The sequence below is a fragment of the Schistosoma haematobium genome, chromosome 2 (assembly GCF_000699445.3).
Source record: "Schistosoma haematobium chromosome 2, whole genome shotgun sequence".
NCBI lineage: Eukaryota > Metazoa > Platyhelminthes > Trematoda > Strigeidida > Schistosomatidae > Schistosoma > Schistosoma haematobium.
The window spans coordinates 18,548,466-18,836,823 of NC_067197.1; the positions used below are offsets into that span (position 1 = coordinate 18,548,466).

At 37.0% G+C, this 288,358-nt stretch overlaps 7 protein-coding genes across 9 annotated transcripts in view; 4 read left to right on the top strand and 3 right to left on the bottom strand.

Annotated features, from left to right (window-relative positions):
* Positions 1-1,431: 1,431 nt before the first annotated feature.
* MS3_00000263 (uncharacterized protein) lies at positions 1,432-48,415 on the top strand. The gene is made up of 5 exons (XM_051208100.1): positions 1,432-2,741; positions 8,969-9,546; positions 9,582-9,856; positions 47,652-48,053; positions 48,156-48,415. The coding sequence occupies exons 1-2, from the start codon at positions 2,285-2,287 to the stop codon at positions 9,205-9,207; spliced, it is 696 nt and encodes a 231-aa protein (XP_051067706.1). The 5' UTR covers positions 1,432-2,284; the 3' UTR covers positions 9,208-9,546; positions 9,582-9,856; positions 47,652-48,053; positions 48,156-48,415.
* Positions 48,416-71,913: 23,498 nt separating this feature from the next.
* MS3_00000262 (uncharacterized protein) lies at positions 71,914-73,721 on the bottom strand. Its single transcript, XM_051208099.1, has 3 exons — positions 73,372-73,721; positions 73,111-73,307; positions 71,914-72,196 (listed from the first exon to the last, which is right to left on the bottom strand). The coding sequence occupies exons 1-3, from the start codon at positions 73,395-73,397 to the stop codon at positions 72,099-72,101; spliced, it is 321 nt and encodes a 106-aa protein (XP_051067707.1). The 5' UTR covers positions 73,398-73,721; the 3' UTR covers positions 71,914-72,098.
* A 16,867-nt stretch (positions 73,722-90,588) lies between these two features.
* Positions 90,589-138,775, top strand: TTC18 (Cilia- and flagella-associated protein 70; the record flags this gene model as incomplete). Its single annotated transcript, XM_035732281.2, has 27 exons — positions 90,589-90,696; positions 91,733-92,077; positions 93,105-93,225; positions 94,774-94,846; positions 97,741-97,850; positions 103,511-103,635; positions 109,178-109,351; positions 109,386-109,516; positions 109,556-109,711; positions 109,754-109,838; positions 109,885-109,954; positions 111,129-111,190; positions 114,402-114,542; positions 117,310-117,597; positions 119,798-119,859; positions 121,778-121,843; positions 121,901-122,039; positions 123,705-123,890; positions 124,162-124,298; positions 125,278-125,393; positions 126,836-127,018; positions 128,659-128,847; positions 129,684-129,823; positions 130,772-131,290; positions 134,450-134,539; positions 135,553-135,702; positions 138,671-138,775. 27 exons carry the CDS (start codon positions 90,589-90,591, stop codon positions 138,773-138,775), a joined length of 4,071 nt encoding a protein of 1,356 aa, XP_035588200.2.
* A 1,319-nt stretch (positions 138,776-140,094) lies between these two features.
* On the bottom strand, positions 140,095-211,120 carry MS3_00006384 (uncharacterized protein). 2 transcript variants are annotated; one of them, XM_051214521.1, is made up of 29 exons: positions 210,892-211,120; positions 196,393-196,641; positions 186,214-187,142; positions 185,087-185,201; positions 182,867-183,113; positions 178,736-178,928; positions 174,411-174,717; positions 173,110-173,289; positions 172,232-172,372; positions 169,013-169,235; positions 166,980-167,368; positions 165,645-165,875; positions 164,181-164,705; positions 162,491-162,672; positions 160,946-161,467; positions 158,795-159,097; positions 157,885-157,993; positions 156,447-156,852; positions 155,837-155,918; positions 154,070-154,725; positions 152,635-153,049; positions 151,613-151,714; positions 150,457-150,608; positions 149,661-149,822; positions 146,376-146,472; positions 144,930-145,009; positions 144,297-144,400; positions 142,479-142,919; positions 140,095-140,741 (listed from the first exon to the last, which is right to left on the bottom strand). In XM_051214521.1, exons 10-29 carry the CDS (start codon positions 169,152-169,154, stop codon positions 140,373-140,375), a joined length of 5,469 nt encoding a protein of 1,822 aa, XP_051067709.1. In that variant the 5' UTR covers positions 169,155-169,235; positions 172,232-172,372; positions 173,110-173,289; positions 174,411-174,717; positions 178,736-178,928; positions 182,867-183,113; positions 185,087-185,201; positions 186,214-187,142; positions 196,393-196,641; positions 210,892-211,120; the 3' UTR covers positions 140,095-140,372. The 2 variants fall into 2 exon arrangements, with proteins under 2 accessions (XP_051067709.1, XP_051067708.1); XM_051214520.1 differs by lacking the exon at positions 210,892-211,120 and having other exon boundaries at positions 144,930-149,819; positions 152,635-154,725; positions 169,013-172,372; positions 185,087-187,142; positions 196,393-197,217.
* A 17,777-nt stretch (positions 211,121-228,897) lies between these two features.
* On the top strand, positions 228,898-236,924 carry MS3_00006385 (uncharacterized protein). The gene is made up of 3 exons (XM_051214522.1): positions 228,898-230,029; positions 233,609-233,779; positions 235,646-236,924. The coding sequence occupies exons 1-2, from the start codon at positions 229,196-229,198 to the stop codon at positions 233,738-233,740; spliced, it is 966 nt and encodes a 321-aa protein (XP_051067710.1). The 5' UTR covers positions 228,898-229,195; the 3' UTR covers positions 233,741-233,779; positions 235,646-236,924.
* A 21,803-nt stretch (positions 236,925-258,727) lies between these two features.
* On the bottom strand, positions 258,728-266,755 carry MS3_00000264 (uncharacterized protein). The gene is made up of 3 exons (XM_051208101.1): positions 265,624-266,755; positions 261,873-262,043; positions 258,728-260,006 (listed from the first exon to the last, which is right to left on the bottom strand). The coding sequence occupies exons 1-2, from the start codon at positions 266,455-266,457 to the stop codon at positions 261,912-261,914; spliced, it is 966 nt and encodes a 321-aa protein (XP_051067711.1). The 5' UTR covers positions 266,458-266,755; the 3' UTR covers positions 258,728-260,006; positions 261,873-261,911.
* A 17,225-nt stretch (positions 266,756-283,980) lies between these two features.
* Positions 283,981-288,358, top strand: part of MS3_00006386 (uncharacterized protein) — an 8,892-nt gene continuing 4,514 nt past the window's right edge. Inside the window, exons 1-2 of one of the 2 annotated variants that reach the window (XM_051214523.1) lie at positions 283,981-284,205; positions 284,249-288,358. The exon at positions 284,249-288,358 is cut by the window's right edge and continues 4,514 nt beyond it. In XM_051214523.1, coding sequence (XP_051067712.1) covers positions 287,275-288,288 — 1,014 coding nt within the window. In that variant the 5' untranslated portion in view covers positions 283,981-284,205; positions 284,249-287,274 and the 3' untranslated portion in view covers positions 288,289-288,358. The remainder of the gene's footprint in view (positions 284,206-284,248) is intronic. The other variant, XM_051214524.1, reaches the window with a different exon arrangement.

Below are 288,358 nucleotides of genomic sequence, written 5' to 3' on the forward strand. Positions count from 1 at the left end.
GAAGAGGAACTGCAGATGCTGGAGACAGGTTTGCAACGGAAAGAAACCATGGACCGATTTGTAAGTCATAAAAATTAACATAATAATTCGACACGATTACAGATGTCAATGGTTACCAAGCTATCGGGTGACGATCCGAAAACGTCGATGCGGTATGTTCTGTCATACCTCTTGACACCTGAGCTCGCCAGTAACTTCACGTTACTTGGAATATCTTCGAAACGACGACTTCAAAAATGCCGGTTTCACGCCTGCATAAAAAGTAACCAATATTTAGTATTTAAACATCAGGTGCGTTAACAAATCGCTTTATGTCTTCCTCTGTCAACAAAAAAGACCTTGCGAAGCTATACGACATAGCCACACAAGGTTATTTTCACGATGTCAGAGACAAAGCGAAAAAGCGTAAAAGAAGGAAAGAAGGGCAGGTACGCATTATTTATAAGTAATAACTTTCTTTAAGGCTGTATACCCAAGTTGCCAGTTCTGAGGAAATTTTGAGGAATATTGGGGAAGTACAAAAAGTGAAAAAGCCTTCCCCAATGTTTGTGGAAATTTTGTGGAAACCTTCAAAGTGAGACAGTTTTCACCAAAGTTTGGGGAAATCCCCAAAATGTTCGTAGCACATTTTTGCACACTAACATTTCATCAACATAATATAAATAACCCTCAAAGTAGTAAATTTGAATAAATAAATTTACATTTTGATGCATTACAGGCTTTTGGTGAGGGATAGTCTATCGAATTTCAGGTCTTGTTTTAATACATCAACAAACAGACACGAGACAAAGAGTTGTCGGTTTTAAACCACTTTCTCAAATTCGAACGCTATGCAGGTGAGTTATTAGCAGCGCAGGTCGGAAACTTTGGGTGTTGTCTGTGTTTAGTCTTACTTAAGTCAATTATTTCTTTCAGAATAATAATAGACCGGTAGATAAGATTACAAAAAGGCGGGCTGAAGCTGCAAAATACATGAGGTTGTTCGGTTGTTCCCGAGCAACGTATTACAGAAGGTTGAGGAAATTAAAAGCACAGTTTATAAAGAAGTGTCAGTTACCGAGCTGTGACGAAGAGACAGACAATCCAGTTGTCGTCACAGAATCGCGTATAACCGTAGCTACAGAGCAGTGGGCTAATATTATCACAGATACAGCTACTGCTTCATGTAGTTACGTCCTGTGTCCAGACAACACAATCAGTGGTAGTATCTGTTTAATTATTAAAAATTTATAGGTTGTGTGATGTTATGAATGTCTCCAGCCATTCATCTTTCAAACAAAGAACAGTCAGACGGAATAGTCATTGAAATGATGAAAGGTGGTTACATAAGCATGAAGAAGGCTGATCAAATATTGGACCTTTTTCGTGCGAGATATCCAGAACTCCCAACGTCCGTCCGTAGTGTTCTACGTCGATGCAACGACATGGAGTCTAAAACCCTGGAATCGGGAACTTACTACCATTTAGGATTGAAATCGACTTTACTGAGGACTTCAGAAAATTGGCTACGTAAAATACATTTCACAGAATTGAAGCTGCAGTTAAACAATGATGGTCTAAATTTGTTCAAAAGCTCTAACCAACAGCTGTGGCCGATCCTAGGTCGCATAATAAGTCCATTAGTTAGTAATGTATTCATAGTTGGGATCTACGTTGGTGAAGTAAAACCATCTGATTTCAACATGTCGGCAGCACTTATAACTGAGTTACAAGAGTTGCTGACGGTAGGTAATAATGTTGACAAGTTTCACGTACATTTAACAGTTAAATTAGTTGCTGTTATTTGTGACGCTCCAGCTCTCAGTAACGTCAGATATGTTGTTGGACATAACGCTACCGCTGGCTGTGACAAATGTCAGGTTTTAGGGACGCGAATGGGTGGTCGAATGACTTTCCCCAATGGTGAACACGACTTAAGAAATGATGTCACTTTTCGTAGTAGGTCCCAATCTATCCATCATCGTGGTAGAAGTTCATTTGAAAATCTGCCAGTGGATATGATTAAATGTTTCCCCTGTGAACCTGTGCATATGATATACTTAGATGTTACTAAAAACTTATTTCATTATGGAAGGAGCTAGCTACTAAGCGACTTAATAGGATGGATCAATCTATTATCGCATCAATAAATGATGCACTAGATTAATGTAGACAGCACACTACATGCGACTTTCAACGGAAATGTCGTTCACTTTATGAAGTTTCTGTATGGAAAGCCACTGAATGTCAGTTGTTCTTATTATACTTAGGACCTGTAGTTCTTCATAATAGGTTACCACTATCAATGTACAGAAACTTCCGGACACTGTCGTTGTCAATATATTTATTATCGCACCCTAAGTTGCACACCACATTAGCAAACAGTGTTCGGGTATATATTAACAACTTCTTATTAGGTTACGAAAAGTGTTACGGTAGCGAGCAATTAATCTACAATGTTCATAGTTTAAAGCACATTGTAAAGGACGTTATAGAGCATGGAAGTTTAGAGTCGTTCTCTGCCTTTCCTTTTGAATCATACATGAGGAAAATTAGGCGTTCAGTACACTGCGGATTTGCTGCGGCTAAACAAGCCGCACAGCGATATGCCGAAGAAGTTTACTTTCAAAGTATACTGAATCAGGATATGGCTGACAATGTCACTGAGCCTGAGGTAACTGATGATTCTTCCGAGCAAATCGTCAGTTACAGGAACTCAAAGCTATCTACTACAAGGCCGGACAATGTAGTTATTGCAAAAGGTAGACCAGGGTTCGTAACAGAAATAGGTGATGGAGGCCTTATTAGGTTCCAGCCATTCCATAATCCTTCCGATTTATATACCGACCCTTTTCCCTCCAGTAATATTGGTATCTTTAAGTGTTCTACCTTAAGCCACGAGTGCACGTGGATAACACTGACAGACATACTTTGTAAGTGCATGTGTATGCGCACACAACACTATGAGGTCATTATCCCTCTTTTGCATACATTCGAGTAGCAGATGTGACATCACTTCTCAAGGATTGTTGCAAATATAGTACTACATGCAGCTAGTGTCTGTTGGTTAGTGCTTTTGCGTAGTTCAACATGAAGTGTTCAAGAATGTAATCAATTTTCAATTTCTCACGCCTTGGCATTCATTTATAGCATCAAAGTAGGAAGTACATTTTAGTGGACGACAAGGAGAAGATGCAAGTAGTATGCATCCCAAGCAAATGGCTGGTGAACAAGGATCATTATGCTTATCACGATAATGTTATTGAGCATGATATTGTTCAGGTTGTTGATTTGGACAGTCGATTCACGCTGCGAAAATGCACCGTTATGCATAGTTGTGGTAAGTTGTAATCAATTAACATTTATTGTTTTCAGACGACTACAATGCAGCCCAGGAATTAAAAGCGTGTTTAACAACAGTACTGGGCTACAATACTAACATCACGACTAACGATGAAACGCAGTCTTGTCACGCAGACAAGCCGAAAAGGTAAATTGTTCAATTTATTATATCACTTGTGTTAGGACTGTCAAACGAAAAATACTGATTATTTATGCACCTCAGAAGAACTAGAGGTTGAGGCTGGATTTGCCCCGGTGGAATTTCCAGTTTTCAACATTTTGACAGGAAACTTTTCTCCCATTGCGAGGTTTGTACCTACTTATCAATTCTCATATAGTAGTTCATCAAAAGCTGACGTTTCATCACCACCAATTCCACGTACGTCGACGGAAGGTGATAAACGTAAGTTGCATTTACTGTATTCCTGATAACAAAAGTTTGAGCGATGATACAAATCACATGTTCAGAATTATCCTGAAAGCGGTCACTGAACTGGCAAACACATACACCTTGCACAGAACCAGAAGTAAATTTGGTATTAGTAAGTACAAATTTTACTTGACGGTTCAAAGTAAGTCCACTTTACTGTATTAACATATTTGTAGGTGCTTTGAGTTCACGTTTCAGAAGTGCAAGCTGCCAGGAAAAGGATATAATACACGCCATGGCTACAGCAAGCCAGGCCTTCTTGCATGACGCAAGAGATAAAGTACATAAACGTGGATGGGGATCCAAAGAAAGGGTGAGCTAAAACCCTTTAAAATGTTTGTTATAATACATATGTTAAGTTTTTCCTACATTGTTCCTACTCCTTCCCTTTCTACTCTTTCCTGTATTGTTTTAGACTATTTATTAAAATTCAGTAATCAGTTGTATTCGCAATAACTGAAGTTCACTTTCGGGATTTCCACAAACTTCGCACGATGATAAGTATTGGCAAAAAAATGTCGATTTCTTTCGAACAGTTGCGGTTAATATTACAGCACCAGCAGAAGATGTTGGCCTTGCAACAACAGCTATTTGTAACAGTTTTGGGCAGACCCAACATTATTTCGAGGAGGAGGAGAATGTTGAGGAATTTAAAGTCACACATAATTCTTTTTTAAATCAGAATCTAAAGTTGGAATTTTCAAAAAAAAGGGTGGAGGTGTTATATCCGAGTGGAGATTAAATTACAGGTAACTCCCGAGGACTATTAATGGACTAATATTCTATAAATATTCTTATTGTATAATTATTCAACAATTACATTGCGTATATTTATATTCCTCTTATTATAAGCTTTATTTTGACCTATAATTTATTATTATACGATTTACGGTTCTTAATCTATGCTCAGTCTATTATTCACTGTCCCCCTCGTTCACAGCCACTTTTTGGCTTATTTGTGTACACATGTTATTTTCTAATTTATGGTGCGTTGTGTTCATAGTTGGGATCTACGTTGGTGAAGTAAAACCATCTGATTTCAACATGTCGGCAGCACTTATAACTGAGTTACAAGAGTTGCTGACGGTAGGTAATAATGTTGACAAGTTTCACGTACATTTAACAGTTAAATTAGTTGCTGTTATTTGTGACGCTCCAGCTCTCAGTAACGTCAGATATGTTGTTGGACATAACGCTACCGCTGGCTGTGACAAATGTCAGGTTTTAGGGACGCGAATGGGTGGTCGAATGACTTTCCCCAATGGTGAACACGACTTAAGAAATGATGTCACTTTTCGTAGTAGGTCCCAATCTATCCATCATCGTGGTAGAAGTTCATTTGAAAATCTGCCAGTGGATATGATTAAATGTTTCCCCTGTGAACCTGTGCATATGATATACTTAGATGTTACTAAAAAACTTATTTCATTATGGAAGGAGCTAGCTACTAAGCGACTTAATAGGATGGATCAATCTATTATCGCATCAATAAATGATGCACTAGATTAATGTAGACAGCACACTACATGCGACTTTCAACGGAAATGTCGTTCACTTTATGAAGTTTCTGTATGGAAAGCCACTGAATGTCAGTTGTTCTTATTATACTTAGGACCTGTAGTTCTTCATAATAGGTTACCACTATCAATGTACAGAAACTTCCGGACACTGTCGTTGTCAATATATTTATTATCGCACCCTAAGTTGCACACCACATTAGCAAACAGTGTTCGGGTATATATTAACAACTTCTTATTAGGTTACGAAAAGTGTTACGGTAGCGAGCAATTAATCTACAATGTTCATAGTTTAAAGCACATTGTAAAGGACGTTATAGAGCATGGAAGTTTAGAGTCGTTCTCTGCCTTTCCTTTTGAATCATACATGAGGAAAATTAGGCGTTCAGTACACTGCGGATTTGCTGCGGCTAAACAAGCCGCACAGCGATATGCCGAAGAAGTTTACTTTCAAAGTATACTGAATCAGGATATGGCTGACAATGTCACTGAGCCTGAGGTAACTGATGATTCTTCCGAGCAAATCGTCAGTTACAGGAACTCAAAGCTATCTACTACAAGGCCGGACAATGTAGTTATTGCAAAAGGTAGACCAGGGTTCGTAACAGAAATAGGTGATGGAGGCCTTATTAGGTTCCAGCCATTCCATAATCCTTCCGATTTATATACCGACCCTTTTCCCTCCAGTAATATTGGTATCTTTAAGTGTTCTACCTTAAGCCACGAGTGCACGTGGATAACACTGACAGACATACTTTGTAAGTGCATGTGTATGCGCACACAACACTATGAGGTCATTATCCCTCTTTTGCATACATTCGAGTAGCAGATGTGACATCACTTCTCAAGGATTGTTGCAAATATAGTACTACATGCAGCTAGTGTCTGTTGGTTAGTGCTTTTGCGTAGTTCAACATGAAGTGTTCAAGAATGTAATCAATTTTCAATTTCTCACGCCTTGGCATTCATTTATAGCATCAAAGTAGGAAGTACATTTTAGTGGACGACAAGGAGAAGATGCAAGTAGTATGCATCCCAAGCAAATGGCTGGTGAACAAGGATCATTATGCTTATCACGATAATGTTATTGAGCATGATATTGTTCAGGTTGTTGATTTGGACAGTCGATTCACGCTGCGAAAATGCACCGTTATGCATAGTTGTGGTAAGTTGTAATCAATTAACATTTATTGTTTTCAGACGACTACAATGCAGCCCAGGAATTAAAAGCGTGTTTAACAACAGTACTGGGCTACAATACTAACATCACGACTAACGATGAAACGCAGTCTTGTCACGCAGACAAGCCGAAAAGGTAAATTGTTCAATTTATTATATCACTTGTGTTAGGACTGTCAAACGAAAAATACTGATTATTTATGCACCTCAGAAGAACTAGAGGTTGAGGCTGGATTTGCCCCGGTGGAATTTCCAGTTTTCAACATTTTGACAGGAAACTTTTCTCCCATTGCGAGGTTTGTACCTACTTATCAATTCTCATATAGTAGTTCATCAAAAGCTGACGTTTCATCACCACCAATTCCACGTACGTCGACGGAAGGTGATAAACGTAAGTTGCATTTACTGTATTCCTGATAACAAAAGTTTGAGCGATGATACAAATCACATGTTCAGAATTATCCTGAAAGCGGTCACTGAACTGGCAAACACATACACCTTGCACAGAACCAGAAGTAAATTTGGTATTAGTAAGTACAAATTTTACTTGACGGTTCAAAGTAAGTCCACTTTACTGTATTAACATATTTGTAGGTGCTTTGAGTTCACGTTTCAGAAGTGCAAGCTGCCAGGAAAAGGATATAATACACGCCATGGCTACAGCAAGCCAGGCCTTCTTGCATGACGCAAGAGATAAAGTACATAAACGTGGATGGGGATCCAAAGAAAGGGTGAGCTAAAACCCTTTAAAATGTTTGTTATAATACATATGTTAAGTTTTTCCTACATTGTTCCTACTCCTTCCCTTTCTACTCTTTCCTGTATTGTTTTAGACTATTTATTAAAATTCAGTAATCAGTTGTATTCGCAATAACTGAAGTTCACTTTCGGGATTTCCACAAACTTCGCACGATGATAAGTATTGGCAAAAAATGTCGATTTCTTTCGAACAGTTGCGGTTAATATTACAGCACCAGCAGAAGATGTTGGCCTTGCAACAACAGCTATTTGTAACAGTTTTGGGCAGACCCAACATTATTTCGAGGAGGAGGAGAATGTTGAGGAATTTAAAGTCACACATAATTCTTTTTTAAATCAGAATCTAAAGTTGGAATTTTCAAAAAAAAGGGTGGAGGTGTTATATCCGAGTGGAGATTAAATTACAGGTAACTCCCGAGGACTATTAATGGACTAATATTCTATAAATATTCTTATTGTATAATTATTCAACAATTACATTGCGTATATTTATATTCCTCTTATTATAAGCTTTATTTTGACCTATAATTTATTATTATACGATTTACGGTTCTTAATCTATGCTCAGTCTATTATTCACTGTCCCCCTCGTTCACAGCCACTTTTTGGCTTATTTGTGTACACATGTTATTTTCTAATTTATGGTGCGTTGTGTTCATAGTTGGGATCTACGTTGGTGAAGTAAAACCATCTGATTTCAACATGTCGGCAGCACTTATAACTGAGTTACAAGAGTTGCTGACGGTAGGTAATAATGTTGACAAGTTTCACGTACATTTAACAGTTAAATTAGTTGCTGTTATTTGTGACGCTCCAGCTCTCAGTAACGTCAGATATGTTGTTGGACATAACGCTACCGCTGGCTGTGACAAATGTCAGGTTTTAGGGACGCGAATGGGTGGTCGAATGACTTTCCCCAATGGTGAACACGACTTAAGAAATGATGTCACTTTTCGTAGTAGGTCCCAATCTATCCATCATCGTGGTAGAAGTTCATTTGAAAATCTGCCAGTGGATATGATTAAATGTTTCCCCTGTGAACCTGTGCATATGATATACTTAGATGTTACTAAAAAACTTATTTCATTATGGAAGGAGCTAGCTACTAAGCGACTTAATAGGATGGATCAATCTATTATCGCATCAATAAATGATGCACTAGATTAATGTAGACAGCACACTACATGCGACTTTCAACGGAAATGTCGTTCACTTTATGAAGTTTCTGTATGGAAAGCCACTGAATGTCAGTTGTTCTTATTATACTTAGGACCTGTAGTTCTTCATAATAGGTTACCACTATCAATGTACAGAAACTTCCGGACACTGTCGTTGTCAATATATTTATTATCGCACCCTAAGTTGCACACCACATTAGCAAACAGTGTTCGGGTATATATTAACAACTTCTTATTAGGTTACGAAAAGTGTTACGGTAGCGAGCAATTAATCTACAATGTTCATAGTTTAAAGCACATTGTAAAGGACGTTATAGAGCATGGAAGTTTAGAGTCGTTCTCTGCCTTTCCTTTTGAATCATACATGAGGAAAATTAGGCGTTCAGTACACTGCGGATTTGCTGCGGCTAAACAAGCCGCACAGCGATATGCCGAAGAAGTTTACTTTCAAAGTATACTGAATCAGGATATGGCTGACAATGTCACTGAGCCTGAGGTAACTGATGATTCTTCCGAGCAAATCGTCAGTTACAGGAACTCAAAGCTATCTACTACAAGGCCGGACAATGTAGTTATTGCAAAAGGTAGACCAGGGTTCGTAACAGAAATAGGTGATGGAGGCCTTATTAGGTTCCAGCCATTCCATAATCCTTCCGATTTATATACCGACCCTTTTCCCTCCAGTAATATTGGTATCTTTAAGTGTTCTACCTTAAGCCACGAGTGCACGTGGATAACACTGACAGACATACTTTGTAAGTGCATGTGTATGCGCACACAACACTATGAGGTCATTATCCCTCTTTTGCATACATTCGAGTAGCAGATGTGACATCACTTCTCAAGGATTGTTGCAAATATAGTACTACATGCAGCTAGTGTCTGTTGGTTAGTGCTTTTGCGTAGTTCAACATGAAGTGTTCAAGAATGTAATCAATTTTCAATTTCTCACGCCTTGGCATTCATTTATAGCATCAAAGTAGGAAGTACATTTTAGTGGACGACAAGGAGAAGATGCAAGTAGTATGCATCCCAAGCAAATGGCTGGTGAACAAGGATCATTATGCTTATCACGATAATGTTATTGAGCATGATATTGTTCAGGTTGTTGATTTGGACAGTCGATTCACGCTGCGAAAATGCACCGTTATGCATAGTTGTGGTAAGTTGTAATCAATTAACATTTATTGTTTTCAGACGACTACAATGCAGCCCAGGAATTAAAAGCGTGTTTAACAACAGTACTGGGCTACAATACTAACATCACGACTAACGATGAAACGCAGTCTTGTCACGCAGACAAGCCGAAAAGGTAAATTGTTCAATTTATTATATCACTTGTGTTAGGACTGTCAAACGAAAAATACTGATTATTTATGCACCTCAGAAGAACTAGAGGTTGAGGCTGGATTTGCCCCGGTGGAATTTCCAGTTTTCAACATTTTGACAGGAAACTTTTCTCCCATTGCGAGGTTTGTACCTACTTATCAATTCTCATATAGTAGTTCATCAAAAGCTGACGTTTCATCACCACCAATTCCACGTACGTCGACGGAAGGTGATAAACGTAAGTTGCATTTACTGTATTCCTGATAACAAAAGTTTGAGCGATGATACAAATCACATGTTCAGAATTATCCTGAAAGCGGTCACTGAACTGGCAAACACATACACCTTGCACAGAACCAGAAGTAAATTTGGTATTAGTAAGTACAAATTTTACTTGACGGTTCAAAGTAAGTCCACTTTACTGTATTAACATATTTGTAGGTGCTTTGAGTTCACGTTTCAGAAGTGCAAGCTGCCAGGAAAAGGATATAATACACGCCATGGCTACAGCAAGCCAGGCCTTCTTGCATGACGCAAGAGATAAAGTACATAAACGTGGATGGGGATCCAAAGAAAGGGTGAGCTAAAACCCTTTAAAATGTTTGTTATAATACATATGTTAAGTTTTTCCTACATTGTTCCTACTCCTTCCCTTTCTACTCTTTCCTGTATTGTTTTAGACTATTTATTAAAATTCAGTAATCAGTTGTATTCGCAATAACTGAAGTTCACTTTCGGGATTTCCACAAACTTCGCACGATGATAAGTATTGGCAAAAAATGTCGATTTCTTTCGAACAGTTGCGGTTAATATTACAGCACCAGCAGAAGATGTTGGCCTTGCAACAACAGCTATTTGTAACAGTTTTGGGCAGACCCAACATTATTTCGAGGAGGAGGAGAATGTTGAGGAATTTAAAGTCACACATAATTCTTTTTAAATCAGAATCTAAAGTTGGAATTTTCAAAAAAAAAGGGTGGAGGTGTTATATCCGAGTGGAGATTAAATTACAGGTAACTCCCGAGGACTATTAATGGACTAATATTCTATAAATATTCTTATTGTATAATTATTCAACAATTACATTGCGTATATTTATATTCCTCTTATTATAAGCTTTATTTTGACCTATAATTTATTATTATACGATTTACGGTTCTTAATCTATGCTCAGTCTATTATTCACTGTCCCCCTCGTTCACAGCCACTTTTTGGCTTATTTGTGTACACATGTTATTTTCTAATTTATGGTGCGTTGTGTTCATAGTTGGGATCTACGTTGGTGAAGTAAAACCATCTGATTTCAACATGTCGGCAGCACTTATAACTGAGTTACAAGAGTTGCTGACGGTAGGTAATAATGTTGACAAGTTTCACGTACATTTAACAGTTAAATTAGTTGCTGTTATTTGTGACGCTCCAGCTCTCAGTAACGTCAGATATGTTGTTGGACATAACGCTACCGCTGGCTGTGACAAATGTCAGGTTTTAGGGACGCGAATGGGTGGTCGAATGACTTTCCCCAATGGTGAACACGACTTAAGAAATGATGTCACTTTTCGTAGTAGGTCCCAATCTATCCATCATCGTGGTAGAAGTTCATTTGAAAATCTGCCAGTGGATATGATTAAATGTTTCCCCTGTGAACCTGTGCATATGATATACTTAGATGTTACTAAAAAACTTATTTCATTATGGAAGGAGCTAGCTACTAAGCGACTTAATAGGATGGATCAATCTATTATCGCATCAATAAATGATGCACTAGATTAATGTAGACAGCACACTACATGCGACTTTCAACGGAAATGTCGTTCACTTTATGAAGTTTCTGTATGGAAAGCCACTGAATGTCAGTTGTTCTTATTATACTTAGGACCTGTAGTTCTTCATAATAGGTTACCACTATCAATGTACAGAAACTTCCGGACACTGTCGTTGTCAATATATTTATTATCGCACCCTAAGTTGCACACCACATTAGCAAACAGTGTTCGGGTATATATTAACAACTTCTTATTAGGTTACGAAAAGTGTTACGGTAGCGAGCAATTAATCTACAATGTTCATAGTTTAAAGCACATTGTAAAGGACGTTATAGAGCATGGAAGTTTAGAGTCGTTCTCTGCCTTTCCTTTTGAATCATACATGAGGAAAATTAGGCGTTCAGTACACTGCGGATTTGCTGCGGCTAAACAAGCCGCACAGCGATATGCCGAAGAAGTTTACTTTCAAAGTATACTGAATCAGGATATGGCTGACAATGTCACTGAGCCTGAGGTAACTGATGATTCTTCCGAGCAAATCGTCAGTTACAGGAACTCAAAGCTATCTACTACAAGGCCGGACAATGTAGTTATTGCAAAAGGTAGACCAGGGTTCGTAACAGAAATAGGTGATGGAGGCCTTATTAGGTTCCAGCCATTCCATAATCCTTCCGATTTATATACCGACCCTTTTCCCTCCAGTAATATTGGTATCTTTAAGTGTTCTACCTTAAGCCACGAGTGCACGTGGATAACACTGACAGACATACTTTGTAAGTGCATGTGTATGCGCACACAACACTATGAGGTCATTATCCCTCTTTTGCATACATTCGAGTAGCAGATGTGACATCACTTCTCAAGGATTGTTGCAAATATAGTACTACATGCAGCTAGTGTCTGTTGGTTAGTGCTTTTGCGTAGTTCAACATGAAGTGTTCAAGAATGTAATCAATTTTCAATTTCTCACGCCTTGGCATTCATTTATAGCATCAAAGTAGGAAGTACATTTTAGTGGACGACAAGGAGAAGATGCAAGTAGTATGCATCCCAAGCAAATGGCTGGTGAACAAGGATCATTATGCTTATCACGATAATGTTATTGAGCATGATATTGTTCAGGTTGTTGATTTGGACAGTCGATTCACGCTGCGAAAATGCACCGTTATGCATAGTTGTGGTAAGTTGTAATCAATTAACATTTATTGTTTTCAGACGACTACAATGCAGCCCAGGAATTAAAAGCGTGTTTAACAACAGTACTGGGCTACAATACTAACATCACGACTAACGATGAAACGCAGTCTTGTCACGCAGACAAGCCGAAAAGGTAAATTGTTCAATTTATTATATCACTTGTGTTAGGACTGTCAAACGAAAAATACTGATTATTTATGCACCTCAGAAGAACTAGAGGTTGCTGAGGTTGAGGCTGGATTTGCCCCGGTGGAATTTCCAGTTTTCAACATTTTGACAGGAAACTTTTCTCCCATTGCGAGGTTTGTACCTACTTATCAATTCTCATATAGTAGTTCACCAAAAGCTGACGTTTCATGTTATGACCTTGGATGTCTTGTTTTGCTACCACGCGACTTATCAACCAATCCGGATACGACTTATACGGATCTTTACACTAGGCCAACCAATGACGTTCAACCGGTGCGGGCAGTCTAGCGTCCTGATTGGTCCTATGTCCTCCGAGCCCTTCCACTTGAGTCCAGAACACAATACCAGCTTCGAATCAGAGCAGATCGTTTATTTCAAACATACTCGGTTTATATATCAGCCAGACAGAACACAACGCACCATAAATTAGAAAATAACATGTGTACACAAATAAGCCAAAAAGTGGCTGTGAACGAGGGGGACAGTGAATAATAGACTGAGCATAGATTAAGAACCGTAAATCGTATAATAATAAATTATAGGTCAAAATAGAGCTTATAATAAGAGGAATATAAATATACGCAATGTAATTGTTGAATAATTATACAATAAGAATATTTATAGAATATTAGTCCATTAATAGTCCTCGGGAGTTACCTGTAATTTAATCTCCACTCGGATATAACACCTCCACCCTTTTTTTGAAAATTCCAACTTTAGATTCTGATTTAAAAAAGAATTATGTGTGACTTTAAATTCCTCAACATTCTCCTCCTCCTCGAAATAATGTTGGGTCTGCCCAAAACTGTTACAAATAGCTGTTGTTGCAAGGCCAACATCTTCTGCTGGTGCTGTAATATTAACCGCAACTGTTCGAAAGAAATCGACATTTTTTGCCAATACTTATCATCGTGCGAAGTTTGTGGAAATCCCGAAAGTGAACTTCAGTTATTGCGAATACAACTGATTACTGAATTTTAATAAATAGTCTAAAACAATACAGGAAAGAGTAGAAAGGGAAGGAGTAGGAACAATGTAGGAAAAACTTAACATATGTATTATAACAAACATTTTAAAGGGTTTTAGCTCACCCTTTCTTTGGATCCCCATCCACGTTTATGTACTTTATCTCTTGCGTCATGCAAGAAGGCCTGGCTTGCTGTAGCCATGGCGTGTATTATATCCTTTTCCTGGCAGCTTGCACTTCTGAAACGTGAACTCAAAGCACCTACAAATATGTTAATACAGTAAAGTGGACTTACTTTGAACCGTCAAGTAAAATTTGTACTTACTAATACCAAATTTACTTCTGGTTCTGTGCAAGGTGTATGTGTTTGCCAGTTCAGTGACCGCTTTCAGGATAATTCTGAACATGTGATTTGTATCATCGCTCAAACTTTTGTTATCAGGAATACAGTAAATGCAACTTACGTTTATCACCTTCCGTCGACGTACGTGGAATTGGTGGTGATGAAACGTCAGCTTTTGATGAACTACTATATGAGAATTGATAAGTAGGTACAAACCTCGCAATGGGAGAAAAGTTTCCTGTCAAAATGTTGAAAACTGGAAATTCCACCGGGGCAAATCCAGCCTCAACCTCTAGTTCTTCCGAGGTGCATAAATAATCAGTATTTTTTCGTTTGACAGTCCTAACACAAGTGATATAATAAATTGAACAATTTACCTTTTCGGCTTGTCTGCGTGACAAGACTGCGTTTCATCGTTAGTCGTGATGTTAGTATTGTAGCCCAGTACTGTTGTTAAACACGCTTTTAATTCCTGGGCTGCATTGTAGTCGTCTGAAAACAATAAATGTTAATTGATTACAACTTACCACAACTATGCATAACGGTGCATTTTCGCAGCGTGAATCGACTGTCCAAATCAACAACCTGAACAATATCATGCTCAATAACATTATCGTGATAAGCATAATGATCCTTGTTCACCAGCCATTTGCTTGGGATGCATACTACTTGCATCTTCTCCTTGTCGTCCACTAAAATGTACTTCCTACTTTGATGCTATAAATGAATGCCAAGGCGTGAGAAATTGAAAATTGATTACATTCTTGAACACTTCATGTTGAACTACGCAAAAGCACTAACCAACAGACACTAGCTGCATGTAGTACTATATTTGCAACAATCCTTGAGAAGTGATGTCACATCTGCTACTCGAATGTATGCAAAAGAGGGATAATGACCTCATAGTGTTGTGTGCGCATACACATGCACTTACAAAGTATGTCTGTCAGTGTTATCCACGTGCACTCGTGGCTTAAGGTAGAACACTTAAAGATACCAATATTACTGGAGGGAAAAGGGTCGGTATATAAATCGGAAGGATTATGGAATGGCTGGAACCTAATAAGGCCTCCATCACCTATTTCTGTTACGAACCCTGGTCTACCTTTTGCAATAACTACATTGTCCGGCCTTGTAGTAGATAGCTTTGAGTTCCTGTAACTGACGATTTGCTCGGAAGAATCATCAGTTACCTCAGGCTCAGTGACATTGTCAGCCATATCCTGATTCAGTATACTTTGAAAGTAAACTTCTTCGGCATATCGCTGTGCGGCTTGTTTAGCCGCAGCAAATCCGCAGTGTACTGAACGCCTAATTTTCCTCATGTATGATTCAAAAGGAAAGGCAGAGAACGACTCTAAACTTCCATGCTCTATAACGTCCTTTACAATGTGCTTTAAACTATGAACATTGTAGATTAATTGCTCGCTACCGTAACACTTTTCGTAACCTAATAAGAAGTTGTTAATATATACCCGAACACTGTTTGCTAATGTGGTGTGCAACTTAGGGTGCGATAATAAATATATTGACAACGACAGTGTCCGGAAGTTTCTGTACATTGATAGTGGTAACCTATTATGAAGAACTACAGGTCCTAAGTATAATAAGAACAACTGACATTCAGTGGCTTTCCATACAGAAACTTCATAAAGTGAACGACATTTCCGTTGAAAGTCGCATGTAGTGTGCTGTCTACATTAATCTAGTGCATCATTTATTGATGCGATAATAGATTGATCCATCCTATTAAGTCGCTTAGTAGCTAGCTCCTTCCATAATGAAATAAGTTTTTAGTAACATCTAAGTATATCATATGCACAGGTTCACAGGGGAAACATTTAATCATATCCACTGGCAGATTTTCAAATGAACTTCTACCACGATGATGGATAGATTGGGACCTACTACGAAAAGTGACATCATTTCTTAAGTCGTGTTCACCATTGGGGAAAGTCATTCGACCACCCATTCGCGTCCCTAAAACCTGACATTTGTCACAGCCAGCGGTAGCGTTATGTCCAACAACATATCTGACGTTACTGAGAGCTGGAGCGTCACAAATAACAGCAACTAATTTAACTGTTAAATGTACGTGAAACTTGTCAACATTATTACCTACCGTCAGCAACTCTTGTAACTCAGTTATAAGTGCTGCCGACATGTTGAAATCAGATGGTTTTACTTCACCAACGTAGATCCCAACTATGAATACATTACTAACTAATGGACTTATTATGCGACCTAGGATCGGCCACAGCTGTTGGTTAGAGCTTTTGAACAAATTTAGACCATCATTGTTTAACTGCAGCTTCAATTCTGTGAAATGTATTTTACGTAGCCAATTTTCTGAAGTCCTCAGTAAAGTCGATTTCAATCCTAAATGGTAGTAAGTTCCCGATTCCAGGGTTTTAGACTCCATGTCGTTGCATCGACGTAGAACACTACGGACGGACGTTGGGAGTTCTGGATATCTCGCACGAAAAAGGTCCAATATTTGATCAGCCTTCTTCATGCTTATGTAACCACCTTTCATCATTTCAATGACTATTCCGTCTGACTGTTCTTTGTTTGAAAGATGAATGGCTGGAGACATTCATAACATCACACAACCTATAAATTTTTAATAATTAAACAGATACTACCACTGATTGTGTTGTCTGGACACAGGACGTAACTACATGAAGCAGTAGCTGTATCTGTGATAATATTAGCCCACTGCTCTGTAGCTACGGTTATACGCGATTCTGTGACGACAACTGGATTGTCTGTCTCTTCGTCACAGCTCGGTAACTGACACTTCTTTATAAACTGTGCTTTTAATTTCCTCAACCTTCTGTAATACGTTGCTCGGGAACAACCGAACAACCTCATGTATTTTGCAGCTTCAGCCCGCCTTTTGTAATCTTATCTACCGGTCTATTATTATTCTGAAAGAAATAATTGACTTAAGTAAGACTAAACACAGACAACACCCAAAGTTTCCGACCTGCGCTGCTAATAACTCACCTGCATAGCGTTCGAATTTGAGAAAGTGGTTTAAAACCGACAACTCTTTGTCTCGTGTCTGTTTGTTGATGTATTAAAACAAGACCTGAAATTCGATAGACTATCCCTCACCAAAAGCCTGTAATGCATCAAAATGTAAATTTATTTATTCAAATTTACTACTTTGAGGGTTATTTATATTATGTTGATGAAATGTTAGTGTGCAAAAATGTGCTACGAACATTTTGGGGATTTCCCATAATATCCCTAAACATTGCGGAATGTTTTTCACTTTGGGGATTTCCCCAAACCTGGCAGCTCAATGTATTTGGCTGTAACAAGACATGTCATTCATAGACTGTTGTGACTTTTTCTGTTTTTAAACTTTTATAATTCACAGGACAGCAACTTCAATTCTCAATTGGCGAACCAACGTTGCTGAAGTGAATAATCCATGTAATTTTTTATGTTCTACCTACATTTTAATAAACATTATTTTCTCAAAGAGCTTACTTTATTACTTACTTGGGAAACCATAGAAGTTTTGAGAATGTGTGTTTGTGTCAGTTAACTTTAGATTAGATGCAAATGCCTTATGAATAATACATCACCTGTTTCATCTTTTGTAGATCTTTTCAAATAACAATGATTTGGCAATTACAATGGATATACAAAACGGTTGATGCTCAAGCTTCTGCTCTAATGTTGTACAATAATACGATTTTCCTCTTAAATAACATGTTTTTAAAATACACCGGTTTTCCAGTGCATTGCAGTTTTATTTCGGTATGTTGTTGAAAATAAAGGCGAACATAGGAAACCTTTGGGTTATGTCAATGAATCGAAAATAGGTAGTTCTGTGTGTATTTAGGCGAAAAGTAGACAATTCAGTGGAAATTTAGGCGAAAAGTCGGTAATTTATCGACAAAACGGCGAAAAAGGGGAAATCCGCATTATTTCCCCGGACAGGCGACATTCTGATGCGTTTTCCCCTTTCGCTACCAAAGCATTTTCCCCTTTTTGTGTTGCTTGGGTGGTCAGTCAGTGATAATTCTTTACTTCGATTTTAGTAAGGCTTTCGACAGTGTCTCACACAAAGTTCTTCTTTTAAAACTCTCTTCATTTGGCATACAGAATCCCCTTTTATCTTGGCTCAAATCTTTTTTAGAAGAACGTAGCCAAATCGTCTGCTTTGGATCTTGCTACTCTAAACCTGTGAATGCAACCAGTGGGGTTATACAAGGAAGTGTGGTTGGTCCATTACTCTTTCTCCTTTTTATCAATGACGTGTGTTCCCTCTTTCAGTACGGTAAGCCTTTCCTTTTTGCCGACGACCTAAAAGAGGTTTGTTCATTCTCTTCTTCCACCAAAGAAAGCTATATTTCAGCGATAATCCAAGAAGAAATAAACAAGTTATACGAATGGACTGTTTCGTGGAATTTGCCACTTAATGTTGACAAAAGTGGATTCATTCACATTGACAGCTGCTTTGGCCTATACACAAACATACACAGAAACCTCTCAACACTGTTCGTGACTGGGGTTTAAGATAAAGCAACAGTTCGAATTCTTCCGAGCAAATTGCATCTCAAGTATCCAAAGCTAGAAAGCTCATTGGATTCATAATGATAAACTTCAATAATATCGAATCGAGATTATTATTATGCAGAAAACGTATCTTACCCATTCTTGAATATAGTATTTTAGTTTACAGTAATTGCAGACATAATGACCTGATTAAAATTGAAGGTGTTCAAAGAAAGTTCACCAAAGCTGTTCTGGGGTATTCTGATAACAAAGACTATCACCAAAGATGTCAACAACTCAACTTAGAACCTCTTTGGATCAGACGTATCAAATTAAATCTTGTCTTTATCTACTGGCTTATTAACGGTATTTCCTACTCTTCGGTATCCACCCCTTCATACCTTATGATATCCCACAATCTATGCAATAAGGAGAATATTCTAGCGATTCCAAGAGCCCACCCAAACTTACGTCAGAATTTTTCCTTATTCGCTACTCAACGATGTGGAACAGACTGCCAGTGAACCTCCGTTGCAGTGAAACTACAACCCGGTTCAGAAGTCTGCTTGAAGATTTTCTTTCCGAAAGTGGATTATGTCACCTATTGAATATCAATGTATTCAAAAATGATTTATACAAACAAGGTCCGTCATTCATTTAATTGCCTGAAAAGCAAAATAAAACCTTTAAATCTTTTACGTCTGTATACCATTACAGAAATCTAAATGTATTCATCCCAGTGCATTAAAGGATTTTTATTTTATTTTTCTAAATCGTTGTTTTCCTTCTGAGGTTGATATTCATTACGCAATTATTATTCTTATCATGGATGAAACTTTTCACTAGGTGTTCACTTCTTTTCTTTCTTCTTTCCCTCTAAATAAATATTCTTAAGATAACGAAGTTTGTAATTAAGACAATAACATGTGTTACACTTAAATTAACTTCTCAGACCCGTTTTATCTTCACTATGCATATATGTCTCATAAATATTGATATTTCATTATCCTTTCCACTCAGTTGAGACTTTCATCGCATCACTCCAAATTATGACTGCACAAACATTTATTCTAGAGTCATATCTTACCACAGTAGTAAGTTGTTTTTTCTTAATTATTTTTTATTACTAATTTGACGATATATACACAGTCGTTTGTTCTTGTTTTATGTTCATAAACACGCCAATTAAACTGTTTGCGTAGTTCACGTCTCCTTTATTTCTATTCCCTTATATAGTAGTTCATCAAAAGCTGACGTTTCATCACCACCAATTCCACGTACGTCGACGGAAGGTGATAAACGTAAGTTGCATTTACTGTATTCCTGATAACAAAAGTTTGAGCGATGATACAAATCACATGTTCAGAATTATCCTGAAAGCGGTCACTGAACTGGCAAACACATACACCTTGCACAGAACCAGAAGTAAATTTGGTATTAGTAAGTACAAATTTTACTTGACGGTTCAAAGTAAGTCCACTTTACTGTATTAACATATTTGTAGGTGCTTTGAGTTCACGTTTCAGAAGTGCAAGCTGCCAGGAAAAGGATATAATACACGCCATGGCTACAGCAAGCCAGGCCTTCTTGCATGACGCAAGAGATAAAGTACATAAACGTGGATGGGGATCCAAAGAAAGGGTGAGCTAAAACCCTTTAAAATGTTTGTTATAATACATATGTTAAGTTTTTCCTACATTGTTCCTACTCCTTCCCTTTCTACTCTTTCCTGTATTGTTTTAGACTATTTATTAAAATTCAGTAATCAGTTGTATTCGCAATAACTGAAGTTCACTTTCGGGATTTCCACAAACTTCGCACGATGATAAGTATTGGCAAAAAAATGTCGATTTCTTTCGAACAGTTGCGGTTAATATTACAGCACCAGCAGAAGATGTTGGCCTTGCAACAACAGCTATTTGTAACAGTTTTGGGCAGACCCAACATTATTTCGAGGAGGAGGAGAATGTTGAGGAATTTAAAGTCACACATAATTCTTTTTTAAATCAGAATCTAAAGTTGGAATTTTCAAAAAAAAGGGTGGAGGTGTTATATCCGAGTGGAGATTAAATTACAGGTAACTCCCGAGGACTATTAATGGACTAATATTCTATAAATATTCTTATTGTATAATTATTCAACAATTACATTGCGTATATTTATATTCCTCTTATTATAAGCTTTATTTTGACCTATAATTTATTATTATACGATTTACGGTTCTTAATCTATGCTCAGTCTATTATTCACTGTCCCCCTCGTGCACAGCCACTTTTTGGCTTATTTGTGTACACATGTTATTTTCTAATTTATGGTGCGTTGTGGTCTGTCTGGTTTATATATAAACCGAGTATGTTTGAAATAAACGATCTGCTCTGATTCGAAGCTGGTATTGTGTTCTGGACTCAAGTGGAAGGGCTCGGAGGACATAGGACCAATCAGGACGCTAGACTGCCCGCACCGGTTGAACGTCATTGGTTGGCCTAGTGTAAAGATCCGTATAAGTCGTATCCGGATTGGTTGATAAGTCGCGTGGTAGCAAAACAAGACATCCAAGGTCATAACATGAAACGTCAGCTTTTGGTGAACTACTATATGAGAATTGATAAGTAGGTACAAACCTCGCAATGGGAGAAAAGTTTCCTGTCAAAATGTTGAAAACTGGAAATTCCACCGGGGCAAATCCAGCCTCAACCTCAGCAACCTCTAGTTCTTCTGAGGTGCATAAATAATCAGTATTTTTCGTTTGACAGTCCTAACACAAGTGATATAATAAATTGAACAATTTACCTTTTCGGCTTGTCTGCGTGACAAGACTGCGTTTCATCGTTAGTCGTGATGTTAGTATTGTAGCCCAGTACTGTTGTTAAACACGCTTTTAATTCCTGGGCTGCATTGTAGTCGTCTGAAAACAATAAATGTTAATTGATTACAACTTACCACAACTATGCATAACGGTGCATTTTCGCAGCGTGAATCGACTGTCCAAATCAACAACCTGAACAATATCATGCTCAATAACATTATCGTGATAAGCATAATGATCCTTGTTCACCAGCCATTTGCTTGGGATGCATACTACTTGCATCTTCTCCTTGTCGTCCACTAAAATGTACTTCCTACTTTGATGCTATAAATGAATGCCAAGGCGTGAGAAATTGAAAATTGATTACATTCTTGAACACTTCATGTTGAACTACGCAAAAGCACTAACCAACAGACACTAGCTGCATGTAGTACTATATTTGCAACAATCCTTGAGAAGTGATGTCACATCTGCTACTCGAATGTATGCAAAAGAGGGATAATGACCTCATAGTGTTGTGTGCGCATACACATGCACTTACAAAGTATGTCTGTCAGTGTTATCCACGTGCACTCGTGGCTTAAGGTAGAACACTTAAAGATACCAATATTACTGGAGGGAAAAGGGTCGGTATATAAATCGGAAGGATTATGGAATGGCTGGAACCTAATAAGGCCTCCATCACCTATTTCTGTTACGAACCCTGGTCTACCTTTTGCAATAACTACATTGTCCGGCCTTGTAGTAGATAGCTTTGAGTTCCTGTAACTGACGATTTGCTCGGAAGAATCATCAGTTACCTCAGGCTCAGTGACATTGTCAGCCATATCCTGATTCAGTATACTTTGAAAGTAAACTTCTTCGGCATATCGCTGTGCGGCTTGTTTAGCCGCAGCAAATCCGCAGTGTACTGAACGCCTAATTTTCCTCATGTATGATTCAAAAGGAAAGGCAGAGAACGACTCTAAACTTCCATGCTCTATAACGTCCTTTACAATGTGCTTTAAACTATGAACATTGTAGATTAATTGCTCGCTACCGTAACACTTTTCGTAACCTAATAAGAAGTTGTTAATATATACCCGAACACTGTTTGCTAATGTGGTGTGCAACTTAGGGTGCGATAATAAATATATTGACAACGACAGTGTCCGGAAGTTTCTGTACATTGATAGTGGTAACCTATTATGAAGAACTACAGGTCCTAAGTATAATAAGAACAACTGACATTCAGTGGCTTTCCATACAGAAACTTCATAAAGTGAACGACATTTCCGTTGAAAGTCGCATGTAGTGTGCTGTCTACATTAATCTAGTGCATCATTTATTGATGCGATAATAGATTGATCCATCCTATTAAGTCGCTTAGTAGCTAGCTCCTTCCATAATGAAATAAGTTTTTAGTAACATCTAAGTATATCATATGCACAGGTTCACAGGGGAAACATTTAATCATATCCACTGGCAGATTTTCAAATGAACTTCTACCACGATGATGGATAGATTGGGACCTACTACGAAAAGTGACATCATTTCTTAAGTCGTGTTCACCATTGGGGAAAGTCATTCGACCACCCATTCGCGTCCCTAAAACCTGACATTTGTCACAGCCAGCGGTAGCGTTATGTCCAACAACATATCTGACGTTACTGAGAGCTGGAGCGTCACAAATAACAGCAACTAATTTAACTGTTAAATGTACGTGAAACTTGTCAACATTATTACCTACCGTCAGCAACTCTTGTAACTCAGTTATAAGTGCTGCCGACATGTTGAAATCAGATGGTTTTACTTCACCAACGTAGATCCCAACTATGAATACATTACTAACTAATGGACTTATTATGCGACCTAGGATCGGTCACAGCTGTTGGTTAGAGCTTTTGAACAAATTTAGACCATCATTGTTTAACTGCAGCTTCAATTCTGTGAAATGTATTTTACGTAGCCAATTTTCTGAAGTCCTCAGTAAAGTCGATTTCAATCCTAAATGGTAGTAAGTTCCCGATTCCAGGGTTTTAGACTCCATGTCGTTGCATCGACGTAGAACACTACGGACGGACGTTGGGAGTTCTGGATATCTCGCACGAAAAAGGTCCAATATTTGATCAGCCTTCTTCATGCTTATGTAACCACCTTTCATCATTTCAATGACTATTCCGTCTGACTGTTCTTTGTTTGAAAGATGAATGGCTGGAGACATTCATAACATCACACAACCTATAAATTTTTAATAATTAAACAGATACTACCACTGATTGTGTTGTCTGGACACAGGACGTAACTACATGAAGCAGTAGCTGTATCTGTGATAATATTAGCCCACTGCTCTGTAGCTACGGTTATACGCGATTCTGTGACAACTGGATTGTCTGTCTCTTCGTCACAGCTCGGTAACTGACACTTCTTTATAAACTGTGCTTTTAATTTCCTCAACCTTCTGTAATACGTTGCTCGGGAACAACCGAACAACCTCATGTATTTTGCAGCTTCAGCCCGCCTTTTTGTAATCTTATCTACCGGTCTATTATTATTCTGAAAGAAATAATTGACTTAAGTAAGACTAAACACAGACAACACCCAAAGTTTCCGACCTGCGCTGCTAATAACTCACCTGCATAGCGTTCGAATTTGAGAAAGTGGTTTAAAACCGACAACTCTTTGTCTCGTGTCTGTTTGTTGATGTATTAAAACAAGACCTGAAATTCGATAGACTATCCCTCACCAAAAGCCTGTAATGCATCAAAATGTAAATTTATTTATTCAAATTTACTACTTTGAGGGTTATTTATATTATGTTGATGAAATGTTAGTGTGCAAAAATGTGCTACGAACATTTTGGGGATTTCCCCATAATATCCCTAAACATTGCGGAATGTTTTTCACTTTGGGGATTTCCCAAACCTGGCAGCTCAATGTATTTGGCTGTAACAAGACATGTCATTCATAGACTGTTGTGACTTTTTCTGTTTTTTAAACTTTTATAATTCACAGGACAGCAACTTCAATTCTCAATTGGCGAACCAACGTTGCTGAAGTGAATAATCCATGTAATTTTTTATGTTCTACCTACATTTTAATAAACATTATTTTCTCAAAGAGCTTACTTTATTACTTACTTGGGAAACCATAGAAGTTTTGAGAATGTGTGTTTGTGTCAGTTAACTTTAGATTAGATGCAAATGCCTTATGAATAATACATCACCTGTTTCATCTTTTGTAGATCTTTTCAAATAACAATGATTTGGCAATTACAATGGATATACAAAACGGTTGATGCTCAAGCTTCTGCTCTAATGTTGTACAATAATACGATTTTCCTCTTAAATAACATGTTTTTAAAATACACCGGTTTTCCAGTGCATTGCAGTTTTATTTCGGTATGTTGTTGAAAATAAAGGCGAACATAGGAAACCTTTGGGTTATGTCAATGAATCGAAAATAGGTAGTTCTGTGTGTATTTAGGCGAAAAGTAGACAATTCAGTGGAAATTTAGGCGAAAAGTCGGTAATTTATCGACAAAACGGCGAAAAGGGGAAATCCGCATTATTTCCCCGGACAGGCGACATTCTGATGCGTTTTCCCCTTTCGCTACCAAAGCATTTTCCCCTTTTTGTGTTGCTTGGGTGGTCAGTCAGTGATAATTCTTTACTTCGATTTTAGTAAGGCTTTCGACAGTGTCTCACACAAAGTTCTTCTTTTAAAACTCTCTTCATTTGGCATACAGAATCCCCTTTTATCTTGGCTCAAATCTTTTAGAAGAACGTAGCCAAATCGTCTGCTTTGGATCTTGCTACTCTAAACCTGTGAATGCAACCAGTGGGGTTATACAAGGAAGTGTGGTTGGTCCATTACTCTTTCTCCTTTTTATCAATGACGTGTGTTCCCTCTTTCAGTACGGTAAGCCTTTCCTTTTTGCCGACGACCTAAAAGAGGTTTGTTCATTCTCTTCTTCCACCAAAGAAAGCTATATTTCAGCGATAATCCAAGAAGAAATAAACAAGTTATACGAATGGACTGTTTCGTGGAATTTGCCACTTAATGTTGACAAAAGTGGATTCATTCACATTGACAGCTGCTTTGGCCTATACACAAACATACACAGAAACCTCTCAACACTGTTCGTGACTGGGGTTTAAGATAAAGCAACAGTTCGAATTCTTCCGAGCAAATTGCATCTCAAGTATCCAAAGCTAGAAAGCTCATTGGATTCATAATGATAAACTTCAATAATATCGAATCGAGATTATTATTATTATGCAGAAAACGTATCTTACCCATTCTTGAATATAGTATTTTAGTTTACAGTAATTGCAGACATAATGACCTGATTAAAATTGAAGGTGTTCAAAGAAAGTTCACCAAAGCTGTTCTGGGGTATTCTGATAACAAAGACTATCACCAAAGATGTCAACAACTCAACTTAGAACCTCTTTGGATCAGACGTATCAAATTAAATCTTGTCTTTATCTACTGGCTTATTAACGGTATTTCCTACTCTTCGGTATCCACCCCTTCATACCTTATGATATCCCACAATCTATGCAATAAGGAGAATATTCTAGCGATTCCAAGAGCCCACCCAAACTTACGTCAGAATTTTTCCTTATTCGCTACTCAACGATGTGGAACAGACTGCCAGTGAACCTCCGTTGCAGTGAAACTACAACCCGGTTCAGAAGTCTGCTTGAAGATTTTCTTTCCGAAAGTGGATTATGTCACCTATTGAATATCAATGTATTCAAAAATGATTTATACAAACAAGGTCCGTCATTCATTTAATTGCCTGAAAAGCAAAATAAAACCTTTAAATCTTTTTACGTCTGTATACCATTACAGAAATCTAAATGTATTCATCCCAGTGCATTAAAGGATTTTTATTTTATTTTTCTAAATCGTTGTTTTCCTTCTGAGGTTGATATTCATTACGCAATTATTATTCTTATCATGGATGAAACTTTTCACTAGGTGTTCACTTCTTTTCTTTCTTCTTTCCCTCTAAATAAATATTCTTAAGATAACGAAGTTTGTAATTAAGACAATAACATGTGTTACACTTAAATTAACTTCTCAGACCCGTTTTATCTTCACTATGCATATATGTCTCATAAATATTGATATTTCATTATCCTTTTCACTCAGTTGAGACTTTCATCGCATCACTCCAAATTATGACTGCACAAACATTTATTCTAGAGTCATATCTTACCACAGTAGTAAGTTGTTTTTCTTAATTATTTTTTATTACTAATTTGACGATATATACACAGTCGTTTGTTCTTGTTTTATGTTCATAAACACGCCAATTAAACTGTTTGCGTAGTTCACGTCTCCTTTATTTCTATTCCCTTATATAGTAGTTCATCAAAAGCTGACGTTTCATCACCACCAATTCCACGTACGTCGACGGAAGGTGATAAACGTAAGTTGCATTTACTGTATTCCTGATAACAAAAGTTTGAGCGATGATACAAATCACATGTTCAGAATTATCCTGAAAGCGGTCACTGAACTGGCAAACACATACACCTTGCACAGAACCAGAAGTAAATTTGGTATTAGTAAGTACAAATTTTACTTGACGGTTCAAAGTAAGTCCACTTTACTGTATTAACATATTTGTAGGTGCTTTGAGTTCACGTTTCAGAAGTGCAAGCTGCCAGGAAAAGGATATAATACACGCCATGGCTACAGCAAGCCAGGCCTTCTTGCATGACGCAAGAGATAAAGTACATAAACGTGGATGGGGATCCAAAGAAAGGGTGAGCTAAAACCCTTTAAAATGTTTGTTATAATACATATGTTAAGTTTTTCCTACATTGTTCCTACTCCTTCCCTTTCTACTCTTTCCTGTATTGTTTTAGACTATTTATTAAAATTCAGTAATCAGTTGTATTCGCAATAACTGAAGTTCACTTTCGGGATTTCCACAAACTTCGCACGATGATAAGTATTGGCAAAAAATGTCGATTTCTTTCGAACAGTTGCGGTTAATATTACAGCACCAGCAGAAGATGTTGGCCTTGCAACAACAGCTATTTGTAACAGTTTTGGGCAGACCCAACATTATTTCGAGGAGGAGGAGAATGTTGAGGAATTTAAAGTCACACATAATTCTTTTTTAAATCAGAATCTAAAGTTGGAATTTTCAAAAAAAGGGTGGAGGTGTTATATCCGAGTGGAGATTAAATTACAGGTAACTCCCGAGGACTATTAATGGACTAATATTCTATAAATATTCTTATTGTATAATTATTCAACAATTACATTGCGTATATTTATATTCCTCTTATTATAAGCTTTATTTTGACCTATAATTTATTATTATACGATTTACGGTTCTTAATCTATGCTCAGTCTATTATTCACTGTCCCCCTCGTTCACAGCCACTTTTTGGCTTATTTGTGTACACATGTTATTTTCTAATTTATGGTGCGTTGTGTTCTGTCTGGCTGATATATAAACCGAGTATGTTTGAAATAAACGATCTGCTCTGATTCGAAGCTGGTATTGTGTTCTGGACTCAAGTGGAAGGGCTCGGAGGACATAGGACCAATCAGGACGCTAGACTGCCCGCACCGGTTGAACGTCATTGGTTGGCCTAGTGTAAAGATCCGTATAAGTCGTATCCGGATTGGTTGATAAGTCGCGTGGTAGCAAAACAAGACATCCAAGGTCATAACATGAAACGTCAGCTTTTGGTGAACTACTATATGAGAATTGATAAGTAGGTACAAACCTCGCAATGGGAGAAAAGTTTCCTGTCAAAATGTTGAAAACTGGAAATTCCACCGGGGCAAATCCAGCCTCAACCTCAGCAACCTCTAGTTCTTCTGAGGTGCATAAATAATCAGTATTTTTTCGTTTGACAGTCCTAACACAAGTGATATAATAAATTGAACAATTTACCTTTTCGGCTTGTCTGCGTGACAAGACTGCGTTTCATCGTTAGTCGTGATGTTAGTATTGTAGCCCAGTACTGTTGTTAAACACGCTTTTAATTCCTGGGCTGCATTGTAGTCGTCTGAAAACAATAAATGTTAATTGATTACAACTTACCACAACTATGCATAACGGTGCATTTTCGCAGCGTGAATCGACTGTCCAAATCAACAACCTGAACAATATCATGCTCAATAACATTATCGTGATAAGCATAATGATCCTTGTTCACCAGCCATTTGCTTGGGATGCATACTACTTGCATCTTCTCCTTGTCGTCCACTAAAATGTACTTCCTACTTTGATGCTATAAATGAATGCCAAGGCGTGAGAAATTGAAAATTGATTACATTCTTGAACACTTCATGTTGAACTACGCAAAAGCACTAACCAACAGACACTAGCTGCATGTAGTACTATATTTGCAACAATCCTTGAGAAGTGATGTCACATCTGCTACTCGAATGTATGCAAAAGAGGGATAATGACCTCATAGTGTTGTGTGCGCATACACATGCACTTACAAAGTATGTCTGTCAGTGTTATCCACGTGCACTCGTGGCTTAAGGTAGAACACTTAAAGATACCAATATTACTGGAGGGAAAAGGGTCGGTATATAAATCGGAAGGATTATGGAATGGCTGGAACCTAATAAGGCCTCCATCACCTATTTCTGTTACGAACCCTGGTCTACCTTTTGCAATAACTACATTGTCCGGCCTTGTAGTAGATAGCTTTGAGTTCCTGTAACTGACGATTTGCTCGGAAGAATCATCAGTTACCTCAGGCTCAGTGACATTGTCAGCCATATCCTGATTCAGTATACTTTGAAAGTAAACTTCTTCGGCATATCGCTGTGCGGCTTGTTTAGCCGCAGCAAATCCGCAGTGTACTGAACGCCTAATTTTCCTCATGTATGATTCAAAAGGAAAGGCAGAGAACGACTCTAAACTTCCATGCTCTATAACGTCCTTTACAATGTGCTTTAAACTATGAACATTGTAGATTAATTGCTCGCTACCGTAACACTTTTCGTAACCTAATAAGAAGTTGTTAATATATACCCGAACACTGTTTGCTAATGTGGTGTGCAACTTAGGGTGCGATAATAAATATATTGACAACGACAGTGTCCGGAAGTTTCTGTACATTGATAGTGGTAACCTATTATGAAGAACTACAGGTCCTAAGTATAATAAGAACAACTGACATTCAGTGGCTTTCCATACAGAAACTTCATAAAGTGAACGACATTTCCGTTGAAAGTCGCATGTAGTGTGCTGTCTACATTAATCTAGTGCATCATTTATTGATGCGATAATAGATTGATCCATCCTATTAAGTCGCTTAGTAGCTAGCTCCTTCCATAATGAAATAAGTTTTTAGTAACATCTAAGTATATCATATGCACAGGTTCACAGGGGAAACATTTAATCATATCCACTGGCAGATTTTCAAATGAACTTCTACCACGATGATGGATAGATTGGGACCTACTACGAAAAGTGACATCATTTCTTAAGTCGTGTTCACCATTGGGGAAAGTCATTCGACCACCCATTCGCGTCCCTAAAACCTGACATTTGTCACAGCCAGCGGTAGCGTTATGTCCAACAACATATCTGACGTTACTGAGAGCTGGAGCGTCACAAATAACAGCAACTAATTTAACTGTTAAATGTACGTGAAACTTGTCAACATTATTACCTACCGTCAGCAACTCTTGTAACTCAGTTATAAGTGCTGCCGACATGTTGAAATCAGATGGTTTTACTTCACCAACGTAGATCCCAACTATGAATACATTACTAACTAATGGACTTATTATGCGACCTAGGATCGGCCACAGCTGTTGGTTAGAGCTTTTGAACAAATTTAGACCATCATTGTTTAACTGCAGCTTCAATTCTGTGAAATGTATTTTACGTAGCCAATTTTCTGAAGTCCTCAGTAAAGTCGATTTCAATCCTAAATGGTAGTAAGTTCCCGATTCCAGGGTTTTAGACTCCATGTCGTTGCATCGACGTAGAACACTACGGACGGACGTTGGGAGTTCTGGATATCTCGCACGAAAAAGGTCCAATATTTGATCAGCCTTCTTCATGCTTATGTAACCACCTTTCATCATTTCAATGACTATTCCGTCTGACTGTTCTTTGTTTGAAAGATGAATGGCTGGAGACATTCATAACATCACACAACCTATAAATTTTTAATAATTAAACAGATACTACCACTGATTGTGTTGTCTGGACACAGGACGTAACTACATGAAGCAGTAGCTGTATCTGTGATAATATTAGCCCACTGCTCTGTAGCTACGGTTATACGCGATTCTGTGACGACAACTGGATTGTCTGTCTCTTCGTCACAGCTCGGTAACTGACACTTCTTTATAAACTGTGCTTTTAATTTCCTCAACCTTCTGTAATACGTTGCTCGGGAACAACCGAACAACCTCATGTATTTTGCAGCTTCAGCCCGCCTTTTGTAATCTTATCTACCGGTCTATTATTATTCTGAAAGAAATAATTGACTTAAGTAAGACTAAACACAGACAACACCCAAAGTTTCCGACCTGCGCTGCTAATAACTCACCTGCATAGCGTTCGAATTTGAGAAAGTGGTTTAAAACCGACAACTCTTTGTCTCGTGTCTGTTTGTTGATGTATTAAAACAAGACCTGAAATTCGATAGACTATCCCTCACCAAAAGCCTGTAATGCATCAAAATGTAAATTTATTTATTCAAATTTACTACTTTGAGGGTTATTTATATTATGTTGATGAAATGTTAGTGTGCAAAAATGTGCTACGAACATTTTGGGGATTTCCCATAATATCCCTAAACATTGCGGAATGTTTTTCACTTTGGGGATTTCCCCAAACCTGGCAGCTCAATGTATTTGGCTGTAACAAGACATGTCATTCATAGACTGTTGTGACTTTTTCTGTTTTTTAAACTTTTATAATTCACAGGACAGCAACTTCAATTCTCAATTGGCGAACCAACGTTGCTGAAGTGAATAATCCATGTAATTTTTTTATGTTCTACCTACATTTTAATAAACATTATTTTCTCAAAGAGCTTACTTTATTACTTACTTGGGAAACCATAGAAGTTTTGAGAATGTGTGTTTGTGTCAGTTAACTTTAGATTAGATGCAAATGCCTTATGAATAATACATCACCTGTTTCATCTTTTGTAGATCTTTTCAAATAACAATGATTTGGCAATTACAATGGATATACAAAACGGTTGATGCTCAAGCTTCTGCTCTAATGTTGTACAATAATACGATTTTCCTCTTAAATAACATGTTTTTAAAATACACCGGTTTTCCAGTGCATTGCAGTTTTATTTCGGTATGTTGTTGAAAATAAAGGCGAACATAGGAAACCTTTGGGTTATGTCAATGAATCGAAAATAGGTAGTTCTGTGTGTATTTAGGCGAAAAGTAGACAATTCAGTGGAAATTTAGGCGAAAAGTCGGTAATTTATCGACAAAACGGCGAAAAAGGGGAAATCCGCATTATTTCCCCGGACAGGCGACATTCTGATGCGTTTTCCCCTTTCGCTACCAAAGCATTTTCCCCTTTTTGTGTTGCTTGGGTGGTCAGTCAGTGATAATTCTTTACTTCGATTTTAGTAAGGCTTTCGACAGTGTCTCACACAAAGTTCTTCTTTTAAAACTCTCTTCATTTGGCATACAGAATCCCCTTTTATCTTGGCTCAAATCTTTTTAGAAGAACGTAGCCAAATCGTCTGCTTTGGATCTTGCTACTCTAAACCTGTGAATGCAACCAGTGGGGTTATACAAGGAAGTGTGGTTGGTCCATTACTCTTTCTCCTTTTTATCAATGACGTGTGTTCCCTCTTTCAGTACGGTAAGCCTTTCCTTTTTGCCGACGACCTAAAAGAGGTTTGTTCATTCTCTTCTTCCACCAAAGAAAGCTATATTTCAGCGATAATCCAAGAAGAAATAAACAAGTTATACGAATGGACTGTTTCGTGGAATTTGCCACTTAATGTTGACAAAAGTGGATTCATTCACATTGACAGCTGCTTTGGCCTATACACAAACATACACAGAAACCTCTCAACACTGTTCGTGACTGGGGTTTAAGATAAAGCAACAGTTCGAATTCTTCCGAGCAAATTGCATCTCAAGTATCCAAAGCTAGAAAGCTCATTGGATTCATAATGATAAACTTCAATAATATCGAATCGAGATTATTATTATTATGCAGAAAACGTATCTTACCCATTCTTGAATATAGTATTTTAGTTTACAGTAATTGCAGACATAATGACCTGATTAAAATTGAAGGTGTTCAAAGAAAGTTCACCAAAGCTGTTCTGGGGTATTCTGATAACAAAGACTATCACCAAAGATGTCAACAACTCAACTTAGAACCTCTTTGGATCAGACGTATCAAATTAAATCTTGTCTTTATCTACTGGCTTATTAACGGTATTTCCTACTCTTCGGTATCCACCCCTTCATACCTTATGATATCCCACAATCTATGCAATAAGGAGAATATTCTAGCGATTCCAAGAGCCCACCCAAACTTACGTCAGAATTTTTCCTTATTCGCTACTCAACGATGTGGAACAGACTGCCAGTGAACCTCCGTTGCAGTGAAACTACAACCCGGTTCAGAAGTCTGCTTGAAGATTTTCTTTCCGAAAGTGGATTATGTCACCTATTGAATATCAATGTATTCAAAAAATGATTTATACAAACAAGGTCCGTCATTCATTTAATTGCCTGAAAAGCAAAATAAAACCTTTAAATCTTTTTACGTCTGTATACCATTACAGAAATCTAAATGTATTCATCCCAGTGCATTAAAGGATTTTTATTTTATTTTTCTAAATCGTTGTTTTCCTTCTGAGGTTGATATTCATTACGCAATTATTATTCTTATCATGGATGAAACTTTTCACTAGGTGTTCACTTCTTTTCTTTCTTCTTTCCCTCTAAATAAATATTCTTAAGATAACGAAGTTTGTAATTAAGACAATAACATGTGTTACACTTAAATTAACTTCTCAGACCCGTTTTATCTTCACTATGCATATATGTCTCATAAATATTGATATTTCATTATCCTTTTCACTCAGTTGAGACTTTCATCGCATCACTCCAAATTATGACTGCACAAACATTTATTCTAGAGTCATATCTTACCACAGTAGTAAGTTGTTTTTTCTTAATTATTTTTTATTACTAATTTGACGATATATACACAGTCGTTTGTTCTTGTTTTATGTTCATAAACACGCCAATTAAACTGTTTGCGTAGTTCACGTCTCCTTTATTTCTATTCCCTTATATAGTAGTTCATCAAAAGCTGACGTTTCATCACCACCAATTCCACGTACGTCGACGGAAGGTGATAAACGTAAGTTGCATTTACTGTATTCCTGATAACAAAAGTTTGAGCGATGATACAAATCACATGTTCAGAATTATCCTGAAAGCGGTCACTGAACTGGCAAACACATACACCTTGCACAGAACCAGAAGTAAATTTGGTATTAGTAAGTACAAATTTTACTTGACGGTTCAAAGTAAGTCCACTTTACTGTATTAACATATTTGTAGGTGCTTTGAGTTCACGTTTCAGAAGTGCAAGCTGCCAGGAAAAGGATATAATACACGCCATGGCTACAGCAAGCCAGGCCTTCTTGCATGACGCAAGAGATAAAGTACATAAACGTGGATGGGGATCCAAAGAAAGGGTGAGCTAAAACCCTTTAAAATGTTTGTTATAATACATATGTTAAGTTTTTCCTACATTGTTCCTACTCCTTCCCTTTCTACTCTTTCCTGTATTGTTTTAGACTATTTATTAAAATTCAGTAATCAGTTGTATTCGCAATAACTGAAGTTCACTTTCGGGATTTCCACAAACTTCGCACGATGATAAGTATTGGCAAAAATGTCGATTTCTTTCGAACAGTTGCGGTTAATATTACAGCACCAGCAGAAGATGTTGGCCTTGCAACAACAGCTATTTGTAACAGTTTTGGGCAGACCCAACATTATTTCGAGGAGGAGGAGAATGTTGAGGAATTTAAAGTCACACATAATTCTTTTTTAAATCAGAATCTAAAGTTGGAATTTTCAAAAAAAAGGGTGGAGGTGTTATATCCGAGTGGAGATTAAATTACAGGTAACTCCCGAGGACTATTAATGGACTAATATTCTATAAATATTCTTATTGTATAATTATTCAACAATTACATTGCGTATATTTATATTCCTCTTATTATAAGCTTTATTTTGACCTATAATTTATTATTATACGATTTACGGTTCTTAATCTATGCTCAGTCTATTATTCACTGTCCCCCTCGTTCACAGCCACTTTTTGGCTTATTTGTGTACACATGTTATTTTCTAATTTATGGTGCGTTGTGTTCTGTCTGGCTGATATATAAACCGAGTATGTTTGAAATAAACGATCTGCTCTGATTCGAAGCTGGTATTGTGTTCTGGACTCAAGTGGAAGGGCTCGGAGGACATATAGGACCAGTAAGTACGCTAGACTGCCCGCACCGGTTGAACGTCATTGGTTGGCCTAGTGTAAAGATCCGTATAAGTCGTATCCGGATTGGTTGATAAGTCGCGTGGTAGCAAAACAAGACATCCAAGGTCATAACATGAAACGTCAGCTTTTGGTGAACTACTATATGAGAATTGATAAGTAGGTACAAACCTCGCAATGGGAGAAAAGTTTCCTGTCAAAATGTTGAAAACTGGAAATTCCACCGGGGCAAATCCAGCCTCAACCTCAGCAACCTCTAGTTCTTCTGAGGTGCATAAATAATCAGTATTTTTCGTTTGACAGTCCTAACACAAGTGATATAATAAATTGAACAATTTACCTTTTCGGCTTGTCTGCGTGACAAGACTGCGTTTCATCGTTAGTCGTGATGTTAGTATTGTAGCCCAGTACTGTTGTTAAACACGCTTTTAATTCCTGGGCTGCATTGTAGTCGTCTGAAAACAATAAATGTTAATTGATTACAACTTACCACAACTATGCATAACGGTGCATTTTCGCAGCGTGAATCGACTGTCCAAATCAACAACCTGAACAATATCATGCTCAATAACATTATCGTGATAAGCATAATGATCCTTGTTCACCAGCCATTTGCTTGGGATGCATACTACTTGCATCTTCTCCTTGTCGTCCACTAAAATGTACTTCCTACTTTGATGCTATAAATGAATGCCAAGGCGTGAGAAATTGAAAATTGATTACATTCTTGAACACTTCATGTTGAACTACGCAAAAGCACTAACCAACAGACACTAGCTGCATGTAGTACTATATTTGCAACAATCCTTGAGAAGTGATGTCACATCTGCTACTCGAATGTATGCAAAAGAGGGATAATGACCTCATAGTGTTGTGTGCGCATACACATGCACTTACAAAGTATGTCTGTCAGTGTTATCCACGTGCACTCGTGGCTTAAGGTAGAACACTTAAAGATACCAATATTACTGGAGGGAAAAGGGTCGGTATATAAATCGGAAGGATTATGGAATGGCTGGAACCTAATAAGGCCTCCATCACCTATTTCTGTTACGAACCCTGGTCTACCTTTTGCAATAACTACATTGTCCGGCCTTGTAGTAGATAGCTTTGAGTTCCTGTAACTGACGATTTGCTCGGAAGAATCATCAGTTACCTCAGGCTCAGTGACATTGTCAGCCATATCCTGATTCAGTATACTTTGAAAGTAAACTTCTTCGGCATATCGCTGTGCGGCTTGTTTAGCCGCAGCAAATCCGCAGTGTACTGAACGCCTAATTTTCCTCATGTATGATTCAAAAGGAAAGGCAGAGAACGACTCTAAACTTCCATGCTCTATAACGTCCTTTACAATGTGCTTTAAACTATGAACATTGTAGATTAATTGCTCGCTACCGTAACACTTTTCGTAACCTAATAAGAAGTTGTTAATATATACCCGAACACTGTTTGCTAATGTGGTGTGCAACTTAGGGTGCGATAATAAATATATTGACAACGACAGTGTCCGGAAGTTTCTGTACATTGATAGTGGTAACCTATTATGAAGAACTACAGGTCCTAAGTATAATAAGAACAACTGACATTCAGTGGCTTTCCATACAGAAACTTCATAAAGTGAACGACATTTCCGTTGAAAGTCGCATGTAGTGTGCTGTCTACATTAATCTAGTGCATCATTTATTGATGCGATAATAGATTGATCCATCCTATTAAGTCGCTTAGTAGCTAGCTCCTTCCATAATGAAATAAGTTTTTAGTAACATCTAAGTATATCATATGCACAGGTTCACAGGGGAAACATTTAATCATATCCACTGGCAGATTTTCAAATGAACTTCTACCACGATGATGGATAGATTGGGACCTACTACGAAAAGTGACATCATTTCTTAAGTCGTGTTCACCATTGGGGAAAGTCATTCGACCACCCATTCGCGTCCCTAAAACCTGACATTTGTCACAGCCAGCGGTAGCGTTATGTCCAACAACATATCTGACGTTACTGAGAGCTGGAGCGTCACAAATAACAGCAACTAATTTAACTGTTAAATGTACGTGAAACTTGTCAACATTATTACCTACCGTCAGCAACTCTTGTAACTCAGTTATAAGTGCTGCCGACATGTTGAAATCAGATGGTTTTACTTCACCAACGTAGATCCCAACTATGAATACATTACTAACTAATGGACTTATTATGCGACCTAGGATCGGCCACAGCTGTTGGTTAGAGCTTTTGAACAAATTTAGACCATCATTGTTTAACTGCAGCTTCAATTCTGTGAAATGTATTTTACGTAGCCAATTTTCTGAAGTCCTCAGTAAAGTCGATTTCAATCCTAAATGGTAGTAAGTTCCCGATTCCAGGGTTTTAGACTCCATGTCGTTGCATCGACGTAGAACACTACGGACGGACGTTGGGAGTTCTGGATATCTCGCACGAAAAAGGTCCAATATTTGATCAGCCTTCTTCATGCTTATGTAACCACCTTTCATCATTTCAATGACTATTCCGTCTGACTGTTCTTTGTTTGAAAGATGAATGGCTGGAGACATTCATAACATCACACAACCTATAAATTTTTAATAATTAAACAGATACTACCACTGATTGTGTTGTCTGGACACAGGACGTAACTACATGAAGCAGTAGCTGTATCTGTGATAATATTAGCCCACTGCTCTGTAGCTACGGTTATACGCGATTCTGTGACGACAACTGGATTGTCTGTCTCTTCGTCACAGCTCGGTAACTGACACTTCTTTATAAACTGTGCTTTTAATTTCCTCAACCTTCTGTAATACGTTGCTCGGGAACAACCGAACAACCTCATGTATTTTGCAGCTTCAGCCCGCCTTTTTGTAATCTTATCTACCGGTCTATTATTATTCTGAAAGAAATAATTGACTTAAGTAAGACTAAACACAGACAACACCCAAAGTTTCCGACCTGCGCTGCTAATAACTCACCTGCATAGCGTTCGAATTTGAGAAAGTGGTTTAAAACCGACAACTCTTTGTCTCGTGTCTGTTTGTTGATGTATTAAAACAAGACCTGAAATTCGATAGACTATCCCTCACCAAAAGCCTGTAATGCATCAAAATGTAAATTTATTTATTCAAATTTACTACTTTGAGGGTTATTTATATTATGTTGATGAAATGTTAGTGTGCAAAAATGTGCTACGAACATTTTGGGGATTTCCCCATAATATCCCTAAACATTGCGGAATGTTTTTCACTTTGGGGATTTCCCCAAACCTGGCAGCTCAATGTATTTGGCTGTAACAAGACATGTCATTCATAGACTGTTGTGACTTTTTCTGTTTTTTAAACTTTTATAATTCACAGGACAGCAACTTCAATTCTCAATTGGCGAACCAACGTTGCTGAAGTGAATAATCCATGTAATTTTTTTATGTTCTACCTACATTTTAATAAACATTATTTTCTCAAAGAGCTTACTTTATTACTTACTTGGGAAACCATAGAAGTTTTGAGAATGTGTGTTTGTGTCAGTTAACTTTAGATTAGATGCAAATGCCTTATGAATAATACATCACCTGTTTCATCTTTTGTAGATCTTTTCAAATAACAATGATTTGGCAATTACAATGGATATACAAAACGGTTGATGCTCAAGCTTCTGCTCTAATGTTGTACAATAATACGATTTTCCTCTTAAATAACATGTTTTTAAAATACACCGGTTTTCCAGTGCATTGCAGTTTTATTTCGGTATGTTGTTGAAAATAAAGGCGAACATAGGAAACCTTTGGGTTATGTCAATGAATCGAAAATAGGTAGTTCTGTGTGTATTTAGGCGAAAAGTAGACAATTCAGTGGAAATTTAGGCGAAAAGTCGGTAATTTATCGACAAAACGGCGAAAAAGGGAAATCCGCATTATTTCCCCGGACAGGCGACATTCTGATGCGTTTTCCCCTTTCGCTACCAAAGCATTTTCCCTTTTTGTGTTGCTTGGGTGGTCAGTCAGTGATAATTCTTTACTTCGATTTTAGTAAGGCTTTCGACAGTGTCTCACACAAAGTTCTTCTTTTAAAACTCTCTTCATTTGGCATACAGAATCCCCTTTTATCTTGGCTCAAATCTTTTTAGAAGAACGTAGCCAAATCGTCTGCTTTGGATCTTGCTACTCTAAACCTGTGAATGCAACCAGTGGGGTTATACAAGGAAGTGTGGTTGGTCCATTACTCTTTCTCCTTTTTATCAATGACGTGTGTTCCCTCTTTCAGTACGGTAAGCCTTTCCTTTTTGCCGACGACCTAAAAGAGGTTTGTTCATTCTCTTCTTCCACCAAAGAAAGCTATATTTCAGCGATAATCCAAGAAGAAATAAACAAGTTATACGAATGGACTGTTTCGTGGAATTTGCCACTTAATGTTGACAAAAGTGGATTCATTCACATTGACAGCTGCTTTGGCCTATACACAAACATACACAGAAACCTCTCAACACTGTTCGTGACTGGGGTTTAAGATAAAGCAACAGTTCGAATTCTTCCGAGCAAATTGCATCTCAAGTATCCAAAGCTAGAAAGCTCATTGGATTCATAATGATAAACTTCAATAATATCGAATCGAGATTATTATTATGCAGAAAACGTATCTTACCCATTCTTGAATATAGTATTTTAGTTTACAGTAATTGCAGACATAATGACCTGATTAAAATTGAAGGTGTTCAAAGAAAGTTCACCAAAGCTGTTCTGGGGTATTCTGATAACAAAGACTATCACCAAAGATGTCAACAACTCAACTTAGAACCTCTTTGGATCAGACGTATCAAATTAAATCTTGTCTTTATCTACTGGCTTATTAACGGTATTTCCTACTCTTCGGTATCCACCCCTTCATACCTTATGATATCCCACAATCTATGCAATAAGGAGAATATTCTAGCGATTCCAAGAGCCCACCCAAACTTACGTCAGAATTTTTCCTTATTCGCTACTCAACGATGTGGAACAGACTGCCAGTGAACCTCCGTTGCAGTGAAACTACAACCCGGTTCAGAAGTCTGCTTGAAGATTTTCTTTCCGAAAGTGGATTATGTCACCTATTGAATATCAATGTATTCAAAAATGATTTATACAAACAAGGTCCGTCATTCATTTAATTGCCTGAAAAGCAAAATAAAACCTTTAAATCTTTTTACGTCTGTATACCATTACAGAAATCTAAATGTATTCATCCCAGTGCATTAAAGGATTTTTATTTTATTTTTCTAAATCGTTGTTTTCCTTCTGAGGTTGATATTCATTACGCAATTATTATTCTTATCATGGATGAAACTTTTCACTAGGTGTTCACTTCTTTTCTTTCTTCTTTCCCTCTAAATAAATATTCTTAAGATAACGAAGTTTGTAATTAAGACAATAACATGTGTTACACTTAAATTAACTTCTCAGACCCGTTTTATCTTCACTATGCATATATGTCTCATAAATATTGATATTTCATTATCCTTTTCACTCAGTTGAGACTTTCATCGCATCACTCCAAATTATGACTGCACAAACATTTATTCTAGAGTCATATCTTACCACAGTAGTAAGTTGTTTTTTCTTAATTATTTTTTATTACTAATTTGACGATATATACACAGTCGTTTGTTCTTGTTTTATGTTCATAAACACGCCAATTAAACTGTTTGCGTAGTTCACGTCTCCTTTATTTCTATTCCCTTATATAGTAGTTCATCAAAAGCTGACGTTTCATCACCACCAATTCCACGTACGTCGACGGAAGGTGATAAACGTAAGTTGCATTTACTGTATTCCTGATAACAAAAGTTTGAGCGATGATACAAATCACATGTTCAGAATTATCCTGAAAGCGGTCACTGAACTGGCAAACACATACACCTTGCACAGAACCAGAAGTAAATTTGGTATTAGTAAGTACAAATTTTACTTGACGGTTCAAAGTAAGTCCACTTTACTGTATTAACATATTTGTAGGTGCTTTGAGTTCACGTTTCAGAAGTGCAAGCTGCCAGGAAAAGGATATAATACACGCCATGGCTACAGCAAGCCAGGCCTTCTTGCATGACGCAAGAGATAAAGTACATAAACGTGGATGGGGATCCAAAGAAAGGGTGAGCTAAAACCCTTTAAAATGTTTGTTATAATACATATGTTAAGTTTTTCCTACATTGTTCCTACTCCTTCCCTTTCTACTCTTTCCTGTATTGTTTTAGACTATTTATTAAAATTCAGTAATCAGTTGTATTCGCAATAACTGAAGTTCACTTTCGGGATTTCCACAAACTTCGCACGATGATAAGTATTGGCAAAAATGTCGATTTCTTTCGAACAGTTGCGGTTAATATTACAGCACCAGCAGAAGATGTTGGCCTTGCAACAACAGCTATTTGTAACAGTTTTGGGCAGACCCAACATTATTTCGAGGAGGAGGAGAATGTTGAGGAATTTAAAGTCACACATAATTCTTTTTTAAATCAGAATCTAAAGTTGGAATTTTCAAAAAAAAGGGTGGAGGTGTTATATCCGAGTGGAGATTAAATTACAGGTAACTCCCGAGGACTATTAATGGACTAATATTCTATAAATATTCTTATTGTATAATTATTCAACAATTACATTGCGTATATTTATATTCCTCTTATTATAAGCTTTATTTTGACCTATAATTTATTATTATACGATTTACGGTTCTTAATCTATGCTCAGTCTATTATTCACTGTCCCCCTCGTTCACAGCCACTTTTTGGCTTATTTGTGTACACATGTTATTTTCTAATTTATGGTGCGTTGTGGTCTGTCTGGTTTATATATAAACCGAGTATGTTTGAAATAAACGATCTGCTCTGATTCGAAGCTGGTATTGTGTTCTGGACTCAAGTGGAAGGGCTCGGAGGACATAGGACCAATCAGGACGCTAGACTGCCCGCACCGGTTGAACGTCATTGGTTGGCCTAGTGTAAAGATCCGTATAAGTCGTATCCGGATTGGTTGATAAGTCGCGTGGTAGCAAAACAAGACATCCAAGGTCATAACATGAAACGTCAGCTTTTGGTGAACTACTATATGAGAATTGATAAGTAGGTACAAACCTCGCAATGGGAGAAAAGTTTCCTGTCAAAATGTTGAAAACTGGAAATTCCACCGGGGCAAATCCAGCCTCAACCTCAGCAACCTCTAGTTCTTCTGAGGTGCATAAATAATCAGTATTTTTCGTTTGACAGTCCTAACACAAGTGATATAATAAATTGAACAATTTACCTTTTCGGCTTGTCTGCGTGACAAGACTGCGTTTCATCGTTAGTCGTGATGTTAGTATTGTAGCCCAGTACTGTTGTTAAACACGCTTTTAATTCCTGGGCTGCATTGTAGTCGTCTGAAAACAATAAATGTTAATTGATTACAACTTACCACAACTATGCATAACGGTGCATTTTCGCAGCGTGAATCGACTGTCCAAATCAACAACCTGAACAATATCATGCTCAATAACATTATCGTGATAAGCATAATGATCCTTGTTCACCAGCCATTTGCTTGGGATGCATACTACTTGCATCTTCTCCTTGTCGTCCACTAAAATGTACTTCCTACTTTGATGCTATAAATGAATGCCAAGGCGTGAGAAATTGAAAATTGATTACATTCTTGAACACTTCATGTTGAACTACGCAAAAGCACTAACCAACAGACACTAGCTGCATGTAGTACTATATTTGCAACAATCCTTGAGAAGTGATGTCACATCTGCTACTCGAATGTATGCAAAAGAGGGATAATGACCTCATAGTGTTGTGTGCGCATACACATGCACTTACAAAGTATGTCTGTCAGTGTTATCCACGTGCACTCGTGGCTTAAGGTAGAACACTTAAAGATACCAATATTACTGGAGGGAAAAGGGTCGGTATATAAATCGGAAGGATTATGGAATGGCTGGAACCTAATAAGGCCTCCATCACCTATTTCTGTTACGAACCCTGGTCTACCTTTTGCAATAACTACATTGTCCGGCCTTGTAGTAGATAGCTTTGAGTTCCTGTAACTGACGATTTGCTCGGAAGAATCATCAGTTACCTCAGGCTCAGTGACATTGTCAGCCATATCCTGATTCAGTATACTTTGAAAGTAAACTTCTTCGGCATATCGCTGTGCGGCTTGTTTAGCCGCAGCAAATCCGCAGTGTACTGAACGCCTAATTTTCCTCATGTATGATTCAAAAGGAAAGGCAGAGAACGACTCTAAACTTCCATGCTCTATAACGTCCTTTACAATGTGCTTTAAACTATGAACATTGTAGATTAATTGCTCGCTACCGTAACACTTTTCGTAACCTAATAAGAAGTTGTTAATATATACCCGAACACTGTTTGCTAATGTGGTGTGCAACTTAGGGTGCGATAATAAATATATTGACAACGACAGTGTCCGGAAGTTTCTGTACATTGATAGTGGTAACCTATTATGAAGAACTACAGGTCCTAAGTATAATAAGAACAACTGACATTCAGTGGCTTTCCATACAGAAACTTCATAAAGTGAACGACATTTCCGTTGAAAGTCGCATGTAGTGTGCTGTCTACATTAATCTAGTGCATCATTTATTGATGCGATAATAGATTGATCCATCCTATTAAGTCGCTTAGTAGCTAGCTCCTTCCATAATGAAATAAGTTTTTAGTAACATCTAAGTATATCATATGCACAGGTTCACAGGGGAAACATTTAATCATATCCACTGGCAGATTTTCAAATGAACTTCTACCACGATGATGGATAGATTGGGACCTACTACGAAAAGTGACATCATTTCTTAAGTCGTGTTCACCATTGGGGAAAGTCATTCGACCACCCATTCGCGTCCCTAAAACCTGACATTTGTCACAGCCAGCGGTAGCGTTATGTCCAACAACATATCTGACGTTACTGAGAGCTGGAGCGTCACAAATAACAGCAACTAATTTAACTGTTAAATGTACGTGAAACTTGTCAACATTATTACCTACCGTCAGCAACTCTTGTAACTCAGTTATAAGTGCTGCCGACATGTTGAAATCAGATGGTTTTACTTCACCAACGTAGATCCCAACTATGAATACATTACTAACTAATGGACTTATTATGCGACCTAGGATCGGCCACAGCTGTTGGTTAGAGCTTTTGAACAAATTTAGACCATCATTGTTTAACTGCAGCTTCAATTCTGTGAAATGTATTTTACGTAGCCAATTTTCTGAAGTCCTCAGTAAAGTCGATTTCAATCCTAAATGGTAGTAAGTTCCCGATTCCAGGGTTTTAGACTCCATGTCGTTGCATCGACGTAGAACACTACGGACGGACGTTGGGAGTTCTGGATATCTCGCACGAAAAAGGTCCAATATTTGATCAGCCTTCTTCATGCTTATGTAACCACCTTTCATCATTTCAATGACTATTCCGTCTGACTGTTCTTTGTTTGAAAGATGAATGGCTGGAGACATTCATAACATCACACAACCTATAAATTTTTAATAATTAAACAGATACTACCACTGATTGTGTTGTCTGGACACAGGACGTAACTACATGAAGCAGTAGCTGTATCTGTGATAATATTAGCCCACTGCTCTGTAGCTACGGTTATACGCGATTCTGTGACGACAACTGGATTGTCTGTCTCTTCGTCACAGCTCGGTAACTGACACTTCTTTATAAACTGTGCTTTTAATTTCCTCAACCTTCTGTAATACGTTGCTCGGGAACAACCGAACAACCTCATGTATTTTGCAGCTTCAGCCCGCCTTTTTGTAATCTTATCTACCGGTCTATTATTATTCTGAAAGAAATAATTGACTTAAGTAAGACTAAACACAGACAACACCCAAAGTTTCCGACCTGCGCTGCTAATAACTCACCTGCATAGCGTTCGAATTTGAGAAAGTGGTTTAAAACCGACAACTCTTTGTCTCGTGTCTGTTTGTTGATGTATTAAAACAAGACCTGAAATTCGATAGACTATCCCTCACCAAAAGCCTGTAATGCATCAAAATGTAAATTTATTTATTCAAATTTACTACTTTGAGGGTTATTTATATTATGTTGATGAAATGTTAGTGTGCAAAAATGTGCTACGAACATTTTGGGGATTTCCCATAATATCCCTAAACATTGCGGAATGTTTTTCACTTTGGGGATTTCCCCAAACCTGGCAGCTCAATGTATTTGGCTGTAACAAGACATGTCATTCATAGACTGTTGTGACTTTTTCTGTTTTTTAAACTTTTATAATTCACAGGACAGCAACTTCAATTCTCAATTGGCGAACCAACGTTGCTGAAGTGAATAATCCATGTAATTTTTTATGTTCTACCTACATTTTAATAAACATTATTTTCTCAAAGAGCTTACTTTATTACTTACTTGGGAAACCATAGAAGTTTTGAGAATGTGTGTTTGTGTCAGTTAACTTTAGATTAGATGCAAATGCCTTATGAATAATACATCACCTGTTTCATCTTTTGTAGATCTTTTCAAATAACAATGATTTGGCAATTACAATGGATATACAAAACGGTTGATGCTCAAGCTTCTGCTCTAATGTTGTACAATAATACGATTTTCCTCTTAAATAACATGTTTTTAAAATACACCGGTTTTCCAGTGCATTGCAGTTTTATTTCGGTATGTTGTTGAAAATAAAGGCGAACATAGGAAACCTTTGGGTTATGTCAATGAATCGAAAATAGGTAGTTCTGTGTGTATTTAGGCGAAAAGTAGACAATTCAGTGGAAATTTAGGCGAAAAGTCGGTAATTTATCGACAAAACGGCGAAAAAGGGGGAAATCCGCATTATTTCCCCGGACAGGCGACATTCTGATGCGTTTTCCCCTTTCGCTACCAAAGCATTTTCCCCTTTTGTGTTGCTTGGGTGGTCAGTCAGTGATAATTCTTTACTTCGATTTTAGTAAGGCTTTCGACAGTGTCTCACACAAAGTTCTTCTTTTAAAACTCTCTTCATTTGGCATACAGAATCCCCTTTTATCTTGGCTCAAATCTTTTTTAGAAGAACGTAGCCAAATCGTCTGCTTTGGATCTTGCTACTCTAAACCTGTGAATGCAACCAGTGGGGTTATACAAGGAAGTGTGGTTGGTCCATTACTCTTTCTCCTTTTTATCAATGACGTGTGTTCCCTCTTTCAGTACGGTAAGCCTTTCCTTTTTGCCGACGACCTAAAAGAGGTTTGTTCATTCTCTTCTTCCACCAAAGAAAGCTATATTTCAGCGATAATCCAAGAAGAAATAAACAAGTTATACGAATGGACTGTTTCGTGGAATTTGCCACTTAATGTTGACAAAAGTGGATTCATTCACATTGACAGCTGCTTTGGCCTATACACAAACATACACAGAAACCTCTCAACACTGTTCGTGACTGGGGTTTAAGATAAAGCAACAGTTCGAATTCTTCCGAGCAAATTGCATCTCAAGTATCCAAAGCTAGAAAGCTCATTGGATTCATAATGATAAACTTCAATAATATCGAATCGAGATTATTATTATTATGCAGAAAACGTATCTTACCCATTCTTGAATATAGTATTTTAGTTTACAGTAATTGCAGACATAATGACCTGATTAAAATTGAAGGTGTTCAAAGAAAGTTCACCAAAGCTGTTCTGGGGTATTCTGATAACAAAGACTATCACCAAAGATGTCAACAACTCAACTTAGAACCTCTTTGGATCAGACGTATCAAATTAAATCTTGTCTTTATCTACTGGCTTATTAACGGTATTTCCTACTCTTCGGTATCCACCCCTTCATACCTTATGATATCCCACAATCTATGCAATAAGGAGAATATTCTAGCGATTCCAAGAGCCCACCCAAACTTACGTCAGAATTTTTCCTTATTCGCTACTCAACGATGTGGAACAGACTGCCAGTGAACCTCCGTTGCAGTGAAACTACAACCCGGTTCAGAAGTCTGCTTGAAGATTTTCTTTCCGAAAGTGGATTATGTCACCTATTGAATATCAATGTATTCAAAAATGATTTATACAAACAAGGTCCGTCATTCATTTAATTGCCTGAAAAGCAAAATAAAACCTTTAAATCTTTTTACGTCTGTATACCATTACAGAAATCTAAATGTATTCATCCCAGTGCATTAAAGGATTTTTATTTTATTTTTCTAAATCGTTGTTTTCCTTCTGAGGTTGATATTCATTACGCAATTATTATTCTTATCATGGATGAAACTTTTCACTAGGTGTTCACTTCTTTTCTTTCTTCTTTCCCTCTAAATAAATATTCTTAAGATAACGAAGTTTGTAATTAAGACAATAACATGTGTTACACTTAAATTAACTTCTCAGACCCGTTTTATCTTCACTATGCATATATGTCTCATAAATATTGATATTTCATTATCCTTTTCACTCAGTTGAGACTTTCATCGCATCACTCCAAATTATGACTGCACAAACATTTATTCTAGAGTCATATCTTACCACAGTAGTAAGTTGTTTTTTCTTAATTATTTTTTATTACTAATTTGACGATATATACACAGTCGTTTGTTCTTGTTTTATGTTCATAAACACGCCAATTAAACTGTTTGCGTAGTTCACGTCTCCTTTATTTCTATTCCCTTATATAGTAGTTCATCAAAAGCTGACGTTTCATCACCACCAATTCCACGTACGTCGACGGAAGGTGATAAACGTAAGTTGCATTTACTGTATTCCTGATAACAAAAGTTTGAGCGATGATACAAATCACATGTTCAGAATTATCCTGAAAGCGGTCACTGAACTGGCAAACACATACACCTTGCACAGAACCAGAAGTAAATTTGGTATTAGTAAGTACAAATTTTACTTGACGGTTCAAAGTAAGTCCACTTTACTGTATTAACATATTTGTAGGTGCTTTGAGTTCACGTTTCAGAAGTGCAAGCTGCCAGGAAAAGGATATAATACACGCCATGGCTACAGCAAGCCAGGCCTTCTTGCATGACGCAAGAGATAAAGTACATAAACGTGGATGGGGATCCAAAGAAAGGGTGAGCTAAAACCCTTTAAAATGTTTGTTATAATACATATGTTAAGTTTTTCCTACATTGTTCCTACTCCTTCCCTTTCTACTCTTTCCTGTATTGTTTTAGACTATTTATTAAAATTCAGTAATCAGTTGTATTCGCAATAACTGAAGTTCACTTTCGGGATTTCCACAAACTTCGCACGATGATAAGTATTGGCAAAAAAATGTCGATTTCTTTCGAACAGTTGCGGTTAATATTACAGCACCAGCAGAAGATGTTGGCCTTGCAACAACAGCTATTTGTAACAGTTTTGGGCAGACCCAACATTATTTCGAGGAGGAGGAGAATGTTGAGGAATTTAAAGTCACACATAATTCTTTTTTAAATCAGAATCTAAAGTTGGAATTTTCAAAAAAAAGGGTGGAGGTGTTATATCCGAGTGGAGATTAAATTACAGGTAACTCCCGAGGACTATTAATGGACTAATATTCTATAAATATTCTTATTGTATAATTATTCAACAATTACATTGCGTATATTTATATTCCTCTCATTATAAGCTTTATTTTGACCTATAATTTATTATTATACGATTTACGGTTCTTAATCTATGCTCAGTCTATTATTCACTGTCCCCCTCGTTCACAGCCACTTTTTGGCTTATTTGTGTACACATGTTATTTTCTAATTTATGGTGCGTTGTGTTCTGTCTGGCTGATATATAAACCGAGTATGTTTGAAATAAACGATCTGCTCTGATTCGAAGCTGGTATTGTGTTCTGGACTCAAGTGGAAGGGCTCGGAGGACATAGAACCAATCAGGACGCTAGACTGCCCGCACCGGTTGAACGTCATTGGTTGGCCTAGTGTAAAGATCCGTATAAGTCGTATCCGGATTGGTTGATAAGTCGCGTGGTAGCAAAACAAGACATCCAAGGTCATAACATGAAACGTCAGCTTTTGGTGAACTACTATATGAGAATTGATAAGTAGGTACAAACCTCGCAATGGGAGAAAAGTTTCCTGTCAAAATGTTGAAAACTGGAAATTCCACCGGGGCAAATCCAGCCTCAACCTCAGCAACCTCTAGTTCTTCTGAGGTGCATAAATAATCAGTATTTTTCGTTTGACAGTCCTAACACAAGTGATATAATAAATTGAACAATTTACCTTTTCGGCTTGTCTGCGTGACAAGACTGCGTTTCATCGTTAGTCGTGATGTTAGTATTGTAGCCCAGTACTGTTGTTAAACACGCTTTTAATTCCTGGGCTGCATTGTAGTCGTCTGAAAACAATAAATGTTAATTGATTACAACTTACCACAACTATGCATAACGGTGCATTTTCGCAGCGTGAATCGACTGTCCAAATCAACAACCTGAACAATATCATGCTCAATAACATTATCGTGATAAGCATAATGATCCTTGTTCACCAGCCATTTGCTTGGGATGCATACTACTTGCATCTTCTCCTTGTCGTCCACTAAAATGTACTTCCTACTTTGATGCTATAAATGAATGCCAAGGCGTGAGAAATTGAAAATTGATTACATTCTTGAACACTTCATGTTGAACTACGCAAAAGCACTAACCAACAGACACTAGCTGCATGTAGTACTATATTTGCAACAATCCTTGAGAAGTGATGTCACATCTGCTACTCGAATGTATGCAAAAGAGGGATAATGACCTCATAGTGTTGTGTGCGCATACACATGCACTTACAAAGTATGTCTGTCAGTGTTATCCACGTGCACTCGTGGCTTAAGGTAGAACACTTAAAGATACCAATATTACTGGAGGGAAAAGGGTCGGTATATAAATCGGAAGGATTATGGAATGGCTGGAACCTAATAAGGCCTCCATCACCTATTTCTGTTACGAACCCTGGTCTACCTTTTGCAATAACTACATTGTCCGGCCTTGTAGTAGATAGCTTTGAGTTCCTGTAACTGACGATTTGCTCGGAAGAATCATCAGTTACCTCAGGCTCAGTGACATTGTCAGCCATATCCTGATTCAGTATACTTTGAAAGTAAACTTCTTCGGCATATCGCTGTGCGGCTTGTTTAGCCGCAGCAAATCCGCAGTGTACTGAACGCCTAATTTTCCTCATGTATGATTCAAAAGGAAAGGCAGAGAACGACTCTAAACTTCCATGCTCTATAACGTCCTTTACAATGTGCTTTAAACTATGAACATTGTAGATTAATTGCTCGCTACCGTAACACTTTTCGTAACCTAATAAGAAGTTGTTAATATATACCCGAACACTGTTTGCTAATGTGGTGTGCAACTTAGGGTGCGATAATAAATATATTGACAACGACAGTGTCCGGAAGTTTCTGTACATTGATAGTGGTAACCTATTATGAAGAACTACAGGTCCTAAGTATAATAAGAACAACTGACATTCAGTGGCTTTCCATACAGAAACTTCATAAAGTGAACGACATTTCCGTTGAAAGTCGCATGTAGTGTGCTGTCTACATTAATCTAGTGCATCATTTATTGATGCGATAATAGATTGATCCATCCTATTAAGTCGCTTAGTAGCTAGCTCCTTCCATAATGAAATAAGTTTTTAGTAACATCTAAGTATATCATATGCACAGGTTCACAGGGGAAACATTTAATCATATCCACTGGCAGATTTTCAAATGAACTTCTACCACGATGATGGATAGATTGGGACCTACTACGAAAAGTGACATCATTTCTTAAGTCGTGTTCACCATTGGGGAAAGTCATTCGACCACCCATTCGCGTCCCTAAAACCTGACATTTGTCACAGCCAGCGGTAGCGTTATGTCCAACAACATATCTGACGTTACTGAGAGCTGGAGCGTCACAAATAACAGCAACTAATTTAACTGTTAAATGTACGTGAAACTTGTCAACATTATTACCTACCGTCAGCAACTCTTGTAACTCAGTTATAAGTGCTGCCGACATGTTGAAATCAGATGGTTTTACTTCACCAACGTAGATCCCAACTATGAATACATTACTAACTAATGGACTTATTATGCGACCTAGGATCGGCCACAGCTGTTGGTTAGAGCTTTTGAACAAATTTAGACCATCATTGTTTAACTGCAGCTTCAATTCTGTGAAATGTATTTTACGTAGCCAATTTTCTGAAGTCCTCAGTAAAGTCGATTTCAATCCTAAATGGTAGTAAGTTCCCGATTCCAGGGTTTTAGACTCCATGTCGTTGCATCGACGTAGAACACTACGGACGGACGTTGGGAGTTCTGGATATCTCGCACGAAAAAGGTCCAATATTTGATCAGCCTTCTTCATGCTTATGTAACCACCTTTCATCATTTCAATGACTATTCCGTCTGACTGTTCTTTGTTTGAAAGATGAATGGCTGGAGACATTCATAACATCACACAACCTATAAATTTTTAATAATTAAACAGATACTACCACTGATTGTGTTGTCTGGACACAGGACGTAACTACATGAAGCAGTAGCTGTATCTGTGATAATATTAGCCCACTGCTCTGTAGCTACGGTTATACGCGATTCTGTGACGACAACTGGATTGTCTGTCTCTTCGTCACAGCTCGGTAACTGACACTTCTTTATAAACTGTGCTTTTAATTTCCTCAACCTTCTGTAATACGTTGCTCGGGAACAACCGAACAACCTCATGTATTTTGCAGCTTCAGCCCGCCTTTTTGTAATCTTATCTACCGGTCTATTATTATTCTGAAAGAAATAATTGACTTAAGTAAGACTAAACACAGACAACACCCAAAGTTTCCGACCTGCGCTGCTAATAACTCACCTGCATAGCGTTCGAATTTGAGAAAGTGGTTTAAAACCGACAACTCTTTGTCTCGTGTCTGTTTGTTGATGTATTAAAACAAGACCTGAAATTCGATAGACTATCCCTCACCAAAAGCCTGTAATGCATCAAAATGTAAATTTATTTATTCAAATTTACTACTTTGAGGGTTATTTATATTATGTTGATGAAATGTTAGTGTGCAAAAATGTGCTACGAACATTTTGGGGATTTCCCATAATATCCCTAAACATTGCGGAATGTTTTTCACTTTGGGGATTTCCCCAAACCTGGCAGCTCAATGTATTTGGCTGTAACAAGACATGTCATTCATAGACTGTTGTGACTTTTTCTGTTTTTTAAACTTTTATAATTCACAGGACAGCAACTTCAATTCTCAATTGGCGAACCAACGTTGCTGAAGTGAATAATCCATGTAATTTTTTTATGTTCTACCTACATTTTAATAAACATTATTTTCTCAAAGAGCTTACTTTATTACTTACTTGGGAAACCATAGAAGTTTTGAGAATGTGTGTTTGTGTCAGTTAACTTTAGATTAGATGCAAATGCCTTATGAATAATACATCACCTGTTTCATCTTTTGTAGATCTTTTCAAATAACAATGATTTGGCAATTACAATGGATATACAAAACGGTTGATGCTCAAGCTTCTGCTCTAATGTTGTACAATAATACGATTTTCCTCTTAAATAACATGTTTTTAAAATACACCGGTTTTCCAGTGCATTGCAGTTTTATTTCGGTATGTTGTTGAAAATAAAGGCGAACATAGGAAACCTTTGGGTTATGTCAATGAATCGAAAATAGGTAGTTCTGTGTGTATTTAGGCGAAAAGTAGACAATTCAGTGGAAATTTAGGCGAAAAGTCGGTAATTTATCGACAAAACGGCGAAAAAGGGGAAATCCGCATTATTTCCCCGGACAGGCGACATTCTGATGCGTTTTCCCCTTTCGCTACCAAAGCATTTTCCCCTTTTGTGTTGCTTGGGTGGTCAGTCAGTGATAATTCTTTACTTCGATTTTAGTAAGGCTTTCGACAGTGTCTCACACAAAGTTCTTCTTTTAAAACTCTCTTCATTTGGCATACAGAATCCCCTTTTATCTTGGCTCAAATCTTTTTTAGAAGAACGTAGCCAAATCGTCTGCTTTGGATCTTGCTACTCTAAACCTGTGAATGCAACCAGTGGGGTTATACAAGGAAGTGTGGTTGGTCCATTACTCTTTCTCCTTTTTATCAATGACGTGTGTTCCCTCTTTCAGTACGGTAAGCCTTTCCTTTTGCCGACGACCTAAAAGAGGTTTGTTCATTCTCTTCTTCCACCAAAGAAAGCTATATTTCAGCGATAATCCAAGAAGAAATAAACAAGTTATACGAATGGACTGTTTCGTGGAATTTGCCACTTAATGTTGACAAAAGTGGATTCATTCACATTGACAGCTGCTTTGGCCTATACACAAACATACACAGAAACCTCTCAACACTGTTCGTGACTGGGGTTTAAGATAAAGCAACAGTTCGAATTCTTCCGAGCAAATTGCATCTCAAGTATCCAAAGCTAGAAAGCTCATTGGATTCATAATGATAAACTTCAATAATATCGAATCGAGATTATTATTATTATGCAGAAAACGTATCTTACCCATTCTTGAATATAGTATTTTAGTTTACAGTAATTGCAGACATAATGACCTGATTAAAATTGAAGGTGTTCAAAGAAAGTTCACCAAAGCTGTTCTGGGGTATTCTGATAACAAAGACTATCACCAAAGATGTCAACAACTCAACTTAGAACCTCTTTGGATCAGACGTATCAAATTAAATCTTGTCTTTATCTACTGGCTTATTAACGGTATTTCCTACTCTTCGGTATCCACCCCTTCATACCTTATGATATCCCACAATCTATGCAATAAGGAGAATATTCTAGCGATTCCAAGAGCCCACCCAAACTTACGTCAGAATTTTTCCTTATTCGCTACTCAACGATGTGGAACAGACTGCCAGTGAACCTCCGTTGCAGTGAAACTACAACCCGGTTCAGAAGTCTGCTTGAAGATTTTCTTTCCGAAAGTGGATTATGTCACCTATTGAATATCAATGTATTCAAAAATGATTTATACAAACAAGGTCCGTCATTCATTTAATTGCCTGAAAAGCAAAATAAAACCTTTAAATCTTTTTACGTCTGTATACCATTACAGAAATCTAAATGTATTCATCCCAGTGCATTAAAGGATTTTTATTTTATTTTTCTAAATCGTTGTTTTCCTTCTGAGGTTGATATTCATTACGCAATTATTATTCTTATCATGGATGAAACTTTTCACTAGGTGTTCACTTCTTTTCTTTCTTCTTTCCCTCTAAATAAATATTCTTAAGATAACGAAGTTTGTAATTAAGACAATAACATGTGTTACACTTAAATTAACTTCTCAGACCCGTTTTATCTTCACTATGCATATATGTCTCATAAATATTGATATTTCATTATCCTTTTCACTCAGTTGAGACTTTCATCGCATCACTCCAAATTATGACTGCACAAACATTTATTCTAGAGTCATATCTTACCACAGTAGTAAGTTGTTTTTTCTTAATTATTTTTTATTACTAATTTGACGATATATACACAGTCGTTTGTTCTTGTTTTATGTTCATAAACACGCCAATTAAACTGTTTGCGTAGTTCACGTCTCCTTTATTTCTATTCCCTTATATAGTAGTTCATCAAAAGCTGACGTTTCATCACCACCAATTCCACGTACGTCGACGGAAGGTGATAAACGTAAGTTGCATTTACTGTATTCCTGATAACAAAAGTTTGAGCGATGATACAAATCACATGTTCAGAATTATCCTGAAAGCGGTCACTGAACTGGCAAACACATACACCTTGCACAGAACCAGAAGTAAATTTGGTATTAGTAAGTACAAATTTTACTTGACGGTTCAAAGTAAGTCCACTTTACTGTATTAACATATTTGTAGGTGCTTTGAGTTCACGTTTCAGAAGTGCAAGCTGCCAGGAAAAGGATATAATACACGCCATGGCTACAGCAAGCCAGGCCTTCTTGCATGACGCAAGAGATAAAGTACATAAACGTGGATGGGGATCCAAAGAAAGGGTGAGCTAAAACCCTTTAAAATGTTTGTTATAATACATATGTTAAGTTTTTCCTACATTGTTCCTACTCCTTCCCTTTCTACTCTTTCCTGTATTGTTTTAGACTATTTATTAAAATTCAGTAATCAGTTGTATTCGCAATAACTGAAGTTCACTTTCGGGATTTCCACAAACTTCGCACGATGATAAGTATTGGCAAAAATGTCGATTTCTTTCGAACAGTTGCGGTTAATATTACAGCACCAGCAGAAGATGTTGGCCTTGCAACAACAGCTATTTGTAACAGTTTTGGGCAGACCCAACATTATTTCGAGGAGGAGGAGAATGTTGAGGAATTTAAAGTCACACATAATTCTTTTTTAAATCAGAATCTAAAGTTGGAATTTTCAAAAAAAGGGTGGAGGTGTTATATCCGAGTGGAGATTAAATTACAGGTAACTCCCGAGGACTATTAATGGACTAATATTCTATAAATATTCTTATTGTATAATTATTCAACAATTACATTGCGTATATTTATATTCCTCTTATTATAAGCTTTATTTTGACCTATAATTTATTATTATACGATTTACGGTTCTTAATCTATGCTCAGTCTATTATTCACTGTCCCCCTCGTGCACAGCCACTTTTTGGCTTATTTGTGTACACATGTTATTTTCTAATTTATGGTGCGTTGTGTTCTGTCTGGCTGATATATAAACCGAGTATGTTTGAAATAAACGATCTGCTCTGATTCGAAGCTGGTATTGTGTTCTGGACTCAAGTGGAAGGGCTCGGAGGACATAGGACCAATCAGGACGCTAGACTGCCCGCACCGGTTGAACGTCATTGGTTGGCCTAGTGTAAAGATCCGTATAAGTCGTATCCGGATTGGTTGATAAGTCGCGTGGTAGCAAAACAAGACATCCAAGGTCATAACATGAAACGTCAGCTTTTGGTGAACTACTATATGAGAATTGATAAGTAGGTACAAACCTCGCAATGGGAGAAAAGTTTCCTGTCAAAATGTTGAAAACTGGAAATTCCACCGGGGCAAATCCAGCCTCAACCTCAGCAACCTCTAGTTCTTCTGAGGTGCATAAATAATCAGTATTTTTCGTTTGACAGTCCTAACACAAGTGATATAATAAATTGAACAATTTACCTTTTCGGCTTGTCTGCGTGACAAGACTGCGTTTCATCGTTAGTCGTGATGTTAGTATTGTAGCCCAGTACTGTTGTTAAACACGCTTTTAATTCCTGGGCTGCATTGTAGTCGTCTGAAAACAATAAATGTTAATTGATTACAACTTACCACAACTATGCATAACGGTGCATTTTCGCAGCGTGAATCGACTGTCCAAATCAACAACCTGAACAATATCATGCTCAATAACATTATCGTGATAAGCATAATGATCCTTGTTCACCAGCCATTTGCTTGGGATGCATACTACTTGCATCTTCTCCTTGTCGTCCACTAAAATGTACTTCCTACTTTGATGCTATAAATGAATGCCAAGGCGTGAGAAATTGAAAATTGATTACATTCTTGAACACTTCATGTTGAACTACGCAAAAGCACTAACCAACAGACACTAGCTGCATGTAGTACTATATTTGCAACAATCCTTGAGAAGTGATGTCACATCTGCTACTCGAATGTATGCAAAAGAGGGATAATGACCTCATAGTGTTGTGTGCGCATACACATGCACTTACAAAGTATGTCTGTCAGTGTTATCCACGTGCACTCGTGGCTTAAGGTAGAACACTTAAAGATACCAATATTACTGGAGGGAAAAGGGTCGGTATATAAATCGGAAGGATTATGGAATGGCTGGAACCTAATAAGGCCTCCATCACCTATTTCTGTTACGAACCCTGGTCTACCTTTTGCAATAACTACATTGTCCGGCCTTGTAGTAGATAGCTTTGAGTTCCTGTAACTGACGATTTGCTCGGAAGAATCATCAGTTACCTCAGGCTCAGTGACATTGTCAGCCATATCCTGATTCAGTATACTTTGAAAGTAAACTTCTTCGGCATATCGCTGTGCGGCTTGTTTAGCCGCAGCAAATCCGCAGTGTACTGAACGCCTAATTTTCCTCATGTATGATTCAAAAGGAAAGGCAGAGAACGACTCTAAACTTCCATGCTCTATAACGTCCTTTACAATGTGCTTTAAACTATGAACATTGTAGATTAATTGCTCGCTACCGTAACACTTTTCGTAACCTAATAAGAAGTTGTTAATATATACCCGAACACTGTTTGCTAATGTGGTGTGCAACTTAGGGTGCGATAATAAATATATTGACAACGACAGTGTCCGGAAGTTTCTGTACATTGATAGTGGTAACCTATTATGAAGAACTACAGGTCCTAAGTATAATAAGAACAACTGACATTCAGTGGCTTTCCATACAGAAACTTCATAAAGTGAACGACATTTCCGTTGAAAGTCGCATGTAGTGTGCTGTCTACATTAATCTAGTGCATCATTTATTGATGCGATAATAGATTGATCCATCCTATTAAGTCGCTTAGTAGCTAGCTCCTTCCATAATGAAATAAGTTTTTTAGTAACATCTAAGTATATCATATGCACAGGTTCACAGGGGAAACATTTAATCATATCCACTGGCAGATTTTCAAATGAACTTCTACCACGATGATGGATAGATTGGGACCTACTACGAAAAGTGACATCATTTCTTAAGTCGTGTTCACCATTGGGGAAAGTCATTCGACCACCCATTCGCGTCCCTAAAACCTGACATTTGTCACAGCCAGCGGTAGCGTTATGTCCAACAACATATCTGACGTTACTGAGAGCTGGAGCGTCACAAATAACAGCAACTAATTTAACTGTTAAATGTACGTGAAACTTGTCAACATTATTACCTACCGTCAGCAACTCTTGTAACTCAGTTATAAGTGCTGCCGACATGTTGAAATCAGATGGTTTTACTTCACCAACGTAGATCCCAACTATGAATACATTACTAACTAATGGACTTATTATGCGACCTAGGATCGGCCACAGCTGTTGGTTAGAGCTTTTGAACAAATTTAGACCATCATTGTTTAACTGCAGCTTCAATTCTGTGAAATGTATTTTACGTAGCCAATTTTCTGAAGTCCTCAGTAAAGTCGATTTCAATCCTAAATGGTAGTAAGTTCCCGATTCCAGGGTTTTAGACTCCATGTCGTTGCATCGACGTAGAACACTACGGACGGACGTTGGGAGTTCTGGATATCTCGCACGAAAAAGGTCCAATATTTGATCAGCCTTCTTCATGCTTATGTAACCACCTTTCATCATTTCAATGACTATTCCGTCTGACTGTTCTTTGTTTGAAAGATGAATGGCTGGAGACATTCATAACATCACACAACCTATAAATTTTTAATAATTAAACAGATACTACCACTGATTGTGTTGTCTGAACACAGGACGTAACTACATGAAGCAGTAGCTGTATCTGTGATAATATTAGCCCACTGCTCTGTAGCTACGGTTATACGCGATTCTGTGACGACAACTGGATTGTCTGTCTCTTCGTCACAGCTCGGTAACTGACACTTCTTTATAAACTGTGCTTTTAATTTCCTCAACCTTCTGTAATACGTTGCTCGGGAACAACCGAACAACCTCATGTATTTTGCAGCTTCAGCCCGCCTTTTGTAATCTTATCTACCGGTCTATTATTATTCTGAAAGAAATAATTGACTTAAGTAAGACTAAACACAGACAACACCCAAAGTTTCCGACCTGCGCTGCTAATAACTCACCTGCATAGCGTTCGAATTTGAGAAAGTGGTTTAAAACCGACAACTCTTTGTCTCGTGTCTGTTTGTTGATGTATTAAAACAAGACCTGAAATTCGATAGACTATCCCTCACCAAAAGCCTGTAATGCATCAAAATGTAAATTTATTTATTCAAATTTACTACTTTGAGGGTTATTTATATTATGTTGATGAAATGTTAGTGTGCAAAAATGTGCTACGAACATTTTGGGGATTTCCCCATAATATCCCTAAACATTGCGGAATGTTTTTCACTTTGGGGATTTCCCCAAACCTGGCAGCTCAATGTATTTGGCTGTAACAAGACATGTCATTCATAGACTGTTGTGACTTTTTCTGTTTTTTAAACTTTTATAATTCACAGGACAGCAACTTCAATTCTCAATTGGCGAACCAACGTTGCTGAAGTGAATAATCCATGTAATTTTTTTATGTTCTACCTACATTTTAATAAACATTATTTTCTCAAAGAGCTTACTTTATTACTTACTTGGGAAACCATAGAAGTTTTGAGAATGTGTGTTTGTGTCAGTTAACTTTAGATTAGATGCAAATGCCTTATGAATAATACATCACCTGTTTCATCTTTTGTAGATCTTTTCAAATAACAATGATTTGGCAATTACAATGGATATACAAAACGGTTGATGCTCAAGCTTCTGCTCTAATGTTGTACAATAATACGATTTTCCTCTTAAATAACATGTTTTTAAAATACACCGGTTTTCCAGTGCATTGCAGTTTTATTTCGGTATGTTGTTGAAAATAAAGGCGAACATAGGAAACCTTTGGGTTATGTCAATGAATCGAAAATAGGTAGTTCTGTGTGTATTTAGGCGAAAAGTAGACAATTCAGTGGAAATTTAGGCGAAAAGTCGGTAATTTATCGACAAAACGGCGAAAAGGGGGAAATCCGCATTATTTCCCCGGACAGGCGACATTCTGATGCGTTTTCCCTTTCGCTACCAAAGCATTTTCCCTTTTGTGTTGCTTGGGTGGTCAGTCAGTGATAATTCTTTACTTCGATTTTAGTAAGGCTTTCGACAGTGTCTCACACAAAGTTCTTCTTTTAAAACTCTCTTCATTTGGCATACAGAATCCCCTTTTATCTTGGCTCAAATCTTTTTAGAAGAACGTAGCCAAATCGTCTGCTTTGGATCTTGCTACTCTAAACCTGTGAATGCAACCAGTGGGGTTATACAAGGAAGTGTGGTTGGTCCATTACTCTTTCTCCTTTTTATCAATGACGTGTGTTCCCTCTTTCAGTACGGTAAGCCTTTCCTTTTTGCCGACGACCTAAAAGAGGTTTGTTCATTCTCTTCTTCCACCAAAGAAAGCTATATTTCAGCGATAATCCAAGAAGAAATAAACAAGTTATACGAATGGACTGTTTCGTGGAATTTGCCACTTAATGTTGACAAAAGTGGATTCATTCACATTGACAGCTGCTTTGGCCTATACACAAACATACACAGAAACCTCTCAACACTGTTCGTGACTGGGGTTTAAGATAAAGCAACAGTTCGAATTCTTCCGAGCAAATTGCATCTCAAGTATCCAAAGCTAGAAAGCTCATTGGATTCATAATGATAAACTTCAATAATATCGAATCGAGATTATTATTATTATGCAGAAAACGTATCTTACCCATTCTTGAATATAGTATTTTAGTTTACAGTAATTGCAGACATAATGACCTGATTAAAATTGAAGGTGTTCAAAGAAAGTTCACCAAAGCTGTTCTGGGGTATTCTGATAACAAAGACTATCACCAAAGATGTCAACAACTCAACTTAGAACCTCTTTGGATCAGACGTATCAAATTAAATCTTGTCTTTATCTACTGGCTTATTAACGGTATTTCCTACTCTTCGGTATCCACCCCTTCATACCTTATGATATCCCACAATCTATGCAATAAGGAGAATATTCTAGCGATTCCAAGAGCCCACCCAAACTTACGTCAGAATTTTTCCTTATTCGCTACTCAACGATGTGGAACAGACTGCCAGTGAACCTCCGTTGCAGTGAAACTACAACCCGGTTCAGAAGTCTGCTTGAAGATTTTCTTTCCGAAAGTGGATTATGTCACCTATTGAATATCAATGTATTCAAAAAATGATTTATACAAACAAGGTCCGTCATTCATTTAATTGCCTGAAAAGCAAAATAAAACCTTTAAATCTTTTTACGTCTGTATACCATTACAGAAATCTAAATGTATTCATCCCAGTGCATTAAAGGATTTTTATTTTATTTTTCTAAATCGTTGTTTTCCTTCTGAGGTTGATATTCATTACGCAATTATTATTCTTATCATGGATGAAACTTTTCACTAGGTGTTCACTTCTTTTCTTTCTTCTTTCCCTCTAAATAAATATTCTTAAGATAACGAAGTTTGTAATTAAGACAATAACATGTGTTACACTTAAATTAACTTCTCAGACCCGTTTTATCTTCACTATGCATATATGTCTCATAAATATTGATATTTCATTATCCTTTTCACTCAGTTGAGACTTTCATCGCATCACTCCAAATTATGACTGCACAAACATTTATTCTAGAGTCATATCTTACCACAGTAGTAAGTTGTTTTTTCTTAATTATTTTTTATTACTAATTTGACGATATATACACAGTCGTTTGTTCTTGTTTTATGTTCATAAACACGCCAATTAAACTGTTTGCGTAGTTCACGTCTCCTTTATTTCTATTCCCTTACTTTCTCCATTTCCTTCTTTAAACTCAATTCAATATTCTTCTCAATTACACAGACCCGATTTATTATTATTAATATTCTACTATTATTACCCTAAATTTTTTTTAACTATGGCAAGTATAATGCTAACATTATTGAAAATTGTGTATTATTGAATATTTTGAAGAAACCCGAAATGGTTTCTTCACAACACTTATGTACCCATAAGATGTTTGTGAATAATAATGATAATAAGTTAAGGTACAATCAGCTCCAAGAATGCGAAGTGTAAATCGTCTCTGTACTGATTCCAGCCTTAATTGATCCTGTATGCGCGCACTGCTAAGAATAAACGTGCAGTATTCTAGGAGAGGTCGAGCACAAACTTTGTACATCAGAATACGTAACTCATTGTTGTGAAGGTTTCGAGTTATGTAACCTATTGGACGTTGAGACTTAGAGGTCTGTCTTAATATCTTTTCTGTAAACGACAAGTCTTGGGAGTATCTAAGTCCTAAGTCTACTACTGGATGTAACCTAGATAACACTTCTCCATTTATGGTAATGTCTAGGTTGAGTGGTGTATCGCCGAAGCATATCTGTCCACATTTAGCCATATTAAGCACCACTGTGCTACTTTGTTAAGCTCCATGCTGATGCAATTTTGCATATTTTAAAGCTCATGTGGAGAAAATGAATAGACTACTTTAAGATCATCTGCATATAGAAGGGGCTTACCGACACAAAAACTTTCACAAATATAATTGATAAACACTAAAAAAAACAAAGGACCTAAGACGCTACCTTGTATTACACCACTTCTAACAGGGACAGCGTTAGACAATGAAGAGTTAATTTTAACTATTTGACATCGATTGCTGAGAAAGGAATCAAACCAAGCAAGCAAAGGATTTTGACCCCCATAAGATGCGAGCTTACCTATAAGAAGTTGGTGGCTAACCATGTCAAAGGCTTTAGAAATGTCCAGTTATAGCACTAAGACTAGATATCCTTGGCTACGTAGAGAACAGACTAAATTAAAGAAGTCAAAATGACATGTCATGCAAGAAAGACTTTTAAGAAATCCATGTTGAGTATCATTGATAAATTTTCCAGCGAGTAAATAGTTGGAAAGTTCATCACTTATAATTTTTTCCATAATCCTAGAAATAACTGGAGTAATATTCATCGGCCGGTAATTGTTCATGTCAGTCTTAGCTCCAGATTTGTAACGTGGTATGATGTACGCGGTTTTCCAACAGTAAGGCTAAGAACCAGTTTTTATAGAGAGAGTAAACAGCTTGAGAAGAAGTGGAATATCTCGACCACTATATTTGTAGATAAAGGATGAAATCCCATCTACTCCACGACCTCTCGAAAGCCTCAATAATTTTCCTGCATGTGAAGGAGATAGATTTTATTGAGTTGCCATTCATGCATGCAACTCTTGAAGCAGAATCACTTATGATTTCTACACCATTCGCAAAAATACCACTGAAAAGGTCTTTTATGGTTTTAGAGTCGTATATACAAGTGCTATTATGCTGGATGCACGGTATATCAACATTTTGAGTTGCTTTAGCGCGTTTATTGAAAAGGAGAGTTAAGTTTTGTACTTTCGAGTTAGTATTAAGTGCTAACAGCTCCTTATTAATGGCTTTTAACCTATGTTTTTCTTTAATTTGATTAAAAATTATTGTTATTTGTGCAACTGCTGTGAAGTCGTTTGACTTAAAATATCGATGCTGTAGGCGTTTTAGTTTATTACGATATTTAGCTGGTATATATAATTCGTAAGGTTTACTAAACCTGTACGTTTTAAGAGGTACACAGGAATCTAAACAAGAGTTAACGATCAGATAGAATTCGTCGATAGCATCTATGAGACTATTACATGAAAAAAAGTTATCTCAGTCTGAAAGTTTAATCAGTGAATGCAGGAGGTCCCAGTCAACATGCTTATAGTCACTATATTGACAGGTGTTTTAAATGGGTCAGTTATAAGAGGGATAGATAAGGAGAGCGCAAAGTACTATCTTATGGTCACTGCTTTCAAATTCATCATATACTTTTACAGATGGTGGGATAACATCTCTACTAAATATTAGATCGAGTATAATACCGCCTCTAGTTGAGGTGCGAACCCACTGTGACCAGCAGTGCATGTTAATGGTTGCCGAGAACTCATCATTACGTGACTGACAAATATCGGTACTCTAGTTAATCTCAGGATAATTGAAATCCCTAGTGATAACCTTAGCATTAAAGTTTAGAGAAGATGCATGTATGAATGCATTGATAATAAGATCATTCCCATTATTCGAACTATCAGGAGCTCTGTATATACATCCAAGGAGTAGACTATGATTCAGGGTGTTGACTGATATCCAGACTGATTCTGGTAAACTATTCAGGACACTATCTTCAACCTTATTAGTTGTTAAGGTATCCAAAGCATATATGATACAACCACCTCATCTCTTAGTTTCTCTGTCACAGCGATAGAATCGATAGTTCTGGATATTTAATTCTGAATCAGATACTGCTTGAGAGCAGCATGTTTCAATGATAAGTATGAAAGAAGGCTTGGCTAGAAAAGCTAATGTTCTCAAGGCTGAAATTTTGTTCAGAAGTGAACGTGCATTGATAAGTAATAAGTTTAACAAGGGAGTATGGAGTGTAAAAAAACCGAGAGCTTCCCTATTGATGTTATGTATTTTGGATTTGCATAGACTGTGGTTTATTATGTTTGACTGATCGTATGGGCTATCGCTTGAACAAACTGTATTGCTAGTGGGACCAGGGATTTCTGGAGGCCAAAAAAATCACTATTTTGATAAAGTGGATTAATTTGTTGAACTTGACTAGGCGAGCAGTTAAGACAAGCACCTGCCAGTTGGGGTTGGGTTGATGGTGAGTAACCTAGTAATCCATCTTGCCCAATGGGAAAGTGTTGAGAATAGTTACGTCTTAATTGCTTGACGGTGGTCGGTTCTGCGTAATCCAGAATGGCCGCCACTTTGGTTCTGAGAGGTCGAATACCGTGCGCATCTATAGTGCGTCCTAGGAAATTTGATGAGTCAGTTCCGATTCGGCATTTCTGAATGTTTATAGTAATGCCATGTTTTTGCAGTCGATCGAAAACAAGATCCAGATGCTTGAGATGTGATTCTCTGTCCGTACTTGCTATTAGACAGTCGGAAACATACACATGTACGAAGTTGAGACCTCGAAAAACGTCATCTATAAACCTCTGGAAGGTTTGCACAGCGTTTCTTAGACCGAAGGGCATTCGCAGAAATTCGTAAAGTCCAAAGGGAGTTATGACAGCTGTTTTTGGAATGTCAACAGTGGCCATGGTAATTTGGTTGTAAGCTTTAACCAATTCGATTTTCGAAAAGACAGTTGTACCTTTCAAGGTAGCTGTCAATTCGTGAATATGAGGCGACGGGTAACGATCGGGAATGGTGTTCGCATACAATTTCCGACAGTCACCAGTTGGACGCCAACCGTTGCTGTCCTTTTTAGGGACCATGTGCAACGGAGATGCCCATGGGCTATTTGACGGTCTTATGATACCTTAGTCTATCATGTGGTCGAAATCGTTTTTCGCCAACCTTAGCTTTTCGGGGGCTAGCCGGCGTGCTTTAGATAATACAGGTGGTCCTGTAGTCATGATGTGATGTGTAACGTTTCTGGTTACTCTTGGAGTATTCAGGAAAATATCCCAAAGATTATTCTGTTAAGCCTAATGCTATCCTTCGACATGAGATGGTATCATCCCATTGGTCAATATTCATTCAACGTGTCATTTTCCTGTTGGCCAATATTGTACAACGTTATTTCTATTTTATGGTACGATGTGGTTTGTTTGTTTGGTATATAAACAGAGCATGTTTGAAATATAACGACTCATATATCCGAGGCTGAGATTTGCGTTCTGGACTCAACTGGCTGGGCTAGACGGGAAAGCAGGACCAATCAGAAACCTAGGTCGTTCTTACGTGTTTGCGCGTCTTTGGTCCGATCGATAATTCGCTATCCTCTAATCTGCCGTCACACAGTTATGGCAGTTACACACGGTAATTTCGGTTGCGGTTGGTGTATCCCAGGATAAATTAGTTTCCGTCTACTAGCCTCCGTTTATGCGTATCGATTATTAGATTATGGTGTTGTAGAAGGTCCATACCAATGATTGACATAGAAACATCTGCAACAACGAAGATCCAGTGAATGGGTTTGCGTAAACCCACGTTAAGGTAAACGTACCTTTTGCCATACGTAGCGATCGGTTTTCCGTTTGCCGCCTGTAAGTTTAGAGCCTATTCGTGAAGCCGGTCGTTGGAATTCGCTTGAAGAACGACAAATTCTGCGCCAATGTCGACGAGGTAGCAAACTATTGTTGTCACATCTGTGACGTATAACAGACGGCTATGTTCGCCGGCTACGGTTGCCGTTAACGAGTGCCGGCTCGGAAGTTTCCCGAGTTGTTTTTCGAGTCGATCGGTTTTGAGTTGGGAAAATTGCAGGGTTTTCTGCAATTTCTGGAAGACTTTCCATACCGGTTATGATGCCAGCACCAGTCAGGATTATCCGTCTCTCGTGGTCTAGAGGCAGATCGCTTACGTGAAGTAATTCTACGTGGTGTGTGTGATCGCTTACGGTCGTTACGAAAATTAAGATAACGCGTAAGTGTATGACATAACTCGGTTATGTCATTCTGAGTCGTTTGAGGCTTTTCTTTGACTGAAAAAACCTCGGTAGTAGAAGATTTCGTAATTTCTAAAATGCGGTCGGCAGATGCAGCCAACTCGTCTGAGGCGTTGTTCTGAAGCGAGGCCAGAACACTTGCACCTGTTGGGGAAGTTGGGACAAGAAAAGTTGTTTGAATAGGCCGTCGTCAAAAGTTCTTAGGCCTATAACCTCTCTCATCCTTTGCAACATGTCCGTCGCAGAACCGTGTTTCAGGTCTATGTTATTAAGTAGTTGGTCTAACCATTGTCGACCGGTTAGGTCTCCTCCTTTAAGGATAGAACGCTTCAAGGTTTCGTACGATTCAGAAACATCACTAGTAAACATACAAGGTGTTACGTACCTGTCGAATTCACGTGGTAGTGCCTTGACTACTGCGAGGAATTGTGCACGCGTGTCGGTCACGCCGTGCTCGTGGAAGTCGGCTTCTACGTAGCAGAACCAGGCTTCGATACTGTCTGGCCAGAAAGGCATGAGTTGGAACGAGGGTGGGGACAAAGTCTTGATCTTAAAGACCTTGGGGGTCTGTTCAGTCATAAGGGAAAATGAAGTACGAGAATACACGAGTGAAAAATATAGAGATATCCAAAAGCGCGGGAAAAATATCACAATGTATAAAAATTAAGGCAATGATATATAGAATCCCAAAGAGGAACAGACTCACAGTTTACGATTTGGTATGCCAGATTACGTCGGGCTCACCAATGAAGATGCCACAAGTATTCAGTGTTTGACAACGCTTTAACCGGTAACACCTAATATAACTCGTACTCACCAAGAGAAATCAAAAGACAGAACCGAGGAGACTGGAAGATATATTTGGTGACTATCAATATATCGAGAATCGTGTGATCTAATCTGGCTAGCGATTGCAGTAGATGTTGAGCACGGCGTTCCCACAGGCGATCTGGTACGGATGCATGACCGAGCGCCTTTAGCTAGGTGATTCCATTAAGATATGTGGTTAGCGTCCAATGTCGAAAACTTACAGAGCTATTTATTTTGGAGATTTATTTACCGCTACAGTACCATGACTTGTTATACGGAGAGCTTAACAAATTGTTCGGACAGATCTAGGTTTTAAAAAATAAGCTAGTCGAGTTGGTCTTCTGTCTCGGAATGATTGAAATCATGCATTAACCACGTCTAGAATGAATGTGCCCTAATTTGGAAAACGTGCAGTGATATTTTGCAAAATCACAGATCCACTTAGTTTTCTTCAGTAAATCTTCATGTACAAAATGAAAGTGAATATGGCTTTCTTGATATCATGATGACAATATTTACTGGAGGCAGGGTAACGCTGCAAGTCTGACCGATGTCCAGTTAGTACATTCATTCTAACAAACTTTATGGTTTTTTCAGTCCGTCGGTCAGTCACAAAGTGAAACCAGTAACGTATGTGAAACGGTTCAATTGTCATAGACCATTAGCACAGAGAGATCAAAATGTCCGGCTAAATCTTGAAATTGTGGAGGTATTAATAGCACTAGTTCTGACATGAAATATTACACGTCTAAGTTACAATTCGAGAAAGTACAAATTAGTGAGATAATATTGCAAGAAATTTAGAATCTCAGAATATGGGGTAAACACAGAGGCGCCTGTGTCATTGCAAGTGATTTTGAGCCGTATCATTTAAGTCTCTAATAATTGATTACGATGATCACACGGACTCCAGTCAGACGGTCTGTACCTGGTAACATGGCTCAGTTCAATCGTCATTTGCTTCACGGACTGATGCCTTGTCTTGGTTTGGCCTCTTCTAGCTTTTCACTAGCCTACTCCTACACCAGACAACATCGACCGTCGAGGTAGGTGGTGACTGGGCATGCATAAGAAATGTCTAAACCACCTAAGTTGTTGAAGCTTTACCAGCTCCTCAATCGATTTGCTGTCCTTAACTAGTATCCTGTTTCTTCCTGTCCCGTTCTCCATTGGCCCTGATGTCTGACTCACCTAACGAGGCAGGAGTCTGCGAGAAACTTCAATTACTACAGACTCGCGAATTGCCAGGCCCCGATGACTTATCTTCCTCCGTTTTCAAAGGCAGTGGTGAAGTTCTGGTTAAAGAAATGGCCTAGTTGTTTTCATACTTCTAGCAGTTAGATAGTGCTTTAACATCATGGAATCGGCCGATAGTTGTCCTTATTCTTAAAAAAGGTTCATGTTACCTATACAATAACTATTGGGGAATAACTCTGTTTTTGGTTGCATCCAAATTATTATCTCCAGTCACGCTTTGCAGATTGTCTAAGACCTGGGAAAAATCGACTCACGAGGAGGAAGCTGGTTTACTTTCTTGCTTACTCTGTGGTCCCAAAATACACGAGCAATTTTTCGTAGACGTTTATGACCGAATAGTGGTAACTTACGAATATCCACTATTTCTAATGGCCATGTTTCACATCCAGAAGGTGAAACGAAGCGAATCGTTGATTATAAAACTCATCCTTTGGTTGGAAGATGGATATCTCACCTGCACCACAAGTGAAGCAAGCTCGTAAAAACTAATCGAGTTTTGCTGCTCTCCATAGCTTTAGATTAATTATAACCTTTTCGACTTCACTAAGAATTGGATGTAGGCTAATGGAAATGTGGTCGGCCCAGGTCCATCGTTGAGTCATTTTGGGTGCTCGCCACGTCAAGCGACGTTTTTCCTTTTGTTTAAGGTCTGCATTTGGTAGAACTAAGCTAACATCTAGGCGTAATTTCAACAAAAGATGACCATTATTTATTCGCGTAGCCACGACACTGAAAGATTCGCCTAAGTGAATTTCGGTTTTCCTAAGTTTACTTGGGCATAAAAATCAACCACCATCACGTCCAAGTGCGTCGATGGCGTGACGTCCTGGAGCTCTTGCCAACAATGCCTGTTTTTCCATCCGGCACAAGGTTTGAACAAATATAGCTCAAACATGTCTGTAAAAGTGGCGTGTATCTGTCCTGGTGATACGTATTATTATTACGTTATTCAGAGCGTGGTTTCAATAGATGAGGAAAAACATTTCGGGGTGCAGTGATAAAGATATACGAGGACTATTTGTTGGAATGGGAGAATTATTGAGGGTTTGGGAAAGGATTTGAACATCAACGCAATACTCTGTTCAATCTTTATGTAACCCAGCTTATCAGTTTTCTAATTCCAGGAATCTTATGTAAAATCTTCATTACCTCTAAGATTATCATACAATTCACCTTATTTGTCTCTAAACCTCAGTTAAATATTGCATCACACTCTGCATATATGTTTTTGGATTCCAACACCAAATGACCTCCGGCCAGTTCCTTTCAATACATAGGTGGTTGTAAGCAGCTTATGAGACACCATGGAATTTAATGGATCCATATTATTCTGCATCCATCTTTCTTCCAGATTTATTCAAATTTATCAAAAGAATCAATTACATCAAATTTTAAGGGTTGATATTTTCTAACGCTCTTGTTTTATAACGAGAAATCAACTCCACTACTAAATGCCGGTTTTCCGAGGCAAACACCTTAATACTCTCATACCTCTTGACATTCAGCAGTAAAATGTCTCTCATGAACCTCGAATTGCTCCTTTAAGTTTTTTCGTCCTACATCCGACCTGCCTGGCATGATAGGACACGAAGGAACACGTATTTCAGTCAATATAGCTCAAACGAGTCATCACGAAAGATAAACTCTACCACCACATCAAGATAGTAGTTATGATTTTGTGAACCCTTGACATATACGTACGTATATGATCTGTATGTGATGTTGAAGTCCGCAAAAATTAATGGTGATTGTGTTTAATAGGCATTGGAAAGTTTGAACAGTTAGCCGATACATGTGGCCAGCTTGAACTTAGAAGATGGATGGTCAGACAAGAATACAAGCGCCTTAATACTTTCGTTTCGCTCAAAGTTAAGAGCAATTGTGAGCTCTGAAATAGCTAAGGAGTTCTATTTTCAGTCAAGATCAAAATTTCAGCACTAGCGTGAAAGTATAGATTGGTCATTTCAGGGTCGACGTTAGACTTAATAATCGACTACCTAAACGTATTTTTCAGTTTGTAAGACCAGAAAAACCAACAATATCACAAAGGTCGAAAGTTTATTTCAGGTAATCGTAACGGGTAACTGTTTTTTAAATCATATATATCATTATTATAAATCGACCATATCACTACTTAAAAGCATAGTGTACGACCCAGCAAACTAGGTAAACAATTCGGTTTCGCTACGAACGATCAGAAGTTAAAGATTTCAACATTCCAGGTTCATCATTTAAATTAATATGGTTTCAACGGATTTTTAAATTTTATGAGTTACTCTCACCATTTCTAGTAATTTTCGTTGCTGCCATCAATGTTATTTCATGACGATTGTTCGACACATTTCGTGCTAAGTTTTGCACAGTTTCGTCCAAAATAATTGTTTGTTGTAAGATTTTATATACCTGACTATGTTATACAACTAAGCCAATCACATAAAAACTTTTAAACCGATGTCGAATATCGTTTCACTAATGGTAGCTTTGTGGAGGTCAATGATATCTGGGGCTGAAATTTCTTAAGATTGCTAGGAAATTTTAACTATGCCATTGTATTATAAAACTGGCATTATGTGTTCATCTTATTACGCTAAATATCAACTCTATTCAATAAATAGTTTATGTGCAACAGAGTTTTACAGAGGTTTGTTCTCTTCTGGCGTCTTTTGAAGAAAAAAGAATAGAATCATATTTCACCCGAGACAGTGAATAACAAACACCACCATTTCACCGATATGCTCACTGTTTTACATCTAAAAAACTTGAAGTAAGCCTATACTACTCCCTTTTGTTTAGCTAAAATATCGTTTATCCACAGAAGCAAAGTGACTCTGATTCTGAAATCTCTTAACACTGGTGATAATTTGATGTGTGAGACTTCCTTAATAGCCTTACCAATGTCAATAAAGTTCACAAACACGGTTAACTTTTCATCTTTCGGAACACAACGACGTCCTAGTACTGTTAATGGATTTGTGAGATACAAGTACTTCACATGAGTAACTCAAGAATAAAACTGTAGTTCTCTTAGTAAAGTACCCCTCCTTTAAATTTTACTGACTACTTTATTTCAAGGAATGAGTGCTTTGTTGTATATTTTAATCAGTAGTAATAAAACATAACAATCCTATTTTGCCTTGTTCAATTTATAGTTCATATTCAATACCTCGTAAAGTGTAGTTGAAATCGAATTACTATTTCAAAACTTTACTTTTGTTTCAGAGGCGCCTCTTTATTCAGAGTTTGCCTTCTAAACTTTGACGCTTCAGATTTGACAGTCAAGTTTACACTTTTTTGAAACGGTCGGGATTTGATTTGTGTGCCAACAAAACAAGTGTCATGACAGACTTTTTGGGTGTATAGATTAAGAATGTACGTTCGAGCCATGTGTATAATCTATAAAGCTTATGATTACACATTGTTTGTGTTTAAGCAATTTGTCTACAGTGCATACGTGTTACGACGTAATAATGCTACTGCACGAACATAGGGAAATTAAAGAATATCGGTTTGCAAATTAGCAGATATTTATACAAAGCAGAAAACAACTCAATGATAGTTCAGTGATAAAAAAATAAGCACAAACTATTTGAGAAACAGTACTCTTTTTGACATGTTAACCGAACTTATTTCAGTTAAAGTAAGAACAGTAGTCTAGGAAATTAAAGAACTATCAGAACTAAAAGGTTTACTCAAAGAGGAATAAACTGATTTACTTTTCAGCAGATAAGTCATAGTTAAAGAACTGAATGTACTATTTATTCTATGGATCTATAGATTTGTTAGATAGAACTAAGTATCTGGTAGGGATGCATTGTCAATAATATAAGCTAAGGATTCTTCATTGAAATGGCTTGACTTTCAAACAGTTTTTAAAAAAGTTACAGGAAGCCATTTTATCTTCATTTGTATTTTCTGACTTCAAGAAGTAGTAAAGTTCTACAAAGGAAAAGAGTCACTGAATAAAATAGGGTTTTGTGTCGACTTTTCAGTTTGAAGTTAGTTTGAGATCACTGAAGTATAACTGTAAACAAAGAGACTCATGGAAACTGTCTTATCCTGGTTTCGATTCCCCAACTTATGTAAAGAGAAACGACTTGTAGCGCTGCTGAACGTAGGAAGCCATCAGAAGAGTGCTTACAGACGGCATGCTGGTTAAGAATAAAATTCTGGCTATGCTACGTATCCGTTGTAACAACTAGTCAGCTTACGTCGATATATCGAATAAATTTCAAAAATATCATCGGACTACTTCACTCCTGACTTCTGGTTTGATTGGGTTTAGCATCTTTCAGTTATAAAGGCGTTACGAACAAAATCGTTGTCAAACTCTGAATATCCGTGACATCATCAGACCTATGGTGTTTGTATTTGTCGGTATTGAAGTATGTACCTCTGTTATTATTCAATAACAGATTATATTACGAACTATATAAAGTCGAAATAGTGACATATGAGATCCAACCTTCGCAGTCTAGAGTATCACACTCATTCCAAGTCCCAAATGTCCTGGATTTGATCCGTAGGTACAAACTTCTAAATAGCTTGAAAGTAGAACGAATCAGTTATCAAATCCCTATTGATTTTCATTTGCTACCTAGATCATGGTGGTAAAGCGTGATGTGGAAAATCTTTAAAATGTTGTTTGAACATTATTATATTAACTTTAACATTGGTTCTGAACACAAGTTGATATTGATTGTATTCTTATGCAACTTTACCTGGTTTTGAACTATTTTACTCATCCTTAAACTCTTGGTTATGGGATAACAACGTTAGTTCATGCAACTCTGCATAAACATTATAAATACCAAATTACTTATGTTAAAACTTCTACATCAACTTGTGTTTACCTGCTACAGTGACAATTGTCCCAGCCATAATAGCAACCGAACTAACAAAAACGAACCAAATAAACGCCGAAATGATGTTAATTTTTTCTTTTGGCTTGTTTCTGTACAATATTCCTTCGTAAATTCCACCTCTTCCATATGGATGTACATCAATATCTTCTTGTTCTATTAGCATTTCTATTGCAAGCAAAGATAGTCTAAATTACAGATGGAAAATTATAGATAAATGTTAAAGTAACCATTTTAAATAATCACAGTTACCTATTTTGATGTTGCAAATCCATCATAACACATTGTTTTGGTAAATTTGGATCTAATCCCAAGGCTTGCCTTAAGGTCGTTTTTAGTTTCTCTAGGTTTTCACTATCTGAATGAGAATGATGGCAACCACCAACATGATATATATTGTCGATGCTAAGCTTTTCGTGCCCATTCTGCTGATTAAGATCTGATTCTTTTACAATACCCTAAAAAAGAAAAATTACCATACGGTGGAATGGCGCAAACCACATTGACCACAGTAAACTATTAGACCGAAATACAAAAAATGTCCTTATACAAACCCTTACATTTTAATGATGTAATAATTATACAAACAGAACAACAGTAACTGTTGAATAACGGACCAAAATAAAGACAAAATAGTAAAAATTCATATAAGTATTACGAATAAATAGTGGTTGATGCAAAAAACAGTTTGAAACAGAAATAAAGTAGACAATAAAAGTAATCATATTTGTTCAGTAAACAGTTTTCTCTGGAATAAAAGATACACTGAAAATTTATTAATCCCTTGAAAACGGCATGGAACTGAACGTGGTAATTCTAAACCTAAGATAATTAATAAAACTCCCATACCTACCAAATGGTTTATACTCACCACCAAAATAATTGATAACATAAAGTTTAAATTTAAACATATTAAGAAGACTTATTCACTAAGAAAAAGTGGAAAATCTACGGGATAACATTTGTTCCTAAATACATCACCGTAGACTATTTACCGCCTTTTTAACCTATCATTTGCTTCTTTTATTTATTGTCCATAAAATTACTATTTATTATGTACATTAGAAAACCATTTAATTAGGTCAAATATTTGATATGAAAATGAATATTACTTTCATACTAGAAGATTGATAAGAAAATATCATAATAAATTCACATAGTATTGTTTACTTGAATCTTCCTTTTAATGTTTAAGACTGCAATTTATCAGTCTCATGTTGGCATATGTGCATTCTGTGCGGATTATTTCGATATTGCCTTAAGTCACAAACACTATAAGCAAAGATCGATAGTGGCTAGCAGTGGAATACAGGACACGTGTTTCGTCCTATTTAGGATTCGTCAGCTGGATTTATCTGCATCGCAGTGTTGATGTTCACTCTGGGACTAGAACCCAGTATCGTTCACTTCAAACACCATCGCGTTATCCACCTAGTTACTGAATCCTGATAGCCACTTGCTTGTTCAATGGGATGATGTCTAAATTCACTTGGTATTGCTTTGCTTGTATCTTCCCACTGATGTTTAGGACTGCAAGTGATCAGTCACTTATTGGCATATTTGCGGTACTGGATTCGAGTCTCATAGTGAACGTCAACTCTGAGATACAGGTACACCAAGCTGACGACTCCCAGGTGGGGTGAAACATGCGTCCTGGATTCCACTGCTAGCCACTAATCATCTTTGCTTATAAATATCATAATAGTTTGAATACTTAGGAGGTTGTTATATCCGAGTGGAGATTAAATTACAGGTAACTTCCGAGGACTATTCATGGACTAATATTCTTATTGTATAACTACTCAACAATTACACTATGTATATTTATATCCCTCTTATGACAAGCTTTATTTTGGCCTATAATTTATTATTGTACGATTTACGGTTCTTAAGTTATGTTCAGTTTATTAACTACTGCCTCCCACATTCACAGCCACATTTTGGGCTTATTTGTGTACAAATATTATTTCCTATTTTATGGTACGTTGCGGTCTGTGTGATTGATATATAAACTAAGTATGCTTGAAATAAACGATCTGCTCTGATTCTGGTCTGATCTGCTCTGATTCGGAAGCTGGTATCTTGTTCTGGACTCAAGTGGAAGGGCTCGTAGGACATAGGACCAATAAGGACACTAAACTGCCCACACCGGTTGAACGTCATTGGTTGGCCTAGTGCGAAGATTCGTATAAGTCGTATTCGGATTGGTAGATAAGTCGTGTGATCGAAAAGTCAGACATCCAAGGTCATAACAATTGGCGACAGGGATTTTGGCAAAAACAAAATAATTGGGAGACGCAAGGTCATAACAATTGGCGACGGGGATTTTGGCAACAAAGAAATAATAATAATACAAGTGGTGACTCAGATTTTGGAAATAAATTAGCTGTATAATTGCCGGTGATTTTTGGAGCTAATATTATTGGCAAAAAAAAAAAATGTCGATTTCTTTCGAACAGTTGCGGTTAATATTACAGCACCAGCAGAAGATGTTTGCCTTGCAACAAGAGCTATTTATAACAGTTTTGGGCAGACTTTGCATTCAAGCAGAAAATAAGAAATCTATATATCATGCAGATAATGGTGCAGTAATGGACATTTCAGAAGCATATCCTGTGCAGGATTCAAATCCCTCTATACCAGAAGGGAAACGTAATATTGGTAACGTGTCCAGCTCAGAGCAAGAAAATATTGTGTTAAATGCACATGAAGTTGTGACAATACCAGATGATCAGAAGCCAGATCCTGTAGATGATGCCCAGAGTCCAGAATCAAATGAAACACTACTGGTACTGTCTAGCTGCGAAAATAAACGTCAGCTCGAACAAAATTGTGGTCCACGTGCTATTAGTCGAGAAAGCTATGGTGACTCGTATTCAGAAAATAACTGGAGCAACACGATGAACCAAATTGTACCAGATGTTACTCAAAATCATCGGAAGACAGAATTTTATATTGAGTCAACTTATCCCATTTCTAATGACAGTGTGCCAGATATTGATTCTCAGAATAATGCATATGATTTTGATGAAACTTCTTATAACAATGAGGGAAATATGTCAGCTGAGTCGAATGATGGCCAAAAATCTAATTTAATTCTGTTAGACGTTGACTTTCTTAATGACTCGTTATCTGCTAACGAGATTCATAATGAATTTGAAAATAATGAACTCAGATCAAAGGCCGTTCATCATCATCTAGTCATTTTTAGTGGCTTCTCCAGTCAATACGAGAAACATGGTTTAAATAAAGTCCTACTAGTTGTATTTTGGAGCCATAAGGACCCAACATTATTTCGAGGAGGAGGAGAATGTTGAGGAATTTAAAGTCACATATAATTCTTTTTTTTTTAATCAGAATCTAAAGTTGGAATTTTCAAAAAAAAAAAAGGGAGGTGTTATATCCGAGTGGAGATTAAATTACAGGTAACTTCCGAGGACTATTCATGGACTAATATTCTTATTGTATAACTACTCAACAATTACACTATGTATATTTATATCCCTCTTATGACAAGCTTTATTTTGGCCTATAATTTATTATTGTACGATTTACGGTTCTTAAGTTATGTTCAGTTTATTAACTACTGCCTCCCACATTCACAGCCACATTTTGGGCTTATTTGTGTACAAATATTATTTCCTATTTTATGGTACGTTGCGGTCTGTGTGATTGATATATAAACTAAGTATGCTTGAAATGAACGATCTGCTCTGATTCTGGTCTGATCTGCTCTGATTCGGAAGCTGGTATCTTGTTCTGGACTCAAGTGGAAGGGCTCGTAGGACATAGGACCAATAAGGACACTAAACTGCCCACACCGGTTGAACGTCATTGGTTGGCCTAGTGCGAAGATTCGTATAAGTCGTATTCGGATTGGTAGATAAGTCGTGTGATCGAAAAGTCAGACATCCAAGGTCATAACAATTGGCGACAGGGATTTTGGCAAAAACAAAATAATTGGGAGACGCAAGGTCATAACAGAGGTGCGAAGCGTTGACAATTCTGTATTTATGTGAACATCTAATAATAATTGATCACGGTTTCTTATGTCTATTTTGGCAAATTAGCTTGGATAACATACTCTGAATTTATTACTTTCACAATAAACAAATTAGTAAACCTCAGCGATTGCTTATCTCTCTTTCTCAGTAATAATTGGAATCTGTTACTCAAAAAATCCACTTAATCATTTAGTCTAATTGACTGTACTGTACTACATTCAGTATGATTTAGTTTCATCATCCAAATTCGAAGTTTTTTTGCTCCTTCCAAAACGAAAGAGAAGTTTAGATTGTTCAGATTTTGATCTTTTTAGCTTATTCTAATAAATTTGAGAGTACTTGTCTTCCAATTGATATTTATAAAAACATCCGTGAAACTGTAAAAACATTTGAATAATTAAGTTGTGGGTTATGAAGCACAGAAAATAAACCTTTATGTAATATGATCATTTTTTTCTAAACTTTAGTTATTTTATTAGGTGAAACTAATAGGTGTAAGCAAAATTATCATCAGATATATCAAGTTTCAATAAATTGTCGGTTTAAAATCGTTTGAAATACAAGAATAGAGAATTTATTGTATATTTTTACTCCATGTTAAGGATGAGGATTATCTTATTGTTGAAACCTTTATTTAATTCAATAATATTTATTGAAACAAGCCTTTCTGAAAGATAAATTTAATGAAAGAAATAAAAATAAACCATTGCATACTTTATATATGAATCATGATAATGTTCTAAATCTGAGACTGATCACTTGCAGTCCTAAACATCAGTGGGAAGATACAAGCAAAGCAATACCAAGTGAATTTAGACATCATCCCATTGAACAAGCAAGTGGCTATCAGGATTCAGTAACTAGGTGGATAACGCGATGGTGTTTGAAGTGAACGATACTGGGTTCTAGTCCCAGAGTGAACATCAACACTGCGATGCAGATAAATCCAGCTGACGAATCCTAAATAGGACGAAACACGTGTCCTGTATTCCACTGCTAGCCACTATCGATCTTTGCTTATAGTGTTTGTGACTTAAGGCAATATCGAAATAATCCGCACAGAATGCACATATGCCAACATGAGACTGATAAATTGCAGTCTTAAACATTAAAAGGAAGATTCAAGTAAAACAACACTAAGTGAATGTTCTAAATCTGTTTAAATAAATGGGTAGATCAAAAGTTCATATAAATATCCAAATGATACGACTAGGAATTACACTTTAAATCATTAGATAACGAAGAAACAAAACTTCTACTACTACTAGAATAGTTTAATCTATCTTGATAGCATTTTATAGTCAACGAAATAGAAAAGAATGAAAATTTCACCTTACAAAGCCATTTGAATTGTAGTGTTTAACTTTAAATTTCACTGCAAATCTGTAATTTTATCCATTGATTGTTCAGTCCCGATAGTCTAGGTAGCCTTGATTGATAATTTAATCATTTACTGTATAGATAATTGAAAATCACTTTCACATTATGTTTATTTTCGACTAGTATATATTACCTATAGTAGTGTTACAATCTATGGATTAAACAGTCCATTTGTTAAACTTTCAACGTCATATGAAATGAGATCATCAGAAAGAATCTCTAAAATTTGATACTGCTTGTAAATGAACTACAATAGTTTTATGATTCACAGTTGTTATTTAGTGGGGATTTGATAATATTATCTATTATCAAAAGGGGTTTGTGGAGATTTTAGAAATCTCACTGATCGTGGATGCGCACTGCTGAGGAGTCCCATACTAGGACGAAACGGCCGTCCAGTGCCTCCAGGTTTTCCATGGTGGTCTAGCTTTAGTTGACTCATAATTTCAACCTGTGAAATGATTAAAGGTTGTTGCAAACACCATAAATGTCGCTAAATGAATTTTTAATATCAATAAAAATTATTTTCTATATTGTTTGGATAAAAATATATTAATTTTGTGATAAATTGGGTTTATTGCAGTATAAGATGCTTCAAACAGCATAGAATTTATGTTTTATTCATCACATCAAGCGATAATTCATAAATTAATTTGATTAGAGTAAGAATATACAGTAAACGTTCTAGAAGACATCACTGATAAGTGTAAGTTTCGACCAAGACCTATAAGACCTACGTTAATTGTATTTACTTACACTAAATCCTATACAGGATGTCATATCGATATTGTATTAATTTATCAAACTGAATGTAAGAATCTGAAGATCTCGATGAGAACTGAAGGTTCTTCACTGACTAATAAACATATTCACAGAAATCAAAGATGTTAGTATAAATCTTTATTTACACATTTTATTACAGTGACATGTAAAATTTAAAAAAAAAACGGTTGATTAATTTCAAGTTGAAACATTCAAATTCATTGTTAAGCATAAATAAACAACTTCACATACAATTTGTATAAATACACATTACTTACTGTTTTCAGATTTTCATCCATTAAGAAAACAAACAACCGAAATTCACTATACTAGGACAGTTTTAGTGATGAGTTATTTTATCATACCTTAATATATTTATATACGTTTAACAAATGAATTATAGGTATTTATCCAAAGTAGCTAAGTCCATATTTATATAGTCTAATATTACAAATGGGAGGAGTTTGAAATTTAATCTGTAAATAGAAGGAAATAGGAGTCTATTTTGTTTACATCAGTATAAATTATTATTATTGAATTTTAATGAACATATTTTATGTTGATTATAAGTAGAATAAAAAAATAACTACTGAAATAAACATAACATTTACTACTTAAACTTCTATGGATTTCAGTAAACTAAAGTAATGATGAAAATTTCAATGATTTTTCTAAATAATTCTTGATAATAAGCAGAATTAAAAGTATTGAGTGTAATATAAAAGCCGGACACCATTAGCAACAACCTACTGTGGGAGAGAACAAACCAGATCCCAGCAGAGGAAGAAATCAGGAAGAAGAGCCGGAAGTGGATAGGACACACATTGAGGAAAGCACACAGCTGCGTCACAAGACAAGCCCTCACTTGGGATCCTCAAGGCCAAAGGAAAGGAAGAAGACCAAAGAACACATTACACCGGGAAATGGAGATAGACATAAGAAAAACGAACAAGAATTGGATGGAACTAGAAAAGAAGGCCCAGGACAGAGTGGGTTGGAGAATGCTGATCGGTGGCCTATGCTCCATTAGGAGTAACAGGAGTAAGTAAGTAAGCAAGTACGAACCAGTAATCCATAGATCTTAACGGTACGTACACTAGAAGTCACTAATGGACTAGAACTTAAGTTAGAAATAAGACAGTATATGTATTATAATGTGACAGCAATTAAGCGCTGAACGAATTGCAAACTATTCGTTTTTGATTGAAATTATGAATGGATTGATGTTAGACCACCATTGAAAGCCTAGAAGCACTGGACGGCCGTTTCGTCCTATTGTGGGACTCCTCAGCAGTGCGCATTCACGATCCCTCAAGCAGGATTAGAACCCGGGGCCTTCAGTCCCGCGCGCGAACGCTTAACCTACTGGACCGCTGAGCCGGCATCCAATGGTGTCAATGTCTAACCCCAATCAATCCACGAAGTTGCGCGACCATCTTCCATTGTACTGAGGTAGACACATATTTCTTCCCGATGCGGATTAGCTCAATGGCGGTCTAGCATCAATCGGTTCATGATCTCAAACAAAAACTTAACAATTTCCACAACCCCTAAACTGATGAAAACTAATCGTTGTTAGAAGCAAATATCAAATTTCAGATGATCTTTTGATGATACTGTTGTGGAGATAGGACGAATAAACCTATTTTGCAAATAGTTTTTGATAGCTTTTGCATATATTTTGTTTATTTCCACAATCTGTACATTTATCACCAAACGATTTTACTTGTTGTTTGAATATGTGACCTTGACAACGAACTTCCTTCCGTTTTGAATTACACATAGCACGGCACTGTTAACTGTTCATTAATAAATACACTCTTATACACACATGCCTCGTTCTATCATCCCTGTGGATATAATAACTAAACTACTGATTAACTATCAACTATATTTATAGACTGTTTATAAGGTTTTGAATTATTTGAATTATAGCACGAACTAAGAGTCCCAGAAATAACGCAATTGAATTAAGAAGTGAGACACAAGCACAAACGAATGTATTGTATTTGGAATTCGAAATCGAGCATTCAACAAGTACAAATATATCATTAGTCCATTCAAACGCCACATCCGCCACAGCTTAAATAGGAGTAAAAGTGTTTGTAATCGGTTTTACGTCTTCTTCTTAAGTTCAATCTGAGTCTGTCCGGCATTGTATTGGACAGAAACTTTGTAGTATCTAGAATGCGCTCATTAGTATTGGAATTAACAAACGAAATCGGAACAGACTCACCTGGAATAGTATACAATCAGCATGTCGGTTTTGTAGTGAAATCATTAATATCTAGAATTTGAACACTATCCTCCCCCACGAAATAATGTTGGTTCTTTATATCTCCAAGTCATGAATAATGTGGCTTCGTTTAAAACATATTTCTCACATTGATTGGAGTATACATTGGAAGTGAATTTGTGATAAGGATTAACAGCAATTGATGTGAAATAATCTGAATTGTAATCAGAATGGAGCTTATTTAATACTCGTGCTTCGCATTGAACAAGCTTTCCACAAGAAGCAAATGAATTGTGGGGACAAATAATATTTGGTATGACATCAAGACTTGACTCTTCTGGAATAGTTTCCTCGAATTCATTAAGAATGTCATTGCAGATTAAAGGATCGTTAGAAAAATCAGCATCTATCAAAACTATATCAGGTTTTCTATCATAATTATGTTCACTCAACGTATTTTCTTCAGATTTGTAAGAAATTTCATCAGAAATATATGAATCATTAGGAAAAGCCATATTTGGTACGATAACATGAGAAATCTGATAAATCGATTGGTTAGAAACTGTTGTCTCACAAGAATTCTGAATTTCATTTAACTCTGAACTACTTTGTGACTCTACATCGTCTATTGCAATCGTTGATAAAGATAAATCATCATTATAAATACTCGACTCAGTAGAATCAGAATTACAAGTCTTAATATTAGTTGCAATAAGATGAACATCAGTATTACAGACTGAATGAATATGTCTAATGTCACCACATTTAAAGCACTTAGAATTACGAAATTTACATGGATTAAACGAGTGGAACTTGCCACAGGACAAACACTGACTAAACTTGTGCCCATCTTCGTGAAATGCATTGCAACTCCTCAATGAATTGTCTGCATAATCTTGAGTATGAACTGGGTTGGGATGACGTAACGTTGTGGAAATTTTTATATCCTCATGAATCATTTTACGAAATCTTCCTCCTTTACGACATTCGAAATTTGTATACTGAACATAGTCTAGCAGCAGTTCCTTGAGTGTTGTATAAGGAAGCGAGATAGGCTTTTCTGCATAGCCAGAGTTCTTAATAAGCTGTATGCTTCTTTTCCAATGAATGTGAGGAAGTGTGTCACAATATTAACATCCTGATCATCTTCCTTGGTCATAGCCCAGATTTCGAACCTTTCAAAGTAATCTTCAAAAGCTTCCGAAGTTGAATGAATATCTAACTTTTCCATAGCAGGCTCCATCGCGACGCCAGTATAATGTTTTGAATTATTTGAATTATAGCACGAACTAAGAGTCCCAGAAATAGCGCAATTGAATTAAGAAGTGAGACACAAGCACAAACGAATGTATTGTATTTGGAATTCGAAATCGAGCATTCAACAAGTACAAATGTATAATTAGTCCATTCAAACGCCACACTGTTGTGACATTCTTATTGCATTCTACGTCGAGAAAACTAGCTGGAGCCATCTTTACCTTATTGAAATTATTAATTGTATATAATTGGTACTAAGCACAACGGAACAGGCAACAGCCAGGTGATTTAAGTAACGTCCCTGAACTTTTGTTTTGCGTTATTAATTTATAAGTTGTTTATTGTGATATTAAATTTTGGACGTAATAACTTTACTGCTATTCCTTTTTGGTTAATATACTGTTTGGTCCACCACATTGTTTGTTTGTTTTTTTCAAATACAAAAGCTGTGTGTTTTTATGGTTTTTTATTGTGTATTTAGGTGTTTAGTTTTTAATGAAAGAGGAAGAAAGTATTTGTAAAATCTCAGCGAATGAATTTGAAGTAAATTCAACGTTTCGCCTGGCGATCTGGTTCAAGCTTTTTCAAGGAAATATAATCGAACATGAAAATTATTGAATATAAATAGGTATATGGTTCTCTGGTTTGCTGTATACTGAATAAGTCATCCAATCAACGTGAACAATGTTTAAAGTAGGTATTTACATTAGTGTGTAAGAGACATGTTGTGTGAAACGAAAAGTGGCAAGATAACAGACTGTGTGTATACGTAAATGAGAAGAAGATATTTCATTCACTATATATTGTCTTCGGTCGGTGAATATTAAGAAAACATATCATTTTATATATGATATGAATCAAAAATGTCACAGCATGCATAAAATGAAAATAAATAAAGATAAAAGAATTAATTCAATGAGGAAAAATGTATATGTAATTGAAAGTTTGTGTTATTTTAATGTTCCAGTCAGTTGTTTAACATATTCAGATAAGATAACTGATTTGAACCGTTGAATGTAATATCTGTTAATTAGTTAATACGATATAGATATAGTGGAATAAGGAATTCAGGTTTAATTATTAATTATTAGTCGCCTATCATTATTTTGGTACTGATATATTTCGTCCGCCACAGATACGTATTCAGGTTCGTGCACGTTTGATTGCTGACGTTAACAATGAAGAACTCAAGCAAAAGTTAACTTTGATGTAAATAGCCACAGACTTTCTCATCAATTAAATGACGTTTGGTGGAAAGCACAACTGGATATACTGGCTTTTAAACTACATTACTGTCATCATTGTTTAAGGGAGCCATAGAAAATTATGTTTCAGCTGTTCCGACTTAAGGCGCACAAAATTATTTTTCAGCTGGGGATTGGTTCAGTACTGAATCGTGTTATGCTAACTATGATATACATCCCAAAAACTGTTGCAGAGTTTGTAACGACAATTTACACAACCACGTTATAGTTGGATATATACTTGTGCAACATAATTATAACGATTATTCAGACAGACACCATGTGTTTTAGTTGTCCTGGTTTGCAGTAGAAGCAATATTTATGTATATGTAGTGGGATTGGGCCCTAACCACACAATCATCAAAGCTGAACACGAAACGCTTGGGAAAACAGATGTTCACTATTTAACGCGGAGAAAAACCCAACGATGGAGAAGGCGGGAAGAATGAATTGAGTGAACTCGAGTTGATCGGATGGCATGGCTTGGCCTCGCAGTCGTGGTCCTTGTCGAATGTTACCTTATATCTTATACTCATATTGTTCTATCTCCTGTCTGAATGTGTTCTCCATCATATCTTGGTAATTGTTACCATACGATGAGTCAGCAATGATCGATAAATTCTCACTGATGATCGATTATGTACTGTCAGACAAGAAACTTCCATCTAAATTTTAAGAAACGGGTGTGAGAAACGATGTCTGTTCGTTATCTCTGCCTACACTTCAACAGATTGTAGAACAAATGCAACGAAGGATGAGTTTTGCCACCAGTTAAATGGTTTTCTAAAGAAAATGTATTCCAGATATATTGTAGTACTAGCCGGAGACTTTATCGTGCAGGTCAGGAGTCTGAGCACAAAACAGAGTTGTTCCGATGGGGTATGGTTGGTCTTGTTGATCGCAGGTCAGGCCGTCTAATGCAACTTTGCACAGACTTAAACCTGTTTCTGGCTGGCACTTACTACTGGCATCTGACGTCCTCCTTTTGCATCCCTAAACTGGATCAAAATTGTTCACATCACGATCAGCTACAGCTGGCGTGGATATATACGAGACTGCCGCTCCTTTTGGAGTACTTACCAGGACTCTGATCATGGCCTTGTTTGCGCGAATCTTATCTTACTTTTTAGTGGCCAACGAGCTCACCGTCATAAACGAGTTGATGTAAACTAATCGGTTTCGGCTTTTGTTGCAACTGAATACCAAAGCAAACTAGGTACAAGGCTAGCTACCATCCCACCGAAAATTACATATGAGCATTGCCTGCAGTTGCGTGACGCCTTAAAAATGGAGAGTAAAGTCGAATGTGGCTTGGCGAAATGTCTTGCTTGTAAATACTGGGTTTCTGCAGGCACTAACAGTGTGGGAAGCTCTTCCAACTGGCAGCAAGGAGTGTGGTGTGAGTGAAATAGTATTTCAAGCTGAAGCACCACAAAGCACTAAGCCTGGAGGGCTCACCTCCAACTATTTTAAAGACGGTAATGACCTTCTGATTAGGAAAATGGCTTAGTTATTTGCAGAGGTCTGGTAGTCAGGTAGTGTCATAACATCGTGGAATGAGCCGATAGTTGTCTTTATTCTTAGAAAAGGTTCATGTTACTTACGCAATAACCATCTAGGAACAACCCTGTTTTTGGTTGCGTCCAAATTGTTTTCTTCAGTCTTGTTTCGCAGATTGTCAAAGTTTCATGAGGAGGAGGCTGGTTTACTTTTTGGTCGAGGATGTGTTGATCATATCTTCACTCTCTGCTGAATGTTGCGACACTTACAGACTTATCACAGACCGACATTCGCAGTGTTTCTTGACATTTGGGGCGCCTTCGACTCGTTAGACATGACTGTTCTCTGGGATCGTCAACTGAAGGATGGTTGCCTGAGAACCTTATTAACATCTTGAGAGCCCAGTATAAGAGCACCTCAGGTAGAGTGAGGGCGTACAACCGTTACTCTTCATTGTTTCATTCAAAAAGTAGGGTTAATCTGGGTCGCCTATTTCCACCATTGCTCTTGTACTCTGCCATCAGTGACGTGCTGGAAATAGCTCTGATGGATGTAGGTAATAGTGGTGTAGATCTTTTGCCTGGAGAAAGACTTTTGGTATTGTTTTGCTGTGTGATGATACACAAGATATGCGACCTGCACTTATCCAGTTGGCAATCAGTGTCCGAAGGTTTGGCATATGCTTTATACCATTCAAGTGCAAAAAACTTTTACAAAACTGACGGAACCCTGAACTTGAACTCTTGAAAGTGAGCAAATGAAAATAGCTGTATAAGTGCTGGTGGTTGTGTAAGCAATGGGATCAATTCACACATAGTGAAAGCCAGAGCGGTTTACGCCAATCTTCGCCATCTTTCGCGCCTTCGTGGTGTTACTCTGGCTGTAAAAGGTTGGATCTGCAACATATAGGTGAGGGCAGTTTCGCTCTGTGCCTGTGAATCCTGGCCTCACCGAGTAGAGGATGTTAAACAACTCTCCATGTTCGATCATTGTTGTCTCCGAAGGTTTACTGACATCCGGTGGCAACACCATGTTAGTAATGTAGAGGTTCCGTATCGTCTGTTCGGGAGCAGTGACGATAATTTAATCCGCGTCAATATCTTGAAACGCCGAGTTCGATGGCATGGACATGTCTTTGAGGCTGCACTTCGCCAATCAATCACCTTGATAATCGTTATTATATAAACTGCAACGGTGTTTGATATCAGAAGGCGATAAGAAGCAGCAACCACAGTTTGTTAACAGATAGCACAGATAACAAAGTTAGAATTTTATCGAGCGAATTGGGGCAAAGAGGCGAATTGGTGTATGCCAGCAAATACAGATGCAAATTTGTAGTCGAATTGGATAAGTTACAGCTAGGTAAGGCAAAGGCAATTCTAACAACTAGGTAGTGTTAAAATAATGAGTTATCTAAAATATGTTGCTTGAAAACAACACATATAGTAGAATATTGTCCCATGAAGCTATTAAAAGTCGCTGATAAGCTTCTGGGATCAACGATTGTATTGTAAAATATAAAACTGGTTAAGCTGAGATAATTGTTGAGTGTTAAGAAGTACCATAGAGACGTTTGGTGTATATGATTAATTCGTAGGTCGATATTAGTGTACTTATCACGTTGTGTTCCTTTAGTCGTGTTCACCAATGTAAGATTGAGATCCAAGTGAATGTTAGTGGAATGACAATCCTCACTTAAAATCTTGGACAAGAGATGATGCCATGATTCAATCTACCAGAGTTTATGTGGAAATCACATCTATATTATCAGTATTATTATTTACAAACAGCTTTTCGGTACTCAAGTGAAGTGAACAAACAATTTGTGTTTCTTCAGAAATTCAGTTATACACAAGTTCATGCCGACTCGTCCTATCGTGACAGTCAGAGTCCGTAGCTATTGAATTCGGAGAACACATTTTTGAAACGGACAGAGTGAGATATTCAAAGTCACACATGAAGCTAAATAGCATGGCCACACCTGCATAATTGAACCATGCCGTTCAGTTTCCATCCTTTCGAATTCACTACATTTGCCTTTCTTCTTATCCTCAGTGTTTAATGTAGGTCTTCCCAGTTATGGTAATTTCGGATCCAAAGATCGTGTGATTAAGAACCAATACCATTGTTCTAATCTCCCACTAAAATTAGCGTGACGTTAGCTTGATACGGAACCAAATATGATTATAACGCACCAGGGGTTACCAGCTGAATAATAAGAATCTTTCAGGTATTGACAAGGTGTATGACAGATTAACATCACGGAAAGTGTTTTGTTTTATTCCCAGTAGTTGCAAAGTGAAAATATACGCAGGAAATATTCAAGAATTGTACAAATCGGAACGGCGATAATGTAGAATTTTTCACTGGTAAGATACTCTAACAAATTACATCAAAATGTATAACAGTAACCGGTGGTCAAGTGCTCAACATAGGAACAGTGTAAGTATTTGGTGCTAAGATCATTACTAATCAAGTGAAAAAATCAACAAGGTAAAAAACTTTAATAGCACTATCTTTAATTTAAAGTTGATAGTCAGTTGGTGTTCATCCTGGCATACTGTCTGTATGTGTTGATTTCCAATTACGTCTGTATTAGTAGACTAACTAAGAAAATAGAATTGTGATCGTGAAGAGAAAGAGATCCCAACTGGCGTTCCAGTTAATTTTTTAGCTTCATTATAGTTCATCTGTTTTCGGAGAGATTTTCTCGTCTTTGTTATTGCTTAACCGTGATAAGTTTCAACTCCACTGCTGTCGTCAGAAATTCTTTCAATGTGTGACAGTAATCAAAGTTATGATTAGTTGAGTACATCTGCGAAGGATGTGTTCAAGACGTAAAGTTCCGATGTGGAATAAACCAATTATTCACGATTTTACCTGCAGATTGGTAAGGTATACTTGACAGCTGCAAGTGTCAAGTCCTGTATAAGATGGGAGTCAACTTATTTTAGCTTGAGTGACTATGAGTTGTTGAAATCGGTAGTTCTTATGAGTTAGACTTATAGGTGTCATGGTACTGAACTATATTTTCAGCCGAATAATATTTTAAAGGACATTATACAGCGAGTGCTGTTTGTGTGATTATGAGGGAGAGCATAAGCTGTAATCAAGGCAAGTATAGCTTCCAGCTCCTGTTTACGATAATAGCATGGACATTTTTCAGTGTTAAGATAAATCCAATGGCAGCGTTTTCAGTTTCTAGGAGACTTGGTCGACCGTTTACACTGATGATTTTCACGAGCGAGTGTGTCGCTAGACCTCTATTTAGACTGACAAGTTCCCAGGATGTTTATTAGATGAGCAACCGATAGAAAAACATACAGAAATCGTCTGTTAGATAACGATAACCACCAGAAAACAGTATTTTTCATTGAAAATTGTCATACAACTTATCGACTGTGCTAGCATTATTCATTTCATCAAATTTTTCACTCATATAACATAATTGTTATGTCTTGACATTGTTCTATGACGATATCCACAAACCATTATTTTATAACTAGTTATGGTATTGAAAGGGTATTAGCTAGTGCAAGAAAGATGTCGTTTAAGATGCTAATACTTTATACATGTCAAAATAAGTCAAATTTTAAGTGCTCAGAAGTGTTAGACGTTTAAAGTGGTTTGTGCAACATTAAGAAATGTGTATTGTCAGGTTACGGTACAAACCATGACGTAGAACTATTCTTTAACTCCTTACCAGCCGTACATGTGGACTCCAGAGTTTCTATTTTGAGTACTTGTATAACAGACAAATATACTACAGTTAAGTTATTACATTATAACATATAATATGTAGTAATATATTTCCACCAGTGCAGTACGATATATTAATGCGATGACTTTGTTTTCGCCCATGGTTTTAACTATGCGAAACGTCTTGCTAGATTAATAATGTCACGGACGAGCTGGAACGTGAATACATAGCGAGACAAAGACCTCGCGGGTCTAGTGGAAAACGTTAGGGGCGGTTAAAATTATAGTCGAATTCGAGGGATATTAAGATATTATGATATAACGCGTACGTAATCTATGTTAACGTGTAAGTTATAATAGGATACGATAATTGAAAAAGACTGGAAACAAAATAAAAAATTCGAGGCACGAGTTGGGGAACCGTAGTCAGGAACATGACGAGGATAATATGGAACTTCGAAAAAGGTTGCTGTTGATTTACTACAAATAGAGTCCGGAAAAGTACGTGGAAATCAGGAAGACACTGATCGAACAACGATCTCAAGGGATGGTTCATGGTTTAAAACAAAATAAAATAATCAGTGAAGGAACAAGGTGAATGATTAGATCTGGATAACTATTTAGTGCTTGTTTACGTTGACTGCCAGCCTCTGTGTGTTTACGTTGAGTAAGCGACGTATTTACTAGTGGTTGGTGTTTGAACAAACCCGTTCCACTGAAGCATGTAAATGTCACTAAAAGTACTTAATGAACCATAATACTTATTCATGACTATAGTTGACCAGCTATTAGTATCGATCGGACTAGTAAACCGACTATTCAAACAATAAAATAATACTCGTGAGCATCAATGCACAGACCAGTAGAATAAAAAAGTTGAAAATCAATCGATGAAGTTTTGAGTGGATAAGGGGGCTGGTAAAGGGTCAGATTTATTTGGTCGATCTCACCAACGCATGATTAGGGTCTTGATATGTATTAGTACACTTGTCAGCCTTCAAAGCTTAGGCAAAGTAAGGTAACTGCATTTAATGTTTTCAGTGATCGCCAAACTTCTGGAGGTATTTTTAAGAGGCGTCGAATTATTCATCAGTGTTAGTTTTACTATTTTCATTTTCAAGTATACCGTCTAAGAGTCTGACACACTTGCTGATCTTTAAAATGGAATCTGAAAAGCAATAATACTCAATAGCTATTTCATAGGTAAAACTAACTTAGTATGCAGAACATTAACACTGCATATCTGCTTTCGATCTCGGAACGAAAATTACTTTTATCATACCTGTTAGACAAATATTGAGGATTGCACCTTTTGTTTGATTCGCCCAAATACAGCATACTTGACCTTAGACATGAGGTCTGAATTCCAGTCTACTCACGTTAATTGATGTCTGAATCTAGAGTTCAGGTTATTAGCCCCGTTAAAAGCTTTTTAGCTGGTGGGTTCGGTGGAGCATGTTGCATTGCAATTGGTCACCCTTTCGACACAATAAAGGTTTGCTTTACTGATTGTAATTGAGAGTCTGTCTTCTCCATAGTTCTAATTTGATATACACATTAATTTTGCTGTCCCCATGTCAGCTAAAATTATTACAGATATAGCATTTCTATCTTTCTAAAAACAGATGTATGGCTCGTAGTACATTTGTATCAGTCCTATTATTCTTTATTTAGTAGTCAGATATAGGTATTATTTGAAAAGTATATCTAATACTCAGATTACTAAATATTTATTTCCACCTCACTCCTGCAAACGCATTTTTTTCACAGCTTGTGATTGTCGTGGTTTCATTTCTATACCTGTTTTACCTACCATAGTTCTTGTTAATCATATATCTTATCACTTCTCAGTACTCAGGTAACCATTACTTTCGCGTTCGATGGTCTGTGGTATATTTTTATGTGAAGCATTCCTAGGTAGTGCTCATTGATTTCAACTTTCCTAAATCATAATGATACCACAGTAGTTGTTTGATTCATTTACACTATCGCTTTACAGTCTATTAAATTTACTCGTCGCAGCGTAAAAATTCGTATTTTTAGAATACCAGTATATTTGTTAAAGATATCGTACATACAAGAGGAATTCTTATGCTTAGTATAGTTCTAAAAAGATGCTTACAATATGAATAGATTTTTAGTCGTTCCAGTTGCGTTCTTTATAAGATTGTCCTATGAAATCTAGATTATAAGCTCTGAGGTGATTCGTTATTTCAGAGGCTTTGACATCAAGCCTAGACCGTTCAAAAGTCTTCTCTTAAACGTATAAACCTTTTTACGTTAAAATATCCAAATTACTGACAATTAACCGGGTCGCGTAACCTGAGTATTCTGTCTAGCTGATGGTGTTCTGTTATTTGATTTCATATTGTTTCCTATATTTCGCTAACTTTCCACCACCTGTTTTCCGGCGGTTTTTTAATTCTGGCGAGCAAACCTATTTAAAATATGGTTTTTTGCATAGGAATTCATGATTAGTAGAAATCTTATAGATGCTATTCTGCCTGTAAGTTATCAAGTTGTTTTCTTAGGTTCGACTTCAAACAATGCCTCACGTAACATCAGGAACAGCGCCTATGTATTATGGGACTTTTGACTGTGTCAAGAAAACTGTAGCGGCTGATGGTATCTTTGGACTTTATAAGGGGATGGGGGCACCCATAGCCGGAGTGGCTCCTGTATTCGCCATTTGCTTTTTTGGGTACAATTTAGGTAAGCAGCTTTTTGCCAAGGATCCAATGGATTTAAGGTACATACGATTTTTCACGTTATTACATTATTGTAGGAAACATGAAATTTTGTTTGCGGGAATGTTCTCTGGCATTTTTTCAACTGCAATCTTGGCTCCAGGAGAGCGTATAAAATGCCTATTGCAAGTAAGACTTTGGTATAACTGTGTTATCCCAGCTATTTGTGTTTATTTAAGACTTCACAGCATCCTGTGCACGTAGTCACGTATACTAAATATAATTTCACACAAACGATAAAGCCGGATTTCTGTTACTGTTTATTTTTTCACCCTCAAAAGTGGTTGAATAAATTACCGTATGAAATAGGGCTCTGGTTGACTATCATGTTCAAATAGTTTTTGGGCGACACATTTTAGATGCTACGTAAAATGTGTTAGGGGAGCTCGTTCTATTTTCGAAAAACTCCTTGCATACAGAACTATGTAGTCTGAGTTGCTTCCTCATTTCCTGGTAGAGCTCCACATTCCTAGTTGCATCTTTCAATTTTGAAAAGGATGGTTTGTAAAATGTTAAGTTAAAATTTAACTACACAGCCTTTTGTTAACCATCAGTTAGGGTTTGTAAAAATGGATGAAAGTTAAAAAAAATATTCTAGTTCTGGGGCTATGAAATACGCATTACAATGCGTATCACCTAGCTCTACACTGATAATAGCCCATAAATCAGAAATCCCTTTGTCAGTTTATACCTTTGTGTTTCTCATCTATTCCTAAAGATTGCCTGTTTAGTGGTCTAAATGCACGACCAAAATAAGTTTGGACTACCAAAATCAAAAAGTACTCAAAAATAGTTTGGTTAACAACAATTTTCAGTGTTTTGGTTGCCTTTGAATATGCTATTTACTTGGGTACATATTCTTACATTTGAGTATCTTCTGGCCAATAAAACCCTAACTCGGTAAGGCGAAGAAATTACATAGGTCCGTAATGTCATTAGTTGCTCGTCTGCTAAGTATGAGATCTTTTTTTGCCAATGTAACCCCTTTTTTCTGTTCCGAGGTAGTTAGTTATTCAAATACTTAAAATCTGTAGCTGTGTATTTACTAGTTCTCCTGATGATTACTTTATCTCAGTAGATTTTAAATTACGGTATCTTTTTAGACTCGAAAAGTTACTCTGGGGAGTTATTTCATATTATTTTGAATAATTTCTAGGTTCAGTCGAATGCAATTGGACCTTTGAAGTATAGTGGACCGGTTGATGTTCTTCGTCAGTTGTATCGCGAAGGTGGGATTCGAAGCATTTTCAAGGGAACAGCTGCAACACTTCTGCGAGGTATGGTCACTTAACTGTATATTCCTATGGTCCCCCAATAAAATCAGAGTTAAAATTTCCCTAGAATATAGAAAGCAAGCTGTCATAAGTTATGTCCCGTGACCGTAAATATTACATATATATCGGCAGTGGCCAGTCTTGATAACCATAACTCATTTTTGGTTTTAATATTTTAATCGTTTAAAGATCCCCGTCATATTAAAAGACTAGTATTTGAACGAAGAATATTCTTTTCGATGAATTCTCTTCAGGTTCTACAATTAATATTTTCCACATTAGGTAAAGTGTATTTTAAAATATTGAAAATAACAAGTTTTGCACCCTTCTATTGTGCACTAAACCTCTGGTTCAGTCAGTCAGCTACAACATAGGACCAGGCACATATATGCATCGGTCCAAGTTGCCATACCTCGTTAACACAACAAGATGGACACCGGATTCATAAAAGTAGTTAATTCAGAGGTGGTAATATATAAAAGAAAGATTGCAGTAAAGATGTAGTACAGGAAGAAAGAATTAGTTCGTAGAAAGAAAGATATGAAGCGATTTTAATCTCTTAGTTTAAGGGAAGACAGAGAGTGTATGCACCTACGCCACTGTGATCAATTCTGAGCCATGTCACCCAGAGTCTCCAACCATTGGTTACGATAGTCACGCGGACCCCAACCAAGTAGTTTGCACCTACCAACCTCTGGTTAATTAATAAGATTTAATGAATTTACAAAACCTTACAACTCTATATTGAAATCACTTGGTCTTCGATCAGTCTTTATGTTTCGGTTATTTTCATTATTTAGAGCACTTCTATTTGTTACTTTATTTTTCGAAGTTATCTTCGTTATTATCTATGTGGTTTGTAATTCCATCTATGATAAAGCACATTGCAACCTGTTCATTAATAGTTATTCATCATTGATGACTTAGATGAATATTGACATAAGTCACTTATCAGTAACCGATCATTGTTTAAATTTCTTATATTTGACAAAAAACGGATAATAAATTTTTCATTGGTATCCTTGTAATAATTAATTTACTGTAAAAGTTTACAAGTTCGTCTACCTTTGCGTAAATTATTTAGTCAACAAAATCAAAAACTTTGTTTATATTTATACAAGTTTTTATGAAATGAAGTCAACTTTTTAAATTAGTTTAGACATACTGTGCCATTTTTTCGATTAACGTACATTAAATTTTTTTAAAAAAAAATAAAAAAATCAATTTATTACAAATATATGTAAAAAATCAGGGGCTGGCACTTATAAATAGGTAATACGCTATTCATTTGTACTCTCATGAATGTTACATTAATGTATTTTGGATATCAGTAACGAATCGAATGTGATATTTTTTACATTAATCTTTCTGATGTTTGCTTTCTCAGTCGAGTTGATATTTGGTTAAAAATAAATATATCAGATTAAAATCATAGTCAGTTACTTCCCATATAACCGTACAAGACATTTCTACGGGTTGCTTGATCATATTTACTTTAATTATCATGCTGACTAATTAAAATAACTATTATTCATTTTACACTTTTGTTAGATGTCCCTGCATCTGGAGTGTATTTTCTGAGTTATGAATTAATGAAAGATGCATTAAGGAATCCACACTCAAAGTGAGTGCTTTTGATGTAGATTAGAATTTTTAAAATTTGTAAGTTCATATCGGATGTGATTTTTGGTGTAAAAATATGTCCTTAAAATGTTCATCTTAGTATTTGTGTGTTCATTCGATTATATGTTACTAACTAACTTTTTACTGAACTTTAACTTAGTTCATGAAGTAAATTTCTAATTACTGTGTTACAACTTAGTGTTACGTAAGTTTTATTTCACTCTTATGTATAACAAAAAATTCTCATCATGATGAGTCAAAAAGGGTGGCACAAAAAATCATCCTATCAAAACCAGAATCAAGATAATGGAGTATATCCAAGTAAAAACACTTAAAATATATATCATTCTTCCCAAAAGTAAATACAGTGTGGTCTAATGGCTTCTTGGATTTTGACGTACCAAGCTGTTGATTTTGCACTATTTTTATAAATACCTCAGTCAGGATAGTATTCCAGCTCTCACACAAATCGAATGATTTGTGTGGTGCATATGTATTTGGTGCCTCCTTGTGCCAATATTTATGTGTATAAATAAATATGACTAACTAATAAGTCATCATGTGTTAAATAGAATCCAACGAAAATATGCGTTGTATTGTGTCACAAATTAACTGCTCAAGATTTTCTAGGCTACTTAAACAGACTCCTTATCCGTCCACTGGATTTAAGCTGGAGGTTCATTTCCACTGTCACTTTCTTGAAAATGCTGTCATTTTCTGGGGAAGACTATGAATTCACAGGTTTATGAGAGCATTTCGTGTAAGATTGGACTTTCTCTGCTTTCCGTCGTAGATGTTTTGGGGATTACATATCCACTTTGATATCATTTTCGAAAAAGACAAATTAGTTTTTCATTATATTCTACCTGTAACTTTGTCAAACAATTCTGTAAGTTCAGTAGGTTGGGTTACTGATAAGGAGGCTGATTTTAGGTGCATTGTAATGGACTTTGTTAAAATAAATACAAAAAATACCGGTCGATAAACGATGTGCAATTATACAAGACACAAATGAATTGATATCAAAGGTCAGTTCAACTAGGTAGTGAAGTAGGTCTTTCTTCTAGTAAAGTGACTTGGACTTCACCTGCGATCGAGTGATTATTCACTATGCGGGATAGTGTGTCTGCATAATCAAACTTTTCAGTAATCAGTACTATTTATTAAAAATACCCATAAAATTATTACTCAGAACTGCAGTCGATTTTCAAAGTATGGAGATTTTATTGATTTAAAACCAAAAGCGGCTAACAAGGTTTTATAACCGTTTAATAAACTCTGCCATATTTCATACTGTGACGACTTTTGCTCGCTCGTTTCGCGATCTCCCCACAGCGTTTCTCCGCAGGAGTCAGTGTTCTGGAAGTATGTGTTAACTTTTTTGGTCCTCTGAAATTTTGTGCAAGATACTGTATTGGGAGAGGTTCAAATTCATAGAGCGTCTTTAAATTTTCAATTACTGTTTTGATACTATCTTAACCAGTTCCTCTGATTATTCCTTCTCGAGAAGATAGGTAAGTAGCATTGTGTAGATGCATCAGAAACACCGAGTATTAAATATTAAAATATAGGGTGGAAAAGGTTAACAACATGTGGTGCAGGTATTTGCTGGATGTTCCCGTGGTTAGGGGGCATTCAGAGCTGTCAATTTAAATCTGATATTTAATGGGTCACTAACAGAATTGATACCTCGGATTGTAAGGGGAGGTCCATGTCCTCAAATTAGTTGCAATCCAAACATAGGGACAGACCCCAAAACCCGAGTATTTTAACGTCATTTTCTCTGTTCCTGGGTAGCTTCTATAGTCTTCATAAAGATGTATAACAGCAAGCTCTGGATTAATGCAGATTTCTCTACTGGATTAAATATGATACTGGAACTGAACCACCACTAGTTATCGATAAGCTGTTCACCATTTTTAACGGCGAAATCTACTTTCCTAAACTAGATCTAAATGATTTATCTACTAATCCGAGTTTATTCATTATATGAAGGGTTGTTAATGGTGAACCCACATCGCGATTGTTCCTGTTTGATAAACTGCTGCTATGAAGACATCCTTGATAACCTAATGACAACTACTAAATACACCTTTACTCAGTATCACAAGAGTGGCAGTCTATTTTAATCATATAATTATAGTTATACTATCATCAGGAAGATTATACAACCCCAATTTCGGCTTGTGATTCAAGATATCTCTATCTTTTGTTTGAGTATTTGTCACATGCTATAATCTGTAATTGTTTGATGAATACCTCAGTTATTCATGTTCTGTGGATGCGGACATCAATGGTTTGCTAAAGCTTGTTTTTTGGTAAAACTAACACATACAAAATGTTTGATGCAATAGTGAATATGTTATGTAGCAAATGATCTATTGAAAGAAATGATTTGTAAGTTTAATCACTCCGTAATGAAATTAATACTTGGTTATCAGGATTGAATGTTACTTGTCATATCAGTGAGATATGTCCTTCTGGGTACATTTATCTTAACAATCCTATATAGTGTTCATCCTACAAATTGCTTCGTCATCTGATAACAACTGGTGTTTACCGCAGATACCCACTGTCCACAGTATTGATGAAGTCTTGTTTGAGTTTCTCCAATTTAGGCTACTCATAATCTGTGAGATATATGGTTGCTCATTAGAAGATCAGTGTTGTCCCCAGCAGTTCATAAAATGATTCTTTATTTGAGTCGGTCTGAGATAAGTGTTTGTTTTTTGAATAAGGTCTTGTGGGTAAAAAAGTAAGGGGTTAAAGGCGAAAAGTACGTTCAAAGTGAGTCTCAATGGAGCAGATGCAAGTTTTTTTTCTGCAAATCATCTCGATTATTCCTATTTCGTCTCAATCGAAAGTTAGTTTCCTTTTCTATTTATCGTTTACCAGGAATAATGAATTGAGTGTTGGTAAAACTCTCTTTGCCGGTGGTATGGCAGGTATCTTCAACTGGCTAGTAGCTATTCCTCCCGATGTTTTAAAATCTCGTCTACAGAGTGGTACGTTTTATTTTGAGATTTACAGATTCAGATTATTTTGCAAGATTACAGTAGGTGATTTCTTAATTAGTAAATTTTGTTCGGTTTTCTATACCTGTAAACATGATTTTTATCATAATCTAATGATCACCTTATTTATATTTCACATGATCTTAGCTGTTAATCTGTTTGTAGTCTTTGTTCTCCTATGACCAACACTGAAATATCTAATACATTCCTCGTAGTTAAATAATATTATTGTTATTTATATAATATTTATTGGATCTGATTTTTTTCAAATATCGATAAGAGTTCTGACCATGAACATGTGTATATGATGCAGGCGTATGTTGTTTAGATCCTTATGTTTATAGGTTTTCATTTCAATTGTATACGCTAATCTCAATTGATTCTTGATGTTTAAATGTGTTCTTAACAATTTTAGTTGTAAGGATAATGTGAACCGAATTATTTTTAAATAAACAAACGTGGATTTATAATTCTTTAAGGATATAACGGGTTGTTAACAATTAGGTAATTTTTGAGGACGTGTTTACTTTGAAGAAGTTAGTCAGAATTATCATGAAGCTGTTTTACTGAACATCTATTGTGTGTACTTTACTAGTTCTACCATAATTTGACACGTCCTTGATTTGTTTTTAATGTTCTAACTAGATTCTTTATAATTTTTCGTCTACATTGAAATAAGTTCTGAAATTTGACGCAATAAAGTTACTTCATTCACTAGGTATTTGGTGAGGTACTTTTTTTTACTTTTTTTACTTACACCTGTTACTCCTCGTGACTTTTATTTAATATTACATCAAACAACTAGTTGATATACTTTTGTTTGCTTGTCAGAATTTGTAAAATGATGACAGGATTACTTTTTACTATCATAGAATACAATCGATAACATTATATTCATCATATGGTCAATTCATCCTGAACAAATTGCATAAAACATGCAAACTAACCCTTTTATTAAATAATGGCCCTAAATACTTAATTCTTAACACATAATCTTAAATCTGTAGTCGTAACAATGTGTGAGGTACACTAAGTGTGAAACCTAATGATTCTACTTAGTTAATTACCCAAGCTGAAGTAGGGTTTGAACGTGAGACTTAGTAGCCGAAAGTCGAACGTCTTGACCACTAAGCCATCGCTCCGTATCTAAATAAGTTAGAATAAAAGCTGATTACAATCGTGATCGTATCACATGACAATATAACATTAAATGTAGGCGACCGAAAAGTGGAAATGGCAATGATTATCAGTTTTATATATGTATAATTAGTTTTTTTATCTACTCCATTTGTTTTGTGATAGTTTTTAATAAACAACCTGGCCGATGTGGATAAATTTATCTACTTCATCTCTAGCACAACCACTAATAGCTCCTCATGTGACTGAATTACTGATACAAGCTCTAAATAAATTGTTATCTTAAAAAGTATCTTAAGTTTCCAGGAAGTCATCATTTGTAATAAAACGAAATGTTAACGCGAAATAAACATGATTAAATGACATTTAGCGGATAACAGGATAGGTCACTGACATGTAAGTGATATTAATAGTTAATTTATTAGACATAATTCTTATTCGTATCAGAAAGAATCAGTCAGTCAGTCAGCTACAACGTAGGACCAGGCACATATGTGCATCGGTCCAGGTTGCCATACCGCATCAGCACAACAAGATGAACACCGGATTCATAGCAGTGGTTAGGTCAAAGGTAGTAATATATAAGAGAAAGATTGCATATAGAGATATAGTACAAGAAGAAAGAATTGGTTCGTAGAAAGAAAGATATGAAGCGATTTTAATCTCTTAGTTTAAGGGAAGACAGGGAGTGTATACACTGACGCCATTGTGATCGATTCTGAGCCATGTCACCAAGAATCTCCAACCATTGGTTACGAAGGTCACGCGGACCCCAACCAAGTAGTCTGCATCTACCAACATGGCTCAGACTAGAAGTTAGTGACTTCAAGCACTGATGCCACGTTTTGGTTTGGCCGCCCCTAACTTTCTTCCAACCATTTCCAATACCGTATAGCATTGCACGTCGTGGTAATCGGTGTTCAGGCATACGTAACACGTGGCCCAACCATCTCAGTCGATGAAGATTCATAACCTCATCAATTGATTTACCATCATTCCCTAATACCCTGAGTCTAACCTCACTATTACTTACCCGGTGATCCCAGCAGACGCCAGCAATATTTCTAAGGCATCTGTGGTCAAATACTAATAGCTTACGAGTGTCTTCTACTCTTAATGGCCATGTTTCGCTGCCGTAAATTAAAACAGAACGGACTGCCGCGCAGTATACTCGTCCTTTTATTGATAGACGGATATCTCGCCTTCGCCATAGGTGACGAAAGTTGGCAAAAGCCAATCGAGCTTTTCGAATCCGTGCTGAGATTTCGTCCGATACCAACCCATTAGGGCTGATCAGACTTCCAAGATAAGTGAAGTTGTCAACGCGTTCGACTACTTCACTCCCTATCCTTAGTTCAGGTGTTAACGCAGACCAGTCCTGAAGCAACAACTTGCATTTAGAGGGAGAGAAGCGCATTCCAAACATCCTGGTATTGTTGCTCAGTGCTACCAGAAGACTGCATTTTGTCAGCGTCTTCACCAGACAGGACTATGTCATCTGCGTATTCTAAGTCGATAAGTGGACCTCCTGGTAGGAGATCAATACCCGAGAACTCAGTCGACGAGAAAGTTATTTCCATCAGTAGATCTATGATGAAGTTAAACAAAAATGGGGAAAGTGGACAACCTTGACGGACACCACTTGAGGTTGCAAAAGTAGATGACAGTTCGCCATAAGCTCTGACTCGACTAGTAGTGTTCGAATAAAGAGCCTTTACAAGGTTTATGTACTTCTGAGGTACGCCTTTCAATGACAGACACTGCCACAGAATCTCGCGGTCTACCGAGTCAAATGCTGCTTTTAAGTCGAGAAAGACCACCATTGTCGGACGCCGATAAGTATGCCAATGTTCTAGAATCTGACGAATGGTGAATATGTGGTCGATACAGCCACGACCAGGTCTGAAGCCAGCTTGGTTCTCTCGTGTTTGCAGTTCACGAGTCTTAGGCGTCCGATAATTATCGAGGCTAGTATTTTAGATATTATATTAGTTAAACTAATCCCTCTGTGGTTGTCACAGGATGATTTTGACCCTTTCTTATATATTGGGACGATAAGTGATTGTGACCAGTTAGATGGAATAACGTCTAACTCCCAGATTTTAGCTAAAATATTAGTCAACCTAATCGCTAAAATTGGACCACCATCCTTAAAGACCTCTGGAGCCAATCCATCTGGACCAGCTGCCCTTCCTCGTTTCAGATTAACTATAGCCTTTTGAACTTCAGCGAGAGTTGGGGGACCTACTTCAATGTTCCATTCACGCTGTCTGGGAATGGAGGGTAGTTGTAGAGTAGCTGAAGGCCAGCTGAACTGTTCTCTGAAATGTTCCGCCCATCGTTCTAAACGCCTGGACTGGGAGCAGATGAGTGTATCGTCTTTTTCCGATATAATCTCACTTACACTTGACTTATTAATTCCAGTTTCTTTTATTAGTCTGTAAAGCTGTCTTGTGTTCCCTATAGTCGCCGCCTTTTCCATCTCTTTTGCTTTCGTTGCCCACCACTGTTCACGGTCGTTCCTTAGACTTTTGCCTAACCTAGATCTGATTTGTTTTCTCTCTTCATCATGTTGAGAGCCTGATGGTATGATTTTGCGAGAATCCATCAGTGTGATAGACCTTGAAGAAATCCATTGGTTCTTTGTAACCCTGTGGTTTAGATCACTGATAGATGTCACTGTTGTTTTCACAGCTGTTTGTATATCTTTCCAAGCAACATCTGGGTCAGCCTCGTCTTCAGAACTACCTAATCGTGACCTCAGTTGTTCCTGGAACCTACTTTTGGTTTCCTCGCTACTCAGTTCGGTTCTAATGGGTCTTTTTACTGTGGCTTTTTTGCGTCCAGTGAGGCGCAAGCAGATGCGTGCCCGTATTAGGGCGTGGTCGGAGTCCAAGCAGGTACTCCAGAATGAGCGACAATCTTGTACCGACCCTCTCCAACGATGACTGATGGCAATATGGTCTATTTGAGTCCATCGTTGGTTTGGTGCAGGCGGTCGCCACGTTAGACGATGTCTCTCCTTATGCTTAAAATTTGTGTTTGCTAAAAATAAGCGATTGTCTGAGCACAGTTGCAGCAGACGATCACCATTATCTGTTCGCTGTGCCGGAATGCTAAAATATCCACCTAAATGCCTTTCTGTTTGGTTTAAGCTACCTATCTGAGCATTAAAGTCACCCCCTACGAGTACTATGTCTGAGCGTTTAGCTTTCTGTAAAATTCATCTTTCACATCATCTGAGCTGCAGTCAGTGGGAGCGTAGGCAGAAACGACGAAAAGGCAACGACGTGTGTCCCTATCCTTCCGAGTTCTTACGGAGCCGTTTAGCCGAACAGCACATAGACGACTGTTGACGGGGATCCACTCTAGCAGTGCTTGACCACACTGGAATCCTGTATGCGTGTTTCGGAGACACAGCATACATCAATGGAAAGAGACTCTAGGGTTTTAGCCAAGGAAGACTGCTGACCGATTTGACATAAAATGCGTACGTTGAAAGCTCCAATGTGTAGTTTGGAGCGAGGTTTCAGTAGACCTGGGACAGAGTTTTGAGCACTAGAATCGTTGGCTATGGTGACACTTGAGGAGGAAGCCGAAGGAGGAAGTTTAGGGTTGAAAGTCGATGTAGGAGGAATAATAGGAATTGAAGAGGAAGGTTGATTATGAATACAGTGGTCTTGGGTGCTGTTAGAGGTATGAGGGCGGTTATCACTTCCCGGTTGCCCACACCGTGGAAGGGTTCTTCTGGAGGTACCTGAAAAGGAAATTGGATTAGAGGCGGTCTCAGTGACCTGAGAGCGTGACCGCAGTGCCCAAGGGACAACTGCTTGAGGCCGGTCGCGCACGGCCTTTTCGTGGGAGGTTTTTGACGTGTTAGCTCCGTTCTTCAAAGGGCCTTACCGCCGGAGACGGAAATCCGTGAGGTAAGGTGAGGTGCGCATTTTTAGGGTCGACCTTTTCTAACCCCACCCCTCCTTGTGGGAAGGCAGCATTGCAGTCATGCTGGTTGTCTGAAGGAAACACCTTACTGCTGTCACACCTCTGTACAGTCAGCAGTACGACTTCGCCTTCGGACCTTGGGTTTGTTGCTTTTAGTCTTACTGCTCTTCAACCGACCTGTCTGACACGGTAGGACCTTGAGGAACGGTTGTTCCAGCCAGTATAGCTCGGTTGTTTCATCACGATAGGCAAGCCCGACCACCACGTCAAGGTAGCAACAACGGTCGGGCAGAATGTTCAGTGTTGTTTTAAATTACCTCACAGTCTACAAAATCCATCCACAAGATAAACTCTCAGTACTTATAGGTTTTGGATGGTAATATATTCTTGCCTATATTAGACAAAAAATGTTCGCTTTTGATATCTCCAATATTTCATAAAAAGTACCACACTTTGATGGTTTTAACTATCAAAGCTTAGATGGCGTAATGATTTCTTTTAGTTAAAGCTCTAGTGGAATAATCCCATAATGGAGTTTTCTGAATTTAAATTTTCTTAAATCTTAAATGTAGCTTCTGAGGGTGTTTATCCCAATGGAATTCGGTCGGTATTCTCTGAACTTATTGCAAAAGAAGGCTTTTTGGGATTGTATCGAGGTATGACTCCGGTGATGCTTCGAGCATTTCCTGCAAATGCTGTAAGCTTTAATTGTATTATCAACTGAAACGTAATATCTTGTTTTTATAAGTGGTTTATATTTTATCTTTAAAATTAATAATTATTTGGTGTCGTTTGGATTCTCATATATCATCTCTTCTACTACTAAGATGTAAACAGACAAGTTTTCTGGAACTCGAACTGTACTCGCTGTGACCTGTTAAAAAAGTATAAACTGGAACTTCCTTTAATAGTTGTTTATCACTAGTTGATGATCGCTTCTATAAATGGCGAAATCCAGGAAAGAATTTACATCATTTACTTCCCAACGATCATCAGTTATATCCATATCTGGAAAGTGCATTGATTTCGTTCTATTTACGCTACTTTCATCAAAAGACTAAGATAAAATAAGTTTCCAAGTGTACAAATGGAAAATATTGTCGCTCTTGACTAGTCACTTTTTTGTATCTCGGGATATTTTCTCATTGCTAGTCAAAATAATGTTCATGCTGACACATCGGTTGTTCATAGCTCTAACACCGATCAGTTGTGTCATTTTGCATAAGCACAACAATAGTCTAGTTGATGGGGAAACTCTGAACAACAAATATCATGTGTAAGTCCATTTTAGAAGTATGTAAATGCCTCATGTATTTCCGAACAGTTCATCCCAATGCATTTTGTTTATTATATTTTCATAATATAACATCCAGCTGACTAGTACCGAATAGAACAAAATACGCGTCCTAGACTCAACTACTAGCCCCAATCCTTCTATTTAAAAGAAGTGTGCTTAGATTGGTATGATTTGCACATTCAGTCAACACTACTAAAAATGAGATTATTGAAAAATTCAGTTTATAACTACAAACAGTTGTAATTGTGATATTTTGTTTTACTTATTCTGTTCTATGGGCTCTAAGTTATTATATCTCAATTTGTCGCGATTTCTACCTTTTCAGGCATGCTTTCTCGGTTACGAAGTTGCATTGAAGTTTTTGGATTATGCATTCCCTGGTCTGTGATAATGTTTCGGTGTGATCATCTCAATACATTTGTCAATTGATTTTGAAATCGGGTTACTTTGATTTCTATTTACAGAGTGGATTACTATCTTCAGTTCATGTACATTTTTGCTTAAAAATTTATCAAGATCAGTATTATCATTGAGAAGCATTGCCATTCTGTAAATTGCGATTTCGAAATTTTATTTTACTAGCTACTGTGAAATATTTTTCAATTAATTGATCTATGATAACTTATCTAATGCCATTATTCTTCGTCGATTCAATTCCCAAGCGTTCTTTAACGCTTTTTTTACTCCCCAGTATATAAGTAACTTCTGATTCATCTTTTAGGGGTTGTTTATATTCAGAACAATTGATGTTTAGAATCGCTATGCAGCCTCAGCGATGGATCATTTCCATGATCCACTCCCGCCTGGTCGGTGGTGTGTTCAATTAGTAATAATCCGGTCGGTGTCCAATAATTCAGACGAAGATTTAGGTCTTTAGTGTTATGCCATGTTTAAGTCACAGGCTAAGTAGACTTATATTCGTCTGTTTTCGTACCTGGACAAATGTATTATTTTATTTTGGCTAGTATAGTCAATCTGTCTGGGGTCTGTTGTGTACGTATGAACCATACAGGATGAGAGTACAGTGGAGCAGATCGTTTTACTCTGTTTTGTGCGCGTGAGGCTTAGCCATTTGGAATAGGCGACATTCCGGTTTCTGGGGTTGGGTTATATGTTTTGAAGTAGGGTATTGAGTAAAAACGTGAGGCTGGTCGGCGAGGTAATAGGTCTTCATTATGTGAGGTTACCGGACGTGGGAGTAAATCAAAAGACAACTGGCTTCCCTAGTTGCCTGTCAGTGAGCGGTGTGGGGACTTCTTGGTTCGGTCCACTGCGACTGCGATATTTTATGGCGTAACCCAAAATCGGCAATAGCGTTGCAGATGTACTTATTCTTCATTTCCATTTGTTTCCGAAAACTTCCAGCAGGTAATTCTGTGGTAAATTCAGACAATGATCAAATATTAACCTCTGCTTACGTATGGCTGATAGTGGTTGAAGTTGCTTCGAAATGATGTTCACAAACTGGAAGTTGACTTATACCTGTAAAAAGAGACAAATTGATAGCGATTCGTAAATTAAAAATATGTAGATATAAGTAGTTACGAATTTCGGAGACGGGGCTTGTGATATATAACTGAAAAGTAAGTAAATCAAAGAGGTACTAATTCAAGGTTGTGTAGAAAGTTGCAGTAGTCATATCATATTTCACAAAGATGTTCGTAGCCAAAAACTCCGAGAGAAGACAAGACTTATTCCAACAATGTGAAATATTCGTGGTTTTCAAAGTTACGATAATGTATCATCAGAATTCATATCAAACTTGGTTGTCGATGCAGTGTGGGTCCGTTTTTTTAAATACTAGTGTTGACTCAAGATAAAAGCACGTCATTGTGAAGCATATATCATTTTTCTGAACAGGTTTCTGAGATATCTTTATACTGGTTAGTAACCGTTGATTTTTGGGTCGCACCATAACCACCATGTTGCACATAAATGGTCTAGAGATAATGGAAAGAATTCGTTCAAATTTATGAGTAGTACGTGATCTGTTATGAACGGATAAAATATATAGGGCAGATTTCTGAATTATCATTTGTGAAACCTTTGAAGCATATATTCTTGCGGTCTGAAAATCAAATATATGAGACTATCAGGCATCGAAAGAGTGACCTAATTAGAAAAGACATCCTTAGAGTACTCTACAATTGATGATGAATACCTTGAGAGAAAGACCATCTCGGTAAGAAATGTATATTTATTTACCAGGTGCTAATTCATGCTTCCTCAGAGCAACGTCAGTTTTGTTTACAGATGGAGTCTGAATGGAAGAAGGAAATCAATAGTCAAGATTATTTTTATGCGTAAGTGAACTCGTGACAAAGCGACACAATATATCACTTTTTTGTCGAGATCTATAATTACCTCAGATCAAACCGGTCTATTAATGAAACTCTGTCATTTATCAGTGAAGAGTACCATGATATAGGCCAAGTTTTTTACTGATGGTTTAGACAAAAGTTATTGTCCATACAACCGGCATTATTCGCGAGTTTATACAAGTAATGCTATCAATCTCTATTCTGATGATTTTTTTGTACAGAAGTTGCATTTGGGATGACCGTTTGTGCCTTGACATTCGGACTACTTCATAAATGAGGTGTGAATAAAGTGGCATGGCTGACCGATATTATAGAGAGTGACTAAAATATGTCCTATGAGTGCTTGTATTATATCCAGTTCATTGGAAGGAAAATAGTTGAAGGGGTTCTGAAAATAACGGGATCAGATACAACTAGTGACCAACCATCTTCTATTAGTATGCACTCAAGTTATTTCATGAAAACGTCGAGGGTGAATAAGAATTGAATGTGGGGGTACATGAAGTATAAGTTCAAAGCTGACCAGTTGTGATTGATGGGAAGTTGAAATAAGTGGGAGCTCCAGATCAAGTGCCTTTATTTAGCAGAGTGTTCGATAAAACTCATATTATCAGAGTAATCGTTAAATTCTCACACCACTACTGATTTTTAGAGATCGTCAACCACTAAACAGTTATCCCAGTATATGGTCATAAACATTTTGAGAGTGACATTGTTAGTAAATAGCTAAAAGCTTCCATGTTCTCCAGTAGCCATGAACTTTCCCGTGGGTTTAAAGAAAGTTTTTCACATTGATACTGACTCCATTAGTTCTACTGAGCAATTTATAATTGAGGGCGCTCTGTCATGCATTCTCACCAAATCATCACAGATTCATTTCTAGGGGACGAAAAACAACTTGTGAATAAACACGTTATTTATTTAAAACACTGGCAAAGACTAATCGATAATATAATGTTGTCACTTCACTGACAGCATAAAACTATTATCTACAGACCTAGTTATTTCAAATTGGATTATGTATTGTGGTCGGACAAGCAATACACAGTTTTTTCCTAACCAAAGTCGAATTATGACCAACAAACGATGGCATTACAACACGACAAAACAACAGTAAATGGTATCAAAACATCAGCTTTTGAAACGTTATCTGATATGGATCAAATGTGGTAATGATGGCACTCAGTGGCGTATGTGTGTAAAATCGGTGTTTGTGAATGCATACAGCCTCCTAGAAACCCTCTCTTAAGATAAAGAACTTTGGATGCATATTTTCTATGATGATGAGTGCCCAGTGTTGTGAGAAGCAAGCCCGACAACTTGACTCAGATATTTTAGACTGAATGCTTGTGGTTGTCATGCATGATAATGCTTGGTCGTTTTATGTGACATTAAGTTTAAAAATGAACTTGTTATTGCTAAGCTTTAGATTAAATATTTTTGTACTGTGAAGTTTTTGAGTCTCGGCCGCATGACGTTCGATTCATATGATGATTCTCTTGGTTCTGACTTTTTAGAATGCTTGTATGATCGGATAGGCAAATTTGGGTCGAAAGATATTTCCTGGTTTTAGCAAAGAAATTCGGTAAACTACTTTTGGCCTCAAATGACCTTCGTAAATTTCCGGGGTTCTGTTCTGTCACCTTGATGTAACTCTACCAACTCAAAGAATCTTATATATTCAGTCACCGATATATTTTCTACGAAGCATCCACACTGCCCTTCGAAAGAATTGTTTTTTAAAACCAAATGTTTGCGTACACCATAGCTTTTTATATTCGCGTGAACTACTGCTTACCAATATAAATTTTAGCTACAAATTCGTGATTCCAAGCTGCTATAAAAACTCTCGAAATAAACTCATGTTATAAGATCCTAACGAAAACTCAATATAGCTTACATCAAGTAAAACTTAACATTTTAACGTTTATTTACAGCACATCAAAAGCCATCAAAGTATTATTTCAATATCACGAGTCAGTAATGTTCAAAGTACACTCATTATGGGTTCTGTGTTTGTATAAACTGAAATGATAACTTCAACAAATTGTGTAGTTACGAAAACGTGTAGCGTTTTTAAACAAGACTGGAAATGACGAAAGATTTAGGCCTGATAAATTTGCGAACTATTCAAATACATTTGCAACGAATCCATAAATTCGTAGTTTGATTTTACAGATATTATTGTTTTTAGGTCAAGTTGGGTGATGGAAGCAAGTATTCAGTCAAGCTTGAGCATGGAGATTTCTCCTGTGGTGAATCTCAAAGATGTGATCTAAATAGTGATAATCAGTTAATAATCGACCACATTTTTAAATATGAGTTGTCCACCATAGATGTTGCGTCTTTAGATTCGTTGTGCTCTCAGCCCTTTGTGTGTAAGTTACATAAATTTAAACAAGTGATAGGCCAGTGACTGTTTACGAACACAAAATAAAAGACAAGAAACAAAAGGAAGCCAAAACTGAGTTGTGCGGTCAGACGACTTTTGATGGCTTACCACTAGTAAAAAATTCGACTAAATATGAGTTGAACTTGAAATTATTCAGCCAGTTTTCTACAACATCTTTTGACGATCTTGTACGACATAATTATTTTTCGAATTTCGTTTCTTATCTCAGCCAACTGTTGATATTTTAGTTTCAGTTGATCAACCACTTTTAAATGATGAAGTTTATGAACAACTGAATATCATTTATGTCAATATTGAGTCAATTCAAAATGTCCCCGAAACGTTCCACACAAAAGATCACTATAATTTTGTTGCTGCACTACCATTTATAACCTCGAGTGAAGTCTGTTCTGAAATTTTTACTTTAATGACAGTAGAACATAGAAAACGCAATCATTTCGAACAAGGGGTATTTGAAATCGCCATCCGATGCAGAATACATCAGCACTTCATTTAGATGGCCTGCCCCTGGAAGTGCACGGAGTTTTGCAGATATTATGCAAACCAGGTACAGTTAATCGTTTCTAAATGACCAAATGGCTTCAAGTTTTCCGAAGATTACTCTAGCATTGAATAAAAAAGAAGATGGTGACTTTCCAATGGGACAATATTCGACTCTTAGAAATTCAGCTAATTCTGTAAAAAATAAAGTTGTTTGGAATCAGCAACACAGGCGCTTGCTGAACACGCCATCACAGTTGAAGCAAGTTTTGATATGTAACTGAATGAACTCATGAACTTTTAGACTGAAAGAAAGAATTTCAGCTTATAAATTTTTACCAGTGGAGGTGTTTTGCATGCAGGGCAGCTCATCTGGAAGAAAGAAAAAGGTTTCTTATTTTTTTTCATATATTACGACTTTATTTAAATATATAGGACGATGAACCCACCTATACTCATCATGGTGTAGCTTATGTTAATTTAACTCCGCTTCTCTACCCAGGTGGTAAGATATGAATATATATTTTCACAAAGTACAACTAATTTACTTCCATTTGTGTTATTAATTCGGAGTTCTACTATTCTGTAACCTGATAATATACTGTCAATCTGTCTTTGCCAAGTAACGTTTAAGAGAAAAGTACATCAAGTTGTTTGAAAAGATGTCATCTAAATATGATAGCCAGAAATAGTAAAATCCAGTATAATAAAAAGTGATTTCCAGAACTATCCAACTCATACTCTAACAGTTACGTGTAGAGGAGATCAACGTGGGCACAGTCGGACGTATTTTGTTCAAAATTCAACTCAGGCTCAGAATAATGTACAAAGAAATAGTCAATTAACACAAATTCCATACTTAACCCTAGTATTATAAATGGTTCAGTATATGTGAAAATTATGTTTGAAATAATCTCAGTGATTGAAATTTAAATATTCTCAAAGTTTCGTCCGGTAAGCTTTTCTGGACTTCTTTAGGGTAATAATCGCTGAGATCATTTCAAATATAATTTTCTCATATTTTGAATTATCTATAGTCGGTGCCCAATTTTTGTCAAATTAAAAATGATAAATTGTGTCTCAAAAAGTACTACGGTTTGTATTTTATTCACTAGACTAAACCTTCATCAGTCTGTAATACAGACTGCCATGTGAAGATTTTAATCGTGATCGCACAGTAAATATCGTAGTGCATCAGTTGAATACATCACAATGCCGCCAATGAAAGTATTCATTTATTACCAAGCTTTATATCAGTGACGTTATTATTCCATGGATGATCGTATCCTGAATTAATTAATTGTTGTATGTGTAAATTTAGAATGTGAGTCTTTATCTCCGCGCACCTTTTTAGAACATGTGCACTCAGTGTCTGAAATAAATGATAGGGTCTAAATATTCTGGTTATGTGGTGTCAAAAGTTGAATTGTGACAGTTCAATTATGTTTAGCTTGCCAGAAAAACCAATTGTAAATAGGGAGATCTGAATAAATAAGACTTGCATGGTTTCATGATAGTGGATGTAATCACATATAATATGATTATGCCCAATGATTGAAGTTGACTTATTGGATTTTCAATGTTTTCCAATTACGAGTTTCATAATATAAAACATAGAATCCATTGGAGATATTATTAATTGTTCAGTCGAAATAATTTTAAAACGTTTCGCTTTTCAGTGGATTACGTTCGTGGGGCATACAAAATATATCCTTTTAATCAGAAAGAATATGAAGAAAAGGTGAGCACACACATATTATTTTGGAAAATTTAGTTTGTTATCAAGTTCCTATTCAATAAATGTCTTCGAATATTTTGACATTAGAAGCTTTTGTGAATGAACTGAAGTCCATAGAAAGTGTATTGTTTGTTTAATTTCGACACGCGAATCGGTCAGTCGCAATTGTATTTTCCTTTATCATTACATGGTAATCGATAAATTAAGTATTGATTAGGTGGCTAGAATTTTAATTGTCCTTTGTGCTACAATCAGACAATAGGTATTTTGGTGCATGTATCTATAAAATTTATCGCAGACAATAGACGTTTAAGGAACTATAATTGTCAAATTATTTACGATTTGTTTTGTGTTTTTTACAGACCAGGTAAGTAGTAATACAGCTATATATTGAATCGAAGCCTTAGACGTAAGGTGATCTGGTCGAAAAAACAAAAGGTTTAGTAGATGCTCGTGCTGTGATAAATCATGATACTTCAAGCACTATGAAAAGTGAAATATGTATAGATTGTTTGATATGACGTCTGATGCTAAATACTTATTTCAAGATAAAAAGTCTGGACAATAATATATTGGAATAGGAGTATGGTAAATATTTTTGTGCTTTTTGCAGAATGCCATGCCAGTCAAGGTGTATGTACTGGACAACACTCCATACATTTTGAAAAAGTTAGAATCAGTCAGAATGACTCTCGACTGGTTAGGTGATGAGCTGCATTGAACATAAGTGGTTTAATTACATTTTACAATCCACCCCATTTCAGATGCTACTTACAAGTATCTTCTACTGTCAATTTCTACGTTTTGCAGCTGTGAAGTAGAACAGAGCGAACTGCTGTACAGTATACTCGTCCCTTGATTGATAGACGGATATCTCGCCTTTGCCGTAAGTGAAGTAAGTTGGCAAAAATTAAACGAGCTCTCTGAACCCGTGTAGAGGTTTCGTCAGACGCCAACCCATTAGGGCTGATCAGACTTCTAAGATAAGTGAAGTTGTCGATGCATTCGACTACTTCACTCCTTATCCTTAGTTCAGGTGTTGACACAGGCCAGTCCTGAGGCGACCATATGCATTTAGAGAGGAGAAACGCGTCCTAAACATCCTAGCATTGTTGCTCAGTGTTATCGAGAGACTCTGAATTTCACCAACGTCTTCACCAAACAGGACTGCCATCTGCGTATTCTAAGTTGACAAGTGTACCTTCTGGTAGGAGATTGGATCTTAAAAATTCAGTGGATGAGAACGTTATTTCCAGCAGTAGGTCTATTATGAAATTAAACAGAAGTGGAGATAATGGACAGCCTTGTCGGACACCACTTGAGGTTTCAAAATCAGGTGAAAGTTCGCCATAAGCTCTGACTCGGCTAGTGGTGTTCGAATAAAGAGCCTTCACAAGGTTTGTGAAGCTTCACATATGTCGAATTACTGCGTATATACAGGCTACATAATGTGAAAATAGACAAAATCAAAACCTTATTTCAGGAAAGATAAATTAAAGACAAGTGTGGATTTATAGGAAATTGTCTCAAGATTACACTTACAAATAATTCTAGTTGATATCCAACAAACTGGGATAGGTTTAAACAAGTTCAATAGAAATTAGCAATCTAGTTTATCCAACTGATTAGTACCGGGAACAAGAACTCATTTTAATTGGCTGTAATAAAATAATTGAAAAAATGAGTGTAAAGTAATAAAATGCGCTTATTAATTAAGCAAACAAAGTGAAATTGTATGCATTAGGAGAAACGAATCTTTACTTGAGTGACTTGCTGGAAATTGTAGTCTAAAAATTAGTGGTAAATTACATTATTTTATTGAGTCAGCTGATATTTTATCACCGTTTACTCTGGTTTGATTAACAATTGTCTTTTTCCTAAGTCAGACAAAATTAGAAGAAAGCATGATCAATTATTTCTCTTTTTTCTTGCTTACTTAATCCTTCAATATAAAAATATTTAAAATATCACTTGTGAACTTCATCGGTCAAGTTTATTTATTCGATTAAGCAAAGTTGTATGAGGTGACAAATCGGTAAACTGACTGTATTACTTCTTCATAAAGCTCGATAGCAGAAAGAATTATGATCAATCGTAAAATGTAATCTGATAGATTATTTTAGAATACGAAGTCAAAATATAATTGCATTAATGATCGGGTATTGTTATGTAAATAACCAATAAAACTGATGTTGAAATAAAAGTACAACTCATAATATATCTTCCTAAATACACAGTGGTTTCAAAATGATATTCACGAAAGCTTCTACTGATCAAAATAAAACATGGCCTGACATTAATAAGCATTTTCATTAAATTTTGAAGTGTCAGAAAGCTTTCTTCGTATATTTTGAATAGTTTTATTAATGCATTCTGTTGATAATGAAATTTTAGAAGCATCTAACACTGGAAATCACCAAACTTAGCTACTATCGTCATGACAGGCTTCTACATTATTTAGAGTTTTCGAAAAATGTTAGTAGGTCTATGTTAACATTCTTCTAGTCAACCCATTCAGTGTAAACAACTTAACTTCAAAAACGAATCTTTATCGGCCGAAGACGTTGAGATGTGTATTACGTATGCCCATCCACCGACAACCTCAAGACGCGATGATAACTGGTTTGGGTATAGACTGGAAGGAAGCTCAGGGCTACCAATCCCAAACATGGCGCCAGTCTACGAAGACACTGACTACTGAACTGACCTATGTAGGCAGTCGCAGACTACCTGGTTAGGGTTCCCCTTACTATCGTAACCAAAGGCTATAGACTTTGAGTGGTATGACCTAGAATCAGTCCCAATGATGCAGGTGCGTTCACATTTTGTCTTCCCTAAAATCTTAAGCTTCTAAATTACCTTGCAAATCTTTTACATTACCAATCCGAATTTTCTCCTCGAATTAAATCTTCTAAGTCTAATCGTTTACATTATCATTCATACTGTTATTAGCCTTCTCACTCTGGGATTTTCCCTGACATCTTCATTTTGCTGCGCTCACGGGGTGTGGCAACGTCAACCGTTGTTCACATGAGTCAGGATCTATGTTGCATATGACTGGCTAGACAGTTTGTAATAAAATAACTTCTCATGTGTCTGAACTTGATTCATTTACTAAACAAAACATTCTTGGACTTATATTTCATATTCCTAAAAAATAGACTGGATATCGAGGTGCTACAATCTATCATTAATTTTTAATACTTATTTTCAGACAAAACGTCAAAATAGCTTACTTCGAGATGTTTTAAATAAAGTATCAGTTCAAAGTACCCCAAACGTACAGACAGATAAAAAGAAAACACAGCTTAATGTTCCAAAACATGAAAGGAAAACAAGCGTCACAGGTGCTAAGGTAAGATTTTACAAATAAATTTTTGAACCCATAATGAAGTTGGGTTCAGTCGGACCCAACTTTAAAAATCCATATTTTGACCATTCCATGTTGGCTTTCTATATACCAACCTTTGTAGAGAACCATCAGGTTTCCTTTTCACAAAAACATTCAGAATTCCACTTCTTAGATGTTTTGATAAAGAGGAGATCTGACAGATCCATGCAAAGCCAACATGGGGTGGTCAAAACATGAATTTTCAAAGTCCCACTGAACCAAAAGCGAAACTTGATTCATTCTCTCTGTACAAGAGCTAGACGAATCCGTATTGAAGATGAATTTCAACGGATACTGATCAACAATGTTTATTTACTTAGATTCATCAAGCAAAACCTAAAACCAAAACAACAGTGTGAAAGAGTTTTCATAGCACGAAAGAAGACTCTATTTATGAATATTCAGGTTGAAGAAAACGCCACAGCACAAATTCTGAAAAAAACAGGCTTTCGAAATCTCTTAGAAAAACATTCTATTTGACTGAGCTTCGTATTATCTTTTCTAGTCGTGTGAAGAATAAGCTCCCACTTTGGTCCAAATCAATGTACTTCTGTTGGTTTACTAGCTCATGTTGAGCAGATCATATTGGCAGCACAAAGCGAGCTCTTTTGAAACGCATCTCCTAACATTACCCTGCCTGGCTTTCCAAAGGATTACAGAAGTTAGTTAGAAGCTAAATCTTGAAGCATCATGTCAATTCTGGTCAACCTACTTCACCATAAGTCAGCCTCCTTCAAAATCATTCCTGCAGTCGGAATTTAGATAAAAAACTTATGTACAGCAGAGTTTATTGTTATACATCAGTTCAAGCCTAACTTTTGCGTACAAAACCAGTACGTTCAGTCCCTCATTCTTACATGGTTTTAACCTCCTTTGTTGTCATCCCTAACCTCTCTTTGAAAAAAAATATTATTTCTACTCCTTTCCAATTATTTTCATAATTATTACTTAACAATTATTACAACACAGCTTTGCTCTACTATAGACCATTGTTTTAGAAAATAAAATCAATCATTAATACGATTGTACAGCTTAAGTAAATGAAATCATCGGAAAAAAAATTTTCCTCGTTGATTTGCCTTCTTTAACAAAATTATGAAGTAAAATGTAGTCTACTCCGTTTCAATTTCACCCAGACAAACGTTTATATTCTACTAATCCAATTTTAAGGAAAACATGATATGCAATACAATTTAACTCCGTAAGAAGTGTGGTTTTATGTTCTGTTATATAAACTGTAAAAATGATATTTGTAATACGGTTCATTTTATGTAGCAGACGATTTTGATTTATCTGTAAATTTGTCCAATATAGCCAAAAAAGTCAATAAATTACATGGTAAAATGCGCTTCCTAAACAGATTATTGAGTTTAAGATTTATAATTCCTCATAAATACAGCATAACTGTAACTTTCTTTAAGTCACTTCAATTTTCCTACATAACTCACATTATAAAAGGCAGGGAAACTAGATTAATTAGCATCTACCAAAATATTTGCTAACAAATACAGGGTGCTAGAAATAAGTAATCTTGTTTGAAGTTTTCTAGTACTTATGACTTTAATAAAAACCAATTTCGGCTAACAACTAATTAGCTACTGGTATTTTTTTGAGTGTTACAGTTATTAGATCAGTGAATAAAGTAAAAAAAACTATCAAAATGAGCTTGGGTGCATAATAACATCACCAGTATTAAAACTACAAGTTAAACTACAGTACTGAGGCTGGATTTGGAGATTTATTCAAGTTTACGACATTTTGTTATCTCAACTATCATCAGCTAGTAAACCAAACAAAGCAGCAAAAGATTGAGCATTTGAATGATCTTAGTTAAGGTCTTCTAGCGAACGGCATTACGTAGCATAAATTTTCTTCAAATAAACTAACTTTTGTGAACCGGTTGATGCATTGAAGAAAGATTGTTAGCTAGCTACGTGCCTCATTTATGAAAGGTATCAATCAATTTGTTCATTTACGGAATTTTCTTATTTAACTAAGGCTTGAATAACACATTGTTTTAGTGTATACGTTATGATAAGAAAGTCGAATTAATTACGGTGGTACAACGTAGTACGTAGTTCATCTCATTTATCATATCTGAAATAAGTTTTAAAAAAATGTAGATGAGATCGTACGTCTTTATGAGTGAATTTTTGGCATTTAAATAGATGTAGCTAAAACAAAATAACCATCAGTTAATTATCCTATTCACCATTCTGAATAAATAAATTTAATTAAATCTAGTGTTAGAAATTTACAAACAAACAAAAAGAAGCTATTTATGCATGTATTACGTTCATGTTAACAGTTAAGAGAAAATGAGTTTAGAAATTTAATGTAACTTACACTTTAGGCCACATTCAGACCTATATAATTAAGTTGTCTAGACAAAGACATTACCATGTAGCTATCTAAGTAGAACTATACTCGGTATAGTTATTTATTTTATTCCATAATATTATGAATTAGGGTGCATTGTACCTATTAAGCTAAACAAGTGATATCTACTGGAAGAACTTACCATTCGTATTTGATAATCTATTTCAATGACTCGTTGTTGTATAGTTGAGAAATAGTTCAACATCAGATGTAATGGATCAAATCTATCTGTATAAGATAAATCCACATTGCTCACGATGTTCGTGACAATGAAAAATGTTTTCTAAACAAATTTTTCTGTCTTTTAATGATCACTGATTATTTTCTAATAATTAAAAATACTTGTTTACAGACCACAGGCAGAAGTGCTAGTGCACTTGAGGCGGAAACTGGAGAACGTAGTGAAATCGAAAGACAAAAATCCAATTTAACACTAAACACCATAAACGAGCAACCTACTGATCAAGTACAAAATACTGAAGCTCAACAATATTTAGATGCACAATCATTTATAATGCTAGAATTTCGTTTAGAAAAACCATTGGTTAAAAAACGAACTTTAGAAGAAATTGACCAAAACGTTTCTACTTATATAACTGAAAAACAACCAGTTGTCAAACGTCACACCACAGCTGAAAAAGTAGCTTGTTTTTAGCTGATATAATTCATGTTTCTAATTTATTCCTTAAATACTATTGAGTTTAATAATATTACACAAATAATTCATTTTAGAGTTTGGAGTTGGACAGATATTGTGTACTGGCTTGTGTTTTTACTTTTCTCCGAGTCATAGAAAAAGGAAGTCAACTGAGATAATGTAATCGATAGATTATAAATATATACATCACGCACATAGTTCAATAGTGATATGGAGAGCCAACCAGAAGTAGTAAAAGTCAATCGATGGTAATTGGAGGTAACGTAAAGGATAAGTGCATTTCATTGGGGGAAATGGGTTGATTTCCTAAAGATAGAGTGGTATATATATATATATATATATATAAGTATTTGTGCATTTCATTCGGTAGTCCAATATGCTTTTTCGCTCAAATAGTCAGTTAGGGAGGGGTTAGCGCCTATCACGCAAAGCATCAGTATCAGATTTCGGACACTGTCGGTTACAAACAATAGCTTTGATTCAAATAACACTTAGTTATTTGCAACAGTAATAGTGAATGATTAATCGCCTTTCATATTATAATACATATTTTATTCAACAGTCAACCGGTTTACGTATATAGTGATCTAATCATGGTAAGCCTATTTAGTAGCTTATTTTGAAATACTGATAGAAATAGATTTATTTTATTGAAACATTCTGTTCAGTGAGTGCAGTTACAAAAGCTTAAAAATACAGAGGTTAAAACAAAACCGATAAATAAATGATAGTAAACAAATGATACCAATCAATGAAATATACTAATGATTGAATCAAATCACATCTAAATAGTCCGAAAACATCAATCAAAAAGATTATTCTATTTAAGTCTCCGAATGATTCAAGCTAAAAAAAATAAACAAAGTATTCAACACTAACCTTGTGTAGCGGTTTAAGTTTTCAATAGACACATTAATTTTATTGAATTGTCATATAATTTGACGGTTACTTTGAAATCATCTTAAAATTAGTGATCTAATAATGACCAGACAAATTTTAGTTTATTGTTTGATATATATACATTTATAGTAGTGCTTAGAACTCTTAAAATCAGTCAAAGTATCTTTTTAATCATGACAGTATGAGAATAACATAAAGGGTAAGCGAAGTCATTGTAACTACTTATGTACTTCTTTTGTAAGTTGAATACAACATGTAAATTAATGACTTTGTCCCTTTGTTTAAATTAAACTTTAAACAATTTACTGAATGATCTAGTTTCATTGGTGTACAAAAGTCATAATTGGTCACAATTAATAACTACAAGTTGTTTATTACTTTATTTGATCGATTTTCCAGGTAGATTATTGTTAAAGACAGTGAAGTGAATAAGTAATTGTCGATAAAGCTACTATTGCGCAACATGTTTTAAATGAGTATTTGTTTTACTGGAATATCACTAATATGGAGACGGCTAGACGGATAATATGCATTGGGAAAGTATATAATTTGAAAAACCTCAATCATCAATTAAGATTTATAACTTTACTAGTGAAGTATTTTTGTTTTATTCAAGTTGTCGGTTCACTAGCTAAAATGTGACTTGAAAACCTCAAGTTTAGTTTTAGCATCACTTATGGTTAGCAGTATAGTTTGACTTCACTGATCGAAATGAATGGTGTAAATAGAAATTGGTTGTTCACTTGGCTGGATGAACTACAAACGAAATATTGTTCACTTCTCATAGCTTTGAAAGAGTATTCTATGTATGAAAATTACGATAGTAATTGCTAGAAACACGAAGACAGTTTACACTCTTGATTGAGCTTATTTATCTTGAACCTAATATTCATAATAAATAAGCCTTATTTCAATAAAGTGTGGTTTTCCTGTTCATTTCATTCTGATTTGGCTGAAAAGTAAGTAATCACGAACTAATTGTTAACACTAAAAATAGAATTTACAAATTCAACAGTTTTCAATTTACATAACCATTTCATTAAGAAATACTTATTTAATAAGTTACTGAAATAGCCATGCCGAACTGATGATTTATTGTCAGTCTGAATACCTTGATAAGAAATCCGAAATATTGTGTAAACTGTTGGGTTCTCTTAGAAGGAGGATTTCGCTTGTTAAGAATTGTAAATTATCTATAATGTTAATTATGTTGTGCATAATAATTTGTTGACCTGTTGAATTTAATAAACATAATTATACCCTAATTTGTTCATTATTATAGGCGGTTAAGGAATATCACAAGCAAATAGCAGAAGTTGCTAATTATTTGTTAATGGAGTTCAAGTAAAAGAATACATATTCATTTTTATTGTATTATTTCATTAATCACTTATACGAACTCATTTACATGTTTGTCAACGTGAAGATAATCAACCTAACATGTAATTTAAAAGCCACTGTTGAGGGAAATGTTATAAATAGAAATTCTTTTGGGTTATATAAATAATTGATACATACACCTTATCATCATGAAACTGGAAACTTTTATTGAAATCATGAACTTATCTAAGTTCGACAATCACTGAGAATCTGGAAGCACTGGATGGCCATTTGATTATAGTATGGGACTCCGTAGCGGTGCGTAGTACTCGAACACATGACCTTCAGTGTCACATAACTTCTAAACCCTTGATTGAGCGAAACAAAGATATTTTGGTCTGTTAGTTGGATTTCAGCAGAAACTATTTCTAAGGAATAATTAATGAAGTATTGTAGATAAATCTTACTTTATTGATTATCATTTCCCATTTTATGACAATTAATATAGATAACTTGGAGTTAATGTATAGCATTTATACTAATTCATTTGATGTCGATTCGATTGAATTTTACCAGAGAACTTGATAATTAAATGTCATACTTCAGTTTGACTAGAATAGAAATAAGTAAACCTAGAAACTGTAGCTGAAATTTTTTTGGAACAGGAATGACTGCTCATAAATTGTATCCAACAAAGCCTAATATCTGATAAATTACAGAAAATGTTGTTCGTGTGAAATTATACATCGTTGATAATGCATAGTAACATTTAATAGATTATTCAAGCAAGTTTCACAGTAAAATTGACCATGTGTAGTTTTTATCAAGTTTGATTATTATTAACTCAGTCTAATTATAAGTATGTCTAGTAATTAACAGATTTTCTATTACAGATGTTGTGTTAGTATATTCATCACTCGGTATTAAATTTCATTTTATGCTGAGAATCAAGTATTCTGTAAATAAATATAGAATTCAATCCAGCTTATAAATATGATCAGGCTTATACAAACTGACATGTAATAATGATGAATTATGTGTGCTTTTTCAAAAAGACATAAGATTTTATTTATTTTAAATCAAGCGTTTAGAACGAAGCTACTGATCATGTATATTATAAATTGCAAACAGGATACGTAAACACTTATAAAGCTGATAATGAATTATAGCAGAATTTAAATCATTTACTTGGTAGATTTATATTAATTAAAATATTTTCTAATTCTTAATATAGAACCCGTTTCTTAAAACTTTACGAGACTAAATGCAACAAACCCAAGGTCCGAAGGCGAAGTCGTACTGCTGACTGTACAGAGGTGTGACAGCAGTAAGGTGTTTCCTTCAGACAACCAGCATGACTGCAATGCTGCCTTCCCACAAGGAGGGGTGGGGTTAGAAAAGGTCGACCCTAAAAATGCACACCTCGCCTTATCCCAGGGATATCCGTCTCCGGCGGTAAGGTCTCAACAAGTACGGAGCTAACATAAAAATTTCCCATAAAAAGGTCGTGTGTGACCGACCTCAAGCAGTTGTCCCTTGGGCACTGCGGTCACGCTCCCAGGTCACTAAGACCACTTCTAATCCGATTTCCTTTTCAGGTACCTCCAGAAGAACCCTTCCACGGTGTGGGCAACCGGGAAGTGATAGCCGCCCTCATACCTCTAACAGCACTCAAGACTGACTGACGAGAGATAACAATAATAAGTAATGCAATCTATTTTTGTTTGTTTACGTTTCATGCATTTATTGTATAGGCAATTGATACTACTAGGTTGCTTACAGCGAAATAGATAGAACAAGGTTTCCATTTGAAGTTAAATACAACAACAATTATGGTCTTATTGAATTATAAATTTCTAATAGGTATCATTCATTATCTCTGACACACTTATCTTTATAATATAAATTCATTGTTCAATATTTTTTCTTCTTCATTTTGTAGAGTTATGTTTTCTAATCTTATACAAACAGATCAATTACCAGTAGATCATGAATGCGCTGAACAAATGTAAGATTTAATTAATTCATTCATTTAAACAACAACAAACAAAATTTTTTAATTCAGGAAACATGAACTATATTATTCACTGAATACATCTGGGAAATATTTCGCATTTAAAGAACGTTTAAAATTTGCTGTAATTAAAATAGTTAGAGAAAAATTCTTTCGTACTAAACCATTTACTGATCAAGAACAATTACAGGTGAGTAGTTAGTTTAATTATTCAATTATGTTTATATTAGTATTAGAAAGGGTTTTATGGAGATTGTAGTAATCTCACCAGTTAAGATGATGAGTCAATTAAAGCTAGACCACCATGGAAAACATGGGAGCACTGGACGGCCGTTTCGTCCCGCGAGGTGGGGTCGTGGATGCGCACTGCTGAGGAGTCCCACAATAGAACGAAACGGCTGTCCAGTGCTTCCAGGTTTTCCATGGTGGTCTAGCTTCAATTGACTCATCATCTTAACTATGTTTATATAGTTGTTTAATTTAAAAGCGAATTATTTATCATAAGATGATTAACTCATAGGTAATAAAATTGAAAGTAATTTTTCTAAAAGCGATGTTATTAATCTGTTTCATAAGTATTAATATAATGATTGGATAGTTTGATCATTCCGTTATTTAGATTTTTTTATATTAATTTGTGAAATTGATCTGTGAACTTGTGATTATTCGATGTTGGTATCGTTCTTTAGTATTTTAATTCTATGTCGATACTCTTGATAACTGTAAACAAGTCCTGGTGTTTGAGTTTCGAAAATGTCAGTATCAAGATCTTTTCACATTTTCTTATCTGAATTGGATTTTTTTAAAAATTGATTAGATAAATTTATATAGATGAAGATACATATCGTATTGTGAATAAAGAGAGTACTTTTAATTCAGTTGAATATTCCACAATTATCCATTATTTTTTGTAATAATATGAAAGAAGGGAATATGGTGTAACTCTGATACACTCGTACAAAATAATCCGACTATTCAATAGAGAATCAGATGTAAACCGAAACAAAAGTTTATTGATGCAAAAGTACAAGGGCAGAAGTAGGTAATATGGGAATATAAGTAATTACTCATGTGTGATATATCAGATATATCTGTCTGTACTTCTTAATCAAACACAGATAATTTTGTCTGGACATATCATTATCTCTTCCTATAATCATGATTGTTGATTCCAGGTTCTTTTACTTTTATAGCCATGCACTTGGAATTACTTTTACTTTCTTTCTGGATTGGTTGAATAAAATAACACACTAATTGATGTAGATGTATATAATCGAGATTTCTTTAATAATTTACAAATACTGATAACCCTAAACTTCATTGAAAGGAAAATGATAGTATTCTGTATTTACTTGTACTAAATCAAAAATAAAATAATTATTTATCATATTAAACAGGTTATATAGAGTTCCATGATCATCTGACTAACCAAACTTATATTTTAATTATCCAGAATAATAATGCAGACAGTATAGCTATACGGAACAAATATTGGGCGTTGGAGTCGTCGACAACTTTCATTGTTCAGCTACGATTGATCTAAGTATAATAACCATGATAATTAGAAAAAAAGTTTCATAGTTGGGTACGCATGTTCTGAAGGTAACGTAAGCAAAATGTTTTCTACTCCCTGCATTTATCGTTACTAATGGTAACTTGTTCTGAAGCTAATTATCTATATTTTTCAGTACAATCGATTGGATGGTTTATTCATATCATCACATTGACTCCATCTTTTAGTTATACCGTCTGAATTTTTGGAAGGGATTAACGGTTTTGAGGAAAAAAATAATACTTTTAATCTACAGTCTAATTACCAATGCTTACGGCTTTTCACTCCCTTTTATAATTTAAGCTTTTTCTGAGAGATCTCTTTGTCTATCTTGTGGACGAAATGCACATTGGTTTAAAGAAAGTATTTTGTACAAGAGATTTTACGAAGATTCCAGAACTGAATTTCTTTGATCCAGAAACTTTATTACGCTATGCTCGTGAGGCTGAACAAAATCAGATGTATGACTGGGCAGTTAAATATTATCGAGTAAGTTGGTAAATTACGTTGGCACAATTATTCGTATTACTGATTTAGCCTTTTTGTCTCTGACATTTTCAAATAAGTTTATTTATACTTTTTAGAAGTCTTTGCGTGATACTGATGATGACAAAGCATATAGACTTTACTAATTCATAAGTAAGATTAACAAATGGTTACTTGTACTAACCACTTTTACACAGAAATCTTTTGTCGACTTATGGGGTACTCTTGTCCGTTAAATAGATATCCCCTAATATAATTATTTTACTTCGTTTAGGAAAGAATTGCAAGAAATCCTAGTTCATCAGCCTATTGGCTCGACTTCGGTGTTTATTATTTGGGACGAAATGACTTAGAACAAGCTGCAACATGTTTCCACCGTTCTTTAATCATAGATCCTAAACAAAGCACTGGGCAAGTTAATTTAAGCCATTTTTACTTATTTTACTGAATCATAAAATTTCATTATTCTCCATTTATATAAATTACTTAAGGATGATATGTCTCCGTAGGCTATTTAAAAGTGTTCTAACATTTGCCCTTCTCTATTGTGCAATGTTCTATTAAGTTTTATAAAACAGGTTAGGCTATTCATAGAGAAGTTTCCTCAATTTTCATATATTTTATTACTGACTGAACGACATTCAGGAGTAGTATAATTAGTTTGGTTAAGTAAATATAAAACTATGAACAGATGTAAAACGGTCAGTTTATTTTAACTTTTCTGAAGTGATCTGTGATGAATACATTAGGTTCAAATTTAATAGTCAAAGGGAAAGACTATTACGCTTATAATATCAGAGTGTTCACTTGTACTACAAATGTTGTTGTCATCAAATTATATCTTATCCTAAGGTCTAAAAACACGTGTTTACTTAGTGAATAAACACAGATAGTAAGTGAGAATAGAATGAATTTATGTTGTTGCTTTCTGTTTATATCAGCTCCTTACAACCTTAAAAATTTAAAAACCATGACTACAAAGTGGGTTCAAATCGCTTACTTAAAAAGTTTTGTTGGAAGTTACTATGATCATAAGTCTCATTTCCAAATAATTTATGTACTGCAACACAGATGGATATCATACATTCGGTTGTTTTGAATATAAGTAATGTGCTTTATTCTAATCTCCATTTCAGCATTTCTAAACACTTTTAAATAGAAATGGACCTCACTTATAGTTATATTTCACCATAGTTCATTTCTACACCTTTGATAACATTAAGTTATTCAACATGCATAACTTTCAATGTATAAATTTCATTTTAATAAGATGTACTCTTAAATGAAGGATGAAATATCGAGTTTTGTTTAGAATACAATTATTCATAAACAAATAATGATCTTGAACTAAAAGCAACTCCATTTAATCTATTTTACTTCACCTTAACAGATTAGTTTTATTTGGTCTTGTATCCGCCATGCAAAATTTTAATGAAGAAGCTACTGACTTTTTAGAAGCTGCAGTGTCTCACGATCCTAAAAATCCTGTTCTATGGATCATACTTGGTAAGCCTATAAGAGTAAATGTATATCGATTCTGTGCATAATTAGTCAATAGTTCGTTAATACATACATAGTTTAGACAGTGACGTTTGTATTTCTTTCTTAGTTAATTATAGATAGACTGTGGATCGGACTTTAGTCTGCCTATTATGCTTCATATTCAGAAAAATAGTCCTAAAGATTGTAACACATTTCATAAATACAACCTTGGTTGATCTCTTTACTTAAAGATTCAAATTCTGTTAGTCAAAATATCATCTTTTAATTATTCAGGTAAAGTTCAAGCATGAAACAGTCAAGGCTAGGTGAATTTTTAAAATGAGAATAGAAGACATGCAAAATATGTTACTAAATTGTTTTGAAGTAATTTTGCTTTATATTTTAGATAATAATGTTAATTATTCAAATGTTTATCAGTTGAATCTATTTCGCATTCACAATGATGTTATGGATTGCTAACTCCCGAATATCAATGTTTTTCATCTGTTTATTATGAACAATACTTTAATGATTGTGTCATATTCTATTTACTTGTTAATATGATCGAGAAAACAGGACCATTCTACATTCAAAGCGAATCCAATTTTTTTCAGGAACCTAATATGATTAAGCTTGCTAATTTATTTAACAAATTAATAGCAGAAATAATGAGCTGGTCATAACTAAGTTGATACAAAAACGTGACATAAAGTTATCAGCTTGTTGATGATTTTGAGAAACTTTCAGAGATTAAAAAGGATTCTTGAGGAGCTAATTAAATAATGTACAACGAAATCTGAAGTATTTATTGTTTTAATCATCCACATCAGGACAGTTGATTTTATAGTTGAATTCATGAGTCAATTAAAGCTAGACCACCATGGAAAAACTAGAAGCACTGGACGGCCGTTTCGTCCTAGTATAGGACTCCACAACAGTGCTCATCCACGATCCCGCTCACGGAATTCGCACCTAGGATCTATCGGTCTCGCAGGAGAACACTTGATCTCTAAACCACTGAGCTGGCTTCCAACGGTGTTGATGTCTAACTTCAACCAATCCGTGATAGTGCACCGCCGTCCACCATTGCCTTCAGTGAGCTACCATCTCACAACAGGCCTTGTTGAACTACACAAAACGCACACTGACAATTGATTTAATAAAAATGTTTCTATTACTAGAATTATCTTCAGCATTATCCAAAAGTTTTTTCCTATAAAACGGAATATTAGGATTACTTAAAGATGGAGGGATTTTATATATATAACTAAAGCCTCAGTGAAAAGTTGCTTCCCAACATTTTTTTCACATTATTGCAGCAATTGACTGCAATAATTTTCAAAAAACCCTTCTCACATCAATGTTTTAGGTACTAAGTGCATTTTTTTATTAACCAGAATAAACAATGAATTTCAACAACTAATAAGCGTAACAAAATAAAATAGAGTTTTTCATTTACTAATTAGGTTTATTTTATGAAACGATATCCAACGATATTGGTGTAGATATGGCTTTAAACGAAGCAAGAAGATTAGATGAAGGTGATGAACAAGAAATTGTTAGCTCGCCAAAAAGTGAATCAAATGATAATTTATTAATAAATCAACGTCAATCATCAAATATTTTATCTGACGGCTCACAGAACGATGGTAAGGTCACAATTTTATTTTTGGTAGGATGAAATGATTGGAAGTAGAAATCCTTTAAAAAAATTTCATTCCGGTATGAGCTCATCAATAAGGTATGCCTGAAATCTTTATATAACTGGTGCTACTAATGGTAGTCGACCCCATATCACAGTCCATGATATTGACATGGAACTACTGAGCTCGCTATTGACATCAAGATTGAGACAGTTACATCTTTCTTAAGAAGCAATAACCAATATCCTATTCGTCCACATCCTAATCCTGATTGGATTCGATCTATTTTGCAGTAGTGTAGCTCTTAGCTAAAGTGACTTGAGTCTATGCTCACTGTGTTTTACATACAATAGTGTAGTAAATAGCTCAGGTGAATTTCTAAAATCTTTACTTGCTTTCACAATTTTCAGCTGTATGAATAGAAATCATTGTGTTGAAAAGACTATTAGTACTTTTCTTTTCGAAATTGATGCATTTCTAATTGAACTATCTTCGTGGATTTCTGTTTTTAACTCATAGAAGGTGAAAACGAAATTTTCAAAATCACTATTTCACCATATTTAGTAGTGTACTGTCATACTAATAAACTAGCTGAGAATTTATTCAGAACAAAATGAATGTTTTGTAAGAGACATCGGTATATGGAATCAAATCTAAATTAATGAATTGAACACTTATAATTAAAATATCCTTGATTATTTCGATTTCATCATTGTCTTTAAATAGTAAGTATTGAAATTTTAGAGGAAAAAAAACAACGAACAAACTTTGAAATTCATACCATTGACAAATAGACTAACAAAACATCTGAAAGGGGAAATCCATATATTCTTCACATAAACTTTTATTTTATTTGGTAAAACAGTCAATTACAGTATTGTATAATATTAATTGCTTCCAAATGCCCTGGTACAGCCGAGAGTGGGGAGAGTCAGCTCTCCCTCTAAAAATGCTCTAACATGGTCACGCGTATACAACCACTGCCAGGCAAGTGCTACTCATTGCCTTCTCGCAACAGGGGTGTTGCTTCAGAAATTGATAGGACGGAAAGCGAATGTCAAGCGCTTTAACCGGATTGGTGGATACGGAGAGTTCACCTAGGGGAGTTAGAAAACCCTGATTTCAAACCAATGGTGGCCATGGGCTCCAGTTCCCTGAAGGAGCAAATGGCGTATGAACCAATCGTTGGTCACCGGCTACCATGGGACTGCATCTCCTGACGTTGCTCCACTGCCTTGTGGATCAGACCTTTAGGTTGAAGGCTCCAGGTGTGACCCCCTAAGAAAACCACCTGCTTCGGTTTGGGCAACAGGGCAGTATCACAGCCCTCACACAAATCGAATGAATTAAGTGGCGCATATATAGTTGGTGCCTCCTTGTACCAATGTTTATGTGTTGAAACAAAGAAATAATATGAATTAAAGAACACCAGTTAATTCATTGTTCATCAGATTACTTAAATCAAAAGCCTTAAATTATTCACATTATCGGGAAATAATAAAAATCAACTACTTTATTATATATATAATCATGTAGCGACTATCATAAATACGATAAACATATAAACTATTTATACTTTACTAATGTAAACCCATAAGAGAATGTCAATTTATCAGTAAAAAATTGTTTTATTTTTGAACTTAAAGAGCGAATTAATAAATTATCCAAGGAATCAACAAATGATGAAATATTAGAAGAAAGTGTAGATAATTTTAAAATAACTTTAAGTGAATTAGATAAAGAGAGTAATCGATCTATTATAATTGGTGATGCAATTAAAGATGATGTTGATATAATAAATGAAGTTAAAACAAGAAAAAGTCGTTATTCTAAAGGTAAGAGTATTCATACATACTTCTTGTTTATTATATATATATATATATATATATATATATATATATATATATATATATATATATATATATATATAGATAGATAGATAGATAGATAGATAGATAGATAGATAGATAGATATAGATGGGGATCATGGAATGGTCACACTAGTTCATGTGATACATAGTTACAGTGAACGATTGTGAATAAATTTATAAGCCGAACAGTGATTTTATTAACACAAATACAAGTTGTCCATATACAACAAAATTCAGAGTAGAAATCAGTGTTGGAATATAAATTTTGAAATAATCAAATTATTATTCGACAGATTAACTCATCGTGTTTTCATTTTAACAGTAGAATGATTAATTGACGGCAATACATTCTGTCAAGCACTGTAAATATTTTGGATCTCAGTATGAAAATTCATTGCATTGTATAAATTAACAAATAAGATTTAACTGTGATACTTTCATAAAACACATCACTCATTGATCTTAGTTAGACAACCAATGAAAATTAGGAAGCACTAGAAAGTTCTTTTGTCCTAGTATAGGACTTTTCAATAGTGCAGATTCACGAATTCACTATGGTAGATGGAGGCCAGGATTAAAAGTCTTGTATGTGAACGTTTTACCTCTAAACCACTTTGTCACTTCAGAAATGCACATTTCTACTAGATATTGAAATAAAAATTATTCTTTTAATCATGAATAAAACATAATACAATAATCTTAATTATATCAATAATCTAGTGTCAAAGCAATATATATATATATTCTTAGTTATATTTTAATTTAGTAAATCCTGTGTAGGATTTTATTTCTTTTTAAAGCTCCAAAATCAGGTACAAAAATTTCAACTGATATACAATGTGAATCAACATTGATACCATCAACAGTCTGTGAGAAACCATCAAGAATGAGTTTATTTATTAGAACAGCTGAATTTCTTTTGGATAAAAATATGTATTCGGTAGGTTATTAGATCAGTTCAACTCGTTTTCTTTAATAACTCAATAATGTTTGTAAGTTCAAACATATTTCATTGCACTACGGTTAAGAAAAGATTTTAAGTTGAAATTTCAATTCAATTCAGTTATAAAATTTATGTAAGGAGTTCAAGTTGTTTTCTTCAAGATGTTCCTATTTTTAATCAGTAGTGAAAACAGTCATAATCTGTGCATATCGATCAGTTTATTTTAGTGGATTGGAAAGAATGTCAGGCACAATATAAAAAGTTAAATAAAAGCAATTTTAAGGTTTAAAGAGTCAAGATGTCTTTCAGTTCAAAAGGTGACTGTTACAAAACAAAATAGATGCCAGGTAAATGTTGGATGAAATATTAAACCTTGGTCTGTAAAATCTAAATAGCGATGTATGAAGAAATCTGATATTGCTGACATACTGACCAGTTTGTTTCCGTATTTAATGTTGATTCTTTTATCAGTCATAGTTTGAGTACCATTTAGATATCTTTCATTACAGGGGGTGTTTCATGAGTTAAATGATTTTATGTGCTTGTAATACTAGTCAAGACACTAATTATTCCATTATATTCACATTTCTTACTGAATAGTATACACTTCGTTAAAGGGTTGTCCTTAATGCAACAGGTTATTCATATTTCCATACTTATTGACCATATCTGATGCACGTTACGCATAGAGCACTATTGAATTTTACTTCAAAACCTATTGAGTGAAAAAAACCTTGTCCCTGTTCATTACATAAGAAGTCCTTTAATTGTACTTTACTACAAGGTTTACTGTTGAATTAATTCTACTAGTTTAAGGTTCAGATAATTGGGACCTATACTTTCTACCTAGAAAATATAAATAAAACAATAGTAGCATTTAAATCTATTCAGTAGATTGCTTTCTTATTAAAATGTTTTAAAAAAAATTAAATATATTTATTTTAGTTTGCATCTATGGCTCTGGCTCATGAATTAATAGCACAGAAGAAAGAATTAGAATATCAAACAATTACTTATGAGCCTCAAACAATAATATCGAATTCAGTACCTAATTTACAATTACAAACTGATACGCATACACCTATACAAACACAATCATCTAGTGATAATCAGAATCCAACAAATTTTTCAACTGCTGGTTTATCTACAATAACTAATCGAATTTCTTCAACAAATATTTTATTTCATCGTGTATCTGAATATCATTTACTTTGTGCACGTTTATCAATGAATTCATCTAAACAAGATCTATCAGAAGCTGAATTCAATGCTAGTTTAATTATTGAAGCTGATCCAGAAGCTGTAGAAGCTTGGGCATGTTTAGGTCATTTACGTTATATTGCTGGAGATTTAAATGCAGCACGTTCTTGTTATGAACGTTGTTTATGTTTAATAACATGGCCACCTAAAGATCAACATATTTTATTGTTACGTTTAGGTTCAATTTATTTACAACAGTTGAAGGTTTGTACATATTGTTAAAATTTATAAATATTTAACAATATTCTTTAGATTATACGTTTTAAAATAGGATTACTTTATTTTCTAATACAACCATGAAAGATTGAATTATTGTTTTTATCTATTTCAGTGAAATAACCGCTAACTGACGTAAAAGTAATAATCATGTAGTCACACCTTAATTCTTCCTGTAACAACTTTCTTTGTACATTCTAATGTTGACTGGAAACGTAAAATATACCTTTTTTTCTAGAGGGAAACTTTCAAGTATCTATTCGAATGCTTTACTTATTCTTCTCATGAAAAAAGTTGATAATTCAATGATTATTATCAGTGGTCTAGTTGGTTAAGTGCTTGGCGCGAGACCGATAGGTCCTGGGTTCGAATCTCGCGGGGTGCGGGATCGTGAATGCGCGCTGCTGAGGAGTCCCATACTAGGATGAAACGGTCGTCCAGTGCTTCCAGGTTTTCCATGGTGGTCTAGCTTCAATTGACTCATGATTTCAGTCTGTGAAACTCAATGATTTTTTGAAACCCGTTCATTATGCTTACAAAGAAGTTTCTGTGCTCATACGCTGTTGTTTGTACCTTCTGAAAAACGAATGATGGAATGAATAAAATAAATTCATTTTTCTTCCTAAATATTCTCCAACTTAATGATCAATATTGCTTAGAGACAGTTAGAAAAAAAATAATACATATATATTTTGTTATATCCCAATGAGTAGGAAAATTGTATTTATGACGTTTCGTGACTTAATGTAGACCAGTTCTTTAGAGTAAATAAATAACCGAAATAAATTAAAAAGTTTAAATAGTACTATTAAACTGCAGTTCCGTACTTTGTGGTTTACAGGTGAACAGCAACCGGGATCAGTTCAAAATTAAAACTATCTAAAAATACTTGTAAACTGTTATGACCTTGGATGTCTGACTTTTCGATCACACGACTTATCTACCAATCCGAATACGACTTATACGAATCTTCGCACTAGGCCAACCAATGACGTTCAACCGGTGTGGGCAGTTTAGTGTCCTTATTGGTCCTATGTCCTACGAGCCCTTCCACTTGAGTCCAGAACAAGATACCAGCTTCCGAATCAGAGCAGATCAGACCAGAATCAGAGCAGATCATTTATTTCAGACATACTTGGTTTATATATCAATCAGACAAACCTCAACGTACCATAAAATAGGAAATAATACTTGTACACAAATAAGCTCAAAAAGTGGCTGTGAATGTGGGAGGCAGTAGTTAATAAACTGAACATAACTTAAGAACCGTAAATCGTACAATAATAAATTATAGGTCAAAATAAAGCTTATCATAAAAGGAATATAAATATACATAGTGTAATTGTTGAGTAGTTATACAATAAGAATGTTTATAGAATATTAGTCCATGAATAGTCCTCGGAAGTTACCTGTTATTTAATCTTCACCGGATATAACACCTCCCCTTTTTTTTAAGATTCCAAGTTTAGATTCTGATTTTAGAAAAAATTATGTGTAACTATAAATACTCCAACATCCTCCTCCTCCGCGAAATAACGTTGGGTCCTTATGTCTCCAAATTACAACTAATAGGACTTTGATTAAACCATGTTTCTCGTATTGAATGGAGAATCCACTAAAAATAACTAGATGATGATGAACGACCATCGACTTGGGGTCATTACTTCCAAATTCATTATGAATCTCGTTAGTAGATAATGAGTCATTAAGAAAGTCAACGCCTAACAAAATTAAATTAGATTTTTGACCATCATTTGAAACAGCCGACATATTTTCTTCATTGTTATAAGAAGTTTCATTAAAATTATATGTATTATTCTGAGAACCAATATTTGGTACATTGTCATTAGAAATCGGATAAGTCGACTCAATATCAATTTCTGTCTTCCGGTGATTTCGAGTAACATCTGGTACAATTGGGTTCATCGTGTTGCTCCAGTTATTTTCTGAATACGAGTCCCCACAGCTTTCTCGACTAATAGCACGTGGATCACAATTTTGTTCGAGCTGGAGTTTATTTTCAGAGCTAGACAGAACCAGTAGCGTTTCATTCAATTCTGGACTCTGGGCTTCATCTACAGGATCTGGTTCTTGATCACCTGGTATTGTCACAACTTCATGAGCATTTAGAACAGTATTTTCTTGCTGTGAGCCGGATACGTTACAAATATTACGTTCTGATTCAGGTATAAGGGGATGTGAATCCTCCACAGGATATGCTTCTGAATTGTCCATTGCTGCACCATTATCTGCAACATAAATAGATTCCTTATTTTCTGGTTGAATGAAAAGTCTGCCCAAAACTGTTTCAAATAGTTGTTGTTGCAAGGCTAACATCTGCTGGTTCTGTTGTTGTTGGAAGGCTAACATCTGCTGGTGCTGTAGCTGTAATATTAACTGCAACTGTTCTAAAGAAATCGACATTTTTTTTGTGCCAATAATAATATTAACTCCAAAAATCACCGGCAATTATTACAGCTAATTTATTTCCAAAATCTGAGTCACCACTTGTCGTATTATTATTTTTTTTGTTGCCAAAATCCCCGTCGCCAATTGTTATGACCTTGGATGTCTGACTTTTCGATCACACGACTTATCTACCAATCCGAATACGACTTATACGAATCTTCGCACTAGGCCAACCAATGACGTTCAACCGGTGTGGGCAGTTTAGTGTCCTTATTGGTCCTATGTCCTACGAGCCCTTCCACTTGAGTCCAGAACAAGATACCAGCTTCCGAATCAGAGCAGATCAGACCAGAATCAGAGCAGATCATTTATTTCAGACATACTTGGTTTATATATCAATCAGACAAACCTCAACGTACCATAAAATAGGAAATAATACTTGTACACAAATAAGCTCAAAAAGTGGCTGTGAATGTGGGAGGCAGTAGTTAATAAACTGAACATAACTTAAGAACCGTAAATCGTACAATAATAAATTATAGGTCAAAATAAAGCTTATCATAAAAGGAATATAAATATACATAGTGTAATTGTTGAGTAGTTATACAATAAGAATGTTTATAGAATATTAGTCCATGAATAGTCCTCGGAAGTTACCTGTTATTTAATCTTCACCGGATATAACATAAACATTCATTTACGTTCATAGTGTTATTTTATTTTTAAAATCCATTTCAGTATAAAGAAGCTAAAGATATTTACTTACGTGCATGTAAAAGCTCTCCAACTTGTGCTACATGGCTAGGTGTTGGTAAAGCTTGTTATAGAGTAAGTCAATGAACCATGAACATTTCGTACTTCTGATTAATTGCGGTAATTACTTTTATCAGAATTTTGCAGATATTTATATAATGCGAATGTATGTTATCTTTGTATGGATTTATAAGTTTGTATTTGATTTTGAACTTAAACATTGTTCAATCAATGAATATCTCTTGATGTATAGTCCTCTTTCACGCAAATCTCGACATAAATTTGAATTGTAATAACAATAATTTTTCGGCAGCCAGCGACCATTATTCATTCGTAGTCTGGTGGTTGATAGTTAGATGTTTGCAGTTAGGAGCATTGAAATCCATTTCAATACTTTTATATATAATTGACAACTCTGAACACAATTCTAAACGGTTATTAATACAGATGATGATAAGTTAACGTTTTACTCTCAGATGATAATATTAACATTTCTTCCCTAAACGAAAAGTAATTCATTTGCAATAAACAATAAGACATCTTGAAACTCAATCATATCCTAAATAATTGGGAACTTACTTTGACATTAAGTGCTGGGATAGTTATAAGGCTATTTGCAAGAAGTGTATCTTTTACACGCACGACCGACATATCTTTTACACACTAAGTTACAAATGAATATTGTTAAAAATGAATGCTGTAGAACTTAAAAAACCCATTAAGAAATTAGTAAACGAGTGACACATGCATAAACACAATAAAGGATGAAAGGTTTTGGCCAATAATCCAAGCTTGGAATAGTTGTCTAGCATTTAATTGCATTTAATTAACGAATGACTAAATTATTTTCCAGACTTCGTAGATAAGTCTATGTTTCTTAAGTATACATAAAATTGATAATAATCATTCCAATCTTCTCGTCATTAATTACGTTAAGATTTAGTAGCTTTTATAATTCAGGCGAATTACCTAGAAAATTAGTAATTTCGTCATACTATGTCAATGTTCAATAGATTAGTACTAATTTCCTTTTCTATATTTTTAATTGCTAGATCTTTTTTCTTTTCTCATTTTCATATCGTATGAAGCTAGAGGAACTAGAAAATGCCGAAGAAGCTCTCACTGAGGCTAATTATATTAATAATAGAAATCCAGAAGTTTGGGCTTATTTATCTATGATATGCTTAAAAACAAATCGATGTACAGAAGCCGAACAATCCTTTAAATATTGCATTAAAGTTAGTAACTGTATTTTATTTGTCATCATTCTAATCCTCTTATCAATTTAAACAAACATTCGCCACAGACATACACATTTGAAATATATTGGGCTGTGGGGTGTCTGGAGTTCTGTCATTTCTATTAGCATTTTGAAACTTTTGTTTCGTTCATGAATCAAACTGTTTGAGGTAATTAAGATGCTTCAATGATTACAAAAGCAAGGATGCTTCTCGACTATCCGGATTGAGAATATCTGCAACATGAATTACTTGAAGCGAAACAAGCCATGATTTTTATAAATTCTTAGTCAAACAAAAACCTACTTAAGCTGGTAGCCGTTTTTCGGAAGTGGTGCTAGATAAAGAACTAACTTCGTGCTAGGAAATCCCTATCTATTCGATAGTAATATATTGCCTTCATACACATTTTATATCTTAATGGTTAGACTACGGGTAATTTCTGAGAACTATTAATGGACTAATATTATATATATATTGTATAACCGTTCAGTAACTAGATTATGTATATCTATATTCCTCTTATCAAAAGCTTCATTTTGACCCATAGATTATTATTATACGATTTATTGTTCTTAAGTTATGTGGTGCGGTCCGTTTGGCTAGTATATAAACCAAGTACGTTTCAAATAAATGATTCGTATAGTGGGTGCTGTTATTGACGTTCTAGTCTCAAGTGGAAGGGCCAGGATAAACAAGGCCCAATAAAGACGCTAGGCTACTCATGCCGGTCGAACGTCATTGGTTTGACACAGTACTAAAATTGTATAAGTCCTATTTCGATTGGCGAATACATCACGTGATAACTAGCTGGCCTTAAAGATACAACAATACGCATCATTCTAAGAATCGGTTGGTCTCCAAGTAAAGGTTTTCGTAGCATAAAAGACATGGCAATGAATGTAACATCACAATCGAGATAGGAAACAGCTAAAAATGAGTAGATATACCTAGTGATCGTACCTGCGTGTTTGCGCTTGACTTCTCGATTTGGGATGTTAAGGGGAGAGACAGTTTGAGTAGTTGATTTTGATTTTTCAACAAGGTCATTCAAACATTACTGACTGTTCAAATGAATCATCAGGAGTTGTATTCGCTCAACTGGTTGGCTCCCCTTTTATTGAGAGAAGTGATGAGCTTTGCTTTGAATACCTTAAATTATCCGAAGTCTCTACAGAAACCAAGTTCAAAGCACATCTTTGGTAGAATTACGAATTATCCCAACAAAATCAACGAATTGAAACAAAGTATCTTTCGATCCCATCAAGCGAATAGCTTCAACAAATCAAATCAACAGATCGTGCAATGGTGCACACATAAGTTAAATAAATGTGACTACTTGTATAATTATTATATTTTACAGTGAAAAGACCAAAGATCTTGTCTAGACCCATGTAGAATTGCCAGACATTAGTTTTTCATCATGGCTCTAAACTAATACATATATGATTTACAATAATGAAATAATACTCATCGAGTGGATACGTTACGTAATAATTACATAATGACATTTCGATTATAAATTAAAATTCAGTAATTGGAAGAAAGGATTAATAACGATCAAATTAATTATTCGAAAATCAAGAAGTTGCTACGTTACATAATATATTGGAAAGAGAAGGAACAGAATATTTTGATGAGTAGTCAGTAGAATAGTAGTTATGTAATAATCAAGAGATGAATGTTGAGAATAAGCAAAATACAGAGTTCAAAAAACAAAATGAAATAAGTACGAAAACAGTTTATCAACGTTCTGTTACAGACGCCCCTATACCGATGGCCAAGGTAGCAAAAGTGGTTGTACAAACGTCTTTTGGATCCAAAGGTTAGGTTTGTGAACATGGATTGCGATGGCTTCAGCAATGTGCAAAAGACGCACTAGTAAACCATATGGCAGGTTTGATGAAGTATGGTAGATAACGTTAAAAGCTTTATTCAGTTCAACTTGATGACCTGTGTCAACCGAGTGAGCGAGAATAGAACTCAATCACTCTTACCTGTACTTTGTTCAACCACGACGGACAGTGCTCTGTTGTACGATGACGAACTTGCTGAATTGCACGCCATGATGAAAAACTAATTGAAAAGAAATTTCTTCGCTCGATTCGTTCCTTTTTTACTTACGAAATCTCAAAATGGGAATTTTCACTGTAAACATATGAGTACATTCAAGTTGAATATCGTTTTAGTTGACATGTCTATGTCCCATTTATAGCTAAAACATTTGGTGAGTTAATCGAAACAATTTCTTCCTCGTCATTGCATAACGTTGCATCCATATCGACGTTGGTAACTTACAAAAGATGAAGGAAGGACATTTAGTGTTCACAGAAGTCCTTTATGAAAAATTATAATAACGCTAATCAAATTACCTCCTTCGTCTACTCGACTGTGAGGAACCGATAAGTGTTCCATGGCCATTTCTCCAACATACGAATTTAATATACGGCTTCCGATCTCTATGGAAATGAGAATCTCTCACGGTATAATGGTAGTACTTAGCCATTTCATAAGTTCTAATGGCACTCTTCAACGCTTCAAGAGATTGGAACGCTACGAGATACAATGTGCTCAAGAATAGGTTATCGGTTTCTGTGACGTGAGAAACGACAGAGCTTGTGCTTTGCACGTTACTACCGTCCACAACTGGAAGGAAATACACTCTGTCGTCAAGTGCTGACATTTTATATCAACTTTAAGAAATAAACGACGGATTATAACGAATTTAAAACTAGCTATTTGATTGAACGAAACAGAATAAAGGTTATTGGAAGATGCGGATGGGAACATTTTTCTAAAGGGATGGAAAAAAAGTTCACTCGAAAAAAAAGTTTAAAAAAATGGCCGTGCAATTAATGTTAACCGTAAGTGAAGCAATAAAGAAAATAACAGTAGATTTTATCAATTCACTTGTGAAAACATTTTCACTGATCCAAAATTCAATAGTAATATTAAACTTTCATTTTAGATGAAATTAAATGATACTGAATTGTTGAATGAAATACACACCCTTCAAATGGAAGTTGGTTGGGGCAATCCTCTTGCTTACTGGGTAACGTCTTATTCACAATGATTAATGGTTATGAGGAAAAAGAAAACAATAAATGTCTCATATTGAATAAACGACTTTATTCATTATTTATGAATAGTTTTGTTTCAATTTGATTGAAAAAGTGTAGAAATAATTTATGTTTCACTGGAGAAAACTTACATTTCGACAGCTTCTTTTCTAAAGGTTGTACGATTTTATCCATGTGATATAATTTAATCTAATGAACAGGTTTTACTTATCCATGAGGATATATATGATTATTTGAATGTGTAGAATGCATTTAATAATAATAATGCAAAATAAATAAATGGTTCGTTAATGTCTTGAAAACAAAGTAGATGTACGAAACGAAAGATCTAAGACACAACTACAAAATAAGAGATAATGGTGTGAATTTTGATGTAGGTAAATGGAAGTTATCAAAAACGACAATGATATTCGTTTAAGAGTAGTAACGTAATCATAATAGTGATGAGAATTGAATTTTAGTGAAAAAAAAAGGATAATGCTTGAGATGCTATGATGTTATGGTCAGTCACATATTCCAAAACAGAAAATTTTGTAGTTCTGAGTTTTATTTTACTGAACAATGTGCTCTTTTAAAAGTTGAGAAAATTTCCTTGATGAATGACATACGCACTATGCATTACAAGAACAGGTGAACAAATATATGCAAACATGCATACATAAACCTTAATGATGTAAATACACTCAAGTCAGGTATGAAAGTGGTACCAAAAAATGTTCAGATTATTTATTTATTTGAACACATAAATATTGGTACAAAGGGGCACCAAATAAATATGCGCCACACAAGTCACCTGATTTGTGTGTGGGCTATGATACTGCCCGGTCGCACAAACCGACTTTTCGACCGGGAATCGGACCCGGACCTTCCGCATGACAGGCGTAAATACCACTATACTATCGAGGGAAGATCTAAGTTTTGGAGAAAATGCTTCATGTAAAAGAAGATCATTTAGTTTCTGATACACTAACTGCTATATGACTATATAAAAGGCCCAGGATTCCACTGGTACAACAAATGTCGATAGAGATTCATTAATTCATCGACTGATGATTTACCTAACAAACAAGTTGGTAAAGGTCAAGCGAAATCATCCTGCAATTTCGTCAAACACCAACCCACCACGGTTGATAGAACTTCAGAGATAATTGAAGTGGCTGATGCACTCAGCTAATTCACTCCCTATAATTTGTTAAAGCATTGACTTAGACCAGTCCTAAAGAAATATTCTGCATTTGCAGTAATAGTGGGACGAATCACAAACATAGTCAGTAACAACGAGAAAAAATGTATTCAATTTTGAAAGTGTATTCTCCAAAAAAATAAATAAGACGATTATAATATAAAAGACAAATTGTCAACTGAATGAAAAATGCTAAAAATAAAACAAGAAATTACAATTCAAAGAAATCATTATCAACTGTGTTTACTTCAATGATAATATATGATTATAATCATGGAAATAGAAAATAGGGATTAAATAGTCATAATAATAATAGTAAGAGTAAGTTAATCTTATGCATGTATGGTATTCATTTATTATTTACTAATCACAGTTTCTGGTGTAAATATGAAAAAAAAATTAAATATTCACTTTGTCTTATTCACTGATAGTGATTTACGTTGAACTGATGACACACGCCAATTTTCAGTATGTTCAGCTAAACTATCATACCATTGATCCGGTAATAATGGAAAATAACTATGCAATTGATAAAGAAAACGTTCACGATATAAATCTGGTGTTAATATAGTTGGCATTGGACCTTGTGCACTAGTTATTGTTTGTTTAATAATCATTTCTAAACGTTTATCTAGTGTAAATTTACGTAGATAATCAATTAGACCAATAATAAGTTGATTAGTTGTTGTATCAACACCAACTAATAGAGAATAATCCATAATAAATAGATTCGCTAAAAATGCAGTATCCATATTTAGACAATGTGAAAGAGCATTCTGAAAATTAAGAAAACAGATAAAAGAACCAGGGAATAAATCTTTAAATGTACACACACGACAACAAGTTAAAACGTGTTACTGCTATTAAACAGATATACCAAACTATCTTTCTACGCTAAACAGAGCAAATCAGATAAATAGTAAATGAGAATAATCTAAACTTTTGTATATGAATGCAAAAATGTCCTGGTTAGTAAAAATTATTTATTAAATGGAGAAACGGAATACAAGCGTATATAACGGACCCGTGTTAGTTTACAGCTGACCATAGAGTTCATAGCAATCGAACGTGGAAAGTCTAAAGCTTACGTAACTGATAGCAATAACAGTGATACCTGAGAAACGAAGTTCATAAGTTCCACTTTCATAACAAAAGCAGTGAGAGATGTAAGAAAGAAGAGCAAACTCATAAACAGGAATGCATAATATATGTAGAATAATGTATAGGCTACAAATCCAATCAATTTACTTGAGTTTACGGAGGTGGGTGGTAAGTATGAAAAGCAGTCAAAACCAAGTACACTGAAATGTACTTAGATAATTTTCTGTACGTTTACGTTTAGAGCAGAGATAATGAAAACATGAGAAAAAAAAACGAAATGAGATGGAAATAATTATCTCTGATACCTCTAAAACAAAATCCACAGGTACACAAAATACTTTCTAGTTTACCGAAATTTTGGTTAAATTGCACAGACTTTTAATAATCGAACTGTAGACATAACTTTATATACTTAAACTAATTTCCACTTTAAATACCTTCATAATTGTCCGAGGCTCAAGACTATAGGAGCGTCGATGGTCTAAAATTAAGTCAATAAACCAAGGTCATTGGCAAACAGTCTTCAATTAACTAAAAATTGCCTGGTTTATTAAACAATGTAAAAAGGTTCGAGCAGTGTTAAAATCAAACAATCGTCAATGAAAACTGTTCACTAATATAAAAAGGTTAATCAATTTTATTGCATTCCGCAGATAGCATTATTTATGTTAAGATTGCAGGAACACCTTGCTGATGAGTGTCAAAAAGTGTGGAACCTACGTTCATGATAACTCGTACACTATCCCCAACTAATCAATACATGATTGAATTCAAACAGCTCAGAGTATATATCTACCGCTCTTTTTATCGAGCAGGTAGATTTTTGTTCCCAGAAAGAAAAGTAGGATAGGCATTGAATGTGTTACAATAAATTATATCTCATAAAAAGCATGAACTACCTCATACATCAGTCAGAAAAATGTAAGACCTCAATTAATTTCGCATCCATATAGTGTTCCACTTAGCATAAAAAATACAAAGAGTATAGTTATGAAATGTATCAATAGTTGTAAAAAAAATTTTAAGATCTCTCAAGGAAAATTATTCTTCTAAGATGTGGGAGGGTGCCGATTGTCTGGCTTTTTATAACTTAACTTCGAACTCACAGGTTGCTATGGTTATTTAGCTGGGATATTTATTTAAACATTATGCTGTTAACTAACGCAGATAAACTTCCACAAAGAGAACGTGTGATTTTTGGTTTTAATCAAAGATGTCTGCATATAGAGGGTTTCAGTAGATGGACAAAAAGAAAAAAAACTTTATGATGAATGACATAAATCAACATTATATAGTTTGGACTAAAACAATAAAGCGCTGTATCGAGTGCTTTGAAAAATTATAGTATTTTCCTACTAAAAAATATTCGATCATTTTTGTTTAATGAATGGTGTTTAATAAAAGAGACTAACCTTTGAATGAACTCTTAAATACAACGGATTATCTATTGAAGCATTTAGTAAATTCTGATCTAGAAGAACAGGTACATTATGTTTAACTGTAGTTGTCTCTGAAGTTAGACCACTATCTGATACTGTTGTTGACTGATTGCATGTAAACGAGTGGTACGATGCAATACCGGAATTAGTTGTACTTTCATCAGTTGTTTGTGCTAGATCTGTAGGCATAGTAGTAGAGTTTGCATTAACTCCATTATTGTTGATATTATTGAAGGATTCATCTACCAGTCGTTTACGTAGTGAGCCTTTCAAGTCATAAATATATGCCAGTTGAGTACGTCCATAATATAAATTTTCCATTACAAGTACATCGAATCGATGGGCTTCACCTGATGTAGAATTTTTAAATCCAACATGGAAAATGCCTAGTATTCTTGATAAAACACAAAGACGCTGTAAAAGAATTTTTTAAAACAAGTATAATTAATTGGGTAGTTTTAAAATAATTGTCACATAAATCACAATAAAATATGTTATAAAGTGAGGAACTAGTGAAACAAAGTCAATTTATTAAAGTAAAAAAATCACTACAAATGAACGTTTACGTTGATGTGGATGAAACGAGTGTAAGAATGAATGCTGTTCAGTAACTAGTATAGGGTTGTGGAGATTGTTGAGTTTTAATTAAGATGAAGAACCGATCAATGTTATACCACCATTGAAAACCTAGAAGCGCTGGACGGCCGTTTCGTCGTAGTATGTAACTCATCGGCAGTGCGCATCCACGATTCCGCACGCGAAACTCAAATCCAGGACCTTCGGTCTGGCACGCGAACGCTGTTCAGTAAAATAAGTCAAACTTTACAAAACTGATGTGTGGCTATTGAAAGGAAATGTGATTGGCCACTAAGCGTGGACCAACAAACACTCAGTTTACTGTCTATTGTGCACATTATTTCCTTATTATTATTATTATTATTATTATTATTGATTTTTACTTTGGACCCACTGAGCGCAGACTACTGGTAATTGTGTTGAATACAGTATTGTCTAACCCATGCTCTGGTTTGATATTTTTGGTCTGGAATCGTGAATCTAGTTTAAGGTAATTCGGTCTGTGTATAACATATCGATCGACTATGCAATCTAATGGTAATAGAATATCGATCACCGGTTGCATCATTCTATGGTAGATGGTAGTAAAAAGTGGCAAAACAGTAAATAATTTATCTTCATCTTTGTACCTAAAGCCTCATGACAACAAAATAGAATACGATAATAGAAACTGTAACCAGCAACAACTTTGAGTTCAAACACCGGATTAAATGTATGATTTCCACTCTGTCCATTACAACCAAAGCGCTGCATAGTATAAGTAACCACGTCTCCCTTCATAAACATGAGGTGTAGCTATAAATCGGCTGAATGGAGCTGTATATGATAAACCAAGCTAACTGTTGTAAGCAGAGATGGGTGATGGCCAACAGCAAAATCTAGGGCCAAAGTTTCGTCCCATTTCGAGACTCATTAGCAGGATTCATGTGACAAAGTTTTAATTCATTCGTATCCCAATAAAGATATTTAAAATGGCAAGAACGGTAAATTATGATTGGTGTTTCTTCTAATTTTTAAACGTTTTAACTAAATAATGTACAAATATAACTAAATAGGTCAAAATTAAAATATATATTTCGCGAATACATATTATGTACGTATATAAACTTTGCATTATATGTGAAGTATTAGTTAATGGAAAATAAAACAGTCAACACATTAAGTGATTAAATAAAATTTAATAAAATATATTCTATGAAATATGTAGCATCTTACTTGTTCAAGTGCTGCAGTAATCACATAATCGAAATAATCCTGAGAGATTTCATGAAATGTTTTCATTTCAATTGAAGACAGTTCTTTAATTACAAATCGTTCATCTGTGAATTACCAAGTAATAAAAAAAGTTCAATTATATCGCCATATATATGACTAACGTAGAAAATATACTCATATACCGTCAGATGTATGCATAATAGTATATTGGTCCAAAAGTAAACGTGGCAACTTGGTCAGATTATTTTTCTACGGAACCTAAAAACTGTCCTTAAAAATAAAACGTCGAACAGTTTTCAGTTATTGGTTTTTACCATCTGTTTGAGCCCAGTATACACCCCTTTGAATATCTTATACTAACAGACGGTAACATTATGAACTGACAATATCGCTATACATGTTAGTGCATAATCTTATCTAAATTTAAAAGCATGATAAAGAGAGTGAGACATCAAAGAGAGAAGTGGATGGACAAATCAACATTCGGGAATTCAAATACTAATGTACATATTTAAGCTACCCACATCGAAAATGGACAAAATATGTACTATCTATAGTATTATTCAAATTATGAATTCTATTGTAAATAAAAATATAATATGACAACTACCTAACACATGTGTCAAAACATACCTCGAGTTTTCATGAATAAGGAACCTGATTTACCACCACGTGCATCCCATTGATAGCATCGTGATAAAGAATGTATGAAACTATTAAAAAAAGAAAGAAGTTTCATTATCAATTTATTTAGCAATCAACCATAAAAAAGTCCAAAGATATACGATTGTAATATAAATAGGACTTCGGATGGAAGACATGATAACTAGCAGTTGACTGAAAGGAATCCATTATTTGAATGTACTGTTTATATAAAATATATATTTCTCTGACGAGTTAATTTTCAGTAATGCAACGTAAAACGCGAGATTAATTATTCCCGAACTTGAGAAAAGACGTTCGATATAATCTATTCGCTTAGTCAAAAAAGCGATATATTCAGATGTCATCTTTGGATAAGCGCTGTAAAACGAAGTGAATATTAGGTCATATTAATTAGAAAAATGTTTTTCAGATTTGTCTAACGGTTTTGGTTCGAATCACAACAGAGGTACTCATGATTTTCATTAATTTTCAAAATAATTAATTTTTACTTGTTTTGTATCGTCAGTTGTATGAAATAATGAAATTAATCAGAGTATGACAACGGATTCATTCGAGATAATAAAAATACATCATTAACAGGATATTTTTCTGTATTAAACGTATAAATAGCAATCGAAAACGACCCAAAATGGACATAAAACACGAGTAAAAACATTTTCTAAAGCATCTAGGACAACATTCGTTAGATTTTAGGAAGTAGTCCGCGGGGAACCACAGATCTAGGTTTCACACCAAGTGGCACTTGTCAGCAAAACGTACGTGTAATCTTAACGGGAATGATATTCAGCCTGGGACTTGAAACTGCATCAGTCGTTTTCACAGTCTAAGATACTATTACTGAGCTATTTAGACAGAGTCTTATCCACTGTTGGATTGAGATATTTACGGCTGACCACCCACTGAGTAATGACCAGTGTCATGCATCTATTACTTTAGTGTTGATCAGATTTTATCAATCAAACTGGAAACTGGGCACTTGTGTAACTGACTCGATATCACAAAACAAGATGCTATTTTCATTAAAAACTAATAACTGTAATGATTAATAATTAGCTGTTTTCTTTTCCACTACTTGTTTAACTAAAGCTCAAACAATGTTATTATTTAACAAGATTAAATAAAAGGATAAATTATTTGTCGGCCTATGACAGCCCAGTGTTTACTCGATTATTACGGAATCCATCTACAAATGTGATGATAACGTGCACATAAAGAATATGAACAAAAAAGAAACGCTATGAATTAATATGTTTGAAATAATTGCAAGCTAAACACATATGTACTTCATTTTATTTACATTTGATAATTATATTTATATACCTTTAACTGAACAGTTTGAATATATGAAGAATTAAAATAGTAATAATAATAATAAAATATAAAGCGACAGTAAATAAACATGATATCTCTTACGACAGATCTCCATTAGGCATTATAAGTTGACGTAAACGGAAAAATTCAGAGGCATAGTACACACAACAGAAGAAAGTAGTTGAACTATCCGAAAACTCTGTGGAGGAGGGACAATAATAATCGTGATAATAAACAGCAGAATGAAGAATTAGAATTTGAGAACAAAAGCCATATTTAATTTCTTATGCATGCTAAGAGTACATGGTTAAATTCAGACGACAATAATAATAACAATAAAAAAGTGCGATTCCCTGCCAAGAGAAATAAGTTTTATACTCGTTGAGTAGATAAAACAGAACTACCATGCTGAGATTTTTAGGAATGATGGTCCAGTCTTAGAAATTAGATAAACTGAGATATTAGCTAAAATCTGGTAACCGGACGTCATCCCATCTGATGAGTCTCGATAGCTGATCGTCTCAGTTTATAAGAAACAACAAAAATCCTCTTGTGACAATCACCTAAAATGTTAACCTCAAAAATATTTTGACGTCTAGCTGAAGCTGGTGAAGAGCAAATCCGAGAAAACCAGGCTGGTATCGAAGTTGGACGTGGATGTATAAACTAAATATTCGTCTTTCAGCAGATTCTCGGACGTCGACATACTATCAACGTTTAATTATGGTTGTATTCCCTGACATTACGGCAGCGTTCGACTCCGTTGATCGTAGGGTTTTGTGGCAGTCTGTCACTGAAAGGTGTACAGAAGTAGTATACTAACATTGTACAGCCTCTCTACTCGAAAACTAATGTTCGAGTCAGAGATTATGGCAAACCGTCATCGGAATCAGTCACTTCAAATGGTGTCCCTCAAGACTGTCAGTTTTCTCCATTTCTATATAACTTTGTCATAGATATGCATTAGCAATAACACTTTCCTCGTATGACTTTTCAGGGACTGATCTATCGAGAGATTCATTTGTCGACTTAGAATACGCAGATGATATAGTTCTGTTTGATGAATATGCTTATAAAATTCAGTCTTCTGATCATTTTAAGCGACAATGCAAGCATTTTTTGGATGCGATTATCTCTCTCAAAAAGTAAAACTTTACTTCAGGATTGGTTGGCGTCATCGCCTAAATTAATGACTGGATCATCCCTGATGGTCTCGTGTCTGAGGAAACCTCATCACGAATTCAGAAGGTTTGACTAGCTTTGCCAACTTGCTTCACTTGTGGTGCAGGTGGGAAATCCGTCTTCCGACCAAAGGATGAGTTTACTGCGCAACAGTTCGCTTCGTTTCACATTATGGATGTGGAGCATGGCAATTAAGAATAGAGGATATTCGTGAGTTACTAGTATTCGGTCACGGACGTCTTCGAAACATTGCTCGTGTATTTTGGGACAACGGAGTAAGAGATGACTAGGGTAGGAATAGGGTTCTAACATTTGACCGAGGGTGAAGATATGATAAACACATCCCCGATCAGAACGTAAACCAACCTCCCCCACGTTAATTTTTTCCAGGTCTTGGGCAATCTGCAAAGCATGACTGAAGATAATAATTTGGATGCAACCAGAAACAGGGTTATCCCTCAATAGTTATCGCATTTTTCAGGATAAGGACAACTATGGGCTCATTCCACGACGTTGGAACACTGTCTAACTGCTAGAAGCCTAAAAACAACTAAATGATTACCTTAACCGGAAGGTCGCCACTGTCTTTGATAAAGATCGGAGATAGGTCATCTAGGCCTGGCGATTTGCAGGGCTGCTGGATTTGAAGTTCCTTGCAAACTTCTACCTCGTTAGGTGGGTTAGTCATCACAGTCCATAGAGGACGGGATAGTTTGATCGATGTCTCCAAAGCAACAAACCAGTTGAACTGTTAATTGAAAAACTCCACCCATCGTCCAAGACGTCGGTAGATATCATTGGTTGGCATCACATCAGCTTCACATATCGTTTCACTCACACGACTTCTTGCTGCCAGTGACTCAAATGAGTTGATAAAACCTCCTGTTGGTGTCAGAAGCAGCTACTGTTTCCAACTCCTTAGCACGCCACGATCAACAGGCTTCTCGGTCCTTACGCAGACTTTGCACAATTTCATTACGTGACAATCTTCGTTTATTGTTAAAATCGCAATTAATCATAGTAGACATATGAGTTGTAAGAAGCCTGTAGAAACCCACTACTTGTAAGAGACACTTTTCGCGAAGCCACAAGTGACTTTACTCGCCACTTTCATGACGTCATGCAATTGCAACCAATGCTTATATATAACTTTCGGTGGGATGGTAGCTAGCCATGAACCTAGCTCGCTTTGATATTTAGTTGCAACAACAGCCGAAACCGATTAGCTGACATCGACTCGTTTAGGACGATGAGTCTGTTGGTCGTTGAAACGTAAAATAAGATAAGTGCAAACAATGGTTGGTCAGAGTCCAGATAAGTAGCGCGACAATCGCTTTACGTCCTCTCAATTTCGTAAACACTCCGCCGCGGCGAGAAGGCAGTATGACTTTCCTGGTAGTAGCCGTATACGCGAGGCTATGCGAGCATGCTCGGCGTACCAGGGAATTTAATGATGTTTGAATTATTAGATCAACCAGTTTCAATGCGTTTGTACTTGATACTTTGAAGTCTCCTATTCTCCCATAACTCGAACTCCCTTCAGAGTCTGCTTTTTGATCAGAAGTCAGCTAATATTAACCTATTCCGATTTTTTAGAATTATTATTCAGCTATTATTGGTAGTTCCACGTTTTTCATTGCTTCATATCTGTTAAGGAGAACAATTATGTCTAATATTTCTGATCCGTAAATTATTTATATCCTCCCATTCTTCTCTAGTCTCTTGGTCATTACGCAACCTCCTTGTGAAACTTGCAATTTCCGAACATTTTTTGGTGCAATCTCTTTCTTTTCTTCTATAGACTAATATATTTGTGAAATCACTATACGATTGTAGATTTATTAAATGGTATGGTTGAGAAGAAAATGTTTTTCGCTGCGTTGTTTCTAATTCTTCTCTTCAATTAAATAATGGATTGCTTAATTAATTATCTTTTATCATAATTACGATCTTAGAAACTATCATGTATAATTTTAAATTATGTACTCAACATGAACTTGGTGATTCTTTCCAATAATCAATACCCAGGTATGACTAGGAAACCAAGGGAGAATTAATTAGAAAGTGTGGAGACGGCTCAAGTTGTATACGGTATAGCAAAACATCCAAGTTCTAGATATAATAGAGAGAATATTCTTCACTCACACTTTTTTAAATATTCAATAATTTATTTGCATTATTTCCAAAACTTATAGAACAACTTACGTATTTTAATATGACGACTTCGAGACCCATTGGATTTGTCAGTTGTAGATGTTGATAATGAAGTAGTATGAGAACTGGCAGATATATTATGAGTATGTGTAGGCGGTTTTTGATCACGCAATGCACTTACATTTGGTGAAGATGGTATTCTATTACATTCTTCTTAATTAAAAGAAAAAATTATATAAAAGATAATTTGTGGTAATTTTATCTATCGAGTGAAGCAAAATAACGCAAAGTATTCGAAAGAAATAGATAAAACTTCTATTCTTATTATGTCTGTGCTAATATTATTTACAATTTTATTGTCCTAATAATAGTCCATATTCGTAACGTGTTTAACTTACACCAAATAATGTTTATCAATCTATGGATTGAGTTTTATTCAATCAGACTTAGTGAAGGGCTGTGAAGAATCTGTCGAATTTCCATACTTCATGATATAACTTATCTAAAAGAATGTGCATTTGGAAAATTGATCGTCCGAAGTCTTGAAAACCTAACCGAAATTCTGTAAATTTCATTTCAAACTGATTACATCAGCTTTTTTTCAAGAGAGTCATTTAGATGCATTATTTCTCTTTGCTGTAAAATCGTTTTAAACACGTATATTCATTGGTTTTCTTTGAGTGTCAACTCGTAATCGATTTGAGACCAATATGAATACACAGATATCTTCATCCTTGAGTTTAGCTTTACTAAATAGCAAGTGATGTGTAATAATAGGAGAAATGAGAAAATATTAATCTTTTCAATAGGGGACATAAGAATTTAAATACTGGCACATTTGATTTACCTTGTGATGTTTCTGACTTTTTAGAAGAACCATCATCATTTGGATTCGATAGGGAAGTGTCATCATATAGAATGTTTAGTCTTTCTTTTTCACCAATACATTTTGCACCAGATATATTCTCGGTTGTAACAGCTGACTCATTATCCTTAAAACTGAAAAAAGAAACAACAAAAACGTGCTAGTGTAATTATGCGAATAAATGAACGCAGATTTAATAAATTTACAAAAAGACCCATACAGATGAACAAGTTCTCACACTTAGCTTTTCAATATCATGCCCCCCCCCAATTATTTATACAAGGCAAACAACGGTGTGACCAAAGAAAATATTGTTTTCCTGTATAGTTATGTGTTCATCGTACATGACTTTAATGTTTATCGACCGACTTTTTGATGTTTAAAATGCCACTCATTTTTCTAACATCTCTTGACAAAGTAATTACATTCATATTAGGTAGTATCAGTCGTTTTCGATCTAAAATTAAACAGAATGTCCTAAAATCAAAAGTCCAAAGGTGAAGTTGCATATTCACAAAGGATGCAGAATTTCTCTGTCATTTATAGTATAGGACCATGATTTATTTAACAGTTCATTAACATAACAGAAATGTGCTAATCTGTCGCCAAATGGCAACCACTATGAATTTCTATAATCTTCAGCCCTGATCGAATCTAATGAATCATATTTAAAAAGTACACATTAAACTAAGAAACGCAATATTGTTTAACTGATCTCGAATATTTCTATCAACTACCTTTAACTATATAACTTGAAAAATATCCTGGTTTTTGTCAGTTTCAATAAAAAGTAAATGTGGATAATACATGAAATGTAACACTAATATTATTTCAAGTGTTAGAACTCATTCAAAGTTCCGTCAATGCTATTAAGGAGTGTCACCTAGAGATAAAAGCACTTGAATCAAAACACTGATAATCTAATTCAGAGTACTTGGATAGTATCATACATAAACAATACTGTTTTGAATTTGCGTACATAAATCTACCCGTGATACATGGGGTTTCGTAAACTTATATATAAATTATTACTATTTATAGAACTGGGATTGTCATTAAAAATTTCTAGTTAGTAGGAAAGAAATTGTTTTTGAAGCTTGAACAAGAATCTTTTTGAAAAATAGACCATTAAACGTACTTAGAAAGAGCAGCTTGACCTAGCTGAACATCAGAACTGTGCTGCAGTGAGCCTTGAAGGGTAAAATGTAAATCCACTAACTTTCTTTCGTATTCTCGTGTACTAATAACAAATGAAAATTAAAAAGAAACATTTAGAAAAAAGGAATTATTAAAATAAGTACTCATTTTTCCTTGATTATGGATATTATACATTACGTAGTTAATTTATATTAAATGAATACGGGTCTAATAGAATAACTTCATTCAATGTATCAAGAATACTGATCTGTACATAAGATATGGTTATAACTTAAAACTGTTAATAAAATCAAACTGCAACATAACTGATGAAATTAATTTAAGATAAGAGGATACTGAAGCAGTAACGTAATGATTCTCAAATACTACGTTGACGTCTGAAAATTTAGTCCTTCAAAGTTTAGTCCAAGCACTCTCGTAGTACCACTCCACTCCTTACAGCGAAAATGAAGTTGTAATCTGAGGATATAAAGCAGTACACAGCCAATAACTTAGAAAGAGACGGTTATCCACCGCAGACAATGCATAGAAGCTGAGTAAAATCATGAACTGATTGAAGTTAGATCCTGACTCAAAGGTCTAAAGGTTAAGCGGTCGCATGCACTACTGAAGGTCCAGAATGATTACCCATGAGTCCCACATTAGAACGAAACAGCCTTTCAGTCCGTCCAGACTCTTAATGGTGGTTTAACTAAGATCAGTTGGTGAATAAAACTATAAAAATTCTAAAATCTCCGAAATTTCCTCGATAATTATAGAATCTTTCATGACGATAGAGTTGCATGCTTGAGTTCAACTACGTATTAAAGATATATATATATATGTCTATTTTTATGTAGACGCATATCTAGCTATTTAGATATTAGATTATGTAAAGACAATTTTATGAATACAGTCTTTATTCTTCTTGTGTAAACTCGAGTACAAGTGTAGATGATTTCCAAATACGAATACTAGTTTATATGAGTTACTGTAAACTATATTGCTATATTCAAAACCTACGTCAAAGCAAAAGCTATAATTGAAGTAAATTCTCGATCATTAACATAAACATCTGGATGTGCAAGCAATAATTGACAGAGAGACTCAGACAGTCGACTATAATCACAACTGTTCATTTTGATTTCATTTGATTTATTGAGAGTAGTTTCAATACGTTTTAAAATGTTAATGCAACTTTCATCACATATGGTCAGTTGAGGATGTTCGTGAGGTGGGACCGGTTCGCCAAATACTTTTAAATCCATAGCTGATGGTAAAAAGTTATGAATAAAGCGACGCACACCAGAAGAGGAAGAATTATTCGTAATTGAGATTTCGTTTTGGATAGGATGAGTTGAAGATTCAGTTTTGTTCGATTGATTTTGAGAAGAGGATTCAGCATTAAAGATTTCCGGACCACATCGTTGGTAAACAGCTGAAATATGCATATAGGTTAAGATTATTATGAAACATAACGGTATTATCACAGAAAGATTATTTTTTCTGATATTACCGAAAGTTGATTACAGGGATGATTTGCACGCTCAGCTAAGTTAAATACAATATTATCAATTAAAAGAAGAGTGTAGTGATGGCAAACATTTAATAATGTGTACAGAATTATTTGCATTAAAGGTCATGGGATTTTGTTTTCAGTCAAGCGAACTATTAAGCATAAAAAAAATTCGTATGATTAAGCTTCAATTTGATGACAGTAGACAAAAGAATACCTTATAAGCAAAATAATTCTCATCCAAGAGTATGTTAAAAGTATGTACGTTACATGGCAATGAGAATACGATTAAAAATCGTACGGAAAAACACATAATAATTATTTATCCAGTAAATATTACTGTCCAATAATATAATTTTAACAACAGTTTCTCATCATCTATCTACAGATGAATAACTTGTTATATTGTATTTATAAGTCAACGCTGAATTATACAGTATATAAGACAAAAACAATGGTCACAGTATATCATACGGACAAACCAATCACATTTAAAATAGTAGCTCTTTGGCTTTTGTCCAAGATTCAAAATGGGATGCCAGATAGCTTGTAAATCATTCATATCCAAGTAAACTTACTAGTTTTTATCTATCAAAAGGTTTAAATAGCATAAACACGGCAAGAATAAACAATACGAACAAACTTGAATAACTATTAAAATAATATTTACAAAGTGCACAGCTTTTTACGGAAAAACTAAAAGAAAGTAAACAGAGTTGAGAAGTGTGTAATGTTGCAAGATTTCTGAATTTCCTACGATAACCCTAACACTAAAACCTAACCCTTTTTGGTTTTCTGCAATGACTTATTCATCAGTATCACGTGCATTCTGATTGGCCCATAAATAGACACGAACCCTGAAATCTGTCTCAAAACTGTTTAAGGTCGTCAATATGATGTATTTTCACCAGATCAAGAATTAAACACGAAACAGAGAAATACCTTTTAAATTTAAAGGATCCAAGATAGGTAAATTCTTAGACAAATCAGAAACATAATTATCTTCTGTATGTTGGCTTGAATCATGGTTAATGCTATCATGAAATGAATTGAAACCAGACTTAAAAGAATCAAGTCTTGAGGTGTTTTCAATAGACTTGTACATTTCACTGTCTTTTTTTATGGAGTGAACTAGAAGTTCTGGTTGACTGACTGTTAACACATTATTTAATGGTGTTTTTGAATTAACTGAAATGTTATTACTTAAATCAATTCCAGTTAAAAATTTGTCCGTATTTTGATCTATAGAATTAAAGTAAACAGTTTGAGATGTTGATACTTCGATGGGTAGATTGGAAGAAGACAGATTTGTAATCATATCATTGTGTTCAAATGATTTTGTAGAATCTAGCAGATTGTTTGCACTCTTTGAACTAGTTGTGATACTACTAACGGGTAATGGTGTTGTTGGTGGTGGTGGTAGTGATACGGAAGTTGTAACCGTTACTTGAGAAGGAACTGAAGGAGAAAGAAGATTCGGTGATGGGTGAAGAGACGAATTAGCAACTGTTGTAGAAATATACGACAATGTCGGCTTTTTCCGTTTGTCGCGTATATTTTTTTCAATTCGTTTCATTAATAATTCATATTCATTAAATCTAAACATTCCATAACAGAAAATAAGTAAAATATATATATATATATAAGATAACATACCACTACGGTTATTATTGTTGGTGAAGAGTTGCAATTATTATAATAAATCATCTCTAATCTATTGGAAAATTTGAAGATAATTACAGTAACTATATAAAGGTTCTTGAAGTAATCTTTGAATAACATGTTATTCGAAAGCTGTATATGGTAGCCAGTAGACTAAACGGATGTGAGAAAATTCGGACCCGGAAACTTATTTTTTTATTTGTTTTATTTGAACACATAAATACTGGTAAAAGAGGGCGCCGGATACATGTGTGCCACATAAATCTCATTCAATTTGTATGAGGGCTGTGATACTGCCCGGATGCCCAAACCGAAGCAGGTGGTTTTCTTAGGGGACCATACCTGGAGCCTTCAACCTAAAGGCAGTGGAGCAACGTCAGGAGATGCAGTCCCATGGTAGCCGGTGACCAACAATTGGTTCATACGCCATTTGTTCCTTCAGGAAACTGGAGCCCATGTGCACCATTGGTTTGGAATCAGGGTTTTCCAACTCCTCTAGGTGCATTCTCCGTGTTCACCAACCCGTTTAAAGCGCCAGACATCCGCTTTTCGTCCTCTCAATTTCGTAAACAACACCCTCGCCACGAGAAGGCAGTGAGTAGGACTTCCCTGGAAGAGGCTATATACGCGTGACCGTGTGAGAGCATTTTGAGAGGGAGAGCTGACTCTCCCCACTCTCGGCCATGCCAGGGCATTCGGAGGCCTTAAATGAGTAGGAAATTCACAGACCTAGAGTGCTGGGTTTCAATTCAATGGATAAATAATAGCTTATTATTCAGGAGCCTAGATAACTTTCTGTGGTGTGATAGCCATATATTAGTGAGGAGCCTCTAAACTAGGATGAAAAAAATGTGTTGATGGTCCGGCCTGATAAATATTGGTTACCCGACTGATGTTGGTTTGTGATGGGAATAATTCCTAAAATCATAATCACTTTTTTAGAAAAAAGCATATGATCGGGACTGTAAAAAACTTACTACGATAGCACTATACGATAGTTCGGAAATAGAGTAAAAAGTATTTACGTATTCCATGTAAAGAACAAACCTGAAATTCCAATCCGAAATAAATCGATACATCCAACGTTTCAATTCATTAATTAATCTTTGTACAATTAAGGCCTGTTCAACTGAAAATGAGAACATAAATTAAAAAGCGAAAATCAACCTTTGTAGTTATGACCTGAGTGAGTAACACTTTAATTGTATGAAATTTTGCGTAAACATGAACCTATTAATTCCAGCTGTCACATAAGTGAAATAGAAGATAAGATCAAATAAACGATTTTACGAATTGATACTGCTTCTTCATTTGGACACAATTAATTGTAGGTCAGGAAGACTCAAGCATTCCAAAGGTTGTTGACTTGTCGTATATTTTAAGTCACCAGAGCACCTCAGATAGTGCACCAATAACATTTAAACAACTGTTCATGAACAGAGGATATTTGTTCAACCGGTAATCACATGCTTCACTGAAGTAAGAGGTAGGAACTATTAAATAAACAAAACTCAAGTGCATAAATGACTAATTTGATAAAAATAAAAACCATCAGTAATTAAGTATTCGAAACAATTGCACATTCACTAAAATGAAGAAGCAAAGTATTTAAACTGTTTACACAATAATCAGCTTTATTATGTCAAATATACTTAACCACTGTTTAAACTAGAGATTAGTTTGAACCAATTATGACATTTGGTTTCATTTTGTGAAATATCACATCTTTGTTCAGCAGTTTCACTGGAGCCATTATGAACACTTGAAATGCTATTTGAATGAGTACGAACACGTGACTGGATTGTAGTCGTACAAAAGATTTTTTCATCCGTAGTTATTGTTTGCTTATCAGGTGTGGATATTTTTTCATTTTCTACAGTATTTGATTCAGAATCATCTTCTACAGGCTTTGCAAGAGGGCCTAGACTATGTGATATACCCGCTGGTATGTCTTCAACATACTGTTTATTAGAAAACCTTTCCTTTTGACTGCTGTCACTCGGATGTAGAATGAAATCCAAAATTTCTGATCTTTCATCCATTAGTATACGAGTGGAATCACACTATGAGGGACAAAAGCATAATGAAAACAAAATTAACACAAACTACAATACGTAGAGAGGATAGTTCAGTAAATATTACAGAAAAATAATCGATCAACCAATCGAAAAAGTGCCATAGCTAAGCCGACTCAACGAATTTGACTACAAACTAAAAAATGTTAATTACTACTACAAAAAAAGTCAGTTGATTGCCGACTGTCGCCCCCGTAACATTAAACCACTTAAAGTAAAGACATCCCATACTTCCTCAATAATAATATTTCTCTTATCAATTTAAAGAACAAGTATTTATATATGAAGAAGATTTTCATATGTAAGGTGGTTGGATGCATTTAACAGGAAATTCTGGACCTAGATTGCGGGATGGTTGGCACTCGTCAGCAAAGTATATATACAATCATGAGAAGATATTCCTATGGGACTTGGATCCCGCTACTGACCAATTGTGAAAATAAGATATTTATCAGTGGTGCGCAAAGCTCAGTGGTAGGTAACGTCTCAGAATATGAAGCTAGGTGACGCAAATTTGAACCCCATAAGCAGCATTGGTTCCTTCAAGATTGCAGGTGCGTTTTGCTGAAGAGTGCATATCACGAAACCCAGATCTCGAGGTTTACCATCAACTATCTCCAAACACCCAGCATCTCAACACAGTCCACACGATGGGCATATTGTAACTTGATCAAGCAAATATGACACTGACTACCACTACACAGTGATCAATTAATTTTAAAATGTCACAAGAACTTTATCATTAGATTTGTTATTCAGCGTAGAATTTTGTTTTGAAAGAGAAAAACAAGTACATTCATATTTAACTTGAGTTTGAAAAGGTATTTCAGCATGTTCAGCCCGGTACATAAAATTGTGCCTGAATGAATGATACTTACTCTTCCTTACTTAATGAAAGGGGTTCAGTTCACGTTTTATCCAATACATGAGAATGCATATAAATACAAAAGCTCATGATGCCATAATTATACCACAAAAAGGAATTAAAAAAGTGGACTAGAAAATAATCAAGATTCTTACTTCAAGAACTTTTAGATAGGCCTCGAGCATAGCGGACAGTTCGCAAGATATTTTCTCATTTTGTTGATTGGCAATATGACATTTAATTACAGTATTTATAGTGTAATACCTAAGAAGGAAAGGGAAACAGTGCAATGCAATATATGGATTTATTTTACAAATAATAATATGCGGATAGGATAACAACTTGAGGACAGAACGAATTTCCAGCGACTTAAAATTAGAAGTAATTACATGAATCTCAAACCACACTTGATGCCGAACACTTCGGCAGACGAAGTAAATGCCGAAAATACATTTTCATCATTCGTCCAAATGCAACCAGGGTACTGGAATTCGATAATTTATTACGTGAAGAATGCATGTCAGTACAATAAAAAACCCGACTATTTTCAGCGAATACCAACACAAATTTAACAAATGAACTAGGAGGATGTTCACAGAACGAATCCCTTGAAATTTTTTTATATATCTTGCAGATACGTTGGAGTCAGTAATTATTGATATAGAGTGTTGAACGAGAAGTTTTACTCATCTTTATAGGAATGTAGTGCTCATTTACATGAAATTTGCAATTACTATTGTTTTGCAATTATTCAACCCACATACAAGTGAATATTCTAAGGTGTGACACTGATTTTAGTGGAGGCTGAAAATAATACTAAACTGACCATAAAAACTCAAGTCTGGAATCAAAGGATTAGAAATTGAATTTCTTAATCATTAAACCATCTCAGCTTAGAGTAAACATTTATTAGTATACCTTTAAACAGTTTAAAAAAAATACCGGTAGTTGGTCGACTTGACACAAAATGACTATCACATTTCAGCATAGTCTACTCTTATTTCATTATTCTTATAAGATTGTTTCACCGTTGTAACAAACGCTAATAAAATAATGAGCACCTACTTTGTTAAAACGTCGGAAGCTTCAGAGTACAGATAAGTTGGTAAGTGAGATGTTTTCTGCAGGTTAGTAACTTTGTGATGATTTGACTGACTATGAGACTTAGTAGCAGTAGCGGTAGTATGGTCTGTACTATCCGTGCAGTAACCATCTTCCAAATCATTTGTGTTCATGTGACTTGCAGCAGTTGGTTTTTTCATAGTTAACATGCGGGTACTTTCCGACTTCGAATTATTGACTTTCACCGGGAAAACACGAATCTCATTTGGAGGCATAACAATCTCATAAACATTAACCGGTTGATATCTGTAGTAGGAAGCAAAATAACTTATGAGAGGATCAATATCATATATCAAGGTAAGGTGGATAGTTGAGGGTAAAATATACATTATTATGAGGCTAAAAACTAAACTATATAGCAGAAATTTTAATATATTAATTGATTGTCGGTTATTATCACTGACTTTGCTTTCTATGTCCATCTTGCAGCCCTTCGTTGACGTTGAGGACTTGGCAAACATCACAGCAAATTCGGTAATTTCGGTTTCTGGCAAAACAACAGTCATCATCAGGGGACGACCGATTTACCATTTGTATTAACATCACAGGCGACGTCTACGAGTTTACTGACAAATCGGCTGATTCCGAAGGCAGCATCATTATTAGTTTCGGTTCGGAAATCATGTGCTTCTTTAGTATTATTTTGATTTCATACAATCCAGACTGATATTTATTCAACCCTCGAAAGGTTACGCAACTGACGTCCTGTCTATTCTACATCTAACTTCGCAAGTATTTTGACATACACTTCGTGTTCTTCAAAATTTTAATCTTCTGAATTCCTATCCCTTTCGTTTTTCTTTTTCCACATTTATTTCACTGGATTATACTGCTTGAATAACATCTTCAAACCCTAATCTTTCCTATTACTGTTTATACTTTTACTATCTCAACCATTATGGGATTTGAATTTACAATTGTATCTCTGTGCTAATGTGGTATGGCAACTTGAACTGATGTACGCACGTACAAAGTTGTACGGTGTTGCTGGCTGACTGACTGAGGCAAGTACTAATGTGGCAACCGTCATTGGAACTAGGGTTAAAACTTTCATAAACATGGTCTATAGAGAATCACAATCGCCCTTAACTAGACCCATACGAATTTGTTGTCTGTGCATGAAGTGATTTTCGAAGCACAGCTTCTTCAGTATTTTCTGACAGCAGTTTTTCCATTAAAATCCAAGTATCGGAGAGTATGAGAGTTTGGGAAGAAGCTAAGTTGTCAGTATTTAAAGGATTCACAATGCTATACGTATCGTAAAGAGAGTTCGATCTAGATATCCGGCCATCACTATTTGATGGTTAATAACGTTTGTTGATTGCTTAAGTACTTGAAGATGACCTAAATTTATAATACAATACTTCGAATCTTCCGATTGATGACTAGGACTGCAATTGATTAGTCTGTTATTGGCATCCTGTGCAGATAGTCTCGATACCGCCTAGAGTCAAAAGCATTATAAACAGAGATGAATAGTAGTTGGAAGTGTAATCCAGGACGTGCGTTTCGTCCTGCTTAGAACTCATCAGCTGAATATACCCGCATCCATCTCTCCTTATAATGCTTGTGACTTAAGGCAATTACGAGACTGTCCGCACAGGATGTCAATAACAGAATAATCAATTGCAGTCTTATACATCAGTAGTAAGATGCAAACGAAAAATGCAAAAATGAATTAAATTTCATCTCATTGCACAAGCTAATGACTATCAGGACTCAGCACCTAAGTGGATAACGTGGTGACGTCTGAAGCGAACGGTATTGAGTTCGAGTCTCAGAGTGAACAACTCTGGAACGCGGGTACATCCAGCTGACCAGTCTCAAAACGGACAAAACGAGAGTCTTGAATCCCACTGTTAGCCACCATCCGTTTCTGCTTATAATTAAATCTGAGACTTTATAAAGTGCTGACGACCCCATAAAAGTATTAAAATGCAAAAGAATATAACTGTAACTAACACAATCATGTTTGCGGCAGAAAAAATAAATCTTCATAATCAAATGAGCAAAATAATGACTAAATTAAAATAACCTTCAATTTTTAACATTAATTGACTAAATATTCGTACAAACATTTAACCAGTTACTTACTTAAAAATAGCTAATTTCCGATCAAAAGCAAAGCAATGTTCTAAAGATTTATAAACAGAATGTGGGCACTGGAATTGTAATATTGGACTCATAGTTTGACTGTCGATTCCATGTCTTACTGAATTAAGTGATGGTTCATTAGACGCATCAGTTGTGTTCACCTCATTGACTGTATCATCCGAGTTTTTATTGAATAGACCACAATAAGCCCAATTATCAGAACTATTTATTATTAAATCAAGAAATTTTACAAAAGACAAATGCCAAGTATCAGCAGACATATGTTTAATAGGTGAATTAATACGACATATTGGACAGAATAACCACATTTGTATACGACAATGACGACGATATTTTGCATCATTACTACCTAGATTTGGTATATCTGATAAGACTTCTGATCGAGGTGGATCTTGAATCAATTTACGAATCATAAGTTGTACTGATCCTGAAGTTTGAATAAATCTTTGAATATGATCAGCCATTACTACATTACAAAGTGGATTACGGCAATGTTGTTGCCTAAAAAATATCAAAAAGAACATAATAATTATGCTTTGTCGAAAAAACCCAAACGAAAAGCACTTGATATCAATTACAACAGACATATTGTAGCCAGCCGTCGGAAACAATGTGTGTTTTTGTTAAATTCTGGGCTCGCTCAAATTAGATATGAATACACGAGTTTTCTTTATGCTGACCCAACCTGATATGTGACTGAGAGTATTGGGAAATCGCTAAGAAGCTGTATTCTGCAAACTGAATGACGTGTACACGAGTCGAAGTTATATATACATCCGTCCTTTTGAGTTGAACAAAAAAATAGACTACGACCTTGACTAAGCACATAATCGGGATCAGTTTGAAAGCGTTATTTTAAAAAATAGATCTTATTCAGTTTAGTGGGAATAAAATTTAATCTTAATGTAGAAAATGTTATATCCGGTGAAGATTAAATAACAGGTAACTTCCGAGGACTATTCATGGACTAATATTCTATAAACATTCTTATTGTATAACTACTCAACAATTACACTATGTATATTTATATTCCTTTTATGATAAGCTTTATTTTGACCTATAATTTATTATTGTACGATTTACGGTTCTTAAGTTATGTTCAGTTTATTAACTACTGCCTCCCACATTCACAGCCACTTTTTGGGCTTATTTGTGTACAAATATTATTTCCTATTTTATGGTACGTTGTGGTCTGTGTGATTGATATATAAACCAAGTATGTCTGAAATAAACGATCTGCTCTGATTCGGAAGCTGGTATCTTGTTCTGGACTCAAGTGGAAGGGCTCGTAGGACATAGGACCAATAAGGACGCTAAACTGCCCACACCGGTTGAACGTCATTGGTTGGCCTAGTGTGAAGATTCGTATAAGTCGTATTCGGATTGGTAGATAGATCGTGTGATCGAAAAGTCAGACATCCAAGGTCATAACAGAAAAAGTTTTAAAAAGTTACCTGCAAAATATAATAACTCTAATCTAGTTACACTGTAATAATACCAACACTACTTAAAGATAAAGCTTACATGAAACAAAATTTCTCCAAAAATAATCCTAACGGCAAATCATTTGAACCGTAAAATTCCACTGTAGCTATCAAAGGTGGAACACATGGTTCTGGTCGCATAATACATTTTGTTGTAAATAATATTGCAAGAAAACTCAAAGATTGATATGAACGTGGATCTAGAATGCTTCTTCTTAGACGCTATTCATTAATGATACAAAATAAATAAACAAAGTATTATTTTCAAATTATGTTTTTTCTAATGAAAGTAATCCTGATAAGTATCCTGTGTATCTTTTCATATATATGATTCTTATTAAATAGTTATAAAATGTGTGTAAAACCAGCACATAAATGAGTGTATTTGGTTTAATGACGTTGAGTTTTTGAAAAGTCAATAAATCTTCATTATTACCAGTCTTGGTGTTTCCACTTCACATCATGGGAATTGCAAGGATTCTTGTTTCCAAGTATAAAAAGTAGGACTTCTGGTAACGCATTCGATTGGAGATTTTAAATTATATACCTTACAATAATTTGTAATAAAACTAATGTATGCAACCAATTGTTTTCTTTCAAATCTTACACATTATTTTATACATTAGACACTTTTTTCTGCATAACAATTTGCCCTTACATTTCCGTTTTTACTTATCTTTCAGTTTTGGCATCAAACAATGCAACTTGGAACATGATCAGATCTTGTAAGTCGATGTACGAGGAATAATAGTTGAAGAGGGAGGTTGATTATGAATACAGTGGTCTTGAGTGCTGTTAGAGGTATGAGGGTAGTTATCACTTCCCCGTTGCCCACACCATGGAAGGGTTCTTCTGGAGGTACCTAAAAAGAAAATTGGATTAGAAGTGGTCTTACTGACCTGAGAAAGTGACCACAGCGCCCAAGGGACAACTGCTTGAGGTCGGTCACACACGACCTTTCTGTGGGTAATTTTCGTGTTAGCTCCGTACTTGTTGAGACTTTACCACCGGAGACGGATATCCGTGGGCGAGGTGTGCATTTTTCGGGTCGACCTTCTCTAACCCTATTCCTCCTTGTGGGAAGGCAGCATCGCTGTTATGCTAGTTCTCTGAGAGAAAAACATTACTGCTGTCACACCTCTGTACAGTCAACAGTACGACTTCGCCTTCGGACCTTAGGTTTGTTGCTTTTAGTCTTACCGCTCTTCAACCGACCTGTCTGACATGGTAGGACCTTGAGGAACGGTTGTTCCAGTCAGTGTGGCCCGATTGATTCATCACGATAGGCAAGCCCTACTACCACGTCAAAGTAGCAACAATAATCAGGATCAGATCCTCTACATGATTTCTGTTTATTATTGAAAGAACAATTAATATAAGACTTTATAATTCCGCTCATATGCTTTTATAATGATTTAGAATAGTTCCTAACTGTTTACAGCAAATAAGCATCAATGGATTAGGTGATATTCTTTAGTCGAAATTATTGTTGTTGTTTTAACTGTTTACTTTACGTGTATAAGACTTGCGAAAATAAAATGAACAGTAAAATCTTGACTAAGAATAAACTTTCATTTAAACACTCATTCTCGGAGCTATAGACATTCAACCATTAAAATTGTTTTTCAGGCTAACACAACTGAAACCTTAAGATAAGACAATTCATTGTAGCATCCTAAGAAAAAGAAAATCCTAATTTGCTTGAAAACAAACAAAGTTAATAAGCTTACTTTTACACTTTCAGATTCCGAGATAAGCTGCACATTAGAAGTGGGTGTAAAACCAGTAGTTGTAGTTGATGTTTTTGTAGGACCTGATTTAAATGATTTCAAATGTCTTGTATTAAATAAAGAATTCCAATGACCAGATAAAATACTGTTCATACCAGCCCAAAGACGTGGAAATGAACGAGAACTTTCAACGTTCTGTTTATTATTATTGTTCATAAAACCCCTAGCTTTATAATCAGTATACAAGGCTTCATCAGATGATGTTAATGTCTCAGAGATAATTAATCCATCCATTGCAAAATTATTTTTTCTAAAACTATCATTATTGTCACTGTTATCACTAAGAAAATATGGTAAAAGACGATTTAATTTTGAATTATGTAAAGTAGGCGATGAAAAAATTTCCAAATTACACTTTGTGAAAGGATGAGATGAATCGTTACTTGAAATATGTTTTGATGGATGATTATGTAATTTAGCACTCATCATGTAATATTTTAATGCTGTCAATTCACTATTTAAAATCTGTGGTAAAATCAACAAAATATTGGAAATACTAATTGTTATGTAAATAATAAAAAATGATATTAAATTTACACTGAATACTCATAACATATACCAATGTGATTAAAAAGAGGAAATTATGTTCGCAAAAATCTTTGAGCTTAACATTAAGATAAACCCCAAGTTTTGAGTTTCTTTAGAGAAATAATAAGAAATTCGATGAAGAAGCTCGAATCAGACTGCCAACTGAAACGCTGAAGTTATTTTAATTCTAGTCGCTGAGATCTCTATAAATATGACATCCTTTTTTAAAGTCCTTCATTAACTTAAAGAACGACTGTTGTGAAAATATTAGTTCGAGAGTTTCTATAAAATGTTGTGCGTTCATAAAAAGAATATAGAACTGTAAAATCTTCTTTAAAATTTAAATTAGAGTCAATTAAAATGAATAATTACCTCTTTTTCTCACAAAATAAAAACTTGTGAATGCATCTTTATAATTGTTGTGAATATATAAGCATCTTAAAAGACATAATAATGACCAAAGAAGAATGTGTAACAAATAAGAAGGATATTATTTGATGTACAGCCTCAATATGTACAGCAAAGAGAATTTTCAAGACACTTTAGATCTTAACATTTAGGAAAGTATACTCTACCATGGTTGTATAAAGCTTTAGTTTAGAGATGTAAAGTTATTATCACTGTGTTATGTCGGTTGTGAATAAATTTTGAAGGGGACAGCATAATATACGAAAACTAACTTATAATAGCTGAATGGTTTTCCTAGTTCTTCAGTGTTAGTGGAATTTGACTAGACAAAAGACGCTATATAGGACATTACCGATAAACATCACAACACATCAAATAAACATATGCCTAGTAATTAGCATTAACCAATCCAAAAAGAATGGTGTTAAAAATTTATCGAAACAAAATCATTTAACAAATAAGGCTTACTTTTTCTTTCCGTTTCATCAAATCATTCAGTCTACGTCCTAACGTCCAGTCAATTACGTAAGTATAATATGGGTATAAATAAGATAACTGGCCTTCTCTAGATGCTAAATAGGGTAAGCGAAATTCAACACTTGGTGAGACAGATAATAGACGTCCTTGAAGATATATCGCTAAATCAGAGCAGAGATATTTGTCATCTTCATCGTTTGATATAGATGTTTGTTCGGTCGTCTATAGAGAAGAAAATGAATAAATGAAAAAAGCACAATGAACAGTATATAACTGAATATATAGTTTGGGGAAAACTACAGGCGCCAAGACGTGGAATCAGTCCATAGAATCAGCGACTGTTGGATTGAGACATATGAGTACGTACAAATTACCTGACTAAAAGTACGGGTAATAGCAGCAATTACTAGTTGGAGAAATTAGATGACATGATTTAAAAGTGGTTCCGATGGTATGAGTTTGCTATTTGTTTTTCATCAGATCTTGACTTTTAAATCTATTCCAAAATTTTTATTTATCAAATTCTTCCTCTGTGTTTAACTGATTCTACTAACACTGATATTCCTATGATTTGAACTACTCCGATACTTATTTTCGTAATTTTATCTCATTGTGCTGGTGAGTTATGAGAATTTTGACCGATGCACATCCGTATCTGGTTTTTAAATTACTTATGAGTCAGATAATAATAGCAAAAGAAGTCTTTTGAATGACTGATGATAATTTATTTATTTATTTAAACACATAAACATTGACACAGAGAGGCACCAAATACATGTGCACAGCACTTCATGATTCGATTTGCTGGAATACTGCAAGGACGCTCAAACTAAAGCAGGCGGTTTTCTCAGGAGGCCACACACCGAACCTTTAACATAGAAGTCTAATCCATAGGCAGTGGAGAAACGTTAGATGTAGTACCATGGTAGTCGGTGACCACCACCAACCCGGTTAAAGCGCCGGATATTCGCTTTCCGTCCTCTCGATTTCGCAAACAACCCCCCCCACTGCGAGAAGGCAGTGGAGCAGGACTTCCCTGGCGGTGGCTATATACGTGTGGCCATGGTAGAGCATTTCGGGAGGGAGAGCTGACTCTCCCAATCCTTGGTCGTAGCAGAGCATTTGGGAGGAATGATAACACCGACGCCAAAATAATTACTCAGAAAAATTATTACTATAGCAAGTAACCATGCTTCTTTTAGCTAACCATTTTAAATATGAATTAACTAACTTTGTCTATCATAGTATTCAGCATAACTTCAGGATACTTATGTGGTAGTAACTGATTATATTAGAATCATGCTCAATAAAAAGTAGTAAACTTACAGAGGAAATAGAAATAACTAAACCATTGGGGTCGGATAACGCTTTTTTTCTCGACACTGGAGAAGAAAGCGATGAATATTCGGCATCGTTTTGTAAATATATTTTATTTAGTGATTGTACACGTGATCTTGAATACGTATCCGTATTCAGTAACAAATGAGGAAGATGAAAAATATGATCATTGTTTGAATAAGCCAATTCTAACTGTGCATTATAGCACAAGCGTAATGTGAAAAGAAAACAACGTTTTGCACGGATAAGTGAAGCAAGATCATTATCTCGTAGAATAACAGTCGCTTCATGAGTGATATACCGGATAGGATTAGAATCAAGCGCCAAACCAGTTTCGGTAGAATTATTTTTGATGAAAGTAAGAAATTTCGTGGAATCTGGCAAAACGAAGCAGTAAATGAAAGGAAAATACTATGAAAAGCATAAAATCCAGTGTGTGACATTTTTCAGACTAGGAAGCCTGTTGAAATTTCAAAAAGTTTAACAGTGTTACAAAATAAAACCCGAACCAAACATTCAAATATTTCATCAGGTTGCAACAAAATACTAACCTTCCATTATCTACGCTTTGAAATGCTAATAAAATTGAATATATTTTGATTGCGATAAGCGAAAAGATTGCAAACATTGAAGTATATCTACGATAAATACTATTACATTATATTGTAATTTACAAAGAAAACCAGACGTAAAGCAGAAACTTTAAATTGTCATTTACGAAGTTCAAAAAATTGTATCTATCCAGACAACAAAATTGTTATGACTCTATGTCCGGCTTTTTATCACGTGATTTATCCACCAATCAAAATACGACTTATACAATCTTCGGACTGTGCCAAACCAATGACATTCGACTGGTATGAGCAGCCTAGCTTCCTTACTGGTTTTATGTCCGCCTAGCCCGTCCACTTGAGTCCACAACACCGAATACCAGCTTCCAATATGCGAATCATATATTTCAAACATACTGTATTTATATATCAAACAAACAGACCTCAACGCACCATAAAATAGGAAATAATATTTGTACACAAAAAGTGGCTGTGAACGTGAGAGGCAGTAGTTAACAAACTGAGCATAATTTAGGGACAGTAAGTCGTATAATAATAAATTATAGGTCAAAATGAAGCTTATAATAAGGGGAATATGAATACACATGATTTAATTATTGAATAATTATACAATAAGAATATTTATAGAATATTAGTCCATTAATAGTCCTCGGAAGTTACCTGTAATTTAATCTTCACTAGGATATAACAAAAATATCTTATTTCGAATGGTTTGTATTATCCCGTTACCGATAATTGGATTCAGTAACTAAACAGATAACACGTTGGCGTTTACAATGAACGATAATGAGTCCAAGTTTCGAAATGATCATCAAGTTTAGGACGCACATACATTCAGCCGAGCAGTCTCGAAGAGAACGAAAGGCGTGTACTGGATCCCACTGCTAGCCAAATAAAATCAATTTTATGTAACAAGAAATCTCTTTACATGATGCTGTCACTTTCAGATTAGGAATATGATAAAGAATACAACACCGGAAATCCATTCCTTTTAGCTACCTAGTAGGTTTAGTAACGGAAAAATAACTAATCTACGACAGTAAAAACGTATTAGCTGAATAATCCATCTAAAGTTTACAAAAGAAGCATTATACTGCTCTGTATAGACATCAATGGTTAGCACAGAATTTCGTTCAGATAGATTGATCACTGAATTCGTAAACGGTAGTTGATAATATTTGGTCTATTTTGAGATATAACTAAAAACAATCCAGTAGTTTGTTTTGGTTCAACATAAATGAATTAAATCACAGTTGATGTCTATATGATATATTTGCCTGCGATTCACTAGAGGAATTCGTCTTATATTGAGTTTATAAATACCAACACATTTCTTTAAAGGCTGATTTCAATGGGATTCCAAGGTCACTTTATAAGCTTAAGGAGTACAAAGAATTTAAAAAGTTATAAAACAAAGTATTTGATTAGGCAAAGAATACAGAAACTTACTATCTGGTAAATGTAATTGTCTAACTTCAAAATGATTACAAACACCAAGACGTGTTGTTGACTTTTGAGTATTATTATCTGATTTTCTTGAAGGATTGCTCATTAACCGATCAATCGAATCCAAGATATCAGCACCCGTCATTCGTGCAATACGGTACAACACCGACTATTAAAAAAAGGATCAGACGTGTAAACCCAACGAACTGATTTATTCCCATTTTAACTGTCCCGAGAAAAAATGAGCGAGTCAAAGTAAAAGAAACAATAATGGGGAGTTCCTTTAATAGAGATCAACAGTATAGAAAGCTATACTTATTTGTTGAATGAACCACTTAAATTACAACAAGTAAACTGTTTATATTGTAAGAATCTCATTTACTGTTCAATATTTCGGTACAGAAATATATGCTTGGAAGGTATTCACTAAAGGGCGATGATATCAACATAACACCTGTACGGGAAGTTACTCAATAAAACTTTTTGAAACCTCGCCTGTAGCTCTTCCAAATCTACTGTCAGTCCCAAGCCCAGGTAAAAGAGGAGTGTTGGATGTGGGGTTGGCAACCCCATTCCGTAGAAAACTTTGCTAAAAACGCTAACCAGAATAAACAGATTAAATCATTTAAACTCTGTCCTGGAAGTTGAAAGAAGAATCATGACGTCTCATGATGAAAGCCGAGATTCTTCGGAAATCACGAGGCCTATTCTTTTTTTAACAACCAGAGCAACAATTATCATAGGTACACGGAACGTTCGGACAATGTGGGAGAGCGGAAAGACTAGTCAAATAGCAACGGAAATGAGGAGATACAACTTGGCAGTACTCGGAATCAGAGAAACCCATTTGATCCAAGCTGGGAAAAAAATATTAGATTCGCAAGAGATGCTGTCGTACTCTGGTCATGAAGAAAACGCTTCACACACTTAGGAAATTGCTGTGATGGTGATTTCATGGATACACGATTATCAAAGCATCCTTCAAAATAAAGAAGAAGCAAATCACAATGAATGCTACCCAGTGTTACGCATCCACCAATGATGGCAATGGCAATGACCAGTTCTACGAGACGCTGCGATTGATCTTAGCGAAATGCACAGGTAAGGATCTGATAATCCCGCTGGGAGACCCAAACACCAACATCGGAATGGTCAACATCGAGTATGAAGATATCATGGGACGATATGGACTGAGTGGGAGAAAGGAACTACAATGGAGGGCAATTGGAAAGGGATCAACGTTTCAGGAGGTTCTGCGCTATAAGAAGCATCATCATAAGGAATGTATTTCTGTCGAAACCCTAGACAAGATTCAAGAATAAGAAGACAACAATTAACGACAACCGTACAAGAACAGAGTCGAGACACAAGCTGAATACACAGAAGCAAACAAGCAAGTGAGAAGAAGCACAAGAGCCGATAAGCAGATACACGTGGAATATCTAGCAGGGACATTGGAGAACCTGAAAGAGAAAGAAATATCAAACAATTATATGACATAATGAAGAAACTGGCAGAGAAATACGGCAAACCAGAGAGACCGGTCAAGGATAAAAAAGGCAGGACAATCATTGAGATTCAAGGACAGGGGAGCAGATGTGTGAAGCACTTTGAAGCACTCTTGAATAGGCCAGTTCCATTGAATCCACCGGACATAGAAGCAGCACACACAGACCACACGCAATACAATGGACAGCTTGAATGCGTCTAGACGATTTAGACTTCACAGATGAAGTAGCCTTCTATCCCATATACATTAACAAATGCAAATCAAAACAACTAGTGTAGCAGCAGCTTCTGCGTCAGTAGGCTTCAACATACACAAGGGGAAAAGCAGGATCCTCAAATACAACACGGAGAACACCTTGATGGAGAAGCTCTGAAACAGGTGGAGGCTTTTAGATATCTGTGGAGCAACACTGATTAACAAGGAGGATCTGATGCAGGTGTGAAGGTAAGGATTGGCAAAGCAAGGACGGCATTCCTATAGTTGAAGAACATATGGAACTCAAGACAACTGTCAACCAATACCTAAGTCGCAATCTTCAATACGAACGTCAAGACAGTTCTACCTAACGGAGCTGGAAATTCGAGAACTACCACAAACATCATCAAAAAGTACAAGTATTTATAAACAATTATCTACACAAGATGCCATCAGCAACAGCCTACTGTGAGAGAACAAAACAAGCCTCCAGTTGAGGAGGAAATAAGGAAAAGACGATGGGAGTGGATAGGACACATATTGAAGAAATAATCAAACTGCATCACAAGATAAGCTCCAACTTGGAATCCTGAAGGGAAACGGAAAAGAGGAAGGTCAAAGAACGCTGCGCCGAGAATTGGAAGCAGACATCAAAAGAACGAACAGCAAATAGAAAGGATTTTCCAGGACAGAGTTGGATGGAGAATGCTGGTGAGCGGCATATGCACCTCCACGAGAGGTAACACGTGTAAGTAAGTAAAGATTTTTGAAGGCTGCAACAACGAAAGTTACATTAGGAAGCGGTTTGACATGAGTAAGAAAATTTAATAGTCCACATGTTTTCAAAGGGAATGTAATTATTAAACTATTTACACCTAAACTAATAACAATAATAATAATAATAATACCAAGCTTTTCTTTGTCATCAAGATTATATATTCTATTTACGTCCTACTGTATACAGACGTTGTGAGTAATGAATAGATATCCTAGATTTAACTACACCTACGAAGACATTTACATAGGAAGATCAGGCAAGCCCATCGTGACTGTCTTAAACACTGCAGTATGGCTAAGTAAAAGGTATAATGAATCTATCAAACCTTAAATGTTGTTTTACCTAGTAGACAGAATACAATTTCAAAAGAGATTATCATTGAACATCATATACAGAGTGTAAGTAATAAAGCTTCAAAGGTTTGTGAGACAACACTTATAAAGTATACATAGCAGAAACAATATCCTGAAAAATTTTCCGTCCATATATATGAATACAAAAATTAGTTGTTCGTTTTCTTCTTTTTTCCATGAACTTCAGCATAAAGATCTATATATTTTAAATAAACATTTCTACCGTTAATTGTAAGGTTGAGTGGGGGAAATTATCGAAAACAAGTAGTTGTTTAAATGATTATTAACAAATTATCATTTGTGAGAAATGTAGCCTTGGAAAACTTATTATCATAAGCACTCTTTTCTGACTGAGATTGCTAAAAAATTTAAAAATTGACGCTTACCTGTTTTACATTGGAAAATAAAACGATTCCTGCTTTGAAAATAAAATTCTGTGCTAAATAACAAACAGTCCCACTGACGAATATAATATTGGGATGTAGACAGAGAATTTTACAAACACAATTGGTTATGTATTCTTCTTCCTGCAACAACCAAAAAGAAGAAAATATACGCCGTATACCGTTTTAGTGCAATAAAAACATAATTAACCATCCACATATATCGGATGTCCAAAAAAGCGTGAGCACACCTAATTGCTACAATTAACCATTGCTCTTCAGACGAAATGTCCGTCTATCAATCAAAAGACAAGCTGAGCAGCAGTTCGTTTTAATCTATTTTATGACTGTGAAACGAGGAATTCAAAGATAGATAGTCGTAGATTACTAGTATTTGATAATAGTTTCAAACCATTGCTCGTGTATGTTAGAACCAGCGTGTGAACAATCTTAAAGTTAGACGTAGGGTATTAGGTTTTACAATTCGTACACAACGATATGATGGACCTAAATACATTATGATTAATAGAGTTATATATACGATTTATGTTGATGACATAAGTTTAATATTTTTCACTATCAAATAAAGTAAAAACTACGAGTACAATGTAAATAATATTGATGCCTAAATGTGATATGGAAGAGGTTACATTGAATTTATTCTACATCATCAGAATAACACAAAATGCTAAGAGGAAAAATTTGTTGAATTTTCTAAATTAAGAAGTACTATTGAGTAGAGAATACCATAAATAATCATTTTACCAGCAAACAAATATGATTTATCAAGTCAACATCAACACCAGATGTGATTTAAAAATGAAAACTATTATAAGACGAAATAATATAAAATATATCCTTATACATATATGTTTTCATACTTGCATAATCTGAGATTCTAACCACGTCATTTTAGAAGTAGTACGTTGATAATTTATAGATGAATCCAATAGAAGAATGCGTGGATTATTTAAAACAGTTGGCATTAATTTGTGGGTTGGACGTTTAGAGATAATAAGACCAGGGAACAAGTCTGAATTTTTGTTATCTTCATCCAATAGCTATTTTAATCAACAAACATAAATAATGATAGTGTTAAAATAAATAAACACTTATTAATTAAATAATATGTAAAATAACCAACTGTTTATGAATGAAATAAGATCTAATGATGTTACTAACACTGGTAATATATATATATATATATATATATATATATATATATATATATATATATATATATATATATATATATATATATATATATATATATTAATTTACCAAATCTTTTATCATTATATGGATAATAATTAATTACGCATCAGGTCAAATTATCTATGCTAACCATCAGATATACTAACTAATATGAAAAATCGTAGCAAAAGGCCAGTGAAGAACAAGCTTTTTCCTAATAAAATGTCACACACATGTAAAAAATATTAGTTGTTTGAAAAAAAATGTTTGTTTAGATCACTAGCCTATCAATAAGGGTAAAATCTGACAATCAGGATTGATTCTTACCTATCAATATCATATTCTTCATCAATGATCTAATCAATGAAATCCTTAAAGCAAATATGAAAAAACTTAGTGAAATTCTTATTTTTACAAAAATTATGGAAAAGTTATCAAGCATGTAAGCTAAAAACTGAGTAATTTGTCTATTTAAACTGTTTTGAAATCTGTAATATTCATGACTATTGTAACTTTTTCATCCCGGTAATCAACCATGAAAATTCAAAATACTGAATAAGACAAGATAAATGAAATCATTGACATATGGTTTAAAAATGTAAAATTATTAGTTAAGAACATACATACACTGCATTTTAAATAAATTAACCGAATAAAAAAAACTGAAAATCGACAAGAGCATTTTTCCATATAATACAAACCAAAAACCCTGAAGAAACTAAATATTCATGCAAGAATTAATTCCGAATCATTCAACTTTACTTATGAATTTGAAATTCAATGCAGGTATGAAAGTACTTATGAATTTAGATGATGGATGTAATGATGAGTCTCATCGTTTCCAAAAGACAATGTTCACAATTTTTCGTAATGATTACCAATCATTTATAAGGCTAAATATGATCATATCATTGTCAGTTAAATTGTAAATAAAATTTAAATTATCAAAACACTACTTGAAATATATAGTCAGTAGGTTAGGACGTACTTTTTTAATATGTACATAATATCGAATATCCATTGGTGAGTAAACTTGTTGTTTATGGACAGTATTAGAATTTATAACAGATTTCTGTACGTCATTACTTTTTACAGTTTCATTATTTGACTGAGATTGTTGCTTCTGTTGTCGATTAAATTGAAAATAACGTAAACCAGTTGATCGTAAATCAAAGTGCACCGTTTGACAAACATTCCATGCCAAACGAATTAGAATTGATGCCCAGCTAGAATCTAAGACATTATCTCGTACATCTTGTAAAACCAACTGATATATATGTTTATCAAAGATATTCCTAATAGTAGTTTTTTTTAAATAAACATAGGAACAGAAAGAGGTAATTGAAGAAGGTTTATTCAAACAAATTTTATACACTTCAAAATTCTAGCTGATATAATTAAACATATTTAGAGCACATCTATAGATAACAATTTTGTTGAAACAAGTTTGAAAGCATATATTGAGATTTCCTAAAACTGACACTAAAAAAATATATTAGAAAATGTGATGATTGAGGAATGAAGAGACATGTTTAGTTAGCTACCCACGAATCCCACATTATGATGGGACGAAGGAACACTGATGAGGTACTCGGAATAAAAAGAGTGAAACGAGAATATAACTTAACATATTTTATATTTTAAAGCTCCTGTTTAGTTGCCAGAGTCAGTGATAGAATCTAAATTACGACGTTCAGAAACAAGAGATTCTTGAGCAACTAATTATTTCCCATCACCTTGTCATCAGGCCCTGCCATTATAAATACATAATTGTTGTCTTAAAATGGCCAGAGGAAGGCACATGTGAATGAATAAGATTAACTATGTTACCTGTTCAAAATAATGAATTCTTTATATGTAAGGGTCTAGATATCTAGAATATGTCATTTTTCGAATCCAGGTCATCTATTAAAAACGGTGGGAAATTTCAACGTAAGGTATCAAGTTGCAAACAATTAGCTTAGATAAATCATGTGAACAGAATGCAAAATAAGAGAAATGTCTGATCAATTGAGACAATAATAATAACAATATTATTATTATTATTATTATTATTATTATTATTATTATTATTATTATTATTATTATTATTATTATAGCATTAATAGTGATATTTCAACCATGTAAATAAAATATGTAGTCAGAAGATTATGAATGAGATAAGAAATTCAAGTGAATTGAGCAAGGACAATGTGCAAATTGGGAATGATACGGGAGAGATAAACGTAAAACGTATATTGGCAGCAAGAGTCCATTATATAGTTTATTGTATGGGATGACCCTATGATGGATCATAATAGGTGGAGAAATAGAATATACCGCTTTTGGACGCATAAGTTCCGCTTTCTGGAGTTAATTCCGCTTCCACTACATATATGAGCCCTAGTTTTGTTTCTTCAGGTAGATTGTTCGGGACTTAATACAGAAACGGGAGGGCTTCACTTATTTTGGGATGATGTTCGCTACATACTAAGTGAGAAAGTATGGCACTTTTGACCTATTTCGTGACTCCTTTCCCTAATCATATCGCTACATGTTCATAAGTACTCAAGGGTAATGCTCTCTATGTCAGGCCTATGTAACTAACTCCGCAAGAACAGTCAAATTGGTGTGCACATATGGAAGAGCAAATCACTGGTATACTATCATTGATTCGTTGGGTAGAAAGTGGCTTAGTTAAAAAAGTTACATAAAAATTAACAGAGTTAAACCTCTTTTTAACAGGTTTTTTATGATGAGATGTCAAAATATCACCAGCTGCATTGCCTTTAAAATTAAGTTTTAAATAAAAAAAATTTTACTGACCATGGTGGTCGTTGTCTTATTTTTTGGTTCGGATAAATACTTGATGACGAAATCAGCTGGATAATAATTTTCTTGTAAAATATTCTTCAATCGAACTATCACAGTCTGATTTTATAACTTGGGTGTTTAATAATTGCCACCCAGTAATAAAATTCACACTAGAAGTTAAAAACAAAATGACAAGAAAGCATGATGGTACTCTCAGAAGATCTATCTACAGGAAACCCATGTGGAATGGCCAACTATCAAGTTTGCACGGCTGGGTTCCCATTAGTAGAAAAAGAAACTTAATAATAACACTCTCCATAAGAATACGAAGAATTTGTAGTCCCGAAGTCATAGATGAAGAATTGGGCCTCTTAAAGGAGGTACTTATCAAAAACGGGTATCCTTCGATATTCATTGATAAGAAAATGAAGCCGAGAACTCCGAAAACACAAATAATTACAGTGGAAAAGAAAACTTTATACATGAACATCGACTTCAAGGGTAACAGAGCTACATACATCCTAAAGAGGAGAATTTCTGATTCCTTGGAGAGAACATTCTTCGCAGCAAGATTGCGAATAGTATTCTCCAGTCAATCATTGTTCACTAATAATCTCGAAGGTACATTATCGAATCTGACCAACCCTATGTGCATTTACTAATTTACCTGCTCATGTGGAGCTAGGTATATAGGTCGTTCGATGCGTACTTTATTCAAAAGAATTCTAGAACATTGTCCGGCGTGGCTAAAAAGAGGAGGAAACGGCTCAATAAGAAGTTTAATAATCGAACACCTTGTGAGCGCATATCACTCGATCAAGACAGACTCTGCGTTCAAAGTCATCTACAAGGTAAGTAGAAGTTTTCCAAAGACAATTAGACTGTATCTTCTTTGCATTGCCGAAGCATTAGCCATACATCTGGAAAAACCAGAACTGTGCGTGCATAAGAGACTGGTACAACCTCTTCTTCTACCATGGTCTTAATGTCTTATAATTTTTTTCTCTTTTTATACTCTTCTTCCTTTACAGCCATCTGCTTCACCTTCTATCTTCCTCTTAAATTCCCTACCCCCAACTAGTTTATTTTGTTTCCACGATCATTCTGATAACATTTAATCTGAACTTCAACATTTTATCTTATCATGCTGATCCATCCTTTCCCAGTGATAACTACCCTATCTATCTTTTGATAAATACTTAAGCCCTTAAAAACCAAACGATTATTAAACTTTTCTTGTTTTAACAAGATTTTTTTAAAACCTTTGTTTATTTAACCTCACTGTCACTATGTCTAACGGAAGTTTATTATCAATATCATTATCATCCTGTAAAAATAAGTATATATATTTGCGATTGTACAGCTTTGAAAATGAATTCGCCGAAAAGAGAACTCTTCGCTGAACTAATCTTATTTAAAATACTGTAATACTTCAAAATTCTGGTTTCCGAAATATCATAATTAACAGTCTAGAATAAATGCTGAAGGTAAGAAATACCAGTAGGAGTGCTTCACCAATGACCAAAATCTCGATTTATGGTTTTGAATAGATTCTATCTCGTAGTATAAGTTACATCTGATGTGTGATAAAACACTAATCTCCCGATTTCCACATCTTTGCTTGAAATTGTGTCAATGATGTCAAGCAAAAATGGAGTACATCGTTTCAGAGCAATAAGAAAAGAAACACAGAGGTAATATGGAACTGTTATTAAATGATTAGCAACCAAGGGGCCTGGGATGATGTTCAAAGTCGAGAGCTGAAGTGGTGATTATGCATACAACGAAAATGTGTGACCACAAAAGCTGTGGTGAAAAGTGCATCATTTCTGATACATATTTCTTTACTATGCAAAAGGCTTCAGTGACAGGGTTGTTACAGTACTATTAACTGTTATAACAAGATTAATGATAAAAGAATTATGATATGTCATTGAACACCTCCTAGTAATTAGATGGGGTAATGTTAGTTATCTAACACGCATTGTATGAATATAATATTGTACTCATACAAAAGTAAACTATTATACACACGATGAAGCAGTACGGGAAAATCGCTCTCAAAGTCAGCTCAAGCAAAAACTCTCCTCTCAAGATAGATTTCGTCGAAGACCATGTATAATCTTATTCAATATATAAGTAAGGTTCTTTTTGAGTGGTTAAAATCTTGTACTTTTAACGACAGATACCTGGATTCTGGATTTCCTCTTTTCAGAAGTTGAGAGTTCAAATTCACCTGCTGATTATAATTAAGTATAATTCGGAGAATATATTAAAATGAAATACGTCAACATACAACTTCATGCAAAATGAACAAGTTTAACTTGTTACACTTCACAAGATTATAATGTTATTCATTTCATTATTATTTCGACCTCAATAAATTAGTTATAACTTCTAACCCAGTAAACCATATCAATCTTGAAAGAATTAGCCATTGTACATAACCGAAATAGCAAATAATGATATGTTTATAAAAAAAGTCATAGAAACAAACACAAATGAAAGAAAAAAACTCACTTCATGTTACATATGTATTCATCAGTATTTATCAATAAGCTAGTATTTAGCTGTACTGAAAGATCAACTGAGTGCTGCTGGTTATTTAATGTTGGTTGTGTTGTATATTTCCATTTTTGTGTTGAACCAAGAGATTCAAGACTACAATCTCGCATTCTACTAACATCTTTTCCAACTTCAAAACTGGATCGAACTGAACAATAATCGTGTTTAAAATATCGAAAATAAGATGGTTACTTGGCAAATTATTCATAAATTAGAAGAAAATATATTATACGATAAATAAAACGGTATTTTAATAATCCAAGGTAATGAACTCTTAATTAAAGGATTATTGGATTCACGGTCACTTCATTTAAAATACGTTGGCCATTGGTTCAGTAAGTTTATTTCCCATGCAAATTAAAACGTGAGTAAATTCATTTTGTATTGTTTCTATGAATCTTCCCATTGATGTTTAGGACTGCAATTAATCATTCTCTTATTGGCATATGTACTGGGTTCGAGTCACGGAGTGAACATCAACTCTGGGATGCAGGTATATCCAGCTTGCAAGTCCCAAGTAGGATGAAACGCACATCCAGAATTCCACTGCCGGCTATCATCAATTTTTGCTTAAAATGTGGATACTTATGCAACCACTAGTATATAAAAATAAAATTTACTATAAAATTGCTTATTGACATTATTCGGTAAATTTTGAATATTAGGAAACATTAGCTCAGTAGTTTGGAAACTAAATTGAAAAAGTTAGAGCAAGAATAGCAATCAGTTATTTCGTAATCACAGAACACTATATTCTCGCACATCTTAAGACGTAAAACAAAGTACTTTTGAAAAAAAACATATTTTCATAGGTTAACCGTCTCCAGTTGGTTGATAATACATTATATATTATTCGACGGTTTAGCACAAGGTAAACATGGCATCACGAAACTCAGTTCTTGTGAACGCATTAAATTAATGTCTAGTTGTACTGAATCATCAGCGTATTTCATTAAAAGCAAAGTTCTTTATTACATATTCGACAAGCGATAGCACAAACAAACAGGACGAGTTTCAAAATGTTTGAAATTTGTCAGTTGAATGCATAAGTAAATCAGTAGATGGAAGGTGACTGCACTGGGACTGAAACCCAGTAGCAATCGATACAAACACCAAAAGAGTTACTGACTAAAAATACTGAATTGTAATGCACACTTCTTGTTCATTGTTCATAAAATATCATGATTCTCAAAAGAACAGTACGTTTTCAATGAAGTATATTGGTGTATTGTATCAACCACTTACCTACAACGGTAAAAATCCGATGATAAAAAATCTACAAACAAAAACTCAGTGTTTTGATTTAGACTAATAAACGAAGGGGGATATACTTACTTCCTTAAGCCTGTTACTCCCAATGGAGCATAGTCCGCCGACCGGCATTCTCTAACCCATTTTGTTCTGGACCTTCCTTTCCAGTTCTATCCAATTATTGTTCATTTTTCTCGTGTTTGTCTCCATTTTTCAAAGTAATGTATTCTTTGGTCTTACACTTTTCCTTTGGCCTTGAGGATTCCATGTAAGGGCTTGTCTTGTGACACAGTTGGGTGCTTTCCTCAATGCGTGTACTATCCACTTCCAGCCCTTCTAACTGATTTCTTCCTCCGCTGGCATCTGGTTTGTTCTCTCCCACAGTAGGTTGCTGCTGATAGCGTCTGGCCAACGGATCCGAAGTATTTTACGTGGACAGCTGATAATAAACATTTGTATCTTTTGGATGATGGCTTTCGCAGTTCTACAGGTTTCCGCCCCTTGCCTGACGTCACTCTTCACTTTGAACGAGTCTGTCAACAGTCCTCCATGAACGGTTTTGAAGTTTAATCCATCATAGGAATTCCGTATGATATTGACTATCTTTTCAGGCACGCCATAGTGTGGAAGAAGCCTCCATAGTGTTGTCCTGTCCACGCTATCAAATGCTTTCTCGTAGTCAATGGAGTTGATGTAGAGTGATGAATTCCATTCAATTGATTATTCCACAATCATACGTAGTGTTGCGATTTGATCTATACACGATCGATCCTTACGGAATCCAGCCTGTTGGTCTCGGAGTTGGGCGTCTACGGAGTCCTTCATTCTGTTTAACAATACCCTGTTGAAGACTTTTCCTGGTATTGAAAGAAGAGTGATGCCCCTGTAGTTATCACACTTGCTGAGATCGCCTTTCTTTGGTATTTTGATCAGGTGTCCTACTTTCCAGTCTGTCGGTACTTGTTCTTTATCCCGAATCTTGCTGAAGAAAATGTGGAGTATCTTTGCAGTTACTGCTACATCTGCTTTCAGAGCCTATGCTAGAAAATGTTGTTTGGTCCTGCTGCTTTGCCGCTCTTGATTTGTCGATTGGCTATGCTGATCTCTTCAATTGTTCGTGGGCCAACATCGATTGGGAGGTCCGTGAGTGTTACATCGATGATGGGTGGGTTCAGTGGAGCTGACCCGAATGCCTTGGTACGGCCGAAGGTTGGGAGAGTCAGCTCTCCTTCTCGAAACGCTCTCACATGGCAACGCGTATGCAGCTACTGTCAGGGAAGTGCTACTCACTGCCTTCTCGAGGCAGGAGTGTTGTTTGCTAAATTGAGAGGACGAATAGAGAACGTCCGGTCTTTAGGTCGAAGACTCCGGGTGATGCTCCCTAAAAAATCCACCTGCTTTGGTCTGGGCACCCAGACAGTATCACAGCCCACACACAAATCAAGTGACTTGTGTGGTGCATATGTATCTGGTGCACCCTTGTACCAATATTTATGTGTTCAAATAAATAAATAAATCAGTGGAGCTGGTCGATTCAAGAGTTCTTTGAAGTGTTTTACCCGCCTGTTTCGCTGTTCTTCGACGTTGGTGATTACTTTGCCCTCCTTGCTTTTCACTGGTCGTTTTGGTTTACGATAATTTCCAGCGAGTTTCTTTGTTGTATCATACAATTGTCTCATGTTTCCTTCTCTTGCAATCTTTTCCCCCATCGTTATTAAATCTTCCACATATTTACGTTTGTCGGTTCTGATGCTCCTCTACACTTGCTTGTTTACTTCTGTGTATTCAGCTTGTACCCTGGCTTTCTCTGCTCTTGTTCGGCTGGTATTGATTTCTGCCTTCTTGTTCCTCCTTTCTTGAATCTTATCCAGTGTATCAACAGTGATCCATTCCTTGTGGTAGTACTTCTTGTGGCCCAGAACCTCATGACATGTTGAAATGATTGCCTCTTTTATCCCCTTACAGTTGCTCTCCATAGTAGTTTCTTCTCCATTGAGTAGATCATGAAAGGCTTGGAACTTATTGCTGAGGAATATCTTGAATTTGTTGAGTTTGTCAGTATCCTGAAGAAAGGCCGTATTGAACTTTTATGATATTGTCCGCCCCATTGTGCAGTGCTTCTTGAGTTTTAATTTCATCTTGGCGACCAGTAAGTGATGATCTGATGCTATATCAGCTCCTCTTGGTTCTCATATCCTCCATCGTCCTCCTGAACTTTTTGTTGATGCAGATATGGTCGATTTGGTTCTGCGTAGTGTGATCCGGTGAAGTCCATGTGGTTTTGTGAATGCGTTTATGTGGGAATATAGTGCCACCTATGACCAGTATATTGAAGTCACATAGGTTTGCAAATCTCTCACCATTTTCATTCATTCCTTCCAGTCCATGTCGTCCCATGATGTCTTCATATCCGGTGTTGTCCATTCCAAGCTAGGTAGCAACTCATTTCTATATCAAAAGAAGCAGATTGGACAAATTATTTTGCCCAGCAGAAATAACGAAGAAACAACTTATTTGGGTATTCTGTTCTAACACTCAGTCACTAGATCTATATGAGTAGAAAAATGCCATGAACAAATACAATATTCTACCTAATTTACTCTCTCTGTTTAAATATCTGTCAATAGTTAAACTTGTATGTTCTCTTGAAAATTTGTGTTAATCAATTGAAAATCCTTTCCACAGGTTTACTGACAAGATTGCATAAAAAATGAACAATATGTGAAAAATAAAATATATGCCAAAATTTGACATATTTTGTCAGTCTTCTCTGTGTTCATGAATTTCAATTAATAAAAATTTAAATACAAGAAACTATAATATCCATAAATTTACCCCCAGGTGGTTTTGATATGAAATCATTGGAGCTTGCCATCAAGCAAGGTGAAGAAGATCTAGAAATCTCATTCTCAGAACTATTAATCTCTAATAACCAATTTGGTTCATGAATCCCAAGTATACTTGAATAAGCAGTACTATTAGTAGAAGTTGAGTTGACATTAAAATTATTATAAAATGAAGTAAAATCCACAGTTTTTCTTCTTGAATTAGTTTGATGATATAATCGACTATTTGAATCAATCTGGAACAATAATAAACATTGCGAATAAACATCTGTGAACATTCAATCTCTTTACAATAAAACTATACATATACTTTCTAGATAATGATAATTACAATCAGTCAGTAACAACGTAGAACTTCGTACGTACGTACATCAGTTCGAGTTGCCACACCACATTAGCACAGAGATGCAGTGGTCGATTCAAATCCCGTAGTGGTAGAGGTAATAAGAATATAAGCAGTAATCGGGAAGGTTAGTGTTTGGAGATGTTACTTAAAGAGTATAATACAGTGAAATAAATTTGGGAAGAGAAAAAAAGAGACAAGGAGGAATAAGGAGATCAAAATTTGGGAGAACACAAAGAGTGTATGCACCTGCGCCATTGCAAACGATTTTGAACCATATCATTCAGGATCTTTAACCATCGGTTGCTATCATCTCGCAATCCCCAACCAGGTAGTCTACACCTACCAACATGGTTCAGTCCACTTGACAGTGACTTCATGGACTTGTGCCATGTTTTGGTCTGGTCGCCCCTAGCTTTCTTCCAATCTACTCCTATACTATTGAACATACCACGTCGAGGCAGTCGGTCGTTGGGCATACGTAACACGTGTCCCAGCCATTTCAACTGATGAAGTTTCACTACTTCATCAATTGATTTGCCATCCTTACCTAGTGCCCGTTTCTTAACAACTGCGTTACTTACTCGATGGTCCCAGGATATACGAACAATATTTCGAAGGCACCTATGATCAAATACTAATCTAATACTAGTAATTACAATAATAGTGATAATAAAATTCTGTTAAACATGATAACAGTGAAGTAGAATAAACAAAGGTATTAAGACATTTTCATCAGGGGTAATAATAATAATAATAATAATAATAATAATAATAATAATAATAATAATAATATATGCGATTGTCAGCTTTGAAAATGAATTCGCCAAAAGGAGAACTCTTTGCTGAACCAATCTTTCTTATATTATATCTCAGTGGGTATATTCCGTCAATGAATATTTTTGTAACAGATAATATACTAAATGAATTTAGTAAATTATGGGGAGGGGGGCAACACAAAGTATTATGTGATAAATAGAAATTTCCATACCATAAAATATATGTGAAAAAGACTAATAGTAAGGTATTATTAAAATAGTTAGATAAACTAATAAGACATCGGGAATCAGACAAACTGTTCTGGAAAAACATCCTATTGACTTTTGAGGTTTTAAGGAAATTGACCAGAAGTCAATTATCTTTTCATTAGGTTAAAGTCAACCTAATATATCTAATCGGATGCACTCAATAAACCCTAGATTAAATTATACTTAAGTTGTTTGTTTCACTTGAAGGAAACATTATACCATTAATTACTACGATTGTAATTGTTGCATTACTATTCTTAATCTTCGTCGTCTAGTCCCATGAACATACGGTAGGAAGAATGTTTCAGCTATTTCTACTGTGCAAAGAATAAGGTACCTGCAGATTAGCAAAGTGGACTTTCAAGAGGACTATAATGACAATGAGTGGGAATGAAAGAACAAGAACGAGTATTCATAATAATACTTTGAGGAAAAATAGGTCAGATGGACATTGCTTAAAGTTATAGTATGCAAACGGAAATAGTATTAGTGACGGACAAAAATATCGAACGGTCATATTGGTATGAAAAGATACACCACTTAGCATATAAATTAATGGATGAAAGCAACAACTTCCACTGTTCCTATAAGTTAAACAGGTTAACAAAAAGACTATCATACCCAGTACAATGAAAACAATTTATATCTAACAAAAAACAACCTAATAGTTTCATAGCGTATTTTAAAATAATAGTGGAAGACACCAGATTTAAATTTGTCTTATGAGGTCATTAAATGTCAACTACTAAAGATAGTTGCCTGGATAGCCGATACAGTCAATGTAAGTATACTTTATCGGTGTACTGACTAAGAAGAAAAATAACAAATTATCATTTACCTGTTTTAATTTATAAAATGTAAAGTTGTCATAAAACTGTTTACAGTTAGGATTTTGTAGATCAGTTAGTAAACCAAGGTCGATAAATTTTTGGCAGACCAGTCGCCCTTTCATTCTGTAACAGAATTAATTCATAGGAAAAAAAGTACAAAAAGGTACATTTGAAGTGAGGGATGGCTTTAAACACTCTTCCAATTATCGACCGTGATCTAATATCAATCCCGTAAACTTCATTATTTATTTATTTTAACACATAGACATTCGTACAAGGAGGCACCAAATACATATGAGCCACACAAATCTCATTCGATATGTGTGAGGGCTGTGATACTGTCTGGGTGCCCGGACCGAAGCAGGTGGTTTTCTTAGGGGGCCACTCCCCGAGCCTTCAACCTGAAGGTCTAACCCACAAGGCAGTGGAGCATCGTAAGGAGATGCAGACCCATGGAAGCCGGTGACCAACAATTGGTTCGCACGCCATTTTTCCCCGCAGGATACTGGAGCCCATGTGCACCATTGGTTTGGAATACGGTTAAAGCGCCGGACATTCGCTTTTCGTCCTCTCATTTTCGTAAACAACACCCCCGCCACGAGAAGGCAGTGAGTAGGACTTCCCTGGTAGAGGCTATATACGCGTGGCCATGTGAGAGCATTTCGAGAGTGAGAGCGGACTCTCCCGTTAACTGAAAAAGTTCCAGCTTGACATAAGGTTCACTAATTGTAAACGACTAATTGTTAATGAAACACTTAAATCTATGATCCTATCTCTCTCATTCCAATTATGATCTGGTAAATAGCTCATCCATTTAAGGTAATTTACTTTCAATCAATGGATCATTATGAAATACACTATCGGTTTTTTGGTAAGGGTATTACCACCAACAGGCTTAATTAACTAAGGTTTAAAGCTTGGTTAGTGACTTACACTGCCTTTTCAATAATTATTTGTACAATAGCTGTCATTTGCATTTTGTTAAACCAATTCCCATATATATAGGCAATTTTATGCCACTTTCTCGAAGACTGTATAGTTTTTTCATAGTGCCCAACAAAACTTCAAGCATACCGCCAAGTTATATAAGTACAACCTGGATTGAAGGCAAGCAATCTTTCAAAAAAAAACTAACCTACAACGTTCCAAACCCGGTATATTATTGACTAACCAATAAACTAGTGCTAGGCCATAAGTACAGTAGTACTCTTCATTTTCGTTTTTTAATCTAAATAATTGTAGCGATTTGCATGAACTGTTGTCTTTCGTTAAATTTTCATTTGAATGGCTATGCACACGACTTAATGGTCGAGTTGACGATGCAGTCAACTGTGAAATACTGATAGTTGAAAAATCAAGATCCTTCGGTGAATTAGCCCAAAGTCTTGACCATAAATAAAGTATATCTTGACCTGATGATGAATTGAATAATGACTGCGATGCACTGCTTGGTAAACATTCAAACGAATGAGATGAAGAAATTTTTTTGAATGGAGCACTGCCAATATCTATATTCAACGATTCATTTAAAACTGGACCTTGACTTATGCGCGGTGTTCGACGAATTACACCAAATGTATTAGATTCAATGGTGCGCATTGTTTGTCCAATAGAATCCATTGACAGAGATGTATCATTACCGTTTGGGAAGGTTGCCGAGAAAAATGTAGGAAACAAGTCTCTGCATCCATCTGCTGAACTGGTAGAAGTAGAATTGTTTGGGCTAACTAAATCTACAGCCGTTCTGTTCAAATATGAAGGTGGAGTAAGCAATGCTTTTGAATTGGATATATTCAACAAACCAGTACTCATGCGTATATTGAGATTGGAAAGATGACTAAAATGAGATGGAACAGACTTTGGTCGGTTATTGTTTCTCTGGGATTTTTCTGTCAAGCTTATTTTTTTCTTCAAACCATGAATATTGTCTGTATTTAGCGATCTGACAGAACTTTTGTCCAATGAATGTTCTGGTTTATTGGTATTAGTACTAATTAGTGTTTCAGCACAATAACTGCAAGCTCGTTGAAGACCATCAAGTCCAATTTGTGTCCCTTCAACAATCTTAACAAATGAAAACAAATGCAATAAAACTTAGATGGATAGAGAAAATTTATATGACATATTTGTAGGAAGAACAAAAATTAGTGGAAGATTGAAAATAAAAAGATTTCTACAAATGTGATAATAAGTGTTTGCAAATTCGAAGTAGAAATATTTTCCAGTACCCACAATTTTATTAAAAAACTTGGGATTTGGAAGGTGTTCGAGGAAAAATAATACTGTAATCATTCTATATTGTTTGTTCGAATCTTCCCATTGATGTTTAGAACGGCAGTTGATCATTCCGTTATTGGTATATGTGCATCCTGTGTGGATTGCCTCGATATTACCTAGAGTCACAAGCATTATAAGCAAACATGGATGGTGGCTGGTAGTCGGATCCAGGATGCACGTTTCGTTCTATTCCGGACTCGTCAGCTGGATGTACCTGTATTCCAGAGCTTTCGTTCACTCCGGGACTCGAGCCAAGAGTACCATTCGCTTCAAACGTCATCCACTTAGCTACTGAGTCCCGATAGCCACTAGCTTGTGATATGAAGACTGGTCAATTGAGGTTCTAAACATTTATTGGAAGATTCAAACAAACAATACAATATGAATTCAAACTTCACACCATTTCGCAAACTAGTGACTATCAGGACTCAGCACCTAAGTGGTTGACGTGATGACGTTTGAAACGAACGGTACTGGGTTCGATTCTCGGAGTGAACATCGACTCTGGGCTGCAGGTACATCCAGCTGACGAGTCCCAAATAGGACGACACGTGCGTCCTGAATTCTGCTGCTAGCCACCACCCAACTCTGTTAAAAGCCAAGAACTAAAAAATATAAACATATTCCGAGAGAACGTTATGAGGCTGAGAAGAATGAAAAATACAGGACAAACATGTTCAAGATCTACAGAAGGACGAAAGAAACCATCTATAAGATTTTATTTATTTAAATAGATAAATATTGTTACAAAGGGGCACCGAATACATATGCGCCACACAAGTCACTTGATTTGTGTGTGGGCTGTGATACTGTCTGGGTGCCCAGACAGCAGCAGGTGGTTTTCTTAGGGAGCAACGCCCGGAGCTTTCGACCTAGAGGTCTGATCTGCAAGGTAGTGGACCATCGTAAAGAGATATGGTCGCATGGTAGCCGGTGACCAACAATTGGTTCATACGCCATTTTTCCCTCAGAATACTGGAGCCCATATGCAACATTGGTTTGGAATCACGGTTTTTTAACTTCCTTAGGTGCACTCTCCGTGTTCACCAACCAAGGTAAAGCGCCAGACATTCCCTTTTCGTCTTCCCAATTTCGTAAACAACACTCCCGCCTCAGGAAGGCAATGAGTAGAACTTCACTGGCAGTAGCTGCATACGTGTTGCCATGTGAGAGCATTTCGAGAGGGAGAGCTGACTCTCCCCACTCTCGGCCGTATCAGGGCGTTTGGAGGCTTACCCACTCTGAGCCATACAACACAGTCGCCAAAGGTAGTTTATAGATTTATTTGAACACATGAATATTGGTAAAAGAGAGCCAACAAAAGCCAGCCCATTGCAGCTTTCTTTCATGCCACGACACCATGTCATGCACTGACCACCTCTCCGCTTCTTCCAACCAGTCCCAGAGTCGGCAAATAATGCACGACGTGGAATTCTCTGGGACGACATTCGTAGAACATGTCCAAGCCACCGAAGTCGGTGTTTCAAGATGGTGACACCAATTGAATTATCATCTCTGTGCTCGAACACACGATGCCGAACCTCTGCATTACTGACATGGTGTTGCCACTGAATGTCAGCAATCCTTCGGAGACAGCGATGATCGAACACAGAGAGTCGTCTAACGTCCTCAACTCGGAGAGGCCAGGTTTCACAAGCATAGAGCAAAACTGCTCTCACCGACGCGTTGTAGATCCGACTTTTTACAGCCAGACTAACATCACGAAGGTGCCAAAGATGGCCTAGATTGGCATAAGCCGCTCTGGCTTTCACTATACGTGCATTGATCTCATCACTCACACCCCCACCAGCACATATGCAGCTACCCAGATACACGAACTTCTCGACTACTTCTATCTGCTCACCATCCAGGATAAGTACAAGATTAAAATCCAGCCAGTCTTGTAAAAGTACTTTGCACTTAGAAGGTGCAAAGCACATACAATACCTACGGACACTGATTGTCAACTGATTAAGTGCGGATTGCATGCCTTGGGCATTATCGCACAGTAAGACAATATCGTCCGCATACTCAAGGTCGAGAAGTCTTTCTCCAGGCAACAGATCCACACCACCATTACTTACATTCATCAGAGCTGTTTCCAGAATGTCATCGATGGCAAAGTTGAAGAGGAATGGTGAGATTGGGCAACCCTGCCTAACCCCACTACTCGAATGGAACAATGGAGAAAGGTGGTTGTATGCCCTCACTCTGCCTGAGGTGTTTTTATATAGGGCTTTTAGGATGTTAATAAACTTCTCAGGCACACCCTTCTTCAATAGACAATCCCAGAGAACAGTTCTGTCCAACGAATCGAAGGCAGCCCTGATGTCAAGAAACACTACGATTGTTGGCCTTTGATAAGTATGGCGGTGTTCTAACATTTGGCGGAGGGTGAAGATATGATCAATACATCCTCGACCAGAACGAAAACCAGCCTGCTCCTCGCGAGTCAATCTTTCTCGGGTTTTGAACAACCTACGAAGTATGACGGAAGCCAATAGCTTGGACGCAATCGGAAGTAGACTTATCCCCGATAGTTGTTACAGGAACGACGTGAACCCTTTTTAAAGATAGGGACAACTATCGACTCATTCCATGACGTTGGTACACTCTCTAGTTCCCAAACCTTTGTAAACAACGTCGTCAATTCCTTAGTCAAAAAGTCACCACCATCTTTAAAAAGAGCTGGAGGTAAGTCATCTGGGCCAGGTGATTTGTAACGCTTCAAGAGTTGGAGTTCCTTGCGGACTTCCTCCTCGTTTGGTGGATCAGTCGTCACCGGCCATGGAGGGCAGGACAGTCTGACTGATGTTGCCGGAGCAGCAGGCCAGTTGAACTGCCCTTCGAAAAACTCTGCCCATCGTCCAAGACGTCGATGGATGTTAGTGATTGACATCCCATCACCCTCGCAGATTGTTTCGCTCACACCAGACTTCTTGCCGCCAGTGGCTCGGATGAGTTGGAAGAGCTTCCGGTCGTTACCAGATGCAGCTGCTGCTTCCAACTCATTAGCACGCTTCGATCACCAGGCTTCTCGGTCCTTACGCAAGCTTTGCCCGATTTCCTTACATAACATCCTTCGTTTATGGTCAAACTCACGGTCACCCGGAGTAGACCGACGGGCTTCAATGAGTTGTAAGGAACCAGAAGAAACCCAGTGCTTAAAAGCGGGACGTTTCGCAAACCCACAACTGACTGTCCCCGCCATTTTCATGGCGTCATGCAATTGCAACCAATGCTCATCTATACTTTTCGGTGGAGTGGTAGCTAGCCTAGAGGCTAACTCGGTTCGATACTTATTTGCAACAGAAGTTGCAACCAGCTTGCTAATATCAACCCGTTGGTGGCGGTCACTTCGTTGGCCACTGAAAAGTAAGGCAAGATTGGCGCAGACCAAGGCATGGTCAGAGTCCAGATAGGTACTCCAAAAGGAGCGGCAGTCTTGTACACAACCACGCCAGCGGTAGCTGATCGCGATGTGATCAATCTGAGTCCAGGCTTGAGATGCAGAGGGAGGACGCCAGGTGGCACATCGGCGATGACTGTGCCGAAAGTTAGTGCTAGCCAGAAACAGGTTGTGGTCTGTGCATAGTTGCAGTAGACGGTCCCCGTTATCTGACCTGCGACCAACGAGTCCCCATCGGCCACCTAAACGACTCTCTTCTGCGCCTAGACGCCCGACCTGAGCATTCAAGTCTCCGGCTAGTACTGTAATATCTGTCGAACGCACTTACTGGAGAAGAATAGTTAACTTGTGGTAGAATTCATCCTTGATTGCATCTGGGCTGCAATCTGTCGGGGCATAGGCGGAGATGACAAAGAGACATCGTTTCTCACGCCGATTTCTTCTCACTCTGATGGGACTTTCTGATCTAACAGCACATAACCGACTGTTAATAGGGATCTAATCGATTAGTGCTGCCTCAGCTCTAGCGCTTAGTGCAACGCCAACAACAGCAAGACTAGACGAAGATGCCACAGGGTCACTGAATAAACGCACGTAAAACAAGCTTTTGAAGCGACAGATGGAGATCGAATTTGTAGTACTTCACCAGAGTCTTGAATACGGGTCTCGGATAGACAACAAACATCAATATTAAGACTTTCCAAAGACATAGCCAGCCCTATCTGTTGTCCGACCTGCATAAATGTGCGAACGTTGAAGGCAGCCAGTTTGAATGGTGCACGTGGTTTCCAAAAACTGCTTCAGTATTCGTATTTGGTGGTAGCATTCAATTTTCAACTAGTCAGTGACTTGAGAACGTTTAGATACAGTCGAATTTCCACCAAAGACGAGCCGCTGTATAAGTATAAAAGAGGGTGAATAATGTGGTAAATAATAATAATAATAATAATAATAATAATAATAATAATAATAATAATAATAATGGCAATAATAGTAGTAATAATAATAGTATTAATAATGACAATAATTGTAATGATAATAATTTGAATCAATTGCTTGTTTTTCGAAGCGAGAAAAGTAATTTCCATAGGCATAGAGAGTTCATCAATTTGTGTGTGGGCTGTGATACTGCCAGGGTGCCCGAACCGAAGCAGGTGGTTATCTTAGGGGCCACTCCCCGAGCGTTTGACCTTAAGGTCTGACCCACAAGGCAATGGAGCATCGTGAGGAGATGAAGTCCCATGGTAGCCGGTGACCAATGATTGGTTCATACGCCATTTTCCCCTCAGAATACTGGAGCCCATGTGCACCATTGGTTTGTGATCCGGTTAAAGCGCCGGACATTCGCTTTTCACCCTCTCATTTCCGTAAACAATACCCCGCCACGAGAAGGTAGTGAGTAGGACTTCCCTGGCAGAGGCTGTATACGCGTGACCGTGTGAGGGCATTTCGAGAAGAGGGGAGGGCCCTCCACACCCTCAGCCATACCAGGGCACATGGGGGCCGCCGAAGGTAGAGCAAATATTTGATCGACACACTTATGGCCAAGCCTGAAACCTGTTACTTTAAACAGGTTACCGACTTTAAACTCCAACTAAGAGTTGGATGGTTATGAAAGCTATTATCAGTCAAACTGATTCATTTACGGTTATTTGAATAAGGTTTTTAACCTGTGTTAAGAGCCATGGTGATCTGTGACCGACAAAATTATACAAACCTTCCAGGCTAACTAATATCTCAGTGAATCCAACTGTTGACCGTATACTAGTATTTCTACAGGTTATCAAAGTTACCCGATCAATGCCTTAAATTTATCGCAGTTTCCTCGACTTAGCTAGAAGCTGCAGATATTATGTTAAGGTTCTATTCACAATATTTGTAGATAATGAGTGACTTAAGACAAGTTGGTAATCAACTGAATTGTTCCTTAAACTGTGATGCTAACTGCTCTACTTGCTTAGTCTATGAGTAAAGCACTATTTCATCACTTTTTCAAAGGAAGTTTCATTGAATACTAACTTGTTAGCCTGTCTCTACGATGAATTTAGAGGAATTCCCCCACTTTATTTATCTCTATTGAAGTTTCCATCACTTTTCCCTTTCTCTGCTATTCCCAATCATCATTTTATGACGTTTTTCATCTGATATTTTATCTCCACTTTATTTTACTTTCCGAGGCCCGCAGCAATGGTCCTAGAAATCAACTAACTGAGAAATTTCCGGGATTCACTAGTCCTTTAGATATTCCCGACAGATGCTACTGTAGTACTAAATGACACTTGTAAGTCTACATGTTTTATTTGATTAGTATTGGTCTCAGAGGTCAAAATGCGAATGTTCTCAAAACACCTGATGTGACTCGGTTACTTATAGCACGTCTGTGCATATAGCTATTAATCGCAAAAATAATGAGGATTTACGATATTGATCGGTTATCTTTCGCTATAGATAAGGTAGAATCCGACTGTAGCTGCTACCTTGACTCGGTGGCCGGGCTTGCCTATCATGATGTCCCAACCGAGTTATATTGGCTGGAACATATGTTCCTGTAGGTTCTACCACGCCAGGCAGATCGATTCGAGAACGGTAAGACTACAAGCAGTAACTCAAGGTCTGAGGGCGAAGTCGTACTGCCGACTATAGAGGGGTGTGACGGCAGTAAGGTGTTTCCCTCGGACAACCAGCATCTGCAGCGATGCTGCCTTCTCACAAGGAAGGAAGGGGTTAGAAAAGGTCGACTCTAAAATGTCACGCCTCACCTTACCTCACGGATTTCCGTCTCCGGTGGTAAGGCCCTTTGAAGAACGGAGCTAACACATTAAAAACCTTCCACGAAAAGGCCGTGCGCGACCGGCCTCAAACAGTTGTCCCTTGGACTCTACAGTCACGCTTCCAAGTCGTTAAGGCCAACATTAATCCAACTTTCTTTTCAGGTCCCTCAAGAAATACCCTCCCACGGTGTGGGCAACCGGGAAGTGACATCAGCCCTCATACCCGTAACAGCCCACGAGACCACGTTGGTCACATTCAAATCCTTCCTACACCTCCTAATACCTCTCTTATCTCCCCAACTAACCCTTCTCGCGTCCCTTTATCACCTTGCACCGCTAGGGCAAACGATTCGAGTACGCGGAACGCTATTCCTGGTCTCCTGAAACCACGCTCTAAACTACACGTAGGAGCTTTTAACGTTCGAACACTGTGCCAAATAGGACAACAGGCTTCCTTAGCTAGGACATTAGAATCTCGCGCCGTCGATGTGTGCTGCGTCTCCGAAACGTGCATACAGGATCCGAGTAGCGTCATTCACTTGACCTCACCATGTCAAAATAAAGAACCAACACGATTCACACTTCGTGTATCTGTAAGCCCTGATGCTGCTTCTCGTGGCCCCGCCGGTGTAGGTATAGCATTGAGTCCTAGGGCAGAATAAGCTCTCTTAGAGTGGATCCCAGTAGACAGTCGTTTGTGCGTTGTCCGACTAAACGGAACAGTAAGGACTCGGGAAGATAGGGACACTCGTCGTTGCCTCTTCGTCGTCTCTGCTTATTCTCCCACGGACTGCAGCTCAGATGTAAAAAATGAGTTTTACAGAAAGCTTTCCGACCTTCTCCGAAAAGCTAGGCGCTCTGATGTAGCAATAGTGGCTGGTGAATTTAATGCTCAATTAGGTAAACTAAGCGAAAAAGAAAGACACCTGGATGGATCTTATAGAGTCGTGCCTCGAAGAACAGATAATGGTGACCGTCTGTTGCAGCTATGCTCAGATAACCGCCTGTTTCTTGCAAATACTAACTTTAAGCATAAGGGAAAACATCTTTTAACATGGCAACCCCCTAATTCGTCCCAACGTTGGACCCAAATAGATCACATCGCTATCATCCACCGATGGAGGGGCTCGATAGAAGACTGCCGCTCATTCTGGAGCACATGCTTAGATTCAGATCATGCTCTAGTGCGGGCGCGTATTTGCCTGCTTCTTGGTGGACGTAGGAAAGACGCAGCAAGGAAACCTCTTAGCGGAGTCAGCTTAAGCGCAAGTTGACACGAAGCCTACACAATGATCGTGAACAGTGGTGGGTAGCGAAAGCAAGAGAGATGGAAAAGGCAGCGGCAATAGATAATAGCAAACAATTGTTCAGACTTGTTAAGGAAACCGGTATTAGGAACCCGACTGTTAGCGAAACAATCTCAGAGAAAGATGGACATATTATACATTCTCAATCCAGGAGATTGAATCGATGAGCAGAACACTTTAGGGATCAGTTCAACTGGCCTTCAGCCACACTTCGGTTTCCCACGATCTCCAGTCAACCTGAATGGCAAGTTAACGTAGGTCCTCCGACTCTTTATGAAGTTGAAAAAGCTACAGGAAATCTGAAGCGAGGGAGAGCAGCAGGCCCTGACAGGTTTACTCCTGAGATTTTTAAGGATTGTGGTCCAGTATTAGCAGTGGGATTAACTGAGGTCTTAGGTAGAATTTGGGAACTGGACGTAATCCCATCTGATTGGTCTCAATCACTGATTGTGCCAGTCTATAAGAAAAGGCAAAAGCATGTTCGAGATGCGATTCTCCCCCTCGAAATGCAAAATGTTGCTTCAGGATTGGGTTGCATCGACACACGAACTAATGATAGGGAGTGAAGTAGTCGATCTTGTCGACCGCTTCACTTATTTTGGAAGTCTCATCAGCCCTTGTGGTTTAGTGTGTCACGAAATCTCAGCACGGATACAGAAGGCTCGACTAGCTTTTGCCAACTTGCATCGTTTATGGCGTAGGCGAGATATCCGTCTATCAACCAAAGGACGTGTTTACTGCGCAGCAGTTCGTCCCGTCCTACTTCATGGCAGTGAAACATGGCCGGTAAGAGTAGAGGATATCCGTAGGCTACTAGTATTTGATCATAGGTGTCTTCGAAACATTGCTCGTATATCATGGGACCATCGAGTAAGTAACACAGTTGTTAGGAAACGGGTACTAGGCAAGGATGGCAAATCAATTGATGAAGTAGTGAAACTTCATCAGTTAAGATGGCTGGAACACGTGTTACGTATGCCCAACGACCGACTGCCTCGACGTGCTATGTTCAGTGGTATAGGAGTAGGTTGGAAGAAAGCTAGGGGCGACCAGACCAAAACATGGCACAAGTCCATGAAGTCACTGTCAAGTGGACTGAACCATGTTGGTAGGTGTAGACTACCTGGTTGGGGACTGCGAGATGATAGCAACTGATGGTTAGAGATCCTGAATCGTTTACAATGGCGCAAGTGCATCCACTTTTTGTGTTCTCCTAAATTCTAATCTTCTGAATTCTTCATGTCCCTTATTTTCTTTCCAAATTTATTTCACTGTATTATATTCCTTGAATAACATCTTCAAGCCCTAATGTTTCCGATTACTGTTTATACTCTTACTACCTCTACCACTACGGAATTTAAGTCGACAACTGCATCTCTGTGCTAATGTGGTATGGCAACTCGAACCGATGTACGAACGTACGAAGTTCTACGTTGTTACTGACTGACTGACTGACTGACTGAGAATTCGAACTCGTTACTGATGAAAATGAAAAATCACTTGATTGAAAAAATAACTCACTGGAAATATTACCAATCTTACAGACTTACCTTATTACTGCACTGATTACAAAATATCCTCCCACAAACACGGCAATGATGTTTACGGCGGATGGCAGTAAAACGTGTACCGCATTCAAAACAAAATTTGCAATTTTCATCTTGCATCCAGTAGCGTCTTTCAGGGGGTCGAATAGATCCGGGCAATTGATTATGTGAAGAAGAACTAGACATTCCGTCAGATATGTTTTCATCCAATGCTGAGAGGCCATTATGGGACAATTTATTACGTTCATTTTTCTACAGAAATTTAGATACAATACAAACTATCAACAATTTATATTATGGAACTGTGAGAAAGTGTTTTAGCTATTTCAACTGACATACTACCTTTTAGTTAAAGTGCAGTAATAACTAACTTTAAACACTACTTAGTGGATAAAAGAAAAGGAGCTACAAAAAAGCATCAGTAGTATGTGATCGACGAAAGTAGAACATTAAAATTGGACAGGATTGAAGGCATGAATGTATACGGAACAAGCATGGAGCAATGTATTTTTTTAACATTTACGGTAAAATAAATTAGTGTATCTTCAAAGCTTTTCAACCAATAATGAACAAGTTCATTGATTTGAAACATCGAGAGTTTCGATTACAAATAAGATTGAACAAACAGTCGGGATTTATTAGCGGTTGCTATGCGTAGACGTTACTCCCCCGAATGCCCTGGTACGGCCGAGAGTGGGGAGAGTCCGCTCTCCCTCTCGAAATACTCTCACACGGCCACGCGTATACAGCCTCTGCCAAAGAAGTCCTACTCATTGCCTTCTCGTGGCGGGGGTGTTGTTTACAAAAATGAGAGGACGAAAAGCGAATGTCCGGCGCTTTAACCGGATCACAAATCAATGGTGCACATGGGCTCCAGTATCCTGCGGGAACAAATGGCGCATGAACCAATCATTGGTCACCGGCTACCATGGGACTTCATCTCCTCACGATGCTCCATTGCCTTGTGGGTCAGACCTTAAGGTCAAACGCTCGGGGAGTGGCCCCCTAAGATAACCACCTGCTTCGGTTCGGGCACCCTGGCAGTATCACAGCCCACACACAAATTGATGAACTCTCTATGCCTATGGAAATTACTTTTCTCGCTTCGAAAAACAAGCAATTGATTCAAATTATTATCATTACAATTATTGTCATTATTAATACTATTATTATTACTACTATTATTGCCATTATTATTATTATTATTATTATTGTTATTATTATTATTATTTACCACATTATTCACCCTCTTTTATACTTATACAGCGGCTCGTCTTTGGTGGAAATTCGACTGTATCTAAACGTTCTCAAGTCACTGACTAGTTGAAAATTGAATGCTACCACCAAATACGAATACTGAAGCAGTTTTTGGAAACCACGTGCACCATTCAAACTGGCTGCCTTCAACGTTCGCACATTTATGCAGGTCGGACAACAGATAGGGCTGGCTATGTCTTTGGAAAGTCTTAATATTGATGTTTGTTGTCTATCCGAGACCCGTATTCAAGACTCTGGTGAAGTACTACAAATTCGATCTCCATCTGTCGCTTCAAAAAGCTTGTTTTACGTGCGTTTATTCAGTGACCCTGTGGCATCTTCGTCTAGTCTTGCTGTTGTTGGCGTTGCACTAAGCACTAGAGCTGAGGCAGCACTAATCGATTAGATCCCTATTAACAGTCGGTTATGTGCTGTTAGATCAGAAAGTCCCATCAGAGTGAGAAGAAATCGGCGTGAGAAACGATGTCTCTTTGTCATCTCCGCCTATGCCCCGACAGATTGCAGCCCAGATGCAATCAAGGATGAATTCTACCACAAGTTAACTATTCTTCTCCAGTAAGTGCGTTCGACAGATATTACAGTACTAGCCGGAGACTTGAATGCTCAGGTCGGGCGTCTAGGCGCAGAAGAGAGTCGTTTAGGTGGCCGATGGGGACTCGTTGGTCGCAGGTCAGATAACGGGGACCGTCTACTGCAACTATGCACAGACCACAACCTGTTTCTGGCTAGCACTAACTTCCAGCACAGTCATCGCCGATGTGCCACCTGGCGTCCTCCCTCTGCATCTCAAGCCTGGACTCAGATTGATCACATCGCGATCAGCTACCGCTGGCGTGGTTGTGTACAAGACTGCCGCTCCTTTTGGAGTACCTATCTGGACTCTGACCATGCCTTGGTCTGCGCCAATCTTGCCTTACTTTTCAGTGGCCAACGAAGTGACCGCCACCAACGGGTTGATGTTAGCAAGCTGGTTGCAACTTCTGTTGCAAATAAGTATCGAACCGAGTTAGCCTCTAGGCTAGCTACCACTCCACCGAAAAGTATAGATGAGCATTGGTTGCAATTGCATGACGCCATGAAAATGGCGGGGACAGTCAGTTGTGGGTTTGCGAAACGTCCCGCTTTTAAGCACTGGGTTTCTTCTGGTTCCTTACAACTCATTGAAGCCCGTCGGTCTACTCCGGGTGACCGTGAGTTTGACCATAAACGAAGGATGTTATGTAAGGAAATCGGGCAAAGCTTGCGTAAGGACCGAGAAGCCTGGTGATCGAAGCGTGCTAATGAGTTGGAAGCAGCAGCTGCATCTGGTAACGACCGGAAGCTCTTCCAACTCATCCGAGCCACTGGCAGCAAGAAGTCTGGTGTGAGTGAAACAATCTGCGAGGGTGATGGGATGCCAATCACTAACATCCATCGACGTCTTGGACGATGGGCAGAGTTTTCGAAGGGCAGTTCAACTGGCCTGCTGCTCCGGCAACATCAGTCAGACTGTCCTGCCCTCCATGGCCGGTGACGACTGATCCACCAAACGAGGAGGAAGTCCGCAAGGAACTCCAACTCTTGAAGCGTTACAAATCACCTGGCCCAGATGACTTACCTCCAGCTCTTTTTAAAGATGGTGGTGACTTTTTGACTAAGGAATTGACGACGTTGTTTACAAAGGTTTGGGAACTAGAGAGTGTACCAACGTCATGGAATGAGTCGATAGTTGTCCCTATCTTTAAAAGGGTTCACGTCGTTCCTGTAACAACTATCGGGGATAAGTCTACTTCCGATTGCGTCCAAGCTATTGGCTTCCGTCATACTTCGTAGGTTGTTCAAAACCCGAGAAAGATTGACTCGCGAGGAGCAGGCTGGTTTTCGTTCTGGTCGAGGATGTATTGATCATATCTTCACCCTCCGCCAAATGTTAGAACACCGCCATACTTATCAAAGGCCAACAATCGTAGTGTTTCTTGACATCAGGGCTGCCTTCGATTCGTTGGACAGAACTGTTCTCTGGGATTGTCTATTGAAGAAGGGTGTGCCTGAGAAGTTTATTAACATCCTAAAAGCCCTATATAAAAACACCTCAGGCAGAGTGAGGGCATACAACCACCTTTCTCCATTGTTCCATTCGAGTAGTGGGGTTAGGCAGGGTTGCCCAATCTCACCATTCCTCTTCAACTTTGCCATCGATGACATTCTGGAAACAGCTCTGATGAATGTAAGTAATGGTGGTGTGGATCTGTTGCCTGGAGAAAGACTTCTCGACCTTGAGTATGCGGACGATATTGTCTTACTGTGCGATAATGCCCAAGGCATGCAATCCGCACTTAATCAGTTGACAATCAGTGTCCGTAGGTATTGTATGTGCTTTGCACCTTCTAAGTGCAAAGTACTTTTACAAGACTGGCTGGATTTTAATCCTGTACTTATCCTGGATGGTGAGCAGATAGAAGTAGTCGAGAAGTTCGTGTATCTGGGTAGCTGCATATGTGCTGGTGGGGGTGTGAGTGATGAGATCAATGCACGAATAGTGAAAGCCAGAGCGGCTTATGCCAATCTAGGCCATCTTTGGCACCTTCGTGATGTTAGTCTGGCTGTAAAAGTCGGATCTACAACGCGTCGGTGAGAGCAGTTTTGCTCTATGCTTGTGAAACCTGGCCTCTCCGAGTTGAGAATGTTAGACGACTCTCTGTGTTCGATCATCGCTGTCTCCGAAGGATTGCTGACATTCAGTGGCAACACCATGTCAGTAATGCAGAGGTTCGGCATCGTGTGTTCGAGCACAGAGACGATAATCCAATTGGTGTCACCATCTCGAAACACCGACTTCGGTGGCTTGGACATGTTCTACGAATGTCGTCCCAGAGAATTCCACGTCGTGTATTATTTGCCGACTCTGGGACTGGTTGGAAGAAGCGGAGAGGTGGTCAGTGCATGACATGGTGTCGTGGCATGAAAGAAAGCTGCAAAGGACTGGCTTGTGTCGGTCCTTCACGACTCCCTGGTTGGGGTCCGAGAGATGATGCTACACAGTGGCTAGAGACGTTATCAGATATGGCTCAGAATAGAAGCCAGTGGCGATCGTGCTGTAACCTTCTTTTACTTTCTTCATAAAAAGTGGTTGTGTCTCCCTTACCTGAAAGATTTCTTCCGATTGTACCTTTGCGTTCCCTGATTACTAGTACACTACCTTACACCAATCTCTTCGTTATTGTTATCTTTTTTTTCTATTTCTCTTCGAATTCTCATTGTTTTGTGTGGCGCATATATATTGGCGCTCTCTTGTACCAATATTTATGTGTTCAAATAAATAAATAAATAAAACTCCTGTTACCCTTTTTCAAAACTGTAATCGTTTTGATCGACACTTGCAGAAGTTAATGGCTAGTTATGAATAGCACGTTGCAGCCTCGGTTTATACTGGTTTACAAACTTACTGATTGATCATCTCATCTAGAACCCTACCCCTAAATTTGAAATTGCTTGTCTAGCAATCTTTCTATATCCCACCAATAATTTAAAACTTTTAATTGACCTGAGAGGGTTTCTTTTTACTATCCTGGAAGTTAGTTTGTTAGATTTTTAAGTAGCGATGGGTTGTATCGAAAAAATTATCAAGTTTATAAAAAGTGAGTAGCACTGCGAAAAGATCAAATGGTAAATGGAAAGACTAAAGCCTAAATATGTCTTATTTATAAAATGTAATCATTTTGTTTTATTTAGAGGTAGCAGTTTGAAATGAATATAAAACCTGAATCGAAACCGCGCATAGTTATGCAATGCTTAGTTAAGGCAGGGAAGCTGGTGCACACAAACTATTGGGACTATTAAACACTAAAGAGGAAGCAGATACAATTTTGTTGAGCGCAGTAGTTTGATCTACTTTAGATGATTCATAGAACAAAGTATGTGCATGTCGCGAACATTTGGCAACAAGTGAACTAAATTATTCTTCATGCACTGTGATCACACAATGATTTTAGGCATACGGTCAATCGTCTATCGAGTATGTACATTAAATAACTAGGGCGGTTGAGAAATCTCTTTTTACTGGGCACACGGCTTAGTATGTGTACATATGAAGTTGCGTAATCAAAAATTACCAGGAACTTTATAATCGGAGGTTGGTTCACTAATCGATAAACAGTAAGTCAATCATTCATAACATAGAATTTCTAAGTGTCATATTTCAAGTGACGTTTCAATATTTCAAACAAATCAAATATTATAAAGGTATCACTTACCTACGCATATACACATAATTTTTAGTGATATCTGAAGTGCAGAGATGGAATTATATTTGTATAGACTGCACGTCATTTGTCTTTCGCAAGACTTTGGGGTCATGTATACATTTCAATTCCTTCCAGTACCAGCATGATTAAGTGGTAAGAGAAAAAAGTGACATTAAGACAATAGATAATGTATTTTACTAACAAGTCCCACCCTTATAGTTGGATTTTTGAAAGTTATGATACTTGTAGGGTTAAATGCTTGGAACAATACAGAAAGAGATTAATCTAACAATAGGACAAACCAATGCCCAAGTTAGTACCTATTCAAAGACCCTTGATAAAAAGAGCATGGAACCGTATGTTTTTGAGCAAAAAGCGAAGTTGTCGTGCACAGCAAACCAGTGTTAGACACAACAATAGGAATAAATGCTATAAATTTGACCAAAATTAGGTTATTTTAAACAGCAAAACCAAAGTGTAGGAACGGAAAGGTGTGATCTCCAGAGTCAGTTTCGGTTAACACGCATAATTTAGATAAGCAAGATGACCACTGGTCGTGATAATAATGTACCGCTTCCGGAGATCATTTAATAGAATTTCGGTAAGGAAGTGCACCTGATACGTATTAGTGTTTGTAGTACTGATCATTGATATTAATCAGATTCAGATTTGTGTAGTAAGGACAGAAGGCCTACGGCCTTTTCTAGTATGCTTCTGTGAGTGTCCAGTCTTCTCTTGAAAGAGTCAATTGAAGGTGCGGACACCACTGCTTCAGGCAGCAGGTTCCAAGTATTGATGACTCGGTGTGAAAACCTGTATGCCACGGGTATTTTGTTCGTTCTTGGCTTTTCTACTCGCCTGCTATGTCCTCTGAGGTGTCCCGATCTAGTGGGAAGAAAGAGAGAGAATAAGTTAGGTCCGAAATCATTTCTCAGTATTCTGTACATCAATATTAGATCTCCCCTTAGTCTGCGATAGGACAGAGTAAAGAGGCTCAGTTTTTCAAGCCGCTCTTTATATGATAAACCCCGGAGTTTCGGAATTGCACGCGTAGCTGCCCTCTGTACTTTTTCTAGTATGTCTGAGTCACCTTTTAAACAGGGGCTTGCAGCTTGAACACAGTTCTCTAACTTAGTTCTCACTAAGGATGTGTATACTGTGGTGAACATGGTAGTATCAAACTTAGTGAATGTCCTTTTTAAAGCCCAGAGGGTTCGAAACCCCTTAACTGCGACCTCCCGGCAATGGGCCGTCGTCTTAAGATCATTGCTCACTGTCACCCCTAGGTCCTTATGAGACCGGACTACGGGTAATAACACATCCCCTATGTTGTACGTATTAACCTTTGAATCCCCCATTTATTTTATTTATTTTATTTGGACACATGAATATTGGTACAGAGGAGCGCCAATATATATGCGCCACACAAAACAATGAAAATTCGAGAGGAATACAAAGAAAGAAAAAAAAAGCTAAGGAGCGCAACAAAAAAAAAGAGAGAACAATAACGAAGAGATTGGTGTAAGGTAATGTGCTAGTAATCAGGGAACGCAAAGGTACAATCGGAAGAAATCTTTCAGGTAAGGGAGACACAACCACTTTTTATGAAGAAAGTAAAAGAAGGTTACAGCACGATCGCCACTGGCTTCTATTCTGAGCCATATCTGATAACGTCTCTAGCCACTGTGTAGCATCATCTCTCGGACCCCAACCAGGGAGTCGTGAAGGACCGACACAAGCCAGTCCTTTGCAGCTTTCTTTCATGCCACGACACCATGTCATGCACTGACCACCTCTCCGCTTCTTCCAACCAGTCCCAGAGTCGGCAAATAATACACGACGTGGAATTCTCTGGGACGACATTCGGAGAACATGTCCAAGCCACCGAAGTCGGTGTTTCGAGATGGTGACACCAATTGGATTATCGTCTCTGTGCTCGAACACACGATGCCGAACCTCTGCATTACTGACATGGTGTTGCCACTGAATGTCAGCAATCCTTCGGAGACAGCGATGATCGAACACAGAGAGTCGTCTAACATTCTCAACTCGGAGAGGCCAGGTTTCACAAGCATAGAGCAAAACTGCTCTCACCGACGCGTTGTAGATCCGACTTTTTACAGCCAGACTAACATCACGAAGGTGCCAAAGATGGCCTAGATTGGCATAAGCCGCTCTGGCTTTCACTATTCGTGCATTGATCTCATCACTCACACCCCCACCAGCACATATGCAGCTACCCAGATACACGAACTTCTCGACTACTTCTATCTGCTCACCATCCAGGATAAGTACAGGATTAAAATCCAGCCAGTCTTGTAAAAGTACTTTGCACTTAGAAGGTGCAAAGCACATACAATACCTACGGACACTGATTGTCAACTGATTAAGTGCGGATTGCATGCCTTGGGCATTATCGCACAGTAAGACAATATCGTCCGCATACTCAAGGTCGAGAAGTCTTTCTCCAGGCAACAGATCCACACCACCATTACTTACATTCATCAGAGCTGTTTCCAGAATGTCATCGATGGCAAAGTTGAAGAGGAATGGTGAGATTGGGCAACCCTGCCTAACCCCACTACTCGAATGGAACAATGGAGAAAGGTGGTTGTATGCCCTCACTCTGCCTGAGGTGTTTTTATATAGGGCTTTTAGGATGTTAATAAACTTCTCAGGCACACCCTTCTTCAATAGACAATCCCAGAGAACAGTTCTGTCCAACGAATCGAAGGCAGCCCTGATGTCAAGAAACACTACGATTGTTGGCCTTTGATAAGTATGGCGGTGTTCTAACATTTGGCGGAGGGTGAAGATATGATCAATACATCCTCGACCAGAACGAAAACCAGCCTGCTCCTCGCGAGTCAATCTTTCTCGGGTTTTGAACAACCTACGAAGTATGACGGAAGCCAATAGCTTGGACGCAATCGGAAGTAGACTTATCCCCGATAGTTGTTACAGGAACGACGTGAACCCTTTTTAAAGATAGGGACAACTATCGACTCATTCCATGACGTTGGTACACTCTCTAGTTCCCAAACCTTTGTAAACAACGTCGTCAATTCCTTAGTCAAAAAGTCACCACCATCTTTAAAAAGAGCTGGAGGTAAGTCATCTGGGCCAGGTGATTTGTAACGCTTCAAGAGTTGGAGTTCCTTGCGGACTTCCTCCTCGTTTGGTGGATCAGTCGTCACCGGCCATGGAGGGCAGGACAGTCTGACTGATGTTGCCGGAGCAGCAGGCCAGTTGAACTGCCCTTCGAAAAACTCTGCCCATCGTCCAAGACGTCGATGGATGTTAGTGATTGGCATCCCATCACCCTCGCAGATTGTTTCACTCACACCAGACTTCTTGCTGCCAGTGGCTCGGATGAGTTGGAAGAGCTTCCGGTCGTTACCAGATGCAGCTGCTGCTTCCAACTCATTAGCACGCTTCGATCACCAGGCTTCTCGGTCCTTACGCAAGCTTTGCCCGATTTCCTTACATAACATCCTTCGTTTATGGTCAAACTCACGGTCACCCGGAGTAGACCGACGGGCTTCAATGAGTTGTAAGGAACCAGAAGAAACCCAGTGCTTAAAAGCGGGACGTTTCGCAAACCCACAACTGACTGTCCCCGCCATTTTCATGGCGTCATGCAATTGCAACCAATGCTCATCTATACTTTTCGGTGGAGTGGTAGCTAGCCTAGAGGCTAACTCGGTTCGATACTTATTTGCAACAGAAGTTGCAACCAGCTTGCTAACATCAACCCGTTGGTGGCGGTCACTTCGTTGGCCACTGAAAAGTAAGGCAAGATTGGCGCAGACCAAGGCATGGTCAGAGTCCAGATAGGTACTCCAAAAGGAGCGGCAGTCTTGTACACAACCACGCCAGCGGTAGCTGATCGCGATGTGATCAATCTGAGTCCAGGCTTGAGATGCAGAGGGAGGACGCCAGGTGGCACATCGGCGATGACTGTGCCGAAAGTTAGTGCTAGCCAGAAACAGGTTGTGGTCTGTGCATAGTTGCAGTAGACGGTCCCCGTTATCTGACCTGCGACCAACGAGTCCCCATCGGCCACCTAAACGACTCTCTTCTGCGCCTAGACGCCCGACCTGAGCATTCAAGTCTCCGGCTAGTACTGTAATATCTGTCGAACGCACTTACTGGAGAAGAATAGTTAACTTGTGGTAGAATTCATCCTTGATTGCATCTGGGCTGCAATCTGTCGGGGCATAGGCGGAGATGACAAAGAGACATCGTTTCTCACGCCGATTTCTTCTCACTCTGATGGGACTTTCTGATCTAACAGCACATAACCGACTGTTAATAGGGATCTAATCGATTAGTGCTGTCTCAGCTCTAGCGCTTAGTGCGACACCAACGCCTGCAAGACTAGACGAAGATGCCACAGGGTCCCCGGATAAGCGCACGTGAAACAAGCTTTTTGAAGTGACAGATGGAGATCGAATTTGTAGTACTTCGCTAGAGTCTTGAATACGGGTCTCGGATAGACAACAAACATCAATATTAAGACTTTCCAAAGACATAGCCAGCCCTATCTGTTGACCAACCTGCATAAGTGTGCGAACGTTGAAGGCAGCCAGTTTGAATGGCGCACGTGGTTTCAGAAAAACTGCTTCAGTACTCATATTCGATGGTAACATACAACTTTCAACCGGACAGTGACTCGAGAACGTTTAGATACAGTCGGATTTCCACCAAAGCCGAGCCGCTGTATAAGTATGAAAGAGGGTGAATAATGTGGGAAATAATAATAATAATAATAATAATAACGACAATAATAGTAATAATAATAGTATTAATAATGACAATAATAGTAATGATAATTATTTGAATCGATTGATTGTTTTTGTTTTTCGGAGCGATAAAAGTAGTTGCCATAGACATAGAGTTCATCGTTTGTGTGTGGGCTGTGATACTGCCCGGGTGCCCAAACCGAAGCAGGTGGTTTTCTTAGGGGGCCACACCCCGAGCCTTTGATCTAAAGGTCTAACCCACAAGGCAGTGGAGCATCGTAAGGAGATGCAATCCCATGGTAGCCAGTGACCAAAGATTGGTTCATACGCCATTTGTTCCCGCAGGATACTGGAGCCCATGTGCACCATTGATTTGTGATCCGGTTAAAGCGCCGGACATTCGCTTTTCGTCCTCTCATTTTTGTAAACAACACCCCCGCCACGAGAAGGCAATGAGTAGGACTTCCCTGGCAGAGGCTGTATACGCGTGGCCGTGTGAGAGTATTTCGAGAGGGAGAGCGGACTCACCCCACTCTCGGCCGTACCAGGGCATTCGGGGGCATTTGAATCCCCCAAGTGCATGTAGACACACTTTTCCGAGTTGATAGGCATCAGCCACTCTTTAGACCAGTTTATCATATTATTTAAGTCCGCCTGAAGAGTAAATGCGTCTTTGTCTCCAGTTATTACTCGCCAAATTTTTACATCGTCAGCGTATAATAACATTGGAGACTGTACTATACTTGTAAGATCATTAACGTACATTATAAAAAGTAAAGGACCTAGGACGGAACCTTGGGGTACTCCACTAAGTACTGGTCTCCAGATGGAGCACTTGGAATTTATTCTTACTTTCTGCCTACGACCTACTAGGAAATCCTTAATCCATTTTAAAAGAGGTCCGGCAATACCAAGGTTTGCCAACTTCAATAGCAGTCTATTAGTTGGCACCTTGTCAAAAGCCTTACTGAAGTCTATGTAGACAACATCCACTGAGTTTCCGTTGTCTAGCGCATTAATCCAGAGCTCCCTAGCTATAAGGAGGTTCGTTGTACAGGATAGACCCTTTCTAAAACCATGTTGTGCCATGTTCAGCAAGTTATTGGTTTCCATAAATGCCGTTATGGTCCGTTTGATTATTCTTTCCAGTATTTTAATTACAACACTGGTGAGGCTTACGGGTCTGTAATTCGATGGAACTTGTCGTGGACCTGTTTTATGTATGGGAGTGACGATTGCGTCCTTCCAGTCCATAGGTAACACACCTTGGTCAAGTGACATTTTGAATATCACAGTCAGTGGGGCTGCGATATATTGGGCAATATGTCTCAAGATTTTACGGTGTAGTTCATCTGGTCCTGTTGACTTCTCCATGTTTAGGGTGCTAAGAGCCTTAAGCACATCGTTTTGGTCGAAGTCCACGGTGAGCAGCTGGTTTGTTGACTCTGTAATTGGGTCTGGTTCTTTCTCTAGAGGAGGTTCCTGAGTGAAAACTGCCCCAAAATAGTCAGCCATAACCTCTGCTTTTTCCTGATCTTCCTCTATCATTTCAGATTCACTTCCTACTTGAATTAGTTTGGGAATCCAATGATGAATCCTTGTTCTGCAGTTTATGTACGAGAATATCCTCTTGGGCTGCTTGAGTGCAGATTGTGCCAGCTGCGTTTCATATTTTCTTTGCGCTTCCCGAATTTTAGTTATACACTCGTTTCTTATCGATCTGTAGCGTTCCATCGTACCTGCTGTGCCAAGGCGGATGGCAACATCCCAGCATTTCTTCTTTTGTCTTAGTAGGCGTCGAATATCCCGCCCTATCCAGGGATGTCCGTGCTTCTTTTTCTTTGGGACAGTCCAGGGTATGTATGGTTGAGTTACCCGATTGTATAACTGCCTGAATAGAGTCCATGCCTCTTGTACTGATGCCTTTGAGTCAATTTCCCAGTTCTCAGCCGATGCTGTGGAGTTAATTGCCTGCATATCTGCCTTCCATATGTTAGGACGGGCCGGCACAATTGTTTGACAAGCAATCTCAGCCATGAATTTGAATAAGATGACTGCATGGTCACTTCTCCCAAGTGGTGGGAGAAAAGCCGTTTGACCAACGTCATCACCGTGTGTGAAGACTAAATCTAAAAGAGAAGAAGAGCTTCTTAAGTCGTATCTTGTGGGATCTCTAATGTGTTGGAATAATGCTAATCCAATCGAGGTTTCTAACAGTTTGGAGTCGAACGACGATATGGATGACCCTACTTCTAAGTTAACCCAGTTTATATATGGTGCATTAAAGTCGCCTACTACAAGGCTTTTACTCTTGTTACACCAGGACTTAAGTTTACTAAGGAGAAAACCATCTGCTACACATTCTAGACTGCGATAAACTACAACTTCTTCAATATCTTGCCTTCGGCATTTCAACTTACATCTCACCAGTTCACATGTCCCTGAAACATGTGCTACTGTCTCAGCTAATCTTATGGTTAGGGTACTTTTCGTATACAGAATAACCCCGCCTCCCCTACGGTTTAATCTATCAGCCCTACTGGTTATGAAACCAGTCAATTGGATTTCACTATCTAATACTTCTGACGTTAACCAAGTTTCCGAGACAGCGATAACGTCCGGTTTTTCTTTATCCACCACTGACTTCAGCTCCGCCATTTTATTTAGAAGGCTGCAAGTATTTGTGTAGCATACCTTTAAGTCTGTGAAGAGCTTTCCCTTGCCACCCAGAGTGGCTTGGGTATCGTTTTGCTCCGAACTTTTACAATTTGAAAACCCTTAAGGACGAGGTTTCTTTCACCGTTTCGGCGACGCTCGTTTATTTCCGCTTCTGCAGCTCTTCTCTTAATATGATCAGCTAGGCTGAGATCCTCACGGACATATATTCCGGATCCAATCAGTTTACGTGAATTACTTAGAATCAGGTTCCTTTCTTCCACCGTGTTGAATGTAACCTTTAGGAGGCGGTTTTTCTGAGGACTTTCGGAATCCCTTTTTTCCTATTCTATAAAGCTTACAAATACTAACTCCTGAAACTGTATCTGGGAGTAGTTTACTTAATGATGTCTTAATATGATTGAGATCATGTTCAAATCTTGCCTTTGGTTCAGTATCTGAAGATTCTCTTATCTTATGAAAAATGACTGATATATCAGAGAGATCTGTCTTGTCACGCGGTGAGGATTTTTCTTCTGATAACATTCCTTCCAATGTCTTACTGACCAGCTGCGTTTTGCCTACAGCCTTTTTCTTCTCATTTTTTTCCTTCTTACCGAAGTCCATTTGTCGCCACTCAGAACAGCCACACCTGGACTATGTGGAACGGTGACAGTTTTATCCGGATCTTCTATTTCGACTAGAGGTGTATGACTGCCGATGTCAATATCAAGCGACACTTCATTCCTCGTTAATGTCAACGGAGATTTCACGTTCCCGTCAACCACAGTCAGGTGTTTAACGGGTCCAGTAGCAGCACTTACTACACTGACACATTCTTCATCGTCAGTGCTCCTGTTATCAGTGCTCCCGCCATCGACTTTCTTGCAGGCTAAAGCCAATAGGCCCATAGCCTCCTGTACTAGTACCTTTTTATCCGTACAGCAGAACATACAAAGCCAATGCGAGTTAGGCTTCGAGCATCTTTTGTAAGCCGTCGGACTTAGTCGTGTACACATTTTGTGGTACCACTTTTTACAATCGTCACACTGCATTCCCTCCTCAACGGAGAACAAACAATTTGGTTGCCCACATTTGTGAGTCTTACCAACCATTGTAATTCGATTTAAAAGGTTTAAAAACAAAAAATGATAACAATGTGAACACAAGTGTTAGTCAAGGACTAAAAACAGGTACTCAGGACAAAATTTAGCAAAAAATTTCAAACTTTAACCAAAGTACTCTTAGTTAAAGTAGACCAAGAATGCTTTTTAGTGCAATAAGTACCCAAAGCAAGTATAATCACAACAAGTACAAACAACATTGACAAGACATAAGGACGGTTGAAAAACTATCTTCACTAGTACATAAGCATCTGTTGAAGATATTTTCCATCCATGAGGCTAAATAACTACACCATAGTTTGTTCAACTCCAAACCCCTAAATAACCTCTTAACCGAATAAACAGACAGATTTTACAAAAAAAATTCATTAATGATGTGACGATTCATGCGAGGCCTGTCCAAGAGGTCCAGAACCAATAGCACAAAATAATCTAGGTTGTTTCCAAAGACTACCCAAAGACTTACAACGAACTTACACTATCAGGTGATATCTGAGGGACTTCTGTGGACTGAAATTTATTTTTAGCATCCTTTGTGTGAAGTGGAGTACTGCTTGTCAGTCTATTCACAAATCTTTTCAAAATTCCGCTGGTTTTTTGAGAGTTTTCAAACTCTGGGAGACCAAACGACACATACCCACCCGAGTCGCTTATTGACTTCATCAACAAATGGTTCAAACAGTAACGCAAAACTCAAAATCCACACAGCTACTTGGAAATTCAAAACGCAAACATTGTTCAAATGGTTCAAATGGTTCAAATGGTTGTGGACGGAATAGAAGAGGCTTTCGCTTAACAGGCTTCCGTGTCTAGTAGCAGGGGATCACCAAATCCTCCAGGCAGGAACCTAGGTATGTTAACAATAAAAAAGGAAAAGAAATTGGTAAATCATAATGTGATGCTGTCCTTGGTCCTTAAGAATAGGTCAAGTTGCCTCTTGAAGGACTCCTGAGAAGTCGCTTGGACTAGCTCGGCCGGCAGCGAATTCCAGCTTTTGACAACTCTTAAGGAGTAGAAGTTGTGTCTACATTCCGTCTTGCTATGTTGTGTTTCCAGTTTCTGGGTGTTACCCCTTAGATTATTATTCGAACTAAGCTTAAGTAGGTGTTTAAGAGGATGTCCAGAAGTGTTAAGAATACTATAAGCCATTAGTAAATCACCTCTAAGACGCCTATACTCTAACGGGTAAAGGTTAAGTGAATGGAGGCGCTCTTCATAAAGTTTAAATTTGAGTCCTCGAACTGATTTTGTGGCTCGCCGTTGGATACGCTCCAAAGTGACCTTGTCCTTATGGAGTGAGGGGGGGAGTACTATGTTTCCGTACTCTAAATGGGGACGGATGAAACTATTGAAGATTGTATGGAAAGTTCGTCCGTCAAACTGTCCAAAAATGCGCTTCAACGTTACCAGTGCAAGGTTTGCTCGGAAGGCATTTTTGTCACAGTTAGCGTAAGACTTTAAGTCATGGGGCACCAGGACTCCTAAATCTTTTTCGACTTGGGATACTACTAGAGAGGAGTTTCCTAAGTTGTAACTGTAGTTTGCGACATGTCGCAGATGGACTACTTTACACTTTGAAGTGTTAAAGGTAAGTCCGTTATCGTCTGCCCAACTTTGAAGTCGCGTCAGATCCTCCTGAAGTGCCTGTGTATCGTCTTGGTTGCGTATCTCTCTCCAAAGTTTCACGTCGTCGGCAAAAAGTAGTAAGTCTGACGTTACCTGTTGAGGAAGATCATTTATGTAGATCAAGAAGAGAAGAGGCCCTAGTACTGAGCCCTGGGGGACCCCACTAGGACATTCCATAGCCTGAGATAAAGTGAAATCAACCCTAACCTTGAAGTGTCGATTTTTTAGGTATGAAGTAAGCCAATCGATTAGAGGTGGTTTGATACCTAGTCGTTTGAGCTTGTTGATAAGACACAAGTGGTTAACCTTATCAAAAGCTTTTCAGAAATCAAGGTAAATGACATCAACCTTTCCCTTGCAATCGAGGATGCTTGCCCATCTGTCCACCGCAGTCAGCAGGTTGGTTATACAAGAGTAACCCTTCCTGAAACCATGCTGTTGGGGTGAGAAGAAATTTAAGGACAGTAGATAGTCATTTAAACCGTCGCATATCAGGGACTCCATGAGTTTTGAAGGTAATGACAGAAGAGCCACCGGCCGATAACTTGAAGGTTCATTGCGTCGACCACCTTTGAAAATTGGTGTGATGTGAGCCAACTTCCAATTTTCCGGTAATTTGCCTCGGCTTAGCGAGTGTGAAAACATCACGCTAAGCGGCGTTGCCAGGATTGAGGCTGCCTCCCTCAGTATGGCAGGATGAACCATATCCGGGCCAGGAGAAGTGTCAAGTCTTAAGTGCTGCAATTTCCAGAACACCAAGTCAGCGCTTAGGTCCACTTCAGAAAGTCCTGTGGAGTTGGAGATGAGACTGTCGTCAATAAAGTTGATGTCAGCCGGTTGAAATGTTTGAGAGTAATGGGCCGCCAGAAGGTTAGCGGCGTCGCCATCGTTGTTGGTCGGGCCGTTAAGACCTAGCAGTTGAGAAACTCCTGTTTTGGCTTGACGAAGAGAGGCTGCATAACGGAATAGGCTTCTAGGGTTAGAGGCGAATTTGTCCATAAGCTTTGTTTGGTGCTGAAGCCTGTCTTCTCTTATAGCCTTCGTGCATGTGTTCCTGATATGTTTGTATTGCCTATACGCTCCATCGTTATTAGTTCGTTTGTATTCCGCCCAACAGTGCCGTTTGCGGCTTAGGAGGCGAAGGGTACGGTTCTTGATTACTGTAGGTGGCTTGAAGCTTTTGGGAACCGTTTGAGGAACTGAATGGTCTGTAGCACATAAGAGCGTGTGCAGTAAGAAGTCCCAATGACCATCCACATCGATTTGAGGGTGAACATCCCAAACCACCTGTTGTAGATAGTCATGTAGAGCTGGCACATTCAGCCGTTTAAAATTCCAACGCAAATTATTGTTGGGATACCTTAGCTTAGTTTTGATGACAAAACTGAAGGCTATGACGGCATGATCGCTTTTTCCCAGAGGAGCCAGGATTGAGAGGTTGTCGACTAGGAATTCTTCGTTGGTGAATACACAGTCTAAGCGCGATGGTGTCTGACTGTTTCTCCAACGAGTTGCCGACCTCACATTTTCATATAAGCCCAAGTTATCGATGAGGTTGAAGAACCGAGCTTCAATTGAGTTGTCGCCTCCAGTGTACGTGTGTTCCGCGAAGTTGACTCTAGGGAGATTAAAGTCCCCTAGAATCAGGATGTGTGTGAAACCGAGACGGATAGAGCGGGATAGTCCTTCCAGCATACGACTATCGTACTCGATGTCGGCAGTTGGCTTCCTGTAAATGACTCCGACTAGACACCTCGAAGTACTAGACAATCTTACAGAGCACCATATGGATTCCTCAAGATTGTTAAACTCGAGGTTGTGAACCTGGTGCACCTCCAAGCAAGAGCTTATGTATATGGCTACTCCGCCCCCAATTCCTGTTTTTCTGTCGTTGCGGAACAAAGTCATCCCAGGCAATGCTAACTCTTGGTCCGAGAACTGAGAAGATATCCAGGTTTCAGATATTCCTATCAGATGGGCCTTATTAGCGTTGCTTAGTTCACGTAGTTCATCCAGTTTGTTTGGTAGACTCGCGGCGTTCATATATAAGCAGTTTATGCTTTCAATTTGGAACGCGTGAGCTTCGTCCTGTTTTTCTGTATGAACCTTATGTGAATGGACAGGTAGCCCACCTATGTGAGGTTTGCCGAGGTGGTAGGCCCTGTCCTTTACACGTTTTTTTATCGTTTAGACAGTCCACAAGTGGAATGGTCAGCTCCAACAGCGAAATGCCCGTTTCTTAGGATCTCAGGCTGGGTATTGTGGTGGCGCCCTAGATGTAGTTCTCATTACTTCCTTATTAGATCTGAATAGAGAAAAATATGGTCTTCCGTCTTCAGTAAAAAGGACTGGAGGTCTATCGACCTATATTAATACTTGCAGTTTGCAATAATGTGGAGGTTCAATCTCGTTTTGGATATATTCACAGAAGGTGCTGATATTACATGGTCCGGTAGGGAATTCCAGTAACTCATTACTCAGTGCGAGAAACGAAACTCCAAACTTAAACGACTTGATCTCGGCTTTTGAACTTTCTTCGAATGTCCTCCCAAATAATCAGTCCTAGACGAAAGTAAAAGATAAGACATGTTAATACCAAGGTCATCGTTTAGTATATGACAAGCCAATATCAGATCAACACGTATTCTACGGTAAGATAACGAAATAAGTTAAGGTGTCTCAGTCTGTCTTCATAAGATAGACCAGATAGACCTTTCACCATCTTAGTCCATCGTCGTTGGACTCTTTCCAGAATATCTGCTTCATACTTGAAACAGGGACTCGCTGCTTGAATCCCATATTCTAAATGTGGTCGCACGTAAATCCGGTATAATAATCTAAATATTTCGTCATCTAAATACTAGAAAGACCTACGAATAGACCATAATACCTTTCAGATTTTCGCAGCAGCAACCTTACATTGACTAGTGGTTTTGAAATCACTGCTTAATATGACTCCTAAATCGTTATAGTCCCTTATTTTGTGTAGAACGCGTCCACATATTGTATAATGATACGATTCATCATAGTTATTTAATTGCATCACCACACTCTTGTTGGAATTTACTTCTAATGACCACCTGTCCATCCATGCCACCAATGAGCTAAGATCATCCCGTAATACTATTCTACCTGACATACTGTGTATGGGTCTCCAAATCTTTATGTCATCGGGGAAGAGTAGAACGGATGATTTCGCTACAGTTGGCAATTCATTTACATAGAGTAAAAAGAGGAGAGAACCGAGGGTTGTACCTTGAGGAACCCCACTTTTCACAGGTACCTACGAGAAGAGAGCTCTATTTTCCTTTGCCCTTTGTCTCCTGTCATGGAGAGAGTCACTTATTTAGTCTAAAACTGTATAATGGATTCCAAAACGTTCCAGTTTGAATTTAAGACCAGAACGGGAGGCCTTATCGAAGGCCTTACTTAGATCTATGAAGACCACATCTACAGGAATATTCCGATCTTTTACCACAGCCCAATCTTCTCTTGCAATGAGATTTGTCAAGCATGATAGGCCTCTCTTGAAACCATGTTTTTCTCTGAATAAAAGACTATGCCCTTCAACATAGTTTGCAGCAGATATCCGAATGATTTTTTCCATCAGCTTTACAACCGCACTAGTTGAGCCAACGGGTCTGTAGTTACTACCCCCAGCCTTACACACCGGACTTATTATCGCGTCTTTCCAGTCTCTGGGGAATCTGGACTGCCTCAGAGACATGTGAAACAGTATCGCTAATAGTTCAGGAATTACGTCTTATATGGCTTTCATGATCCTAGGATGAATATCATCAGGACTACTGGACTTATCAGGTTTGATATGCTGAGGTAGCCTTAAGACAGAACCCTTCACAATGACTACAGGGTCCAACAGCGAGCCATAACAATCAAAATGAATGATTGGTCGTTCTTCATTACTGATAGAAAACACTACTGAAATATTCCGATAAAGCATCAGCTTTTTCGATATCATTTCTTGCCAAGATTAACGTATATTCTTGCGAAAAAGTGATTGAATTCCATCGCTTCTCTGAGTTCGCCTTTTTAAATGCGAGAATAACCGTTTCGGACTATATCAAGAATCCCTAACCAATTGCTTTTCATATGACCGCCTAGTCTTACTTATTAACGCTTTACAGGCACTGCTAATCTTACAATAACTGGACATATATTGTTCTAAGCCAGTAGATATGAACATATTCCAGTGTTTCTTCCTTATTTTAATAGTTTCTTGACTTGTTTAGTTATTCATGGTGGACAGTCGTTCGGTCTACGTGTTACGGGGCATGGTATAAACGAGGATGTAATTAAACTAAGCTTGCCTTCAAATACAGACCATCCTTCTTTAACTGATAAGCTAGTATCTACAGAGCAATCTGTTTTAGCAGCCCACTCCTGAATGGCTGATATGTTAGCTCTCCATGCAATTGGGCGGGGTTTACCCTGGTCATACATCATGTCACTAGTTATAAACGTGAATGACGAAACAGCGTGGTTGCTATTCACTAATGATGGAAGAATATTTAAGTCGGCAATATCCTCAGTCTCGTGAGTGATTACGAAGTCCAACAAAGAAGAACCTTGGTTTGCACCAAAACGTGTGGGTTTGAATACATGCTGCACTAATGCATGCTCCATTACTGTTATCAGGAACCTACTATCAAAGGAGTTTATAGATCGTTCCGTGGTCATCTCAGTCCAACTAACATCAGACGCATTAAAGTCTCCTATTATCAGTCATCTGTTATTTGCACTCCATAGCTAAATGTGCTTTAAAATAGTCATCAGCTGAGCAGATTGGGCTGTGATAGAGGACAACGAGTATAAATGTACCGCATCCGACAGCCGGTTCACAACTAATGACTTCACAAGTTCCACTATCATGTGATTCGCTAGTAGAGGAACGGATATTTATATTATTGACTATGTATAAAAACGCCACCTTTTTTCCTTCATCTTCTTTCCTATCACTTCTTAGGTAGTGGTATCCGAATAATTCTGGAGTAATGTCTAGTTCATGAACTAACCAAGTCTCTGTCACTGCTACAATGAGCAGCCCTAAATTGTTCACTTATGCCTTTCGTTCATAGAGTTTGTTTCTTGGACTACGAGCGTTGGCATGTAAAACTCTCAGGGAGAATGGCCTATCTACACAGGCCTTGGTAGCATTCGCTTCCAAGACCTGACTATCCGAAAACCCATTAATCGGAGAATTTCCTTGCCGTTTTGTCGACGCGTTTCTAGTTCATCTAGTGCCTTCTTCCTTTATATTCTATTTTCCAGAGACATATCAGGTTTTACTCGAATGTCGGAATTGTAGTGACTACGAGCGCTACCTAACAGAAGATCACGTTGCTTCTCCGTTCCTAGGATTACTTTAAGGAGTCTACACGGTCAGTGTTCAACATTGTCCTCGGTCCTCTTACCTATTCTTATCATTTTTTTGACCTGAACTCCATTTGAGTCATCTGGTAAGATGCTACAAATATATCATCTGAATCATGCGCGTCCATAATTTTGGGATCAGGATCGTTTGACTGCAGCAAATTACAATAATATCCGATGACATTAGATTCTTCTTCTCAGTCACGCCAGGGTGTAATTCTCTGTTGCTATTAGACTTTGGTAGTGTATTTTGTGACCCAGAATAGGAGTTCACCAACGACTTACCAACCAGTTTTGTATTGCCAAGAGCTTTTTTTCTCATTTCCTCTTCTAAATACTGAGGTCCATTTATCAACACTCAGGACAGCCGAACCGGGACTATTTGGAACGGTGACAGTTTTATCCGGGTCTTCAATTTCCAATAATTATGAAGGCTTAAACTGATAACTTAAATGTTTTAAGCAATTTTTGGAGATTTATTTACCGCCACACTCCCAGTCATTCGACACAGATTATCTACTTTATTGACCCACATATTTAATGTGACTTACTCCCCTTTACACATCACTTCTGTTCCTAAAGAAAATATGTCTACGTAGCAGATATTCAAGGTTTGACAACGTCTTGGTCCATGTGTATAATGGCAAACTCAACAGTGATCTAGTGTGGATGCGTGACCTATCGCTTCCAACTAGGACGAGTCCATTAGAACTAATAAGGTCAGAATCAATGCTGAAGGTATACAGAACGATTTACTTTGGAAACTTATTTATCGCTAAGTAGACGTTATTACAGAAATATATTATTAAGACTAGGTACAAGGAAGAGATTGCAACCATCACCACATGGGTCAGTCCATGATATGCGATGAACTGATGCGCATTGCTTTTCCTTCATCTTGTTGATAATCAATGAGCTGTTCGTCATTCAATGGCCCAACTGCCGGATGATTTGGCTAGATCTCAGTGATATTTCACTGGTCCTATAAATGAATGAGTGGCTAAACCATATTGAAAAATTATTTTCATTTGGGCCTTAGATCAGTCATATCATTTCGATCTTCCTTGTTAGACCTGTGCTTATGTCCCATTCACAAGCCTCAATTCGAAGAACTTTGTCCGGACCCACCACAACTACCAAACAAAATTGAAAGGTTGCGTCAAGCGAATTATTATCGGAGGCAACAATGTGAAATACTATCGGGATAACACCCTAAAGAAGGCCTCTTCAATATCAACTACCACATGTCTTCTTTATTGATCTATTCTGAAAAACCATCTAAGCTCAACTGTCGATTCGAAAAATCTGATTATTTGGAGGCACTTCTTATTCTATCCCTGCTTAACTCAACAGAAATATCGATCTCCCCATCACCCTAATCACTTTCTGGTTAAATAATGTGAGATGTTCAATCGGAAATATTGTGAGTCTATCAATATATCCTGTACATCTAAAAATAAAAAAACCTGGAACAATGCCGGTAGCAGCTTGTTGCGTCCAAATGTCTTCTGTAATGATACTTGAATCAGGTTGAACTGTAAATTTCATCGTGTTGGTAAATTTTCTGCGCTGTCGAAACACCGTTCTCTTGTTGACCCTGTAGTTGGCGCGATTAGAGAGGTCGGCGAACAGTAGTGAAGGCATGATACGGTTATTATCCGGACAAGCAAAATGGAAATTGATTCAAACGAATTATAACGAAAAGCAAATATTTTTATCGAATAAAACTATGAAATTGAACGTGTAATCCTGTAAAGATTATAATTACCAATGTTCACTGAATGCTAATTACGAATTTTAATGAAGTAACCTCAATTCAATTCCAAATTACATGTTCTCACTCTGTAGCAAATTGACCTACGTCAGCCACTGCGAGATTATAGCGTTTACGTGAACCAATCATGTCTGATAAGTGAGCTGAACCAAATTTAACTAGGTGTTCAAAACCGTCGACAAAACCAACAGCGACTGATTCTTTACATCTGCTATAAGGAAGCTCTGAAAGATGTTTGAGTACATATACATATTAATACAGATGATTTATAAAACTCGAAGCGATAAGTATACGTGAATAGTCAAGTTGACTGTTGTGATTTTATCTTTGCATGTGGAACAATCTCTACACTTAAACTAACAGCTTCTTCAATCTGTTTAATTATTATGCTGAATTTGTAGTAGCTCCACGTTGTGTTGCAACGAAATTTTAAGCATTGCACATCGGGTATTGCCTGTATGCAGCATGAACGGTTAAGAAATTCTGTTAAATTATTAGATTATTCTCCATTTTCCTAGCTTATAGTGATCGCATGTGCTAGCTATCTTTACTATTCTTAGTAATTACTGATCAGTGTGGTGGATCTCAGCAAAAGAGCTTATTCAAGATATAACGATACACAGGATTACCAATAATATACCAAAAAGGAGTTAACACTACAACTTTAAGTGTCTGTCTATGAGTAGAGCAAATGCTAACAAATTACAGTTACAATATAAATGGTGTATTAAACAACAAGATAGTAACAGTTGTTATGAAATGGATGTTATTTGTAAGGTGCTCTCTGAGATAACAACCACAAATGAGTCCACTTGATTAACGAACATCCCTCTGCACGTGGTGGCACCAACGGCATAATGAGAAATATTGAATCCAATAGTATTATTTAATAATGATCAAAGTCGAAAATATAACGTGATGTGGGAAGGCCTAAGAGGATGTTATAACACTATTATTATCTTCAGTCAAAGGCCGTGGCCAATAAAGCTGAAGAATAAACGGCGGAGATAGTGTTTATATTTCAACCAACGCGGTAGTATAACAGTAATTGTACATAAGCAAACAATTATATCCTCTTTTTATCATTGATAAAGAGAAACAAAAGATATTGAATATACATGCGGTTACATATAAAGTGTGACAAATTAGAGAAAAAATGTGGTTTTTATTTTGTCGTTACAAAAATCACTGAGTATACATGTTACCTACCAGTGACACTTTGAAACTTGCTTATGATTTATTATGTATAATCAGCTGTTATACTAGTGTAATTATTTTACCATCAAATTGCACTTGCGATGCTCCTCTCTATTTATGTCCTCCCATTTGAGTCCCACCCTTTTCACTCTCCATGTTTAGGGTCATCATCCATTTTGTACAAGCCCTTGTTGTAACAATCAGTTTAACTGTGACAATGTGATTTATTCATCATGTAACAATCATTCAAATTATAGAAATAAGTTAAAAACATGTAGTGAAATGTAAGGAAGTATTCGAATAGAAAATGATGGACAAATAAACTTTCGTTAAACACTCATTATAGATTTGATTTTCATTCTTTACCAACTCTCACCTAATTTTGGATCAATCCTTAGTTGGAATCAATCGTTCTAGATGAAAAACAATACTTAATCGTTGGCGGTACAGTGACAATATTCACAGTATTGAAATCTTCCCATCATAATAGTTTCATATAAAACGCTAATGTTTTTGTTCAGCTTTAAGCTAGTTAACAAGACTGTGAGAGTTGCGAATATAACGTTAGCTTAACCCATAATGCTGACTATACTTGTGCATCTAACTGTGACGGTCAGTGTTTGATTTCATTTTACAACGACTGACCTACTTATAATTTTTCACTTAATCCAAACAGATATTTAAACAGTTATCACCTCACGCATACACTTCTTGAGCAGAATTATGCTTGCGAATTCTTCAGTCTCGATTACCATAACTGCTTGATTAAATCTGAATACTATGTAGTCAAAGCTGTAAACATGTGAACATACTTCTTGACATTTCATCCTTTTCAAAATCACCCATTAACTGTTCCGTATGGAAATGATGAATAAACATTTACTTATGTTGATGTATTATGCTAAACACAAGTGGTATTAAATAGTCGGAATACTTGTCAAGATTTCAATTTACATAAAATTTTATATGCAATTATCAAGTGTAATATATCGTTTTTCTTTGTCTCACGGTTTATTTATTAACTATCCTGGCATGAGTCACGTTATTGAAATTTATTATGATAGTCAGTGATCAATATGCAAGGGAACTCATCCAGTCGAGGTACCTGCGAAATACAACTGACATTGCTAAAATGATACGTTAATAGCAGGTAGGGGAATAGTTATATTGCATTGACAAAGGTTGTTAAGATAAAGTTCTCCATCGGAAATCATTACAGAAGACACTTTATTGACTTTATTCGATAGACACAAAGTGCTGCTTAGATGAAAATGCATCCCTTTGTTTACGTCTTGGTAGTACAGATAAATATACTTCTTAAAATCTGATGGTGTTAGGTTGATATAAAGGTCGTGGTTTCACATGTTTCACCCACCAAACTACACACCATTATCCACTCAGCGTTGACAATTACCTTGTACAGTGGTGTCGAGTCGCGATTGACTATGAACGCCACTAGAAGGAAACGCGTACCAAACAAATCAGAAGGCGAAGGTTGAACGTAACCAGATTTATTTCGTTGGGGATCTCGTGGTATCGAACGAATACCAATATCGTGCCAAGAAATGGTACAAGCGAAAACAGGAGAATGGAGTACGTGCGAACAAAGCCAAAAACCGCGGGACAATGATGGAAGGTAATGAAAGCACAAAATGGCTGTAATTAGCACAGTTAAACAAAAGCACATTAAAACAAGCACTGGTACAGTTGGTTATAATAATGATTATTTTCATTAAACCAGTCATGTTCTCGTGATAAAAGTGAGTCAATACAGCAGCCTACCGCTAGAAGAGTGTACACTTTTGATAAGTAACGGTTTACACCGTGGGGCTGATCGGCTGACGAGCGATTGTAGGGCCAGAAAACACTGCAGACGCAGGACGAAACCACGTTGAGCCGAGGAACCAGAAGCGACCATAACGACTAGGTTCGAGACCAAGCGTGTGCCAAGCATTCGAAGTCAAAATATCGACTGAGTGCGTTGACAAGAGCGTGGGTGGCCAATCCAGGTCTTCACCGTGGTGTGAAGAATTCCTCGGGCAGACGCAATGTCGTGCCGTATACAAGTTCAGCAGCGGAACATTGGATATCTGCCTTCAAGTTCGTTCTGATGCCTAAGAGGACGAGTGGTAAGGTTTCTTACCAGTTGTCGTTTTCGTGTGCTCGAGGTGCACTTTTAAGTTGGCGGTGAAACCTTTCAACCAAACCATTAGAAGCTGGATGGTAGGCGGTAGTGCGTATGCGTTCCGAACCAAGCAGCCGAGTAAGTGAGGAGAATAATGTGGACTCAAATTGTTGTCCTCGGTCAGTCGTGACAGTCGAGGGACAACCATATAGAGCTATCCATTGTTCTACGAAGCGGTGAGCAACTGTCTCCGCCGTGATAGACGTGATGGGTATAGCTTCGTGTCATCTGGTGAAACGGTCGATGCACGTGAGTATGTGATCATACCCATGCGATGGTGGCAGTGGTTCTACAATGTCTAAGTGAACGTGATCGAAGCGAGCATCAGGCGTAGCGGAAATGCCAAGGGGGGCGGCTACGTGCCTCTGCACTATTGACCGTTGACATTGTAAGCATTGCTTCGCCCATATACGAACATCTTTATTCATGGACGGCCAGACGTATCGTGCAGCGATGAGGCGTAATGTAGCTGCGATACCTGGGTGAGATAATCCATTCAGGGCATCGAATACGAGACGGAGATAAGCAGAGGGTATGATGGGTTGAGGAAGACCGGTAGAAGTATCGCATAGGATGGTACCAGACGTCGTGGCTAGAGGTACTTCCTGATACTGAAGGGACGTATAGTGTGGTGCTTTTGCACAACTGGGATCGTTTGCTTGGGCGGCGGCCATAGCAGGAAGATCGAGCACCGGCAACGTAACTGCATTCGTTTGGATCCGTGATAGAGCTTCGGCAACACAGTTCGACTCGACTTTGATGTGACGAAGGTCTGTCGTGAACTGGGAGATATAGTCCAAGTACCTGCACTCTCGTGGTGAGTAGCGGTCAGACTTGGTTTGCAAAGCATACGTTAAGGGATTATGGTCGGTGAATAAGATGAATTGACGTCCTTCTACTGCGTGCCGGAAATGTTTGATGGCGCAGTAGGCTGCCAGAAGCTCGCGACCAAAAGCGCTATATCTCGCCTCCGTGGGAGTAGGGCGTCGTGAGAAAAATTCGAGGGGTTGCCAACTACCGGAGACGTTTTGTTGTATGACTGCTCCTATAGCGACATCGGATGCATCAACCGCTATACTAAGTGTGGCTGATGGATCGGAATGGGCGAGGAGTGGCTTGCGCGAGAGCCGTTTTGATCTCTGTAAATGCAGTACGTGCAGAATCGTTCATTTCTAATCTGCGTGTGTTGCCGCGAAGTAATTCGATTAGTGGTCGTAACTGTTCTGCCGCGTGTGGGATGAAACGACAGTAGAAGTTAACCAAACCGAGAAACGCCTCCAGTTCCTTGAGTGAGGACGGCACGTTGTACTCCTTTATTGCTTGCACTTTGTCCTCGCAAAGTAGAATACCCTCTTGATTGATAACGTGACCCAGGAATATTATTTCTCGTTTGCCCAACTCGCACTTGTCCGGGTTAACTACTATTCGATTATCCGAAAGGCGTTGGAATAATAGCGTAAGATGTTGATAATGTTCATCTACGTTTGATGATGCGATTAGCAGGTCATCAATATAGACGTGAAAAAAATCTAGGACTCGTACAATGCTATCGATAAACTTTCGAAAAGTTTGAGCAGCATTTCGTAATCCAAAAGGCATTCGTAGGAACTCAAACAAACCGAAAGGTGTTGTGATAGCAGTTTTTCGTTATCTTCAAGAGCGACTGGGATCTGATGATATGCTCGTACCAGATCGATTTTAGAAAAGATAGTCGTGCCCTTGAGCGATGCCGTGATGTCGTGTGTGTGGGAGATGGGGTAGCTATCAAAGCGCGTAACCACGTTTAGAGCTCGGTAGTCGCCGCATGGTCTCCAACTAACCCCATTTTTTTACGCACCATATGAAGAGGAGAGGCCCATGGACTGTGAGAAGGACGAATAATACCAGTAGCTACTAAATTGTCAAACTCACGTTTAGCGAAAGCTAATTTGTCTGGTGCCAGTCGGCGAGGTCTTGCCATGACTGGCGGGCCGCGGGTGACTATGTGGTGTACCACGCGATTAGTCACTGATGGAAGCTCCTCGAGTGGTTTAGTGAGTACGGGGAATTTCTCGAATAAAGCGTGGAATTTATCGTCACGCAAGTAAAAAGTGCCGGGGATTCGGTACGCGTCCATGTGGGCTTTGCAGCCCATGAATTTTCTGTTCGACGAAGTATCGATTAGCTGCAGCCTACGTGAATCGACTAGCGATTCATAGTGCTGTAGGAAATCGATACCTAGTATGGCTGTTGGAAAATCAGCAATGATGAACGTCCACAGATACCGTCGTCGGTTGCCCAGGTTGACCGCGAATTGTCGTGTACCGTAGGTAGGAATGACTGAGCCATTTTCAGCGGGTAGTCGAAGTACTGTAGCTTGTGACTTGCCGCTACCTCGTGGCACGACAGAGACTTGGGCCACAGTGTCTACTAGGAACCTAGCGTTTGTGCGGTAATTGTGCACATAGAATAAGCGACCAACCTGGGGAGAAGAGCCGGCGAGTACGGCCGCTTTTACTCGCCGGCTTCGGCGTTTCCGCCTTGTATGAGCATGGTGCTCGACAACGGCGGGCGTCAGACCCGAAGGACCTATGGAACCAGCACCAAATTTCACTCGCTTCCGAAGCCGCCTTTCGGCGTGGCTTGGAAGATGCTCTTTTTGAGCGAATGGTGACGGGTTTGCGAGAACCTGAGCGAGCTCGGGGGACGTAGGGTTGGGTTACGTTACAACGGTCTCGAAAACTAAGACGTGTGTGAATACACCCGTTCCTGCCGCCATGAGCTGAGGAGTGACTGGCGTCCATGTCTACTTTAGGAAGTGCCGTTGAAGCAACTATATAGCTGTCTCTGTTACTAGTCCTCGCCAAAATTTTGTCTGCTATGAGGGCTACCTGGTTATGCGGTGCGTCCTCGAGCAGGGCCGTCACTGTAGGTTGGATGTGAGCTGGTAATGACTCAAGCCACAATTCCTTGACTATTTCCGAGTCAAATGCTGTTGATCCTGCAAGAGATTTCAGGCGCGTGAGGTGCTGGCTTGGTTTAGCATCACCCAGAGGGTGACGTGCTAACAATATCCTCAATCGTTCCTCCCTCGATGGGAGGAAGTGTCTGAGAATTGCCTCTTTGAGGCGATGGAAAACATTAGGTACGTTGGAATTGAGGACAACCTCACGTACACCTACTAAATGGTCCACGGGTAGTGATTCGAGAGCGAAGGCATACTTTTGCCTTTGGCTCGTGATGCGACGAGCCTCGAACTGAGACTCTAACGCAGCAAACCAAACCTCTGGGTCGTGGGGAATGAATGATACAGGTCGAAAGTGAATAGCCTGTACGTCTAAGTCTATGACATTAATATTATTCTTGTCGCTATCCGTCATGTCGAGTACATTATATATCAAAAAATAATATAGAAATATATGACAGACGTGGATAGGTAAACGATAGACTCAACGAATTGGCTTCTTTGGAAGATTTGACCAGAGGTTGGGACGTGTTCCAAAATTTGGCTCACCAGTTGTAGCGCGATGTCGAGTCGCGATTGACTATGAACGCCACTACAAGGAAACGCGTACCAAACAAATCAGAAGGCGAAGGTTGAACGTAACCAGATTTATTTCGTTGGGGATCTCGTGGTATCGAACGAATACCAATATCGTGCCAAGAAATGGTACAAGCGAAAACAGGAGAATGGAGTACGTGCGAACAAAGCCAAAAACCGCGGGACAATGATGGAAGGTAATGAAAGCACAAAATGGCTGTAATTAGCACAGTTAAACAAAAGCACATTAAAACAAGCACTGGTACAGTTGGTTATAATAATGATTATTTTCATTAAACCAGTCATGTTCTCGTGATAAAAGTGAGTCACTACAACCTCTTCTACAATCAGGCATCATCGGAAGAGCATCTGTAAGAGAGAAACACTTGGTCAAAAATATTGGGTAAGAGAACAAATTCATACAGTGACCGGTTAAAATAAAAAAGACGTGCAGAATCGAAAACTATTATACCCAAATAGAGTAAGGAAACAAAAACGCTTTTTCGTACTTTAATTGAAAATAATCCAGTTGAAGTGAAAACAGTAGTCCTGATGCATAATAAACAACCAAAACTGTAAAAATTTATTCAGCACGGAAAAGCGATACAATTGGTTATTATTGTTCTGAGATGAACTTATGTTTCCAGATGTGTCTTCAGAAAACCAGAAACAGACCTACTAGTGGTTCAACAAATATGATATTTTATTCCATTTGATATTTCATTTGTCGTTTTCTTTCTCTGTGCACGAAAACACTACGAATACTGAGTATCGAAATACATTAGTTGCTGGAACTAAGTTTACAATAATGTGAACGCATAATTTCACTGATCTATACAGTAAAAATCTAATGTACAAATTAAAATTTTTAGTATCATTTATAAGTGTTTGATGAAGAATCACGTTGCTTGTGATTCGTAATCTTTACATGCAAACTGATCTATTTATTGTACATTCTCAAATTACTACGTGCATGTGACCTTTGCCTACCGGTTTTGATAAAAAAAAAACAACTGTTCCAATTTGAATATGATTAACACAACCTTTTACAAAATGAAGAAAAAACCTATTGTGTCATTCAGCAATATGATGATAATTTTATTTTCGATTAAATCACTTGCTCAAACGACATAATTGTATTATTAATTAGTCTATAATATAATGGAGGTGTGTTGCGTCATATAATGAAGTAATTAAAAATTGTCAATCGTTTTCAAGTACCAAAAATAATAGTCTATGATCAAACAGACTTATTGAATCATTTGACCAAGTAATCAGAAAAAATCGTCAGCTTTAAATATTGGATGTAAGTTGAAATAGTCTTCGAGATTATAAGAAATAATAATTTATTGAGAAAATGTTAAACACAGTTGTCTATCGTACGAATATATAAGAATGAAGAAGGAGTTAATGATTGACACCAATGATCTGTAAAATCAGAATGGGTTCTAGGACCATGGTAGGGTAAAAGATTGACAACAAATCTTTGGTGCACAGAGGTCAGGTTGGAATCGATGAATCGTGATAGGTTTAGCAGCACACGAATTTCCGGCCCATACCTCATTTCAAACGGTTCTGTTCACGTTTAAAACAATCTTGAAGGATGATTGTCATGGGTGCATGTTGACAAGTTGATGATATGTTCAAAGATTGACTGACTTGTATTAGCCTTTCGATAGCTATGTGGGGCAGTGCTCGGATAACCGTTTGGTAAATTCACACTCTGAGCGTCCAATAAAACCTGCTCTATACGAACAAGTGAACTGAGAAAAGCAGATTTAGATGGATTAAAGCAACAATTTATCTTTGGTAGTTCGTCAAATGAGCTACCTGGTTGGAGACCGATCTCAATTTTAATTCGTTGGATTTCATTCAGTTTATCCGGAATTGTGACGTCCATGCATGTTTATCTGAAACATGGCTACATGTTCGGACGAGTAGGACTAAACTGTCGATTGTGAGGCAGTTACTTACCGAAGACAATGGAAGATGATCGTGCAACATCGTGATTGATTTAAATTAGACATTGGCACTGTTAGATTCTGGTTCAGTGGTCTAGAAGTTAAACGTTAGCGTGAGATCGAATGTTCTGCATTCGATTCTGTGATTCGGGGTCGTTGACATACGTAATCCTGTGGAGCCTCACACCGGGAGGAAACAATATTCTGGTTCTCCCAGATTTTCAAAAGTGGTCTAACTAAGGTCAATTCGTGAATTAAACTATGAAAATTCTACAGTCATTACAACTCTCCCATACCGTTAGATTATCTAGATGGTAGTCCACCTGATGGTTAATAATAATAATAATAATAATAATAATAATAATAATAATAATAATAATAATGATAATAATAATAAAAAGAAGAACAAGAACAGGAGGAAGAAGGACTAGTAGTATAATAAGAACAATATTAACAATAATAACTGAGTATCATTTCCAACATTTTATTGGTTACCGGATTCATAACATTCGATTTACTTTATCAGTCGTACCACTATGACCACCGGTTCAAATTTTTTACTCCTCACGTAAACATTTTTCGCTTCGAAACAATCGAACCGACTAATGCATATATTTTGATCAAATGAGTTCCTGATGCAAGAATCACGAATTCAAACATCCAATCAAAACCAAGTGGATTTTAACGAATCTGATCGCAACACAAATTATATACAACCAATCAACTAGTTGACATAATCGACCAAATTTGTACACTTTGATTCATTGAAAGTTTATTTTGACATGATACAAATCATTCACTAGTTTTCATTTAGGTTTTTCATTTAATTATGGTTATTTTCCCAAAATCAATTGGTTGGGAGCAACGAAATTGAACCACAATTGTTTTATTGTTAACTCACTAAATATTATCTTCTCGACGTGACAAATAAACTAATTGATAAAGTCGCACAAAACGTTGTTGCATGTTTTCACTAGCATGTCACTCATACAATTTAAACCAATCTAATTCTAAAATGACAATGGATTAATCTTATGACTTTGAAATAACATGTTTGACAAATCATTGTGGACTAGTTGTGCTCTCAGATATAAAGTCTGGTTATCCATTCGCTTATTCTGTGCACTATGTTTATGTTTTCTTGGCTAGCGTTCCTTAACCTGTTGATTAATGCCAATATATTACTGTTATATTCTTCGCCAGTCAAAGAGACACCTCCACAACAGGTTGGGTTGATATATGATGAAGAAACTCGGCGCACACGGGAACGATATTATCTGAAACACATTGGAGGAAATCAGAGCTCTCCAATGTACAGCTATGATTATCATGATGTGACAAACGTTATTCATGTAGTCATCAGTATATCAAAACGCGATTTGGTATTTTTCGATAATTATAAAATCAAGCCTGTTATGTGTTTCATCAACTACAGCAGTCAAGTACCTTTAGTTTTATCCTATGATCTAGATTCCAGTTATTCTGCGGAGTTAGTTAATAAATCGAGGTATTGGTTACCGCCTTCATCAAAAGCCAGTACAAATATATCACTGTACATATTGCCAAAACTGCTGGGGTTAGACTATTTGATGTTTTTGATTGGTGTGGATAAGCCGAAGTCTGGATATAACACTTCTACGTCATGGCTTACTAATAAATCCGAATCTCTCAGAAATAAATATTATGATGATTTAGCAACTCACCATCAGTTGAATCTCTCCTTACTCAATACACAGGAAGTTGATGATGTCAATGAGAACAACATATTAGCTTTTCCAGTCATTGTAACAATAGACAGAGGGATCGGTCATCGAGTTTACCGTATATTCATCATGGTCATGCTAATTGTGTTCACTTTTGCGATGGGGTGTGATTTGGAACCGTCTGTGATTTTGTATCATTTTAAAAGACCCCTTTCTATATCAGTTGGATTCTTTTGTCAATTCTTTTTCATGCCACTGGTAAGTAGATTGACTATTTGTTTCTTTTATACGTGAAAATCGAGAGTGTTCAGTCAAATATTTATCAGACACTGAACAGTACTCATTATTCATCATGAGTAAATACTTCACAGATTGGACCTGCTTTTCCACCAGTTATTTGAATAAAGAACTTTGAAGCTTCTTAGGAAACTTTGACTTTTAATCCGAACGACCATATTATACCACGCTAGATTTTTAGACTTGACAATTCAGTTGGATCTCAATCCAAATCATAGGCTCCGTAACGTAACACTTTGCGCTACAGTCTAATGCATTATGTTAGTCAACATCATAAATATGATCAAAATTACTATTATGTGACGTGAGTGTGCAAACTCTATCAAAATATGTAACTGACAAAATGAGGAGGTATTAAAATAGACGAGAAAAGAGGAATACCAATGAGAAAAAGTAAATAAATATAATTTACAATTGATTTGTCACTAGATGGTGATCAATGTCATTTACGTCAGGTACTTCTTAGTACTGCTCGAATCATTTCGACCAAGCTGCAATGTGGCTACTAGACTAATTGACTCGACATTGCGTGCACTGTATTGAAATAAGATGGTGGTTGGAGGTAGTCAACAGGAAACCCTGGACCTAGGTTTCGTGTTGCATGGCACTTGTCAGTAAGGTTTAACTGTAATCTTGAAGGAATCGATGCTCTCTGACGTCTCTGACTGTGAAGCTGGGTGACACGGGGTCAAATCTGTCGGAGAGCATCAGTCTCCTCAAGATTACGGGAACACCTTGCTGACGAGTGTCAAGTAGCACGAAACCTAGGTTCAAGTAGATAAATATAAATTAAGATGATAGAAAGGTAGAAGATTATGAGGGATCAGGTATTCAATAGACTATGGAAATGGGACTCTGAATTCGCAATTTACAATCTTCACAATCTCTACAAGTTAGACTGATAAATGGGACCGCTACATTGTTTCGATTAACTCTTCTTAACTTTACAGACCATCCCAGCATTTGATCACGTTCATAGACCCACAAATTCAGACAGCCTAAGTGGCTAAAACGGACTGTCACACAATGTGCATAACGCATATGCGAATTACTTTATTTGATGTAGGCTTACAACTTTATAGATTGGCCTACTCCATTAATCTGGAATACTGACTTTACCTTCTAAAATACTTATCAAAATCTTTAAAAGCTGTCGATGTTTTAGTGCGGTTGTGGTACCCTTTAGTGTAAATAATTAAGAATGAACACAATTATCATAAGCGTTATGAATACAAGGATGAGTAACTCAAAAGTGACTTCTGGGGTTATGAAGCTGATAGATCACAGTGTGGGTCTCAGTAGCGACCTGACGTCTCATTTTAGTTGTGGAAATTCCTCCCAAATAAATGTCATGACTACTTATTATTATCTGAGAGTTGGAAATCTGTTTCATTTCACAATTTCCTAATTATGTTTATGAACAATATGCGTCAAGGTTCGATTTGCGCCCCATAATATTGGATCCATCTGGGAGTTTCATTTTAAATTATTACCTTTCAACTACAATTAATAGTCTCTCAGAATTATAACACAGCGAGATAATAATTTTAACAACAAAGCAGACAGTCAGTCACAATCAAATCTAATCAAATTATGTGTAGTATAACTTACGTATTATTTTAGACAACATTTATACAGTCATTTATAATTGCATGGTTTTAATTGTTAAGCTAACTGATTGGTCAGTTCAATAGTTTATTGGGGTAACGTACGTGCTGTAGGACTTGTGTGTCTAAGTCATTCAGTAATATCACGTTTGTGGAATACAAGAAGATTTGGTAATGTAACTCACGATCTCCAAAATTAGCTGTTCGGTTATTATTTGATACTGAAGCCACTAAACAATAATTTTTATACATTAGATTCTGATTGGTGTATCCATGAGTAATCGAAGAAAATAGGTTTCAAAGAAATCATGTTTTTCTTCCTAACTGTTTAGTATCAGGAATGGAATTCTATTGACATCATAGTTAGCTGACGAAGTAAAACTGAACTATGAGAAATGTCCTTTATTCGATTATCTTTGGATATTTTCTATTCGGTTTTAATTATGGACTATCTTAAGAATAACACTAAATGACTGAAATTCACACTTCCTTGACGATTGATCGGATCAGTAGTTTAAATATTGACATGTGAACGCTGTAGTTGTAAGCATAACAACTTTTATTTTCATCACAGAGAACTTAGTCAATTTTCAGTGCTACAGATTGGATTGGAAATACCATGCATTTATTAGCATTAGATATATTAATAATGACTGCTTCATTTAAACGGTAAACTTAATATGCTACTTGCAGATATGTAAGAAATCAAATAGTTACTTACATACTTACACCTGTTACCCCTCGTGGAGGAGTATAGGCCTCTCACCAGCATTGTCCATACAACCCTGTCCTGGGCGATCTTTTGCAGCTCTTTCCAGTTCCCGTTCATCCTTTTCATATCTCTTTCTATTTCCCGACGTGATGTGTTCTTTAGCCTTCCACTTTTCCGCTTCCCTTCACGATTCCAAGTTGGCGCTTGTCTCGTAGTGCAGTTTGTTGATTTCTGTAATGTATGTCCTATCCATTCCCATCGTCTTTTCCTACTTTACTCTTCAGCTGGAAGCTGGTTTGTTCTCTCCTACAGTAGGCTGTTGCTGATGGTATCCGACCAATGTATGTTGAGTATTTTGAGAAGACAATTATTTACAAATACTTTTACCTTCTTGATGATGGTTGTAGTAGTCTTCCAAGTTTCAGCTCCGTACAGTAGGACTGTCTTGACGTTCATATTGAAGATTGTGACTTTGATATTGGTTGATAATTGTTTTGAATTCTGTATGTTCTCCAATTGTAGGAATGCAGCCCTTGCTTTGCTAATCCTCGTATTTACGTCTGCATCCGATCCCCCTTGTTCATCGATGATGCTTTCCAGGTATGTGAAGGATTCCACATCTTCCAGAGTTCCGCCATTAAGTGTGATTGGGTTGGTGTTCTCAGTGTTGTATTTAAGGATCTTGGTTTTTCTTTTGTATATGTTGAGGCTCATTGATTCAGAGGCTGCTGCTACCCTAGTTGTCTTCATCTGCATTTGTTAGTATGTATGGGATAGGAGGGCCAGGTCATCAGCGAAGTCTGAATCGTCTAGTTGCTTCTGAGCTGTCCACTTTATTCCGTGTTTCCCCTTAGATGTCGAGGTCTTCATAATCCAGTCGACTACCAGAAGAAAGAGGAAGGGAGAGAGTAGGCAGCCTTGTCTGACTCCGGTCCGCACTTGGAATGCATCTGTCAGCTGTCCTCCATGCACCACTTTGCACTGTAATCCGTCGTATGAGTTCCGGGTAATGTTGACAATCTTCTCAGGAACTCCGCCTGTAACTCTTCCAGGGTTACTGTCAGTCCCAAGCCCGGTTAAGGAGGAGGGTTGGCGAAGGGCATAGGCTTAGCAACCCAGTCCCGTAGAAAACTAACTCACTAAAAAAACGCTAACCAAAAAATTAATTCAAATCAAATAATGCATAAAACTGAATTGCTAATTCGTCTAATTGTGTTTCAGATTGCACTTTGCATTACAAAAATTATCCCAATTAGATCGGAGTTTGGTTTCGGATTACTCACCATTGCTTGTTCTCCAGGGGTGGTGACAGTAATGGTTGGTCTTTTCTACTCGGTGGTGACATCAACTTGAGCATGTTAATGACGTTCATCAGTAATTTAGCAGCTCTTTGTAAGTTTAACTTATATATATTTTTCCCTTGAAGCTATATGATATAATGCATACATACTAAACAAAAACCGTTCATTGAGTAAATTATCATTAATTTGAACATCGTTTTAATGAAGATATATAATTTTGGTGATAATTTCAAATGAACCAACAATACAATAAAGCCTATTTAGTATCTTATTTTAAGGGTGTTTAAGAGAATTCCTTCTGTCATTATTAGATCTTGAATGAGGACGATTTCACCTGGAATTGCTAAACCCATTCTTTCGTAGCTCAGTTTTGGTTGATAATTAACTATACATCACTGGTCGCTGTCATTCTGTTTACATTGTGACCGATTAAAAACTTCAATGCAATATGCTGTACAAACCTATGGTTAAAAATCATACACTAACTTCATGTTTGGTTAATGACGCTAGTTACATACTAATTACAGTAAAATGAGTGTGTTAAGTACATCGTTATTTCATCTTGCGCTCCAATACATCAAACAAAGAATAATGGTAAAAGGATAAAGATGGAGGGCATTTTATATGATTTGTAATATTGATAAAATACGTTGAGTTAATCTACGTGATACTGGTGTTTGATATTTAAAAAGCAACCTGTAAGAACTTAGTTAGATGATAAAATAAAAGCTTTTATAGATTATCGTACAGTAACCAGTGTTATGTTCTACAAAAATCGTGTAGGATATTCTATCCAGAGAAGTTAAACGACGGTATCTGTGGGTAAGGTATTCAGCGATAAACTGAATGATTATACATTTCAGTTTCATTGTTAGTTAGTTAATAAAGGTCACACCAATGCAAGCACGAAAGAACTGTTTCAATCTGATATATGAATCCACTCAGAAGTACAGTATAAAACTATGCACAGAGCTCATACTAGGGAGTTGTGGTTGAATGACACATCTTTCTGTTGAGATTTTATCAATACCTGTCCCTTTTAGTACTGATGAAATGAATTGAAACGAATAGGTAAAGTGGTCAAAATACCAATAATTTCTAAATTGTTTGTAGTAATATATATATATATAAATAAGAGAAATATACTGATTCATCTACTTTGTTAGGGCATCTAAAGTATCTCTTTGTGTCTTAATAATGCACACCAATTGAACGATTACTTGCTGTTATCCGGCATTAGAAATAGACATATCAACTTATTATCTATTTAACACGAGACTTCGTAATTTCAGACAATGTGAACATTGAGCAGATTATTTGTGATCATAAAAGTAGTCATTTATATATCGCTTCCTCACGCTAAATCATGGAAAACTTAGAATTCAGTTTTCTCCAACTCATTGGAATTTTACATACATATTAGTAATATCATCTTGATATTAACTTAAAATCGAAGTAAACTGTTATTCTGGTACAGTTTACAGCTTTACTGATGTTTTAGAAATATCGACGAGAATGGACTTTTGAATACATATATTTTGTATATGAAGCGAATGGAATAGAGCGAAGCAAAGTGACGCTCAGTGGGGATGGTGGATAAGCCAATTCCATTTGGTCAAGCGTTAATCAATCATTATAGTTATACAAAAACAGGTTACAGACATGTGATGAATAGTGGGATAAGAAGTATACACACATATATGCGTTCATATAAAAACAGTCAAGATTGATAAGCGAATAATTAACAAGGTCAAAAAATGACTCAAGTAGAATTAATAGATTGGCCTGTCCGAATGCGAGAATAAGGTATATGAACTGTTTTGACTTATAAGCACTGTCAGGCTCTATCCTCTTTTATAATAATGCACATGACGCTATACATTTTACATTTCACACAAACTATGGTAATTGTCATTTTTACATTTTTATTTCGTTTCTCTTCTTTATCCACTCACAGTTATGATGCCATTTCTTCTATTCTTCTACGGTCGGTTCTTCATTGATGTGACCAGAATAGAAATTCCATACTTCCATGTTTTCTTGCAGTTGTTACAGATAGCAATACCCGCATTATTGGGTTTAGGTCTACGTATATGGAAACCGAATTTTGCTAAGAAATTCAGTAAACTAGTCGGTCCATTGTTTAAATTTCAAATAGTATTCTTTTTAACTGTTGGTGTGTACATTAATTGGTCATTGTTTCGCCTATTAGGTGCTTTTCCTTTACTTGTTCTTATATGTGCATTGTTACCCTGGCTTGGTTTTTGTATCAGCTCATTGTTCGTATTCACTTTACGACAACCATTTCAATCAATTATTACAGTGGCTTTAGAGACTGGTATACAAAATATTGGTATTGCGATTCTCGTCCTATTATATGTAATGCCGAAACCAACTGGTGAATTAGGCACTATTATGCCAATTGCTGTAGCTGAATTAACACCAATACCGTTGTATATAATATACTTATCCATGTTAATTAAACGTAAATGTTGTAATCAGCAGAAAAATCTAATGACATCGAAACATCTTTTACTACAGAGATGAGCAATAAGTGTATTAATGACGTAATGAAGACCGAAAATGATACCAGTGTACCACAAACAAAAGTACCATTACAAGGAGTAACGACAACTGTCAGTGACATTGAAACTCATTAAACAATATAAAATGGTGTCCAATAAAATCATTTTCATGTTGTTGTTTTGTTCTCTATCTATGAATTTTTCTTTATAGTGTTCTGGTATTTGCTATGCCAGATGTGTAGATAACTGACGTAGGTGATCTATGTAGACGTGTCAAGATGTATTTGATTTAAGCTGAAAAGTTGTTGCTAGGGTTGCGTAGCATAGTGTACCCACTCGTGATCTGGTGCAAATGGGTGACCGAGCGCCCTCAACTAGGATGTGTCCGGTAGAACGAATGAGGTCAGCATCAATGTTGAAGCCTTACGTAACTATTTATTTTGGAAATTTATTTACCGCTTTAGCTCAATCCCCCTAGTGGGGTAGTGATATCCCTAAGACTTTGATAAGTCTTGCTAATTGAACCCTAGATTTATTACCTACGATCTTCTAGTAACCCCCAGGCTAGAACTACACAGTGACTCGAACACGAGAGAAAATGCGCGAAATACGTAAGCGACACTTTATTCCAAAGGTTCATTTTTGTACAGAAAATTTAAGGTTTTCATAGTATTTTAGATGTCCTTGGGTTTCCCGAAAGTTCTGGAATGCTACTTAACATAGTAGCAGTATAAGTAATCAGCCAACGAGAAACTCTACAAGTGACTTTTCACTTTCTTGATGTTTCTGGCAAGACGTCTGACGAACGAAGTAGTCTGCATTTACAAACATGGCCAAGACTAGAAGTAAGTGACTCCAAGGACTGATGCCACGTTTTTGTTTGGCCACCTATAACTTTCTCCCAGTCATCTCCATCACTAAACTGCATTGCGCGTCGTGGTAATCTTGGCCCAACCATCTCAATCGGAAAAGATTCACAACCTCATCAACTGGTTTACCATCATTCCCTAGTACCCTATATCTGACCTCACTCTTTCTTAATCGGTTATCCCAACATATGCGAGCAATACCTCTAAGACATCTGGGATCAAATACTAGTAACTTGTGAATATCTTCTGCTCTTGAAGACTACGATTCGCAGCCGTTAAGTAGAACAGAGCGAACCACTGTGCAGTATACTCGTCCCTTAATTGATAGACGTTTAGTGGCCCATGGATCTGACTCCTTTTTAGATCGTATGGATGTTTGCTATCGCCTATTCTTGTATAACATCGTCGACTTAAATCGTGTTAGTCAATAACAAAATTAAATAAGTCGAATAACGAGAATTGACTTGTGAATACATATATTTTGTATATGAAGCGAATGAAACAGAGCAAAGCAAAATGACACGCAGGGAAGATGGCTGGGAAGCCAACTCCATTTTAGTCAAGCGTTACTCAGTATTTATAGTCAGACAAAATAAAGCTAAAGACATGTGATTAATGGGATAAGAAGGGCACACACATATGCGCTCATATAAAAACAGTCAAGACTGATAAGCGAATAATTGACAAGGTCAAAATATGACTCAAGTAGAATGAATAGAATGGAATGTCCGAAAGCTAGAATAAGATACATGGGCTTAAAATAATGACTGACACTACAGACGGATATCTCGCCTTCGCCATAAGTGACGCAAGTTGGCGAAAACCAAACGAGCTCTCTGAACCCGTGTAGAGATTTCGTCAGACACCAACCCATTATGGCTGATCAGACTTCTAAGAGAAGTGAAGTTTTCGATGCATTCGACTACTTCACTCCTTATCCTTAGTTCGTGTTGGCGCAGGTTAGTCCTGATGTAACAGTTTGCATTCAGAGAGGAGAAACGCATCTCAAACATCCCGGCATTATTGCTTAGTGCTGTCGAGAGACTCTATTTTATCAGTCTTCGCTGAACAAGACTGTCATCTGCGTGTTCTAAGTTGATAAGTGAACCTCCTGGTAGAAGACTAGATCGTGAAAATTCGGTCGACGTAAACGTTGTTTTCGACAGTAGGTTTATGATGAAACTAAACAGAAGTGGGATAGTAGATAGCTTTGTTGGACACCACTTGTGGTTGCAAAACTAAATGACGGTTTACCATAAGCTTTGACATGATTGCTATTAGTGCATGTCGGGATACACTTGAGTTTGCTTAAGCAAGAAAAACGTGCGAACGTTTATTCTTGTTTCCCTTCCGTTTTGATAACCCCTACATCATGCAGATACCAACCTAATTTTCAAGGATGTGTATATGTACCTGTGTTTGCCATTCGTCATGCTTTGTTGCTAATCCATTGGGGTTTCCCCGCGTGGGTTCGAATCCCATCCCCGTCGCCAATTGTTGTAACGGGTGGGACTGCAGGTTATGATACGCAGCGTTATATCGATCGGTTACAGTGGACACGTAAACACGTAGTCAACGACTTAGTGCCCTGATTGGCCCTGCTTCGCTGTCCGTCCTAGCCAGTTGAGTCAAGAACACAAGTCACAGCCTCTGAGTTATGAATCATTGTATTTCAGACATACTCTATTTATATACCAAACAAACAAACCACACCGTACCATAAAATAAAGAACAACGTTTACACAATATTTAACAAGTGAAATAAACATCGACCAATAGGAAATGTACATTTAAGGTCCAAGGCCACCGTAGACTTAACACGATAATTATTGGTATATTTTTCCTCAGCATCCATAACGATTTTAAAGTTATTTATTAACATTTATTTGAACACAAATATTGGTACAAAAAGGCACTGTATACATATGCACCACACAATTCACTTGATTTGTTTATGGGCTGTGATACTTCCCGGGTGCTGAGATCGAAGCAGATGGTTTTCTTAGTGGACCACGCCGAAGCCTTTGACCTAAAGGTCTGATCCGCAAGGCGGAGGAGCAATGTCAGTAGATGCAGTCCCATGGTAACAGGTGTTCAAGAACAAGTTTACACTCCCTTTGTTCCATCAGGATCTTGAGATGCATGTGCAGTATTGATTTAGAATCAGGGTTTCTCAACACTCGCTTTTTGTCCCCTCGATTTAGCAAACAACACCGCCGCGCGAAGGAGAGCTGACTCTTCATACACTGGGCTGTATTAGGGCATTTGGCCGCTGTGTGCATATAAGATGCTAATGCAAAAATAATTACGTAAATAAAAGATTTTTGAGAATTTGTACATTAAGTATATTAAAATGACTTTGATGTGTACCTAAACAGGATACATGTATCCATATCTAAAAAATCATTTCCATAAATTTTGTTTTTTGAAAATGCAACCACGTAGCTTTAGAACACTGGGAGATAAAATGAGATAAGCTTAGAAATTTTCCTACATGTAGTAGTCAGTCAAGTGTTCTGGCGAACTCTCAATCCTTTCAGTCGGCGCCGTTTAAGTTTTTAATGGCCTCTTATCTGACTCCAATTGGATTGTATGAATATTATTGATATGTACATATATTTAATTCTCCTATGTAATCATCGAATTAATTCGCGTTAGTGAATAATGGAATTAAGTGAGTCAGTAACGAGAATAGAGTTTGAATACGTATATTTCGTACGCTCGTTGTTTGGAAAGCGAAGCAAAAAAAAATGACGCGCAATAGAGAAGGCAAGTGAGCTAACTCAATTCAATTAAGCGTTAATCGACATTTATAGTCACACAAAAATAAGTTACAATTATGTGATGAATGGGATAAGAAGGGCACACACATTTGCTTACATAAAAACAGTCAAGACTGATGAGTGAATGATTAAGAAGGTCAAAATATAACTCGAGAAGGATGGTTAAATTGACCTGTCCAGAAGCTAGAATAAGTTATGTGGGCTTATCATAAAAGACAGACACTACAGGATATCGGATACCAGCGAAGTTTCATCATGGCCTTTAACTATCGGGGATTGCGTCGTCTAATTACTTAGTGGGGATGACAGCAAGGGGGTCGACTCCTAATTAGATGGGGTTTAGCCGGTAGATGTCAACGTTATATTTATTTTCATTTACATCTACACTAATTAAAGAAGATTAAGTATCCATGAATTCTTGTGAAATTCGAAGTGTCGTGCCGCAAACGAGTCCTGCTGCAGTGTATCATATGTCAGCTTTCAGTGGATTACGAATAACGTGTAGCACGAGTGGGAGAGTACCAGTCCATTATGATACGTTAGAGGCTGAAAGTGAAGCTTTTAACTGTCAGTAAAGCTCTCCAAACAACCCGTTGACTAGTGAGCGAGAGGTAGTCGTTCAGAATCGTCTGATGCCCAGGAGTGTAGCATGATACCTCAAATGTTTAGATTTGAACTGAGGTTCACAGGCGATTGTAATGGTTGAAGAGCAACCGAAGTTTGCTACCCATCGTTCGACGGAGGCACGAGCCACTGTTTCAGTAATAATGTCTTTGATGGACACTGCTCCTGACCCTGATGTGAAACAGTTCCTAGACGCTAAGCGAAAAGAGTAGCTATTTGATTCTCACGAGGCACTCTGCGCGCTCTTTTTTAAGTTGACGATTTTCTCATTTTCACGAACATGATTTGTTGATATTATCGTAATAGACGCGCAACTTAATATCAATCGTCGATTAAAATTTATTAGCCCTTGAACATTCACAGCTGCTTGACACTGGTCGGTTCTGGGTAATTTAGAATGGTCGCCACCTTATTTAGCAGTAGGTAAATACCTTGATTGTCGAAAGTATGCCAGAGAAAATCAAGAGCTTCAGTCTCAGTTTAACACTTCGCGGATTTAACGGCAATCCCATGTTTTTGAAGTCGTTCAAAACAGGTTCCAGAAGGTGTAGATGGGATGTAGTGGCATTGGACCGTAACCACACAATCTTCAAAGCTGGACACGAGACTACTCGGAAAACAGATATTCAATATTTAACGCGGAGAAATACCGAACGATGCAGAAGACGGGAACAACGTGTTGAATGAATTGGAGTTGATCGTATGGAATGACTCGGCCATGCAAGCGTGGTCCCTGCTGAATGTTACCTCATATCTTTTATTCATATTAAATATATTGTTCTTTCTCTAGCCTAACCTTGTTCTCCATCATGTATTGGTAATTGTTACGATACATTGAGTTGGCGTAGACGATGGTGTTACTTTCACGTAAGATCTTGTAGATTAGGCAGTTATATCATGACAAGTCTACAATTTTAGGATTAGGTCTATTATTAGCGCAGTACTAATACCATAGTAGACCATAGTTCTTCACGGATTTTCATCTCAGGACTGCAATCAGATATTAATTAACATAAGCGGACACAACGTTCATACCTCTGAATACGTCATCAATGAATCTCTGAAAAATTTGTGCATTATTTCCTAAATCGAATGTTATACTCGAAACCCGGCTTCAAACCAAATTATTTGTTCAATCATACACAGGGAATTCGTTCAGCGCGTCGCATTGAGTTGGTGGTCCTTCTAGTTGCATGATGGATACGGCATTATTAGCATATGCTTTCTCCAATTTTGCTTGATTAACCTTATCTAACGAGTCAATCTCAAACTTAGGCAAACCTACTGACATGGTCTGGTTATAAGTATGAATAAATAATTCAGAATATTACACGATGAAAGTACGTTAGAACATAAGCGGAGAAATTGCTGGTAATACAACTATTTACTGAATATTAATAAGTAGTATAGGACATCATCGTACATCAACCCAACCTGTTGTGGAGGTGTCTCTTTGACTGGCGAAGAATATAACAGTAATATATTGGCATTAATCAACAGGTTAAGGAACGCTAGCCAAGAAAACATAAACATAGTGCACAGAATAAGCGAATGGATAACCAGACTTTATATCTGAGAGCACAACTAGTCCACAATGATTTGTCAAACATGTTATTTCAAAGTCATAAGATTAATCCATTGTCATTTTAGAATTAGATTGGTTTAAATTGTATGAGTGACATGCTAGTGAAAACATGCAACAACGTTTTGTGCGACTTTATCAATTAGTTTATTTGTCACGTCGAGAAGATAATATTTAGTGAGTTAACAATAAAACAATTGTGGTTCAATTTCGTTGCTCCCAACCAATTGATTTTGGGAAAATAACCATAATTAAATGAAAAACCTAAATGAAAACTAGTGAATGATTTGTATCATGTCAAAATAAACTTTCAATGAATCAAAGTGTACAAATTTGGTCGATTATGTCAACTAGTTGATTGGTTGTATATAATTTGTGTTGCGATCAGATTCGTTAAAATCCACTTGGTTTTGATTGGATGTTTGAATTCGTGATTCTTGCATCAGGAACTCATTTGATCAAAATATATGCATTAGTCGGTTCGATTGTTTCGAAGCGAAAAATGTTTACGTGAGGAGTAAAAAATTTGAACCGGTGGTCATAGTGGTACGACTGATAAAGTAAATCGAATGTTATGAATCCGGTAACCAATAAAATGTTGGAAATGATACTCAGTTATTATTGTTAATATTGTTCTTATTATACTACTAGTCCTTCTTCCTCCTGTTCTTGTTCTTCTTTTTATTATTATTATCATTATTATTATTATTATTATTATTATTATTATTATTAACCATCAGGTGGACTACCATCTAGATAATCTAACGGTATGGGAGAGTTGTAATGACTGTAGAATTTTCATAGTTTAATTCACGAATTGACCTTAGTTAGACCACTTTTGAAAATCTGGGAGAACCAGAATATTGTTTCCTCCCGGTGTGAGGCTCCACAGGATTACGTATGTCAACGACCCCGAATCACAGAATCGAATGCAGAACATTCGATCTCACGCTAACGTTTAACTTCTAGACCACTGAACCAGAATCTAACAGTGCCAATGTCTAATTTAAATCAATCACGATGTTGCACGATCATCTTCCATTGTCTTCGGTAAGTAACTGCCTCACAATCGACAGTTTAGTCCTACTCGTCCGAACATGTAGCCATGTTTCAGATAAACATGCATGGACGTCACAATTCCGGATAAACTGAATGAAATCCAACGAATTAAAATTGAGATCGGTCTCCAACCAGGTAGCTCATTTGACGAACTACCAAAGATAAATTGTTGCTTTGATCCATCTAAATCTGCTTTTCTCAGTTCACTTGTTCGTATAGAGCAGGTTTTATTGGACGCTCAGAGTGTGAATTTACCAAACGGTTATCCGAGCACTGCCCCACATAGCTATCGAAAGGCTAATACAAGTCAGTCAATCTTTGAACATATCATCAACTTGTCAACATGCACCCATGACAATCATCCTTCAAGATTGTTTTAAACGTGAACAGAACCGTTTGAAATGAGGTATGGGCCGGAAATTCGTGTGCTGCTAAACCTATCACGATTCATCGATTCCAACCTGACCTCTGTGCACCAAAGATTTGTTGTCAATCTTTTACCCTACCATGGTCCTAGAACCCATTCTGATTTTACAGATCATTGGTGTCAATCATTAACTCCTTCTTCATTCTTATATATTCGTACGATAGACAACTGTGTTTAACATTTTCTCAATAAATTATTATTTCTTATAATCTCGAAGACTATTTCAACTTACATCCAATATTTAAAGCTGACGATTTTTTCTGATTACTTGGTCAAATGATTCAATAAGTCTGTTTGATCATAGACTTGTAGCGTGGCGTCGAGTCCCAGTTGACTATGAACACCACTACAAAGGAATTCGTGCCAGGGTATCTATAAAATTTCCCGGAAGCGAAATATCGGAAGGCATTTAATGGACCATATCGAGATATATTTGCTGGCGATCTCGTGGTATCGAAAGAATACCGAGATCGTGCCAGGATACAAGCTTTGTTACAGAGCGTAACCGAATTCGCACGAGGTCACAGTCGAAGTAAGTAATAATGGATGTTTTTAGCACATTTAAACAAAGAGCACATTAAACAGTCACTGGTACAATTGGTTATAATAATAATTGTTTTCAATAAACCAATCGTGTTCTCGTGATAAAAGTGTTTCACTACAGACTATTGTTTTTGGTACATGAAAAGGATTGGCAATTTTTAATTGCTTCATTATATAACTGTGGTGTTTGAACGAACTAATGATATTTTTGTACTTGTTGAATGCTCGATTTCGAATTCCAAATACAATACATTCGTTTGTGCTTGTGTCTTACTTCTTAATTCAGTTGCGTTAATTCTAGGATTCCTAGTTCATTCTACAATTCAAATATTATACTGGCGTCGCGATGGAGCCTGCTTTGGAAAAGTTAGATATTCATCCAACTTCTGAAGCTTTTGAGGATTACTTTGAAAGGTTCGAAATCTGGGCTGTGACCAAGGAGGATGATGAGGATGTTAATATTGTGGCACATTTCCTCACATTCATCGGAAAAGAAGCATACAGCTTATTAAGAACTCTGGCTATGCCGGGAAAGCCTATCTCGCTTCCTTATACAACTCTCAAGGAACTGCTGCTAGACTATGTTAATTATACAAATTTCGAATGCGGTAAAAGAAAGAGGTTTCGTAAAATGATTCATGAGGATATAAAAAATTCTATTACATTACTACGTCATCCCGACCCAGTAAGTACTCAAGGCTATGCAGATAATTCATTGAGGAGTTGCAATGCGTTTCACGAAGATGAGCACAATTTTGGTCAGTGTTTGTCCTGTGGCATGTTCCACTCTTTTAATTCATGTAAATTTCGTAATACTAAGTGCTTTATATGTGGTGATATTGGACATATTCATTCAGTCTGCAATACTAATGTTCATCTTACTGCAACTAATATTAAGTCTTGTAATTCTGATTCTACTAAATCGAGTATTTATAATGATGATTTACCTTTATCAACGATTGCAATAGACAGTGTGGAGTCACATAGCAGTTCAGAGTTAAATGAAACTCAGAATTCTTGCGAAACAACAGTTTCTAACCAATCGCTTTATCAGATTTCTCATGTTATTGTACCAAATATGGCTTTTCCTAATGATTCACATATTTCTGATGAAATTTCTTACAAATCTGAAGAAAATATGTTGAGTGAACATAATTATGATCGAGAACCTGATATAGTTTTGATGGATGCTGATTTTTCTAATGATCCATTACTCTGCAATGAAATTCCTAATAAATTTCATGAAAATATTTCAGAAGAATCAAATCCTGATGTCATATTATATATTACTTGTCCTCATAATGCATTTGTTTCGTGTGGGAAACTTGTTCAATACGAAGCACGAGTACTAGATGAGTTCGATTTTGATTACAATTCGGATGACTTCATATCGACTGCTGTTTACCCTTATCACAAAAACACTTCTAATGTTTACTCTAACCAATGTGAGAAATATGTTTTAGCAGTTTAAAAATCCCTATAGAATATTCAAAAACGAAGAATATTTGAACGAACGACTGTTTTCAATAACTTGATCATCAAGCTCTACAGTTATAAGTCCATAATTATAATATTTTACAAAGGCCAAAAATAAGGCATGTATTAATGAGTTTGACAATGTTATGTGTTAAAAATGGTGAACGTCTGCATCTGTTACGATATATATATATATATATATACTTCAAAAAATTGTAATATTTACAAATTAGGAAGGTCATTCAATAAAGGTTATTAGAACCATTGCACCAAGAACTTGCTAAGCATAATGTTAAAGACGTCTTTGAATTTGTTGATGAAATTAAAAATATGAATATAAATGGAAAAACCATGCTATCACTAGACATAACATCTTTGTTCACTAACATCCCTTTGACTGAAACTATAGATTACATATGTGAATAACTGATAGAAAAGAAAATAGAGATTCCTATCCATGTAAATAAAATGAAAGAAGTTCTGTTGAAATGCACTATGAATATCTACTTTAAGTTTAACAATGAATTTTTCAGACAAGTAGATGGGGTAGCAATGAGATCACCTCTAGGCCCTATCCTTGCTAATATTTTTCTGACCAAACTAGAAAATGGACCGCTTAAAGACATCTTAAATAAGCTTGGTTATTACTGTCGATACATAGATGACACATCAATCATATGTGACGAAAATATCGACAAACAGATGTTAGACGCTTTCAATAATGTCCCCCCAGCCATTAAATTCACCAGCGAGAAGGAGAAGGACAATAGCATAGCTTTTCTAGATGTCCTACTCTCTAGAAGGATAGATGGTTCCATAAAGCGAAATATGTTTAGAAAGTGTACATGGACGGGTCAGTATACCCATTTCCAAAGCTTCACACCTCTGCAATATAAAATAAATTTGGTTAAGTGTCTCAACCACAGAGTCAAGTTATTATGTTCTGAAGACGGTGTGGAGGACGAAATAGTTATACTAAAGAACACATTACGTAATAATGGCTATCCTGATAATTTCGTCAAAAAATACCTCGTACAAAATATTAAAAAGAGAAGACATTGCGACACAGTCAGTAAAATGACCTTATATCTGAAACTTGACTTTAAAGGCGACATAGCGGGTGATATTCTAACACGTCGACTCAAAAGATCTGTCGAAAGGACGTTTCATGCCACCAAGTTACACATAACTTTCTCGACTAAACCAGTACTCACACAACTAATCAAGGATCAGTTACCGAAGATGGGCTCCTCCATGTGTGTATACCAATTCAACTGCTCCTGTGGAGCCAGTTACATAGGCCGTACTTAGAGGGCTTTATCCTTGCGTGTTCGTGAACATGTACCAGCATGGTTGGGAGAAGGAGTCACCAAGTCGATTAACAGCACCATTCTTTCTCACTTGGTAGATACTGAAAATCATATCAAAATAGAGGAAGCTTTCTCTGTTTTATATCAAGTTCCAAAATATCTACCTCAAGGAGCTAGATTATGACTGCTTTACATAGCCGAAGCCATCTGGATCAACTCCAGAAGACCTAATTTATGCATCCAGAAAAATATATCCAGCCTCTTTGTTTACCCTGGCCTACGAGTGGATCACCGAATACCTAGACTGAATATTATAAACCTCTTACCCCCTTCCTTTACTTTTATTTATTTTCCTTATTATCATTATTTGTCATTATCTATATCTTAATCTTCACATCCATCATTCCCAATTCGTTGATCGTAATTACCTTGATAACACCCCCCTTATTACATATTATATTCACACAACAATATTATTATTATCTCAGTTAACAAAATTAAATTCTCCTACTATGCATCTTATTCACACAAAATTTTTTTTTGCATTTTGAATTTTGCTATAGTACTATTATCTTATTGTGACTGAACTATTTACTGACCTTTATTGAATGACCTTCCTAATTTGCAAATATTACAATTTTTTGAAGTATATATATATATATATATATATATATATATATATATATATTATAATTATGGACTTATAACTGTAGAGCTTGATGATCAAGTTATTGAAAACAATCGTGGGGGAGGATAGTGTTGAAAAATCTATGGTTCTAATTCTAGATATTAATGATTTCATTACAACCCTAACCGACCTGCTGATTGTATACAATTCCAGGTGAGTCTGTTCCGATTTCGTTTGCTAATTCCAATACTAATGAGCACATTCTAGATACTACAAAGTTTTTATCCAATACAATGTCGAACAGACTCAGGATGAACATAACAAGAAGACGTACAACCGATTACAAACACTTATACTCCTATTTAATCTGTGGCGGATGTGGTGTTTGAACGAACTGATGATACCTTTGTACTTGTTGAATGCTCGATTTCGAATTCCAAATACAATGGATTCGATAATGATATTAGAAGACGAAGATTATCAGAACTATATGATATATTAGCGCAATACATTTCGAACAATCTGATCACACATATACTTGTTAAGAGCATTTATATATAAAAATAAAAGGTCAGCTAGACAGGAAACGGGGTAAGAGGAGATAAGGATAATGATAATAGCAATAATAATAATAATAATAATAATAATAATAATAATAATAATAATAATAATAATAATGTGAACACAATTTGAAACCTAATTACTCTGGATAATAAGTCAATATTACCAGGGTAAGTTTAAGGTAAGAACAAACTGTTTTTGAACACACAAAGGGGGTTTGAATTTTCGTATGGTTAAGGCTTCAATAAACCTTAGTATACGCCCTTTTAAACTTTTATACAACACTACAAAAGCTGAATTTAGATCAATCTTGTGACCTGTTTCAATTATATGTTTAGCAATAGAGGATGATGGGGGTTTATCCTCTGCTCTTATTGGGTCACGTGATTGTATTTGTTTCTGAATCCATTTGGGTACATGTTCACTCACCCTAATGTTGAGTTCACGATTGACTCCTCCTATGTATGTGTGACCACACACACATTTAAATTGGTAAACACAGTGGGATGTGATGCAATACATACGTTAGTGCTAGTGTCGTAATTCTTGATTCACTTGCGTTAATTCTAGGAATCCTAGTTCATACTACAATTCAAATAATTCAAATATTATAATGACGCAACACACCTCTATTATATTATAGACTAATTAATAATACAATTATGTCGTTTGAGCAAGTGATTTAATCGAAAATAAAATTATCATCATATTGCTGAATGACACAATAGGTTTTTTCTTCATTTTGTAAAAGGTTGTGTTAATCATATTCAAATTGGAACAGTTGTTTTTTTTTATCAAAACCGGTAGGCAAAGGTCACATGCACGTAGTAATTTGAGAATGTACAATAAATAGATCAGTTTGCATGTAAAGATTACGAATCACAAGCAACGTGATTCTTCATCAAACACTTATAAATGATACTAAAAATTTTAATTTGTACATTAGATTTTTACTGTATAGATCAGTGAAATTATGCGTTCACATTATTGTAAACTTAGTTCCAGCAACTAATGTATTTCGATACTCAGTATTCGTAGTGTTTTCGTGCACAGAGAAAGAAAACGACAAATGAAATATCAAATGGAATAAAATATCATATTTGTTGAACCACTAGTAGGTCTGTTTCTGGTTTTCTGAAGACACATCTGGAAACATAAGTTCATCTCAGAACAATAATAACCAATTGTATCGCTTTTCCGTGCTGAATAAATTTTTACAGTTTTGGTTGTTTATTATGCATCAGGACTACTGTTTTCACTTCAACTGGATTATTTTAAATTAAAGTACAAAAAAGGGCCTTTGACTGAAGATAATAATAGTGTTATAACATCCTCTTAGGCCTTCCCACATCACGTTATATTTTCGACTTTGATCATTATTAAATAATACTATTGGATTCAATATTTCTCATTATGCCGTTGGTGCCACCACGTGCAGAGGGATGTTCGTTAATCAAGTGGACTTATTTGTGGTTGTTATCTCAGAGAGCACCTTACAAATAACATCCATTTCATAACAACTGTTACTATCTTGTTGTTTAATACACCATTTATATTGTAACTGTAATTTGTTAGCATTTGCTCTACTCATAGACAGACACTTAAAGTTGTAGTGTTAACTCCTTTTTGGTATATTATTGGTAATCCTGTGTATCGTTATATCTTGAATAAGCTCTTTTGCTGAGATCCACCACACTGATCAGTAATTACTAAGAATAGTAAAGATAGCTAGCACATGCGATCACTATAAGCTAGGAAAATGGAGAATAATCTAATAATTTAACAGAATTTCTTAACCGTTCATGCTGCATACAGGCAATACCCGATGTGCAATGCTTAAAATTTCGTTGCAACACAACGTGGAGCTACTACAAATTCAGCATAATAATTAAACAGATTGAAGAAGCTGTTAGTTTAAGTGTAGAGATTGTTCCACATGCAAAGATAAAATCACAACAGTCAACTTGACTATTCACGTATACTTATCGCTTCGAGTTTTATAAATCATCTGTATTAATATGTATATGTACTCAAACATCTTTCAGAGCTTCCTTATAGCAGATGTAAAGAATCAGTCGCTGTTGGTTTTGTCGACGGTTTTGAACACCTAGTTAAATTTGGTTCAGCTCACTTATCAGACATGATTGGTTCACGTAAACGCTATAATCTCGCAGTGGCTGACGTAGGTCAATTTGCTACAGAGTGAGAACATGTAATTTGGAATTGAATTGAGGTTACTTCATTAAAATTCGTAATTAGCATTCAGTGAACATTGGTAATTATAATCTTTACAGGATTACACGTTCAATTTCATAGTTTTATTCGATAAAAATATTTGCTTTTCGTTATAATTCGTTTGAATCAATTTCCATTTTGCTTGTCCGGATAATAACCGTATCATGCCTTCACTACTGTTCGCCGACCTCTCTAATCGCGCCAACTACAGGGTCAACAAGAGAACGGTGTTTCGACAGCGCAGAAAATTTACCAACACGATGAAATTTACAGTTCAACCTGATTCAAGTATCATTACAGAAGACATTTGGACGCAACAAGCTGTTACCGGCATTGTTCCAGGTTTTTTTATTTTTAGATGTACAGGATATATTGATAGACTCACAATATTTCCGATTGAACATCTCACATTATTTAACCAAAAAGTGATTAGGGTGATGGGGAGATCGATATTTCTGTTGAGTTAAGCAGGGATAGAATAAGAAGTGCCTCCAAATAATCAGATTTTTCGAATCGACAGTTGAGCTTAGATGGTTTTTCAGAATAGATCAATAAAGAAGACATGTGGTAGTTGATATTGAAGAGGCCTTCTTTAGGGTGTTATCCCGATAGTATTTCACATTGTTGCCTCCGATAATAATTCGCTTGACGCAACCTTTCAATTTTGTTTGGTAGTTGTGGTGGGTCCGGACAAAGTTCTTCGAATTGAGGCTTGTGAATGGGACATAAGCACAGGTCTAACAAGGAAGATCGAAATGATATGACTGATCTAAGGCCCAAATGAAAATAATTTTTCAATATGGTTTAGCCACTCATTCATTTATAGGACCAGTGAAATATCACTGAGATCTAGCCAAATCATCCGGCAGTTGGGCCATTGAATGACGAACAGCTCATTGATTATCAACAAGATGAAGGAAAAGCAATGCGCATCAGTTCATCGCATATCATGGACTGACCCATGTGGTGATGGTTGCAATCTCTTCCTTGTACCTAGTCTTAATAATATATTTCTGTAATAACGTCTACTTAGCGATAAATAAGTTTCCAAAGTAAATCGTTCTGTATACCTTCAGCATTGATTCTGACCTTATTAGTTCTAATGGACTCGTCCTAGTTGGAAGCGATAGGTCACGCATCCACACTAGATCACTGTTGAGTTTGCCATTATACACATGGACCAAGACGTTGTCAAACCTTGAATATCTGCTACGTAGACATATTTTCTTTAGGAACAGAAGTGATGTGTAAAGGGGAGTAAGTCACATTAAATATGTGGGTCAATAAAGTAGATAATCTGTGTCGAATGACTGGGAGTGTAGCAGTAAATAAATCTTCAAAATAAATAACTCTGTAAGTTTTCGAAATTGGATGCTGACCACATTAATTTTAATGGACTCACCTACCTGAAGGCGCTCGGTCATGCATCTACGTCAGATCACGAGTGGGAACGCCATGCTCAACTACTCCTGCAATCGCTCTCCAGATTAGATCAGACGATCCTCGATGTATTGATACCCTGTCAAATATATCTTCGAAACTCCTCGCTCTGTCTTTTGACCTCACTTGGTGGATACGATTTATATTAGGTGTTACTGGTTAAGGCGTTGTCAAACGCCGAACACCTGTGGCATCTTCATTGGTGAGCCCGAGGTGATCTGGTACACCAAATTGCAAACTGTGAGTCTGTTCCTTTTTGGAATTTTGTATATCCTTGTCTTATTTTGATTTTCTATATATTGTGATATTTTTTCCATGTTTTTGGATATGTGTATATAGTTTTTTTTTTCACTCGCTCATTCTCATACCTGATATTTCGCCATGACTGAACAGACACTCAAGGTACTTAAGTTAAAGACTATGTACCCACCTTCTTTACAACGAATGCCCGTCTGGCCAGACAACATCGAAGCCTGGTTCTGCTACGCAGAAGCCGACTTTTACTAGCACGGCGTGAACGACACGCGCTCACAATTCCTCGCAGTAGTCAAGGCACTACCGCGCGAATTCAACAGGTACGTAACGCCTAGTATGTTTACTAGTGATGTTTCGGAACCCTACGAAACACTTTAATGATCTATCCTTAAACGCGGAGACCTAACCGATCGACAAAGGTTAAGCCAACTAATTAATAACATCGACCTGTAACACGGTTCTGCGACAGACATGTTCCAAAGAATGAGAGAGGTTATCGGCCGAAGAACCTTCGATGATGGCCTATTCAAACAACTTTTCTTATCCAAACTTCCTCAACAGGTCTTTTTGCTAAACTGAATGGAGGAAAGCTCTTTGCAAAGTTGAATTTATCGGAGGCTTATTTACAAATTCCTGTTGCTGATGAGTGTAAAAATCTGCTCACCATAAATACACACAAGGGCCTATTCCGGTATAATCGACTACCTTTTGGAGTCAAGACGGCTCCTTTCATATTAAACAGGTAATGGATGCTATGCTACAGGATGTTTGTGGTGTTTGAATGAGCTAATGATTCCTTTGTACTTGTTGAATGCTTGATTTCGAATTCCAAATACAGTACATTCGTTCGTGCTTATCTAGTACTTCTTGATCCGATTACGTTATTTCTGGGATTCTTAGTTCATACTATAATTCAAATACTCCTAATCATCATATTGGCGTCGCGATGGAGCCTGTGATGGAACGGTTGGACATACATTCAGATTTTGGTGCTTTTGAGGATTATTTTGAAAGGTTCGAAATCTGAGCTATGATCAAGGAAGATGATAAGGATGTTAATATTGCAGCACATTTCCTCATATTCATCGGAAAAGAAGCATATAGCTTACTAAAACTCTGGCTTTACCGGAGAAGCCCATTTCGCTTTTTTATACAAATCTCAAGGATCTACTGCTAGATTACGCCTCCAAAGGACCGACTTATAGTATGAAGTTGAGTCATGGTTGACTATGATCACCACTACAGGAAGAATACGTGCCAGTCAACCGATAAGATCCCCCGTAAGCCAAGCACCAGAAGGCGGTTGATGGCTGTAGTCCAGATGTATTCGTTGGCGATCTTGTGGTTTCGAAATTATACCGAGATCGTGCCAGGTTACAAATGTGGTTACTGAGTGTGACCAAATTTGTGCAAGGTCACGATCAACGGAAGAATTTATGTGTTTTGGTATAGTTAAACAAACAAGTACGGTGAAACAATCACTGGTACAATTGGTTATAATAATAATCGTTTCCATCACACCAATCGCATTCTCAGACTTATCGGATTTCTCATGTTACTGTACAAGATATGGTTTTTTCTAATGATTCACATATTTCTGATGAAATTCCTTCAGAATCTGAGGAAAATATGTTGAATGATCCTAGTCATGATCGAAAACCTGATGTAGTTTTGATAGATGCTGATTTTTCCAATGATCCTTTACTCTGCAATGAAATTCTTAATAAATTTGAGGAAACTATTTCAGAAGAATCAAATCTTGATTTTCTATCAAGTATTATTTGTCCTCATAATGCATTTGTTTCTTGTGGGAAACTTGTTTAATGCGAAGCACAAATACTAAATGAGCTCGAGTTTGATTACAATTCAGATGATTTCACATCAACTGCTGTTTATCCTTATCACGAAGTCACTTCTAATGTTTACTCTAACCAATGTGAGAAATATGTTTTAAATGAAGCCACATCATTCATAACTGAGGGATATAAAGATCCGACATTATTTCGTGGGGGAGGATAGTGTTGGGAAATCTGTGCTTTAAATTCTATATAGTGGTTTTGGTACACAACCGACACGGCAGTTGTATACAAGTGAGTCTGTTTCGATTTCAGTTGTTAATTCCATTACTAATGAGCACATTCTAGATAATACAGAGTTTTTATCCAATACAATGTCGGACAGACACAGGATGAACTTAAAGAACTTTGATTCCTAACCTTCATCAACTACGTAGCCCCTTAAATAACCTTCTGGCGAAGAATGTAAAATGGGATCGGTCTGCAAATTTCCAAATTGCTTTCGACAAAATCAAGAAAATAGTAGTCTCGGATCTGTTGCACTGCTCCAATTATTGGCCATGTGGCTTATAAAGCTAATAGGGATCAGAATACTTTTAAAACCCAAAAGAAAGCTGAGGAAATTGAAACACCGCTACCACGAACATAATGACATGTATGCACTTCAAAGTATACTAAACTTAATCGACAGAAATGCTACTTCTAAACGCAAGTATTTTATGAATGTAGAAAATAAGGCCCTACGTAGTAAAAGCCCAGAATTATCAATACTTCGGCTTTTTAAATCCCGTGTGAAGTCAAATTCTCTTGGAACGACTAAATTCCTCATAGTTAACAGAAGGATTGTTGACGACCCTGATATTATTTGCGAACAATCCGGCCAGCATTTCTCGCTATGCTACAACACTGGAACTGAAAACTCTATCAATATATTTCCAATGCTGACATTAAGACACCTATCGAAAATTGATTTTATACCCCCCAACATCAAGCAGGCCATAGCTGCTCTGAAAAAGTTTTATGACGGTGGACCTAACGGGATTCCTTCATCATTTGTGAAATATGGTAGTAGAGAATTCCCATTATTTTTTTAAAACTTTTCGACCGATCTATGGAATATGGGACCTATCCATCTGTATGGAAAACATCTCTTATCGCCCCTAGATTCGAAACGGGATCATTTAGTGATATTGCTGACTATAGACCCATTAATTTAACATCCGTACTATCAAGAACCACGGAAAACACCATCCACAAACAGCTATTATCCTTTTTATTTCCGGCTAGCTTGATTAGCCCATCTCAACACAGGTTTTTACCTAAACCCTCATGCTCCACAAAGCACCCGGAATTTTTTGATAAAATTACCCAGAGAAGAGATGTTGGTCAGTCAGTGATAATTCTTTACTTCGATTTTAGTAAGGCTTTCGATAGTGTCTCACAAAAACCTTTAAAACTCTCTTCATTCGGCATACAGAATCCCCTTTTATCTTGGCTCAAATCTTTTTTAGAAGAACGTAGCCAAATCGTCTGCTTTGGATCTTGCTACTCTAAACCTGTGAATGTAACCAGTGGGGTTATACAAGGAAGTGTGATTAGTTCACTACTCTTTCTCCTTTTTATCAATGACGCGTATTCCCTCTTTCAGTATGGTAAGCCTTTCGTTTTTGCCGACGACCTAAAAGAGGTTTGTTCATTCTCTTCTTCCACCAAAGAAAGCTATATTTCAGCGATAATCCAAGAAGAAATAAACAAGTTATACGAATGGACTGTTTCGTGGAATTTGCCACTTAATGTTGACAAAAGTGGATTCATTCACATTGACAGCTGCTTTGGCCTATACACAAACATACACAGAAACCTCTCAACACTGTTCGTGACTGGGGTTTAAGATAAAGCAACAGTTCGAATTCTTCCGAGCAAATTGCATCTCAAGTATCCAAAGCTAGAAAGCTCATTGGATTCATAATGATAAACTTCAATAATATCGAATCGAGATTATTATTATTATGCAGAAAACGTATCTTACCCATTCTTGAATATAGTATTTTAGTTTACAGTAATTGCAGACATAATGACCTGATTAAAATTGGATTTGTTCAAAAAGGGTTTACCAAAGCTGTTTTGGGGTATTCCAACAACAAAGATTATCACCAAAGATGTCAACAACTCAAATTAGAACCTTTCTGGATCAGGCGTATCAAATTAAATCTTGTATTTATCTACCGGCTTATTAACGGTATTTCCTACTCTTCGATATCCACCTCTTCATACTCTATGATATCATCCCACAATCTACGCAATAAGGAGAATATTCTAGCGATTCCAAGGACCTACACAAACTTACGCCAGAATTTTTTTCGTTATTCGCTACTCAACCATGTGGAACAGACTGCCAGTGAACTTCCGTAGCAGTGCAACTACAACCCGGTTCAGAAGTTTCCTTAATGATTTTCTTCCCGAAAGTGGATTATGTCACCTATTGAATATCAATGTGTTTCATAATGATTTATACAAACAAGGTCCTTCATCTATCTAATTGACTGGAAAGCAAAATGTAACCTTTGAAACTTTTCACGTCTATTTTATTTTTATTCATCTTAATATATGAAGTCTGCTTATGTTTGTATTTATAATTATTACCGTTATTAATATCATTATTGGTCCCTCGACACATTAGATATTCTTTTCATCTCTTCTTATCCTTCTAAACATATATTATTCCTAAACATCCGAAGTCTATAACTAAAAACAAATTATCTCACGGTACACTTAAATAGATTAACTTTTCAGATTCATTTTATCATCACCACATAAATATAACACATAGAAATTTATATTTGATTGTCCTTTGAAATTAATTGTGACTTTCATAGCATCATTCTTAATTATTATTGCACAAATGTTTATACTAATATCCGGTTTCACTTTGTATACTATTACATAAATCCACATGTATTTATCCGAGTGCACTAAATGATTTATTTTATTTTTCTAAATTGTTGGTTTACTTCAGAGGTCGATATTCATTACACAATTACTACGGCATTGGAGCAATTATTTCTCACATCGTACCAGATGGATCTGAGAAGGCCACACCATATGCGGCTAGATCGTTAACTACAGCAGGACGTAACTACAGTCAGATCGAGAAGGAAGCATTGTCGATTATCTTCGCTGTAAAGAAGTTTCACAAGATGATATTTGGACGTCATATCACTCTATTTACTGACCATAAACCATTACTAGCCGTTTTTGGGTCAGAGAAAGGTATCCTGGTATACACAGCAAGCAGACTGCAACGGTGGGGAACTACATTCTTGGGTTATGACTTCGAGATCAAATGCCAGCCGACTACTGATTTTTGACAAGCTAACGCTTTATCTAAACTGATTGGTTCACAAGTAAAACAGGAAGAAGATACTTTGGTGGCAGAAACTGAGACGGAAACAGAAGTACATCGAGTATTGGAAGACGCAGTCGATGGTTTACCAGTTACTTTCAAAGCCATCGAAGAAGCCACGGAAAATGACAATACATTAAAAGAAGTTAATGGTTACATTTTCACCAAGTGGCCGAATCATCGTTTTCAAGGAGAAATGCTACAATATATTCGCCGACGGGACTCACTCATGACGATCGATTCCTGTGTTATGTTCGGTGACAGAATTGTTGTTCCAAAAACATTACGCTACAAGGTTCTGAGACAATTGCACAGAGGTCATCCTGGCATCAATGAGATGAAAGCGTTGGCTCGAAGCTATGCTTACTGGCCCACAATGGATCAAAATATCGAAACCAGATTCCGCAATTGTTCGTCGTGCCTACAAGCAGCTAAAAGTTCAAAAATGTGTGACCCACAACAATGGGAAAAACCCAATACACTCTGGGAGAGGCTGCACGCAGATTTTGCCGGCCCAATACGAGGAAGAATGTATCTAGTCATAGTGGACGCACTCACAAAATGGCCACAAATCTATGCCATGGCAAATTGCACAGCCAGTGAAACAATCAGCAGGTTATCTGAACTGTTTAGCTACTTTGGAGTTCCGGAAACTTTAGTGAACGATAACGGCTCACAATTCACTGCAGAATCATTCAAGCGCTTCTGTAACAATAATGGAATCGTACATTTACGCTCTCCACCCTATCACCCTCAATCAAATGGACAAGCAGAGCGCCTTGTGAACACATTCAAACGAGCGCTACTGAAAAGGGAAGGAGAGGGGACAAGTCAGGTAAATACCAAATTCTTAACAGCTTATAGAACTACGCATAATCTTATCGTCCCAGATGGGAAATCCCCTACTGAAGCGATGTTCCGTAGAAGCATCCGAACTGTATTCGATGTCCTTTCACCATCTAAACCAATGGATGGACGCAGACAAAATCGGAATATCCGGAAGTTTAACGTCGGTGATAAAGTGCTCGTAAAGTCATAGATTGGGAAAAATCGTTGGGAGCCGGGAGTCATTGAAAAGAGAATGGGAAGTGTTTTATACAAAGTGCGTAGGACTTTCGGAACGTGGGTTAGACTCATCGCTCAAATACACAGAGAAAAAAGATGTTAAACACTGTAGATAGTCGAGTGAGGCTTCCGCTAGAGATAATCAAAGATACTCCAATGACAGGAACCCCAACAGACACTCATAGACACTGGATATCAAGAAAGTCCGAACGCCGCAGAAAACCAGTTAGCGAATTGCGAGTAGACCCGAAGAAAAGGTCTTATTTTTTGAAAATGGGGAGGTGTTGAGGAGATCAAGGAAACTCCTCAAAAAAAGCCAAGAAAGACTCTGAAAACACTGAGAAGCATCTTATCCAATCAGCGTTCACTAAACGTTTAGCCAGAAACATCAAGAAAGTGAAAAGTCACTTGTAGAGTTTCTCGTTGGCTGATTACTTATACTGCTACTATGTTAAGTAGCATTCCAGAACTTTCGGGAAACCCAAGGACATCTAAAATACTATGAAAACCTTAAATTTTCTGTACAAAAATGAACCTTTGGAATAAAGTGTCGCTTACGTATTTCGCGCATTTTCTCTCGTGTTCGAGTCACTGTGTAGTTCTAGCCTGGGGGTTACTAGAAGATCGTAGGTAATAAATCTAGGGTTCAATTAGCAAGACTTATCAAAGTCTTAGGGATATCACTACCCCACTAGGGGGATTGAGCTAAAGCGGTAAATAAATTTCCAAAATAAATAGTTACGTAAGGCTTCAACATTGATGCTGACCTCATTCGTTCTACCGGACACATCCTAGTTGAGGGCGCTCGGTCACCCATTTGCACCAGATCACGAGTGGGTACACTATGCTACGCAACCCTAGCAACAACTTTTCAGCTTAAATCAAATACATCTTGACACGTCTACATAGATCACCTACGTCAGTTATCTACACATCTGGCATAGCAAATACCAGAACACTATAAAGAAAAATTCATAGATAGAGAACAAAACAACAACATGAAAATGATTTTATTGGACACCATTTTATATTGTTTAATGAGTTTCAATGTCACTGACAGTTGTCGTTACTCCTTGTAATGGTACTTTTGTTTGTGGTACACTGGTATCATTTTCGGTCTTCATTACGTCATTAATACACTTATTGCTCATCTCTGTAGTAAAAGATGTTTCGATGTCATTAGATTTTTCTGCTGATTACAACATTTACGTTTAATTAACATGGATAAGTATATTATATACAACGGTATTGGTGTTAATTCAGCTACAGCAATTGGCATAATAGTGCCTAATTCACCAGTTGGTTTCGGCATTACATATAATAGGACGAGAATCGCAATACCAATATTTTGTATACCAGTCTCTAAAGCCACTGTAATAATTGATTGAAATGGTTGTCGTAAAGTGAATACGAACAATGAGCTGATACAAAAACCAAGCCAGGGTAACAATGCACATATAAGAACAAGTAAAGGAAAAGCACCTAATAGGCGAAACAATGACCAATTAATGTACACACCAACAGTTAAAAAGAATACTATTTGAAATTTAAACAATGGACCGACTAGTTTACTGAATTTCTTAGCAAAATTCGGTTTCCATATACGTAGACCTAAACCCAATAATGCGGGTATTGCTATCTGTAACAACTGCAAGAAAACATGGAAGTATGGAATTTCTATTCTGGTCACATCAATGAAGAACCGACCGTAGAAGAATAGAAGAAATGGCATCATAACTGTGAGTGGATAAAGAAGAGAAACGAAATAAAAATGTAAAAATGACAATTACCATAGTTTGTGTGAAATGTAAAATGTATAGCGTCATGTGCATTATTATAAAAGAGGATAGAGCCTGACAGTGCTTATAAGTCAAAACAGTTCATATACCTTATTCTCGCATTCGGACAGGCCAATCTATTAATTCTACTTGAGTCATTTTTTGACCTTGTTAATTATTCGCTTATCAATCTTGACTGTTTTTATATGAACGCATATATGTGTGTATACTTCTTATCCCACTATTCATCACATGTCTGTAACCTGTTTTTGTATAACTATAATGATTGATTAACGCTTGACCAAATGGAATTGGCTTATCCACCATCCCCACTGAGCGTCACTTTGCTTCGCTCTATTCCATTCGCTTCATATACAAAATATATGTATTCAAAAGTCCATTCTCGTCGATATTTCTAAAACATCAGTAAAGCTGTAAACTGTACCAGAATAACAGTTTACTTCGATTTTAAGTTAATATCAAGATGATATTACTAATATGTATGTAAAATTCCAATGAGTTGGAGAAAACTGAATTCTAAGTTTTCCATGATTTAGCGTGAGGAAGCGATATATAAATGACTACTTTTATGATCACAAATAATCTGCTCAATGTTCACATTGTCTGAAATTACGAAGTCTCGTGTTAAATAGATAATAAGTTGATATGTCTATTTCTAATGCCGGATAACAGCAAGTAATCGTTCAATTGGTGTGCATTATTAAGACACAAAGAGATACTTTAGATGCCCTAACAAAGTAGATGAATCAGTATATTTCTCTTATTTATATATATATATATTACTACAAACAATTTAGAAATTATTGGTATTTTGACCACTTTACCTATTCGTTTCAATTCATTTCATCAGTACTAAAAGGGACAGGTATTGATAAAATCTCAACAGAAAGATGTGTCATTCAACCACAACTCCCTAGTATGAGCTCTGTGCATAGTTTTATACTGTACTTCTGAGTGGATTCATATATCAGATTGAAACAGTTCTTTCGTGCTTGCATTGGTGTGACCTTTATTAACTAACTAACAATGAAACTGAAATGTATAATCATTCAGTTTATCGCTGAATACCTTACCCACAGATACCGTCGTTTAACTTCTCTGGATAGAATATCCTACACGATTTTTGTAGAACATAACACTGGTTACTGTACGATAATCTATAAAAGCTTTTATTTTATCATCTAACTAAGTTCTTACAGGTTGCTTTTTAAATATCAAACACCAGTATCACGTAGATTAACTCAACGTATTTTATCAATATTACAAATCATATAAAATGCCCTCCATCTTTATCCTTTTACCATTATTCTTTGTTTGATGTATTGGAGCGCAAGATGAAATAACGATGTACTTAACACACTCATTTTACTGTAATTAGTATGTAACTAGCGTCATTAACCAAACATGAAGTTAGTGTATGATTTTTAACCATAGGTTTGTACAGCATATTGCATTGAAGTTTTTAATCGGTCACAATGTAAACAGAATGACAGCGACCAGTGATGTATAGTTAATTATCAACCAAAACTGAGCTACGAAAGAATGGGTTTAGCAATTCCAGGTGAAATCGTCCTCATTCAAGATCTAATAATGACAGAAGGAATTCTCTTAAACACCCTTAAAATAAGATACTAAATAGGCTTTATTGTATTGTTGGTTCATTTGAAATTATCACCAAAATTATATATCTTCATTAAAACGATGTTCAAATTAATGATAATTTACTCAATGAACGGTTTTTGTTTAGTATGTATGCATTATATCATATAGCTTCAAGGGAAAAATATATATAAGTTAAACTTACAAAGAGCTGCTAAATTACTGATGAACGTCATTAACATGCTCAAGTTGATGTCACCACCGAGTAGAAAAGACCAACCATTACTGTCACCACCCCTGGAGAACAAGCAATGGTGAGTAATCCGAAACCAAACTCCGATCTAATTGGGATAATTTTTGTAATGCAAAGTGCAATCTGAAACACAATTAGACGAATTAGCAATTCAGTTTTATGCATTATTTGATTTGAATTAATTTTTTTGGTTAGCGTTTTTTTAGTGAGTTAGTTTTCTACGGGACTGGGTTGCTAAGCCTATGCCCTTCGCCAACCCTCCTCCTTAACCGGGCTTGGGACTGACAGTAACCCTGGAAGAGTTACAGGCGGAGTTCCTGAGAAGATTGTCAACATTACCCGGAACTCATACGACGGATTACAGTGCAAAGTGGTGCATGGAGGACAGCTGACAGATGCATTCCAAGTGCGGACCGGAGTCAGACAAGGCTGCCTACTCTCTCCCTTCCTCTTTCTTCTGGTAGTCGACTGGATTATGAAGACCTCGACATCTAAGGGGAAACACGGAATAAAGTGGACAGCTCAGAAGCAACTAGACGATTCAGACTTCGCTGATGACCTGGCCCTCCTATCCCATACATACTAACAAATGCAGATGAAGACAACTAGGGTAGCAGCAGCCTCTGAATCAATGAGCCTCAACATATACAAAAGAAAAACCAAGATCCTTAAATACAACACTGAGAACACCAACCCAATCACACTTAATGGCGGAACTCTGGAAGATGTGGAATCCTTCACATACCTGGAAAGCATCATCGATGAACAAGGGGGATCGGATGCAGACGTAAATACGAGGATTAGCAAAGCAAGGGCTGCATTCCTACAATTGGAGAACATACAGAATTCAAAACAATTATCAACCAATATCAAAGTCACAATCTTCAATATGAACGTCAAGACAGTCCTACTGTACGGAGCTGAAACTTGGAAGACTACTACAACCATCATCAAGAAGGTAAAAGTATTTGTAAATAATTGTCTTCTCAAAATACTCAACATACATTGGTCGGATACCATCAGCAACAGCCTACTGTAGGAGAGAACAAACCAGCTTCCAGCTGAAGAGTAAAGTAGGAAAAGACGATGGGAATGGATAGGACATACATTACAGAAATCAACAAACCGCACTACGAGACAAGCGCCAACTTGGAATCGTGAAGGGAAGCGGAAAAGTGGAAGGCTAAAGAACACATCACGTCGGGAAATAGAAAGAGATATGAAAAGGATGAACGGGAACTGGAAAGAGCTGCAAAAGATCGCCCAGGACAGGGTTGTATGGACAATGCTGGTGAGAGGCCTATACTCCTCCACGAGGGGTAACAGGTGTAAGTATGTAAGTAATTATTTGATTTCTTACATATCTGCAAGTAGCATATTAAGTTTACCGTTTAAATGAAGCAGTCATTATTAATATATCTAATGCTAATAAATGCATGGTATTTCCAATCCAATCTGTAGCACTGAAAATTGACTAAGTTCTCTGTGATGAAAATAAAAGTTGTTATGCTTACAACTACAGCGTTCACATGTCAATATTTAAACTACTGATCCGATCAATCGTCAAGGAAGTGTGAATTTCAGTCATTTAGTGTTATTCTTAAGATAGTCCATAATTAAAACCGAATAGAAAATATCCAAAGATAATCGAATAAAGGACATTTCTCATAGTTCAGTTTTACTTCGTCAGCTAACTATGATGTCAATAGAATTCCATTCCTGATACTAAACAGTTAGGAAGAAAAACATGATTTCTTTGAAACCTATTTTCTTCGATTACTCATGGATACACCAATCAGAATCTAATGTATAAAAATTATTGTTTAGTGGCTGCAGTATCAAATAATAACCGAACAGCTAATTTTGGAGATCGTGAGTTACATTACCAAATCTTCTTGTATTCCACAAACGTGATATTACTGAATGACTTAGACACACAAGTCCTACAGCACGTACGTTACCCCAATAAACTATTGAACTGACCAATCAGTTAGCTTAACAATTAAAACCATGCAATTATAAATGACTGTATAAATGTTGTCTAAAATAATACGTAAGTTATACTACACATAATTTGATTAGATTTGATTGTGACTGACTGTCTGCTTTGTTGTTAAAATTATTATCTCGCTGTGTTATAATTCTGAGAGACTATTAATTGTAGTTGAAGGGTAATAATTTAAAATGAAACTCCCAGATGGATCCAATATTATGGGGCGCAAATCGAACCTTGACGCATATTGTTCATAAACATAATTAGGAAATTGTGAAATGAAACAGATTTCCAACTCTCAGATAATAATAAGTAGTCATGACATTTATTTGGGAGGAATTTCCACAACTAAAATGAGACGTCAGGTCGCTACTGAGACCCACACTGTGATCTATCAGCTTCATAACCCCAGAAGTCACTTTTGAGTTACTCATCCTTGTATTCATAACGCTTATGATAATTGTGTTCATTCTTAATTATTTACACTAAAGGGTACCACAACCGCACTAAAACATCGACAGCTTTTAAAGATTTTGATAAGTATTTTAGAAGGTAAAGTCAGTATTCCAGATTAATGGAGTAGGCCAATCTATAAAGTTGTAAGCCTACATCAAATAAAGTAATTCGCATATGCGTTATGCACATTGTGTGACAGTCCGTTTTAGCCACTTAGGCTGTCTGAATTTGTGGGTCTATGAACGTGATCAAATGCTGGGATGGTCTGTAAAGTTAAGAAGAGTTAATCGAAACAATGTAGCGGTCCCATTTATCAGTCTAACTTGTAGAGATTGTGAAGATTGTAAATTGCGAATTCAGAGTCCCATTTCCATAGTCTATTGAATACCTGATCCCTCATAATCTTCTACCTTTCTATCATCTTAATTTATATTTATCTACTTGAACCTAGGTTTCGTGCTACTTGACACTCGTCAGCAAGGTGTTCCCGTAATCTTGAGGAGACTGATGCTCTCCGACAGATTTGACCCCGTGTCACCCAGCTTCACAGTCAGAGACGTCAGAGAGCATCGATTCCTTCAAGATTACAGTTAAACCTTACTGACAAGTGCCATGCAACACGAAACCTAGGTCCAGGGTTTCCTGTTGACTACCTCCAACCACCATCTTATTTCAATACAGTGCACGCAATGTCGAGTCAATTAGTCTAGTAGCCACATTGCAGCTTGGTCGAAATGATTCGAGCAGTACTAAGAAGTACCTGACGTAAATGACATTGATCACCATCTAGTGACAAATCAATTGTAAATTATATTTATTTACTTTTTCTCATTGGTATTCCTCTTTTCTCGTCTATTTTAATACCTCCTCATTTTGTCAGTTACATATTTTGATAGAGTTTGCACACTCACGTCACATAATAGTAATTTTGATCATATTTATGATGTTGACTAACATAATGCATTAGACTGTAGCGCAAAGTGTTACGTTACGGAGCCTATGATTTGGATTGAGATCCAACTGAATTGTCAAGTCTAAAAATCTAGCGTGGTATAATATGGTCGTTCGGATTAAAAGTCAAAGTTTCCTAAGAAGCTTCAAAGTTCTTTATTCAAATAACTGGTGGAAAAGCAGGTCCAATCTGTGAAGTATTTACTCATGATGAATAATGAGTACTGTTCAGTGTCTGATAAATATTTGACTGAACACTCTCGATTTTCACGTATAAAAGAAACAAATAGTCAATCTACTTACCAGTGGCATGAAAAAGAATTGACAAAAGAATCCAACTGATATAGAAAGGGGTCTTTTAAAATGATACAAAATCACAGACGGTTCCAAATCACACCCCATCGCAAAAGTGAACACAATTAGCATGACCATGATGAATATACGGTAAACTCGATGACCGATCCCTCTGTCTATTGTTACAATGACTGGAAAAGCTAATATGTTGTTCTCATTGACATCATCAACTTCCTGTGTATTGAGTAAGGAGAGATTCAACTGATGGTGAGTTGCTAAATCATCATAATATTTATTTCTGAGAGATTCGGATTTATTAGTAAGCCATGACGTAGAAGTGTTATATCCAGACTTCGGCTTATCCACACCAATCAAAAACATCAAATAGTCTAACCCCAGCAGTTTTGGCAATATGTACAGTGATATATTTGTACTGGCTTTTGATGAAGGCGGTAACCAATACCTCGATTTATTAACTAACTCCGCAGAATAACTGGAATCTAGATCATAGGATAAAACTAAAGGTACTTGACTGCTGTAGTTGATGAAACACATAACAGGCTTGATTTTATAATTATCGAAAAATACCAAATCGCGTTTTGATATACTGATGACTACATGAATAACGTTTGTCACATCATGATAATCATAGCTGTACATTGGAGAGCTCTGATTTCCTCCAATGTGTTTCAGATAATATCGTTCCCGTGTGCGCCGAGTTTCTTCATCATATATCAACCCAACCTGTTGTGGAGGTGTCTCTTTGACTGGCGAAGAATATAACAGTAATATATTGGCATTAATCAACAGGTTAAGGAACGCTAGCCAAGAAAACATAAACATAGTGCACAGAATAAGCGAATGGATAACCAGACTTTATATCTGAGAGCACAACTAGTCCACAATGATTTGTCAAACATGTTATTTCAAAGTCATAAGATTAATCCATTGTCATTTTAGAATTAGATTGGTTTAAATTGTATGAGTGACATGCTAGTGAAAACATGCAACAACGTTTTGTGCGACTTTATCAATTAGTTTATTTGTCACGTCGAGAAGATAATATTTAGTGAGTTAACAATAAAACAATTGTGGTTCAATTTCGTTGCTCCCAACCAATTGATTTTGGGAAAATAACCATAATTAAATGAAAAACCTAAATGAAAACTAGTGAATGATTTGTATCATGTCAAAATAAACTTTCAATGAATCAAAGTGTACAAATTTGGTCGATTATGTCAACTAGTTGATTGGTTGTATATAATTTGTGTTGCGATCAGATTCGTTAAAATCCACTTGGTTTTGATTGGATGTTTGAATTCGTGATTCTTGCATCAGGAACTCATTTGATCAAAATATATGCATTAGTCGGTTCGATTGTTTCGAAGCGAAAAATGTTTACGTGAGGAGTAAAAAATTTGAACCGGTGGTCATAGTGGTACGACTGATAAAGTAAATCGAATGTTATGAATCCGGTAACCAATAAAATGTTGGAAATGATACTCAGTTATTATTGTTAATATTGTTCTTATTATACTACTAGTCCTTCTTCCTCCTGTTCTTGTTCTTCTTTTTATTATTATTATCATTGTTATTATTATTATTATTATTATTAACCATCAGGTGGACTACCATCTAGATAATCTAACGGTATGGGAGAGTTGTAATGACTGTAGAATTTTCATAGTTTAATTCACGAATTGACCTTAGTTAGACCACTTTTGAAAATCTGGGAGAACCAGAATATTGTTTCCTCCCGGTGTGAGGCTCCACAGGATTACGTATGTCAACGACCCCGAATCACAGAATCGAATGCAGAACATTCGATCTCACGCTAACGTTTAACTTCTAGACCACTGAACCAGAATCTAACAGTGCCAATGTCTAATTTAAATCAATCACGATGTTGCACGATCATCTTCCATTGTCTTCGGTAAGTAACTGCCTCACAATCGACAGTTTAGTCCTACTCGTCCGAACATGTAGCCATGTTTCAGATAAACATGCATGGACGTCACAATTCCGGATAAACTGAATGAAATCCAACGAATTAAAATTGAGATCGGTCTCCAACCAGGTAGCTCATTTGACGAACTACCAAAGATAAATTGTTGCTTTGATCCATCTAAATCTGCTTTTCTCAGTTCACTTGTTCGTATAGAGCAGGTTTTATTGGACGCTCAGAGTGTGAATTTACCAAACGGTTATCCGAGCACTGCCCCACATAGCTATCGAAAGGCTAATACAAGTCAGTCAATCTTTGAACATATCATCAACTTGTCAACATGCACCCATGACAATCATCCTTCAAGATTGTTTTAAACGTGAACAGAACCGTTTGAAATGAGGTATGGGCCGGAAATTCGTGTGCTGCTAAACCTATCACGATTCATCGATTCCAACCTGACCTCTGTGCACCAAAGATTTGTTGTCAATCTTTTACCCTACCATGGTCCTAGAACCCATTCTGATTTTACAGATCATTGGTGTCAATCATTAACTCCTTCTTCATTCTTATATATTCGTACGATAGACAACTGTGTTTAACATTTTCTCAATAAATTATTATTTCTTATAATCTCGAAGACTATTTCAACTTACATCCAATATTTAAAGCTGACGATTTTTTCTGATTACTTGGTCAAATGATTCAATAAGTCTGTTTGATCATAGACTATTATTTTTGGTACTTGAAAACGATTGACAATTTTTAATTACTTCATTATATGACGCAACACACCTCCATTATATTATAGACTAATTAATAATACAATTATGTCGTTTGAGCAAGTGATTTAATCGAAAATAAAATTATCATCATATTGCTGAATGACACAATAGGTTTTTTCTTCATTTTGTAAAAGGTTGTGTTAATCATATTCAAATTGGAACAGTTGTTTTTTTTTAATCAAAACCGGTAGGCAAAGGTCACATGCACGTAGTAATTTGAGAATGTACAATAAATAGATCAGTTTGCATGTAAAGATTACGAATCACAAGCAACGTGATTCTTCATCAAACACTTATAAATGATACTAAAAATTTTAATTTGTACATTAGATTTTTACTGTATAGATCAGTGAAATTATGCGTTCACATTATTGTAAACTTAGTTCCAGCAACTAATGTATTTCGATACTCAGTATTCGTAGTGTTTTCGTGCACAGAGAAAGAAAACGACAAATGAAATATCAAATGGAATAAAATATCATATTTGTTGAACCACTAGTAGGTCTGTTTCTGGTTTTCTGAAGACACATCTGGAAACATAAGTTCATCTCAGAACAATAATAACCAATTGTATCGCTTTTCCGTGCTGAATAAATTTTTACAGTTTTGGTTGTTTATTATGCATCAGGACTACTGTTTTCACTTCAACTGGATTATTTTCAATTAAAGTACGAAAAAGCGTTTTTGTTTCCTTACTCTATTTGGGTATAATAGTTTTGGTTTTTGCACGTTTCTTTTATTTTAACTGGCCACTGTATGAATTTGTTCTTTTACCCAATGTTTTCGGCCAAGAGTTTCTCCCTTACAGATGCACTTCCAAATTATCTGAAGATGTCTGACTGTAAAGGAGGTAATTGTCAATGCTGGGGTGTAATAGTGTGTTGTTTGGTGGGTGAAACATGTGAAACCACGACCTTTATATCAACCTAACACCATCAGATTTTAAGAAGTATATTTATCTGTACTACCAAGACGTAAACAAAGGGATGCATTTTCATCTAAGCAGCACTTTGTGTCTATCGAATAAAGTCAATAAAGTGTCTTCTGTAATGATTTCCGATGGAGAACTTTATCTTAACAACCTTTGTCAATGCAATATAACTATTCCCCTACCTGCTATTAACGTATCATTTTAGCAATGTCAGTTGTATTTCGCAGGTACCTCGACTGGATGAGTTCCCTTGCATATTGATCACTGACTATCATAATAAATTTCAATAACGTGACTCATGCCAGGATAGTTAATAAATAAACCGTGAGACAAAGAAAAACGATATATTACACTTGATAATTGCATATAAAATTTTATGTAAATTGAAATCTTGACAAGTATTCCGACTATTTAATACCACTTGTGTTTAGCATAATACATCAACATAAGTAAATGTTTATTCATCATTTCCATACGGAACAGTTAATGGGTGATTTTGAAAAGGATGAAATGTCAAGAAGTATGTTCACATGTTTACAGCTTTGACTACATAGTATTCAGATTTAATCAAGCAGTTATGGTAATCGAGACTGAAGAATTCGCAAGCATAATTCTGCTCAAGAAGTGTATGCGTGAGGTGATAACTGTTTAAATATCTGTTTGGATTAAGTGAAAAATTATAAGTAGGTCAGTCGTTGTAAAATGAAATCAAACACTGACCGTCACAGTTAGATGCACAAGTATAGTCAGCATTATGGGTTAAGCTAACGTTATATTCGCAACTCTCACAGTCTTGTTAACTAGCTTAAAGCTGAACAAAAACATTAGCGTTTTATATGAAACTATTATGATGGGAAGATTTCAATACTGTGAATATTGTCACTGTACCGCCAACGATTAAGTATTGTTTTTCATCTAGAACGATTGATTCCAACTAAGGATTGATCCAAAATTAGGTGAGAGTTGGTAAAGAATGAAAATCAAATCTATAATGAGTGTTTAACGAAAGTTTATTTGTCCATCATTTTCTATTCGAATACTTCCTTACATTTCACTACATGTTTTTAACTTATTTCTATAATTTGAATGATTGTTACATGATGAATAAATCACATTGTCACAGTTAAACTGATTGTTACAACAAGGGCTTGTACAAAATGGATGATGACCCTAAACATGGAGAGTGAAAAGGGTGGGACTCAAATGGGAGGACATAAATAGAGAGGAGCATCGCAAGTGCAATTTGATGGTAAATAATTACACTAGTATAACAGCTGATTATACATAATAAATCATAAGCAAGTTTCAAAGTGTCACTGGTAGGTAACATGTATACTCAGTGATTTTTGTAACGACAAAATAAAAACCACATTTTTTCTCTAATTTGTCACACTTTATATGTAACCGCATGTATATTCAATATCTTTTGTTTCTCTTTATCAATGATAAAAAGAGGATATAATTGTTTGCTTATATACAATTACTGTTATACTACCGCGTTGGTTGAAATATAAACACTATCTCCGCCGTTTATTCTTCAGCTTTATTGGCCACGGCCTTTGACTGAAGATAATAATAGTGTTATAACATCCTCTTAGGCCTTCCCACATCACGTTATATTTTCGACTTTGATCATTATTAAATAATACTATTGGATTCAATATTTCTCATTATGCCGTTGGTGCCACCACGTGCAGAGGGATGTTCGTTAATCAAGTGGACTTATTTGTGGTTGTTATCTCAGAGAGCACCTTACAAATAACATCCATTTCATAACAACTGTTACTATCTTGTTGTTTAATACACCATTTATATTGTAACTGTAATTTGTTAGCATTTGCTCTACTCATAGACAGACACTTAAAGTTGTAGTGTTAACTCCTTTTTGGTATATTATTGGTAATCCTGTGTATCGTTATATCTTGAATAAGCTCTTTTGCTGAGATCCACCACACTGATCAGTAATTACTAAGAATAGTAAAGATAGCTAGCACATGCGATCACTATAAGCTAGGAAAATGGAGAATAATCTAATAATTTAACAGAATTTCTTAACCGTTCATGCTGCATACAGGCAATACCCGATGTGCAATGCTTAAAATTTCGTTGCAACACAACGTGGAGCTACTACAAATTCAGCATAATAATTAAACAGATTGAAGAAGCTGTTAGTTTAAGTGTAGAGATTGTTCCACATGCAAAGATAAAATCACAACAGTCAACTTGACTATTCACGTATACTTATCGCTTCGAGTTTTATAAATCATCTGTATTAATATGTATATGTACTCAAACATCTTTCAGAGCTTCCTTATAGCAGATGTAAAGAATCAGTCGCTGTTGGTTTTGTCGACGGTTTTGAACACCTAGTTAAATTTGGTTCAGCTCACTTATCAGACATGATTGGTTCACGTAAACGCTATAATCTCGCAGTGGCTGACGTAGGTCAATTTGCTACAGAGTGAGAACATGTAAATTAGAATTGAATAAAAGTTTCTTCATTAAAATTTGTAGGTATCATTCAATAGGCATTATTAATTATAATCCTAACAGGTGTTTGCGTTCAATCTCATGATTTGTTAAATAAACATGGGCATCAGTTGATCGCGCATCATGGACTGACCCATGTGATGGTGGTTGCAATCTCTTCATTGTACCTAGTCCTAATAATATATTCCTGTAATATCGTCGTTTGTGCTGAACGGTCATCAAGATACACACATTTCTTTGGTACGATGAATGGTAATCCATGTAAGGTGCTGACCGCGATTTGTGACTTCGAAGTTGGCTGTTGATCATATCATTCCAATCCAACTCGAGTACGCTCCCATTCATTCGACACAGGTTATTTACGTTATCCATCCACCCATTTAATGTAACTTACTCCCAATAACATACCACTTCTGTCCCTCGGGAAAGTATGTCTACGTAGCGATAAATAAGTCTCCGAAGTAAATAGTTTTGTATGCCTTTAACATTGATGCTGACCTCATTAGTTCTAATAGACTCGTCCTACTTGGAGGCACTAGGTCACGCATCCACACTAGGTCGCCACTGACTTTTCTATTATACATATGGACCAAGACGTTGTCAAACCTTGAATATCCGTAGCATCTGTAGTGGTCAGCCTAACGTGATCTGGTTCACCAAACGATGAAGTGTGAGTTTGTTCTGTATTGTAACATTAAAAGTCACTATTTATTCTTACGTATCGTGATATTATTTTTGTATTATCAGTCTTGTTATCTCCTGTTTGTGTACCCTATCTACATTGAGTACAAAGAGACACCTAAACTATTTTTGACCGAAACTCTCTCCCCTCTCCCCACCAAGTTTCAACCGACTAACAGAACCCTGAAATATCAAGAATAGGAGAAGCTTAATTCATTAGAAGTATTTTCTTTTATACTGCTATCGATCATGTGTCCCAAGAAAGTGGAATGTGCGATTTCATTCGTTTTATGTCCTTGACCTTCCTACTCATTAATATGCATGAGAGAACGTATCTCGATATAGGCTATGACCTTGACACTATAGGCTAATTGCTTTAGCCTTCAGGCTAGAAATGCATTAGTCCAAATTGAAGCTAACGTCCTTGGGTAGAGAGAGGAAAGCTACTCCACCACCTGATTGGTTTACGAGCAAAATAGTAAGAAAGAGAGAGAGGACTAGTAAACTGGAAGATCACTGGATTTACCCTCGATTCAGATCGGTGTCGAAAGATACATGGATCAATAGATGACTAACGGGACCACAACACAAACAACTAGGAAAATATAATTATATCCAAACTGGGCATCCGAGTAGGAAAACAGAGTACCAGAGGTAACGTTTATATTACAATAGCTTTGGAACAGAAAAGTGAATTTCAGTTGGTCACGTATCAAACGAAAGCTTATGGTTTATAGAACAAATTAGGGACAAAACTAAACTTTAGTGTTTTATAAGCTTTGAATTAAGTGGAATAACGTCTCTAAATACAGCTTCCGTTGATTGTCATGGCGTTTTTTCGCTGTTCACGCCAATTAATAGTTCCTTAAATTTTAAGGGATATAAGCTGCTGATCAGCTAAACGTATTGAAATCCAAACTCAATACATTTAGCTCTAATAAACCAACAGTAGACTGGAGAAATCTGCAAACAGAGATATAAAGAACTCTCGAATATAATCCAGCTGACGAGGTCACTTCATGTGCCCTGGTGCAACGTATTATAGCAGTAAATAAATCCCCATAATAAATAGCTCTGTAAACCTTCAACATTAGTTTTAATGGACTAACCTTGCTGAGGGCTCTCAATCATGCATCCGCACCAGATTACGAGTGGGAAAGCCACGCTACGCACCCCTTTCATCTATTAGCCAGATTAGGCTAAACGTTTCTCGACATGCCGGTAGCCTTTCAAATATATAATCGAACTCTTTCATTTCTGACTTCTGATTTGACTGGGGCGATAAATATCGAATACAAGGGTGTTACTGGTAAGTGTTCTGTCAAACTCTGAATACTTGTGGTGTCTTTAATATGAAAGAAGGAACTAAGTATAACAGGGAATCTGACTCACTACTACTAGGTTTTATATAGATCCATTATGATGTGAATATCACAAACTCCGTTTTCAACCCACAGCTAGATGATTGTAACTAAGTTGCATGATTCGGAATTTCGTATTATTTTCAGGAATACTTTTTCACCCCAAGCTAGACCGAATATCTAAAATATTAGTATATGGGGATTTATGTCCGTTAAAAGAATTCGAATGAATTTGCTTACTAGGAATCCCCAAATTATTGCAATTTGATGAAGATGGAACAAGATGAACACAAATGAACGTATTGTCTTTGGAATTCGTAATAAGCACCCAAGCTGGTACAAAGGAATCACCAGTTAGTACAGATACCAAATGCCCACAACTTTCCTGGTAGATTGGATGAAGAAGCAAAATTGACTGAACAAACGGCTTTGAAGGCTTTATTGAATATGTATACAGAGGTTACAGAATCACGCATATATTTGACAATATCAGGTAGACTGAGACACACTTGTGGTGACCTACTTTTATCAAGAGAACGCGATTGGTGTAATTGAAACAATTATTATTATAACCAATTGTACCAGAGATTGTTTCACCGTACTTGTTTGTTTAACTATACCAAAACACATAAATTCTTCCGTTGATCGTGACCTTGCACAAATTTGGTCACACTCAGTAACCACATTTGTAACCTGGCACGATCTCGGTATAATTTCGAAACCACAAGATCGCCAACGAATACATCTGGACTACAGCCATCAACCGCCTTCTGGTGCTTGGCTTACGGGGGATCTTATCGGTTGACTGGCACGTATTCTTCCTGTAGTGGTGATCATAGACAACCGCGACTCGACGCCACACTACAACTGGAGAACCCAAAACTACAAGCACTTCTCGATCGCGGTCAAACCTTCCGAAGAAGCCTATTGCGGTGAGTCTATTACTTATCTATCCATGTCTGTTGCACATTTTCACATTGATATTTTTCGGTATATAATATTCTGGAAACAACTCGAAATGACGGTTAGCTATAAGGATGGTATTAATATAATAGACTCTGACGTACAGGTTATCCACTTTCGATCTAGGCCTTTTATTCCTCACGATCCGTGAGTTTATTTCACGGCACTGAAGTCTCAGTTCGAGACCCACCGCATTACGAACCAACAGCAAAAATACGCCCACACCCTAGAATTTCTACCAAGCGATCACATAGTCGCTGTCTATGAGATTGTTCTCAACCCCGATGTATCTAACGTTTATGATCGTCTCAAGGAGGCGATCCTCACACATTTCCTTCCATCAAGAGAGGAACGGTTGACGACATTATTAGCATGTCACCCTCTGGGTGATGCTAAGCCAAGCCACCACCTCACGCGCCTGCAATCTCTCGCAGGACCCATGGCACCTGATTCTGAAATTGCTAGGGAATTGTGGCTCAAATCGTTACCAGCACACATCCAACCAACGACTGCAGCCCTGCTCGAGGATGCGCCGCTCAACCAGGTGGCCATTACAGCAGACAAAATACTGGCAAGGACTGGCAACCGAGACAACTACATAGTTGCCTCAACATAACGACCGAACGCAGATATCGATGCTAGTCGCTTCCCGGCTCAAGGTGATAGGAGCAATCGTATCATACACGTTTAAAGTTCCGAGACCGTCGCGATATCCCCGAACCCTAAGTCTCTCGAGCCAGATCACGCCCTCGAAAAGCCCAACGCGGGCATCTTCCGAGCAACCCCAGAGGGTGGCTTAAGAAGCGAGTGTAGGTTGGTGCTGGTTCCACCACGCCTTCGAGTCCAGTGCTCGCCATTGTCACGCCCTGTGCCCATACAGACTGAGAAACTCCCGAGCCAGCGAGCAAATGCGGCCGTACTGGCTGGCCCCCCACCCCAGGCTGGACGTTTATCTTACGTGCACGCTTATCGCACGAACGCTAGGTACCTAGTAGATACGGGTGCCCAAGTTTCTGTCGTACCTTTCGGTAACAGTAAGTCACAAGCTACGATGCTTTGACTGAGTGCTGCGAATGGCTCAGCCATTCCTATCTATGGTACACGACAACTCATGGTCAACCTGAGCAACCGACGACAGTATCTGTGGACGTCATCATCGCCAATGTTTCCACAGCCATACTCGGTATTGATTTCCTACAGCACTATGAATTGCTAGTCGATTCACGTAGGCTGCAGCTAATTGATACTTCGTCGAACAGGAATAAATGGGCTTCTAAACTCAAACAAACGCGTACCAAATCTTCGGTGTCTTTCATTCGCGTGACGATATATTCCACGCTTTATTCGAGAAATTACCCAAATTAACTAAGCCGCTCGAGAAGATTCAAGCGGTGACCAACCGTGTGATACACCACATAGTCATCGCGGACACCCAGCCACGGCAAGACCATCAACTGATTTACTTCGCGGTGATCCAGGCAAATTAGAATTGAAAGATGCCGCACGTGCTGATCAAAATGGCTCTGGCTCAAGTTACGTTCCTCGCTCATCCTGACCCATCAGCCACGCTTAGTATGGCGGTTGATGCATCGGATTTTGCTATAGGAGCCGTTATGCAACAGAACGTCTCCGTTAGTTGACAACCTCTCGAATTTTTCTCACGAAGCTTTACTCTCATGGGGACGAGATACAGCGCTTTTGGTCGAGAACTACTAGCAACCTACTGTGCCGTCAAACATTTCCGGCACGCAGTAGAAAGTCGCAATTTCATTTTGTTCACCGACCATATGTCTTTAACGTATTCTCTGCATACCAAGTCTGATCGCTACTCACCACGAGCGTGCAAATAGTTGGACTATATCTTTCAGTTCACGACAGACCTTAGTTATATTAAAGGCGAGTCGAACTATGTTACTGATGCCCTGTCACGTATTCAGGTGAATGCAGTTACGTTGCCGGTGCTCGATCTTTTTGCTATGGCTTACGCTTGAGCAAACGATTTCTTTTGTCCAGAAGCACCACAATCTACATCCCTACAGTGCCGGGAAGTACCCCTAGCTACTAGCACAGGTACAATCCTACGTGATACTTCTACCGGTCTTCGCTGACCGATCGTACCCTCTGCTTACCATCGTCTCGTCTTCGATACCCTGCATGGACTGTCTCATCCAGGTATCGCAGCTACATTACGACTCATCGCTTCACGATACGTCTGGCCGTCCACGAATAAAGATGTCCGCATGTTGGTAAAGCAATGCTTACAATGTCAACGATCAAAATTGCACAGGCACGTTCGCGACGCCTGATGCTCGCTTCGATCACGTTCATATATGGCCCGAAGCTATTCCCATCACGTCTGTTACGGAGGAGACAGTTGCTCACTGCTTCGTAGAACGATGGATAGCGCTATACGGTTGTCCTTCGATTGTCACGACTGACCGGGGACGACAATCCGAGTTCGAACTACTCTCCTCTCCGACCCGGCTGCTTGGTACGGAACATATACGCACTACCACCTACCGCCCAGCATCAAATGGTTTAGTTGAACGGTTACACCATCAACTCAAAATTGCTCTTCGGGCACACGAAAACAACAATTGGTACGAACCCTTACCGCTCGTTCTCTTAGGTATCAGAACGAGTTCAAAGGCAGATATTTAATGTTCCGCCGTTGAACCTGTATACGGCACGACATTGCGTCTCCCCGAGGAATTTTTTACACCATGGAGCAGTAAAGATTGTGGTAAATAAGACTACGTCCAACCACTATCTGAATTTATGCGAACACTGCCTCCGGTGTCAACTTGAATACAACATCGACAGGTCGCTCGCCCTCGAGAGTTACCTACCTGTTCACATGTTTCCATACGACTAGATTCGGTACGCAAACCTTTGCAGCAGCCCTACGAGGGATCACTTCATCTGATTTCTCGTCACGAAAAGACCTTTAAGGATGATCGACATGGCCGCGTCGAGATCGTCAGCATTGATCGTCTCAAACCAGCACACGTCGATGACAGTGCCCCACCTGATAAATTGAGGCTCAATGCTAGAACCGTCAGACCTACTAGCGGGATCTCTACATCTACCTCGGACCTCACGATAGATACATCAGAGACCTCATTCTCAGGCCCCGGTCAACACCACGTGTCATCTGCGCCATCTATGGAGGAGACCTCAGTCTCACGTCCAGATGGACAGACCACGTCTCCCGTGGCTTTTGATGAGATTTCAGGCTCGCGAAGTACGAACGAGACTACTGTCTCACGTTCCGGTCGCCGAGTACGCCTTTTCGTACGCTTTCACGACTAACCACGCAACCAACAACGGACACGTTATGGGACTCTATCCCCATACCACATGCATGCTACACCTTTCTTTCATTTTCTTTGATTTTTGTGTGTCCTGAGCCCATGCCTCCGACCATCCCCTTTTAGTACCGTCAACTTCAGTCAAATTTGGTGAAAGCTGGCCTGATCACCCATGCTCTTGTCGGCTCACTCAGTCGATGTTCCGGTTCCGAATATGTCTGGCATACATTTGGTTTCGCACTTGGTCGTTATGGTCGCTTCTGGTTTCTTGGCTCAACGCGGTTTCACCCTACGTCTGCAGCGTTTTTTGATCTGGACCCCTACGAACGCAATCCTCATATCCTGGATCTCATCGGTTAACTGGCACGTAGTCTTCCTGTAGTGATGATTATAGTCAACAACGACTCGACGTCACACTACACACTCTACCATGATAAACTAAAATTATCCATATCCTTACCGAAGAAGAAGAAAGATGTGAAAGGTGTTTTGGAAATTAGACACCGGTGAGGCTGTTTCGACGTCAGGAACAGTCCAGGTTGATATGACGGATTGATATTTTGCAAATTAACGATTTACTATATGGTTTTCTATTTTACCAAGTAAATCCGTAATTTCGCGCTAAATACAATTCCGTTGTCCTCACCTGTGTTCTCCTTCACTACAGTACTACATCGCCACTAGAAGATAATGACAAAGTCCGGGTGTTTCCGAGCCTATTTAAATTACTTGGAGATTCCTTTTCCTTAAGTACAAATCAATCCTGCCGACAACTGTTAGAATGTGCAGAAAAATATGCCAATAATTATCATGTTAAGTCTAACGGTGTCCTTGGACTTTAAATATACATTCCCTATTGGTTGATATTTATTTTACTTGTTCAATATTGCACAAATGTTGTTTTATATTTTATGGTACGATGTGGTTTGTTTGGTTGGTATATAAACCGATTATGTCTGAAATATAATGATTCATAACTCAGAGGCTGAGAATTGTGCTCTGGACTCAACTGGCTGGGCTAGACAGCGAAGCAGGGCCAATCGGAACTCTAGGTCGTTCGTACGTGTTTTACGTGTCATTGGATCGGTCGATAAATACGCTGCTATCAAAATCTGCAGTCACGCGTTCACAACACAACACTTCGGGTTGGGTGACTATTTACGAACTCGATAGTTTTGCTTTAATAACTAAACTCGATTCGGGAAAATATATGAAGAACCAAATGAACTCCTAAAGTTTATCGTAAATCCACAAAGCTTACATTTTAATCTACCTGTAACGAAGGGTTTCTGCCTTCCAGAATGATTACGAGATATAAATCAGAAAATTACAGGCTCGTAAGTTAAGATGGTTTGGACGTCAAGTTCCCAGAAAAGAATGTTCATGAGACATCATGTTATATAATTTTGCTTGCCCTTATACGAGCGCACTTAAAATTAATGGTTGTGAATAATAATTTTTTAAGTATCTGGATGAAAACCTGGTCCTATCAGCAACTCAGAACGGTTTTAGGACAGTTGATTCATGTTTCACAAACTTATCAGTTGCTCCCAAATATTGGAGAGGTTTTTAAAACCCTACAAACCAAGGGCTTCATATATTTATCCAGCATCAACTTCACTAAGGTTCAAACAGAAAAGTCATACACAACGGGTTAGTATCTAAGCGATATTGGGATTGGAAGTAATACATTTGTGTAGACAAGTGATTTTAGAGTTGAATGCTAACTAAGAGTTCAGATTCATTTCAAGATTCAAAGTGTCTTGGAGTGCTTCAGGGTACAGATTTCTGACCACTATCATTTTTCTTGTATACAAGTGAAGTTCTTCGTCGCTGTCATCATTTTTGCGATGTCATGACGATACTGATAGATGAACAGTAAAGGTGTAGATAAGGATTTCAAAATTATTTGAACTGTTCAGAATGTTTTAACTACCGGTAAATATTTCAGCCGAATTATGATTTCTTTTAATCATGGATGTACAGACACATTCATGTTGAAAAATATTGAGCTACTCGCTGTTTATATACCCATTTATCTGGTAGTCATTCTCACTCAAGGTTTGGAAAACACTACACACTGATGTATAACAACTGCCCATATTTTAAGAATCCTCTGATCATTATGTAGAACCTACAGCTATTTAGATGTGAAAGCCCCTTAGACTTTGTATACAGTCCTAAAACCGTGCACTGCATTCAAGTTGCCTAAAAATCAGCAGCAGTTTGCTAGGGAGCGTTCGAAAAATTCCAACTAAGTTAACACCTAGGGTCTCAAAGTTGCCATATGACAAGAGAAGGGTTAAAATTAACTCATTCTCTTGTTCTACAAAAGGACTAGAGATGAAATGTTACTCAAGAACCATGAACAAGCAACTAGCCCCTGCTAAAAAAAGACAGAGCAAAAAAGGCAAGGGTAGGGAACCGGAACTAAGCTGATTTCCGTAGTGGTGGAGCTCGCGTATGATACTCGATTAAACTAAACTAACCTTTTTTCCGTTGTCATATTGAAGAACTGATGCTTTGATCACGAATCTTAAATTACATAGTGATAAATTCACAACTGATATCCCTCAGTAATTCTGGTCTTTCAAAGCAGAGGGTTTACGAAGACACAAATAAACTCATTGTTAACTGACTACTGACAGTCCCAGCTAATCATCAATGAGTAAACTTCACTGCCTAAACGCGTGATTGCAGCCAAGTTTTCAAGAGAAAAATGAATTAACTGAGGAAGCACCATTGTCAGGACTAGCACGAGTCATCCGACCTCCTGTAGTTTTCAAAATGAAAGTGAAGTATAAATTGCCTAATAACATTTTCTCATATAATAAGCCCTCCTTTTTCTTGTCATGCAAAACAAAAATTTACAAGGAGACTCTAAAAATAGTTTATTTGCTTAGGATACATTACTTGTCAACTGACTACCGACATCCCTAATGACTTATCAACCACTGGAACTCCTTGCTTCAAGACTTGGCTATGGCATTCAGATGAAATTTGTATCAACTGAGAGATCCTTATCAACAGGACTATCACAAGTCGTCCGGCCTTCTGCCTCTCGCAGGTTGAGGTTGGAACTGAAATTGCATTGATCAAAGTCATTCGAAAAGTTTTGTGTAGATAAATTTCCTGTCCATTCATACAAAGCTCATTCAGACAAATAGAATGAGGGTGCACGTACATTTCAAATCAAAAGCACTGACTTCTTATAAACTCATGCTGCTAGTTTATCAAACAAAAATAAAGGAGTAACGTGAACTGTATAAAAAAGATACTACTTATCCGATATGGATATCTAAGACGTGGTCATCTCAAGTCATAGGCTATGAGCCTCCAGTGCTCGGTATGTCTTCGTTTCGGAACGATGAAAAATCCTGAATGGGAGGACAGCCCTGTATCTACGATCCTGCTGAATAGGACACCAAGTATATGTCCTATGGTTTATCGAATTTTGCGAATCTATATGACGCTTAGTGCGATTATCTAACACCCTAAGATGTCTTCTTGAGATCATCTGGAGATAGCCTGTTGTGGTTTCGTTTTTTAACCATACTATCTTTGGAGCCGAATACACTATGACATTTAACTCAAAAGAGAAGGTGAGAGGCGGCGAACGTGGAAACATTTAGTCTGTTTGGCATAACTTTGCCAAGCAGGTGTAATCACCACTGCGTAGCCTCTTGTCCTTCACAATAAATATATAAGTTCTTCAGTAGACATTGGCAGAAACTACTCACAGTCAGGATAGGACGATTCAGTACGGTGAGTGATGTGACTTTCGACTAAAATCTTACGGATTAGGTGGTTACATAGTGGTAAATCTATAATTTCGGGATTTGATCTGTCATTCTAGTAGCAAAGGCGAATCCACATAGCATCAACTTAAACCATAATACTACAGACTCACTGATGGAATCAAGTGCGTCAATCACATTCTTGAGGGTTATCATCCTCTTTCTCTTTTCGGGTACACTCGTATCTTTATCTCAGGTGAATTCAGTTTTCGTAAAGTTATAAGAACAGTGTAGCTGATAACTTTAGCTAGCCTCTGTTCTTCAGACTCGTTAGAGAATCAGAACTATTCGAAAATCTGCGAATAGCGACTCTGTGGAGAACCAGTCAGAGGCCACAGTGCATAAGCTGCATCTTCACTAACGGAGAGTCTCGGCCCTGACTCTAAGTGGAAAAGTGATCACACCGTCACAATCTTCAGTTTTGTTAGCAAAACCGAGCGAAGATATCCTATCAACAACGTTTGTTGGAATTTCAGTCAGTTGGGTTAGTCAGCCTTAGAGGACAATCCATTGCAGGTGGACTGAGAAGCCTACCCTCAACTTATTGTGAATGGTCACTGAGATTTCTTGCTGCACTTCATCATTAGTGCTGCAAACTAGTCTGTCCTCAAGAGCCACAAGCAACATACAGTCATCGGGATTTGCAGTCTTTAAATGTACCACAAGGGGGTTTCTGGAGTGTACGGCGCTAATGGTCCTGACAACAACGGTAGTATTGTCTCAGAGCTCCCAGCAAACAGTACCCTAAAACACCTTACTAATCACGTATCACGTACATCAACGACAGATTCACGTGCAACCTGATAGTAGTTCTAAAAAGTAAAACGGTGGGTAGGACCGGTGTGTCAGAAACCAGAGGACCTAAACAATGACACTTCTGACTTGGATATAGTTCACTCTGCTATACTAAGGGAGGCGGATTCAATCTTCGCAACACCGCTTATTGTAATGTTCCTACACTTACCAAGCCATAACTCTGTCTCAGACATTCTAAGCCAGTGCACATTACATCAGTTTTCCATGGAGGCCGACGGAATAAACCTCTCAGTTGGCTGATATCATTTGTTTCAGCATCGTCAGGTCATTGATATGCGATGGCATACGTGAGTGCTTGTTACAAACTACTCTTCACTCCAGCAATATGGTTTCAGAAAGTGCCACACTTGCAGGTAGCTCAGCTGACTGCGGTGGACAGATCGACAACTATCCTCGTTCGCAAGAGGAATGTTGATGTGATATATCTCGACTACCGAAAAGCTTTTTCCAAGGTCAATCACACATGTTACACCAGTAAATTCAAATAGTTAGTTAGCAAGTCTCCAATAATAAACTGTTTAGAGGCCAATAAATCCCCGAAATAATTAGTTCTGTACATCCTGCACATTGGTGCTGACTTCGCTATTTCTACTAGACACACCTTAGTTGAAGGCACTCGGCCAAGCATTCAAACCAGTTTATGAGTAGGCACTACGTACTAGAATCCTTGTAACAAATAGTCAGCTCAGATCACACGCTTCTCGAAATTTCTTACCTTCGAACTCCTTCATTTTTGACTGGTTTGACTGGTTCGGAATCATGCGTGACAAGTTTTATGCCAACTGTGACGATGTCTTTCGACCAAACCTTACGCTGATAACGTTGGGGTGCATTCTTGGAAAATTTGGCAACAGAACGTTCCACCTACCCTTTAACAGTTTTGTTCGACGCCATTTATAGTACTGTGACAGTGTTTCCTCCCTCATTTCGAAACTATGGGAAAAAGGGGAACGTATTAAGAGGCAAGTCACATCATAATTTCGAGGAACTGTATTAGAACTTAAGAGGATCTGAAACCACTGGACTCATTAGAGTATGGATATATCGGCGGTGATATAATAACTCATCACGTTGTAAACATACTTGGTCATCCCTTTATACTTACTTAGGCTTGTTTACAACCTGAAATTCAGGACTATACTCAGAAATAATGAGCGCAACATAGCAGAATGGACTCTAAGCCAATCCTGTACTCTTTATGACTAGTCAAGTCCTGAAATCCGCTTCCTGCCAATGTAGTCCGGATAATTTCTTCGGAGTCCTTCAAGCTCAAACTTGAAATGCTATGAAGGACCCAGGACAGAATTTTACCATATTCTACTGATATTTATATTTTGCCTGTTAAATTTGGACGTTAAATGTAAAAGTTAAATATATACAATTACTTGTCCATTTGGGTCAAATAAACCGCGCTCTTGATGATTAATTCGCCACGGTTAGGCTCATAATGAATATTTCTGAAAGAGCAGACAATGGTAGGAGAACTTTGGAAGATCATAGTCCCATCAACAGTGAGTGTCCATTCTATATCAATCAGTCTACAGTCAATCGTAGCATCACAAATACCCAAAAAGGATAACATTCGCTAATGAACAAACTTCTTTAACTGGGTTCACTTACACTACTAAAGCACCCCAATTAGAAAAAACCTTTCGCCAAGCACAAAAAAAGTGGATAATCGCACGACATAGGTTTGTCACAGTTTGAATAGAGTATGCTTCTTCAGGCTCTAAATAGTGCAAGTTAAGCCTTTTTATATGTTGGTTCTCAACGTCATAGACCATATAAAGTCTCCGGTCCTTAAATTAGCCCTTAAGGTAACAATAAAGCCGTGAGGCGTAGCAAATCAATTTAGTGTTTTCCTCTTGCTAAGTTAATACGCCTGATCGTCTTCTGGATTCAATAATAGGCGAGACTATAATATATGGACGACCTTTAAGCGACGCTAAAGTCACCTTGAGAACGGATACCTACTAATTAAGATAAAATGGGAGCTATAGACCAGTTAGAATTATGATTTACGGTTGATGGTTAAGGTTAAGAATTAGATTTAGCGTTTTCGTCACGAAATGACATCAGCTATAATGCCATATCTCTATTTAACCAAATGGATGAATAAATTTCGCGCTATAATTTATTACTCGATATCTTATATCTGGTTGGTTCGTCCATAAATTATAGTCTCGCCGACTGATGGAAGTCAAGATAATTATACTTCCTTAAAATAATGTTCTAATGTAGGAAACTAAGTGGTTTCGTCTAGTCAGTTACATAGTTACATTTATAGTTAACCCAGTCACAAATATTTGTGTACTTCCAAAGTCTTCGTTCCGTAACTTTTTCTTTTACTTTAAATCTTATTTTTCAGCTCGTGATTTTTGGAATCAATAATCCTGCCGACTTTACTTTCATTTTTCGTCGCTCCGATAGCGTTTTAAGTTACTTATCATTGGTCCTAGGCTCTAATACTTTCGGTTATTCATCCATATCTCAAATTATCGCGACAGATGACTAAATTTAAGAGTTCATTAACGGAGCAACATTAGTAGGAGATCCAAGTTTCTCTTATACTACAGCAGTACCTATCGTCAAGTGATTCTTTACCTTCCACCAGCAGACTATTCAGCTTAACCTCCTCCACATCTTCCTATATCCTTTACAATTAGAAACTAAATAATTAACTAAAGTCTCGGAATGTATTTATATACATCATCAATACTAATTAGAGTTTGTAATTTTATTGTCCTAAATATCTGTTAACTCGACGTCAACTGACCAGAAAGTCATTTGTTCATGGGCCCTCACTTTGCAGGTAGCTTAACTGAATGTTTTGGAGTAGTTTCTTGAAAGCTAGTTTCTTAGCTGGTTACCTTCCATGTTTTTACTTCATGTATAAATAACAACAATAGGCGATTACTATTTGCTAGCCGGTGAAAAATATTTAGATTCTCGTTATCAACTTGTTATCAACCACTTACATTGGTGCAATCGCACATTTTAAAATAATCGATAGGTCAGTGTTTGTATAACTATGACTTAAGAGCTGTTACTAAATTAAAAATAATGTCTTCGTTGCAATCACAATGATTCAAAGTTTTTCGTCCATCAACACTTATAGTTTAGCCTGTGTGTACAACTAATGCTAATTACTTTGCTTTAAAGGAAGGTTGGGAGTTTCCAGAATATCACGAAACATTCAGTTGCTTAGTAAATATGATATATTTCGGAAGTTCTATTCTAAAGTAAAAAGCACTTGGAACGTCGTTAGCCAATGAGAAATGTTAAGATCACATAATCTACTCCCTATTTGAATATTAAATGGGTTCTAAGATAATTGAGACAAATTACTGACCATAGCTCGAGTAAGTACATGAGATGATGCTTCAAAAGTTATTTTTCTAGGAGTGATGATAAACGATAAGCAGTCATTTCCGTTTGTCATTTGTTCTCTTGTTCAATATAAACCCTTTAGTGTTATGTATGGGATGTATATCGAAGTCTGTTTGTATATTTGTTTCGTAGCTCTCCATCTTGATCAACTTCACTTTTAAGTCAGTTCTTTTTTCTGATCATCCCAGCATTTCCTAGTTCTACTAGCGTTCGGGCGACAGAATATTGTCCCTCGCCCAGTCAATCAAGGAAAAGGTACGAATGTGTTCCAGAACCTATGAAGAAGACTCCAGATTACATCAACAAAAGAATTCGAAACAGAAGTGCCGTTAAGCGGTTTCGTGAAAAATCAAAAACAAAAGCCAAGAGACAGGAAGACGTAAAGGCTCATTTAATTTCATTAACAAAATTTTATGATAATGAATTAGTCCGAATAAAACATTCAAAGCAGGTAACTATTCATAGGTCATTCTTGTTTCCCTTCCTTTTTAATAACCTCTACATCATGCAGGTGCCAACCTAATTTTCCATTATGTGTATATGTACCTGCGTTTACCGTTCGTCATCATTTGTTGACATTATTTTAAAGTTATTTATTATTATTTATTTAAACACAAATATTGATACAAAGGGGCACCGTATACATATGCACCACACAAGTCACTTGATTTGTTTATGGGTCGTGATACTGCCGGGGTGGTCAGATCGAAGCAGATTTTTTTATTAGAGGACTACTCCGGAGCCTTTGACCTAAAGGTCTGATCCACAAGGCGGTGGGGCAACGTGAGCAGATGCAGTCAAATGGTAGCCGGTGACCAACGATTGGTTCAGGATCCTGGAATACATGTGCAGTTCTGGTTTGGAATCAGGGTTTTCCAACTTCCCTAGGTGAATCCTTCATACCTACCAACCTGGTTAAATCGTCGGCATTCGCTTTTCATCCTCTCAATTTCGTAAATAACACCCCACCCACGAGAAGACAGTGTGACATTATTTTAAAAGATGTGTTTCAATCCTGAAACTTCAGTGGCGAATATTTCCTTGACCAAACTTTTGATATTCACAACTAGTAAACGGCTTCCGTCATACTTCGTAGGTTGTTCAAAACTCGAGAAAGATTGACTCGCGAGGAGCAGGCTGGGTTTCGTTCTGGTCGAGGATGTATTGATCATATCTTCACCCTCCGCCAAATGTTAGAACATCTCCATTCTTATCAAAGGCCAACGATCGTAGTGTTTCTTGACATCAGGGCTGCCTTCGATTCGTTGGACAGAACTGTTCTCTGGGATTGTCTATTGAAGAAGGGTGTGCCTGAGAAGTTTATTAACATCCTAAAAGCCCTATATAAAAACACCTCAGGCAGAGTGAGGGCATACAACCACCTTTCTCCATTGTTCCATTCGAGTAGTGGGGTTAGGCAGGGTTGCCCAATCTCACCATTCCTCTTCAACTTTGCCATCGATGACATTCTGGAAACAGCTCTGATGAATGTAAGTAATGGTGGTGTGGATCTGTTGCCTGGAGAAAGACTTCTCGACCTTGAGTATGCGGACGATATTGTCTTACTGTGCGATAATGCCCAAGGCATGCAATCCGCACTTAATCAGTTGGCAATCAGTGTCCGTAGGTATGGTATGTGCTTTGCACCTTCTAAGTGCAAAGTACTTCTACAAGACTGGCAGGATTCCAATCCTGTACTTATCCTGGATGGTGAGCAGATAGAAGTAGTCGAGAAGTTCGTGTATCTGGGTAGCTGCATATGTGCTGGTGGGGGTGTGAGTGATGAGATCAATGCACGAATAGTGAAAGCCAGAGCGGCTTATGCCAATCTGGGCCATCTTTGGCGCCTTCGTGATGTTAGTCTGGCTGTAAAAGGTCGGATCTACAACGCGTCGGTGAGAGCAGTTTTGCTCTATGCTTGTGAAACCTGGCCTCTCCGAGTTGAGGACGTTAGACGACTTTCTGTGTTCGATCATCGCTGTCTCCGAAGGATTGCTGACATTCAGTGGCAACACCATGTCAGTAATGCAGAGGTTCGGCATCGTGTGTTCGGGCACAGAGATGATAATTCAATTGGTGTCACCATCTCGAAACACCGACTTCGGTGGCTTGGACATGTTCTCCGAATGTCGTCCCAGAGAATTCCACGTCGTGCATTATTTGCCGACTCTGGGACTGGTTGGAAGAAGCGGAGAGGTGGTTAGTGCATGACATGGTGTCGTGGTATGAAAGAAAGCTGCAAAGGACTGGCTTGTGTCGGTCCTTCACGGCTCC

Bases quoted from the DNA above. Each gene is read 5' to 3' on its own strand.
- MS3_00006384 (XM_051214521.1), bottom strand. From the start codon at position 169,154: ATGACGGGTGCTGATATCTTGGATTCGATTGATCGGTTAATGAGCAAT. The intron at 165,876-166,979 runs GTAAGTTTACTA...TCTTCTCTATAG, and splicing joins TAGTTATTTCTATTTCCTCT to ACGACCGAACAAACATCTAT. The intron at 142,920-144,296 runs GTAAGATGCTAC...ATTCTTTTACAG, and splicing joins TTACTGCAGCACTTGAACAA to CGTCTTTGTGTTTTATCAAG.
- MS3_00000264 (XM_051208101.1), bottom strand. From the start codon at position 266,457: ATGTTTATGTTTTCTTGGCTAGCGTTCCTTAACCTGTTGATTAATGCC. The intron at 262,044-265,623 runs GTAAGTAGATTG...ATTGTGTTTCAG, and splicing joins AATTCTTTTTCATGCCACTG to ATTGCACTTTGCATTACAAA.
- MS3_00000262 (XM_051208099.1), bottom strand. From the start codon at position 73,397: ATGATGGATTTGCAACATCAAAATAG. The intron at 73,308-73,371 runs GTAACTGTGATT...TCTGTAATTTAG, and splicing joins GATTTGCAACATCAAAATAG to ACTATCTTTGCTTGCAATAG. The intron at 72,197-73,110 runs GTAAACACAAGT...TTTCCTTTGTAG, and splicing joins GACAATTGTCACTGTAGCAG to AACTTTACTACTTCTTGAAG.
- MS3_00000263 (XM_051208100.1), top strand. From the start codon at position 2,285: ATGTACAGAAACTTCCGGACACTGTCGTTGTCAATATATTTATTATCG. The intron at 2,742-8,968 runs GTAGACCAGGGT...TTATTGCAAAAG, and splicing joins CAATGTAGTTATTGCAAAAG to GTAGACCAGGGTTCGTAACA.
- MS3_00006385 (XM_051214522.1), top strand. From the start codon at position 229,196: ATGTTTATGTTTTCTTGGCTAGCGTTCCTTAACCTGTTGATTAATGCC. The intron at 230,030-233,608 runs GTAAGTAGATTG...ATTGTGTTTCAG, and splicing joins AATTCTTTTTCATGCCACTG to ATTGCACTTTGCATTACAAA.